The 288,358-nt window shown below is 45.1% G+C and overlaps 2 protein-coding genes across 5 annotated transcripts; one reads left to right on the top strand and one right to left on the bottom strand.

Moving 5' to 3' along the window:
* Positions 1-856: 856 nt before the first annotated feature.
* LOC141148386 (caspase recruitment domain-containing protein 8-like) lies at positions 857-48,508 on the top strand. Of its 4 annotated transcripts, none has more exons than XM_073635829.1 (9): positions 857-957; positions 1,242-1,299; positions 10,047-10,115; positions 19,989-20,032; positions 20,149-20,369; positions 28,021-28,310; positions 34,290-34,427; positions 41,425-41,566; positions 47,059-48,508. In XM_073635829.1, exons 5-9 carry the CDS (start codon positions 20,258-20,260, stop codon positions 47,127-47,129), a joined length of 753 nt encoding a protein of 250 aa, XP_073491930.1. In that variant the 5' UTR covers positions 857-957; positions 1,242-1,299; positions 10,047-10,115; positions 19,989-20,032; positions 20,149-20,257; the 3' UTR covers positions 47,130-48,508. The 4 variants fall into 4 exon arrangements, with proteins under 4 accessions (XP_073491930.1, XP_073491929.1, XP_073491931.1 ...); XM_073635828.1 differs by having other exon boundaries at positions 10,016-10,115; XM_073635830.1 differs by having other exon boundaries at positions 880-930; positions 10,016-10,115.
* A 59,246-nt stretch (positions 48,509-107,754) lies between these two features.
* On the bottom strand, positions 107,755-237,510 carry LOC141148385 (up-regulator of cell proliferation-like). Its single transcript, XM_073635827.1, has 2 exons — positions 237,394-237,510; positions 107,755-115,372 (listed from the first exon to the last, which is right to left on the bottom strand). Exon 2 carries the CDS (start codon positions 115,260-115,262, stop codon positions 110,661-110,663), a length of 4,602 nt encoding a protein of 1,533 aa, XP_073491928.1. The 5' UTR covers positions 115,263-115,372; positions 237,394-237,510; the 3' UTR covers positions 107,755-110,660.
* Positions 237,511-288,358: the final 50,848 nt, after the last annotated feature.

The raw sequence follows: 288,358 nt of genomic DNA, 5'->3' as shown, positions 1-288,358 counted from the left end.
ATAGGATTCTGTATATAGAGGTTTTCAATTTATTTATTCTGTTCTTTATTTATTTATTTATTTTATTGGTTTAACTAGATTGACTAGTGTTTATTTCAACCTAACTACTGTATGTACAGGGGGTCCCCTACTTACAAACATCCGACTTACAAACGACTCCTACTTACAAACGGAGGGAGACAACAGGAAGTGAGATGAAATCTACCCCTAGGAAGGGAAATTCTCTCCTGTAAGAGTTAATATGGGAAAAAGGTGTCTCCACTGATGCTTTATCACCTATCCTTATTTCCCTAATAACCCCAAATTTTCAAAATCCAATTGTCATTGGGACAGAAAGTGAGGTGAAATCTTCTGAACAGGGGCACAGACAGCAAAACAATTGTTACAGGGGTGATAACCCTTCCCTATGCTATCTACAAAACTTAAAAATTGATTTTTTGGCTGGAGCTACACTTAAAAAATGTACCTGTTTCGACTTACAAACAGATTCAACTTAAGAACAAACCTAAAGTCCCTATCTTGTTTGTAACCGGGGACCCCCTGTAATTATGTGTGGTAGTTTTGTTGAATATTAATGTACAAATACTAATTCTATACTTTTTTCAGCCTAACAAGGTAACTGTGTAGCCAGGCTTTCTTTACAATTTAAAATCCATCTAGACAGAAGGTTTAGGGAGGTGTCTTGTAGGACTTCTATTTTCTTTATGGAGACTGGATAATGCAGCAGACAAGTAGTGCACACTGCACAGACACGTGAGGAAGACATGCATTGTGTTATGAAACCTGTTTAGCTGAAACAGGGGCGGAGTCATGCTACTCCTCCTACCTTCATCAGCCTATGAAAATCCAGCTATGGCCTGAGTGACAATAGAATGTGATGTCATATTGAAGGATGTGGCTTTAGCTGAAACCTCACCTCCAACCACCCAGGTAACATATCTGGTCTTCCTTCTATCTGTAAGTATTTTTTATAAGATATTTTGTACTCTTCACAGTTGTGAGCCCCCTTCTCTTCTTATTTCCTCTATACTACATACTCTAGGGGTATCTTTATTCTATAATTACTCTGTATTGTGAGTATTTCTGTGACTGCTTCATTACATACTCAACACTCAGCATAGACTTTCAACTTTCACTTCCTCCTTCTATGCTTGGGTTTAAAGTCTGACAATGAACTATTATATTTTACCTATTATATCATTGTGTATGAATCATTAGCTTTGTTTCTTTATTTTTGGCAGCAAAGGGGTTTCAGTGATTGTGTCACCATATAAAGACATTCCCAGTTCTTGAGGAAAGGTGAGCTGGTCCCAAAGGGAATATTGCCCTGCTTTTGAATAATGTATTTTGTTTTTACCTGCAATAGCCTTCTAAGTTATTATATGTAAACTGAAGTTGTTTTACGTTTCATGTTGATCTTTTTTGTATGATTAAGCAGAGGTTAAAAATCACTTTTAAAGAATACAAGTTTATAGAATTAACCTCCTGCTGCTCAAGTAACGCATATGTGAATCAGCAAAGGTGGCGGGCTTTAATGTCCACCTGCTGCACATAGGCACACATGGGCTGCAGATCTTTCTGTGTAAAGAGCAAGCTCACTGCACACTCCCTACACAGTGACTGAGCTGTCATAAACAGCTCCCATTCTCTAGTTATGACCACTGTGAGAGCCAATCACATGATCAGCCGGTACTTTCAGCTCCTGGGTGTAAAGACTCTATTAACCGCTTCTGGACCAGCCGCCGCAGTTATACTGTGGCAGGCTGGCCCCCCTGTGCGAGCCGTCGTAGCTGTATGTCGGCTCTTTAAGACTCCCTGGAAAAGATGCGAATGACTGCCAGGCACCCGCGATTGCTTGTTACAGAATGAGAATGGGGATGTGTGTGTGTAAACACACAAATCCCAGTTCTCTCAGGGGTGATGAGACTGATCGTGTGTTCATACTATGAATGAGCACCGATCAATCTGTTCCCCTAGTCCGTCCCATCCCCCCTACAGCTAGAACACACACTAGGGAACACAGTTAACCCCTTGATCACCCCCTAGTGCTAACCCCTTCCCTGCCAGTTTAATTTATACAGTAATCAGTGCATTTTTATAGCACTAATCGCTGTATAAATCTCACTGGTCCCAAAAATGTGTCAAAAGTGTCTGATTTTGTCCACTGCAATATCAGTCCCGATAAAAATCACAGATCGCCGCCATTACTAGTGAAAAAAAATGAATAATAAAAATGCCATAAATCTATTCCCTATTTTGTAGACGCTATAACTTTTGCGCAAACAAATCAATATATGCTTATTGCAATTTTTTTTACCAAAAATATGTAGAAGAATATTTATCGGCCTAAACTGAGGAAAAAAAACATTTTTTTTCTTTTTAAAATGTGATATTTATTATAGCAAAAAGTAAAAGATATTGGGGGTTATTTACGAAAGGAAACTCCACTTTGCACTACAAGTGCAAAGTGCACTTGAAATTACACTTGGAAGTGCAGTCGCTGTACATCTGAGGGGTAGATCTGAAATGAGGGGAAGCTCTTCTGATTTTATCATCCAATCATGTGCAAGCTAAAATGCTGTATTTTATTTTCCTTGCATGTCCCCCTCAGATCTACAACGACTACACTTCCAAGTGCACTTTCAGTGCAATTTCAGGTGCACTTTGCACTTGTAGTTTGCACTTGTAGTGCAAAGTGGATTTGCCTTTCGTAAATAACCCCCGGTGTGTTTCTTTTCAAAATTGTTGCTCTTCTTTTGTTTATAGCGCAAAAAATAAAAACTGCAAAGGTGATCAAATACCACCAAAAGAAAGCTCTACTTGTGGGAAAAAAAGGACATCAATTTTGTTTGAGTACAGCGTTGCACGACCATGCAATTGTCAGTTAAAGTGAGGCAGTGCTGTATCGCACAAAATGGCCTGGTCATTGAGCAGCCAAATCTTCGGGGCTGAAGTGGTTAAAGGAACAACAGGGCTGATTGGAGGGGTTAATATAAAAAAAAAAACAAAATTGTATAAAATGTACATACCGTATTTATCGGCGTATAACACGCACTTTTTCCCCTTAAAACCAGGGGAAAATCGCAGGTGCGTGTTATACGCCGATCCCCTGCGATCCCGACCTGTCACATTTGCAAAATCACCGACCGCGATTTGAAAATGGCGCCGCCGGCGCCGAAATACACAGAGCCGGTCCTCGGCTCTTTCCGGCGGCTCTCGTTCATTTTCGGCTCCACTCGTAGTCCCGAGCGGAGCTATCCGAACCTACTCGGCTAGGTTCAGATAGCTCCGCTCGGGACTACGAGTGGAGCCGAAAGTGAACGAGAGCTGCCGGAAAGAGCCGAGGACCGGCATTGTGTATTTCGGCGCCGGCGGCGCAATTTTCAAATCGCGGTCGGCGATTTTGAAGCCCAGAATGGCTGGGATCACTGGGGAAGGCTGCACTAGGGAAGGCTGCACTGGGGAAGGCTGCACTGTGGAAGGCTGCACTGACAAGGCTGCACTGGGGAAGGCTGCACTGACAAGCTGCACTGGGGAAGGCTGCACTGACAAGGCTGCACTGACATGGCTGCACTGACAAGGCTGCACTGACATGGCTGCACTGAGAAGGCTGCAATGATGGGCATTTAAATGTAAGTTTTTTTTCCCTTCAACTTCCCTCCTAAAAGTTTTTTTTTCCTTAAAATTCCCTCCTAAATTGGGGTGCGTGTTATACGCCGGTGCGTGTTATACGCCGATAAATACGGTATATAAAATTAGCAAAAAATGTATAAAACACGAAAACTGCCAAGCTGTAGTGTTTTCAGACTTTTTGCTAGTACCACTTATGATGAGTCAGAAAAATCCCTCCATATCTTACATTTTAAATTCATGGCATAGACTTTGATATATGCCAATATACAACCATTCAGAGACAATTAGGAGATAATGATGCTTGATGGTAAACGTCTTCATTCTAAAGGTTGTAGTGAGCATTCTTTCTTGGTAAACGGATGTTCACTTTCTCATACCAATGTCAATTTGCATAGACAATTGTCAGCTTCCTGCATTATATGCAGCAGTGAAATAATTACCACTTCCAATAAATAAAACATACCGTATTTATCGGCATATAACACGCACTTTTTTCCCCTTAAAATCAGGGGAAAATCGTGGGTGTGTGTTATAGGCCGATCCCCGCCACTTTTGTTTGGATCGGAGCAATCGCAGCGCTTGCCGCAATCGCCGCCGACATACACAGCTGTGTGTAAATTCAAATATGGCGCCGAGACTGCAGGGACTCGTCGGAGCCGAGATACACATACCCGAGTGTCCTCGGCTTTTTTCGGCACCGCTCACAGTCCCGCCCAGTCCCACCATTGGACCTGTGTTATGTCCCTGCAGTCTCAGGGCCATATTTGAATTTACACACGGCTGTGTATGTCGGCAGCGATCACACAAGGCTGCACTGGGGCAAAGCTGGACTGACAAGGCTGCACTGACAAGGCTGCACTGACAAGGCTACACTGACAAGGCTGCAATGGACACTGGGGCAAGGCTGCACTGACACTGACAAGGCTGCAGATGGACACTGATAACACTGCATTGATGGGCATTTTAATGTAAGTTTTTCTTCCTTAACCACCTCAATACAGGGCATTTACACCCCCTTCCTGCCCAAGCCATTTTTCAGTTTTCAGCGCTGTCGCACTTTGAATGACAATTGCGCGGTCATGTTACACTGCACCTTAATTAAATTTTTATCATTTTTTTCCCCACAAATAGAGCTTTCTTTTGGTGGTATTTGATCACCTCTGCGGTTTTTATTTATTGCGCTATAAACAAAAGAATAGGGACAATTTTGAAAAAACACAATATTTTTTACATTTTGCTATAATAAATATCCAATTTTTTTTTTTTTTTAACAAATTTTTTCCTCAGTTTAGGCCGATACGTATTCTTCTACATATTTTTGGTAAAAAAAAATTGCGATAAGCGTATATTGATTGGTTTGCGCAAAAGTTATAGTGTCTACAAAATAGGGGATAGATTTATAGCATTTTTATTATTTATTTATTTTTTACTAGTAATGGCGGCGATCTGCAATTTTTATTGTGACTATGATATTGCGGCAGACACATCGGACACTTTTGACACATTTTTGGGACCATTCACATTTATACAGCGATCAATGCTATAAAATTGCATTGATTATTGTGTAAATGTGACTGGCAGGGAAGGGGTTAACACTAGGGGGCGCTCGAGGGGTTAATGTATGACCTAAGGAGGTGATTCTAACTGTGGGGGGAGGGGACTGACTGGGGGAGGTGACCGATCGCTGTCCCTATGTACAAAGGACACGCCATCGGTCTCCTCTCCTCTCTGACAGGACTTGGATCTGTGTTTACATGCACAGATCCACGTTCCTGCTCTGTTACCCGGCAATCGCGGGTGCCCGGCGGACATCGCGGCCGCCGGGCACGTGCACCGGGTCCCGAGTGATGCAGCGGGCACGCGGGCTCCGCCGCCGGCGGCGCGCGTGCGCCCCCTAGTGGCTCGGGAGGGCGAGGACGTCATATGACATCCTCCCAGAACAACAGAAGCCTCGTCCAGCCGTCATATGACGGTGGGCGGTGGCTTAGTGGTTAAAGTTTACTCCTAAAAGTTTTTTTCCTTAAATTTCTTAAAATTCCTTAAAATTCCTTCCTAAACTTGGGGTGCGTGTTATATGCCGATAAATACGTTATATCCTTTAAACAGTTGCTAAAAAGTTCCTTATAAGTGTAAATGGCAGTGTACAAAAAGTGCAACACAACAATAAATATTCTTTTTTTTTTATAATTGTTTATGTATTTATTTGCTAAAAAAAATCCTGGGATGTAATTCACATCGATTGTTTGAATTTACATAGAAATCAATGATGAGTCAACACATAGCCAGCGCCTCAATACATGGAGTATACATTTTATTTTTAATAATTGTTTATTATTTGCTGTTTTTTATTTTCCTTGCATGTCCCCCTCGGATCTACAGTGACTGCACTTCCAAGTGCACTTTCAGTGCAACTTCAAGTGCACTTTGCACTTGTAGTGCAATGTGGATTTGTCTTTAGTAAATAACCCCCATAGTCCACTTTTTTTGCAAAAGTTAAAAAAATATCAAATCAAATTTTAAAAAATTGTATTTACTGAAATCTACAATGAAGCCTGCAGATCATCGCAACTGTAATCAAATTGTTGTGGGTGCAATGCACAGGATCCTGCATTTTTATGCCCCAGGCCCAGACCTGTGTAGACCTTCTGCGATGGGGCTAGAGGAAGTAGGCAATGAAATATAAGGGCAGTGATGTCACTGTATTTGTGACGGCACAGTCTGGGTGTCCTTCCACCTTGGTGGTAGGCGGGATTGTAGTTTTCCTATTCACAGATCCTGTTAAAAGGTCTGTGAGTGGATGATAGAGCTCTTCGGTGGGAACAATAAACAGCCAATCTAAACAACAGGACGATACAGGGAGAAGAACCCTCTGACTCAGGTAAGTGGGCAGAGATTGAAGGCTGGGTCCTTGGGAAATACCACTGTATTTTATATAACAGCCAAAATAAAGGTGTATCATGAAATATGGTCCAATGGGTGGACTTAGCCTTTAACCACTTCTTGCCTGCTGTGTAGTAAAATGATGCCGGAGCGGTGCGGCTCTTGTTCTGGGACGACGTCATATGACGGTGCCCAGTTTACCCGCAATCCTGGGACAAGGCACGACCCCAATCTCGGCAAAGAGCCGCGGCCGTGGGTCTTTACCTATGTGATCAATCACCCATGGACACATGGGTAATCACACATGATTACCCATGTGTCCAATCACAGCCGATCACATGTAAACAAGGAAGTGCCGCTTATCGGCTCTCTTCGCCTCACACTGACAGAGTGTGAGGAGAGGAGAGCCGATCAGTGGCATCTCCACACAGGGAAGACCTGTAAAGGTAATCGGGGCACTGATCATCAGTGCCCTGATTACAATGCAGCCCCAACAGTGCCCATTAGTGACACCAGTCTATGGCCATCAGTGAGGCCAATCTGTGCCCATCAGTTATGCCAACCAGTGCTGCCTTTCAATGCCCTTCAGTGCTGCCCATCAGTTACCATCAGTGCCACTTATCATTGCCCATAAGTGGCACCTATCAGTGCCCATCAGTGCCACCTATCAATGCCCATCAGTGTGGCATATTAGTGACCATCAGTGCGGCATATTAGTGCCTCCTCATCAGTGCCCATCAGTGCAGCCCTAATTAGTGCACATCAGTGAAGGAGAAAAAAATACTTATTTACACAATTTTCTGACAGAAACTGAGAAACTTTTTTTTTGCAAAATGTGCAGTCTTTTTTCGTTTTTTTAGCAAAATAAAAAAATGAAAAAAGAAAGCTCTATTTGCTTGAAGAAAATGATAACAATTTCTGTACTGTGCTGCATGACCGCGCAATTGTCATTCAAAGTGTGACAGCGCTGAAAGCTGAAAATTGCCCTGGGCAGGAAGGGGGTGAAAGTGCCCGGTATTGAAGTGGTTAAAAGATCTATCTATTATAATTCTAAACAAGTATGAAGAAAAAATGCAGTTAATAATGAAGGTGTGAGAATGAATATATAAATGGTACCACAGTCAAAGTTGGGCATAGGTATGTGTGATAGTCATACTTGCAATGACAGCAACAAGGAGTCCTGGGGCCCTCAGTAGAAGACTTCAAGGCATATTTATTAAGCAAATTAGGAAAAAACATTATTGATGCGAATTAGATTGCCTTTGTCTGTTTTTTAGTATTGGGAAACTCCGCATCTGTAATCCTGGGAAGCCAACTGCTCCAGTTTTGCACATCACTGCTTTTCATTGATATGTGACAGAATTTAACTTGAAACAGATTAACCAACAATAAGAGGTGTTTAGGGCTTATTCTTTCTCAGAGCTACTTTAGAGTAGCTGACGGAGAAAATGTATGAATGAAGATGCAATAATATAATCAAACTGTTTCTGTCTGACTGCTCCTGTTTAACAAAGACTTGCAGAAATAGTTTATTTAAAAAAAAAAACTAGCATATCTTTAGAAAAGAAGGAAGCGGGTAGGCCAAAATATAAGATTAGGATTTGGAAGGTAGATGTTAAAGTGATTGTAAAGGTTTTTTTTTTTTTTTTTAACATAACAAACATGTCACACTTACCTGCTCTGTGCAAGGGTTTTGCACAGAACGGCCCCGATCCTCCTCTTCTGGGGTCCCCCGGCAGCACCCTGGCTCCTCCCCTTCATCGGGTGCCTCCCGGAGAGCCGCTTTCCATGGGGGCACCTGTGCAGGCACGCTCCCGAGTCCTGCTGCTGCGTCCATTGACACAGACAGCAAGACTCAGCCCCACCCCCAGCTCCCTTGTCATTGGATTTTATGGACAATCAAATCTATCCAATGAGGACCCGAGACAGTGTCTGGAGCTGCTGTGCTCTTCCTTATTGATCAGGTTCAGGTAAGAAAAAAGGGGGGGGGCCTGAGGGGGGCAGCTGCAGCACAGAACGTTTTTCACCTTAAGGCATAGAATGCCTTAAGGTGAAAAACCACAAGGGTTTACAACTCCTTTAAAGCAGAATTCATGGACAGAGTAGAAAGGGATTAAAATCCCTGTCATTTTCTCTTTTTGCTGTCTGTGCCCCCGTTAGGGAAATTCATCCTCTCTATTTGTCCTGTTTACCATTATCATTGCAAGTGAAAGTAAAAGAAAATCCCAAAATTTGGGTTGTCTAGAAAAGCAATAGGGAGGAATTCTTCCAATAGGGACACTAGTTCTGGTGGCCTGGGGATCCCCAAGGGGTTCCTTTCATTTGTAGGGGTTTTAGCCCTCCCTAAAACACATTATACATTTTTTTGTACACGTTTCCTTTACCAAGACCACATAATATGAGGTCAAACCTAAACACTTTCAATTTGTATGCAATCAGGCAGACCTTGCACTACATTGTTGAAAGTAAATCTTGAAGGAAATTGAACAAGAACATTGTAAAATGTGTAGCCAGCTTTACTCCATCCAAAATGAAAAAAGTTTTGCGTATAGTTCTACTTTAAAGATCAACTTCAGTACCTGACCTTTCCTCTTTGTGGCAATCAAGCAGTATTTGTCCTTTTTTTTATACATACCTTTTTCCAGATGTCTTTGGGCTATTCATATGACATGCAAGGTCCTCTTCAGCAGTGGGTGGGCCTTCAGGATGCAGAGAAAAAGCTGCATCAATAAGCTGTGAGCAAAGGGAACCATGGTGATGTCCAATCAAAGAGAGGGTCCAAGACTGCCTGCACACACTGTATGTCCTCAGTCTTCAGGGTTTAGTGGCACTGGTGCAGGAGAGGTACTACATTAAGCTTTACTTTGAGTATGGTTCTTCAGTTTGAGCTTTGGGGTATCATAGGTCACCAGAAACCTGCTAGCCAGACTTTAAATGTCGCCTCCAACTTCTGAGATTGCATAAAGCCTCATATAGCCTGGCCTGCTGTAAAGAGAAATGTAAGAAACAAGAGCACTCCATTACCTAATATTGTGGTGCACACTTGGAAGTTGTGTGAGGTCAGAGGGTGGACAGGGCAGAAACTGTCAGATAAAAACCTCTCACCCCTACTCAGATCTCTTACTCAAATCTGATGCTTTTGGGTTCTTGGTTCCCCACTGGGCTTTGTGGTTCCTCCCACCAGCCCCTGTCTCACTACAGGACATGATACAAAACAGGGGTAGTAGATCAAGCCACTGAGGACACTGGGAGTACCAGGTGCCTGACACACCCAGAAGTGTAAGTTTCTGAGGACTCCTTAAGCACTAATACAGTGCAGATCGGTGGCACAGGAAAGGTAAGTATGATCTCTCTTCTTTGTTTGGGGCATTTTACATTTAATTATTATTCTAGCAATTGGTGGCTTTCAACATTCTTTGCTTCATATACTCTGACATCAAATGTTAAATTAAAATATGTTGTCTATTGTCTGATTTTTCTCATTCATTTATTTTTCACCTAGATATTAAAAGTTTGTTTCTTGAACCAAGCAGATATACTTTCAGACAAGATGGCACGTGTATTTGCATGAGACTACACCGGAGTTCAGCACCCCCACAGAGGTAACACACATCTTATTAACACTAACCAGCAGATGTTGGGTTTAAGTAAAATTGTGTCATGCAAAATAACTAAATAAAAACTTAAGGCCCATACACACGATCGGACTTTTTGACAACAAACATGCAAATGAGCTGTTTTGGAGCAACATCCAACCGTGCGTACGCTCCATCGGACAAACTTTTTCCATCAGACTTTTGTTGGCTGTGCAAACGCACAAACTTTCCAGCAACAAAAGTCCGATGGAGCAAAGTCCGATCGTGTGTACACAAAAGCATCGGACTTTGGTACAAACTATAGTACGGAGCCGCGAGAATGTTTCCAGCGCGATACGATCGCGCTGGTTCTCAGCGACAAGGTACTGTACATCTCTCGTTGGCTGCAATAGGAAAAACACATTTTCCTACTGCGGCAGGCGTGAGGGGGAATTCCCCTCTGGGGAAATACCAGGCCCTTCGGTCTGGTATGGATTTTAAGGGGAACCCCCTACACCGAAAAATGGCGTGGGGGCCCCCCCCAAAATCCATGCCAGACCCTTATCCGAGCACGCAGCCTGTCTGGTCAGGAAAGGGGGTGGGGACGAGCGAGCGCCCCCCCTCCTGAGCCGTACCAGGCAGCATGCCCTCAACATGGGGGGTGGGTGCTTTGGGGGAGGGGGGCGCCCCGTGGCCCCTCCACCCCAAAGCACCTTGTCCCCATGTTGATGAGGACAAGGGCCTCTTCCCGACAACATCCGATGACCACGCCCCCTTATGAGATCACATGCTCATATAAGGGTCTGGTATGGATTTTGGGGGAACCCCCACACAGTTTTTTCGATGTAGGGGGTTCCCCTTAAGATCCATACCAGATCTAAGGGTATGCCCCTGGAGGGGAACCCATGCCTTTTTTTTATTTAAAATTTGGCGGGGAGTTCCCCCTCAAGATTCATACCAAACACAGTGCCTGGCATTGGCGTGGATCCAAGTCGGATCCCCGCACCAGTGTGAACCTGGCTCGCAAGGTGTCAATCTCGCCGATAAAAGTGGCGAGTTTGAAACAATATCAGGCAACAATACAGAAGTTGACCAAAGGGTGGTGGTAAAGAGTTGAAAAACCACGTGATTTGGTGAAAGTTGGCTGGAAAAGTCCTGCAGTCTGTATGCAATACACAACTTATGGCCAACGCCCTTTGTACAAAAATCCAAGGGAAAGTTTGTACAAAGTCCTATCATGTGTATGGGGCTTAAGACCGTTTACCCTGGTGCATGTGGCCCAGTGGGCACCTGTTTAGATTCTGAGGCCCCTTCAAAAACAAAAACTTGACTTTGATCATATAGAACAATTACTTGTGTGTGCAAAAATGCACTGAGCTCTTAATTTCCTACTGTGGGTTGAAGACATATGGCATTTTTGTAGACTGAATGGTGTCAGGCTGAGTTGTGGACTGAATGGTGTCACCCCTACCATTTGTTTTTTCGTAAATACAGAATATCTCCACCTCTTCTCATCTCATCTCTCATGACATGGGGGAGGTGTTCTGTAGTTCAAGGAGGCAACTGATTATACTTCTTGCAGTAACACAGGACAGCTCTTAATTTCTTATAGGATCAATTGGTATTGCATATAGCTAATAGATAGAATGATTCCAATTGTATATTTTACAGATTGAAAGAGAACAAATAAGAGAAACTCAATGTTAGGGTTTGCATACATATCACTTTAGGATGGTACATTATAGGATCTATGGGGCTATGTATAAATGATTTGCTTTGCAAATATATCATCATTCACATGTAGCGCTACCCCCATGGGGGCTGCTTACTGAATCTGTACCTCACTGGTTGCATGCAGTGGCGTAGCGTGGGGGGTGCGGGGGGGTGCCGTGGCCCCAGACGCGATATTCAGGGGGGCAAAATTTTGTGCCAGTAGTGTCACTACTGGCTGCCTCCTCCTAATTTTAATTTCCTATGTCCCCCCCTGCTCCGGCCGCCATGTTCAGTGTCCGGCGCCCTGTGATTGGGCGTATGGGGGTCATGTGTGGCATGGGGCTGGCACATGACCCCCATACGCCCAATCACAGTGTGCCGGGAAACACTGAGCATGGCAGGCGGAGCACGGGGGGAGACAAGCACTGGAAAGTATGAGCCGCCGGGGCCGCTGTCTTCTCCTCCTCCTCCTATCTTCCGGAGTCCAGACCGATGCAGGACAAGAAGGTGAGGAATGGATGGACACGGACTGGGGGGAGAGAGAGAGAGAGGCGCCGTATATGTAGTGTCAGTATAGGAAGACTGTTGGCAGGACAGTATAGTGGTCAGTGTAGAGTAGTGTAGTGGTCAGTACAGTGTAGTAGACAGCATAGTGGTCAGTGTAGTGTAATGGACAGTATAGTGGTCAGTGTAGTGTAGTGGACAGTATAGTGAACAGTGTAGTGGTCAGTATAGTGTGGTATAGTGGTCAGTGTAGTTCTCAGAGTAGTATAGTGGACAGTGTGGTGGTCATTATAATGTAGTGGTCAGTGTAGTGGACAGTATAGTGTAGTGGTCAGTGTAGTGTAGTGGACAGTATAGTGGTCAGTGTAGTGTAGTAGACAGTATAGTGGACAGTGTAGTGGTCAGTGTAGTGTAGTGGTCAGTGTAGTAGACAGTACAGTGGTCAGTGTGGTGGACAGTACAGTGGTCAGTGTAGTGTAGTGGACAGTATAGTATAGTGGACAGTATAGTATGGTGGTCAGTGTAGTGTAGTGGACAGTATAGTGTGGTGGTTAGTGTAGTGTAGTGGACAGTATAGTATGGTGGTCAGTATAGTATAGTGGACAGTATAGTATGGTGGTCAGTATAGTATAGTGGTCAGTGTAGGGTAGTGGACAGTATAGTATGGTGGTCAGTGTAGTGTAGTGGACAGTATAGTATGGTGGTCAGTGTAGTGTAGTGGACAGTATAGTGGTCAGTGTAGTGTAGTGGACAGTATAGTATAGTGGTCAGTGTAGTGTAGTGGACAGTATAGTGGTCAGTGTAGTGTAGTGGACAGTATAGTATAGTGGTCAGTGTAGTGTAGTGGACAGTATAGTATAGTGGTCAGTGTCGTGTACTGGACAGTATAGTATGGTGGTCAATGTAGTGTAGTGCATAGTATAGTATAGTGGTCAGTGTAGTGTAGTGGACAGTATAGTATGGTGGTCATTGTAGTGTAGTAGACAATATAGTATAGTGGTCAGTGTAGTGTAGTGGACAGTATAGTATAGTGGTCAGTGTAGTGTAGTGGACAGTATAGTATGGTGGTCAGTGTAGTGTAGTGGACAGTATAGTATAGTGGTCAGTGTAGTGTAGTGGACAGTATAGTATAGTGGTCAGTAGGGATGAGCTTCGGGTTCGAGTCGAACTCATGTTCGACTCGAACATTGGCTGTTCGCAAGTTCGCCGAAGAGCGAACAATTTGGGGTGTTCGCGGCAAATTTGAATGTCGCAGAACACCCTTTAAAAGTCTATGGGAGAAATCAAAAGTGCTAATTTTAAAGGCTTATATGCAAGTTATTGTCATAAAAAGTGTTTGGGGACCTGGGTCCTGCCCCAGGGGACATGGATCAATGCAAAAAAAAGTTTTAAAAATGGCCGTTTTTTCAGGAGCAGTGATTTTAATAATGCTTAAAGTCAAACAATAAAAGTGTAATATCCCTTTAAATTTCGTACCTGGGGGGTGTCTATAGTATGCCTGTAAAGGGGCGCATGTTTCCCATGTTTAGAACAGTCTGACAGCAAAATGACATTTCGAAGGAAAAAACCCATTTAAAACTACTCGCGGCTATTGCATTGCCGGTCTGACAATACACATAGAAGTTCATTGATAAAAACGGCATGGGAATTCCCCACAGGGAAACCCCGAACCAAAATTAAAAAAAACAAATGACGTGGGAGTCCCCCTAAATTCCATACCAGGCCCTTCAGGTTTGGTATGGATATTAAGGGGAACCCCGGCCAAAATTAAAAAAAAAAAATGACGTGGGGTTCCCCCTAAATTACATACCAGACCCTTCAGGTCTGGTATGGATTTTAAGGGGAACCCCGCGCCAAAAAAAAAAAAAACGGCGTGGGGTCCCCCCAAAAATCCATACCAGACCCTTATCCGAGCACGCAACCTGGCAAGCCGCAGGAAAAGAGGGGGGACGAGAGTGCAGGCCACATGCCATCAACATTGGGAGGGTGCTTTGGGGTAGCCCCCAAAACACCTTGTCCCCATATTGATGAGGACAAGGGCCTCATCCCCACAACCCTGGCTGGTGGTTGTGGGGGTCTGCGGGTGGGGGGCTTATCGGAATCTGGAAGCCCCCTTTAACAAGGGGACCCCCAGATCCCGGCCCCCCCCTGTGTGAAATGGTAAGGGGGTACTTACCCCTACCATTTCACTAAAAAACTGTCAAAAATGTTAAAAATGACAAGAGACAGTTTTTGACAATTCCTTTATTTAAATGCTTCTTCTTTCTTCTATCTTCCTTCATCTTCTTCTGGTTCTTCTGGCTCTTCTGGTTCTTCCTCCGGCGTTCTCGTCAAGCATCTCCTCCGTGGCATCTTCTATCTTCTTCTCCTCAGGCCGCTCCGCACCCATGGCATGGGGGGAGGCTCCCGCTCTTCTCTTCATTTTCTTCTTCATCCTCTTCTCTTCTTCCTTCTTCTCTTCTTCATTTTCTTCTCCGGGCCGCTCCGCACCCATGCTGGCATGGAGGGAGGCTCCCGCTGTGTGACGGCGTCTCCTCGTCTGACGGTTCTTAAATAACGGGGGGCGGGGCCACCCGGTGACCCCGCCCCCTCTGGCGCACGGGACATGACGGGACTTCCCTGTGGCATTCCCCGTGACGTCACAGGGAAGTCCCGTCAAGTCACCGTGCGTCATTTTTTTTTTGGCCGGGGTTCCCCTTAATATCCATACCAGACCTGAAGGGCCTGGTATGGAATTTAGGGGGACTCCCACTTCATTTTTTTTTTTTAATTCCCTGTGGGGAATTCCCATGCCGTTTTTATCAATGAACTTCTATGTGTATGTCGGCAATGCAATAGCCGCGGGTAGTTTTAAATGGGTTTTTTCCTTCGAAATGTAATTTTGCTGTCAGACTGTTCTAAACACGGGAAACATGCGCCCCTTTACAGGCATACTATAGAAACCCCCCAGGTACGAAATTTAAAGGGATATTACACTTTTATTGTTTGACTTTAAGCATTATTAAAATCACTGCTCCTGAAAAAACGGCCGTTTTTAAAACTTTTTTTTGCATCGATCCATGTCCCCTGGGGCAGGACCCGGGTCCCCAAACACTTTTTATGACTTGCATATAAGCCTTTAAAATTAGCACTTTTGATTATTCATGTTCGTGTCCCATAGACTTTAACGGTGTTCGCATGTTCGAGCAAACTTATTTCATGTTCGCATGTTCTGGTGCGAACCAAACAGGGGGGTGTTCGGCTCATCCCTAGTGGTCAGTGTAGTGTAGTGGACAGTATAGTATAGTGGTCAGTGTAGTGGTCAGTATAGTATAGTGGTCAGTGTTGTGTAGTGGACAGTATAGTATAGTGGTCAGTGTAGTTCTCAGTGTAGTGAACAGTATAGTATAGTGGTAAATGTAGTGTGTAATGGTCAGTATAGGAATTAGGTAGGTCAGTACTATTGTATTTGGAGGGACTCGGGGAGTGCTAAAAGTCTGCAGATTAGGGGGCGCAAATTACTTGCCTTGCCCCGGGTACTGACAACCCACATTACCTCACTGGTTGCATGTCCTTCAACACCTCAAAATGGGCCCAGGCATTTTAGACTGAGCAGCCAACTTTTCCAGGGACCGGGGGGAGAGATGGCGGTAGACATTTGCAGGGTGGCTGGTGTCAGTCCTCCACACTGTAATGTGCAGAGACACTGTGATATAAAGGGGACTGCACTGTAATGATTACAGTGCCTCTTTACAGTGCAGTCCCCTTTATATTACAGTGTCCCAGTCCTATTGTGGCCATTCAATGCTAGTACTGTCTGTCTCCTATTGTGCCCACACTTCCCAGTGACACTGACCTGCTCTCTCTGATGGTCCTGGACAGCATGGCGCTCTCTTTCTGGTGGTATGGTTCAGCGTGGCTCTCTCTCTAGTGGTGCAGGTACAGTGTGACTCTCTCTGGTAGTGCGGGTACAGCGTGGCGCTCTGGTGGTGCGGGAACAGCATGGCGCTCTGGTGGTGCGGGAACAGCATGGCTCTCATGGCTCTCTCTGGTGGTGCGGTTACAACATGGCTCTCTGGTGGTGCGGGTACAGAGTGGCTCTCATGGCTCTCTGGTGGTGCAGGTACAACGTGGCTCTCTGGTGGTGCTGGTACAGCCTGGCACTCTGGTGGTGTGGGTACAGTGTAGTGCTCTGGTGGTGCAGGTACTGCGTGGCGCTCTGGTGGTGCGGGTACAGCGTGGCTCTCATGGCTCTCTGGTGGTGTGGGTACAGCATGGCACTCTGATGGTGCGGGGACAGCGTGGCTCTCATGGCTCTCTGCTGGTGCGGGTATAGCGTGGCGCTCTGGTGGTGTGGGTACAACGTTGCTCTCTGGTGGTGCAGGTACAGCATGGTTCTCTGGTGGTGCGGGTACAGCGTGGTGCGGGTACAGCATGGCGCTCTGGTGGTGCGGGTACAGCGTGGTGCTCTGGTGGTGCGGGTACAGCGTGGCGCTCTCTCTCTGGTGGTGTGGGTACAGCATGGCTCTATCTGGTGGTGCTGGGGCTATTAGTTTTCCCAGCACAGTCCTCTGTGATATGATATGATATGATATGATATGATATGATATGATATGATATGATATGGGCGGCAAAAGGGTTGTTATGTGAGACGTATTGTAGTTCCCAGTAGCCCATAGTCAGGTTGGCGTAGCTTGGGGCAAAATTGGCACCCATGGCAGTGCCTTGCGTTTGTAGATAGAAAGTGTGGTCAAACATAAAGTAGTTATGTTCTAGACAGAATTGTGTAGCCTCCAGGATGTACTGTGCCTGTCTGGGATTGATGAGGAGGTCCTCAGAGAGAAAATATTCTACTGCTCTGAGGCCTACTGTGTCGGGGATGGAAGTGTATAGAGATGTAACGTCCAAGGATACCCACTGGTAGGTGGGTTCCCAGGTGTAGAAGGAAAGCATCTCCAATAGGTGGGTACTATCTCTAATATAAGATGGGAGGTGTTGCGCAAGGGGTTGAAGGAAATGGTCTATGTACATAGAAAACCCGCTGGTGATGCTCTCCATAGCAGCTACTATGGGACGGCCTGGTGGGTTGGACTGGTCTTTATGGATTTTTGGTAAATGGTAAAAATAGGGAGTTTTACGAAAACCTTTGATGAGAAATGACAGTTCAGCTTTGGAAATAATACCATCTTCTAGGGCTCTGTGGGCTAATTTTGTGGCTTTCTGGGTGAATTCTGGTAAGGGATCGTGAGTGAGTTTGGAATAAGTGTTGGTGTCGTATAATAGTCTGAGTGATAGTCTGAACTGTTCTGTATTACAATGCCGCCTCCCTTGTCTGCTGCCTTTATGATGATATTATGGTTGTTGGTTAACTCATCCAGGGCCTTCTGTTCTGCTTTAGAGAGGTTAGCTCTTTTCTTGGGAGCCGATTTACACATTTGGACAAGGTCGGTATACATGACTTGATAGAATGTCTGTAGATAGGGGCCTTTTTTATGTACTGGGTTGAAGATGGACTTGGGTTTGAATTTTGTATGTTGAATCGGAGGGGATGTTTGGTAGTGTTGAGTGTACAATTCCATATCTGCAAAGGGATATTCTGTATGGAGTTCATCTGGGTCCAAGATGAGGGAGGAATCTGTGTCTGTATCTATTGGGAGGACATCATGGTTAATTGTTTCAATGGGTTCTTGTGAAGGTGGGGATTTCAGAGAGGATTGGATATTGTAGAATCTTTTCACTGTCAAGTCTCGTATAAATTTATTAAGGTCTTTGAATAACATGAATGGGTATGGGCGGATGGTAGGTGCAAAGGTGAGACCTTTGCTCAAGAGTGAGGTCCCTTCCATAGATAATATATGGGTGGATAAGTTGAAAATCTTTATACTTTCCGTATTTTTCCTTTTAAGTTTTCCTCTGCCCCCCTTCCTCCTCTCTTGCGTACTTTCTTTTGAAGGTGCCGAGTGGGGGGGCTGACCCTAAAAAATCATCATCCTTGGTTGTTTCTGTGTTGTTGGTCACTGTGGGGCTATAGGATGAAGTAGGAAAAAGGGGGGTGACTAGGTTGGACTGTGTATTTGTTATAACCCTGGTGTTGAAAGAAGGAGTACTTGGGCAAAGTGTAGTGGAGTTTGGTTCAACCGCTGGGTTTGAAGGTGTATCTGGTGATGGATCTGGATCCGCATGAGTATTGTTGACTGGTGTGAGCATTGTTTTTGACTGGGGGTTATGAGTTTTTTTGTTTTTGTTGGTTTTTGCCACTCGCTGTGGTTTGGGAATGAGTTGGAGAAGAGGTTGGGGAACAGGGATAGGTGAAGGGTTATGGTGGGAGTGCTGGGTGGTTGTTGTCGGTGAGGGACCTGTTAAGAGTGACCTAGGTACAGGTCTCCAGGGTGGTGGAGCAACCAGTTTTTACTTCCAGCAGAAAACCCTGTTGTTAGTATAGTCACCAATGTCCCTCCTGAATTTTCCTAATTTGTTTTGGATAAGGTCATTTTCTTGTCTGATGGTGTTCCTTTTTAGTGTCCTGAGCCAGGTGTATGGAAGTTGCGCAATGTGTTGTGTGATGCCGCTGCAGGTTTCCCTGATTTCAGCTACCAAGGTTTCATATTTCCTTTTTCTTTGTGCAATAATAATTTTTATCCATTTTTCTGTACAGAATTCAGATACAAAAGCCTATTCTTTGGATAGGTCTGGGTCTAAGAAGTTAACACTGTTTTAACACTCTCAAGCCTCTGGGTGTGATTTTATATGATAAATATTGTTCTAGGAAAAAACCATCCCACCAATGTTGATTGGCGGAGGAGATTTGGTCTTCTAATTTTAAGAATTTTTTGCATAGGGATTTACCATGGTGACCTGGATAGGGGGAGGTGGGGCTGAAGAAATTGGTTGGGAACAAAGAGTAAAATTCATGTAAAATGTTAAATTTGGCTTTCTCAATTTCTATGATGAGCTCCATAAGTGTGTATTGGTACAAAAAAAAAAAAATTCCACAAATTTTTAGATTAATTAAAAATATATAAAAATGTATATATGTGCTTAGTATTATGGCTTATAAAATAGGAAGACCCAAAATTCATACCTGGCCTTTCAGGTCTGGTGTACATTTTAATGGGGACTCAAAAAAAATCCCCAAAATTCATACCAGACCCTTATCTGAGCATGCAGCCTAGCTAAGCCAGGAAAGAAGGGAAAAGGGCGAGCATGCACCCCTGGCAAAGCACCTTGTCCTCATATTGATGAGGATAAGGGTCTCTTCCCCACAACTCTGGCTTGGTAGTTGTGAGGGTCTGCAGGCTGGGCGCTCATCAGAATCTGAAAGTCCCCATTAAAAATAAGATACCACCCCCTACTCAAAAAATGTCAAGAGTAAAAAAACGCACACACAGTTTTAATAAATAAAGTCCTTTATTTAAAAAAGCCAAAAAAAAAACAACAATAAATGCTCCACAATGTAAATCCACTGACAATCATATCATCCAGTGATGCAGATCCACATCAATCACAATGCTCCATGGCTGACCCAATCAAAAGAAAACACTCACTGCTCACTTACATGTTTAAACCCCTCACTTGTCTGTCACCGAATAATATCTCCCAGTCTGCACGGACACAATGTAAACAAAGGTCGGGGTTTATTGAGTTTTAACTTGGTAAAGCTGCTTGAAAATGCAATATTTAATATCCATTTTTATTTTGATGTAGGAAGGCAACATCATTTCTCCAAGTGTTCATGGGAAGTCCTACAGGTAAGATGAGAAGCAGATATCTTAGTAGCACTATGTGTATGTAATAGTGTCTATAGATATACTTTACACACCCAGTTTCCTACCTAAGAGTGATATATGTTTTTGGTATTATTTAGGCTTGAACTCAAATCTGGCCAGCTTTTCTGCTTTTCGGAGACGGGGATAAAATTCCAGGTGAAATCTCCAGTCACAATTGAATATGAGCTGGAATATGGCAAAGACTACATGAAACAAATCAAAGACAGCGGCTATGAACTTGTTGGTTTTCTGTTTAACATCACTGTTGAGCCCAGTGTGGTGTCCAGTGTGCACTTGCCACATTATTTGCATTTAGAAGGTAGGTCGTATATTATGAATGCACTAGGTGTGCCTCAGTAAATAGCGTATTGTGTATTTCATTCATTTAAATTAATCAGGCTCCTTGTTAGCAAGGTTGAAAACAAGACACATAAAATGCAAGTTTAACCATGCTCAATTTCTGGCAATGTTTATGCAGAAGGAAAAGCATACCCCCCTTGTGTGGCTGTTGTCAATTTTGCAATTTGTCATCAGGAAAGACAATTTCTTTTGACTGTATAAATGTGCACCCTTTCCTTTCTTATATATATATTATATGGCCAATGTTTCATGGACACCTAACAACAAGACATGTATGAGCATAGACAGAAAGTCATATTGTTTCCCAGTTTCATTGGCCACTGACTTGCAACTCTTTACCTGGTACAGGCAGGTCCGCAATTAGAAAACATGGGACCATGCACAGCATACAGTATCTGACAGGTCCCTTTTACAGGGGTGCAAAAATTTAGAGCCTCACTGAAGTCTAGTTGTGGCAAAATTGTTCTAACAAAGGGAGTGGCTTAAAACTTGAGCCTATATACAGAGTGCAGGGGTCATCCGTATGTACTGTACAGAATGCAAGTCATCGATACACAAAAACCACCAACACACACAATTCGCCAGAAAAAGGGAGCAGGGCCTGAGCCGGGGGATCCCAAGAGATAAACCAGGTCCAGAAACTGGGCATCTATAGATCAAAGAGGAGGAGCAAATCCAGACCCCCCCCCCCCACCAGATGCTGCCAGCTGGGGCTCTGGCTTTTCAGTGGCTCCAGAGGTAGAAGAAGCTCCGACAGTGATCAGGCAAGGTTACAGACCACCAGTAGCCAGGAATAGTAGTGGTAAAAAATAGGATTTTTCCTACAGCTTACCTGTAAAATCCCTTTCTTGGAGTACATCACCGGACCCAGAGCAGCTATAGTAATTACTATCTAGGTTATACTCCACCTATAGATGAATGGACACCCCCTCTATATAACCCCTCCCATACAGGAAGTACCTCAGTTTTGTAGCAAGCAATTCCCAAAAAGAGGGGAGGGACCTCTGTGTCCTGTGATGTACTCCAAGAAAAGTATTTTACAGGTAAACTGTAGGAAAAATCCTATTATCTTTATCATAGATCATGGAACACAGAGTAGCTATAGTAATTACTCTCTGGGATGTCCCAAAGCAATGCCCCTGAGGGAAGGGACCATTATAGAAACTGCCCCCAAAGAAGGACCTACTCTGCTGTTTGTAATATGCTGAGGCCCAAGGCAGTATCTTCTACGTAATTGACATCGACCTGGTAAGAATCCTGTAGATGTATAAACCAAAGACCAAATAGTGGTCTTGTACACCTGGGCCACTGACACCCGATGATGGATGGCCCAAGATACTCCCCCACAACTGGTAGAGAATCTCTCCCAAGAAAAAAATGGGTCTTTGCTATTTAAACCATAGGCATCATTGATAAACTGGCAGATCTACTGCTAAATATTTGACCTGCACTTCTGGCAGCACAAATTAGGATTCCTGACCTGTGCCGACAACTCAAGTAGATCCTGAATGCCTGAACAACCTCTAGAGCAGGGATATGCAATTAGCGGACCTCCAGCTGTTGTAAAACTACGAGTCCCATCATGCCTCTGACTTTGGATGTCAGGCTTGTGGCTGTCAGAATCTTGCTATGCCTCATGGCACTTGTAGTTCTGCAACAGCTGGAGGTCCGCTAATTGCATTTCCATGCTCTAGAGTATGTAGCGATCTTTCTCCTGCCGACTGTGGATTAGGAGAAAAATAAAAGACAAGACACTGTCCTGATTCAAGTGAAAACGAGAAACAACTTTAGGCAATAAAAATGGATGAGGACGCAACATCACCTTATGATGCAAGACCAAGAATGGCTACTTGCATGAAAGAGCCGCCAACTCTGAAACTCCACTTTGTGAAGTCATAACAACCAAAGAACCCACCTTCTGAGATAAAAGGACCAACAGAATCACCCAATTGGTCCAAAAAGTGGCCTCTGCAAGGACAGTCAAGATCAATTCAAGTCCCAAGAACACAAGAATGGCCTGACAGGTAGGACTGTCCAAGTTACATGCTGTACGAGGTATCATACAAGGAGTGAGAAACAACGGCCCCTGGAAAAAATTGGATAGGGACGAACTCTGACCCTTAACGGTACTTAAGGCCAAACTCCTTTCCTCTACCGATTGAAGAAAGAAAAAAGAAAATCTCCCACTCACATATTTCTGCGGGGGCCACTTCCTGGCTTCACTCCCAAGCAAAAAAAATAAAAATATTTTCAAGTCCTGTAATTGAAGTTCTCGAAGCTGGCTTCCAGGGGCTAAACAGCGCTGAGATACAGGACTCAAGACCATCAGGTCCCGCTGGACTGGGAGTGTCCAAGGAGTGTCCTATGACAGTGTACCAAGCCCCCCTAGGCTAATTTGGCCAACACTAATATCAGTGTTACAGCCTCACGGATTCTTCCTAAAAGATGTGGCAGAATCCGAACCAGGGAAAAAATGTCAACTAAGGGAGAACCGGACCTTTAGGTGTTACCAGTACATCTACCCCTTTTGGCAGTGGGACTCTTGTCCCGGACACACCTATCCCAAACCATTGTAGAACTTTGAATCTAGTAGATTCCCCTGCAGAGTTCCCTCTGCCACGATTTTATCCCTGGAATATGTATTGGCGATAGAGACAGCACTTGTACTGTCCCAGACAGAATGTGGTTCAGCTCCCTGAGTTGTATGACCTCTGGTGCCGCCCTGGTAGTTGATATATATACCTGCAGAGACATTTGTGGATTGAACCTACAACTGGTTTGCCCCATAAACCAGAGCAAGGCATACTGGCCAAAAATTCCAAGCTATTGGACAGTATTCTCTCCTGCGGAGACCAAGCCCACTGAACTGTAGCCAGCCTCAAATCAACTTAGAGAAAATGGCATCAGTGGTTATTATTTTCCAAATTCCTGAAAAGGAAGAATATTGAGGTAATGAGTATTGAGGTGTCTTCAACAAGCCCAGCACTGGGGCTAGACGCTTTGTGAACCCTCCGGAGCTGTGGTCAACCCAAAGGGAAGATTAAAAAAAAAACGGCTTTCCACTGCAATTAAAGAAATCTTTGATGAACCTGGAAACAAACCACCACATGAAGATGTGCGCTTACAGATGATTATGGACCCAGAAATCTACCTTTTGCAGAGAGGTCATCACTGAACAGTCTAGCCTATCTGAAACAGAAGGATGTTCAGTGGCTTGAGATCTTAAGATAGACCTCATTATCCTATTTGGCTTTGGAACTGCTACCATTTAATTGTCTCACAATAATGAGCTCATAACTTCTGCTCCAAGAGCAAATGCAAGGCAAAAGACTGACAACTCTGTGACAGACCCAGACAGTCCTAAGAGGTGCACTTAACCTACCAGGTTTCTGCTGGCTAAAAATGGAACAAACCACCTCAGAGACTGCCCTAATATCTTCTGGCCTGAGATCTCTCAAAACACAGCAGCCTCAGATGCCTCCCTCACCCAGGTGGGGAAAGCTTACAGCATTCGGTATTCCCAGGCAGTATCCCATCTATATACCAACCAGGCTTGATCCTGCTTAGGCTTCAATCAACCAAGATCAGGCATGATCAAGGTGATGTGGCTGCAGTCTGATGAAAAATGAATGTGACAGGAAACACTGCAATGCCAAACACCACAGTGACTCAGATGCACCCGACAACACTGTCCATTGGGAGATGTGGACACCGTCAGATCCTTGAATCTGAGAGCGGTGCCCCTGCCTCCCCCAACTGCCTCTCTTTTCTGGAACCATTTAACTGGTATAACAGGTAAATAACGCAGCAACTATATTAGCCAACCTAATATACAGTCCTCCAAGGATGCAGGCCTAAAATAATGTTGGTTTACCTCTATACAACCCCTTAGGTATTCAAGTACCTAGATATCCAAACATGCAGGTATACAAGTATTCTTGGCAGTCATGCATTTATGTATGCAGTACAAGGCCAATAAGCACACGCGCATGTACCCCCAGGCAAACAAGCACATATGCATGTAGTCCCAGGCAAATAAGCCCATATGCATGAAGTCCTATGCAAATAAGCACATATGTATGTAGTCCCAGGAAAACAAGTACATATGTATACAGCTTAATGTAAATAAACATACGTATGCAGTACAAATGAAAACATGCCAGCATGTGTTTAAGCAATATTCTATATATCTATGGAAGCATGCAATTATGGAAGCATTTAGGCGAAATATAAAAGCGTGCATCTCTGTAAACACGCATTCATGCAATATGTGCCCATGGAAACAAGTGTTTACGCAATAAGCAAGCATGCGCTTGTAAAGCGTGTTTATGCAACATTACGCAACATGTATCTATGCAGACATGTATAAACATGCATCTTTATGCAACAATGTATCTTTATGCAACCCTGTATCCTTATGCACCCATGTATCTTTATGTGATCATGTATCCTTATGAGATCATGTATAACCATGTATATTTAAGCAAACATGTATAAACATACATCTTTATGCAACCATGTATCTTTATGCGATCATGTATCTTTATGCAACCATGTATTTTTATGTGATCAAGTATCTTCATGCAACCATGTATCTTTATGCAACCATGTATTCTTATGGGATCATGTTAAACCATATATATTTAACTACTTAAGCCCTGGACCATTTGACTTTTGGTGGTATTTGATCACCTCTGCAGTTTTTATTTTTTGCGCTATAAACAAAAAAATAGAAAATAGCGACAACTTTGAAAAAAAACGCATTATTTTTTACTTTTTGCTATAATAAATATCCCCAAAAAATTATATAAAAAATTATATATATATATATATATATATATATATATATATATATATATATATATATATATATTATATTTTATATAAAAATTTTTCCCAAGTTTAGGCCGATACGCATTCTTCTACATATTTTTGGTAAAAAAAAAATCGCAATAAGCATTTATTGATTGGTTTGCGCAAAAGTTATGGCGTCTACAAAATAGGGGATAGTTTTATGCCATTTTTATTAATAATTTTTTTTTACTAGTAATGGCGGCGATCAGCAATTTTTATCATGACTGCGACATTATGGCGGAGAGATTGGACACTTTTTGTGCAATTTAGGGACCATTCATATATATTTTATATAAAAAAATTTTCCCCAGTTTAGGCCGATACGCATTCTTTTACATATTTTTGGTAAAAAAAATCGCAATAAGCATTTATTGATTGGTTTGCGCAAAAGTTATAGCGTCTACAAAATAGGGGATAGTTTTATGCCATTTTTATTAATAATTTTTTTTACTAGTAATGGCGGCGATCAGCAATTTTTATCATGACTGCGACATTATGGCGGAGAGATTGGACACTTTTTGTGCAATTTAGGGACCATTCACATTTATACAGCGATCAGTGCAATTAAAAATGCATTGATTACTGTGTAAATGTGACTGGCAGTGAAGTGGTTAACTACTAGGTGGCGCTGTAGGGGTTAAGTGTGTCATAGGGAGTGATTCTAACTGTGGGGGGAGGGGCTATGTGTGACACGACACTAATCACCGCTCCCGATTACAGGGAGCTGTGATCAGTGTCCTGTCACTAGGCAGAACAGGGAAATGCCTGTTTACATTAGCATTTCCCCATTCTTCCTCTCCATGAGACGATCGCGGGTATGCCCGTGGACATCAAGTCCGTGGGACCCACGATCACACTCACGGAGGCCGCGGCGGGCAACGTACAGGTACGTTAATCTTCCTGTACGTGCCCTTCTGCCAACGTATATCGGCGTGAGCCGGTCGGCAAACGGTTAAGCAAACATGCATCCTTATGCGATCATGTATCTTTATGCAACTATGTATCTTTATGCAACCATGTATCCTAGGCAACCATGTATAATCATGTATATTTAAGCAAACATGTCTAAACATGCATTTTTAAGCAACCATGTATCTTTATGCAATCATGTATCTTCATGCAAACATGTTTAACCATGTATATTTAGGCGAACATGTATCAACATGCATCTTTATGCAATCATGTATCTTTATGTGACCATGTATCTTTATGCGACCATGTATAACCATGTATATTTATGCAAATATGAATAAACATGCATCATTGTGCAACCATGATCATGTATCTTTAAGCAAACATGTATATTTATGCGAATATGTAAAAACATGTATCTTTAGCAACCGTGCGTTTCAGCAAACATGCGTTCCAGCAACCATGCGTTCCAACAACCGTGCATTTCAGCTAGTTTGCAAGCATGCACCTGCTTAACTGCAGTTGGCCCCATACTAGTCCTGCAGGTTTTAGCCAAGCATATATGCACTATACTGGAGATACAACTTCTTAAAATGCACCCATGCTCATGTTTTTGCAAACGTGTATAGTTAAACATGTATTTAAGCAACAAGTTTGCCAGCATGTATATTATGCTGCACCTGGCTACCGAGCAGTCAACAATTTAAAGGGAACTGCTAAACATCCAGGGGTGTATCGACTTACAGTTGTACAGTCCCCCCCAGATAAGCAGTAAATATGCAGCATATAATCATGACTTGTCTGTCACACATTTCTCCCATAGTAAATACTCACACTTTGTTAGTATCCATGGGCTGCTGCTATGTCTCCAGAAGCCTGCTGAACCTGTTGCCACATGGCATGGCCACCCTTCCACTTCCTGCCTATATACAAATAGACCGTACTGAGTGAGCCTGCGCCCTCTAGTGGCTGGAGGAGAAACAGCAGCCCACATGACTAAGAAGTACATAGCATGATTAAACAGCACACTGCTCCCAGTGGCCACCAGGAGAACAGACAGTCAGAGCTCTCTCTTTTTTTTTTTCCAAAAAAGAGAAACTGCAAAAATGCAGACTTACCATTCCTGCTGCAGGACTCTGAACATAACAGGAGTCCAATCTTCACCCATCACGGCGAGCTTTGTCCTAAAAGACCTTCAGAGACTGGGTCCCCCCTTAATCTGGGGTCCACTCCCTTGGACCTGTATAGCACCCTGCAGGAAAGCACCTTGGTCAGAACAAACACTGCACAGGGTTCATTACGCGGGGCTAGCACTGTAAGGCTGCATTACAGGCAAACCTCGAGGAATCTTCTCTCCTTCCAATGAGGCTTGGGTACCATCCATTTTGGCTGACAGCTTTTTCGAATGGATCCGATTGAAGTCCATGATTCTTAATAGAACCAGCCAGACCTCCAAGTATGCTCCAAGAGAACATGTATCACATCAGTGACCATCCACCTTACATACACTGGCGAAAAAACTGAGGTACTTCCTGTATGGGAGGGGTTATATAGAGGGGGACTTCCTGTCTTTGTGGTGTGCCAATGTCCATTCACCCATAGGTGGTGTATAACCCAGATAGTAATTTCTATAGCTGCTCTGTGTCCCGTGATGTACGATAAAGAAAAAGCACTTGTGGGTTTAAAATTTTTTTTGTATAATTCTCCTTTAAGGGGGCATGGCCGGGTTTGTGTCCTATGCCTACATACTTTTGCTAATAGGTGTCCCTCATTCCCATTTTAAAAAGTTGGGAGGTATGATATGTACTACAGATACTTATGTACTGCTCTTGTTAAATCCACAGGTCTTGGTAAGGACAAATCCAGCATTAAATATGGCCACTTTAAAGATGGAAAATTACATTTTAAATCCCCAACAAGCATCAATTCATCTTACATTGTGTTGGACAATCCCACATTCTCCCGTGCCGGTGCAATGTTTCGGTTAACTTCCTTTTGGACACAGAGGAAGAAATCCATTTCAATTTCCGGGATGGTTCTTCTATATTTCTGTGTAGTGAGTCCGCACTTGGAAAAAGTCAAAGAATATCGGACTCATTTGTATCTGGTGCCTTGCAAGAAAGCTGACCTAAAGGTAATAAGTCCATCTGCTACAATAATAAAGATATCACAATACATGACATTGTCACTATTATTATTACCATGGTGGGAAAATGTCTCCTCTGACCAGTAGAGACAACTTTCCCTCTGAAGCTTCTCCTCTTCTCTGGTCATGTCACTGCCCCTCCTGCTGACATTATCACTTACAATGCATAACTAACAGTGAGATAATATCAAGGGTGAAAGAAGACTAGAGCACTGCATCCTGTGCGACCATGGTATAAGGTAAGTATTCCTCTATATGTTCACACCAAGAAAAAAAACAAGCCTTATATCCTTTATATGCAATTATGAGAAGGAGGAGATTGGGGTCAGCAACCTTTTATTTTTTGGGCCAGCTTGGAGTCCAGCTTTCCAAAAATTGTTAAAGGTTGTTTTTTGAAGGAAAACTTTAAAATGGATCTTGAGACAAACATCTATACAATACATGTTTGAAAAACATATGCTAAAGAATATGTAAACCCAACATTTCATATTCCTGATATGAGCCTGTTGTACCATGTACTTGTATGAGAAAGTATCCTGTTCTCTTTGTATCGCTTCCTTTGTGTGAAGTCCCTGGTGTTCATACCTTCCTCTGCTTTTCTATTAAAAAATGACCACACTAAGCAGGAGAACACAGCGTGTTCAGAACTCTAGCTGTGCTGGGAACTCAGCCTGCTCTCCTCCAATGATCAGACTTGTGCTGACATTCCCCCCTGCACAGCCATTCACTAGGAAGATCAGTGTATTGTTGTTTCTCCACCCACAGCTCTCCATGCAGCTGAGAACAGAGGGATTGTAAGCACTTAAACGGGAAAAGGTATTTATAAAGGGATTTATTTTATATCTATACACAAATGTTTTACCTTTCATTTCTATTATTAGGGATGAGCCGAACACCCCCCTGTTCGGTTCGCACCAGAACATGCGAACAGGAAAAAAGTTTGTTCGAACACGCGAACACCGTTAAAGTCTATGGGACACGAACATGAATAATCAAAAGTGCTAATTTTAAAGGCTTATATGCAAGTTATTGTCATAAAAAGTGTTTGGGGACCTGGGTCCTGCCCCAGGGGACATGGATCAATGCAAAAAAAAGTTTTAAAAACGGCCATTTTTTCAGGAGCAGTGATTTTAATAATGCTTAAAGTCAAACAATAAAAGTGTAATATCCCTTTAAATTTCGTACCTGGGGGGTGTCTATAGTATGCCTGTAAAGGGGCGCATGTTTCCTGTGTTTAGAACAGTCTGACAGCAAAATGACATTTTGAAGGAAAAAACCCATTTAAAACTACCCGCGGCTATTGCATTGCCGACAATACACATAGAAGTTCATTGATAAAAATGGCATGGGAATTCCCCAAAGGGGAACCCCGAACCAAAATTTTAAAAAAATGACGTGGGAGTCCCCCTAAATTCCATACCAGGCCCTTCAGGTCTGGTATGGATATTAAGGGGAACCCCGGCTAAAATAAAAAAAAAAAAAATTACGTGGGGTTCCCCCTAAATTCCATACCAGACCCTTCAGGTCTGTTATGGATTTTAAGGGGAACCCCGCGCCAAAAAAAAAAAAAACGGCATGGGGTCCCCCCAAAGATCCATACCAGACCCTTATCCGAGCACGCAACCTGGCAGGCCGCAGGAAAAGAGGGGGGATGAGAGTGCGCCCCCCCTCCTGAACCGTACCAGGCCACATGCCCTCAACATTGGGAGGGTGCTTTGGGGTAGCCCCCCAAAACACCTTGTCCCCATGTTGATGAGGACAAGGGCCTCATTCCCACAACACTGGCCGGTGGTTGTGGGGGTCTGCGGGCGGGGGGCTTATCGGAATCTGGAAGCCCCCTTTAACAAGGGGACCCCCAGATCCCAGCCGGCCCCCCCGTGTGAAATGGTAAGGGGGTACTTACCCCTACCATTTCTCTAAAAAACTGTCAAAAATGTTAAAAATGACAAGAGACAGTTTTTGACAATTCCTTTATTTAAATGCTTCTTCTTTCTTCTATCTTCCTTCATCTTCTGGTTCTTCTGGTTCTTCTGGCTCTTCTGGTTCTTCCTCCGGCGTTCTCGTCCAGCATCTCCTCCGCGGCGTCTTCTATCTTCTTCTCCTCGGGCCGCTCCGCACCCATGGCATGGGGGGGAGGCTCCCACTCTTCTCTTCTTCATTTTCTTCTCCGGGCCGCTCCGCACCCATGCTGGCATGGAGGGAGGCTCCCGCTGTGTGACGGCGCTCCTCGTCTGACAGTTCTTAAATAACGGGGGCGGGGCCACCCGGTGACCCCGCCCCCCTCTGACGCACGGTGACTTGACGGGACTTCCCTGTGACGTCACGGGGAATGCCACAGGGAAGTTCAGTCATGTCCCGTGCGTCAGAAGGGGGGCGGGGTCACCGGGTGGCCCCGTCCCCCGTTATTTAAGAACTGTCAGACGAGGAGCGCCGTCACACAGCAGGAGCCTCCCTCCATGCCAGCATGGGTGCGGAGCGGCCTGGAGAAGAAAATGAAGAAGAGAAGAAGAGAAGAAAAGAAGAAGAGAAGAGCGGGAGCCTCCCCCCCATGCCATGGGTGCGGAGCGGCCCGAGGAGAAGAAGATAGAAGATGCCGCAGAGGAGATGCTGGACGAGAACGCCGGAGGAAGAACCAGAAGAGCCAGAAGAACCAGAAGATGAAGGAAGATAGAAGAAAGAAGAAGCATTTAAATAAAGGAATTGTCAAAAACTCTCTTGTCATTTTTAACATTTTTGACAGTTTTTTAGTGAAATGGTAGGGGTAAGTACCCCCTTACCATTTCACACAGGGGGGGCCGGGATCTGGGGGTCCCCTTGTTAAAGGGGGCTTCCAGATTCCGATAAGCCCCCCGCCCGCAGACCCCCACAACCACCGGCCAGGGTTGTGGGGATGAGGCCCTTGTCCTCATCAACATGGGGACAAGGTGTTTTGGGGGGCTACCCCAAAGCACCCTCCCAATGTTGAGGGCATGTGGCCTGGTACGGTTCAGGAGGGGGGGCGCACTCTCGTCCCCCCCTCTTTTCCTGCGGCCTGCCAGGTTGCGTGCTCGGATAAGGGTCTGGTATGGATATTTGGGGGGACCCCACGCCGTTTTTTTTTTTTAATTTTGGCCGGGTTTCCCCTTAATATCCATACCAGACCTGAAGGGCCTTGTATGGAATTTAAGGGGACTCCCACGTCATTTTTTTTTTTAATTTTGGTTCGGGGTTCCCCTTTGGGGAATTCCCATGCCGTTTTTATCAATGAACTTCTATGTGTATTGTCGGCAATGCAATAGCCGCGGGTAGTTTTAAATGGGTTTTTCCTTCAAAATGTCATTTTGCTGTCAGACTGTTCTAAACACAGGAAACATGCGCCCCTTTACAGGCATACTATAGACACCCCCAGGTACGAAATTTAAAGGGATATTACACTTTTATTGTTTGACTTTAAGCATTATTAAAATCACTGCTCCTGAAAAAACGGCCGTTTTTAAAACTTTTTTTGTATTTATCCATGTCCCCTGGGGCAGGACCCAGGTCCCCAAACACTTTTTATGACAATAACTTGCATATTAGCCTTTAAAATTAGCACTTTTGATTTCTCCCATAGACTTTTAAAGGGTGTTCCGCGGCATTCGAATTTGCCGCGAACACCCCAAATTGTTCGCTGTTCTGCGAACTTGCGAACAGCCAATGTTCGAGTCGAACATGAGTTCGACTCGAACTCGAAGCTCATCCCTATCTATTATAAATTGTATGAGGTGTTTTACAAGGTGAGGGTTTACATATACTTTAACTATTTATGTGCCAAAAACATTTATAACTTTTTTCATCCAGTGCTGCCATATACACCTCCCTGCTTCTCTGTGCAATTTTTAGCAGCATTTAAATTACATCTGAACCCAGTAGCCAAAATGCAGTTTACCAGTCCTTAGATGCTATGGTTGCCATAAGGCTCGGTTCACATTGTGCAACTTTGATAGAAGTAAAGAATTAGAGTTATATAGAGGTAGTACATGAACCTTTTCTAAAGTTGGAGCAACTTCAGTAGTGCTAATTAAGATGGCTTCCATGAACTAACATGGGATTTCACATGTCAGGCAACTTGGATTCTCACAAGTCGGATCCCAAGTCACGGCAGTGTGAACCGAGCCTAAAAACTGTTTTTTTTTAAAAACAATGTTGTAATTATTTTTGGCTCTCATTGCCTCTCCATGCTGAAAATAACTGTCTTTGTGGCAAGTAATGATTGTTAAAGCTTAGTGAGTTTAAAGTTATCACGTACCTGGTAGCAGAGCCTGAAATGATGAGGAAAGCCTCTCTTACACCTCTGACTCGGGGGCCCTGGTACTGTGAACAGGAGTACAGAGTGGCACAAGTGCCTGTAATGCCCCGTACACACGGTCGGACTTTCCGACGGCAAATGTGCGATCGGAGCTTGTTGACAGAAATTCCGCCCGTGTGTAGGCTCCATCGGACAGTTTGCATCGTAATTTCCGTCGCACAAAATTTGTGATCTAGTTCTCAAATTTTCCGACAACAAAATCTGTTTGCGTAAATTCCGATTGTGTGTACACAAAGTTCCACGCATGCTCGGAATCAAGCAGAAGAGAAGCACTGGCTATTGAACTTAATTTTTCTCGGCTCGTCGTACGTGTTGTACGTCACCGCGTTCTTGACGTTTGGAATTTCCGACCAACTTTGTGTGACCGTGTGTATGCAAGACAAGCTTGAGCCAACATCCGTCAGAAAAAATCCCATGGATTTTGTTGTCGGAATGTGCGATCGTGTGTACGCGGCATAAGTCTTGCCAGTAGCAGAGCGGGTATCAATGCCAAGCAGGAGAGGTCGTCAGTAGACTTCATTAAAGCAGGCGGGCTGGTAGACAGCTGGAGGATGGCAGACTGAAGCAGGCTGGTACTGGTGACCGCGTGCAGGTTAGGCATGCGCTGGTAGCAGACTGTAGAACACCAGGCACAGATCATGTACAGAGGAGCAGGCAATAGCGTGGTCTGGGTACAAGCCAGGTCAGGAGCCAATTGGTGCAATAGAAGCAAATGGAGCAGACAGAAGCAGAGGCCAAGGGCAAGCTGGGGTCGGAGCAGACGGAGTTCAGAGAGTGGTCAGACAAGCCAGGTCAGCAACTGGAATCATGATACAGGATAACAGGAACACAGGATGCAGGACGGGCTGAAGGACAAAGCAGCACTGATCCTGAGCACCGGCTGAGTTTAAATAGCCTGATTGGCGCCAACATCTGTCACAGGTGTACGTGTGTGCCATCGCATATGTGAATGCACAATGGCTCACGTGCGCTTGTAAGTTCGTGCATGCACATATATGCATTAGCCAGTGCACACTTCTTGCAAGCAAGAAAAGGAACATGTGTTAGCCTGTGCACAGAAGGCTTTTCCTTACAAAAGTGTTTGTTACCCCAGCAATTCATATTCCTGATATGTGGTTGCTGTACCATGTACTTGTATAAGAAAGTCTCCTGTTCTCTTTGTATTGCTTCCTTTGTGTGAAATCCCCAGTGTTCCTGCCAGTCCCTCTGCTTTCCTATTAAAAACTGACCACACTAAGCAGGAGAGCACATAAGTTCTCTAGCTATGCTGGGAATTCAGTCTTCTCTCCTCCAATGATCAGACTTGTCTTGGCACAACACCCCGCACAGCCTTTCACTGGGAAGCTCAGTGTGCTACTGCTTCTTCCACCCCCAACTCTTATGCACCTGAGAACAGAGGGAATGTGATCACTTACTAAAAAGGGTATTTATAATGGGGTTTTTATATCTATACACAAATGTTTTGCCTTTCATTTCTATTTTGCACTGAATGGGTTGTTTTACAAGGTGATCGTTTACAATCACTTTAAGTTTTATCTAATTAACTGAGAGGTGTAACTGCTCTTTTACAATGTTGATTCCTAGAGTAATGTTTTCAGTAATGTAAAAAAAAAAAAAAATCTTGTTTCCATTTAATACAGGAACTTGATAAACGGAAGACAAAAAATGGATTTCAAATGATTGATAAACCTCCCGGCGCCAAATTGATTGCCGGAAAAACTTACACTGTGACTCATACTGTGACTCATGAAAAGACTGATGACAAAGTCAAGCCTTTGGTATGCAGCATTTTTAGTGTTATTATTATAATTGTTTATATAATTCTTATATTAAAGCAGAGTTCCACCAGTATTTTAGTTTATTTATGCCCCGTACACACGGTTGGATTTTCCGATGGAAAATGTCCGATCGGAGCGTGTTGTCGGAAATTCCGACTGTGTGTGGGCTCCATCGGACATTTTCCATCGGATTTTCCGACACACAAAGTTGGAGAGCAGGAGATAAAATTTTCCGACAACAAAATCCGTTGTCGGAAATTCCTATTGTGTGTACACAAATCCGACGGACAAAGTGCCACGCATGCTCAGAATAAATAAAGAGATGAAAGCTATTGGCCACTGCCCCGTTTATAGTCCCGACGTACGTGTTTTACGTCACCGCGTATAGAACGATCGGATTTTCCGACAACTTTGTGTGACCGTGTGTATGCAAGACAAGTTTGAGCCAACATCCGTCGTAAAAAATCCTAGGATTTTGTTGTCGGAATGTCCGAACAAAGTCCGACCATGTGTACGGGGCATATGAGTCAGCAGCTACAAAAAGTTTAGCTGCTGACTTTTAATAAACAGACACTTACCTGTCCCACGGTCCAGTGATGCGGCTGCCAAAAGCCTCGCTCCTCTCCCCCCTCTCTCTGAGGCGCCGTCATAGCAACTGTGGGCACACGGCTGTGACAGCTTACGGCTTCATGGCTGGGCTCACACTGCACATGTATGGGTCATGCTATGCTCTGCTATTGGCCAGGCAATCTTCTGGGACCTGTGACGTGTCCCAGGAGATTGCTGGCAGGGAGGGGCCACCTAGGGGGAGAGGAGGAGTTGCCTAGGCGCCTGAGAAGAGGAAGGAGGAAGTGGGACAGGAAGTCCCACTAAAAAGAAGGTACCCACTCCCCCCCAAAAAAAATGACATGGCAAATGTGGCATGTAAGGGGGCGAGGAGTGCTTAAAGCGGACGTTCCTCTTTTGGGTGGAACTCCGCTTTAATATTATTATATTGAGAGTCATGTAGGAATAAGCAGCAAAGTGTCAAAGCAATGTACATTACATGGCTAAAAATATGGTGATACCCCCTTCAAATTATTGAGTTCAGGCATTTTAACTGAAGGGTTCTGTTAATGCTACAGCATAGAAGACATTGTAGACAATTTTGTCCCTCCAACCTCGTGGTAACAGTTTAGAGAAAGTCCTTCTTTGTTCCAGCATGACTGTAACCCTGTGTTTGAAACCAGCTCCATAAAGACATAGTTTAAGGGGTTTGATGTGGAGGAACTCAAGTGTCCTCTATAGAGCCCTGACCTCAACCCTACTGGACACCTTTTTCAGGTGAATTGGAATGCCAATTGTGGGAAAGGTCTTCTCCTCCAAAATCAGCATTGGACTTTAGAAATGCTACCCCAGTCATACTCCGGAATCTTGTGGAAAGCCTTACCAGGGGACTGGAGGCTGTTATAGCTACAAACGGGAGTCATCTCCATAATATTACCCATGGTTTGGAATGAGAAGTCCAACAAACTCATATGGGTGTGATGGTTGGGTATCCACAAACTTTTTGCCGTATAGTCTATTTATTCATGGTGCAACTGTGCTGACTAGTGAGAACCTATTCTTTCTTATGGGATGCTTTTTCATCAGAGAGAAGGTTCAGAAGAGATCCTCAGTGGTCAGTGTAGTCACATGACCACTCTGATCAATGCCCACCCACCATTAAGAACATTATGCTGCTACTCAGCCTCTAATGTCCCCCCTAATACCCTAATAACTACTAATTATCTGACTTCCTGTTAGAGGGTAACTACATTTGTTCTCCATAGTCCCAATGTACGTATGTAGGAACATAGCCACCCTCTCTTGCTCGTTCATGAGAAGGACTATGGGATTTATAGTGTGCATAGAGAAGTGTACATGACTGCAACTGATGTGTACTGCTCCTTTCATACAAACAGAAGTGAGGGAGGAAAGTAGAAATTAGGGAGCTCATGCAGGATGTTACAAGCGCACAGAAAAACTCAGAAATAAGCAATTTCATAATAAATAGATTACAGGGCCATTAAGTAGTGGATGTGTATGGATTATTTTTGGAAAATAAGGATTTCATTCAGTGTCACTTTAATCATTCTGTGCCCGCCAACAGTAGTTTTACTGTGGGCAGGCTGCAGCTGCAGGCCAGGTGACATTAAAAGGAAGTGAAGTGCAATCTAAGTGCAGTATTAAAATACAATCTATTTGCAAATGGTCATAAAAACTTACAGGATAAAACAGAGGTACTCACTCATCAGATAAGAGGAACACCACCGCTGAGCCTTCTCCTGCAGGGCCTGCCAGTGGACTCATGTTGCTGTGGATGGTCAGATGAAAGCCAGGACACCAGGTAGGAATCAGGTCTCTAGGGCCAGCATTGGGATGTAGAGGATTGTAGAAGGAGCTAAAGCTCCAAGCTTGCAGCCTGTTGTCCTACACCGACATTTCCTTCCTGTGACATCACATCCGCCCATGTGTACACTCAACGTTGGCCCTAGAGACTTCCTGGTTCCGACCTGGTGCCCACAGAGACAGGAGTCCACTTACGGGCCCTGCAGGAGAAGGCTGACCGGTGCTGTTCCCCTTATCTGATTAGCGAGTAACTCTGTTTTACCCTGTGAGTTTTCTGACCGTTTGTGAATAAATTGTATTTTATTACTGCACTTACAGTCAGGTCCATAAATATTGGGACATCGACACAATTCTAATCTTTTTGGCTCTATACACCACCAGAATGGATTTGAAGTAAAACAAACAGATGTGCTTTAACCGCAGACTTTCAGCTTTAATTTGAGGGTATTTACATCCAAATCAGGTGAACGGTGTAGGAATTACAACAGTTTGTATATGTGCCTCCCACTTTTAAGGGACCAAAAGTAATGGGACAGATTAACAATCATCCATCAAACTTTCACTTTTTAATACTTGGTTGCAAATCCTTTGCAGTCAATTACAGCCTGAAGTCTGGAACGCATAGACATCACCAGACGCTGGGTTTCATCCCTGGTGATGCTCTGCCAGGCCTCTACTGCAACTGTCTTCAGTTCCTGCTTGTTCTTGGGGCATTTTCCCTTCAGAGTCTTCAGCAAGTGAAATGCATGCTCAATTGGATTCAAGGCAGGTGATTGACATGGCCATTGCATAACAATCCACTTCTTTCCCTTAAAAAACTCTTTGGTTGCTTTCGCAGTATGCTTTGGGTCATTGTCCATCTGCACTGTGAAGCGTCCAATGAGTATTGAAGCATTTTGCTGAATATGAGCAGATAATATTGCCCGAAACACTTCAGAATTTATCCTGCTGCTTTTGTCAGCAGTCACATCATCAGTAAATAGAAGAGAACCAGTTCCATTGGCAGCCATACATGCCCACGCTATGACACTACCACCACCATGCTTCACTGATGAGGTGGTATGCTTTGGATCATGAGCAGTTCCTTTCCTTCTCCATACTCTTCTCTTCCCATCACTCTGGTACAAGTTGATCTTGGTCTCATCTGTCCATAGGATGTTGTTCCAGAACTGTGACGGCTTTTTTAGATGTTGTTTGGCAAACTCTAATCTGGCCTTCCTGTTTTTGAGGCTCACCAATGGTTTACATCTTGTGGTGAATAGGGATGAGCTTCGAGTTCGAGTCGAACACATGTTCGACTCGAACATTGGCTGTTTGCAAGTTCACTGAACAGCGAACAATTTGGGGTGTTCGTGGCAAATTCGAATGCCCTTTAAAAGTCTATGGGAGAAATAAAAAGTGCTAATTTTAAAGGCTTATATGCAAGTTATTGTCATAAAAAGTGTTTGGGGACCTGGGTCCTGCCCCAGGGGACATGGATCAATGCAAAAAAAGTTTTAAAAACGGCAGTTTTTTCAGGTGCAGTGGTTTTAATAATGCTTAAAGTCAAACAATAAAAGTGTAATATCCCTTTAAATTTCATAGCTGGGGGGTGTCTATAGTATGCCTGTAAAGGGGCGCATGTTTCCCGCATTTAGAACAGTCTGACAGCAAAATGACATTTGAAAGGAAAAAAGCCATTTAAAACTACTCGTGGCTTTTGCATTGCCGGTCCGACAATACACATAGAAGTTCACTGATAAAAACGGCATGGGAATTCCCCACAGGGGAACCTCGAACCATAATTTTTAAAAAAATGACGTGGGGGTCCCTCTAAATTCCATACCAGGCCCTTCAGGTCTGGTATGGATATTAAGGGGAACCCCGGCCAAAAAGTTTTTAAAAAAATGACGTGGGGGTCCACCTAAATTCCATACCAGACCCTTCAGGTCTAGTATGGATTTTAAGGGGAACCCCGCGCCAAAAAAAAAAAAAAAAATGGCGTGGGGTCCCCCCAAAAATCCATACCAGACCCTTATCCAAGCATGCAACCTGGCAGGCCGCAGGAAAAGAGGGGGGGACGAGAGAGCGCCCCCCCTCCTGAACCGTACCAGGCCACATGCCCAAGTACCCCTACCATTTCACTAAAAAACTGTCAAAAATGTTAAAAATGACAAGAGACAGTTTTTGACAATTCCTTTATTTAAATGCTTCTTCTTTCTTCTATCTTCCTTCATCCTCTTCTTCTGGTTCTTCTGGCTCTTCTGGTTCTTCCTCCGGCGTTCTCGTCCAGCATCTCCTCCGCGGCATCTTCTATCTTCTTCTCCTCGGGCCGCTCCACACCCATGGCATGGGGGGAGGCTCCCGCTCTTCTCTTCATCCTCTTCTCTTCTTCATCTTCTTCTTTTCTTCTCTTCTTCTCTTCTTCATTTTCTTCTCCGGGCCGTTCCGCATCCATGCTGGCATGGAGGGAGGCTCCCGCTGTGTGACAGCATCTCCTCTTCTGATGGTTCTTAAATAACGGGGGGTGGGGCCACCCGGTGACCCCGCCCCCGTCTGACGCACGGGACATGATGGGACTTCCCTGTGGCATTCCCCGTGACGTCACAGGGAAGTCCTGTCAAGTCACCGTGCGTCAGAGGGGGCGGGGTCACCGGGTGGCCCCGCCCCGGTTATTTAAGAACCGTCAGAAGAGGAGACCTGAAGGGCCTGGTATGGAATTTAGGGGGCCCCCACGTCATTTTTTTTTTAAATTTTGGCTGGGGTTCCCCTTAATATCCATACCAGACCTGTAGGGCCTGGTATGGAATTTAGGGGGACCCCCACTTCATTTTTTTTTTTTTTAATTTTGGTTCAGGGTTCCCCTGTGGGGAATTCCCATGCTGTTTTTATCAATGAACTTCTATGTGTATTGTCGGACCGGCAATGCAATAGCCGCGAGTAGTTTTAAATGGCTTTTTTCCTTTCAAATGTCATTTTGCTGTCAGACTGTTTTAAACACGGGAAACATGCGCCCCTTTACAGGCATACTATAGACACCCCCCAGCTATGAAATTTAAAGGGATATTACACTTTTATTGTTTGACTTTAAGCATTATTAAAATCACTGCTCCTGAAAAAACGGCCGTTTTTAAAACTTTTTTTTGCATTGATCCATGTCCCCTGGGGCAGGACCCGGGTCCCCAAACACTTTTTATGACAAAAACATGCATATAAGCCTTTAAAATTAGCACTTTTGATTATTTATGTTCGTGTCCCATAGACAACGGTGTTCGCGTGTTCGAACAAACTTTTTTCCTGTTCGCATGTTCTGGTGCGAACCGAACAGGGGGGTGTTTGGCTCATCCCTAGTGGTGAACCCTCTGTATTCACTCTGGTGAAGTCTTCTCTTGATTGTTGACTGACACACATACACCTACCTCCTGGAGAGTGTTCTTATTTTGGCCAACTGTAGTGAAGGGTGTTTTCTTCACCAGGGAAAGAATTCTTTGGTGATTCACTACAGTTGTTTTACGTGGTCTTCCGGGTCTTTTGGTGTTGCTGAGCTCCCCGGTGCATTTTTTCTTTTTAAGGATGTACCAAACAGTTGATTTGGCCACACCTAATGTTTTTGCTATCTCTCTGATGGGTTTGTTTTGTTTTTTCAGCCTAATGATGGCTTGCTTCACTGATAGTGACAGCTCTTTGGATCTCATATTGAGAGTTGACAGCAACAGATTCCAAATGCAAATAGCACACTTGAAATGAACTCTGGACCTTTCATCTGCTCCTTGTAATGGGATAATGAGGGAATAACAAACAACTGGCCATGGAACAGCTGAGCAGCCAATTGTCCCATTACTTTTGGTCCCTTAAAAAGTGGGAGGCACATATACAAACTGTTGTAAATCCTACACCGTTCACATGATTTGGATGTAAATACCCTCAAATTAAAGCTGAAAGTCTGCAGTTAAAGCACATCTTGTTTGTTTAATTTCAAATCCATTGTGGTGGTGTATAGAGCCAAAAAGATTAGAATTGTGTTGATGTCCCAATATTTATGGACCTGACTGTGGATTGCGCTTCCCCTCTTTTTTTCTTGTTATCTTCACATATATAGTATTGACTCAGGGGGGCTGAATACAAATGTACCCCACATTCTTCACATATTTATTTGTAAAAAATGTTGAAAATCATTTATCATTTTCCTTCCACTTCACAATTATGGACCACTGTGTTGGTCTATCTCATAAAATCCCCATAAAATAACTTTTTGGTTGTAATATGACAAAATGTTGAAAATTTCAAGAGGTATGAAACATTTTTCATGGCACTGTAATGGGGTTGATTTACTAAGAATGCAAAAGTCTGATACAGTTCTGCATAGAAACCAATCAGCTTCCTGTTTTTTTGTCAAGACCTAACTAAACAAGCTGAAGTTAGAAGCGGATTGGCTACCACGCACAGCTGTACCAGATTTTGCACTCTCCAGTTTAGTAAATCTCCCCTATAGTGTTTTAAGATTTGGTTTGCACAGAAATTTTTGTCACCCCTAAACAATGCTACCATAGGCAGGTGCCAATATCACCTTTGGGAGATATGCAGTCTTGTATGTTTTTGTTGTTCATGGTAATGAGAATCTAAGATTAAAACCATGAATATTTTCTAGTTTCTGGAGTTTGAAATAAAGGAGGAAATCCAAAATCTCAACTTTTTGGAAATCAATGTCAAAGGAAATGCAAAATCAATTTTTTTGTTGGCTGCAGCTGAGGATCAGGATACCACTGTGTGGAGTGGAGAGCTGACAGAAGGTATTATTATAGTGTAGTTACAGACTAGAGTCTTTTCATCCCATCTTCTTATACTCATAGTTACATAGTAGGTGAGGTTGAAAAAAGACACAAGTCCATCAAGTCCAACCTATGTGTGTGATTATGTGTCAGTATTTCATTACATATCCCTGTATGTTGCGGTCATTCAGATGATTATCTAATAGTTTCTTGAAGCTATCAATGCTCCCCGCTGAGACCACCGCCTGTGGAAGGGAATTCCACATCCTTGCCGCTCTTACAGTAAAGAACCCTCTACGTAGTTTAAGGTTAAACCTCTTTTCTTCTAATTGTAATGAGTGGCCACGAGTCTTATTAAACTCTCTTCTGCGAAAAAGTTTTATCCCTATTGTGGAGTCACCAGTACAGTATTTGTAAATTGAAATCATATCCCCTCTCAAGCGTCTCTTCTCCAGAGACTCAGTAATCTTAATTTCTTTTTAAGGGTAAGGGCAATTTTTTTTTTTTGGATAGATTAGGGAAGAGTTTGACTCTTTGTCACTTTTTTAAATAAACATAAATATGGGCATTGTAACCTCCAGTTATACAATGTGATCCCCAAACCAATCAGATTCAGATTTTCAAATTTCGGAATTTTAGAAGTTTTGAAATCTTGAATTCCGTTTTTCCAAATTTCCGAACTTATAGATTTTCGGATTTTCCAATTTCCAAATTTTAGAATTTTCAAATGTACGGATTTTCTGATTTACAAATTTTAGAATTTCCAAATTTTTGAATTTTCGAATTCCGAATTTGCAAATTTAGAAATTTCGAATTTCCGAACTTCCAAATTTTCAAATTTTACAATTCCGAATTTCCGAATGTTCGAATTTCCGAATTTATTATTGTTATTTATTATTACTAGATTGTTACATTCCATTTGTTTAGATACGGCATTCGTTATTAGGGATAATTCGTAACTTTGGATAAATTTGTATTCGTTACATTCACTAACAGCCAAATTTGAAAGGAAAAATTCCAATACCTATAATTTAATAGTTAGTATTAGTTAAGTTATTACTAGTAAGTTATTATTTCAGATTTTCGGTTTTCGGGTTTTCGTTTTTTTGAATTTTCTGATTTTCACTCTAATCTTACTTTTAATTCTAAAATTCGGAAATTTCGGAATGAACTACCGTATTTATCTGCGTATAACACGCACTTTTTTCCCCTTAAAATCAGGGGAAAATAGCGGGTGCGTGTTATACGCCGATCCCCTTCGATCCTGAGCTTCTAAATCGCCGACCGCGATTTGAAAATGGCACCGCCAGCGCCGAAATACACAGAGCCGGTCCTCGGCTCTTCTCGGCCACTTTCGGCTTCACTCGAGCGCCGCCCGAACCTAGCTGAGTGTACTCGGCTAGGTTCGGATAGCTCCAATCACAGTCACGCCCATCCCGGGCGGGACTATGAGTGGAGCCGAAAGTGAACGAGAGCCGCCGAGAAGAGCCGAGGACCGGCTCTGTGTATTTCGGCGCCGGCGGCGCCATTTTCAAATCGGGGTCGGTGATTTTGAAGCTCAGGATCGCAGGGGATCGCAGGGGAGCCATTTTTAAACTGCAGTGACAATGAAAAGTCACTGCAGTTTAACTGCAGCCTGAGCAAGGCTGCAAATGGACACAGAAAGCTGCAGATCAGCACTGACAAAGCTGCAAGGCTGCAAATGACACTAAGGCTGCTGACTGCAAGGCTGCAAATGACACCAAGGCTGCTGACTGCAAGGCTGCAAATGACTGCAAGGCTGCAAATGACACTGGACAAGCATGCAGATGGACGCTGTGCAAGGCTGCATTGATGGGCATTTAAATGTAAGTTTTTTCCTTAAAACATTTTTTCCTTATAATTCCCTCCTAAACTTGGGGTGCGTGTTATACGCCGGCGCGTGTTATACGCCGATAAATACGGTAATTTGTCAAAATTTGTTAAAAAAACAAATTCGTAACTAAACGAATTGCACATGTCTACAGTTTATGCAATGCTTTACAACATGAGGGCTGGGCAGATTGGTGTAGGGAATTCCAAAGGATGGAAGAGGCCGGGAAGTAGTCCCAGGGGCGAGCATGGGAGGAGGTGACAAGTGAACCAGAGAGCAGGGGGTTTTGGGAGGAACGAAGAGAATGGTGTGGTTGGTATTTTGAGACTAGGTTAGTGATGTAGCTGGGGACCGAGTTTTGGATGGCTTTGTAAGATGTTGTTAGTATTTTAAATTGAATCCGTTTGGTGAGCGGAAGCCAGTTGAGGGTTGGTAAAGAGGGGTAGTAGACGCTGAATGGTTTATAAGGTGGATGAGTCTGGCAGCAGCATTTATGATGGACTGAAGAGGGGATAGCCTATTTAAAAGGTAAGCCAAGGAGGAGGTAGTTGCAGTAGTCGAGGCGAGAGGTGACCAACGAGTGGATTAGAAGCTTTGTGATGTCATTGGTTAGGAAGGGGCGTATTTTGGAGATGTTGTGGAGGTTGAGGTGGCAAACTTTGGAAAGTGATTGAATGTGGGGCAGAAAGGAGAGTTAACACCTAGCACCTTGGCATGCGGGGATGGGTGAATGGTTGTGCTATTGATCTTGACAGAGAGGTCAGGGGAAGAGGCACGTGGGGGAGGAAATATTATGAGCTTGGTTTTGAACAAGTTGAGTTTGAGGAACTGGTGTGACATTAAGACTGATATATCTGTTAGTAAAGTAGTGACGCGTGAGTAGACTGATGGAGTGAGCTGAGGGGTGGAGAGATAGATTTGGGTGTCATCAGTGTAGAAATGTTATTGAAAGCCATGGGAGGCTATCAGCTGACCCAGGGAGGAGGTGTAGATTGAGAATAGGAGAGGTCCAAGAATAAAACCTTGGGGGATCCCAACGGAGAAAGGAAAAGGAGAGGAGGAAGTAGAATTGTAAGTGACACTGAAAGTCCGGTGGGATAGGTAGGATGAGAACCAACACAGAGCACAGTCACAGAGACCAAAGGAGTACAGTTATTTTGAGGAGGAGGGAGTGGTCAACCACATCAAAAGCAGCTGAAAGGTCCAGAAGTAGAATTACAGAGTAGTGTCCATTGGTTTTAGCTCTTAGTAAATCATTTTTGAGTTTTAGGAGAACAGCTTCTGTGGAGTGTTGAGTGTGAAATCCAGACTGAAGTCTAGCTCACAATGATGCGGTGTGGGAACTGCATGCGATTTGGAAAGAAATGGCACTGCATTCCTGTTCAAATCACATGCGATTCTGCAGCAGTGCGATTTGAGCCATACATTCTGTATGGCTCAAATTGTGACGCATCCACACCAAAATCACGCAGGACCCTTTTTTGGCCGCACCAGAATTGAATTGCATGAGTGTTCACACCCATGCCATCTGATTCTTAAAATCGCACAGCATTTTGGCGAACAGGGTGTCGTTAATTTAACATACACACCCACATCAGTTTGCATGAACGGGGTGCGAATTTGATGCGGTGACGAAACCACAAAGAATTTGCTGCAAATTTGTACCACATCAGTGCGAACCGGGCATGAAGGGGATCAAGGTTATTCTTAATGAGGTAGTCACTCAGTTGTTTATAGACCAGGTGTTCAAGGAGTATGGAGGAAAAGGGGAGCAAGGAGATGGGGTGTAGGTTGTTAAGATTGGTGAGGTCCAAGGAAGGCTTTTTATGCATTGGGGTGACTAGTGCATGTTTTAGAGAGTTGGGGAAGATGCCAGAAGAGAGGGAGAGATTGATGTGGGTTAGAGAGTGTAGGATAGAGTCAGAGGGTGAACACAGTATTTGAGTGGAAACAGACCAGGGGACAGGTGGTTAGGTAGGCGGTAGAAATAAGTATATCCATGTATCCATTTATGTAATCTTATACTGTGGACAGAGATATATACATAAAAACAAACCTAAATATCTGTGCTAAGTCACATTCTCCACCAGCGCGACGTTCCTCCACCATCCACACTAAGTGCTTACCATTGTATTTGACCCACTAAACGGTAAGGTCTTGTCCTTTAAATAGGGCTATTGCTCTTTTTTACACCAGACAATCTTCTATATACCATATGCTTATAATTTCTCCTCCAGTAGTATCAGCTCCAAAAAAAAAAAAAAAAAAAGGAAAAACAGCTCTCATAGTGCAGTATATAATGAAACCATTCTCATTTGTTAAAACCAAGATAAAATAGCACTCACAAAATAAGTGCACTAAATCCAGTGCAGAGAGAACAATTGCCTCCTTATTCCATAAATTGAACCCTTAAGAAAACGCATCAGCGTTAGTAACATGTACAAGATGGCTCAAAATGGTTTCGAGGATATAGTGGTGACGTCAGCATGCCCGCCTGACGTATTCATTTGTTACTTGGGTGTTGCCCACTAATGTGTGGCTAGACCTCATTTGGGGTCTCCTCATCTGGTAAGTGTCCATTCATTATTATATATGGTGGAGCACGGACAAGGGATCACTTGGAGCAGTTTTGGACTGTAATTAAGCATATGTGGGGCATCCGTGTCACCACCAATATTTGGAATTTGGGATTCCTCTGTCTATATCATTTACCAATTTTATGCCACATTTGAAGATTTGTCATTTTGAATGAACATTATTTGTTTTTTTTAAGCTTTGCACAGAATAATTGGCACTTTAATTGAAAATATTCAATCTGTATACCATGCTTGGCACTTTATTTAATAATATCATTTATGAATGCACATTTACAGCTTTACATGTATATATGGATGGATTTTCTTTTTTGCACTTATAGCTCTTTATTCTCATCATTGTATGAGCACTACATGATTTTGATTATTTGAATACATGTTTGAGTATATTCACAGCGCAACACATTTTTTATTTGTTATGTTTTACTATTGGGATGTGCAATACAGTGAGTGCAGCTGTTTATTAATCATTAATCACTGATTTTAGCTCACGACACTTAACAAAGAAAATAATCTGCACTAAGTTTCCCGCAGAGCCTAACCTATTTGTCTAGGTCTTACACAGAGGGAGACAATAATAGGTTCTGGTTATTGAATGTGTTCCTTATAGGAATGTGAAGGCCAAGCATCTGAAATGTTTTCTGAAGGGTTTCAACTGCCCCTTTAAGGCATTTTGTTAGTATGGCACACGTCATGGATATATATGACAAAAAACTTACATAAGTGTTCCCTGTACACTCAGAGTGTTACCTTTGGTGTCTAACCGCCAATAGTGCTGTAACGCAAATGGTCTCCAGGTACGTGTCCCTCACTCTGAGAAGTGAGGACAGCTCTAAGTTGCATGAAGTTTAAAACACAATCACTGGGCACTCTAAACTTTAACATTAAGATGTTCCCGGGTTACAGCAACTCCAGCATTTCAAAATCCAGGGTCCACCTACCTTTGATTTATCCTATTTTTTTTTATTCAAAATTATCCCTGTTATTCCTGTACACGTAAACTATAAATAGTTTATAGGAAGCTGTGAAAACTGCCTCATAATAACGTACCTTTATTTTTTTGGCAGATCTGGAACACCAGTCAGCGAAGATGTTAAGGCGGTTCAAGGAGACCGATATGTTGCAACTTCTATTGTAACAGCAGCTGGTATGAAAATAATGAATAGAAACATAGACGAGTCATGGCAGAAAAAGAACCCATCACATCTGTCCTTTTAAAAAAAAATTCGGGGGGGGGGGGGTTCATTTTTGTTTGTTTTTACTACTGCTGCTAACTGTGACAGCTTCCTTCTCAGGTTAGTTGTTAGGGAGCCACTGGGTTCTGGCTTTCTGGCAACCAGTGACATATCCCCATCTGGGCCATTCCACTGTATGTAAAACCTTTAGGTCTGATATGGATTTAAAGAGTAAACGCCATGAAAAAAAAGTGTGGGATTCCCCAAAAATCCATACCAGACCCTTATCTAAACGTGCAGCCTGGCTGGCCAGCAAAGGGGGGTGAGCAGTGCCCCCTCAGCCCCTAAACTATACCATACTACATGTGCTCAACATTGCGGAGGATGCTGTGCCAGGGATGACTGCCCTGGCAAAGCATAGTTTTTCCCATGTGATGATGAAAAAGGCCTCTTCCACACAACCCTTGCCCAGTGGTTGTGGAGGTTTGTGAGTGGGGAGCTCATCAGAATCTTGTAGCTCTGTTTAAAAATAAGGTGGCCCACAGATTCCATAACACCTCTACTCATTTACAAGAAAAATATTAATAAGTAATAAACTCACCAAAAAATTTGGCTGCATGCTTATTCCTTCTTTTCCTGTCCTGATAGGCTGTATGTTTGGATAAGGTTCAATTATGGATTTTGGCTCCCATTGATTTCAGTGGGGTTTGCATTTGGCATCCGAATTTCGGTAAGGTTTGCAAAACGTACCCCTTACACATTTACATAAGAGGGGTGTTGGATATTTGGTGGACTCAACTTTTTTAAAGGGGGCTTCTAGATTCTGATAAGTCCCTCCTGAGACCTCCATATCCACGTGGCCAGTGGATTGGGTTGTGGGGGAGAGGCCTTTATCCTCATCAACATTCGGACAGGGTGCCTTGCCAGTGGCCTCTGAAACCATCTCTATGCTGATGACCCTCAAATGTATCTCTCTACTCCTGAGCTTACCCCCTTAGTCTCCTTGTGCATTAGTATCTCCCCTCATGTTAGGGTGCTAAGCGTAGTCCTGATATCAAACCTCTCCTTTGGGCTCTAGATTCAACCACTGTCTAAATTCTGACACCTTCAACTTCATAACATTTCCAAGATATGTCCTTCTTAGCCAATTACACCAACAAGATACTTGATACAAGATTACTCACTTGCTATCTCTCCCCTTGACTATTCCAACTCCAGGCTTGTTGGCCTACCTCTACAAATCACAAACGCTGCTGCCAGACTCATTCACCTTGCCAACCACTCCTGTCTGCCAGTCACTTTGATTCCACTTGCCCAACAAATAAAGAATTTGAAATACTAAGCCTGGACCAATGTATTTGTGTGCCATACCTTTGGAATCCCCGTGGAAGTAGCAGGCACTGTTACTCCAGTTATCTCCATAAGCTTACAAACTCTGTTCCGAGCAACCGCCCTATACACACAGAAGGTCCCTAGCACAGGCACCATACAGGGAACAATTGGCAATTTTAGATTTATTAGCTGAGGTGGAGATCATGACATCCCAACCCACCTCACCACCTCAATCAGAGAACATTTTGCATTCACTGAGAAACTGAAAAGTGTTCTCTGTATGGCACCTGTGCAAAAGGGAATGACCTCCTGTGCTCAGTAAGCAGCACAGTTGGGCGAACAGTTCGGTCGAACATCACAGAACGCCTTGCAATGCACTGCCCGCTGCCCAGTGCATTCTAAGCCCTGATTGGGCAAAGCTTGAAGTGAGGTGAAGTGAATAGCTGTGTCATGGACATACTACTTCCAGACCTGCAACAGGGCTCAGGCGCATCCCCGCCAACAGGTCCCCAGTAGCGAACAGGCGTGTGCCAATGGACATGCACGCACGGCGATCGTGGAGATCGTGCGCGTGCACAGTGACACGGCTTTGGTGCCCAGTGGCCTTTTAGAGGGGCTTCCACCGTTCAGCTCTTGCTGTCTGATCTGCAGCTTCACCTGTGACCTGTTCCTGTAATCTGCATCTGTTCACCTTCCGACCTGGCTCTCTGACTATGCTGCTGTCTCCAATCCTGAACCTTGGCTTTCCTTGACCCTGATCCTGTTTACCTGCCTGCCTGATCTCCTGCTACCAGAACCAGCCTGAACTTGACCATCCCTTGCCTGTCGATTCTGTTGAACTGATCCACTGTGTATGACCCGGCTTGCCTGACCTTGCTTCTGCCTGCTGTGCACACCCACGTGCGTTTGCTGCTTCTTGGCGCACCTGCAGCCTGCTGACCTGCATCCAGCTTACCTTCACCCTGCTGACCTGCATCCAGCTTACCTGCAGCCTGCTGACCTGCATCCAGCTTCCTGCACCCTGCTGACCTGCATCCAGCTTACCTGCAGCCTGCTGACCTGCATCCAGCCTACCTGCAGCCTGCTGACCTGCATCCAGCTTACCTGCATCCAGCTTACCTGCACCCAGCACACCAGCCGGCTCCAGTGCCTCCCAGTGGACATCATCTCCAGTTCCAGAGAATCCACCAGGCACTCATACCCCACTGTGCTCTTACGTTCACTGTCCTCAACTCCAGTGACCTGGGAACCAGGGCTGTACAAGAGGTCTCCCTCTGCACGTCAGGCTCACATACAAGGTACGTGTCAAGTTGGTTGTTAAGGAGCGGGGCCAGGAAGCCAGCCGTGGTGTCCTTAACAGCCAATGTGTTATCAGTTGTCAGTGGGATACCCTGGTGACAGCTGAATAAAAAAACAAAACATTGCAGGCAATAATAAAGTAAAAAAAAAGCATGGGGGTCCCCCCCAATCCATACCAGGCCCTTCGTGTCTGGTATGGGTTTTAAGGGGAACCCCACTCCAATTTTTTTTTTCTAAATGGCGTGTGGTCCCCCAAAATCCATACCAGACCCTTATCCAAGCATTCAGCCTGGCAGGCCAAGAAAGGGGGGAGAAGAGCGAGCAGCCTTTCCCTCCTGAACCATACCAGGCTACGTGCCCTCAACATGGCGGGGGTTCTTTGATGGGGAAAGGGGCTGTCACGGAACATCTCACACTCCGCTTGAGTGCTTCCGTCAGTATACCACTTCCTTGTAGTCTCAACAAGGCGACACTTGCTTAGATGCTAACATGGCCTATATCTTTATTAGAACCAGAATACAGTCTTATATACAGGTGAAGATGAGGTTCCCCCCTCCTGCTCATATTACTCTAACAATACAAATGTAACCTAATTAACCTAATTAACATGAGCTAGTTTACTAAATTATTTACCCATACCAGATGACTCAGAGACATGACCTGTAGGACACAGACTTGTGGGCACCGAGCTTCATACAGTAACAGAGTTAATTTTCATAAGTACAACCATAGGACATTTTCTCACAATAGCAGAAGCTCCAATACGTGTCGGCCAGTCTCCTACATTGTATAGAGGACAATGTGATCAGCTCACTCAATTAACATGTTGAGTTCAGAATCAATCAAACCAAGAATAGTCTCTACATACATCCTGGGAGATATTGTAGAAAAATATTACTGTCCCATTTTAAGTAGTCCAAGATATATTTTCTCACTCACCCTGTGCCAGTATAGCACAGGGTGACTTAGACATAAGAGGTGTATGGGGAGCTGAAACAAGGGCACCCCCTACTTAACAAGAGATTCTGAGTTCCACGGGCCCTCCCGTCACATTTCTCCCCTTTCGGCAGAAGACTAACACAGGAGGAGACCCCAGACAGGTTGGCTCCGAAGTTAGTCAGTAGTTCCAGTCCTCTAATGCCTGTACCCACACAGTACCCCAAACAAATTGTTCCAAACAAAGCATTACTCACCCAGCCAACCTCTGCCTCTCTCAGAGAACATATCTGCCGCTGGGGAGAAGACAGGGTGACTGAGCTCACTCTGTCATGCTGTTGGGGATCTGGGCCAACTGCCCAGCATCCCTGGGGTATACAGGTGGAGACTGAAGCCCCATCCACCTTCACAGGAAATCCATCCTCTGTTAGTTGAGGGCAGCGTCCAGCAGTACTCGGCCCTGTTGCCAGCCCTTCTGCTGGAAACCCCACACCATCTGCTCCGGCTAACTGTTGGGAAGGGAGGCTGACTGCCCCGCCTCCCTGGAACTCTGTAGTTGTTGCCGGTGCTTCAACTGGGGAAGTTCCTTGTAACTCCACAGATCCTCCTGTTGGTGCTGGGCACAGCACAGTGAAGCTTGGCCCCAATACCAGCTCTTCTGCCGGAGGCTCATCAGGTTGTTCTTCCTCAGCAGAAAAGTCTATTAAATCCTCTACCTCTATAACTGGTGTCTGGGGATAGAGGTTCACCATCTCCTGTCCATGGAACCCAGAAGATGCTATCAGTGCTGGGCAGAGGTTAGCAGAGCTCTGCCCTGTTGTCAGCACTTCAGCTTTGGGGATGGCAATCTTCAGATTTTCCACTGTCGATTCTCTGGCATGCTGCTGGACAGGCATCCATCCAAGATCATCCCATGCAGAAACAGTATCATCAAGGTCAGTCAGCACTTGCTGCATCCGCCATAAGACCTCCGCCTCCATAGCTGCTGGGGCAGGTTGGCAAAGCACACTATTACTCTGCCACATTGCCGACTCTTCAGCCAGAATTTCAGAGTTGTCAACTGGTAATTCCTGATAGTCCCAGGCAAAGGGAGCCCAGCCCTGGCATTGAGCAACGTCTAGCAGCCGTTTGTAGGCGATCTCCAGCTCCCATTCCTGAACGGCCAGAAACTCCAAATCTTCCTGTGCCCAGTGCACTTCCGAAATGTTCAGTAGCCCTTCTCTGAAATCCATGATTTCGTCCACCCGCCACTCCAAATCACTCCCAAAGTTAGGGTCCCCTGTCAGCTTCACATACAACAGTCCCAAGCCGCCGTAGCTTAAGCCTTCTGTTGGGCTGTCATCCGTTATCCAGGGACATGCTTGGGATACATGCCACCGGAGGGCTCTGTAGCTCTCATCCAGCTTCATCTCTGCCCAGACCAGCCTGCTTAATTCAGCTGTCTGCTCCTTGTGCGTTTTTTCTCCCCAAAACCGCACCCGCAATGCGTACTGCCACCAGTACCTTTCCTGGATGGAGGGGAGAACTTTTCCCTGGTGTCGCTGCTCACGGGCTAGTGCTTTTTTCCAGAGTTTGCAGTGAATAGAATCACACCATCCCAGCAGGACCTGCTCTGATACTGGTCCTCTGTGCTGTATCTGCATCTCTCGCAACCTCCTTCTGAATTTCTCCTCCATGGCGGCTGGTATCTGTACCTCTCCTCTCCTGCTATCTGGACCTTGGATCCAGGTGGAAGCTTGGATGTCCCAGACTGTGGGAAGCGTCCCGCTGCTTGCCACCAATGTCACGGAACGTCCCACACTCCGCTTGAGTGCTTCCGTCAGTATACCACTTCCTTGTAGTCTGGAGACAGATATCGGATATTCCAACCGCTCTGAGCACAAAACAAGGCGACACTTGCTTAGATGTTAACATGGACTATATCTTTATTAGAACCAGAATACAGTCTTATATACAGGAGAAGATGAGGTTCCCCCCTCCTGCTCATATTACTCTAACAATACAAATGTAACCTAATTAACCTAATTAACATGAGCTAGTTTACTAAATCATTTACCCAGACCAGATGACTCAGAGACATGACCTGTAGGACACAGACTTGTGGGCACGGAGCTTCACACAGTAACAGAGTTAATAAGTACAACCACGGGACATTTTCTCACAATAGCAGAAGCTCCAATAGGTGTCGGCCAGTCTCCTACATTGTATAGAGGACAATGTGATCAGCTCACTCAATTAACATGTTGAGTTCAGAATCAATCAAACCAAGAATAGTCTCTACATACATCCTGGGAGATATTGTGGACAAATATTACTGTCCCATTTTAAATAGTCCAAGATATATTTTCTCACTCACCCTGTGCCAGTATAGCACAGGGTGACTTAGACATAAGAGGTGTATGGGGAGCTGAAACAAGGGCATCCCCTACTTAACAAGAGATTCTGAGTTCCACGGGCCCTCCCGTCACAGGGGCCTCTTCCCCACAAACCCTGAGCGGTGGTTCTGGGGATCTGTGGGTGGGGGGCTTATTGGAATCTGGAAGCCCCTTTTAACAAGGGAGCCCTAGATTCCAGCTCCCCCCATGTGAATGAGAATGGGGTACGTAGTACCCCTACCCATTCACTAAAAATGGTCAAAAAGTAAAAAAAAAACAGAGACAGTTTTTGACAATTGACAATTGCTTTATTATAAAACAAAAAAGAAAAAAAAATGCTCCGCCGTCAACTAAGGCAAACCGCCGAATGCCTGGCTTGCCATTTGTCAGCTCTTATATAGGTAAGAGGCGAGGCCACCTGATGACACCACCCCCCTTGTGATGTCACCGACTGGTGCACACTGGGTCAGTGACATAACAAGGGGGCGGTGTCACCAGGTGACGTCACTAGGTGGTCCCGCCCTTACCTATATAAGCGCTGACAAACAGCAAGCCAGACATTCGGCGGTTTGCCTTAGTTGACGGTGAAGCTTTTTTTTTTTCGGGTCCTTGCAACCACCACCTAGGGTTGTCGGGAAGAGGCCCTTGTCCCCACCCCATGGGGATAAGGTCCTTTGGGGTGAGAGGCATGTTGAGGACATGTGGCCTGGTATAGCCCTTTTTTTATTTTTGTGTCCCTGCAACCACCACCCAGGGTTGTCAGGAAGAGGCCCTTGTCCCCACCGAATAGGGACAAGGTGCTTTGGGGTGGGGGGGCATGTTGAGGACATGTGGCCTGGTATAGCCCTTTCCTGACCTGCCAGGCTGCATGCTCGGGTCTGGTATGGATTTGGGGGTGGGGGCATGCCATTTTGTTAAACATTTTTCTATTGCCAGCAATTTATATGTCATTTCATTCCTTTTTTTTTTCTTATAGGTCAGTTTTTCTGCAGTAGGTTCTATCCAAGGTACCAATGAGCCACTTTACAGGCAGACTAAGGGGACCCCCCAGGCACTATATTTAAAGGAAGGGGTCACCGATCCCTGGTGCCCCATCCATGCAGCACTGGTGACCAGCTCTCTCTCCACCTCCTCCCACTGGCTGTAGCTGCTGCCCGGGAGATCAGTGACAGTCAGGGTGGAGAGGGAGGCTGGTAATGTGCTTTCCAGTCCCCTTTCTATAAAAAACTACCCCCCCTGTGACCCCCCCTCCCTGCACCATCCCCCCTCTCTCCTCACCGATCCCCAATGCCTGGTATATGCAGTGCTGCATACTGGCTCTCCATGCACCCCCTCCTGCCAGTTGCAGCTGCTGCCCAGGAGATCGGTGACTGTCAGGATGGAGAGAGGGGGGTTGGTAAGCATGTCTTTACCACCCCCCTTTCTTTTTTTTGAATGAACAGAGCGATCAGGTACCGATCAATTCTGTTCACGCATTACTGAGGTATAGTAATCACTGTTTACTATATTTCAGTTTGCGAATGAACAGTAGGAATGAGCCAAACACCACCCCCGGTTCGGTTTCGCATCAGAACATTCGAACCGACTGAAAGTTTGTGCAAACTTTCGAACCCCTTTAAAGTCAGCTTCCAGGTTTTATTGTTAAAGCTTAATTGAACAAGCTGAAGTTAGAAGCTGATTGGCTACCTAGCACAGCTGCACCAGATTCTGTGTGCTTATTAAATCACCTACCATATGCCTAAGACCGGGTTCACACTGGTACGACACGATAGCCATCATACTTTGGATCTGACTTTGCCCTGCGACTTGAAGCTGACATACGTCCTACTTTCAATGAACAGGGATCCGACTTGGATCCCCGCCAATACCAGGCACTGTGTTTGGTATGAATCTTGAGGGGGAACTCCACACCAAATTTTAAATTAAAAAAACGGCATGGGTTCCCCCTCCAAGAGCATACCAGGCCCTTGGGTCTGGTGTGGATTTTAAGGGGAACCCCCTTACGCCGAGAAAATGGTGTGGGGATCCCCCCAAAATCCATACCAGACCCTTATCCGAGCAAGCAGCCTGCCGGTCAGGAAAAGGGGTGGTGACGAGTGAGCGCCCCCCCCTCCTGAACCGTACCAGGCCGCAGGCCCTCAACATGGGGGGGTGGGTGCTTTGGGGCAGGGGGGCGCCCTGTGCCCCCTCACCCAAAAGCACCTTGTCCCCATGTTGATGAGGACAGGGGCCTCTTCCCGACAACCCTGGCCGTTAGTTGTCAGTAGGCATGTGCATTCCGTTTCATTCCGAATCAAATTCGGACAAATTTTTCATTATTCGGAAATTCGGATGCATCCGAATTTCCGAATTACAAAAGTAATGAATTTAAACGAATCCGAAAAAAAACGAACAAATTCGAAAACATATTTGAATCGAATTCAAAAACATATTCGAATCGAATTCGAAAACATATTCGAATAGAATTCAAAGACAAATTCAAATCGAATTTGAAAAAAATAGAAAACGTTTTTCTAAAAAAAACAATACATTTCGGAACATGGCTTCTGAAGTTTAAATTTCATATAGAATGAATTTGAATAGAAAAGATTAGAACAGAAAATAATATAAAAGAATAGACTAGAAAAACAATAGAACAGAATAGAAGAAAATATAATATATATATTTTCTTCTATCCTGTTCTATTGTTTTTCTAGTCTATTCTTTTCTATTATTTTCTATTCTATTCTAATCTTTTATATTCAAATTTGATTTCGGTCTATATGAAATTCGAATTTTGGAAGATGTGAAGATGTTTCTATATATATATATATATATATATATATATATATATATATATATATATATATATATATATATATATTATATATATATATATATATATATATATATATATATATATATATATATATATATATATATATATAATTTTTTTCTATTCTGTTTCATTGTTTTTCTATGCTATTCTTTTCTATTCTATTCTGAACTATTCGAATTTGAATTCATTCTATACGAAATTCGATTTTCGGAAGATGGCTTCTGAAAGTGGAATTTCGTATAGAATGAATTCGAATTTGAATAGAAAAGATTAGAATAGACAAACAATAGAACAGAACAGAATAAAATATAATATAAATATTTTATTCTATTCTGTTCTATTGTTTTTCTAGTCTTTTCTCTTCTACTCTATTCTAATCTTTTCTATTCAAAATCAAATTCATTTTATAAGAAATTCAAATTTTGGAAGATGGTTATAATATATATATATTTTTTTTCTATGCTGGTCTATTGTTTTTCTATTCTTTTCTATTTTCTATTTTATTCTAATCTTTTCTATTTGAATGCGAAATCATTCTATACGAAATTTGAATTTCTGAAAATTATATATTATATTATACAGAAACAGAATGAAATAGAATGAAATCGAATTCTAATAGAAAAGAGTAGAACAGAAAAACAATAGAACAGAATAGAAAAAAAAATATATTATATTATATATATATATATATATATATATATATATATATATATATATATATATATATATATATATATATATATAATTTTTTTCTACTCTGTTCTACTCTTTTCTATTAGAATTCGATTTCATTCTGTTTCACAGAATCTGGTGCAGCTGTGCTAGGTAGCCAATCAGCTTCTAACGTCAGCTTGTTCAATTAAGCTTTAACAATAAAACCTGGAAGCTGACTTTAAAGGGGTTCGAAAGTATATATATAAGGGGTTCGAAAGTATATATATATATATATATATATATATATATATATATATATATATATATATATATATATATATATATTGTATATACATATATATATATAACCATCTTCCGAAATTGGAATTTGGTGCAAAATGAATTCAAATAGAAAAGATTAGAATAGAACAGAAAATAATATAAAAGAATAGCATAGAAAAACAATAGAACAGAATAAAAAAAAAAAATATATAAAATATTCTATTCTAATCTTTTCTATTCAAATTCATTCTGTACCAAATTCGAATTTCGGAAGATGGTTTTATTTAAATATCGTATATACTCGTGTATAAGTCAAATTTTTCAGCCCCTTTTTGGGGCTGAAAGGGCCCCCTTCGACTTATGCACAAGTCACCGCCGTCTGCCTACATGATCAGCGTGTCATGCAGGCAGACGGCGGCCAGCGTGTGCTGCAGAGACTCGGCAGTGGCTCTCACTGTTCAAAAGCCGCGTCTCCTCGTCTGTAATAGGCAGTCAGTGTACAGCCTATCACAGATATTCTCTCATCCTCGTCCGTGGTATGAGGATGAGAGAATGTCCGTGATAGGCTGACCGATGACTGCTGGGAAATGGAGTTTTTTGGACGAGGAGGAGGCGCGGCTTTTGAACAGTGAATGGCCGCCGAATACTACACGGTGTTCGGTGCAGAGCGGCGCACGGAGGATGCACAGGACACAGGTAGGATGCACACACATGCACACAGACACATGCACACAGGTACATATACACAGGACACAGGTACATATACACATGACACAGGTACATATACATATACACATGACACAGGTACATATACACATGCACATATATACACAGGACACATGACACATGTGCAGAGGACACATGACACATATGCACAAGATACAGGGAGGTATACAGCTGCAGATGGGCATTGTTGACCATCTTTTTCCACTTCCAGTAGCTGTGCATTTCTCACCCTCGTCTTATACTCGGGTCAATGCGTTTTTCCCATTTTTTTGTGGTAAATTAGGGCCTCGACTTATACTCGGAACGACTTATACTCGAGTATATACGGTACATATATACATATGTGTGTGTGTATATATATATATATATATAAAATATATTTCTTTCTATTCTGTTCTACTGTTCTATTGTTTTTCTATTCTATTCTTTTCTATTAGAATTTGATTTCATTATATTTCTATATAACCATTTTCCGAAATTCGAATTTTGTATAGAATGAATTTGAATTCAAATAGAAAAGATCAGAATATAATAGAAAATAATAGAAAAACAATAGAACAGAATAGAAAAATATTATATATATATATATATATATAATATATATATATATATATATATATATATATATATATATATATATATATATATATATATATATATATATATATATATATATATATAACCATCTTCCAAAATTCGAATTTCGTATAAAATGAATTTGAATAGAAAAGATTAAAATAGAGTAGAAAGAATAGACTAGAAAAAACAATAGAACAGAATAGAATAAAATATAATATATATATATTATATTTTATTCTGTTCTGTTCTATTGTTTTTCTAGTCTATTCTTTTCTATTATTTTCTATTCAAATTCGAATTCATTCTATACGAAATTCGAATTTCAGAAGCCATCTTCCGAAATTCGAATTTCGTATAGAATGAATTCAAATTCGAATAGAAAAGTTTAGAATAGAATAAAAAAGAATGGCATAGAAAAACAATGAAACAGAAGAGAAAAAAATATAATATATATTATATTTTATTCTCTTCTGTTCTATTGTTTTTCTAGTCTATTCTATTTCTATTATTTTCTATTCTAATCTTATCTATTTAAATTCAAATTCATTCTATACAAAATTCAAATTTTAGAAACCATCTTCCGAAATTCGAATTTCGCATAGAATTAACTCAAATTCGAATAGAAAAGTTTAGAATAGAATAGAAAAGAATAGCATAGAAAAACAATATTATATATATATATATATATATATATATATATATATATATATATATATCTATATCTATATTTATATATCTATCTATCTATCTATCTATCTAGATAGAGATATATATATATATATATATATATATATATATATATATATATATATATATATATATATATAAAACCATCTTCCAAAATTGGAATTTGGTACAGAATGAATTTGAATAGAAAAGATTAGAATACAATATATTATATTTTTTTCTATTCTGTTCTATTTTTTTCTATGCTATTCTTTTATACTTTCTATTCTATCCTAATCTTTTCTATTGGAATTCGATTTCATTCTATACGAATTTCCAATTTCGCAAAATGGTTATATATAGTTTACTTTTTCAAATTCAGTTAATGTTTTTTTCGAATGCGGTAGAATTTTTTTGAATTTTATAGTTTTTTTCGAATGTGGTAGAATTTTCGAATTTGACAGTGTTTTTCGAATGCGGTAGAATTTTTTCGAATATGAAACTAAACGAATTCCGAAAACGAATGTAATGAATGCAACAAATTTAACGAATTTAGTTAAATAACGAATCGAAACGAAACTAAACAAATTTTTTCATCCTGCACATGTCTAGTTGTCAGGGTCTGCAGGCGGGGGGCTTATTGGAATAACGAATCAAAACGAAACTAAACAAATTTTTTCATCCTGCACATGTCTAGTTGTCAGGGTCTGCGGGCGGGGGGCTTATTGGAATTCGGGAGCCCCCTTTAATAAGGGGGCCCCCAGATCCCAGCTCCCCACCCTATGTGAATGTGTATGGGGTAATTCTCCGCTCTCTCTGGCCTCTTCTCCTGCTCTCCGGCCTCTTCTCCTGCTGTCCTGCCTCTTCTCCCGCTCTCCGGTGTCTTCTGCCGGGCTCCTCCGCTATCTTCTGCTCTTTTGCCCACTTTTTTGCTAGCGTTGGCCCGGTCTTCTCCGTTGTCTTCTTCCCTCCGGTCTTCTTCCGATGTTGACATGACCCGGTGTGCAACGACATATATATGACGATGACATCACCCAGTGACCACGCCCCATGCCTATATAAGTAGTTGCGCACCGTGCACACGGCATTACATTTGCTTGTCCCCACCCCCTTTCCTGACCGGCCGGACTGCGTGCTCGGATAAGAGTCTGGTATGGATTTTGGGGAGACCCCCATTAGACATGTGCACACTGAAATATTTCTTTTCGGAATTTCGTTTTCGGCCAAAAAATAAATGTATTTAGTTACTCCCGAAATTCGTTTTTATTTATCTCGTTTTTCGTTAAAAATTGCATTCGTCCGAAAATCCAAATTAAGGTCGAATCTGTCATTGAAGGCTTATGGTGTCTGTCGAATGTGCAAAGAAGATTTGATGGAGCAGCTAAACTGTACGACACCGTATAGTTTACCTGCTCCGTCGAATCTTCTTAGAACTTTCAACAGACACCATAAGCCAAAGTACGTGTGTACTTAGTTCTAGCTATTTTACTGCTCCTCCTCTTTGGTTACAATCAGCCAATAACATTCATCATCATCATTATTTTTATTTATCTTTTCTCCCCTACGTCGAATCTTTTCTCCCCTACGTCAAATCTTTTCTCCCCTACGTCGAATCTTTTCTCCCCTACGTCGAATCTTCCCTCCCCTACGACAAATCTTTTCTCTCTACGTCGAATCTTTTCTCTCTATGTAGAATAATCTTGGACTAATAGAGCTAAGCTTAGGCACATTCGACCACAGGTTTGATGGACACAGACTGTTATTGTCATCATCATGTCGAATCTCCTATCTATATCGAACTGTTTTAGCAACGAAAATGAAAATAAAGCATTTGTTTATGTCGGATCTTTCGTTTTTCGGACTCTGCACTTTCGTTATCGTTTGTTAAAACGATAACGAAAATACCTGAAGTTCGGACGAAAATGCATTCGGACGAAAACGAATGCACATGTCTAACCCCCATGTTGTTTTTTCGGCGTAGGGGGTTCCCCTTAAAATCCATACCAGACCCAAGGGCCTGGTATGCTCTTGGGACGTTTTTTTATTTAAAATTTGGCGTGGAGTTCCCCCTCAAGATTCATACCAAACACAGTGCCTGGTATTGGTGGGGATCCAAGTCGGATCCCTGTTCACTGAAAGTCGGACGTATGTCGGCTTCAAGTCATAGGGCAAAGTCGGATCCAAAGTAGGACGGCTGTCGTGTCACACCAGTGTGTACCCGGCCTCAAACAAATGGCAAAATATGAAGATAACCAAAACTGGCTATCATGAGGTCATGTCTCACCTGGAGAACAATCTCCACCCAAAACATGTTTGGTTATAAAGGTTCAGTATACCAGGCAGTTTTGGGCCCCCTGGTTTATTGTCCTGTTTGACTTCTCCATCTTAGAAGACTGCATGGCTATATAACTAAATAGTTGTTTCATACAATTCTTTTTATACACAGAAATTAGTCTCACAAACATTTTGTGATGAAGCACAGAAAGGAACTGATAGAAAAAATAGACCCTATTTATCCGACAATAGATGACCTGTATGAGGACCTTCTGACAGAGGAACAATACGACAATGTGCAAAGCAAAGTAACCAGTAGGAATGAGCTTTCATGAGTTCGACTCGAACATTGGCTGTTCTCCCGTTCGCCAAATAGCGAACAATTTGGGGTGTTCGTGGCAAATTCGAAAGCCGCGGAACCCCCTTTAAAAGTCTATGGGAGAAATCAAAAGTGCTAATTTTAAAGGTTAATATGCAAGTTATTGTCATAAAAAGTGTTTGGGGACCTGGGTCCTGCCCCAGGGGACATGTATCAATGCAAAAAAAAGTTTTAAAAACGGCTGTTTTTTCGGGAGGAGTGATTTTAATAATGCTTAAAGTGAAACAATAAAAGTGAAATATTCTTTTAAATTTCGTACCTGGGGGGGTGTCTATAGTATGCCTGTAAAGTCATGCATGTTTCCCATGTTTAGAACAGTCCGAGAGCAAAATGAAATTTCTAAAGGAAAAAAAGTCATTTAAAAGTACTCGTGGCTATAATGAATTGTCGGGTCTTGGCAATACAGATAAAAGTCATTGAAAAAAACGGCATGGGCTTCCCCCACAGTCCATTACCAGGCCCTTTGGGTCTGGTATGAATATTAAGGGGAACCCCGAACCAAAAAAAAAAATGCGTGGGGGTCTCCCCAAAATCCATACCAGGCCCTTTAGGTCTGGTATGGATATTAAGGGGAACCCCGCTCCAAAATTAAAAATAAATGGCATGGGGGTCCCCCTCAAAATCCATACCAGACCCTTCAGGTCTGGTATGGATTTTAAGGGGAACCCCGCACCAAAATTTAAAAAAAAAATGGCGTGGGGGTCCCCCCAAAAATCCATACCAGACCCTTATCCGAGCACGCAACCTGGCAGGCCACAGGAAAAGAGGGAGGGATGAGAGAGCGCCCCCCCTCCTGAACCATACAAGGCCACATGCCCTCAACATGGGGAGGATGTCCCCATGTTGATGGGGACAAAGGCCTCATCCCCACAACCCTTGCCCGGTGGTTGTGGGGGTATGCGGGTGGGGGGCTTATCGGAATCTGGAAGCCCTCTTTACCAAGGGGACCCCCAGATCCCGCCCCCCCTGTGTGAATTGGTAATGGGGTACAAATGTACCCCTACCATTTCACAAAAAAAAGTGTAAAAAATGTTAAAAAAGACAAATGCTCCCTCCAACCCTGCTGGGGTATCAGAGCTTGGTGGTGGAGGTCTGACAGCACATGCAAGGAAACACTACGTAGTGGGGAGCCCAGGCATGGGAGCCAAAATCTCCTTGGTGGCAGATGCAAGTGTGATACGGATTCTGGAGAGCTTTACTGAGCGTCCCTTGATTTATGACGTCCCCCATAGAGGATTTAGTAAATGCTCTTCTTTTGCTTCTCTCTATTTTTAACAGTTATAGGCAATAAACTTGCTCCTCAGCTTATACTGGCTCCCACATCCACCACCAGGGACGTTTAATTGAGTAATGTTATGCTTCCTTCTGGATATTATATGCTCCTCACATCTCCTAAAGAAGTTGCAAATGCTGCGAAACATGTTGAGTGCCTGCCATGCTTTGTGTTTCCTTGCATTTGCAGTCTGAAGTTCGGACCTCCACCACCACCTGGAAACCCCAGCAAGGTTGGGGGGGGTTTACAATGTTCCTATTTTATATTTAGGAGCTTTATGAAAACTGTGGTTGGCACAAGTTAAAGTGACTTATGACTAAGTAACCCACATAAAATCCTCCAAATCACAATAAATGTATGTGGGCGGGCCTAAGGCACTCTAATGGGTAACTGCATTTGCTAATGCCTATAACTTAGGCAGGAGCTGTGGTCATGTGGTAAAGGTGGTAAAGGCAGGACTCCAGACTTTAAAAGCGAGCAGCAACTTGCACAGTCAACTCCTTGTAATCCGTCGCCATACTTCTCATACGGTTAACACTACTTCGGACACAACTTCTGTATGGGAACACCAACTTCCCCAGGTGTGTAGCATTTCTGAGCCAGCACTGCTGAGCATGTACCAGTCTCTACCAGCTCAGCAATCCCGTCACCTCACTTCCAGTGACATTTCCCAAATGTTGCTATTGGTCACAGAAAATGCACTTTTACATAACTGCATGGTTGTTCTCCTCCTGAGTAGAGTTGGGTGAACAGTTCGAGTTGAGCAAAAGTTTGTCAAGAAACATCGCCTGTTCGCCCTTTGGGGCGAACAACCAAATTTGGGCACTGGACAGTGCATTCTAGTCCCTGAGTGGGCAAAGGTTTGCCCACTCAGGGCACATTGAATAGTTGGTTGTTAAGGAGTGGCCCAGGACACTGGCCGCGGCATCCTTAACCAGTTCCATATTGGGCCTATTCTGGCACTCCTCTCCTACATGTAAAAATCTTAATTGCTAGAAAATTACTCAGAACCCCCAATATTATATTTGTTTTTTTAGCAGAGACCCTAGGGAATAAAATGGCGGTCGTTGCAACTTTTTATGTAACACAGTATTTGCACAGCAATTTTTCAAACGCTTTTTTTTTGGAAAAGAAACTGTTTGCCGAATTAAAAAAAAACAAAAAAACAATGAAGTTAGCCCAATGTTTTTGTATAATGTGATAAGATGATGTTACACCGAGTAAATAGATACCTCACATGTCATGCTTTAAAATTGCGCACACTCGTGAAATGGCGCCAAACTTCGGTACCTAAAGATCTCCATAGGCGTCGCTTTAAAAATTTTTTTACAGACTACCAGTTTAGAGTTACAGAGGGGGTCTTGGACTAGACTTGTTGCTCTCACTCTTACGTTTGCGGCAGTACCTCAAATGTGTGGTTCAAAAGCCATTTACATACGTAGGCACGATGTAGGTATGCATTCACTTCTGCGTGCGAGCATGTGGGGCACTTTAAATTATTATTATTATTTTTTTTTTTTTTACACTTTCCCTTTAAAAAAAAATTTTGATCACTTTTATTCCTATTACAAGGAATGAAAACATCCCATGTAGTAGGAATAGGGCAAGATAGGTCCTTTTATGGAGAGATGTGGGGTCTATAACCCCATATCTCTCCTCAAAGCAGAAAAGACAGAGATAAAAAAAAAGATCTTGGTCTTTCCAGCCGAGTACACGGCAGTGTCTACATCTGCCAGGCCAGACGTGATGTCATAACATCACACACGGGCCTCTGAAGGTCATAGATGGTCCCCGGCATTCTTTATGGTAAACTTTTATATCAAGCTGAACAGCCGCTAAGATTGTTTTTATGGTGCAGAGAATCACCAGCAGAAAAGAATGTTATCTGAATGATGCCTGCAGCTGCACCCATCATTCCGATATCTCCACTCAAAGCCCAAGACGTCATATGACGGCCTTGGGCGGGAAGTGGTTAATAACGGATGAATCATCAGCTGTCAACAGGCTTCCCCGCTGACAGCTGAATAAAAGAAAAAACATTGCTAGGCATAGTAAAAAGTAAAAAAAAACATTGTGGGGATCTCCCCCAATCCCTACCAGGCCCTTTGCCCCCCCATTCTGAACCATACAAGGGGTACCTGTTTTTCACAGGTCCCCTTCCCCACTTCCGGGAGACTGCACTGTGGTACCGTCCCTCTGAAGTTCGGCACCACTCCTCATTCCGCCGGGCCAGTTAGAAAGTGCAGCACACTTTGTGCATGTACAGTAGGGAAGCGGTTGTGAACCCAAAAGGCTTTACTGCCTGTTTCCCTTACCATGAATGATGGCGGCAGTAACCGAGAGCCGTTCCGAAAATCGGCTGGGGGACCGACATCACGGGAACCCTGGACAGGTAAGTGTCCTAATATTAAAAGTCAGCAGCTACAGTATTTTCGATCGCTGGTGCAGCTGACACACCGCATCTCCGATCGTGGTAAGGAGCCTCAGGCAGAGGCTTCTTACCACGTGATCAGCTGTGACCAATCACAGGTGATCATCGCGTGAACTAGGAAGTGCCGGTAAACGGCTCTCCTCGGTACGCGCTGACAGGGGGAGCCGATCGGCGGCTCTCCCTTTCAGAGGTAGGACTGTTCCAGTCATCAGCACATTGATTATCAGCACAGGCCCCATCAGATGTGGCCATCAGCTGCCAATCAGCGCCCAACAGCTGCCAGTTAGTGCCCCCTCAATAAAGTCTCTTTGCCAATCAAAATGCCAATCAGTGCCCACCACAGTGCAAATCAGTGCCCATTACAGTGCCCAGCAGTAACAACTGTCAGTACCTGTCACCTGTCATCAGTGCTGCCCATAAGTGCCATCTATTAGTGTCCATCAGTGCCATCTGTCAGTGCCAATCAATGCCGCCGGTCAGTGCCCATCAGTGCCACCTATCAGTGCCCATCAGTGCCGCCTGTCAGCGCCCATCAGTGCCGCCTGTCAGCGCCCATCAGTGCCACCTATCAGCACCCATCAGTGCCGCCTATCAGTGCCCATCAGTGCTGCATATCAGTGCCGCCTATCATTGCCCATCAATTCTACATATCAGTGCCTCCTCATCAGTACCACCTTATCAGGGCCACCTTATCAGTGCCAACTCATCAGTGCCCATCAGTGCTGTCTCATCAGTGTCCATCAGTTAAGGAGAAAACAAATTTTTATGACAGAGACTAAGAAGAAAAAAAATTTGGTCTTTTTTAGTTTGTTTAGCAAAAAATAAAAAGGTGATAAAGAGGCAATCAAATACCACCAAAAGAAAGCTCTATTTGTGGGAAGAAAATTGTAAAAATTTAGTTTAGGTACAGTGTTGCATGAACGCGCAATTGTCATTCAAAGTGCAACAGCGCTGAAAGCTAAAAATTGTCCTGGGCAGGAAGGGGGGAAAGTGCCGGTATTGAAGTGGTTAACAAGGGGCCACCAGATCCTAGCCCCATGTGAGTGATTATGGGGTACACTGTACCCCTACTCATTCACAAAAAAGTATCAAAAATCTATTTAAAAGAGACAGTTTTTGACAAATCCTTTATAAAAAAAGAAACAAAAAAACAATGTCCCCCAAAGTAAATTCAACATTAATCACAATGAACGCTGCCGACCCGAAAAAAATTCCACTGATAGCAATTGAGCCATGGTTGTTAAGGGCTCCTTAACAACCAGCTATTCTTCACAATGAATTAGAATGGATTCAATATTTTCGATTCGAATACTTCAAATCCACTGGAAAAATGTTGAATCCAGTGAAACACGAATAAACAAAAATAGGATTTTTTAAAACAGCTTACCTGTAAAATCCTTTTCTTTCGAAGGACATCACGGGACACAGCCACAGTAATTACTGATGGGTTATATAGGTATCACTGGTGATTGGACACTGGCACACCCTATCAGAAAGTTCAACCCCCTATATAATCCCTCCCCTTGCAGGGATACCTCAGTTTTGTAGCCAAGCAATATAGTGTATTAGAAGAGGGTCGGGACCTCTGTGTCCTGTGATGTCCTTCGAAAGAAAAGGATTTTACAGGTAAGCTGTTTTAAAAAATCCTATTTTCTTTCTCGAACATCATGGGACACAGAGCCACAGTTATTACTGATGGGATGTCCCAGAGCAATGCTACCTGGGGGGGGGGGGGAACCACAACCAAGTAGGGTGCAATCAGACCTGAGGACCCTGTACTGCTGCCTGCAGCACACTACGCCCAAAGGCGATATCCTCATGCCTTCTCACATCCATCTGATAGAATCTGGTGACGGTATGAACTGAATACCAGGTTGCAGTCTTGCAGATCTGAGCCATTGAGGCCCGGTGATGCACTGCCCAAGAAGCACCAATTGCCCTTGTGGAATGTGCCTTGATCTGAAACGGAGGAATCTTCTGTTTTAAACCGTAAGCTTGAATGATCAATTGTCGAATCCATTTATAAATGGTAGCTTTTGACGCTGCCTGTCCTCTATTGAGATCCTCTGGCAGCACGAACAAAACATCCGTTTTGCGAATCTGAGCAGTTGCCTCGAGATAGGCCTTGACTGCTCTTACTACATCCAACGAATGTAGTGATCTCTCTTCCAGAGAACAGGGTTCTGGAAAAAAGGAAGGCAGAACAATGTCTTGGTTTAAATGAAAATCAGAAACCACCTTCGGCAAAAAACTAGGATGAGGGCGCAGTACCACTCTATCCTTGTGTATAATCAAATAAGGCTCCTTACAGGAAAGGGCTGCTAATTCTGAAACTCTTCTAGCAGAAGAGATGGCCACCAGAAAAATTAACTTCCTTGTCAACAAGACCAAAGGAATCTGACTTATTGGTTCAAAAGGCTGTTTCTGTAACACAGCCAAGACCAAGTTCAAGTCCCAGGGGTTTAGGGGCGCCTTAACCGGAGGATTAAGACGCATCACCCCCTGCATAAAGTTTCAGGCCAAAGAATGCGAAGCAAGTGGCCGTTGAAATAATACTGATAAAGCCAAGAGCTGGTCCTTGATGGTACTCAAGGCCAGCTTCATCTCTAATCCTATTTGTAGAAAATCAAGAATTCTACCTATGACATATTTCCTGGGATGCCAACCTCTGGATTCACACCAGGATACATAAGCTTTCCAGACTCTATGATAAATCATCCTGGAAGCTGGCTTCCTTGCATTAATCAAGGTAGATATGACAGGACCTGAAAGCCCACGACTCTTCAGAACGTGGGTCTCAATAGCCAAACCGTCAAATTTAGCGTTTGTAAGGCAGGATGGAACACTGGACCTTGAGATAACAGGTCTGGGCGTACCGGTAGGGTCCACGGGGAACCCACCGTCATCCTTACTATTTCTGCATACCAAGTCCTTCTGGGCCAAGCCGGGGCCACCAGAAGTACCGACTTCCTTTCCTGCCTGATCCTGCGAAGGAGTCGTGGCAGTAGCAGAATAGGCAGGAATGCGTAAATCAGTGAGAACTGATGCCACAGAATCACCAACGCATCCGTCCCGCATGCAAGAGGATCCCTCGTCCTTGCCACAAATCGGTGTAACTTTTTGTTGAATCGGGATGCAAACAGATCTACATCTGGGACCCCCCATCTTTGGCATATGGCCCAAAAGACGTTGGGGTGTAGAGACCATTCCCCTGGGAGTAACTACTGGTGACTTAGATAGTCCGCCTGCCAGTTCTCTATCCCTGGAATAAAGACTGCCGATATGCATGGCACATGCATCTCTGCCCAGACTAAGATCTGGTTCACCTCCTTTTGAGCAGCTCAGCTCCGGGTGCCTCCCTGATGATTGACATAAGCCACTGCTGTGGCATTGTCGGACTGGATCCTGACCGGGCAGCCCTGTATCCTGAGAGTCCAGGCTTTTAAGGCTAGATATACCGCCCGGATCTCCAGAATGTTGATGGGTAAGGTCCTCTCTGTCTTGGACCATATCCCCTGAACCGCAGACTGTTCCAGAACTGCTCCCCAAAATGACAGACTGGCATCTGTTGTTACCACCGTCCAGGTAACCGGTAGAAAGGATTTCCCCTTCTGCAGGTTTTCGGGTATGAGCCACCAATTGAGGCTCTGACGCACCGCATGCGACAGGTGCATCGGAAAGTCTAATGCCTGAACCTTCTTGTTCCAGGTCAACAGAATACTATGTTGCAGCATTCTTGAATGAAACTGAGCATAGGGAACTGCTTCGAATGAAGACACCATCTTCCCTAGCAGCCTCTTACAAAGGCGGACAGAAAGACCCTTCTTGGTCCTGACTGCCAGAATCAGCTCTCTTAAAGCAGCGATCTTTGCCTGGGGTAGAAATATTTTCTCCTGGCTTGTATCTATGATCAGACCTAAATACTCCAGTCTTCTTACTGGTTTTAGGAAAGATTTTTCTAAGTTAAGGATCCAACCCAGGTGTTCCAGATACCTGACTGTGGTCCTCAAGTTTCCATTCAAAGAGGCTACCGACCGGTCTATCAAGAGCAGGTAGTCTTGGTATGCTATGACAGCTATACCCTGAGCCCTTAATCTGGCCAGAGGAGGAGCCAAGATCTTTGTGAACACTCGAGGTGCAGTGGCTATCCCAAAGGGCAGGGCCACAAACTGGAAATGGCGCCCTCCTATCTCGAAGCGCAGAAACTTCTGATGAGCAGGAAAAATGGGCACATGCAGATATGCATCTCTGATGTCTATTGATGCCAGAAATTCTCCTCCCTGCAGGGTGGAGACTACTGTCCGAATTGATTCCATGCGGAAGGATTGAATCCTTAAGAATCTATTCAGATCCCTTAAATCCGGAATGGGTCTGACAACCCCATTTGGTTTTTGGACCGTAAAAAGGTTGTAATAGAAGCACAATCCCTGGTCCTTTGCGGGAACCATCATAATGACCTCCTGCGACAAAAGTCGCTCTAACGCTAGAAGGAGCGACTGCTTATTTTCTGGGTCTCTGGGAACACCTGATCTAAGGAACTGAGGAGAGAGAAATTCCTGAAACTCCAGCTTGTACCCAAAGGTTACCGTGGAGATTACCCATCTGTCCTGGAAATCCTCCTGCCAGAGCCCTGAGAACTGCCGCAGTCTTCCCCCCACTCGAGCGAGCGGGGGCGCCCCCTCATGCAGAGGCATAGTGTTTTGCCTAGTAGGCTTCTTCCCCCAGGACTTCTTCTGGGGTTGACTCTTGTCCCTGGGCCCAGACGGAGGAGGGCGTCGAGCTGAAGCCCCAGGCGCTGGGTTGAGAGTCCATTTGAAAGAGGGACGCTTACTCTTCTTCTTAACAGGTAAGAGAGTGCTTTTCCCACAAGAGATTCTCTTGATATTGCTATCCAAGTCCTCTCCAAACAACCTTTCACCACGAAATGGAAACCCCGCCAGGAGCTTCTTACATGGTGCTTCGGCTGACCAATTTTTCAGCTATAGGATTCTACGTATATGCACCAACCCCAGAGAAAGACGAGAGCTTTGCACGATATAATCTCTGATGGCGTCAACAACATAACATAAGGCCGCTGGAAGGTTAGCAGACCCCTGGGCCTGCTGTTCAGGTAATACTTTGATGACCTGTTTAACATGGTCTCTTAAGTAATGACAGACTCCAATCGCTGCTACTGCAGGTTGAGCCACTGAACCTGCTAAGGAGAAAACATCCTTCAATAGGGATTCCCTCTTTTTATCTACAGGATCCCTGAGCATCTGAGCATTGTCTACAGGACAAGTCAGACTATTATTTACGGAGGAAATGGCGGCATCAATGGCCGGTATTCCCCACATTTTAGTAAACTTTTCTTCTATCGAATAAAGTGTTGAAAACTTTCTCGGCGGAAAAAAACGTTTGTCTGGGTGATCCCACTCAGAATAAATGAGCTCTTCAAGTAAATTATGAACAGGAAAAGCCTGTGCTGCTTGAGAAGGTTTCAGTGACAACAAAGCAGAAGAGGATTCTTTAACAGTTTCAGGTACGGGCAACCTAAATGTGGAGCGGACCAATCCAGTAAGGATCTGCACTTTCTCCTCTTGGGAAGTCGCAGAGGGTCCCTCTCCACCTGATTCCTCCGAAGAGGAATCATCCGTCCCATCCTGATCCTCTGAAAGGGATTCGCCTCCTTTATCCCTGAACTCCTCTTCCTGAGGGTCTTGGGAAACAGAGGAAGGCCTAGTGCATCCCTGGCCCCACAGGGGGGGAGGATGCTGCTGACAGGGGGTCCTCAGAACCTGATTGAGATCCCCTAGTCTCTGGTTCTGGGGGTGTTTGAACCTCTTCTACCCATAGTGCAAAGCAACAAGGTGGAGGTATCACAAAATGAACACTGACTGCTCAGCGATGTAGTCCGGCTAAAAGCCCTGCTACCCAATGCTCAGTCTGGTGTTATTTAGTAAATTCTGCCTAGGAGAATGCCTGTGTCCCACCTTACATGCGACCGTCAGCTCTGTGTCCCTCTAAAGGCTGTGTGCACCTGTACAGAGTGCTTTAATAGCCTGCAGCTGGCCTGAGTGGGAGTCTAAGCACCCGTGCTGACGTCCCGCCCCCCCTCCACTCGAATTTCGAAAAAACGATTGATTCCCGCGCCGGCCGACCCTCCGGAAACACTATGGAGGAAGGCTGGGGGAGGGGGAGGAGGGAGAGAGGCTGGTAGTGAAGGGCCTGCCTGAAATGGCAATGGCGGCGGTGCCCGAGCGGTATAACCGCTGTCTAGACCCCTGTGGCCTCCCCTAGCATGGGGGGAACATTCAATCATGAGAAATCCCCCCATCTATCCTACCTTGAGCCGGAGACGCTGTAAAGCATGACCACCGAGACAGACATCAGCATGTGAAGGTATGTGCTCTTGGCAGCCCCCCGGTGGTCACAATAGGCATAGCATGAATTTATCTTAAAGGAGAAAACCTACTAGAATTAAAAAATTCTGTGGAATCTCCTCTTACCTTATCCAGCTGCAGGGTTCAGTTTACACAGACCCAATCTTCACCTCTCATGGTGGGCTCCGTTTGAAAAAAACGTCAGAGACTGGGGCCCCCTACGAATAGGGGGATCCTGCAGTTCTGGACCTGTAAAGCAGCCGGCTAGAAATTAGGCTAGAAAACCATTTTCTAATATGCGGGGTCCAGCTCTCTAAAAAGAGAAGCGTTACAGGTAAAACCTTGTTTCTTCGGACACGAGGCCCGGGTACCATCCAATTCGGCCATGAAAGGACACTTTGAATGGATCCGTTCTGCCTGGCTTGCCCCAGTATAGGATATAGGATATAGGATATTCCCCTTTGGAGCTCAGCACAGGACATCTTTACACGTCCATCACCTAAAACACTGGCGTAAAAACTGAGGTATCCCTGCAAGGGGAGGGATTATATAGGGGGTTGAACTTTCTGATAGGGTGTGACCAGTGTCCAATCACCAGTGATACCCTATATAACCCATCAGTAATTACTGAGGCTCTGTGTCCCGTGATGTTCGAGAAAGAAACTAATTTAGTTACGAATGCAACAAAACAAAAATAGTAACTTGACGAAACTAAACTAATTTTTTTTGTTCTGCACATGTTTACCCGGGATATAGTGGATAAAGCAGACCCAGCATTTAACTCATTAGAAACTTACCTTTGATTTATCTTATTCTTTATATTAGGAATGATCCCTGTTGTTCCTGTATATGTGAACATGTAATAGTTGATAGGAAGCTGTAAAAAGTGCCCGATAATAATGTACCTTTATATTTTCAGGTGATCTACAAGACCACTCAGTGATGGTGAGACATTATAAGCAGACCAATGTAAAAGGGAACTCTGATGTAAGGAGTGCTCTGGGAACCCAGATTTAAGAGGGGCTCTGATGTAAGGGAGAATGATGTGGACTCTGGTGTAAAGGGGAATTCTGAGGGGGGGGGTCTCTGCTCGCCAAAACCACTTACATCAGAGTCCACAGAGCCAGCTTTACATCTGAGTTCCCCATTACATTACAGTCCACAGAGCTCCCCCTTACATTAGTAATGTACTCAGAGGCAGGAGAGAGAAGGGGGGACGACACTTCAGTCACCATGGATGGTGAGCTCACTCACCTCAGGAAGGAGGCTTGGGCATTCTGCACATTTTCTCCATGATCTAGTTGCCAGCTGCTGTGCTTTCCCTCCCACTCATCTCCTTTATGAGGCACAGCGCGGCCGGGGATTGGAATGTGGGCGGGACCTCAGACACACACAGGAGGGAAGGGCGGGAGGAGATCCTGCTCTCTCTCTTCTTCCGTTCATGCGATGGATGGATGGGGGGGGGGTTGCAGGCTGTCATGCTGGGTCTGCGCAGTGTGAGAGAGTGTAATAGACACTTTCTGCTTATGTTGCACATATGATGAAATTATGGTCAATGATTCCAATGTGTGAAGGGAGCGGGCCGGGTGAAACCACAAGTGTTTTTATTGAAAAAGTTTCTGCAATGACACAAACACATGACCTTCAGACTGATAGACTGGGCAGCAACTGCTATTGTGTTCATACAAAATACTACAGATCTATAATAATAACATTCACATATAGAGGAATAATGTCCCAATAATAACCAATTGTACATATGTTGATATGTTCATTAATCACACAGCAGCCTTTACTGATCACATGGGTGTAAATTAAATCATTTCCACCCTGTTTATAGCCTTAAATATGTTCCCTCTTACCTGCAATGACACAAACACATGACCTTCAGACTGATAGACTGGGTAGCAACTGCTATTGTGTTCCCGCCAGAAACAAAGGTCAGTCTTTTGGTTCCCCTTTTTATTAGTAAAGGTCCCATTAGAATGTGCTTTATGTCATGCAGGCTTTTGACTCTATGCTGCCATCTACTGGTGATTTAATAGAAATGCCATGAGTTTTACTTTCTCCATGACAAAACTGTAATCCTTTTTTAAGGGGGGCCTGGTTTTGACATCCCTTACACTTACAGCTGCAGCCAGCAACCTTGCCATGGAGCCACAGTCTGGGCTTTTGGGGCCTCCCACAGTAGCGTAATGCCAGGGCCTGATCTCAAGTGTGACCTTTGTGATCCTGGTAGTTCCACCACTGTCCACAACAGATGCTAACTTTACATTTGTTTATGTTTTTATGCTCTTGCCAGCCCTATAGAAGGGGGAGGCATTTTTCCCCAAAATGTGTTAAATCTGTATATGTGTGACTCTCAATAAATGACAGTTAAATTGGTTCTAAAGGCACAAGGTTTTTTACCTTCCTGCATTCTATGCAGGAAGGTAAAAGTCCGTCTGTGTGTAGCAGACCCCCCTAATACCTACCTGAGCCCCATCTTAATCTAGCGATGTCCACGAAAGCCTTGGCTCTCTGGGGCCTCTCAATCATTGACTGAGGCAGCAGCGGGGGCCATTGGCTTCCACTGCTGTCAATCACAGTCAGTGAGCCAATCATTAGTGGGAAGGAGCGGGGCCGAGCTGTGGCTTTGTGTGTGAATGGACACGCAGAGCCGCAGCCCCGGAGTGAGCCTGCTTGGGTGCCCCCAGAGCAAGCTGCTTGCTCTGGGGGTACTTGGCAAGAGGGAGGGGCCAGGAGGACCAGTGGGGGGGACACGAGAATAGGAGGATCTGGGCTGCTCTGTGCAAAACCACTACACAGAGCAGGTAAGTATGACATATTTGTTTATTTAAAAAAAAAAAAAAAGACAAGACTTTAATATCACTTTAACTTCCCATCAAGTGTGTTATCACTTTGGACACTGGGTGCTCCTTCCTCTACATCTTAATAGTGTTGCCACTGAATTGATAACACATTCACACCAGTTGGTTAGCAGCCCACACCTCCAAAGGGAGTTTAACATCACCATTCATCCGCTGAACCACAAAATACTTATTAAGAACAACTGAACCAGCCCATCATGGTCCTTGTGTCCAACCAACTATATTCTTGATGTCAGCTTTATATTAAAAATACCGCCCTCCTGAATCTTATTCACACCTTTCCTCAAGACTGTACATATATGTTTTGTGAGAGCGCAGTCTCTTCTGATATGCTTTATCCCCCTTTAGGCTGGGTTCACACTGCTGCGGTGCGGGAACGCAGCGAATTTACTGCGGGTTCCCGCATCACACCAACTCGCATGGCAGTTCACACTGCCATATGCGAACTGCTGGGGAGTGTCATACAATGTTAATGACACCCCCAGTTCAGCCCGCATATCGCACTGCGAACTGACAATTCGGACATTTTCGGATCGCATAGGTGTGAACACCCATGCGATCCGATTTTGGTCCGAACAAAAAAAAGGGTCCTGTGCGAGTTTGGACCGAATGTGGTGCGATATCAGCCATACTATCTGTATGGCTGATATCGCACAGCACAGACATCGCATGTGATGTGAACAGCAGAGCGCTGCGAATCACATGCGATGTCTGCCACCGCAGCAGTGTGAACCCAGCCTCAAAGTGGTTGTAAAGGCTCAAGGTTTTTTACCTTCATGCATTCTATTCATGAAGGTAAAAAACCTTCTGTGTGCAGCTCCTCCCACAGCCCCTCCCCCCAATACTTACCTGAGTCACATCTCGATCCAGCAATGTGCATGAGAGCAGCAGCTCTCCTGGGTCTCTCTCTACTCATTGGCTGAGGCAACGGGAGCCATTGGTTCTCATTTCTTTCAATCACAGCCAGTAAGCCCATGAGGAGAGAGCAGGGGGCGGGGCTGAGCCATATCTGTGTGCCGCCTTAGCAAGTGGTTAGCTATGGGGGGGAATTGGCAGGAGGGGGGCCAGGAGCGCTCCCGGGGGACCTGAGAAGAAGAGGCTCAGGGCTGCTCTGTACAAAACTACTTCACAGAGCAGGTAAGTATAATATGTTTGTTACTTAAAAATAAATCTACCTTTATAATCACTATAAAGTGGATCATCCATTAAAATTCACAGTTTGGGTGAACAAACAGGGCATGTGTTCATATTACCAAATCACATTATGTTAAAGTGGACCTTCAGTCAAATCTACACCATTTGTTTTTTAAGAATAAAATATAATTTGCAAAATGCCACCTTTTCTTGTTTTCAAATATACACAATTATCAAAGAAGTAAGTTAATGACAAAAGTAAAACAATCTTTAACAACTGAATCCAGTTTTGCAACTTTGCCATGTGTTAGTAAAATTGTACATATCATTACAACTGCTTAGTGTATCCAGGTGAATTATACCTTTGTAGCACCCTCCTAGTTAGGCAGCTAGGTAAATTAAGTTTTTGGCTCCTTCTGTAATTATTGGTTTGGTTTGGTCGGGTCTGTTGATGGCTTCACAGGATGGGAGATTGATTTCTTCCCCCTGCCTGTAGAAGAAGTTTCCATAGCTTAGGGAGGTAGAATTCAAATGATCAGCCTAAATATTGATCAGAGCCTAGCCAATGCCTGGGAGGGGTGCCCAGATGGTGGCAGGGATATTGTTAAACAGCCTGGAGCCCTAAGGAGATTGTCTTTTGCCCACCTGATGGAATAGATTGGTACGCTGAGAGGAGGGGGCTGCTTGCCCCTGAAGCAACATTTGGAGTGGTTGCTGGACTACTCTACAAGAGGCTGCAGCTATGGACAAATTTATTCCAGAATCCTGTGAGTAGAGCCACCTTTACCTGTGTTAAAGAAAGTTCAAAGTCCCCTGCTGTGAATCTGTAGAATATTCCAGTCTGCCTTCACCCATGCTGAAGTTCATTTATGGTCCCCAGCTGTGACTCTGTAGACTGTTCCAGTCTGCCCTTACTTGTGCTAAAGCTACGTAATGGACCCCAGCTGTGAGCCTGTAGAATATTCCAGTCTGCCTTTACCTATGCTGAAGCTAGTTCATGGTCCCAAGCTGTGACCCTGTAGACTTTTCCAGTCTGCCTTTACCTGTTCTAAAGCTACTTCATGAATCTAGTAAAGTGCAAATGCAGCAAGCTGTCAACTAAATAAAATCCACCAAATCACGGCTGCTGCAACCACTAAATGTGTTCACACAACAATAACATTAATAAATCGTATTTGATTGCGCTGCTCCAATAAATCTCTAAAAATAAAATAAATAAGTGCACCCCCTGTCCCTCAGTAAACTTCAAATAAATATATAAGTGTATGGCAATTCATGATATAAAGTGACAAATATCAAAGAATAAATAGAATATAAATCGATCTACAGTATATGACTTCAGTAACACAATAATGCATAATAATGCATCTATAATGCATCTTCAATTTTTCGCTCAGTACTTCACCACAAAACAAACCGTGCTCCGCCACCTAGTGAAGTGTATGCTCACCTGGCTAGTGGACCCATATTGTATACAGGTCAATAATGCATAACTATGAAGGTCCTCAGTCTGGTCTCACATCTCAGGAAGTGGTTCTCTACGTAAATCCACCTTAATGTTATCGCTTCCTTAAGAGGGATAATCCCATGCAGCTCACCGAAAAGAGGCAATAGCCACCAATAGTGTAGTATGTTTTTATAAAAGATAATTGCACCAATAAAGCTTTCAGTAATCTACTCACATTTAATTCATAAAAACGAGCATGAAAAAGCCTAATCGGCATAAACATACAGTCAGGCTGCTTCCAAGATCAAACTCTCACGGCACTTGGCTCCATGGCGGACCCACGACCCATTCATGGTCCTCAGCCATGAACCTGTAGAATGTTCCAGTCTGCCTTTACCTGTGCTAAAGCTACTCCATGGTCCTCAGCCATGGACCTGTAGACTGTTCCAATTTACCTCCATTGTGCTACTGTTACTGAATGTGAAGTGTTTTCTGCTAGCAATATCTCCTGTTTTGGAATATCCCACAGCATCCCAAACCACTTCCTGTTACCATTTCTACAAGCAAATAAACTTTAAAAAGACAACGAGAATGTTCAATGAGCGAACAATAGTTTTCTGTGTCTCATGTTCAGACCAGAATGCAGTGTTCCATTGCATTCCAGAATTCTGTGATATAATGGAACATGTGTGCATTATATTGCATCGCTCTGTATGGTCCCGCGTGTCACCACACAGCATGCTACTGTGCCATGACATGAATGAAGTGCCACATTGTACACTTCAAATAAAGTTCATTAAAAGTGCATCACACTGTCTTCTGCCGCATGGCTCTGCAGCCCAAATCGCTGGGCTGCAGTTCATTGTGAATGGGCCCTTAGGATGAGCTTCAAGTTTGGGTTGTGCATGGGTTCACAGCAAATTCAACACATTTGCAATTGGCAAACAATTGCGGCCATTTATCGCCAGAACAACCAAGTGCCAATAATGCATTTCCTGTCCTCTGAACTTAGGTCAGGAGGCTTATAAGTGGATCGGTTGGGATGGATTGCCTTAAGATGGCTGCCGACCAAACCCTGAAGATGGCGTCCAATGGGTGCAGATGGACTAGGCTTTAAGATAGTGTGTCTTTCAAAATAGTGTCTATCTAAGATGGAGAATGTGTGTTCCGTGATGTCTGAAGGTGGATGATGTCTTTAAGATGGAAGATGTGTGTATGATGATCTACATGAAGTGTGTATGATGTGATGATCATGTGTCTCCATGAGTTTGCTTATTTATCTACCAAAAACAATCTACAGTAATTTAGGGATCCCCCCAGAGGGTGTAGGTGGTACTAATTAGTCACTTCTCATTGGTGGATCATATTATCAAAAAGTAAAAAAATTACTGCACAGGTGATAATAACCTAAGTGAAATAAAGATGCTTCTAACAAAACCAATTGTGCAAAAACATACATAATAAAAATTGCAGCGCTAAATACAGTAAATGAAATTCAAAGTAAATCAGAAAAAAATAGTCCATATAGTGCTTGAACCCTAAAGTGCATAGTGACAGATGGAATGAAAGTTCATTGAAGCAATATCCAAAGAAATTTGATTGTTTAGATAAATATCCACCTGGTGCACCTCCACCGTGATAATAAACAGGATGTGAGCTTACCAGATCCATGTTGTAGGAGTCTAGACAAGCATTTAAATAATGATTCAGCATTCAAAGCGAATCCCTCAGTAGTTAAACCGGAAAGGAAGATAACATTGCTGGCCAAACAAAGCCCCTTGGAACGAGGTTTGGTAGAATGGCAGCCATATTGATAACACATGGAATTGGTTTAACGGAGACAACTGCGCTCTCCCTGCCCTGGACACTATATAATGGCGTGGAGGTGGACATAGACTCCATGTCCCAGGTGATGTCACATATGACGAAACATGTAGGATGTAGCCTATGTCTGAACTAACCACGGCAATTGAACTTGTATACAAGTCGTTTTTATCCTGGAAACTACAATTTTAACCGCTGACTATTCATTGGATTGCTTCTGAGGAACACTAAGGGGTGTTCGCAGGCTCCTCGTGATCATTCTCAGGAGAGGCAGAATGGCGGTCTGACTATCTAAACAAGGCAGACTGCTGTTCCGTGAGAGGGGAAAATGGAGATCTTGTGTTTCTGCTAAGCAAGAACACAGGTCTTCCCCCAGTCAAAGCAAACCCTCCCCACACACACACAGTTAGTAAGCACTTCCTAGGAGCATATTTAACCCTTTGATCGCTCCTAATGTTAACCCCTTCCCTGCCAGTGTCATTAGTACAGTGACAGTGCATTTTTTTAGCCCAAAAAGTGCCACTTAGTGTCAGATTTGTCTGCCACAATGTCACAGTCCCGCTAAAAATCACTGATCGCTGCCATTACTAGTAAAAACAATGAAAAAAAAATTCCATAAATACATCCCATAGTTTGTAGACACTATAACGTTTGTGCAAACCAATCAATATACGCTTATTGGGATTTTTTTTAACAAAAACATGTAGCAGAATACATATTGGCCTAAATTGATGAGTCAATTAGACTTTTTAAATTATTTTATTGGGAATTTTTTATAGCAAAAAATAAAAAATATATATATTTTTTTTTTAAATTGTCGGTCTTATTTTGTTTATAGCGCAAAAAGTAAAAACTGCAGAGGTGATCAAATACCACCAAAAGAAAGCTCTATTTGTGGGGAAAAAGGACATACATTTTATTTGGGTACAGCCTCACACTACCCTGCCATTTTCAGTTAAAATAATGCAGTGCCGTATCACAAAAAATGGCCTGATCATGAAGAAGGGGGGGGGGGGGGTAAAGCTTCTGGGGCTGAAGAGCTTAATTTACTCCCATTTCACTACATGTCTAAAATTTGAAGCACACATTTTTTGTATAATAATTATTATAAATAACCAAAAATATGGTAATATTATTACTAAATATCTTTTAGGTAAAATTATATCTTGTCATGATCAAGACCTTCGTATATTATTATGCCTTATCTATATATCTGGTATATACTTTGAAACATTGATGCACCCCTTGATGATCTTTTCCAAAAGTAAGCTCAACAATGTCAATGATTTTGTCTGATAAAATATTAAAACGTTAATAAACCACCAAGCAGAAAAATAACATTGGGTCCCCCTGCAGGTTCAGGCCCTAATGTTGACCTGCAAGTGGAGTCCTCCAGTGCAGTGCAATCATGGCTCCCCCGCCGACTCCATCTTTACCCGGTCTTCCTTCCTGGTTGGCTGGCTCCGGCAATTTGAATGTCTGGGGCCGTGATGACATCAATTCCACATGAATGCATGCCGGAGCTGTAGCCACAACACAGCGCTCTGCATTGTACAGCATACTGTATGTCCTGAATGGAAAGCATCACTGCGCATGCGTCTGTGGTGTCATTGGCTATTGTCGATGTGAATGTCTCCTAACTTGTGCACGTTTAAGAGATAACCATTGTACCTAAACGTCAAAAAGGGAATGTCCCCCGTATGGGGTTTTCTAGGCAGTGAATAGATGGAAAAGTACTACATAGAATATGGTTACTTAAATTTTATTGTGATATGATATCAAAAAATTTACAATAACAGTTAAATTATGAGCTGTGGTACAGGAGATGTAAAAACAACAACACCAATATAACTGAACAATGTAGTACACAATAGTCAAGTGCTAAAATATAGATGATAATCGAATACTGACGCGTTTCGAACCAACCTGATCTTCTTCAGAGGATTTGTACGCGGTAGGAATATTTGCATGTGTTGGAATTCATAATTATAACCATAAAATAAAAAGAAACAATAATGAACATTTTTCTGTATAGTTACCAATCACATTGTGTTGTGCGATATCTCCTGAACCTGAAGTCCTCTAAAGGAAAACCCCCTCACATGATCCCACTGAGAGTCCCTGGTCAGCCGGCACACCCACAGGAGGAGCCAACCGGACATGCGTGGCTTGCGAGGAGTCACAATTGTGGATAATCCCAGTGGCCTGGGAAGGGCGTGAAGGCGGAAGAGCAGCACCTGCAGTCGAAGCATCAAATAACAGTGCTGTAGATACTTTTTACATAACATAAATAAAAGTGTTTCATAATTCCAATACTTAAATATTGGAAATGATGAATGGACAGCTAGATCTTTTATTTTTATTTTTTAATTTTTTTTTTAAATCCTGCATCATGTGGGTATTGTTTAAAAATAGATATATCAATATGTGACTAATAAGCCATAAATAATAAATAAGAATTTTTTTATGATAAAGAACTGATGAATATGAAAGAATTGGTTGTATTAACAAGATGGAAGTCGCTAATGTGATAGAATCTAGAAGATGGAGAAAAAAAAAGGGGGCAATTGAGGGATAATTGGGGGGAGAAGGAAAGGTACATGACAAGTGAGGAATGAAAATGAGGAGGGGGGAGGGAGGGGGAGACAAGGAAGGAAAGAGAGGGAAGGGAAAGAAAGGGAAAGGAGAAAAGGGCGCAATTATTCCTTCCACACCCTCCCATCCCCCTTTTCTCCTTTCCCTTCCCCCTCTTTCCTTCCTTGTCTCCCCCTCCCCCCCTTCTTATTTTCATTCCTCATTTGTCATGTACCTTTCCTTCCCCCCCATTATCTCTCAATTTCCCCGCTTTTTTTTTCTCTGTCTTCTAGATTCTATCACATTAGTGACTTCCATCTTGTTAATACAACCAATTCTTTCATATTCATCAGTTCTTTATCATAAAAAAATCTTTATTTATATTTTATGGCTTATTAGTGTTTCATAATTCCAATACTTAAAAGATCTAGCTGTCCATTAACCATTTCCAATATTTATTTTTAATTTTTTTTTTAAATCCTGCAGGATGTGGGTATTGTTTAAAAATAGATATACAGTATATCTATTTTTAAACAATACCCACATGCTGCAGGATTTAAAAAAAAATAAAAAATAAATATAGGAAATGAATGGACAGCTAGATCTTTTAAGTATTGGAATTATGAAACACTTTTATTTGTGTTATATAAAAAGTATCTACAGCACTGTTATTTGATGCTTCGACTGCAGGTGCTGCTCTTCCGCCTCCGTGCCCTTCCTGGGCCACTGGGATTATCCACAATTGTGACTCCTCGTAAGACACGCATGAGCGGTTGGCTCCTCCTGTGGGTGTTCCGGCTGACCGGGGACTCTCGGTGGGATCATGTGAGGGGGCTTTCCTTTAGAGGGCTTCAGGTTCAGGAAATATCGCACAACACAATGTGATTGGTAACTACTAGGGATGAGCCGAACACCCCCCGGTTCGGTTCGCACCAGAACTTGCGAACGGACCGAAAATTCGCACGAACGTTAGAACCCCATTGACGTCTATGGGACTCGAAGGTTCGAAATCAAAAGTGCTCATTTTAAAGGCTAATTTGCATGGTATTGTCCTAAAAAGGGTTTGGGGACCCGGGTCCTGCCCCAGGAGACATGTATCAATGCAAAAAAACTTTTAAAAACGTCAGTTTTTTCGGGAGCAGTGATTTTAATGAGGCTTAAAGTAAAAAAAAAAAAGTGAAATATTCCTTTAAATATCGTACCTGGGGGGTGTCTATAGTATGCCTGTAAAGTGGCGCGTGTTTCCCGTGCTTAGAACAGTCCCTGCACAAAATGTCATTTTTAAAGGAAAAAAGTCATTTAAAACTGCTTGCGGCTTTAATGTAATGTCGGGTCCTGGCAATATGGATGAAAATCAGTGAGACAAATGGCATGGGTACCCCCCAGTCCATTACCAGGCCCTTTGGGTCTTGTATGGATATTAAGGGGAACCCCGCACCCAAATTAAAATATGGAAAGGTGTGGGGCCACCAGGCCCTATATACTCTGAACAGCAGTATACAGGCGGTGCAAACAAGACAGGGACTGTAGGTTTGTTGTTAAGTAGAATCTGTTTGTAATTTTGAACGGGTACATTTTTAACGTGTTTAGCTCCAGCCAAAAAATCTTTTTTAAGCTTTTTGGAAAACATAGGGAAGGGTTATCACCCCTGTGACATTTGTTTTGCTGTCTGTCCTCCTTTTCAGAGGATTTCACCTCACCTTTTGTCCCAATGAGAAATGTTTTTTGAAAATTTGGGGTTGTTTGTGTAACAAGGATTGGAAAGCATCAGTGGAAAGGAGAAATGTTTTTCCCATATTAACTCTTACAGGAGAGAATTTCCCTTCCTAGGGGTAGATTTCATCTCACATCCTGTTGTCTCCTTCCGTTTGCAAGTAGGAGTCGTTTGTAAGTTAAATGTTTGAAAGTAGGGGCCTGCCCTATATACTCAGCAGAAATTTGGGCCTTAGGTGTTGTTGTGGCCACAACACTGTAAACCCTCACAGGGCCCTGCTGTGAAATATTAGATCAAGAATTGTAATTACATGCCCCTGTTGAACAAAGGCAGAAAAATTGGGCCTTTGGTGGTGGTGCTGGTGCCACAACACTGTAAGTCCTCACTAGCTCTTGGTGGGTGCAGAAATGGGCCCTGCTGTGAAATATTAGATCAAGAATTGTAATTACATGCCCCTGTTGAACAGGGGCTGAAAAATTAGGCCTTAGGCACTGGTGCTGGTGCCATAACACTGCAACCCCTCACAGACACTCTAGTTGGAACGCAGGAACGAGCCCTGCTGCAAAGTATTGCATCAAAAATTGTAATTACACGCCCCTGTTAAACAGGGGCTGAAAAATTGGGCCTTAGGCACTGGTGCTGGTGCCATAACACTGCAACCCCTCACAGACACTCTAGCTGGAACGCAGGAACGAGCCCTGCTGCAAAGTATTGCATCAAAAATTGTAATTACACGCCCCTGTTAAACAGGGGCTGAAAAATTGGGCCTTAGGCACTGGTGCTGGTGCCACAACACTGCAACCCCTCACAGATACTCTAGTTGGAACGCAGAAACGAGCCCTGCTGCAAAGTATTGCATCAAAAATTGTAATTACACGCCCCTGTTAAACAGGGGCTGAAAAATTGGGCCTTAGGCACTGGTGCTGGTGCCATAACACTGCAACCCCTCACAGACACTCTAGCTGGAACGCAGGAACGAGCCCTGCTGCAAAGTATTGCATCAAAAATTGTAATTACACGCCCCTGTTAAACAGGGGCTGAAAAATTGGGCCTTAGGCACTGGTGCTGGTGCCACAACACTGCAACCCCTCACAGATACTCTAGTTGGAACGCAAAAACGAGCTCTGCTGCAAAGTATTGCATCAAAAATTGTAATTACACGCTCCTGTTAAACAGGGGCTGAAAAATTGGGCCTTAGGGTGATCATTGAGGAGGAAGAGGATAATTACTCAGGGATAGTCACTCAGCATCAGCATAGGCAGTCTTTGAAGGGATCTGACATTTCAAAAAAAATTATTCGGTTACATCAGTATCAGGTGCTTATCCAAGACTGATTCATTTTTATGAAGGTCAGTCGATCGACCGAGTCGGTGGACAGACGCACCCTGTGATTGGTTACAAAGCCTCCAGCAGCACTGAATGTGCGTTCCGAAAGAACGCTGGATGCAGGACAGGCCAATAGCTCAATTGCATACTGTGCAAGCTCTGGCCAGTGATCCATCCTCAAGACTCAGTAACCCAGAGGATTTTCGGTGGGAAAGGTGTCCAAGTCAGATCTTGCCCCTAGGTATTCCTGCACCATGTAAAACAGACGCTGGCGATGGTTGCTGGAACCAATCATACCTTGGGGCTGCGGACCACAAAATTGTCTGAATGCATTGGTCAGACGGCCACCTTCTCCACCGCTCCTTCTTTGACTGACCGAAGCCTCAGCAACACGTTGTCCAGAAACAGGAGTTTGTAACCTCCCAGTCTCTGGGAACGCGTTGCACAGACCTTTCTGCAAGGCCTCCCGAAGATGTTTCATCCTCTGCTCCCTCTGCGATGGCAAGAACCTTACCCCTTGTAACGTGGATCAAGGAAGGTTGCCAGCCAGTATTGGTCCTACTCCTTGATACCACTAATACGAGGATTCTTACGCAGGCTTTGCAGGATAAGGGAGGCCATGCAGCGTAGGTTTGTTGAGGCATTCGATCCGGAGTCCTCTGGGTCACTAAGGACGACATGGTCCGCAGCCACCTCCTCCCAGCTACGTACAAGTCCATGTGTGTCTTGGGACTGATGCCTTAAAGACTGCTGCTGATGCTGAGTGCCAGGCTCCACCTCCATACTGACACAATCTTCTTCCTCCTCCTCCTCCTCCTCCTCTTCCTGTGTGATCGGCGGGCACGCAGAAACACTGTCTGGATAAAGGGGGCCTTGAGAGCTAAGGAAGTCCTCCTCTTCCTGCCTCTGTTCTGCCTCAAGTGCCCTGTCCATTATTCCACGCAGCGTGTAGTCCAACAGGTGGACAAGGGGGACAGTGTCACTGATGCATGCACTGTCACTGCTCACCATACTCATGGCCTCCTCAAATGGTGACAGGACAGTGCATGCATCCCTGATCATGGCCCACTGGCGTGGGGAAAAAAAAACAAGCTCCCCTGACCCTGTCCTGGTGCCATAGTCGCACAGGTACCCATTGATGGCCCTCTGCTGCGTGTGCAGCCGCTGCAGCATGGCCAACGTTGAGTTCCACCTGGTGGGCATGTCACAGATTAGGCGGTTCTTGGGCAGGTTAGACTCCTTTTGGAGGTCCGCTAGCCGAGCACTGGCATTATATGACCGGCGGAAATGCACACAGACTTTCCTGGCCTGCCTCAGGACATCCTGCAAGCCCGGGTACCTGCCCAAGAACTGCTGCACCACCAAGTTAAGGACGTGAGCCAAACAGGGCACATGGGTCATTTGTTCCTGTCGGAGGGCAGAGAGAAGGTTGGTGCCATTGTCGCAAACCACCATTCCTGCCTTAAGTTGGCATGGCATTAACCACCTCTGAACCTGCCCCTGCAGAGCTGACAGAACCTCTGCCCCAGTGTGGCTCCTGTCCCCCAAGCACACCAGCTCAAGCACTGCATGGCATCTTTTGGCATGCGTACTTGCGTAGCCCCTTGAACGGCTACAGAGCACCGCTGGTTCCGAGGACAAAGCACAGGAAGAGGCCATGGAGGAAGAAGAGGAGGGGGTGGAGTAGAGAGGTGTGTCACAATCATTAGTAGTTTTGGAGGCGTGGTGGCGGAACAACCTCCAACACTACTGCACTTGTCCAGCAGAGTCACCCAATGCGCTGTGAAACTTAGGTAACGTCCCTGTCCATGCCTGCTGGACCATGAGTCAGCGGTAATATGCACCTTACCGCTGACCGCCCTGTCCAGCGAGGCATGGACATTGCCTTCCACATGCCGGTAGAGAGCCGGAATCGCCTTCCGTGAGAAAAAGTGGCGTTTGGGTACCTGCCACTGAGGAACCGCACATTCCACAAACTCACGGAAGGGGGCAGAGTCTACCAACTGAAAAGGCAGCAGTTGAAGTGCTAGCAATTTTGCCAAGCTAGCATTCAACCACTGGGCATGTGGATGGCTGGGAGCAAACTTCTTTCGGCAGTTCAGCAGCTGGGGCAGGGAAATTTTCCTGGTACAATCTGACGTCGGTGTACCGAAAGCAGATTGCCCACAAGTACTTGGCTGTGACACACCTAATTCTACACCTTCATTCCTCTCAGTGCAGATCTCAGAGAGGACTGAAGGTATAGTGGGGTTGGAGATCTCAGCTGATGAGGAGCAAGGAGAGGTCCTCTTTGTTCTTTGGTGTGGGTCTTTTAGATACGCTTGCCAACGAACTGCATGGCAGGTCAACCTATGTCTGGTCAAGCATGTGGTACCCAAGCGGGAGATGTTTTAGCCACGCGAGATACGCTTGAGACATATGTTGCAAATAGCAGCGGTGCGATCTGATGCACTCGTCTCAAAAAAAGGCCCACACTAAAGAACTTTTGGAATAACGCGCAGAGACTGCATCGCCCTGCACATGTGGAGCTTTGGGGTGTGATGCAATCAGTGTGCTGCCCTTAGGCTGGCCCCTGGAGGGCATCCTGCCTCGTTGCTGATGTGCCATCTCCTCCTCCTCCTCCTCCTCTCTCCTATCAGGCACCCACGTTGAGTCAGTGACCTCATCATCACCTCACTCCTCATCACAGGAGCAAACCTGGCAGTATGCTGCAGCAGGGGGAGCATGACTGCCAGATTGCTGTCCTTCTTGGGCACCCCCTCTGTCCGTGCTCATGTTACTGCCTTCATCGAGCTCAGTATCATCATCAGAGCCTTCCAAACGCTGGGCATCCTCCTGGAGCATGTACCCAACACTGTGATCAAACAGTTCGAGGGACTCCTCAGGAGGACATGGTGGGGCTAGGGAAGGAGTCACTGATGACATTGAGCCGAGGGAAGAGGCCGCTGCTTTGCCAGACAAAGTACCCTGAGCATGGGTGAGAGAGGATGAGGAGGATGAGGACGGCTTGGTCATCCACTCGACCAAGTCTTCCTGCATGTTGCGTCTCAACATGGCCAGCTGCCGAAAAAAAGGCCAAGCGTGTCCCATGGCCACGTGCTGATGAGGATGCACCGTCTCCATGACCAGCACTAGACACAGAGCCTGCTTGCCATCTTTTATTGGCTTGTGACTGTCTGCCTCTCCTTCTTGGCCTTCCAGACATACTAATGGCCTGTAGCTGCACTAAGCTGGGATATATATATATATATATATATATATATATATATATATATATATATATATATATATATTTGTACTGATACTGCAGCTATCAAAATCAACTGCCTGCCTGTAGTATGAGAACACCACCAACCTTCTAAAGGTAGCTTTAGCTGAACACTGTGCAGAGCACGCAAAAAACTAACTTGTAGCTTTTTTAGCTGCCTGCGTTAGTGATAGGATCAGGAAAACACCACCAACCTTCTACAGGTAGCTTTAGGTGAACACTGTGCAGAGCTCGCCAAAAAATAACTTGCAGCTTATTTAGCTGCCTGCGGTAGTGATAGGATCAGGAAAACACCACCAACCTTCTACAGGTAGCTTTAGCCGAACACTGTGCAGAGCTCGCAAAAAAATAACTTATAGGTTTAGCTGAACACTGTGAGGAGGACGCACCACACTAACTTGTAGTTTTAGCTGAACACTGTGAGCAGGACGCACTACACTAACTTGTAGCTTTAGATGAACACTGTGCAGAGCTTGCAAAAAAATAACTTTTAGGTTTAGCTGAACACTGTGAGGAGGACGCACCACACTAACTTGTAGTTTTAGCTGAACACTGTGAGCAGGACGCACTACACTAACTTTTAACTTTAGATGAACACTGTGCAGAGCTTGCAAAAAAAGAACTTGTAGGTTTAGCTGAACACTGTGAGGAGGACGCACCACACTAACTTGTAGTTTTAGCTGAACACTGTGAGCAGGACGCACTACACTAACTTGTAGTTTTAGATGAACACTGTGCAGAGGTCTCACTACACTAACTTGTAGTTTTAGCTGAACACTGTGAGCAGGACGCACTACACTAACTTGTAGTTTTAGATGAACACTGTGCAGAGGTCTCACTACACTAACTTGTAGTTTTAGCTGAACACTGTGAGCAGGACGCACTGCACTAACTGTAAATAGTCTAGCTGCCTGACTGTGGTACTAATAGGATCAAAAGCACACCAGCAATTTTCTTCAGGTAGCTGTAAATACTGTAACAAGACAGGCCTGCCTGTCAGTAGGAAGATAACAGGAACGGATCTAGCTAAACTGAATACAGTGTATATATATATATATATATATATATATGCAACACCTGGGATGCATATATATACACAATACACTGTAAGTGCAGATAACTCACTGATTGTCCTGCCTAATCTAGCTAACTCAAATGAAATGACACTGTCTCTCTGTGTATCTATGTATCTCAACGTCGGAACACACACTACACAGGGCCGCCGTGCAGGCGGCCTTATATAGTGTGAGGAGTGTTCTAAACCCCCTGAGCCATAATTGGCCAAAGCCACCCTGGCTTTGGCCAATTACAGCTCTCTCTACCGACGGCGCTGTGATTGGCCAAGCATGCGGGTCATAGTGCATGCTTGGCCAATCATCAGCCAGCAATGCACTGCGATGCCGCAGTGAATTACGGGCCGTGACGCGCCACACGAATTCGGCGCGAACGGCCCATAACGTTCGGAATTCGGCGAACGACCAAACAGCCAATGTTCGAGTCGAACATGGGTTTGACTCGAACACGAAGCTCATCCCTAGTATCTACACAGAAAAATGTTCATTATTGTTTCTTTTTATTTTATGGTTAGAATTATGAATTCCAACACATGCAAATATTCCTACAGCGTACAAATCCTCTGAAGAAGACCCGGTGGGGTCGAAACGTGTCAGTATTCGCATATCATCTATATATATTTTTTTTTTACCACTTCAGTGAACATTTTCCGAGGGACATATTTTCAACTTAATAGTTCAATTTCATCCCATCCCATTTAGACATCATTGTGGCTTTTTTTTTGTTTATATTAAAGCATACCTCGTATAACAATTAATATACATTGAATATATAAACCCCCAGTGTGCCCATCCCTCCCTCCTCCCCACTACTCTCCCTCCTCCCTTACCCCGCCTCCCCTCTCCTTTGCTCCTACCGGTACTAGTCTACTTTTTTCTCCGCTTCTTCAACCTCCATCTGCCTAACTACTTTGGGGCCATATCTCCTTTTTGTTGTAGATTCCCATCACCTCACCACACCTTATTAAACATTTGTACACTGCCCAATCCCTCCATTTCTCTTCGCACTCTTCCAATCCCATCTCCTCACTAAACCTCAAGTATTCGAGACTTTGAATTTCGTTTATTTCATTAAACCAATCCTGCAACGTGGGTCTCTTTTTTACTTGCCAGTATCTAGGAATGAGGCTTTTAGCTGTGTTCAATAGTTGTGGTAGTAATTTTCTCAAATATATCCTAGTTGGCTTTTTAATCCTGTGAAATAAACATCCCCAAGGATCGTCCGGAACTCCGATATTGGTTATTTCACTGATAATTTGCCTAATCTCCCCCCAATATTTTGTTGATTTCCGGCAATGCCACCAGATATGCGCTGTTGTACCGATCTCTTTACTTCCCCGCCAACAATAATGCAATGTTTAATAATTAATGGAAACAATGGAAGATGAGTACAGCGCTGGACCAATATTATTAAAGGATGGTTACACAGTAAGCAGCTGACATGCCTCTTAGACAAAGGTAAGATAAAAATAAAAGTGTATAAAGTGTAGCGCTATGTGTGTAAATATTATAGATGAAAAAACATAATGAACTAAGCCCGAACCATTCCTGAAGGGCCCACGAAAAAATGAAATAATATAATTCAAAATTGCATACAAATGACTAAACACAATCAAAAATGCAGTGAGTGCCACACAATGTCATATAAATTGATTCTAATAAACCAGTGAAAAAAACAATGTGAAAAACAAATAATATAAACGTGGAGAAATAACAAAATGTCCATAAATGTTGAAAAATATAGTCTTAATAAAATTCAACACCCGCCACCAAAAGTCTTTAAGGGTTGAAAAATGAAAACAACAATGGAAAGCTTGAAAACTATGAGTTCCCCTTTTTTTTTTAGTCCTTGATATGTGCAAATTTTACCCTGTTCCATTACATCCTTTAATTGTACGTCCTCTTGTAAGATCCATTTTCCAGACAATATTTCCATTCCTGGTGTAAAATATTCTGTGTCTTTCAATGGGATTAAAGGTGAATTATACTCCCATTTCTCCCTTTTGTGCAAGTTATCCCACACTTTTAGTGCGTGTCTGGTGATATCATGTGTGTCTGTGCTCAGTTTCTAAATTGTGGTGGGATCCATATTATTTTTCCCATTTTTACTTTACTAATCGTTCTATCCATTTTCACCCAGCGCTTTTCCTTATTATTTTTTGCCCATTCTATTAATCGTGATAAAATAATTGCCTCGTAATAACTTCTAATATTGGGGGGGGGGCCCACCCCCCCTTCTCCTTTTCTTTTTCTAGTTGTGCAAAACTAATACGTGGTTTTTTCCCTCTCCAAATAACCTTTAAAAATCGTGTGTGCAATGTTTTCAAGTAAGCCTGTGGAAGTGGGATTGGAAGCATTTGCATCTTATACAAGATTTTGGGTAGAATTGCCATCTTAAATATATTCATTCTTCCCCCCCATGATAACTGTCCTCTTGTAATTCTGTTCAACTCCTCTTTAATCTCATTGAGGAGTGGCACAAAATTAGACTGGTATAGTGACCCTCTTGATGTGGTTATCTTGACTCCTTGGTACTTAAGTTCTTTTTTCCCCCACATGAATGGGAAATCCTTTTGAAAAGAGACATCCCCTTTTTTGCCTTTATTAATTGCTAGTGTTTCTGATTTAGCAGGGTTTATCCTAAAGTTTGATACCTCTCCGTACTCTTTTAAAGTTGTAAGCAGATTTGGTAGGGTAATCCTCGGGCGGGTTATATAAAATAAAATATAATCCGCGAAGGCCGCCAGTTTATGGGCCTCTTCCCAAACTTCTATTCCCCTAATATCCGGGTTCTGCCTTATTTTTGTTAAGAGGGGTTCGAGCGCTAACACAAATAATAGGGGGGAAAGTGGGCACCCCTGTCTTGTGCCATTAAACATTTCAAACATCTAGTGCCTTTATCTATCTAGACATATTTGGCCCAAGTCCTATCTCCTCCAGCATGCTCTGCATGAAGCCCCAGTCCACCCTGTCAAAAGCTTTTTCAGCATCTATTGACAAGAGTAGTCCTGGGGCTCCACTATCTTTTATTCTCTGCACTACCAAGAGTGTTCTGATGGCATTATCCCTCCCTTCCCTACCCAGGATAAACCCGACCTGATCTGGGTGTAGGACCCGGTGGATTTGAAGCGCGTCAGTATTCGCAAATCATCTATATTTTAGCGCTTGACTATTGTGTACTACTGTGTTCAGTTATATTGGTGTTGTTGTTTTTACATCTCCTGTACCACAGCTCATATGTTAACTGTTATTGTCAATTGTTTGATATCATGTCACAATAAAATTTAAGTAACCATATTCGATATAGTAATTTTCCACCTATTCGCTGCCTAGAAAACCCCATACGGGGGACATTCCCTCTTTGAAATTACTCGGGGTGTGCAGCATCCTTCTTTTCTCCTATAAGTGTCTTCCCCTTTTACATCATTGTACCTAAACATAAGCTTACCTAAACGTAAGCTTGATTGTAAGCTTACCTGTAGGTACGAGTTTAATTACAGAGTTTACTACCACTTTAACTTGCTGACCACCCACAGTACATTTACTGCGGCCGGCCAGCACAGGCATGCTGAATCGCATACTGTACATGTATGTTCCGATACCCAGCTATACAATCCCACGTGTAGGCTATGTGATTACATGATTACAATGTCAGCAAAGCTGTTATGAATGCAATTGCTGTCAGGAAGGGCTTTACCATAGTATAGATGAAGTTCTGAGGCACACATGTATGCGCATGCCCCGGCAAGCAGGCGTGCGTCTGTCACCAATACTGGTACCAAGTGGTCTATTTAAACTGAGCTTCTGCACTGGCTAATTGCTGTTTGGTCTACAGCTTTTTTTGAGTAGTTCTTGATTACTGTGCCTGACCTCTGATTTTGACCCGGCTTGCTCCTGACCATCCTTGTCTGTTACCTGTCCTGACCTTGGCTTGTCCCTGGATTCTGCCTCTGTCTTCTACTTTTGCTCAATTCATACTGTTGCCGACATTGCTAGTGACTTAAAAACCCTGCCATGTGCCTGCTTGTTACCGACCTAGCTGGTCTGACCCTGCATCAAACTCTTCCAACCTGCAACAGCTCCTTCAGTCCCACTCATCATCTTCTGGCTCCTGCTTCCTGCTGTGCATCCACAGTCTGTCTCCAGCCCAGTGGTGTATTTAGGTTTTGTGCTGCCCTAGGCCTGACTAAGCTCGCGCACCCCCTAATTTAAATATGACCCACCCCTTCCTGTCAAGGCCACACCTCTTCCTTTTTAAGATCCATGGGAAGAGGACAGAGGGACACCACAGGAGGAGGACAGAGAGGGATGCCGCATTTTTTCATTTGGGGGTAAGGGGATATTTGCTGGATGCTTTGGGAGGGGAGGGGAGGATCAGACCCCCCCACTAGCACATATCCTCTCCCCTCTCAAAACACCCAGCACTTACCCCCCCTCCCCTCATCCATGTGTGCATCTGTTATCTGCCCCCCTTCCCAGTTACTGTGTCCCCCTCCACTGTAAACTATACACAGACCTCAGACCAGCAGCGTGGCTTTTGCACTGAAGTCATGTCCCTCCTCTGTGGCTCCTCCTCCTCCTGACTGTGTACACTAGAACATTAGAGCCGAGAAGGAGGAGGAGCCGAGGAGTGTGTGTGGCTGACAGTGGGGAGAGAGGTGGTGGCTGCTACGGAAAGCTGATTGGCGCTTGTGGGACCCCAGGTGGCAGATGTCCTGGGTGCCCACGCTACCGCACCCTGTATGGCCAGTTACCGAAGCTCAGTGCCAGAACTTACTAAATTAGAAGTCCGCGCTTAGGAATACATTATAAAAGGGCTGCAGCCTCCCCTTAATTAATTCCTAATAGGAGTTAATTGAAAGTATTAAAAGAATAGATCTGGGGAATTGGCGCTGTCCTATTACCATTAGATGTTAGTTAAAAATCACAGAAACATATAAATAAGTGTATAAAACGAAATGTGTATCTCTTAGGTGAATGTACCCCTACACTTGTGCCAGAATTAATAAAATTTAGTGAGAAGGTGTGATTCTTTAAAGTGAGCGTGCAATTCCTCTGTAATGCGTAAGTGAATTTTACAATATATGGGTTTGATTTAAATTTGCCCCACCTTCATTGCAAAACTACACACTATCAAATCATATCAAACTAACCAAAACTTTTGAAAAATTAATATTAAATAACCCCCTGTAATATTGTTGGGGTCCGTGACAAACCACACTATTTGGGGGGTAACAATATCCGTGTGAGGTTACCACATATCCTTAATATATATGGTGATTAAAGTGCACTGTGCATAAAGTGAAACCAAAGTGCATTAGACCTCTATGATACAATCCCAAAATTCATATATAATAAATTCATATATAAAAAAAAATAAATAAATAACAATCCAAACCATTAACACTCAAAATAAAAAGTAATGAATATGAATACACATCTGTGAAAAAAGTCCCTGTGATGGACCCAAACAGGGTTAGAATGTCTTATTTATAGAGACAAAGATATTAAAAACGTCAGGATCGGTTGACATGCATTTACAAAATGCCCAAGGAGTGGTAAAAGGTGACTTCCGTGCATGTAGAAGCTGGTGACTCCAGGTGCTCCCCCCCGTGCTCCCCCACTCACCAGAATCCGTCACCCCCTAGGAGGTATTAGGCAGAGGAGTGGGTGTCTCAAGGTGACTGCCTGTGATGAATGTCCCTCTTAGGCTTTACTGCTCCGTGAGTTCCTTCTATTACAATGGTGGTGAGGGTCCCCTTCTGCTGATCCAGGTCCAGGTATCTCCACTACTATCCACCTCCGTACTGCTATATCCTCCTCCAGCAACGTCTTCTCTCTACTTCCTCTCGACTCACCTCTCGCCCGGAACTTCCTTGTAATAGAAGGAACTCACGGAGCAGTAAAGCCTAAGAGGGACATTCATCACAGGCAGTCACCTTGAGACACCCACTCCTCTGCCTAATACCTCCTAGGGGGTGACGGATTCTGGTGAGTGGGGGAGCACGGGGGGGAGCACCTGGAGTCACCAGCTTCTACATGCACGGAAGTCACCTTTTACCACTCCTTGGGCATTTTGTAAATGCATGTCAACCGATCCTGACGTTTTTAATATCTTTGTCTCTATAAATAAGACATTCTAACCCTGTTTGGGTCCATCACAGGGACTTTTTTCACAGATGTGTATTCATATTCATTACTTTTTATTTTGAGTGTTAATGGTTTGGATTTTTATTTTTTTATTTTTTTTTTTTATATATGAATTTATTATATATGAATTTTGGGATTGTATCATAGAGGTCTAATGCACTTTGGTTTCACTTTATGCACAGTGCACTTTAATCACCATATATATTAGGGATATGTGGTAACCTCACACGGATATTGTTACCCCCCAAATAGTGTGGTTTGTCACGGACCCCAACAATATTACAGGGGGTTATTTAATATTAATTTTTCAAAAGTTTTGGTTAGTTTGATATGATTTGATAGTGTGTAGTTTTGCAATGAAGGTGGGGCAAATTTAAATCAAACCCATATATTGTAAAATTCACCTCCGCATTACAGAGGAATTGCACGCTCACTTTAAAGAATCACACCTTCTCACTAAATTTTATTAATTCTGGCACAAGTGTAGGGGTACATTCACCTAAGAGATACACATTTCGTTTTATACACTTATTTATATGTTTCTGTGATTTTTAACTAACATCTAATGGTAATAGGACAGCGCCAATTCCTCAGTGCCAGAACTTGTTGTGGGCTCCAGGACAGTGGCGTCGCTAGGTTTGGTGTCACCTGGTGCGGTAAAAATTGTGTCCCCCACCTTAATTTTTGGACTGTAGGCCCAGCGTTGGAGCTCATTATGGCGGTCAATAAGGCCTAGAGGATATCAGGTTAGGCACTTTCTAATGGCTCAGTCCCTGGGAACAGTAATGGATAATGGCCAACAAGCTCTCTTACCAGACCCGGTGAAACTGCAACAGTGATCCCTCCAGGTGGATGTTCACTCACTCTGGGTTGCCCAGGCTGACTCTAGTCAGTAGTGTAGCATGTCTGTACCCCAGCAGTGGCTTTATCTTTCTCCCCTCTGGTGGTGCAGGTACAGCGTGGCTCTCTCTTTGGTGGTGCGGGAACAGCGTGGCTCTCTTTGGTGGCGTGGCTCCCTGTCTGGTGGTGCAGGTACAGCGTGGCTCTCTGTTGGTGCAAGAACAGCGTGGCTCTCTCTTTGGTGGTGCGGGAACAGCATGGCTCTCTCTGGTGGCGTGGCTCCCTGTCTGGTGGTGCAGGTACAGCGTGGCTCTCTGTTGGTGCAAGAACAGCGTGGCTCTCTCTATGGTGGTGCGGGTACAGCGTGGCTCTCTCTCTGGTGGTGTGATTACAGCGTGGCTCCCTCTCTGGTGGTGCGGGTATAGCATGGCTCTCTGGTGGTGCGGGTACAGCGTGGCTCTCTCTGGTGGTGCGGGTACAGCGTGGCTCTCTCTGGTGGTGCGGGTACAGTGTGGCTCTGGTGGTGCGGGTACAGTGTGGTTCTCTCTGGTGGTGTGGGTACAGCATGGCTCTCTGGTGGTGCAGGTACAGCGTGGCTCTCTGGTGGTGCATGTACAGCGTGGCTCTGGTGGTGCGGGTACAGTGTGGTTCTCTCTGGTGGTGCGGGTACAGCGTGGCTCTGGTGGTGTGGGTACAGCGTGGCAATGGTGGTGCAGGTTCAGCGTGGCTCTGGTGGTGCGGGTACAGCGTGGCTCTCTGGTGGTGTGGGTACAGCGTGGCTCTGGTGGTGCGGGTACAGCATGGCTCTGGTGATGCGGGTACAGCGTGGCTCTGGTGGTGCGGGTACAGCGTGGCTGCCTCTCTGGCTTCCCCCAGCACAGTACTCTTTTTCTCCTCCTGTAACCCCCCCAGCAGAGTGCATGCATGCTGGGGGCTGTAGCATGATGTCTGTGGACACACAGGGGCGCCACTCTTCAGGGACTACTTTTCCCATGATGCCCCCAGAGTCTTCTGATTGGCCCTCTGCTGTGGCCAATTATGGGGAGGAAAACAGCGGTCAGGAAGCTGGGCGGCGGCGCAGTGAAACCAATTAGAGCAGCTCTCTCTTTCTTCTCCCTTCGGCTGACAGAAAGAGGAGGGGGGGCGAGCGGGGGAGATACACAGACAACCCGCATCTCTCCTCTCCCTGTCACAGCGCTGCTGCTCCATTTGCCAGAGAACTCGGCAGCAGCAGAGAACTCCCCCGCTCGCCCCTCCCTCCCATTTCTGTCAGCCGAAGAGAGAGAGAGAGCGGCTCTAATTGGTTTTGGCGCGCCGCCGCCCAGCTTCCTGCCCGCTGTTTCCCTCCCCATGATTGGCCACAGCAGAGGGCCATTCAGAGAGAGAATCAGGGCTTTACAAGGGCGGCTTGACGGCTCCTACTTAAATTGCTTTCTGGCTCCCTCCACACCTGCAACGCCACTCCTAAGCTGTACTCCCCTGATGGTGGCCCTGCTGTGCGGGAAGAGGGCGCAGGTGCCGTTCTCGTGGGGGGGTGGCCTTTTGCCAAGCCCTGTGCCAGCTTGTCTGCTTCCAGCCTGTCCTGCTGTCACATCCACTTGCTGCCAGCTACTCTGTCCCCTGGGACTCTTCCAGTGAAGTATCAGCTACTTACAACGTAGACTACTGGATCGATCATAGGGGCTCATATTTTGCCATGCTCTTGTGGTTACTGTTCCACTATCAGTGGCCCCCGAGCTGGAGTTGTATATCAGGCTCACTAACCAGGTATGTGAAAGTTGTGTTTCTTGCAGGGTGATGCTGTGATTGGCCCACAGCTATCACATGGTACCTGGGCCAATCACAACACCCTGTACCATGTGATTAGCTGTAGCCAATCACAGATCACTAATAATCACAGCTGTCATGGATGTAACCAGGACCGTTTTCAAGGCAGGGTAAAAAGGGGCATCATTGTTGTGGGGCCCAAAGTAGCCTCATACTTGCTAACTATCCCAGTTTGAATTCCCTTATCCCTTGAAGTTTTAGTCCTGTGCTGTGCCCCAATATCTTAGAGTAAGGGTCTGTTGCTACTGCCCAGCTCTGCCCTTTTGCCATGTACAGATGACTCACCTGCAGACCCTGTGCTTACGTGTAAATAGCCGGCATTGATATGTAAATAGAGGCGACATTAAATAGTCATGGGCCATGGCATTGATATGTAAATAGAGGCGGCATTCATATGTATATCATGTCCCCCTGAGGTCATATCTACCATCGCTTATGCTGAATGCTGCCCACTGGGGAGGTAAAGAAGCATGCTTAAAAGTCCGGCCTACAACTATAGTCATTAAGCCTAACATCAGCCTGTTCTGCAAAGGTAAGCAAAGTGGAGGTGGAACCCTTCAAAATAACATGGTGCCACAGCACCCTGAATTTTGGTGCATGTGAATACGTACATCTCAGCCAATACATGAGGGTGTCATTAACAATTAATGGCACTGCTGTGTATCTACTAAAGGGCAGCATGTTTCTGTGGTGTCAGGAAAGCAATTTTACATGTATTCCCGACACACACAAATGTGAAAGCAGGTTAAATGTCTCAGTTACATTGGTGGTCAGTGTAAATCTTCTCATTACATTGGGGCTTAGTGTACAATCTTTTCATTTACACTAGTGACCACTAGTGTGACGGTCCCCCTTACAATGTTGGTCCATGTAGAAGCCCCCTTTAAATTGGTGGTGAGTGTAAATCCCCCTTACGTTGGTGGCCAGTGTAGAAATCCCCCTTTATTGGCTGTTGATGTAAAATCCCCCATTACATTGGTTGTCAGTGTAAATTCTTCATTACATTGGTGATCAGTGTACATTTCTCTTTACATTGCTGATAAGTGCAGAATTGCCCTTACACTGGTGGTCGATGTAAATCCCCTTTACATTGGTGGTCCATGTAAATACCCCCTAACATTGGTGGCCGGTGTAGAAGTGTCAACTTTCATCGGTGATCAGTACAAATCTCCTTGACAATGATTGTCAGTGCAAATTCCCCCTTACATGGAGGTCATTGTATATTCCCCCTTACACTGGTGGTTGGTGTAAATGTTCTTATTACATTGGTGTCAGTGTAAATCCCTCTTTTCTATTGGTGGGTGGTGTAAAATCCCCCCATTACATGGTGGTCAATACAAATTCCCCTTCACATTGATGGTCAGTGTAAATCCCCCCTAACATTGGTGGTCATTGTAAATTCCCCATTACATTGGTAGAATTCCCCACTATAAACTTGCTAAAAATGTCCAGCTTTGCTCTACATGATTCAGAATTTGCCACAGTGTACTGCCTCCTAACTAATCCTATCCCCCCACCACTGTTACTGATCCTATAAACCCCCCTCCCACAGCATTGCCACTGATCCCCGGAGTCCTAGGATCCCTAGGAGTTTTCTGTCTATTGATGGGTCCCCTCACCTCCCCAGTCCATGGTGTGCAGGCAGTGAGGAGATGATGTGCTGTAACCTTTAGCATCCAATCAGTGAGCAGTAATCCTGTGCACTAACCTCTTGCAACCAATCATTGAGTGGTAAGGATATGCAGTAACCTCTACGAACCAGTCAGTGAGCAGTAATAATGCGCAGTAACCTCTAGCAACCAATTAGTGAGTGGTATAGGTGTCCAGTAACCTCTAGCAATCAATCAGTGAGCAGTAGTGATGTACAGTAATCTCTAGCAACCAGTCAACAAGGAGGAGTAATGTGCTGTAACCTCTAGAAAATAAACAGTGGGCCATAAGGTACAGTGTTATGTTGACACTGAACTACTCTGATGAGAGTATGTAAAAATAAAATAATAAAAAAAATGTAAAAATGTTAAAGATAAATAAAATGTAAAAAAATGTTTAAAAAAAATGAATAAGTCAAGTCATGTGATGGCACATACAGCCACTCATTATTAATTATTATGAATTCTATTATAAGGTCATTCCTTTAGTGTTGTTTTGCTTGTATCTTTTCAGTTAGTTTGTGTTTTTTGCATTAGTACATGTCCCTTGGGGCAGTGCCCAACAGTCCCATTCAATTTTTTGCCAATCTCTTGGGTATTATCCCTAACATTGGAAAAAATTGCTCTGACAGAACCCAGAACTAAACCCAGGTGTTTTTGGGCAGGCTTATTAGACCATTCAAATGTAGTACATACAATCCAAGGATTAGTTTAAAACATTTGGAACATTTTAATAGACAAGAATCTTAAAAAATATAAAATATTGGGCATAACTATCATTTTGACAAACCAAGGGATGAATTTTACTTGAATTTTGAAGTATTATTTGGATATTCTCTAGTAGAGGTAAGAAATTATTTTCTTATATAGCCGAGAAATCTTTGCAGTTGTCCTAATCTAATTGAGATACACAGTATAATGTTTTGCAATCGTGAATGGTGAAGACTGCCTGTTTTAATATCTATAACTAGACATGTGCACACTGAAATATTTTGTTTCGGAATTTCGGTTTCGTCCTAGAAATACATTTATTTAATTACTCCCGAAATTTGTTTTTGTTTTTTTTTCTTTAAAAAATGCATTTGTACGAAAATCCAAATTAATTAAAGTTGAATCTGTCAATTGAAGGCTTATGGTGTCTGTCGGATGTCCTAAGAAGTATCGATGAAGCAGCTAAACTCTGCAACGCCGGGATCGTCCGGTTGAATGCTCCTCCCACAAGCTATAGAAGAATTCTAATGTTGTTTGACTAGTAATAATTGTAACTATTAATTATTATTACTAGTCAAACAACATTAGAATTCTTCTATAGCCTATGGGCGGAGCATTTGACCGTAAATGGCGATCGTATGTTTTTAGCTGCTTCGTCGAATCTTCATGTCAAATGGTATTATACATATTTTTGACTATTTACTATTGTCTCTATAAGGTTGAATCTTTTCTCTCTATGTCGAATAATCTTGGGCTAATAGAGTTAGGTTAGGCACATTCAACCGCAGGTTCGATAGACACGCTATTGTCACCGTCATGTTGAATCTTCTATCTATCTATATTGAACTGTTGTCACAATGATACGAAAATATAATGGATACGAAAATAAAGCAGGGGGGGTCTGAGCTCCCAGGATGCACCTGTTTCATTTTCTCAGAATAAGGGATGATAGGAGCTCTTATTACATCTAAAGAGTCTTTAGATTCTGTAAAACAGTACATTTATTCTAGGCTCCTTCTAGTGGCCATATTTATTATCGTAGGCAGAATAAACATAACGAATTCCCCTGCTGAAGGCAGAACACTCAGATTCTTGGAAAAGCACTATCATGTAGGTTCCAGTCAACTCTGTCAAAGGTTTTTTCAGCATAAGTAGAAAGCAAGACTATTATTGCACTATGGTTGGCATATTAATAATAATAATTAATCATTTTGATTGTATTATCTCTAGTCTCTCTCTTGGGTACAAAACCTAATTGTTCAAAAGACTGCAAGGGGGGCCAAGCAGGCTGTCTGTCCTTCTCCTGTGTGTATCTCGACCATCTCCCCGCCTCCCGTGATGTCACATCTGCCCTGAAGTTCATGGTGGTTCTTCATGCTTCCTGGTGACTACAGGACACCATACAGACTCTCCACATCTTCTATATCCTCTGGGCACAGCGCGATGTCGGTAGGACAGATCAGAGCGGCTCCTTTTACACACCAGATGAGCATGTTATACACTGTTATACATCTTGTGAGTGTTTTTAATCCTAATATTAATATGCTTCCTACTAATACTGCACTCAGGTGGCGCTTCCTGCTTTCTTGTCCTTGCTTCTACCCCACAGAGTTGGCTAATCTCTGAGGACAGCTGCCCCCAAAAGCTTAGTACTGGACTTATGGACTTATCACATTGATCCATTTAAGGACTATACATTTTTTCTGGTTCCTATATGTGCCCACCTATGTATGTCCACATGTATCATCATTCCTGGATCATCCTCACTGGGTAAGACCTCGGATACCAGGGGCCATCATAGCAGGTAGCTGGAAAAGGGCAAAGGCCTGACTGGTTTCGCTGGGTCCCAGCTACTTCAGAGGCTGCTACACATTAAAACAAACACTTCCTATATTTATCTCTAACATTTCCAGCAAAATGTCTGAAAAAGGCGCAATTGCGCATGAGCAGTGCATCACAACGTCACGGCGTTCTGCACGCCGACACATGTTGCGCGATGACCTCATTAGGTATCCATTATTTTGGTTAGAATCCACAAAATAATATGCAATTCTCTAGAAATGCAGGGGACACCCAGAGAGCTGCAAATATATAGCTTTACACTAATGGCACCAAGACAGCAAATACGCTATGTCTCAGTTTTTTGACATTTGTTATCATTGTTGAACACTTGGTGAACAGGTAAGTGTAAATATCTGCATATTTGAATGGAGAGTCGCACACTCTAAACCAGTGTTTCTCAACTCTAGCACTCAAGGTGCCTCAACATGTCATATTTTCAGGATTTCCCTCAGATGAAATGGCTGTGGTAATTACTAAGTCAGTGAAACTGATCAAATCACCTGTGCAAAATAATGGTATGCCTGAAAACATGACCTGTTGGGGCGCCTTGAGGACTGGAGTTGAGAAACACTGCTCTAAACCAGGGATCTCCAAACTATGGCCTTCCAGCTGTTGCGGAACTACACGTCCCTTGAGGCATTGTAAAACTCTGACATTCACAGACATGACTAGGCATGATGGGAATTATAGTTCCTGAACAACTGGAGGGTCATAGTTTGGAGACCTCTGCTCTAAACCATAATCTCTATAGTGAATAGGGATGAAAACTTCTCATTTCTCTTTTATTATATTCAATTCATTTGTTTACTCCCTCTAATCTATATAGCTGACTTTGAGGTAGAGGCAAGGGAATTGCAGAAGAGGATTCGTAATAAGGGGTACAAAGACAGGTGGCTTAACGCAGCCTATAGATGGGCCAAAGAGACAGATAGGAATGAATTGTTGTTCAAGTCACAGAAAAAATGAAAATGGTGGCGATAAGGAAGTTCGGGTTTGCTTACAATTTGGGACAAACCAGCATGGAAATCTTAAGGAGTTGAGGATTTGTCTTTGGTTTTAAAAGGTATTCTTTAATTTGATGGTTTTTGCTTTGGATAAGTAAATATGAATGCATATGGGGAAAATTATGACACATTATACCTCTATATTTGTAGATCCCATGTACGGGACTGGCACTTTTATGCCAATTAACTTTTGGATATTGGATGATTTGATATCTCTATGTTCTGCTCCCACCATATTCCTGCCCATGATTAGCAATATACCTTGTCAGATAACTATAGGTTTCTTGCTCAACTAAAACCTGAGTTTGTGCTCCCTTTAAGTGTATGTTATTTTACTTCATCATGTCCTATATTATTTAACTAGGCTGCAAAAGGCTGTAAAATTTTGGAGTGGGAATCAAATGTGATAGACCAAAAACAGCAGAGAGTTGGAGTCTGGAGGGCGACCTATTCATTGCAAATTTTCCACACTAGTTTATCCATGTTGGATATTGGCTGTTGCCGCTAAACCAGACGCCCTCATTTTAACCTCCTGTATACTATACACAATTCTGGTCTATATGTGTCTCCTGTGGCCACACAGCACCCTCCTCCCTTAGCGATGTGGACAGTTCGAGGTGGAGGGCCAAACCGTGCTACTCCACCCCGAACTGTCCACCACTGCACAAACAGCCGCACCAATCCATGTGCAGGAGATGCTGGAACTTGTTATTTGGCAGCTCGTCCACTCTTCAACCTCCGAGGAGTGGAGGTTGAAGAGTGGACGAGCTGTGTACTTGTCCATATAGAGGGGAGCAGAGTCTGCACACATAACAGTCACCCGGGGGGGATTCAATGTGCAACAGGCGCCGGAGGAGGGAAAACAACGAGAGGGTTCTACATCGTCCTCCTCCCCTGGGGGAAGCCGGGAGCATACACCTCCCTGGGGGAAGAAGTGAGATCAAGTGATATTGACGGCATCATCAGTGAAGAAAGGTCTAGGGGAAGATCTCGAGCAGGGAAAAAGATCTGTTCACGGATTGTCTACTTTGGTGCTGAGGAACACGGTGCTTGCCAGTGAGATCCCAGGCTGGGGTTGCAGCCATCTACTTGGGATGGTCCCCTGTAATAAGGGACCATTAATTTCTGGTAAGTGGCAGTCCTTTTGTGGTGGAGGAATTGTTCACCTGTCACTTTAGTGTGGACTTCACGGCACTTTATTCATTTAAATTTTTCTGGATCACTACTAGTTTTTTTGGACATTCACTTTTATTTCTTTTTTTCATTTGAATATGGACTGGTTTCCTTTTCACTATGGAGTAATTTATATTTTTAGTTTGTCACTACACATTTTTTATCATTTGTTCATTTATGTTATGACATTTTTTGTATTCATGTATGCTTGATGTTTTATTCACACTGCTTTATTCTCAATTAACGTTATAATCACTCTGCTTTTCACTTAGTTGAGTTTACTTTATTTATATCATCCATGCACACTTATGCCCCGTACACACGGTCGGATTTTCCGATGGAAAATGTCCGATCGGAGCGTGTTGTCGGAAATTCTGACCGTGTGTGGGCTCCATCGGACATTTTCCATCGGAATTTCCGACACACAAAGTTGGAGAGCAGGAGATAAAATTTTCCTACAACAAAATCCGTGGTCGGAAATTTCGATCGTGTGTACACAAATCCGACGGACAAAGTGCCACGCATGCTCAGAATAAATAAAGAGATGAAAGCTATTGGCCACTGCCTTGTTTATAGTCCCGACGTACGTGTTTTACGTCACTGCGTTTAGACCGATCGGATTTTCCGACAACTTTGTGCGACCGTGTGTAGACAAAACAAGTTTGAGCCAACATCCGTCGGAAAAAATCCTAGGATTTTGTTGTCGGAATGTCCGAACAAAGTCCGACCGTGTGTACGCCCTATTAGTGTGTTATTTTGGTATATACTATTGGGGGCTTATATTACATTGCTCCAATAGCCTCAATATTTAGCGCGACTTTTTTGCTTTTTCATTGGGGGATATTTACTAAAACTGGTGCAGATGTGCATGGTAGCCAATCAGCTACTAACTTCACCTTGTTCTATTAAGCTTTGGCAATAAAAGCTGGAAGCGAATTGATTTCTATGTAGAGCTACACCAGATTTTGCATTCTCCAGTATTAATAAATAATCCCATTGTGTACTTACTGTACCTGCTCTGTGCGATGGTTTTGCACAGAGCAGCCTCATACCTCCTCTTCTGGGGTCCCCCGCTGGTGGTCTGGTCTCCTCCTCTTCTCTGAGTGCCCCAATAGCCATTTGCTATGGGGCAATCTTGTGGGCACGTTTCCGAGCTGGGCTGTGCGTCTTCATTGACACACACAGCGTGGCTTGGCCCTGGCCCCAGGCTCCTACGGGGGTACCGCTACATAATGAAAAAAAGTTTTAAAAAAGCAGTTTCCCTTACTTTCTGTTTAAAACATATCAAATAAAAATGTCTGGACAGTACAAACATCTTTTTTTGGAAGAGGTGGTCTCATTTTTTCCCCAATTTTTTGGAAGTGAAAAAACATGCCGGTCTTGAGGTTGGTAAAAAAACTTGATACTTGATAATGGTGCACTAGATACATAAATGTACAGGTCATACATAGAGGGAGGAGGAGGAGGTGAAGGGGTTAATGTAAAGATCACACATAGAGGGAGGAGGAGGTGAAGGGGTTAATGTAAAGATCACACATAGAGGGAGGAGGAGGTGAAGGGGTTAATGTAAAGATCACACATAGAGGGAGGAGGAGGTGAAGGGGTTAATGTACAGGTCATATACAGATGGAAGAGGAGGTGAAGGGGTTAATGTACAGATGTTCAGGATAAGGGAGGTGAGGGGTTAAAGTATAATTAAAAAACTATATACATTTTTTTTTTGTTTTGAATAGAATGGAGAGGGATTGGAACACCTATCAGGTTGTTATTGTTGTCTTTGTACCTATTGGGAAGATTCCTCTCTATTAATCCTGTTTACCATTTTCACTGAAAGTGAAATTAAAAGAAAATCTGAAATTTTGGGTTGTCTGCAGGACAGGAATAGCAGGGAAGTCTTCCAATGGGGACATTAGTTCTGATAATCCCTAGTTGTCACCGGGGCTAACTCATTTTAGAAGGCTTTGCTCTCACTTCCTGTTTGGTTGTGGGACAGGAAGTGAAGGAAAATCTCCTCAATGGGATTTTAACCCAATCTTACTCTATCCAAAATGAAAAAAAAAAAAGTTTTTCTAATAGTTCTACTTCAATATACAGATCAGATCAAAGACAGGATGGATCTGATGTATACTGTAGAGGGGTTAATGACAGTGAAGGTAGATTTCTTTTCGATCGGTGTACAAGAGCTTCCTGATAACCGGCCAATAAGTAACACATGACTGCTCACTGCGACTTTGTTTTTTTTTTTAACTTTCTGTGATGGAATGATTGATCACAGCAACCACATGGTTCAGAGCCACTCTCATTGGCTCTGTACCTTCTGCCTATGGTCTGCTGTGTCCAATCACAGGGAGATCACAGGACTGCCCATGCACAGGAGCTCCCAGAGGGCATTATGACATGATAGGGGAGGGGACTGGTCATACATGTACAATGGCCGGTCTGCAAGAGGTTCAAATATAACACAAGACCACAAGCTGTGTATAGAAAGTGTTTATTTTTGTTCTCATCACCTCTGTTTGTAAATTTCACTGGTGCCAAAAACACCAATCAATTGAAGATTTTGCTATCACACTAAAATTGAGACAGTAATCTAATGCCTAAACCCCAATCCTCAATCATTTCAGTAACTTTATAAGGCTGTATGACTGAATTACTGACATATCACTGTAAACATCATCATTATATTTAAAGTTCCACATTTTATCATTAAAAACCCATCTTCATCCTTGAAATCCATTTGAAACTTTGCCTAGGCTTAGATGATGTCATCAGTCTGCTGCAGGCAGGAGGCAGCATTTCCTCAGTCTCCCCTCCCCCCAGTGATAGGACCGCAACATGATAAAATTGCAGCAAGTCATAAGGTGAGAGGCTGCAGCAGAGGCTGATTTGTGTCAGGATTACTGAACACAGCCAAGAACTGCACAGGCACAATGATTTATTTGACTTTGTCATCCCTGAGCCGACATCTCAGCCCTGGCAGTAGATGATGACCCTGGGTGATGCCTGAACAAAGATGGCGCTGTCTGAAGTGAAAAGGAGATGAAGACATTGTCAGGGGAGTTCTGTGATCTCTGGGAGAGGTAATGAATACCTGGAAGGGTTAAATATTACCAATCATACACTTAACATAAAAAGTATATCTGATGATAGGCCAGCTTTATACAGACAATATAATCTAATAGAACCATTTACTTCCTTACCCCCCCCCCTAACCCTTTACCCCTCGATCATCATTCCCGACACCCAAATAATCATCCCGAAATATAACAAAATAAAAGATGATGAGAAAGGATTCATTTATCCAAATTATACATGAAGTAAGAATAGGAAGAATTCATCACTGAGATTATCAGGACTATACAATGTGGTTATACATGGAATATACACACCGAAAATCATTTTTATTACAAAAAAAAAAACTTAGGGTTACAAAATGCACACAGCAGTTTTCTCAGGAAAGTTCATGTACATTCATTCTGTGTGAATGGGGCAAAACAAACTATTATTATTAGGCTGTTTCATGTGCTGGATTAATATTTCCATTGATTTAAAATGGAAAACACTGTATTTGGCCACTAGATGGCACTAATTATAAGAGAAAATATTTAGCACCTTCTAGTGGCCAAATCCAGTATTTTGTATAAAATAAAATGTCCAGCACAGGAAATGTATGGAAAAAATTGCCCCAGGGATATTGCAGACAAAGAGGAAATGAAGAGTAGGGTGCACCAAATAAGAGTATAAGGTAGGTAAAAAAATCTATAAACTTTATTAGTACAAAAATGAGCAACAATATATGTATATACAAAAATCACCTAAAAACAATGAATAGAACACGTGTAACATGTTACTTTAATATTGATACACCCCCCTTTTTTTCTTCAATAGAAATAGAACAGCATGCTTTCATGTAATCCCTGAAGAAGGAAATATATACGTCAAGAAAATCCCCCCCCTTGTTTTCCAGAACATGTTGGGAATCCTGGCTCACACACCACATTAGCTTAGCTCAGTCTGGACCTGCGGTGAGTCCCAAGTATAGCAGCTGTTTTATTATTTGCCATGTGTTCTATTCATCTTTTTTAGGTGATTTTTGTATATACATATATTGTTGCTCATTTTTGTACTAATAAAGTTTATAGATTTTTTACCTACCTTATACTCTTATTTGGTGCACCCTACTCTTAATTTCCTCTTTGTCCGCAATATCCCTGGGGCAATTTTTTCCATATATCTTCCATTGGGATGTGACATAGAGTGTCGGGTCCTCCAAAATTCCTGGTTGGTTTCCATTTCTTTCTTCTCCTTGCACCACAGGAAATGGCCCAATGACAAGGGCTGCTGATAAGGCAGTACAGCCAGCCCTCCTGTACTGGACCCCGGCCCCATCAGTTCAAAAGGGGGCCCCAGGAACCTGCTGAGCAAGAGGGCCGGCTGTGCTGCCTTATTGCAGACAGCGATCCTTTTCTGCCTCCCCCTGCAGTGCTGTGATCTCCTCCTCCTCTCCCTCCCTCTGGCTGTACTGCAGGGGGATTGGTTCTAGCACATGCACTGCTTTCATCTGTTCAGGGCCCCCCTGTGTGTCCCTTTCCCCCACAGCGCTCTCCCCTCCTCTCCCACTGGCAGCTGCTGCAGGCACACAGATGGATGTTTCAGGATGGAGAGCGAGGGAAGGGGTTGGTAAATTTGTCATTTTCTGGCCCCCTTACTTTCCTGAATGAACACAGTGAGTGATCGGTACCAATCACTCCTGTGTTCATTCAGCAATGAAGCATAGTAAACTGTATTTGCTATGCTTCTGCTTGTAAATGCGCAGGAAGCCTTCCTATTCATCTGTGCAGCTGAGGTTGTAGAGAAAAGGAATGATAAATCGATGTCCTCCATCACCTTCGGCCCAGGGGGAGGCCCAGTCAGGTAGGCTGTATGGGGCCCCGTGATTTCTAACAGCAGCCCGGCCAATGACATTTGTTCATTTGCCCCATTCACATAGAATGAATGTACATGTACTTTCAATGGGCAAATTGCTGCGCATATTGATTATAAGTACATCCCTTAGTGATAGCAAAATTATTTCTGTAGTTTGTAATGGAAGGATTGTATATACCGGAACACAATGAGGTGATTTAGCAAAACTGGAGCAGACAAAATCTGGAGCGGCTGTGCATGGCAACCAATCAGCTTCTATCTTCAGCTTGTTCAATTAAGCTTTGAAAATAAAAGATAGAAGCTGATTGGTTGACATGAACAGCTGCTCCAGACTCTGTGTGCTCCAGTGTTGATGAATTCCCCTCTATATGTGAAAATCCAATGTTGTTGGGGAGAGCGATCCTCTCCAATACATCCCCATACATTACTAATATTGTAACAAACGTTCTTATAAATACCTTCCCTACCTCTGTTCTGTAGATACTGAGATGGTTATTTTTAGCACAAATAATGAAATCCATTAACATGAGAGCAAAATAGAAGTTCTGTCTTATTATATTATAATCGTAGTACAATAAAACATTCCTAGAGAGATATATCAAATAACTAAAGCGACTTTAACCACTTGCTGACCGCTGCACGCCGATTTACGATGGCAGAATGGCACGGGCAGGCAAATGGGCGTACCTGTACATCCCTTTGAATTTGCCGCCTAGCGGGAGTGTGCCCGCGGGTCCCGCGAACTCGATGTTCAGTGGCAGCCCGCGATTGCGGTGAGGAAAGGCAGAACGGGGAGATGTAAACAAGGCATTTCCCTGTTCTGCTCAGCAACATGACAGAGATCTACTGTTCCCTGTCATCGGGAGCTGTGATCTCTGTCATGTCGGTGGTAGCCCATACCCCCCTACAGTTAGAATCACTCCCTAGGACACACCTAACCCCTTGATCGCCCCCTAGTGTTTAACTCCTTCCCTGCCAGTGACATTTATACAGTAATCAGTGGCTATTTGTAGCTCTGATCGCTGTATAGATGTCAATGGTTTCAAAATAGTGTCAAAAGTGTCCGCCATAATGTCGCAGTCCCGAAAAAAATAAATAAAAATCGCAGATTGCCGCCATTACTAGTAAAAAAAAAAAAAGGCACTATAAAACTTTTGAGCAAACCAATCAATATACGCTTATTGCGATTTTTTTTTTTACCAAAAATATGTAGAAGAATACATATCAAAATTGTTGCTTTTTTTGTCTATAGCGAAAAAAATAAAAACTGCAGAGGTGATCAAATACCACCAAAAGAAAGCTCTATTTGTGGGGAAAAAGGACATCAATTTTGTTTGGATACAACGTCGCACGACCGCGCAATTGTCAGTTAAAATGACGCAGTGCTGAATCACAAAATATACTCTGGTCAGGAAGGGGGTAAAATCTTCCGGGGCTGAAGTGGTTAACATTCCCATTGCAGTGCTAGGAAAGTCATAGTTAATGGACACAACAATCATCTGTACTATGAATTAGAATGTTCTGGAATCTTCTGAGAGAAGTAATGAGCCCATTATATCATCGGGGGAATGAAGATAATCAGACATTCTGTTCACACCCTGATTACTGTGACCATAATTGTGAGGAAAATATTTTAAATGTTTCTCCAATTAGAGAAAGTCAATGAAAAGATTATTTTTTTTTAAATAATAAAATGATTTGCAGATAATAAGTTGGATGAGGAATTACATGTTGTTTGTTGATTTGTCTTCTCTGTTTAGCTATTGAACATTTTCTTTAAGCTTTGCAGAGCTTTTTCTCTTGTGATGGATTTCCAGCCATCTGGTATTTCTGCTGGTTTTGCATCGTATTCTTCAGCAAACTCCTCATTAAACATCATAAAAATATATTTCCAGTAATCTGATGACTCGATGCTGGGATCTGGTTGTATGGACCAGTCTGGAAAAATGGTACGATACTCTTTGAATGGGTGTGATTTCCATTCTGTGTCTGAACATTTAAATTTGCCATCAGATACAACAGATTTACTACATATATCAGTGGTTAAGATTTGAGTATCACTCCATCTGTATCTCCTCAGTCCTTCAGGTCTGTGGATGGTAGCAAAGTGCTCCTTGTGTTCATCACCTCCGGCCTCACAGGGGACAGCACAGAATGGACATTGCTTCCCACAGCCAACAACCTTCCTGAACAATACATCCTGAGGCTTCACCGTCACCCTGGAGAGTACAGACTTTATATCCATAGATTGCAGCTCTGATAAGACTTCTGTTTCTGTATCTCGGAGGAAGATCTGAATGTCAGATGAAAATTGTCCAACATCAGCCGTGTTCTGGAAAGTGACCGCTTGCATCTCATTCTGTGGGATCACTAATTCTTCCTTTAGTATCTCACATACACTTTTCAGAAAATATGAGACTGATGAACTTTTAACAGAGTTGTCTTCAGTAAGAGCTCCATTTATCTTTTTGTCCAGTGAAGAGAGCAGGTTTTCTTGTAATGGTTTAAGGATTTGGGGCTTTGCATATGTTGCAGTGTAATTTAGTATCCAGGCTTTTGTATATTCCTCATAGTTATTCATATAGTCCACATATTTCTGGAAGGACATTTCATTCAGCAGCTCCTTCATTAAAAACTCCTGAAAGAATGTTCTACTGCTGAATTTCTTGTTGTCTGGACTACCTTCTATGTTATCCACTATTTTCTGCCCAAGATGGTGGAAAACATGATCCATCATTGCTGGTTTTAGACATCGCTCACAGAATTCTTTGGCTTTAGTCTGACAAATATCTTTCTCTTGAAATATGCTGATAAATGTTTCTAAATATCTAGGCTTTAGTTTCTCCAAACACACTTTTGGATCGTTCTCTCTAATGAATTTCTCATGCATCTCTTGAAACTCTCTGGAAGCTTTTCTAAGAATGTGAAGCTTGATATCCACTTCAAACCATGAGGACAAATGAAGATTTTTGGACTGTTTAGAAATCTTTGTTGTAATCATATGAAGTAATTCCTGGAAATAGTTGTCACAATAGTCCTCTCCAGTTTCCACCTTCTCTCTGATATATTTGTTACAATTATCTATAAGAGAACAAGCAAAATCATTTATTTTGTCAAAATGCTCATTTTTGGACCTAAATTTATCTGTCAGTTTTGTAAACCAACCCTTCTCAATATATTTCTCATCCATCTTGAAATCAGTCTGTGTGATATCTGCCAAGTCCATCACACCCAGTAAGTGTTTATTTACAGCTGATCCTTTATTTCTCATGTCAATCATTAGCTGATAAAACATAGATCTACTGACAATGTGTGTTTTTAATTTCTCTATCTGTAGATCAGTCAGTGTCCTCTCCCACATCTCCTCAAATTCTCTCTTTAACTCTTTATCATTCAGCTTCATTTTCTTCTCTCTGCACCTCTTGAGGAGATCTGTGATTTTGTCCTCAATCAATTTCTGGGTATTATTTTTCATATTCTGAATCTTGAATTTCCCTTTCTGAATTGAGACAGCCTCATCCAACTTCACAAGAGAATTCCTTTTTAGTTGATCCTTCAGGGATGTTGTGCTCAGAATAAAATCTTGTTTGTATCGTTCTATTAGATGAACATTTTCATTTTTATTGTTAAAGTAGTTTTCCAGCAATTCCATAACTTTACTTTCTTTACTAATCAACAAATTGTTGAGCTCATTCCTAAATTCCAAACACAGTTCATGACTTAGACTCTCTGCAGTCTGATTCTTAATGTTTGTCTCTGTACGGATCTGAAAATCATGGACAACTTTTTGGAACTCCCATTCCCACTGTGAGTATTGTATAGACAGGTTATTATAAGTTTCTGCCACCAGACTGTTCCTGAAACTGAAGATGAATTTCTCATGTTTTACAGCTTTCCATAAACTTTCTATCCATTTTATAAATTCAGGAATAGTTAAAGGCTTGTTCAGGGATTCTTTGCTTGTCATTAATTCTAATAAATACTTTTTCAGTTCAGACACATGTTCACTGTACCCAGAATTTACTGGAGCCATTGGAGGGACCCCAAGCCAGAGTCCAGGAATGTACCAGTTGTCTTTCTCCAGGTTGTAATCCATCACATCACTGAAAGTTTTGATTTCACTTTTGTTTTCCATCTCTGCAGCTACTTTTGTCATTTCATTCAGCTGTTCCAGAAGTTTCTTCCTGTCTCTCATGTTCTTGTCATGAGCGGACACATCATTCACATTCTGATGTACAAACTGGCAGTTGGGTCTCTTTCCTACTTCTTTCATTCTAAGAAACGCATGGACCACAATCTGTAAAATATCCTTCATTTCTGTTGTATTTTCCATGGCCATATTGATGATGGTGATATCACTCAACCCAATCACTAGTGTGGCCAGTTCATTGTCATGTTCATAACTGCCCTCCAAGGAAGCCAACTCTGGAGCTTTCAGCCCCTCAGTGTCAATGATCAGGATGAAGTCACAGCCCAGCTCCTCCTGGAAGTTCTCTTTCACATTAAGAAGAGTCATGAAGGCTCCTCGTGTGCATCGTCCACTGGCCACCGGGAACTGCAGACCAAACATGGTGTTGAGAAGAGTGGATTTCCCCGTACTCTGCACTCCCAGCACAGTGATCACTCTCATTCTGCATTTCCCCCCTGTTCTGCTGTCCAGCTCACTAAGGACATCAGTTATCCACCGTAAGGGAATGTTGGAGGCATCTCCATCTATCAGCTCCAATGGGAAACCATCCAACAAGAGATCAGCAGCAATTTCCGGCAGTCTAATAAAATGCCTAAAAGAAAAAGACAGTTTATTTTCTTGAACCATGGAACATTCAGCTTCATAAAACTGTCCCATCTCACGTAGGAAATGTTCAATTCCCAAAGAACTGTCAGAGATTTTCTGGTCTATCTGTTTGAGCTCTTGATTATTAATTAGGGTATTGTTACATTTTTCTTTGTATTCAGCTTGTAGATTAGAAAGGTGACTTCTACCAATTGAATCAAGTTCAAATTTCATCCATTTCAGAAAATATTGTTTCTCAGTCTCTGATAAATCAGTGATTGCATTAATAAAGAGCATTAAACCATGGGGCAGGTGATGTTTATATTGTTCCTCATGTAGTGAAATACGTTTCTTTATCAGTTCATCCTGATATTGTTGTGTGTCTTTACCACCTTGTTTTGTCATTCTGCAAAGTTCCTTTTCCACTTCAGATAACTGTCTCCAGAGATCTCCCTGTAACTTCATAGTGTTCTTTTTGTAGTCAGACACATTTATTATTTCTTCTGTAATTTTCCTGGCATGTTCCCTGGCCTTCTGACATTCAGGAACTCTCTCATCCACTTGGATGCTCAATCCATGAGTTTCTTCCTCAAAGTCTCTCATTTTATTTTCTTTTGGCTTACTGTTAAATAAATCTATAATATTGCTTTGTAGTTTTTTTACAAATGCTGCCTCATTTGTCATGACTGCATGTATTATCACATTTTTTTTTTTGAACTTTAGCACTGGCATTAATTCTTGAAGGTGCTTCAGTGTTTCTTTAGAACTGTGAGTAACAATGAAGTAATACTGGGTGTCAGTGGTAGGGAAGGATGATAAGAGTCTGAATTCCATCTCAGAAATATCCTCAATAAATATAAACACAGCTGATGAAATTCTTGTCAGGAATGTGAACTGGTCCCAGTTGCTCTCCAGATCTCCTCGTAGGTTGGTGACTGCGATGGGTTCTGGGAAAACATCAGACTTACCAGAGGGAAAATACCAGGAAACTTCTACCAGTCCATCAGATATTTCCCTCTTAATGTTTCCTCCATCCATACTGTCATGTATGAAGAAGTTATTATGTTGCTGAGCTGGATTAAGAACTTGGTTAAGGATTTTAGATTTGGATAATTTGTTTTTTCCTAATCTGACACAAGACATGATTGGCATGGATGTATTCACCACATTTTCTTCTCTAAAGCCTTTACTGTGCACTAATGACTGAGGTCTCCATTTCTTTACTATGTCTCTCATTGCCCAAACCATGAGGGTGCAGTATGACCCATCACCAGCAGGGAGCAGCAGAGGGACAGCAAACTGGCACATTGACAATTTGGTTACAATCTCTTGTTGGAGAAAACTGTCTGAGCAATGCAGGAGGACACACAGGACATCCAGGGGGTGAACAGAACTAGATGAATTATCATCTGGAACTAAATCATCATTAAGTAGGTTGTCATCATCATCATTATCGTATACATCAACACCAGTAGACTGATCTTTCTCAAGAAGAATTACTCTTGCAGTCCTATTTAGGGCCATGAGTTTCCTCAAGTAATTCCAGGGAAGATCCTCTACAGTTTTAGGTGGTTTGTCATTCATGTCCTCTAAACCAACACTCAGGATATCCCTCAGAGTCAATTTTGAAATCTTTGAAATTTTTTCTGCAAGCTGATGAAAAGTAGTCTTTTTAGTCTTGTTGGTATAGAGTTCTGTAAGAAAAGAAATGTTCAATATTATATGCTTTTACATCAACATTCAGTTCACTTGCTAAATTGTAATAATTTGTGATGAACCGCGCACCCTATATACACATCAACTTTAAATGCAAAAATAACAATATCGTGAGCAACCACTAGATGTCCCCAGTGGATAGACATAAATTAACATGTGAAATCTTTTACAATATTCACTCTAAAGTGCATAAGTGCAAGCAAATACATATGGCTACCCCCAGATATCTCCAGTGGGTATGAAAAGAAAAAATAAAGTGTCAAAAAAATCAATCATATAAAAGTGTAGTGTCCATGAACTTCTATTAAAGGACTTCCAATGGTGCATAAGCTGCCTTATCCAACGACAAAGTGACAATGGGTCTTCCTCCACCAACACCTGTCACACAGCCTACTCACCGGAACTACATGACTTCCATTACAGGAGTCACATACAGCGGATGGTCTCTCAATGGAGGCTGCAACGATTCGGTAGACAGACTCCCAAAGCAAGTAGGTTCAAATCGCCAGATGTCCAGTCACCAGCAAGGCATTAAAAAAGACAGCCTCCCACAGTGAAATACGTAGGGTTTATCATAGTAGAATTACCCTGCAGTAGCACTTAGAACAAATACAGTTTTAAAATGATAAAAGTGGAAGCAGGGACGCTGGCTGCATTCCACCTGCATTGCACTGGACGGAAGTGAGGTATCACGCTCAAGCACAACCAACGCGTTTCATCAGCACGGCCGAGATGTGCACCCTGATGTCAGAATGTCAGATGTGCTGACGAAATGCATTGGTTGTGGTTGAGTGTGATTCCGCCCAGTGTCTCTTCCGCCCAGTGCAACACAGGTAGAGCGCAGCCAGCGTTCCTGCTTCCACTTTGATCATTTTAAAAAACTGTACTTGTTCTAAGTGCTATTGCAGCACAATTTTATTACAATAAACCCTAAGTATTTCACTATGGGAGGCTGTCTTTCCTTTTAATGCCTTGCTGATGACTGGACATCTAGCATTTTGAACCTACTTGCTTTGGGAGTCTGTCTACTGAATCGTTGCAGCGTCCATTAAGAGATTATCCGCTGTATGTGACTCCTGTAATGGGAGTCATGTAGTTCCGGTGAGTAGGCTGTGTGACCACATGTTGGTGGAGGAACTTTTTTGCTGGATAAGGCAACTTATGCACCATTGGAAGTCCTTTGATGCAAGTTCATGAACACTACACTTTTATGTGATTGATTTTTTGGACACTCTATTTTTTCATTATATACCCACAGGAGATATCTGGGGGTAGTCACATGTATTTGTTTGCACTTATGCATTTAGAGTGAATATTGTAAAAGATTTCACGTTAATTAATTTAGGTCTATCCACTGGAGACATCTAGTGGTTGCTCACGATATTGTTATTGTTTCATTTAAAATTGATGCGTATATAGGGCAGTTCATCAGAAATTTTCACACACATAAGGTATCCCCTTTACAACGTGCAGCCCCTATAAATAATATATAATAACCTTTGCGCAGGTAAGGAAATTATATACAATCCAATTTCCATTTCTTCCATTTAAATTGCAATCAACTGGGGGCAGAGCTTGCCATGGACCGTGATGAATGCTTGAAGGAGCTGCTCCAGCTGTGCAGAAGACAGAACGGCCCACAGCAACACCCCAGGACACCGGATCACACAGCAAACACCCGTGGACTTCACCCCAGACATGCGATTATGTCCAAGAAGAGAAAACAGGACAGGAAGCCGCAAAAGCTGACAGCTTTCTTCCCTCAGCAGCAGCGTAGGATTAAGCAAAATGGCACCGCCGGGCTTCACATCCCGACCCCGAGAGCGGCACCACGTTCCTCCCCACAGGGCTCTCAGGTTCCAGCCAACGGATCGCCACACAGCTTGAACTCAGGACCCCCCACTCCTTTATCTGGCAGTCCAGAGAAATCCAGGTTTAAGCTGGATAAGCAGGGCAGAAACCATGAGGTAAGCTACAATGCAGACTCTGGGGAAGACACCAGGGAACTGCCTGGCTCCATAGAGGAGTTCCCAACCACTAATCAACCTGTACTAGACAGAAAAAGTGTGTGGGGGGGGGAGTTATAGGGACTTTGGGGAAGCCACGACCTGGTGAGGTCACGTATTTTCATCCCTACGGGACTTTAATTGAAATCATGGCCTGGTAAGGTCATATATTTCCATCCCTGACAAGTCAAAAACAAAGGAATTGGGGAAAGTGGGACTTTAAATGAAGCACTTGGTAGCACATAGATAGTTGAGCTGAACAAAGGAACTTTATTTTGTGTACATTGTTGGTAACCATACATATAATGTTAATATCAAATAAATGGGTAGGCATTGGGGTACATATAGTTAACCATAAACTGGCAATACACATGTCTCAAATGCAATCATTGGTACAAGTTCAGACAAAGTAGGAATAAAATGGTACATATGATGATACAAAACCATGAATAAAACCATAACAAAATTCCCAAAGTTCAACCTGAATTGGATTTAATATGATTATAGTTATGAAGTAATGCCTGCAGGACCTGAGGCCTCACTTTAGCCTGTAGAGGTACAATTTACATAAAAAGTTTCAGATCTGGATGTAATTGGTTAAAAACGCATCAATTAGCTCTATGCGTTTCATGGCTAATCCACCACTCGTCAGGAGCATGCGTGTGATGATCTATAGTGGGATGATCTATAGTGGGAATGATAAGGAAAACAATCCGTCATTTTATTCCTACTTTGTCTGAACTTGTACCAATGATCGCATTTGAGACACGTGTATTGCCAGTTTATGGTTAACTATATGTACCCCAATGCCTACCCATTGCTTTGATATTAACATTATATGTATAGTTACCAACAATGTACACAAAATAAAGTTCCTTTGTTCAGCTCAACTATCTATGTGCTACCAAGTGCTTCATTTAAAGTCCCACTTTCCCCAATTCCTTTGTTTTTGACTGTACTAGACAGAGTTATGAAGGATATGCTGATGTCACTGAGAAGTTCGTTGCAGGCAGACATGATGTCCTGTATGCACAAGTTCAACAAAGAGCTGAAAGAGGTTGAAACCAGGGTTGATCACATAGAAAATAAAATAGGGGAATTTGCTACCACCATGAACAACCCTGTGGGTGACGCTGAAAAGAAAGATGAGGAAATGGAATGGGTTAAAGCAAAATTGGCTGATATTGAGGACAGATCCAGAAGGAATAACTCTAAAATAAAGGGGGATCCCTGAATCAATTGCATAAGAGGACCTGTCCTCCTATGTTACTAACATGTTCAAGGAAATGCTCCCTGAAACATCTGCTTCCTTTCCATCTTTCAGCCCAAATTCCTAGGGATGTAATTTTACATCTCAATTTTTTCCATATTAAAGAAAAGCTCATGACAACAATGCACAGAAAAGACCACATTCTCTTTAAATATTCGGGGCTCCAATTTTATGCAGATTAGTACACGTTACTGAAAATAAAAAATCTCAATACGATTACAAAAGCATTGCGAAAACCATGACATCAGATACAGATGTGGGTATCCTACAAAACTCACTGTCACAAAGGACAGCTCTGCATTTGTCATAGATTCCTTGGAGAAGGGTCTATCCCTGCTAAAACATGGCAGATTCTCCCAGACACTGCTGATGCCTCACCATCCTCAAGAAATTCTAAACAAGTGGATCTGGAGTGGAAAATGGTAACAACTAAAAACTGAAGGAAACACACCTAATCCTGACATGGAGTAAGTCCTATATCTATAGGTTCCTCTGCCCGGAGGAGAACAACCAAAGTTCATTACACCACCACTAAGCTTAAGCAGCAGTTGCTGCACACGGGGTTTAACTCTTTTTTGTGTTATTGACTTTCAGTTACCGATTGATGAACATATTAATCAAATGTTATGAATATTTAACATGTTTTTGTCCTATTTTTTACGAACGCGGTCATTCTTCATGGAATCCAACCCCTAGAGGTCATCCAACTACCACAGTGAGTAAACCTAACCTCCTTCCTAAAAGCACACCTCTCACATATAGACCATGGGGATTGATATTTTTGTCTATTAATTCTAATGGCTTCAATCACCCTGCTAAACACGAATCCCTCTGGCAAGAAGCCCTGCTTTACAAATGTGATGTTCTTTGTGTTCAGGAGACTCATTTCAGTAACACTGCACCACCTAAATGTAGACATGTGAAATTCCCCTATGTCTTCTCTGCTAATGTGGATTTAAAAAGAGAGTTCTTGATAGCCATAAGGGACACAGTAAACTTTACTTTACACAAAGAATTTAAAGATTTCCAAGGCAGATATCTGATATTGACTTGTGACATCAAATATATGACACTCACAATAGTAAATGTGTATGCACCCAACGTACACCAAATACGTTTTTTCAACAAACTATTAAAGTCCGTACACAAATTCCAACAATTAGGTCTGCTCCTATGTGGGGATTTTAATGTCACCCCGGACCTGACCATGGATTCTACAGCTTCTCGTGGATGGCAAACTATCTCTTAAACTTTACATTCAACTACATGACCTCTACGATGCCAGCGAGAGAGGCTTAACCTTTTTTTCAAACTCTCATCGGTCTTATTCGCAGAGGCTTATTTATTTCTGCTGGACAAATGGCTCTTGACAAAAGCTACTGCTACATCCATTAATACCATCACGTGTTCTGACCACTTTGATACTACTGACAATTTAAGACTCTTCATCATTCCAATCCACCCCTATATGGAGAGTCTACTACAACAAACAAAATCTAAGGCTGAACTAGAAAAATATCTCAGAGAGTTTTATGAAACTAACCAGTCCTCAGTGGACGATCCCTTTGTACTATGGAATGCCCATAAGGCATTCATAAGGGGCAAAGAGGCAGTGGCAGAAATATATAAACAACCTCATTGAGGAGATCGCCATCATAGATACTCAAAATAAACATAAACCGTTACCAGACCTCTCCCAAAAATGATTTCATTTACGCCATACTCTATGCTCTCTTCTGCTAGGTGACTTTGAAAAAGCAACTAGTGCCGGGTACACAGGGGCGGACTTTGACAGCAAATGTCTGACGGAGCGAATCCGCCGGACAATTCGATCGTGTGTGGGCTTCATCGGACTTTTGCTGTCGAAAAATCAGACGGACTTTAGAAATTGAACAGTTTTCAAATCTTTCCGCTGGAACTCCGCCGAAACCAGTTCCTATGGAGAAATCCGCTCGTCTGTATGCTGTTCCGACGGACCAAAAACGAGGCATGCTCTGAAGCAAGTACGAGACGGAAGTGCTCGGTCTGGTAAAACTAGAGTTCATATTGGAGCCAGCACATTCCTCATGCTGCAAATTCTGTGATCGTTTAAATGCAGCGCATTATTGTCTTCTTTATAATGCTAGAAGAACGAAGTTGTTTTACTGCTCATATTCACACAGAGTTCTCACAGATTTCTGCATTATTTCTCCTGATCTCATAAATGATATTGTATTTTTTAAAAGCCCGATCTCCATAATGTTTTCAAATATTTTTTTGGAGTCATCTTTTATTAGCTTGGATTTCATCAAGATCTTTTTTTATGATTATTTAAAAATTATTTTCTAGCGATCTCCATATATTTTTTTTTGTGTGTCAAGTTACCACAATAAAATTATATTTTATTTTTGTTTTCTGTGTGTCAAGTTACAATAACCTTTTTTTATGTTTTTTTTGGTGTCAAGTTGCCACAATAACATTATATTTTTGTTTTTTTTGGAACCTCAAGGAGGTTGGTGTCCCTTGTTAATTTGACATTGTCTTTTAGAAATGCATTTGAATAAAAACACATAGGCAAGTATTTTCATAAAACAAAATATCCATTTATTCTGGTTAACAAAATAAAGATGAAGGCAATGCTGGAGAAACTTTAGGAATTTGTGAAGCCTTTTGGCCCCAGGGCACACATCAAGTCTGTGAAAACGAAAATTGAGATCTTGAGGAGTCCATATAATAATAGGGAGCACATTCTGGTCCAGGAATCCCAGAGATCAAGACCAGCAGCAGATGACATATGTCCCCAGGCTGTGGTACTACACCAGCCCGCGTCTTCTGTCAGACCAGACTGAAGCCAGGTCATCGCTTTCTTCTCTTGGCTGAAGCCTTCCCTCCACGCTGCCCTGCACCCTTACCTGTAGCCTTCCCTGCAGCCTTCCTTGGAGGCTGTGGCTCTGGTGGTGAACTTGTGGTAGGAGGAGGAGGGGCTTGCTCATATATTTGGCTGTTGCCAGTTAACTCGCCCCTCAGCCCCTTGTGAAGGGCATCAGAAATAATTCTTTCACAGAGGAGGAGTTGGCCCTTCTCCAATTCGAGCAACCTGCTGGCTATATAGCAGCCATAGGCCTCTTCAGCTTTGGGGGGCTCCTTAGGACATCTGTAGCTTCTCTAATGAGGCACAGTGATGCCTCCTCTGTCACCGTCCCCTTCCTGGGCCTTTTTGTATGAAGGCGGTGGGGAGGCACCTGCGATTGGGTGACTCTCCTACTGGGCCCAGCCACCTCCTGGCTGACACTGGGCCCATCCTCCTCCTGTCTGCCACTTTCCAGAACTTCCTCCTGGCTGAGCTCATCCTGTATATAAAAAAGGGACAGTTTTAGGCTCATCAATCACACACAATTTTCAGCTGATGACTTGCAAATTCAATGTGAATACATATTAAAAAAAAAAAAAAAAAAGTGTATCATACTGACCCCATTTTTTCAAGCTGGTGACAAACATTTTTGGCCACTACTGTCAATTGATATGTATACATAATTTTTTTGATAAAATCATTAATAGTTAATAAATTATAACATCTAGTTAACATAATTAATATTAGGACACTAAATATATAGTTACATAGTAGGTGCGGTTGAAAAAAGACACAAGTCCAACCTATGTGTGTGATAATGTGTCAGTATTACATTACATATCCCTGTATATTGCGGTCATTCAGGTGATTATCTAATAGTTTCTTGAAGCTATCAATGCTCCCCGCTGAGACCACCGCCTGTGGAAGGGAATTCCACATCCTTACCGTTCTTACAGTAAAGAACCCTCTACGTAGTTTAAGGTTAAACCTCTTTTCTTCTAATTGTAATGAGTGGCCACGAGTCTTATTAAACTCTCTTCTGCGAAAAAGTTTTATCCCTATTGTGGGGTCACCAGTACAGTATTTGTAAATTGAAATCATATCCCCTCTCAAGCGTCTCTTCTCCAGAGAGAATAAGTTCAGTGCTCGCAACCTTTCCTCATAACTAAGATCCTCCAGACCCTTTATTAGCTTTGTTGCCCTTCTTTGTACTCGCTCCATTTCCAGTACGTCCCTCCTGAGGACTGGTGCCCAGAACTGGACAGCATACTCCAGGTGCGGCCGGACCAGAGTCTTGTAGAGCGGGAGAATTATCGTTTTATCTCTGCAGTTGATCCCCTTTTAATGCATGCCAATATTCTGTTTGCTTTATTAGCAGCAGCTTGGCATTGCATGCCATTGCTGAGCCTATCATCCACTAGGACCCCCAGGTCCTTTTCCATCCTAGATTCCCCCAGAGGTTCTCCCCCCAGTGTATAGATTGCATTCATATTTTTGCCACCCAAATGCATTATTTTACATTTTTCTACATTGAACCTCATTTGCCATGTAGTCGCCCACCCCATTAATTTGTTCAGGTCTTTTTGCAAGATTTCCACATCCTGCAGAGAAGTTATTGCCCTGCTTAGCTTAGTATCGTCTGCAAATACAGAGATTGAACTCTTTATCCCATCCTCCAGGTCGTTTATGAACAAATTAAATAGGATTGGTCCCAGCACAGAACCCTGGGGAACCCCACTACCCACCCCTGACCATTCTGAGTACTCCCCATTTATCACCACCCTCTGAACACGCCCTTGTAGCCAGTTTTCAATCCATGTACTCACCCTATGGTCCATGCCAACGCACCTTATTTTGTATAGTAAACGTTTATGGGGAACTGTGTCAAATGCTTTTGCAAAATCCAGATACACCACATCTACGGGCCTTCCTTTATCTAGATGGCAACTCACCTCCTCATAGAAGGTTAATAGATTGGTTTGGCAAGAACGATTCTTCATGAATCCATGCTGATTACTGCTAATGAAATCATTCTTATTACTAAAATCTTGTATATAGTCCCTTATCATCCCCTCCAAGAGTTTACATACTATTGATGTTAGGCTAACTGGTCTGTAATTCCCAGGGATGTTTTTTGGGCCCTTTTTAAATATTGGTGCTACATTGGCTTTTCTCCAATCAGCTGGTACCATTCCAGTCAATAGACTGTCTGTAAATATTAGGAACAACGGTCTGGCAATCACCTGACTGAGTTCCCTAAGTACCCTCGGATGCAAGCCATCTGGTCCCGGTGATTTATTAATGTTAAGTTTCTCAAGTCTAATTTTAATTCCGTCCTCTGTTAACCATGGAGGTGCTTCCTGTGATGTGTCATGAGGATAAACACTGCAGTTTTGGTTACTGAAGCCCCCCGATTCACTTGTGAAGACTGAGGAGAAGAATAAATTCAATACCTTTGCCATCTCCCCATCCTTTGTAACCAGATGTCCTTCCTCATTCTTTATGGGGCCAATATGGTCTGTCCTCCCTTTTTTACTGTTTACATACTTAAAGAATTTCTTGGGATTTCTTTTGCTCTCCTCCGCTATGTGTCTTTCATGTTCTATCTTAGCCATCCTAATTGCACACTTACATTTCTTATTGCATTCTTTATAAATTCTGAATGCTGAGGATGATCCCTCAACCTTGTATTTTTTGAAGGCCTTCTCCTTTGCTTTTATATGCATTTTTACATCGGAGTTAAGCCATCCAGGATGTTTGTTCGCTCTTTTAAATTTATTACCCAATGGGATACATTGGCTAATGCCCTTATTTAATATGCTCTTAAAGCAAACCCATCTCTCCTCCGTATTCTTTGTTCCTAATATTTTATCCCAATTTATGCCTTTTAGCAAGGTTTGTAGTTTAGGGAAGCTGGCTCTTTTGAAAATCAGTGTCTTTGTGTTCCCTTCATGTTTCCTATTTGTGTGATTTATACTGAAACTAATTGACCTGTGATCGCTGTTACCTAAATTGCCCCGTATTACCACATCTGTTATCAGGTCTGTATTATTGGTAATCAGTAGATCTAGTAATGTTTTATTTCTAGTTGGTGCGTCTACCATCTGACCCATAAAATTGTCCTGCAAAACACTAAGGAACTGGCGAGCCTTAAATGAATGCGCGGTTCCCTCCGCCCAGTCTATGTCTGGATAATTAAAATCCCCCATTATGATAACACTTCCCATCCTTGCTGCTAATCCAATTTGTGATAGGAGATCCGTCTCCACTTCCTCCCTCAGGTTTGGGGGCCTATAGCATACTCCCAGTATTATTTTCCCCTTAGCTTCATCCCTTTGGAGCTCTACCCATAAAGATTCCACCTCCTCCCTAGCCCCCTCAGTGATGTCATCTCTCACACTCACTTGTACATTATTCTTGATATATAGGCATACCCCTCCCCCTTTTTTACCTTCTCTATCCTTGCGGTATAGGGTATACCCTTGAATGTTTGCCAGCCAATCATGAGAGCTGTTGAACCAGGTCTCTGAAATTCCCACAAAATCCAAATCCTCCTTGTACAACCGTATCTCTAGTTCACCCATCTTGTCCGCCATGCTCCTGGCATTGGTGAACATGCCACATAGTTTAGACCGGTCGCATATTGTCCTCGTATTGGGTGTTTCAAGATTGCAACTAGGACTTGCTACTATACTCACCTTGTGTTTTTGTGCTTTGGTTAACCTACCACTAATGCCCCCAATACTACCCTCTGGAATATCTTCCGCGCTGGCTATCACTGTCTCTGGACCCTCCCCCCCATCGCCTAGTTTAAAAACCCCTCTAACTTTTTGGCCATCTATGTGTAAAAATAATATACCTGGCTCAAGCTGGGCGCATCCACTTCTTCCAGGATGGAAGGCCCAGGTTGTTCCTCATCAGCCTCTGCTGGGGTGGAGGGAAGGGTGGAGGGAAGGCTGCAGGGAGCGATTCCCTGGCTTCAGTCTGGTCGTCAAGAAAACGCAGTTTTTCGAAGTACCACAGCTTGGGTACATACACATCATCTGCTGATGCTCCTGATCTCAGGGAATTCTGCATCTTGTTATGCTTCCTCCTATACATATTCCTCAAGATCCCAATTTTACATTCCAAAATCTCCAAGGTTGCTTCTGAGATCAAAGTCTGCACAAATGCCAGAAGTCTCTCCAGCGTTGCCTTACTTACTGGTTTGTTATAATATGCACTGTGCTTGACCTCCCACAGATTCCTCATCTCCCTGTACTTGTTAATAAATTGTGACATGAATTCAGGGTCCTTAAACTTATTATTCCTTTTTTCTGTAAGACAATACACAGGACAAAAACACTAATGTTAGCCCAAACTCTCATATTCTTATCCCAATATAGGCCTCAATCTATAAGCAGTATACTGATGTTCGAAAATTTGTATAAAAATTACCTTTTTTCGGTCACTCGCAACTTCCGTTCCCATTTCCTCCGCGAAACTCCGCCTGCGTCGCCCGCCCCTGACATTCTTTTTCACAAATATTTCCCGCCTCTTCTCTTTACGGTGCGCAGTAGGAGCAACATGGCGGAGACACAGCAGATGTGTGTTAATTACTCCAGTAACGAGGAAAGCCCGGAGCCCGAAACATCCCAATCCGGGAGGAAGAGATTTAAGGCCTCCAATATGGCCTTTGAAGAGATGGTGGAGATGCTGGACATTTTGCAGAGGAAGGATTATGATGGAAAGCATGGACCGTAAACCCATCCGAATTTGCACAAGGCCAAAATCAAGTCCAAAGTTGTGAAGACCCTGCAGCAGAATTTTGGGGTACGACTCTCCAAAGACCAGTTGAGGAAACCTTAAACTGAGGGAGCCAGATCAGTACAGAAGAATAAAGAAAGTGCTTCAAAAAAGTAAGTACTTGTCATGTGTTCCTATTCTGATTATTAACTTGCATGCTGCTCCATGTGCTTTTCTTTACTGTTGTACAATTTTAAATGGCTACTTTCATGTTCGTGGACACAGTAATCGTTCGTAGGAAACATCGTTTGTAGGAAACATTGTTTGAAAATATATACAGTGTATTTAGTTGATACAGGGTTTAAACAACATTTTGGTCTTGGTAATTTGTCTTATTAAAAGAAGTTTAGGACATTGTTGTCTAGATGTCTTTGAAACTAGAATGAATAGCAAACTTCATTCAGTGGAACGTTAAGGAGAGGACACTTGGCAGCTGTTTACTCATCTGGATTAAGGAGCACTAGTGTGGGACACCAGAGAACATTTTTTAGGGTAACCCACACAGGGGCTCCAGGGGATACACTCTATCTGTGAAACCTGGCCAAAAAAGGTAAGTATTGCAGTTTGTTTAAAAGGGAATTTTAATCGTGTCTTCAAGTTGGATCTCTTCCCAAACAGACAATTGTACACCACTTCTAAGCAATGTTTCATATTCCTATTTCTGGACTCAAATATCTGTGTGCCAAGTATACCTTTTGTTTAATTCTCATAGAGGAGAAAAGACTCAGACAGCAAGATCCCAGGGACCCACCACCTCAGCGGCCTGAATGGAAAGTTATCCCCCCCCCCCCGAGGATGTGGAGGAAGAAGAGATGGAAGAAGTGGGCGAGATGTGCACCCCACCAGGTGAGTGTTTGACACCGCAACTTCAGGTAATCTATGTATGCCTGCATATTTCTAAATACATGTTTTTTCATCAATTTTAGGTGATATGCTGGTTGTGGAAGGGGAACCATTTACAAGTGACAGCGCCCAAAGACTGATTGGCCAGATCATGCGCTGGAATGGGGAGATTGATGCCATGTGCAATAGCCTGGACAATATGCAGCAAGAAATGAAGAACATGATCGATGTTTTGGGGAGAATCTAATCCCTTTTTTCCTTAAAACAAAATCGATCATGTTCTTCATTTCCTTTTTAGATGAGCACATTCTGTGCTTTTACTTTTAAAAAATTTTAAAAGCCAAATTTTGAAGATGCACACGGTGTGTCAACATGTGCTATCTGCCATCAGGGGATCTCAATGTATGCTTTTTGTGGGTGCAACCCCTTCCTCATAACGCTAGTAGGTGAGAGGAAGGGACTGCACCCACAAAACACGTCCATTGATCCCCCATGATGGGAGATAGCACATGTTGACATTACCCATTTGGAATCCCAATTTGTGTGCATCTTCAAAATTTGGCTTTTACAGGGGGTGACATCACCCCATCTGATGAAGGCAATATCGATACATTTTTAAAAAATGATATTTGAAGCGCTTCACAATGTGCATGAAAATGAATATATAAGAATAAATATAAATAGTCAAATAAATCCAGCGGTGAGTAAAAATTCCTATAAAATCCAGCAATCAAAATAGTGTAAAATTATAAAAAATTAGGGACACCAAATGTGTAAAAAATTCACATAAAAAAATCCACATAAAAATATATAGGGATGTATTCAGAAGGTTCAATTATACAGGTGTAGAATCCCAATTGGTATAGAGCTTTTGATCACTTGCAAAGCTGTTTAAAAACACTTGCTTAATTAAGGTGCTCATTGATAGTACCAATGTGTTTTTTGCTTCTATTCACAACCAATGTGGGAATCATAAACAGGCAGATAAGAGAAAAAAACCAATCATTGTGCAATAGTTAGGATACCAAGGTACACAGGCAAACTTCAATCCACTCACGTGTGCCTTATAATGATAAGGCATATGCAGGTTTTACTATAGCAGTCAGCCGCCTTAGACAGGAGCAGATTCAGTGCAGTACACTGTGTGATACTGCTGATCTGCACAGAGCTTCCTTGGCTCCTCCCACACGTTACATCACAGTCACGTGACTTTTTCAAGGTGACTTTTTCATCCTTGAAAAAGTCACGTGACTGCGATGTAACGTGTGGGAGGAGCCAAGGAAGCTCTGTGCAGATCAGCAGTATCACACAGTGTACTGCACTGAATCTGCTCCTGTCTAAGGCGGCTGACTGCTATAGTAAAACCTGCATATGCCTTATCATTATAAGGCACACGTGAGTGGATTGAAGTTTGCCTGTGTACCTTGGTATCCTAACTATTGCACAATGATTGGTTTTTTTCTCTTATCTGCCTGTTTATGATTCCCACATTGGTTGTGAATAGAAGCAAAAAACACATTGGTACTATCAATGAGCACCTTAATTAAGCAAGTGTTTTTAAACAGCTTTGCTAGTGATCAAAAGCTCTATACCAATCAGGATTCTACACCTGTATAATTGAACCTTCTGAATACATCCCTATATATTTATTTTTATGTGGATTTTTTTATGTGAATTTTTTACACATTTGGTGTCACTAATTTTTTATAATTTTACACTATTTTGATTGCTGGATTTTATAGGAATTTTTACTCACCGCTGGATTTATTTGACTTTTTATATTTATTCTTATATATTCATTTTCATGCACATTGTGAAGCGCTTCAAATATCATTATTTATTCTTTTTAAGTGACTCTGAAAACACTCTTTTGATAGCAGCCTCACTTGGTTTCATGTGTAATTATCAGCTATTTAGCATCACAGCGCTTTGTGTTTTATATATATTTTTTCCACTTAGATACATTTTTGACACTATAATGTCTGATATTGCCTTCAGTTTTTCAATGTTGAACTTTGTAAGTTCCAGAGTTGTGTATATGTTATGTTTGAAAAATGCCTGTTTGTAAAAAAAAGGTTTTTAAAACCAAACAACAAAAAAAAAAATAGTTAAAAAATAAATATATATTTTAAAATACATTTTTATAAACGTACATGTGAATGTGCACAGATTAAAAAGTTTGCTAATCAACAATGTGTGGCTTCTTCTTTTAATGCTCAATACCAGTTTTGTAAGTTATTTGGTGTTTACAGTGACGATGGGGCTTTTTTACTAAAGGAAAATACACTTGGCACTACAAGTGCACTAGGAGTACGTAGGAGACAGCCAAAAAAGAAAAGCAAGCAATAAATACATTTCTAGATTTTATCTGATCTTTTTTTTATTCATAAAAATTAGACATTGTCTGGCATTGCAATGGCCCCCCTACCCGTAAAAAAATTAACATATTTATCTCGAACTTCACGGGCGCTTTGGGGGGCCAAGCCAGTACGGCCAGTATCGAGGCCTGTCAGAGGATTCCCTGGAAGAATTCCAGCCTCAGGCCCAACTGATGCAAGATAATTTCTTGAATTTTTTCTTAAAAAATTGTGCAGGATGCAACATGTTAGGACGATATGATTAAGTTTGTATTCCGCCATATGGATTGCTATCAGAAACAGGCAGAACCGGCTGCCCATTATCCCGAAGGCATTCTCCACAACTCTTCTCGCTCTGGCCAGCCAGTAGTTAAAAACCGTCCTCTCCAGGGTGAGGGTCCTTTGGGGGAATGGCCGCATCAGGTGCTCGCCCAGACCGAAGGCTTCATCTGCAATTAAGACAAAGAGGAGTCCTTCCACGTTATACGCATCAGGTGGAAATCCCAGGCCACCACTCTGGAGACGCTGGTAGAACTCTGTCTGGGCGAAGACTCCTCCATCCGACATCCGGCCATTCTTCCCCACGTCCACATACAGAAATTCATATTGTGCAGACACCACTGCCATTAACACGATACTATGAAACCCCTTATAGTTAAAATATTATGGCCCCGAATGGGGTGGCGGCATGATGTGGACTTGCTTCCCATCTATAGCCCCTTCACAGTTGGAAAAGTCCCAACTGGTGGCAAAATGGGATGCCACAGTCCGCCATTCCTGTGGCGTTGAAGGAAACTGGGGAGTCAAACAAGAAAAAGAAAAATATAAGTACTTTTGCACATAACATTGCAAGCACATTACACAAAAAACATTCTTGCCCAACATCAGTATAACATTTATTTTAAGTATTATTTAAAAAGTCTAAAATATAAGGCCCACTTATCAGATTCCTCACCCCCTCTGATGGCCCATTGATAAAATTTAAGAGGAGGGGTTTCTAAAATAAATTTAGGACACACAGAGGGAGGGGGCTTATAAATTAATTTAAGGACATACAGACCATTTGGACACATTTTTAGGGGGTGTTTAGGCTAAAGCACTACAATGGAGCTGACAAAATACATTGTTAACTGACTAGACTAGGTGGATATGGGCCCAGCATAGCATGCTGGGGAGGTTCGTGAAGGCAAATATGCATGAAGGACAAAAAAGGAGCATTAAAAGATTACAGCATGCATGAGGACAAAGGAGGACATTCACAGCATATTGCAATCATTAGGGATTGAGGAAAGAAATACAATACATTAGCAAACATTAAATACAATAAAATGTGATGTTAAAGAATGAATCTTACCTTCATATAGTCCTTCTGCAGGACCTGAATGATAGCAGAACAGGTCTCTGGGATAATGATCCCCAGAGCCTGGGGGGAGATGCCTGTCGAAAACTTGAGGTCCTGCAAACTTCTCCCAGTCACCAAGCAACACAATGTGGCGACTAGCCTCTGCTCCAGAGTGATGGCTTGCCTCATGCAGGTATCCTGCCTGCTGATATAAGGGGTCAGAAAAGCCAACAAACGGTGAAAAATGGGGTCCATCATCCTGTGAAAGTTCCTGAAATCGTCAGGATTATTCTCACAAAACAAAGGCATGTGAGAGAATTGGTCACACTGGAGCAACCAATTCTTGGTCCATGAACTCCTCCCCACCCTGTTCATGGACTGGGCTTGGGTTGAAGAATGAACTACAACACCAAGCCCAAGCAAAGCACGAACTCTACGATGAGTACGTACATGCAGCATGGCTTTAAAATGGTCGGCTGGTCAGAATGAACTTAACAGAACGCACTGAAGAACAGCAAGGCCTGTGAGAAGCGAACTGAAAATCAGCAACGAGCGGACAAGAACACACTGAATAAACCAATGGGAACTGACTACATGCACTGAAAAGCAGATACAAACCTCACAAGCACAAACTGAACAACAGTTAAACGATCTGAAAAACACGAGTCTGAAAAGCGCGAATCGGCTCTCACCAAACTTCTACTAACACGAGGTAAACACGAAATTAGCAGAAGGAGCCCAAAGGGTGGCGCACGAGCTATTGAACTTCTGTTTTATAGTTTTGTCGGACATGGTGTACGTCACCGCGTACTATACCGTCAGTCCGTTTCGGCGGAACTCCGTCGAAAAGTCCTTCAGAGTTCAGTCCGACGAAAAGTCCAGCCATGTGTACACGGCATAACAGACTGAATAGGACATATTATGCCCAGGGTGACCGAGCAGGGAAATTGTTAGCATATAAGTTAAAGGGCCAGAGGCTAAAAACTAAGATCCCCTTTTTTTACCATTCATCTACCAAAACCAAAATATACCACCCACAAGCAAAAGCTGATATGTTTAGCCAGCATTACAGCTCATTGTACAACTTAACTAAAGACCCCAACACCATACAGCCGAAGGAGGATTTATTTAAAGCGTTCCTACACAAATTTTAACTCCCAGAAATTTCTCAAGAGCAACTCTTAACACTAAACTCCCCATTTACGTCACTTGAAATTCAGAGGGTTATAGATTCATTACCAAGCAATAAATCACCAGGTTGTGACGGATTTAAAGGGGAATACTTTAAGTCATTTAAAAATATTTTAATACCTGACATGGTAAAAATTTACAATGCAGCAGCTGTCTTTTCGCCCCTTCCCATCTGAAATTTTTAAAGCTATGATCATAACATTACCCAAGCCAGGAAAGGACCCCACATCACCCCAGAATTTTAGACCCATTTTCCTCTCAAACAATGATCTGATTGACATACTACCTCTCCTCATACACCAAGATCAGTCTGGGCTTTACCAAGGGATGCCAGACAACTGATGCTACCGACTGATCAATATAATTAACATGGCAAAAATTGCAAAGAACTCCTTCTCTGCTCCTTGCACTGGACGCAGAGCAGGCATTTGATAGAATCCATTGGGATTATCTGGCTCATGTTCTGTCAGCCTTTGGATTCTCAGGCCAAATATTCACAGCTATAATGGCGCTCTATTCAAATCCCTCAGCCCAGTTTTACTCATCAGGAATGCTTTCAACACCATTCTCAATTACTAATGGTACACATTAGGGATGCCCCCTCTCACCCTTAATTTTGAATCTATTGATGGAACCAGCAGCATCCTACATATCCTACATCCACAGATTTCAAATTCATAACTCTAATCATGTCATTAGCCTTTTCGCAGATGATATTCTGATGTTAACCAATGTCTAAACTTCCCTGGCTTTGGTACATTCGACCTTGAAATTGTTTAATAGCATATCCTACTATAAAGTGAATAAATCCAAATTGAATATATTGAGTCTAATGCCCTGTACACACGATAGGATTTTCCAATGGAAAATGTGTGCTAGGACCTTGTTGTCAGAAATTCCGACCGTGTGTGGGCTCCATCACACATTTTCCATAGGAATTTCCGACACACAAAGTTTGAGAGCTTGCTATAAAATTTTCCGACAACAAGATCAGTTGTCGGAAATTCCGATCATGTGTACACAAATCCGACGCACAGCTATTGGCTACTGCCCCGTTTATAGTCCCGACGTACATGTTTTACGTCACTGCGTTCAGATTTTCCAACAACTTTGTGTGGACTTGTGTATGCAAGACAATTTTGAGCCAACATCCGTCGGAAAAAATTCATGGATTTTGTTGTCGGAATGTCCGATCAATGTCCGACAGTGTGTACAGGGCATAAGAGTTCCCAACCCTATAAAAAACATAAACTAAAACAGTCCTCCCCTTATTCATGGCAAGATGATGTCATTAAATACTTAGGAATCGCACTAACTTCTGACGTTGATCTACTGGTTGCAGCAAACTACTTACCCTTCTTGAATACTCTCCACTCTAAACTGCAGGATCTAACAAGGACGGAGCTGTCTTGGTCTGGTAGGCTGGCAGCCTTTAAATGGTTTTATTACTTCAGCTACTTTATCTATTGTGGCAGAGCGTTGCCCTGCCAGGGTCTAGAAGGAGATTGTGACCCAGAATTCTCAACCGGGTTGAGGGGCTCCAGGGAGCTTGTAACATGAAGAGGAAACTGGCCTTTCAGTTTCCTCAGTGTTTTGCAAGTCCACTTTGGGACCTGGAGCTCGGGGGTTTCTGAGGAATCCCGGTGGGATGAAATCCCTAGTCCTGGGTCCTGATTTTGAGAACAGACAGCATACTGATTGGTCAGGTGTGTGCTCAGCTTTTGATAGTAACCTGACCATGGTTCTGGGCTCCACCCCGGCAGATAGGAAGTCTGAGTACCAGGAGTCAAGAGGGCTCCACGTGGGAGCCAGTGCAGCAAGAGGCCGCTAGCTATATGCACCAAGGTGGTTGGTGAAACAGTCTGTACGAGACAGACAAGGGCCTGGAGTGTAAGGCCAGAGCAGCAGTGATGCAAGTGAGAGCCATCTAGGCTGAATGTCATTTTGTTGATGGAAAAAAGCATGCTGAAAACCCCTGCGAGGGAAACCTATGTTTGTTTGCTGAACTTGCTTTTAATAAAAATGGGCAAACAAAGCCCTTAAAAAGAAGAACCAGCGAGTGGGGGTGTCCTTATAGCTCTACATTTGACGTTAATCCTTTACATGTGGTGGAGAAGTGCTTTGGGCACAATCTGAGATCCCAATCAAGTAAGTCCATCTGTTATATGAACGGTGTTTTGATGCATGAGACTGCATAATCTGGGTGTGCAGGTGAGGAGAATCTGCAAGAGAAAGGTAACTAGCCTTTGAGACAGTGCTCAAATTTGTTGCTGAACTGTGTTGAAAAGTTATTCTGGAGTGACTGAGTATGGGGCGGTCAAAGCTCCTAAAAGAAGCAAGGATGGCTGAGATGATAGATAGAGCTCTGTGAGGGGCGTGGCCAAGATCGGGCTGTGAGCGGACGCATGTCTGAGAGCTCTGCTGCAATCCGGGACTATCTCAGCCTTTAAAGCAGTATCAGCAGATCCCTGAGCCGGCGAAACTCATCCACATGCACTGCCGATCATTCCGGCCTACAAGCGTAAGGGGTAAGAAGCTTAAATTCCCCCCTGAGCCGGTGGAGACAGAGGAGGCCTGTGCAGGCCGCGTGGGGCCCGGGAGGCGCGCTCTCAGTAACATGGCGTCCCAGACAGAGCAGCATGAGCAGCCCTCCACTGCACAGTCAGGCCTGGCTGATGTACTGGCTGCTATAGGAAACTGCCAAGCCTCCTTTACCACCCTTACTTTCAAGGTAGATGCTGTACATTTAGATGTTGGTCTAATAAGGCTGGACATGGACAAAATACGTGGCAGACTGACTGCTGCTGAACAGCGTCTGGGGCACATGGAGGACACTGTAGAGTCTTATGGTGCTGATCTCCGGTCCCTGCAAACCAAAATTAGAGCACTTGAATACAAATCAGAAGATGCGGAAAACCGTAATAGGAGAAACAATCTCCGCATTGTAGGTTTGGCGGAGGGAGCTGAGGGGAAACGTCCTACAGAATTTGAGGGCCTACTACGTTCCCTCCTTTCTGGGGCTCAATTTTCACCATTTTATGCGGTGGAGCGGGCTCACCGGATCCCCCCTAAGTTGGGCCCCCCTGGAGCGCCACCGCGCACTTTTATCCTAAAGTTCCTGAACTTCTGTGACAGGGATGAAGTGCTTAGGGCTGCTAGAGTGTAGTGAGAGCTGCATCATCAAAATAACAAGCTACTTATCTTCCCTGACTACTTTGTTGAGACTCAAAAGCTCAGACGATCGTTTGACCAGGTGAAGGCAGCCATGCGTCTTAAGGGCATTCGATATAGTGTTCTATTCCCAGCACGGTTAAGGGTTCAGGTCAGGGAAACTGTCAGATTCTTTACATCCCCCAGGGATGCTAATGCATGGCTGGAATCACTGCCCCCCAACCGCTGAGCGCTGCAGAATGATCTAATACAGACCTGCTCTGAGTATTAACCGATGGTTTATTAATCTTGACAAGTGAATAACTTTGCACCTGTTGTGCCTTCTGTAAATCCCTGTGGGATTACAATATAAGTACTGTGCCCCTGGCTATGCCAGGTGAAGTCTACATCCAAGTCTGCCACTTCTTCAATCTATTGTGGGATAAACCTTTGCCTGCTACAAAAGGTTCCTGAGAGGATGGAATTTATGAGATGGAAGGATATTTCATGCCACAATGACTCACTGCAGCAATATTCTATAGGCTCTTATAGAAGCACATCTTTCAGTGACGTATCTAATTCCGGACTCTAGTGACCATTATACGTATTACAGGACCAATTTTTCATTTCTTCTTCCACCTGAAGACAAGCAACTGCCTCTTATACTTGATGAAGATAGCACTTTGCCAGAATGCCTGCCTGTATGCTGATGTATCCTGCTTATCCTGAGACAAAAGGATGAACTTCCTCATTTCTACTAGATAGAAAACATTTACTTTATTTTCTCCTTTCTTTTGTTGCTGGTTTTATTTAAGCCTCTGCTTACCCACGTTAGGCCCGGACATGACAGTCCAAAAGCAAATCTTTTTGATTGAAAATCTTTTTTCTTTCTCCTAACTCCTACTGGCGGCGGAGTCTCTCGTCACCTTAGGTGGACAACTACCTCCACTAAGTGTCTACACCCACTGGTTCACGCTCCCTGAACTTGGGGTTTTAAATTTTTTTTTTCCTTTTGATGTTTGGGGAACAATGCATTCCTAGGTTGGGGTGGGGGATGCGGGGTGGGTGGGGGGGTGCAATGTTGGGATTGTTTTTGTTAACCTTTTTCTGTTGTTTCAGGTGCTTTAGAGTTGACACATTTGTGAGCAGACGCCTCGGCATAGTGCTGTACAGAATACTGTGGTTGTGGCTGGACTGGGACGCTACCTGCTTGGCATGGTATTTAACTGCAATTCCCCTATACCTCACTTCTAATGGCTGAGTTAAAGGTAATTTCATGGAATGTTCGGGGGCTCAATACTGCTGTTAAGCGCTCCCTGGTATTTTGCTTCCTTCGCTCCCACAACCCGCAGATCTGTATCCTCCAAGAGACAGATCTGCAGCAAAACAAAACGATATGCCTTAGGAAGGCCTGGGTGGGCCTTAATTATCACTCCACCTTTTCCAATTATGACCGGGGGGTCAGCGTCCTGGTCCACAAGACACTACCGTTTAGGCTTATTGAGGTTAGAACCGACAAAGAAGGGAGATTTGTTGTTATACATGCTGATATATATGATAAAAAAGTGGTACAAGTTGGACTTTGTACCCCCGCCAGCACCTGGCATGGTCCTTCATGAGATTATGCAAATAGCGGTGCAATTTGATACCACTTTGGTATATCTCTTGGGGGACTTTAACATGGTTCCACTGGTGGAACGTGATCGCTTGCAATCCTCGGCTCGGGACACTCCGGACCTCAGGCAGTGGGCGGAAACCTTTGCCCTCACTGACGTCTGGAGGCACCTGTACCCGACATTGAAAGTTTTCACTTGCCATTCAGCCTTACACAAAACGCTGTCTAGAATAGATCTAGTCTATGCCTCAGGCCCTGCGTTACAATATGTACATGACCTATCTGTGCTTCCCAGGGGAATTTCAGACCACGCACCATTGTGCTTGACACTGACGCTGTCTGTTCCACCAGGGACTCGCCTGTGGCACCTATCCAGATTTTTGGCTAATGATGAGAGGTTGCTGGAACCCCTAATGGCTTCCATCTGCAATTTATGGACGGATAATGCAGAGTCGGCTGCCCCTACTGTTGTATGGGATACATTTAAAGCTTGGGTGCGAGGGGAATATGGGTATAGTATCGCTCGACTTAAGCGTGACTCAACCCGCTCCATAGAGGAGCTGGAGGCACAGGCGGGCAGACTAGAAGCTGAATATGTTTTCGCTCCTGGGGAGGACCGATATAGGGCGTGGAAGAGGGCTCTACGAGACCTATCCACCACTAGGATGACCCAGACGAACAAGGCCCTGCTGTATTCCGCTCAACGTGTGTTTGAACATGGTGGAAAGAATGGGAGGCTCCTTGCATGGCTGGCAAAAGGGAACATACCTTCAACCCCCATAAGCTCCATTAGAGACACTACTGGCCAGGTCCTTACTGCCCCTGGTAATATCAATGACCGTTTGAGAATACTTTCGAGAGGTTTACTCCTCTAGAGACGCCGCATCAGACTCCTCCATGCTTTCTTTTTTTGATTCCCTGTCTATTCCTGTTTTGTCTGAGGAAGGGAGGGCCTGGAGGCCGATATCACCCTTGAGGAGATCCAGGTCGCCATGGGACACCTTAGGGGAGGGAAGGCTCCAGGTGCAGACGGGTTACCATCCGAATTCTACTCCAATTTTTCTGAACTCCTAGCTCCTAAGTTGACTTCACTACTCTCTAAATTTGCAACACTGCAGGCCCTACCTGACTCAATGAACGAGGCAATTATTGTACTGGTTCCTAAGCCCCGTAAGGACCCCCTTGACGGTGCATCGTACAGGCCCATCTCTTTACTTAATGTGGACGCCAAGATCTTTGCGAAGGTCTTGGCCACCCGATTATCTCATGTAATAGAAGACCTGGTGGGCATAGATCAGACGGAATTTATGCCAGGCAAGGGCACAGATATAAATATTAGACGTCTATTCTTTAATTTAGCTGTATCACACGACAACACGGGGTCCAGAGTTATTGCCCCTTTAGATGCCAAGAAGGCTTTTGACTCCGTGGAATGGAAATTTTTATGGGAGGCTTTACGTAGATTCGGATTTGGTCCCAAATTTATTCACGGAGTACGATTGCTGTACCGTTCTCCCCAAGCTCGGGTTCGCACTAACAACTGGGTCTCAGACACCTTCGACCTGTTTCACGGTACGAGGCAGGGTTGCCCGCTTTCCCCCAGCCTGTTTGCCCTGGCGCTGGAGCCCCTGGCAATTGCCATTAGGAGTGCACCGGACGTCCCGGGCTTGCGGGTGGGTATGTTGGAAGAGCGCCTCTTTCTCTATGCCGACGATGCGCTACTGTATTTAAATGATGCTGGGCCCTCTCTTCAGGCTGCCCTACGAATTTTTGATTTTGGGGGACTTTCGGGGATCAAAATAAATTGGACCAAGTCTGTCTTATTCCCTATAGATGACGGAGCTAACTCTGGACCCCTCTCCTCCCCGTTACAATGGGTTAGGGAGTTTAAATATCTGGGAGTTGTAATCACAAGAAATCCGTCCGATTTCATTGACAAAAACCTGGCCCCTGTTCTAAACACCCTACGTACAAAATGTGCTGCCTGGGAGAACCTGCCTCTAAATCTTTTGGGTCGCATTAGCCTACTTAAAATGATAATACTGCCTAAAGTTAACTACTTGTTCAGGAACTGCCCGGTCTGGGTCCCCGTTTCGTTTTTTAAGGATATCAACCGTATAGTGGGATCCTTTATTTGGTCGGGGGGAACCCTAGATTGGCACGCTCTACGTTGTGGTTGCCTGCGGATTTGGGTGGACTCGCCCTCCCCAATTTTCAGACATATTTTTGGGCGGCTATGTTGGTGACAGTACACTGGTGGTTTCAGGGCTCTAGATCCAATGCTGCAATCTGTCTCGAGGCGAATGTCTTGGGCTCCCTGACTGACCTTCGCAACTTTCCCTATAGAGCACCCAAGGCATACTGTGAGGTGCCTGGGCCTACTGGGGCGACTTGGAAGGTATGGGAGGCGGCTAGGCGAAGATATTTAAAACCTGGCCAATAGTCTCCAGCTCAACCTTTATGGGGGAACCCACGGTTAAAACACTTCCGTATGATACCAGACCCGCAGGTGTGGGCCAGATATGGAGTAACCATGTTGGAACACGTAATGCCTGGGGGACAACTGCTCTCCTTACAGGAGCTTACGGCTAAATTTGGTCTACCCCGATGGATGTGTTTCCGGTATTTACAGCTGAGACATGCGGCCAGGGCTCAATTCCCGCAAACCCCCCTGCTACAAACAGACCCCATTGAAGACCTCCTGTCTCCTGGAGATTTGGCTAAACCCCTATCCTCTATTTACACTGCGTTACTGGGAAGAGATTCCCCCAAGATGAATGAACTATGGGAGAGGTGGCGGGCTGATATACCATCGCTAGTAGGGGTGCAAAGGATCGCCATCGATCCGTGATCCGATCTGCGGAGGTTGATCCGATCCGCGGAGGTTGATCCGTACGGGACACCTCTGTGGCCTCGGCCATAGGAAAGGCCGTGGCTTTGGCCTTGCTCCGGAGCGGCGGCCATCTTGGTGCACCCGGCGGCCATTTAGCACGTCGAATGACGGAGCGATCACTTGTAACAAACCGGCGTCATGTCATGACGCCGGTTCCTCTCTCTCCCCTCTGTGTACTAATCTGTACAGTGGAGGGGAGAGATGGGATGGCAGCAGTGCCAATACTCTGCAATGCCCTGCCGCAATGCCCTGCCAATACCCTGCCAATACTCTGCCAATAGGGAGATTGTGGATATTACTGTGGGGGAGGTTTATTTTTTTGTTGATCTGAAAATGATCCGAACCGTGACTCCTGATCCGAGGAACGTTCCGAACCGTGAGTTTTTTGATCCGTTGCACCCCTAATCGCTAGATAGGGAGGGATGGGAGGACTGTCTAGAATATGGCCCAAAACTAGTGATAGCATCTAAGGACAAACTGATTCAGGTTAAATTTATACATAGGACCTACTATACCCCACAGAGACTCCATCGCATATTCCCTGAAAGAGACCCTATGTGTCCTAAATGCAAAGTGCACATAGGTACATTTATACATATGTTCTGGGAGTGCCCAGTCGTTGCAATATTTTGGACTAAGATAGTTGGAGAAATCAACTCCAGGCTGCAAACCTCTATTCCGCTCCTACCGGCCATGGTGTTGCTGGGGATACATGATGATGAGCAGAGGCCCTATCACCTAAAAATACTAATTTCTTTCCTTCTTTTCTATGCCAAGAAAGAGATACTCATGAAATGGATAGATTCTTCCCCTCCATCTTTCTCAGCCTGGGAGGCACAGATTGAGGCAGTAATTCCCATGTATAAAATGACATATATAAACCGTGGTTGTCAATGGAAATTTGAAAAAGTGTGGGCTCCGTGGATGGCCTCGTAGAGGTACACAGCTTATTAAGATCATCTGATTTAAGAGAGGGGGGGGCGGGGATTTTGGAGGATGAGAGGGTAGACGGTATTTCCTGTGAATGGTACGATTATCCCTGTGTACTAATTGTGGATTTTGTACATTATATTCCCTATTCTAAAGTTTGTATTCTATGTAGGAAGTGTATTGTACTGTGTCGATTGGTATTCTGTAAATTCAATTTATTTTTTTACAACAATAAAGCACCACTGTTTGTTAAAAAAAAAAAAAAAAAAAAAAAAAAAAGAGAGATACATGCCTGAACAGAGTTTGCCAAGAAGAAGGAGGGCTGGTTTTGTCCCTAGCAACACTGGTCCAATAAGTGCACAAGTGACTGCGAGTATGGAGAGTCCACCAAAGTCTAATGCAACGTACAGATGATCGGACATTCCGACAACAAAACCATGGATTTTTTTTCTGACGGATGTTGGCTCAAACTTGTCTTGCAGAAAAAAGGGGCGAAATGACGCAAAAACCAACCAAACATGGAGAGCAATAGAAATTATATGTACATAATAACGACTATGACTATCGGTGGTAGTAAAAAAAACTTGTGGTGTCAAACCAGAATATATATATATATATATATATATATATATATATATATATATATATATATATATATATATATATATATATATATATATATATATATATATATATATATATATATATATGTGTGTGTGTGTGTGTGTATATACACATATATATACATATATACACACACACACACACACATATATAGAGTTAGGAAAGATGATATGTATATATATATAAAAAAAAAAAAAGAGAGTCCCAAAAGACAATGAAAAGTTCAATAAAAATGACGATAAGCACCAGCGGCAGCTCCCTTGAGAGTAGAAGCAATAACTCTGAAAGGCAACATGAAAAAGAGACAAGGTGCGCCAATCTAAGTGCAGTATCAAATGCAACTTTATTGGATAAATGTAAAAAAAGGTGGCCAAAGGGCTACTCACAAATACTCAATAAGAGTTAGGTATATATACACACACATGTAGATAGTCCGTAGGCAAAGACCGCAGCTGTTCACAGTAAGGGGGTCCCAGGGATGTGAAGGACGCTGACGCCGTTGCTTAGCGACCGGCATCAGCCTCTATATATAATGGACAATACCTATTAGCCTATTAGATCTGAGGAAAATGCAGATGCATTGGAACGCGTCATCTGACATGTCCAGATGCCATTTCCGCTGCCTGGCTTCCAGTGAGCCATGCGCCTCACACTGGTCCTCTTCCGGTTCCGGCTTCCGGCTTTAGAAACGCATAATGTACAGAGCCCTTGCTGACATCTGGGCTTCCCTGCACCCTCCACGGCAGCGTCCCCACCGGTCGAGGATTGTAGACCACGGACTGCCTCTGAACATCTTTTAGACAGCGTCCTTCATATCCCTGGGACCCCCTTACTGTGAACAGTTGCGGTCTTTGCCTACGGACTATCTACAGGTGTAAATATATTATGGTATTTTAAAATAATAAACCGCCCTTCAAACAAAAAATACCTCCACCGCGCCCCCTATGCTCCACAAACTAAATGTGAATATGATATAAATATAATAAACCGCGTGATGAAGTGATTCCCCACAAACAGTGTAGAGCCGCCCCTTTAAATTATATTGTATATACTAAATATTTAATCAAAGATGTCTGTAACTACCACAACCCTCCTACAGGCATCCAGGAAAAAATAAGAGGCGCTTTCAAACAGTGTCCTAGTGCCTTTAGCACAATAATGGTGTGACCCTCCGCAGGTGTACTACACACTAACACAAAATAGGATCTTGCTCTAAACAGATCTACAAATTAAAAAAAATAAATATATATATATATATATATATATATATATATATATATATATATATATATATATATATATACACACATATACACCATATAAGTGTTCAAGTGTCTTTAGCACAGTGATGGTGTGACCCTCTACATGTGTATGAAACACTCACACAAAGTGTACTCTTTACCAAAAACCTATATAACAATGTATCTCCAGTGATATACTTAGTACAATCACTTCATACCATGCTTCACATGCACAAAAACATATTACATAACAAATCTTCAAAATAAATCAATCCAAAGAAACGTGACAGCACACGTGAAAAAAAGTGTCCAAAAAGGGTGGTATTAAATCTTGATAATGACAAAGGTGATGCTGTGTCACTTCCACCTCTCCCCTCGTGAACAGTGATTCCACTCCCTTAAGAATTGCACTCACCGACTTAGTTTGCCAGCACTTTCATGCAAGGCAATACTCGCTTTTTTACCACACACCAGGGTAATTGGATCAATCGTTGTTCCACAGTGAATGTTTTAAATAAGGTCCACATGAAAGAAATAATATGTGCTCCAATAGTGTAAACCAGTAACACTCATTTATTAAAATCACTGCAATCTTCTATCAGTACACTCACATTTAAAACGATAAAATTCAGCCAAAGTAAAGTGCAGATCACATCAAAGCTCAATTCAGTGAAACCCAGGGCCGGACTGGGAATAAAAACCAGCCCTGGAAATAATTTCATACTAGCCCCATAGTATTTTTATACCAGCCCAACCGCATAACGTCTTTATTTTCTTGTTCACAAAAGGGAAAACCATGCATTTTAAAGCACATTTAAAGAGTGTATTATATATAGATAAGAGAGACATGGAATTTACAAACAGCAGCAATTTTTTTCAAGGCAAAAATCATGCCATTTACTGGCACATTTTTTATTGACACTGCAAAAAAAAGGTGCCGTAAATGGCAGTTTTCAGTGCAAATATCAATATTTAAGCTATAAACTGCTATTAGCAATGTGTTAAGTTAAACAAAAGTCAAAAACCATATTTCTCCATTTACATGAAAGTCAGATTAATATAACCCAACACAGAGTTCCCCCATATATCAGGAGGATTCCCCTTTACAGTGCAAGGGAACTCTGACATAAAGGGGAACATTGCAGATCATGATCTAAGCGGGAACGCTGATATAAAAGGGGGGCACTGGTGACCAGAGACCCCACTTATATCAGAGTCCACTGCATTCCTCTTTACATCAGAGTTCCCCCTTGCACTGTAAGGTGGAATCCTGCAGACTATGATGTAAAGGGGAACTCTGGGAATGTGGGGAGGACTCTGGTGACTAGAGAGTACCTTCCGCAGAAAGAAAACACTAAAGTAAGGGGGTTTACTGATATAAGGGGGAAACCTATATATCAGTGCCCCCTTACAATATTGTATTGACCCCCCCCCTCTCAGGTAGGCCTGGCGGCGCTGTCACTGACCTCCTCTCAGGTGCACCTTACAGGGCTCAGTCAGTCGGCTCCAGCTCGGTGGCTCTGGTTTTATCCCATAGTTTCCTCTCCACAGTCCATACATGTCTGACTTCTCCCATGACCGTCATCCCTGCGGCACTCCCACTGTTGACTCCACTCCAGACTGCAGACGTGATATAAGACAAGAGATGGTCAGAGGCTGCCGATGGTACAGGGGAGGTCAGAGGCTGCCGATGGTACAGGGGAGTTCAGAGGCTGCCGATGGTACAGGGGAGGTCAGAGGCTGCGGAGGGGGGATGACAGGAGGTCAGAGGCTGTGGGGGGGGTGACAGGAGGTCAGAGGCTGCGGGGGGGGGCAGGAGGTCAGAGGCTGCGGGGGGGGGCAGGAGGTCAGAGGCTGCAGGGGGGGGGACAGGAGGTCAGAGGCTGCAGGGGGGGCAGGAGGTCAGAGGCTGCAGGGGGAATAGGGGTAAGAGGCCACCAGACGAGTACTCACTGCGGTACTTTTAAAAATGGCGGTTTATTATTTTAAAATACCATAATATATTTACGATTTATTCCTCACCACCTGCAGCCATGGATGCGTTTAGTTTCTTAACCAATAGGCAACTTAACCCCGAGTCAGTTTTCTCTAATGATCAGTCAATGGTTGACTAGGAAGAAGACTTTTCTGGAGAACCTACTGGAAAAACAAGTAAAAACATGGTGGGATGTGTTCACATTTGAACACTACCGTAAATAGAACCTCATATTCAAGAGCCTGAGGTGGGAAGTTCCACCTCAGGATGGATTGAATGACCAGTCATTCATGAATGAATGGCTGGAATTTTTCAATATAGTAGGCAGGGAATTACAGGGATTAGTCCTGAAAAGGAAACAGATTAAATTAAGCATGTTAAATGAAAAGATTAAAGCATTACAAGATAAATTGGAACCTATTATGGATACCAATCAAATGAATGAGTTAAATGTCAATATAAAGAAGAAATTACATAAAATTGATAGAGAAACGCAGAAAAAGAAGGTAAAAAAGTTCAATAGAGATTCCAATGATTTTAAAACTAATAAAATGTATGCTTGGCAGACAACAGTGAACAACAATACTGGAGACCCAGCTGCCAATAGTAGTGCGGCAGGGGGGACCAGTAATCCCCTACAAAAACCAGAGACTACGAATAACAATAAAAAAGTAGCTAATAGGGGTAAAGATGGAGCTGTTGCATTGGAACCGAGATCGAATGAGAGGGGTCGGAATACAGTGGAGGATTACTATATAGGAGATCGTTATTCCCCCAGACCCCCATCACGGGGAAGAGGAGGAAGGGGGTACCACCAATCCCCGAGACCACCATCACGGGGAGGATGGGGATATCCACGTGGATATTATGATTATCCATCACCCCGGAATTATAGGGGTAGCACACCACAGGATTATAGACAATGGCAACAAATATCCCCCACCTCAGCAATACTCAGAAGGCTATGGGGATATGCCCCTCTATAATAGGTTTTCACCATTGGAAAGGCAAGAGCAGCCCGAGTATGTTCCTTTTTTTAGGACAACGGGGGAGGGGAGGAGGAACACCGGGGAGGAATCCCCGTGGGGCCTATCAGAAAGGAGGAGGAAGACAGATAAACCCCCCCCCAGGACACAACAGAGAGAATATGCCCCCCCGAGGAGAAGGAGGGGATGTAGGACAGGAAGATCCAAAAAATCCAAGAAAAAGACTGAGAGATGTATAAATACGGGTATTTATAACCTAAGCAGTGTTGAGCTCAATCATAAGGAGCTCAACATATTGAACTTGGGTCTTAAAATGTGCCCCAAAAAGGGTAATGAATAAGTTTGACGTCTATATAGACACACACAAATTCATTAGATCCATGAACATCAAAAAATATTTTCTAAGCCATCCGGTGGTGTCCACGATGAAAGCCGTGGTACCAACAAAATGGATACGGGGTTAAAGAATAAGTCTATTTTTAATCCCCAGAACCCAAGCAATCATTTTATAGAAGTTTTCAAGAGTTTGGTATTAAATGACATTGAGAAGCTGGTCCCACGGAAGGGAGTGAATCCCCAGTACATCAGGGAAGGGATTAAATCCTTGGAAGAAAAGAAGGACCTTATAATACGGCCCGCTGATAAGGGGGTAGGGGTAGTATTACTGGATAAGTCATTTTATCTCAACCAGCTTTTGGAGCTGGTGGGGGACAGTTCGACCTATAGGAAGCTATCCTCTGACTCCACTGAAACATATAGAGTACAGTTATCAGCCTTGGTGGAATGGGGCTATAGAATAGATGCATTAAACTTGAAAGAGAAGAGATATCTGGTCCCTAGCGCCTGTAGGATCCCAATTATTTATACCCTGCCAAAGGTGCATAAAAATGCACAATGCCCACCACCTTGCCCCATTGTCAATGGGATTGGCTCTGTAACTGCCAGATTAGGGGAATACTTGGATAAATTCCTCCAGCCAAGTGTTAAGGCTACTAGAGCTTATCTGAAGGACACTGGAGATCTATTATCTTTGCTCAACGAGGTTCGATTAGAAACTTCATCAATGGTGTATTTGGTAACGGCTGACGTGGCCTCCTTATACACCATTATACAACATGAGGGCGCTGCTTTGGCCCTTAATTGGGCATTGAGCAAAAAGGATGATATCCCGGTGGTCCAGAAACGCTTTTTGGGGCATGCATTGGATTTCTGCATGTCCCATAATTATTTTTGGTGCAATGATCGGTTCTATTCTCAGCAGGTTGGCGTGGCTATGGGTGCTAAATATGCTCCCAGCCTCGCCAACCTGTTTATGGCTGAGTGGGAGGACAGAAAAGTATTTAGTCAGAGGAGACCTCAATTATTGTTTTATCGGAGATTCATAGATGACCTATTTATTTTGGGAGGGCACAGAGGAATCTGCTATTGATTTTATACACAAACTCAATGCTAACAATAATAATATCAAATTAGAGCATCAAATTAGTAACCATTCAGTAAATTTCTTGGATGTTACGATAATAAGAGAGGGGATTGGACTAAAAACAAAGGTATTTTTTTAAACCAATGGATCGCAACAGCTATTTATCAATAAGAAGCGGCCACCATCCAGCATGGATAAGAAATATCCCGAAGGGACAAATGTTGCGTGTACGCCGAAACTGTACCCAGCTGGAAGATTTCTTTGAGCAGGCTGGGGTTCTAAAGAAAAAGTTTATACAAAAAGGTTATGGGGAAGAGGTATTGAATGGTGTCATTCAGGAATAGGGATGAGCCGAACACCCCCCTGTTCGGTTCGCACCAGAACATGCGAACAGGAAAAAAGTTCGTTCGAACATGCGAACACCGTTAAAGTCTATGGGACACGAACATGAATAATCAAAAGTGCTAATTTTAAAGGCTTATATGCAAGTTATTGTCATAAAAAGTGTTTGGGGACCTGGGTCCTGCCCCAGGGGACATGGATCAATGCAAAAAAAAGTTTTAAAAACGGCCATTTTTTCAGGAGCAGTGATTTTAATAATGCTTAAAGTCAAACAATAAAAGTGTAATATCCCTTTAAATTTCCTACCTGGGGGGTGTCTATAGTATGCCTGTAAAGGGGCGCATGTTTCCTGTGTTTAGAACAGTCTGACAGCAAAATGACATTTTGAAGGAAAAAACTCATTTAAAACTACCCGCGGCTATTGCATTGCCGACAATACACATAGAAGTTCATTGATAAAAACGGCATGGGAATTCCCCAAAGGGGAACCCCGAACCAAAATTAAAAAAAAAAAAGACATGGGAGTCCTCCTAAATTCCATACCAGGCCCTTCAGGTCTGGTATGGATTTTAAGGGGAACCCCGCGCCAAAAAAAAAAAAAAAAATGGCGTGGGGTCCCCCCAAAAATCCATACTAGACCCTTATCCGAGCACGCAACCTGGCAGGCCGCAGGAAAAGAGGGGGGGACGAGAGTGCGGCCCCCCCTCCCTCCTGAACCGTACCAGGCCACATGCCCTCAACATTGGGAGGGTGCTTTGGGGTAGCCCCCCAAAACACCTTGTCCCCATGTTGATGAGGACAAGGGCCTCATCCCCACAACCCTGGCCGGTGGTTGTGGGGGTCTGCGGGCGGGGGGCTTATCGGAATCTGGAAGCCCCCTTTAACAAGGTGACCCCCAGATCCCGGCCCCCCCCCTGTGTGAAATGGTAAGGGGGTACTTATACCCCTACCATTTCACGAAAAAAGTGTCAAAAATGTTAAAAATGACAAGAGACAGTTTTTGACAATTCCTTTATTTAAATGCTTCTTCTTTCTTCTATCTTCCTTCATCTTCTGGTTCTTCTGGTTCTTCCTCCGGCGTTCTCGTCCAGCATCTCCTCCGCGGCGTCTTCTGTCTTCTTCTCCTCGGGCCGCTCCGCACCCATGGCATGGGGGGGAGGCTCCCGCTCTTCTCTTCTTCTTTTCTTCTCTTCTTCTCTTCTTCATTTTCTTCTCCGGGCCGCTCCGCAATCCATGCTGGCATGGAGGGAGGCTCCCGCTGTGTGACGGCGCTCCTCGTCTGACAGTTCTTAAATAACGGGGGGGGCGGGGCCACCCGGTGACCCCGCCCCCCTCTGACGCACGGTGACTTGACGGGACTTCCCTGTGGCATTACATATATATATATATATATATATATATATATATATATATATATATATATATATATATATATATATATATATATATATATATGTATATATATATATACACACATACATACATACATACATACATACATACATACATACACACACACACCCTTCCTATCAATATCTATTTTTATTGTATTTTATTCTGAGTATTAATTCTAGTTCGAATTTTATATATATTTAACATGCTTATTAGTTGGGAGTTACTCATGTAAACATATTCAATTTTATATTACTGGTTTAAAACTATTTTTAATATTTATTTTAATATTCCAATTATCTGCTAGATATGCACACATGTATATGATTAATGCCCATGGTATATGTAGACATTTAGACATGTTGGGGGCTCATACCTAGAAGTTATGATTGGTAGTTTTCATTCAGTTTATTAAGACAGGGAAATTCTCACCATGTGGATATATATATCTGTGTGAATAGCACAAGATATCCAGCAAGTAGTGTGAGAGCGGCACCTACAGTGAATGACATTGCTTTATGCTGTGTGTTAACGCTGCTTACATTAAGTGATGTGGCATGCAGCGATTAGTTGAGTTTTAAACTATGTCTGCATGACACCTCACAGATTAAGATGAGCTTTGTAAACATCAGTCCATACTATTAGAATGCCCGATCCCTAGTGTGTTGTACACCGGAGCTCTCAGCGTAAGGCATACAACGGGGACCCGAGATGTGCGCATGCGCAATGAACCAGCTAATGGGCGGTAGTTAGAAATGCATATAAGGGATGAGTGGCAGGGGGCACAGCCTATCCCATGAGTAAGTCAACCTATGACGAAACATGTCGGGGGTGTGGCTGTAAGATGTGACGCACAGCGCTGTTAGCCACACTGAAGGAGAGGAGGATTGTTTACACGGAGGAACGGAGGACAACCAAGGGAGGGGTGAGATTGGAAGCTCGGCACCAACACACCTCGGGTCCGCCGTGACCACTTGTTATATTTGGTTTCACTGAATTGAGCTTTGATGTGATCTGCATTTTACTTTGGCTGAATTTTATCGTTTTAAATGTGAGTGTACTGATAGAAGATTGCAGTGATTTTAATAAATGTGTGTTACTGGTTTACACTATTGGAGCACATATTATTTCTTTCATGTGGACCTTATTTAAAACATTCACTGTGGAACAACGATTGATCCAATTACCCTGGTGTGTGGTAAACAAGCGAGTATTGCCTTGCATGAAAGTGCTGGCAAACTAAGTCGGTGAGTGCAATTCTTAAGGGAGTGGAATCACTGTTCACGAGGGGAGAGGTGGAAGTGACACAGCATCACCTTTGTCATTATCAAGATTTAATACCACCCTTTTTGGACACTTTTTTTCACGTGTGCTGTCACGTTTTTTTGGACTGATTTATTATGTAATATGTTTTTGTGCATGTGAAGCATGGTATGAAGTGATTGTACTAAGTATATCTCTGGAGATACATTGTTATATAGGTTTTTGGTAAAGAGTACACTTTGTGTGAGTGTTTCATACACATGTAGAGGGTCACACCATCACTTTTTTTTTTTTTAATTTGTAGATCTGTTTAGAGCAAGATCCTATTATGTGTTAGTGTGTAGTACACCTGCGGAGGGTCACACCATTATTGTGCTAAAGGCACTAGGACACTGTTTGAAAGCGCCTCTTATTTTTTCCTGGATGCCTGTAGGAGGATTGTGGTAGTTACAGACATCTTTGATTAAATATTTAGTAGATCTACAGGTGTATACATGCCTAACTCTTATTGAGTATTTGTGAGTAGCCCTTTGGCCACCTTTTTTTACATTTATCCATTAAAGTTGCATTTGATACTGCACTTAGATTGGCGCACCTTGTCTCTTTTTCATGTTGCCTTTCAGAGTTATTGCTTCTACTCTCAAGGGAGCTGCCGCTGGTGCTTATCGTCATTTTTATTGAACTTTTCATTGAACTTTTAATTGTCATTTGGGAGATATAGATATAGATAGATAGAGATTATATATTATATCGATATCGATATAGATATATATACACACACACACACACACACACACACACACATACATAATCTTTCTTTACTCTCTCATATATATTATATATATAGTAACATCGGGGGTTGCTTTAGCTTAAGGGTAGAGCTTACCAGTGAGCTGAGTCCACGCCAGATATGCAGTTTTAAAGGCTTGTAGGCTCACTTTTATTAAAGAAAGAAAATGTCTGATAACAGAAGAAGAGTTGCCCACACAGGGGTTTCAGCTTTCCACAGCAACAATATAAGTTGAATCAAAATTCCAAGCCACCTGGCTCTCTTTAGCAGCACTGCTACTCAGACTTATGCTTCAGCCCTCTCGGCTCTATAACAGAGTTCCTGTACACCCAGTACCTCAGCACTGTTTTCCAGCTTCCTTTTCCAGCCCAGAGGCTTGGGCCCTCTGTCTACTCTGACAGACAAACCTGTGCAGACATGCACAATTCTCCCTTGCTTGCCTGGACTCCTCGGGAGGGTGGAGCCCAGAACTATGGTCAGGTGTCTACAAATAGCCCAACACACACCTAACCAGTCAGTATGCTGGTGGATCTCAAAACCTGGACCCAGGACTAGGGATTTCATCCCACCCGGATCGCTACAAAATCCCCGGGCTCCAGGTCCCAAAGTGGACTTTAGTAAACAATGAGGAAACTGAAAAGCCAGTTTCCTCCCAAATAAGCAAATAAACTGGAGCCCCTCAACCTGCCTGGTTGAGAATCCTGCGTCCAAATACTGGTGGGGTATCACACCACCACATATCTCCCCCCCTTGTTTCGACCCAGAGGGCGGAACACACCAGTACACCAGTATGACCATGCACGCTACCAATCACATGGGCCAAATCTAGTCCCATCAGGTGACTTTCTCCATGTCCTCCTTCTACATCTACTCAGGCTCTACAAAGACAATGCATTTTTACGAGTGCGCTTCCAAAAGCGATGACTTCCCACTTCTCTTGTGCCGCGTACACATGAGCGGACTTTACGGCGGACTTTGCCCGGCGGACTTTTCGTCGGACTTTGTTGGCTCCTTGAGCCGGACTTAAAAACGGGACGGACTTGGCCACACACGCTCATTGCAAAAGTCCGCTGGTTTTGAACGCGGTGACGTATAGCACGTACGACGGGACTAGAAAAAGGAAGTCCAAGCCCCACTCCGGCACCCTTTGGGCTCCTTCTGCTAATCTCGTGTTTATCTCGTGTTAGTAGAAGTTTGGTTAGAGACGATTCGCGCTTTTTGCACTTCAGCTTATTTCGTTCGTTTTCTGCGGTTCAGTTTGTGCTTGTGAGGTTTGTATCTGCTTTTCAGTGCGTGTTGGTCAGTTCGTAACCTGCCTTGCAGGCCGTTCTGGTCCGCTCGTTCCTGATTTTCAGGTCGTACTTCATAGGCCTTGCTGTTCTTCAGTGCGTTTGTTATAAGTTTGTTTGTTTGAGCAGCCGACCATTTTGAAGCCATGTCGAGTGGACGTTCTCGTTCTCGAGTTCGTGCTGTGTGGGGACTTGGTGTTAGGGTTAATACTTTGACCTGAGTCCAGTCCATGAACAGGGTGAGGAGGAGTTCATGGACCAAGAATTGGTTGCGCCAGCGTGACCAGTTCTGTCATATGCCTTTGCTCCGTGAGCTCCCTGAGAATAATCCTGAGGATTTCAGGAATTTTCTCAGGATGACGGACCCCGTCTTTGAGCGTCTGCTGGCTATGCTGACCCCCTATATCAGCAGGCAGGATACCTGCATGAGGCAAGCCATCAGTGCGGAGCAGAGGCTAGTTGCCACGTTACGTTACTTGGCGACAGGGAGAAGTCTTCAGGACTTAAAGTTCTCGACAGGCATCTCCCCCCAGGCTCTGGGGATCATAATCCCAGAGACCTGTTCTGCTATTATTCAGGTCCTGCAGAAGGAATATATGAAGGTAAGTTTTATCCTTTAACATTACATGATATGTATTAACTGTTTTTAGATGTATTGTAGAACTGTCCTCTTTACCTAATTGCCATGCTTTCAATCTGCTGTGAATGTCCCCTTTATCTTCGTGCATGCCTATTTTAATCATTTATTGCCCTACATGCATAATTTCTTTCATTAACCTCCCCACCATGCAATGCTGGGTCCATTTTTTTCTCTAGCCTATAGTCCATTGAACAATGTATATTGTCTGCTCCATTGTCTTGTTTGCCCCTCCCCCACCCCACAAATGTTTGAGCCAGTCAGGTGTGTTTGTTAACCTAATTAGAACCCCTCCCCCACCCCACAAATGTTTGAGCCAGTCAGGTGTGTTTGTTAACCTAATTAGAACCCCTCCCCCACCCCACAAATGTTTGAGCCAGTCAGGTGTGTTTGTTAACCTAATTAGAACCCCTCCCCCACCCCACAAATGTTTGAGCCAGTCAGGTGTGTTTGTTAACCTAATTAGAACCCCTCCCCCCACATTCAAATGTATCAATGGGCCATCATAGGGGGTGAGTAATCTTATAAGTGTGCCTTATGTTTTTCCACATTTCAATTACAAACACACATATTCATAATATTTGACTGCTGTTGTTTACTAATGTTTTGGTGTAATCTGATATACAATTTTTTTATTAAAGTCCTTATCTTATTTTTTTTTGCACTCCACAGTTTCCTTCAAGTCCACAGGAATGGCAGACTGTGGCCTCCCAGTTCGCTGACCGTTGGGACTTTCCCAACTGTGTAGGGGCGATTGACGGGAAGCACGTCCGGATTGTGCCACCACCGCATTCGGGGTCTTATTTCTTTAACTACAAGGGGTTCCATAGTGTAGTTTTGATGGCGGTGGTCTCGGCACATTTGGAGTTTATGTTTGTGGATGTGGGTAAGAACGGCCGGATGTCTGACGGAGGAGTCTTTGCACAGACCGAGCTGTGCCATCGTCTCCAGACCGGTGGCCTGGAATTGCCACCTGATGACGATAATGTGGATGGACTCCCCTCAGTTTTTATTGCTGATGAAGCATTTGCTCTCTGTGAGAACTTGATGAGGCCGTTCCCCCAAAGGACACTCACCCCTGAGAGGAGGGTATTTAATTATCGGCTGGCCAGAGCAAGAAGGGTTGTGGAGAATGCCTTTGGTATTCTGGCCAGCCGGTTCCGTATCTTCCTTACGGCTATTAATTTGGCGGACTATAAAATCAACCACGTCATCCTTGCTTGCTGCATTTTACATAACTTTTTAAGGAGACATTCAGCTACATATCTATCCTCTGTTGGGCCTGAGGCCAGACTGGAAGAGGCTAGCACTTTCACAGGCCTAGAAATTGGCCGTATTGGCTTGGCCCCCCGAACCGCACGTCAAGTGCGTGACCGTTATGTGAATTATTTTAATGGTCGGGGGGCCATTGCTATTCAGCAACAGCTGTAAGTTTGTTTAAAAAAGAAAAAAGAAAATTTGTTTATCTAAATATCTTGTTTTTATTGTTGTTTACCTTTAAGTTATGTCTGTCTCCTAGTGCACTTGTAGTAGTGTCAAGTGCATTTAGCTTTAGTTAATCAGGCCCACAAAAACAAACCCCAAATTTTGACTTCAAGAAACAGCCACACACATTGTATAGGGTAAAAAATTTTACTTGGTGCACATTGAAAGGTGCATTTTTTACCATATTTTTTATTTTTTTTTGTTCTTTTTTTTTTTTCAAAAATATTTTACGTTGTGTAAAAAAATTATCTTTGACTAAATTATTCAAGCCATTTTTTCACAAATATATAGAACTTTATCTAACAAGATTTACATACAAAACAGTGTTTTTAGAAACAAAACTTACAATAAATGAACTTACAAAGTTCAATATTTCTAGAACGGTGCATGTAATGTCACCCTTGCAGAAATTTGTCATTTATAAGATGCTCTAAATTGAGCTTTACTAAAGGGTCAAGTCAACATGTGCTATCTCCTATCATGGGAGAGCAATGTACGTGTTTTGTGTGTGCAATCCCATTTTTGGTTCCTCTCACCACCAAAGATTTTTCAGGATGAAGGGTTTGCAAACACAAAACAAGTACATTGCTAACCCATGATGGAAGATAGCACATGATGACACACTGTGTGCATCACACATAGTAAATTTGGTTATACCCCCAAAATTGTAAACAAATTTTTAATAACAAAATAACTTCCCAAGGAAATGAAGAACATGATTGATGTTTTTAGGCCAAACGTGATTATATTCGGCCCAAAACATCAATCATGTTCTTCATTTCCTGTTGCATGGAGTCCAGGCAAAGTTTCATGCTGTGAATTTGTTCACGCATTTGATCTATGTGGCCATTCCACAGCATAATCTGGCCAATTAATCTTTGCGCACTGTCTGTGGTGAAGTGCTCTGCCGCTTGGCCTTCCACAACCAGAAACTCACCTAAAACGAGTGAATAAAAACAAGGTTTACAATATGCACGCCAAAATACAGTAACTCAAGCTGGGGTGTCAGTCACTCACTTGGTGGGCTTGAAACCTCGCACACTTCCTCCACCTCTCCTTCCTCAAGGTCGTCGGGTGGGCGTGGTCTTGGGCTGGGGCTTGGGGTAGGTTGGGCCTCAGGCTGGTGACTTGGGGGGGTCCTGAGATCCTTGGACTGTTGTCTGAGTCTTTTCTCCCCTATGAGATTTGAAAAAAAAGGTATAGTTAAAACACACTGATCTTTTAGGTTTTAATAAATAAAGTAAAACGTTGGTTAAGATTTTTTGCCAATTTTGCATCATAATAAATGTTGTTGACAGGATGAACATTACCTATGAACAACAATTATAAAGAATGCTTATTTTCGGGCAAGTTTCACAGATGCTGACACCTCAATGATCTCCTATGTGTATTACCCCTCAAAAATTTAGTGATGGTCACATAGTACACTAGAAAATGCATTTCCTGCGCAAAATGCATGGGAATGCTGAATAGCTAAATTGCTAAAATGACCGCCATCAAAACTGCCCCATCATATTCCTCGATTATAAATCAGTACATGGTGTGTCTGTCCCCTCCCCCCGGGCTCTGTAATCAGAGCTGAGATGCTCCAGCCACCTCCCCCCCTGTGTATAACAGAAGCTTTGGTAACCATGGCAACAAAACACACACAGTACACTCTGATTAATGTCTAAAATTTCACGAAATGACCTCTAAACAAAAAGCTTTTTCTCCAAAAATTACAAAAATATCACACTGAAAGGATATAGCCAGATAGCTGAATATTTATTGAACATTGTAAAGTTTGTTTGGTGTCTCTAGGTGAAAGTATGAAGGAGCTGAAACTTTTGGGAGCGGAAGAAGAATTTAAGGATTTCAAGCATGCTCCCATTGAATTCAATGTTTAAACAAGTGAAAAAAACCTTAATATTTAAAAACGTATAAATGGTAGTAAAAAAGTTGAAAAAGACCACACATCAGCTAAAAGAGACGAACATTTTAATAGTTGAATGGTTTTAATAGCTGAAAGTATGCAGAAGTTACGCAGAGCCAAAAAACGTACGGAATAAAATTAAAAGTAAATTTAAAAATAAATAAAATTGAAGAACAATAGTGGGACTGCTAAATCATTCCCACTAACTATAGTGCTCGTGAGTCCAGATGTGGAAACAGCTGCTGTGTCCTGTCCCTACATTACACTGAATCATTTTTGAGGAAGCATTATATTTTCAAACACATCTACACCACATCAACTCATTGTGGGAATTCGACAAATTATCAAGCCATAAATGTATATCCAACCCTGTCCCATCGTATTTGGCGAAAAAATAACGTCACTTTATAAAGTATCATATCTATTCCAAAGAACGGTATTTACGAACGATGCAGAAAAACCGCCAAAAATAAGGATCAGCATGCAAGTTCTGTATCTCAATAGTAAAACACAAGTACTTACTTTTTTTAAGCAGCTTCTTTATTCGCCAATATTGGTCTGGCTCCCGACTTTTTATGTCAGACCACCGCTTCCGCAATTGTTCTTTCGAACGTTTTGTCCCAAATTTCCCTTCAAGAGTGGTGACAATTGAGGACATTATTTTGTCCTTTCTCAGATTGGGTCGTGTGTACGGTCCTTTTTTGCCATCGTAGTCCTCCCTTCTCAATATGGACACCATCTCCACCATCTCTTCAAAAGACATGTTGGTGGCCTTATATCTCCTCCGGGATGTGGATGTTTGGGGCTCCGGGCTTTCCTCCGCGCTACTTTCACTTAATCGCTCCGCCATCTTTTGCTATCTACTCCCACTGCGCAACGAAGAGTGAAGGGGCGGGGCCAAATCGTACTTACGAACGTCAGGGGCGGGCGACGCAGGCGGAGCATGACACATGCGCAGTGTATATAAAGCTATTACGATGGCCTACGTATGTCCGTGCGGAAGTAGCGACCGTCACAAACGAAGGTAAGATTAAAGAGTGTGTGTGTGTGTGTGTGTGTGTGTGTGTGTGTGTCCCCTAGATTACAACACAAACTAATCCTGAGATTTGGGCCTGACATTTAAGTTTTGATCTTGTGTCTTGTCTTCCAGAAAAAATGAATCCCTTTAAAGAGGAAGAATTTTTGTGCCATTTTATTGAGCTCTATGAGGACAAGAAAAACCTGTGGGAGGTCAAACACCCCCTATATTATAATCGGGATGTTAGGAAGGCAACACTGGGCACACTTTTAGAGTTTGTGAAGACTCGACTCCCCCAGGCAGACCTCAAGTTTGTGGACAGTAAAATAGGTATCTTGCGTAACATGTATAAGCGGGAACACAGAAAAATCCAGGAGTCGCTCAGATCCGGGGCAGCAGCTGACCAAGTATATGTACCCAAGTTGTGGTACTACAACAAACTGCGATTCCTGGATGAGCAGACCGAAGCCAGGCAATCACTTTCCACCCTTCCCCCCACCCTTCCCTCCAGCCTTCCCTCCACTCTTCCCTCCAGCCTTCCATCCACTCTTCCCTCCAGCCTTCCATCCACTCTTCCCTCCAGCCTTCCATCCACCTCCACCCCAGCTGAGGAGTCCCAGGATGAACTGGGCCTTTTCACCATTGATGAAGTGGATGCGCCCAGCTTCAGCCAGGTATACTTTTTTTTTAGATTTGGGGATTGTGTAAATGTTATTAATGATGTTAAGGTGTTAATTTTGAAAGTGCTTCCTAAAAAAATCACTTCTGCACAAAGAGTAATATGTAGATATATCACTAGACAGTAGTGGCCAAATATATACGTAACTTCAGATCTTGTTGATCATCTGAAATAATGGTGTGGTCAAATAGATAGCCTTTACTATTTTGTGTAATTATATTTGAAAGTTAGGAGCTAAAAATTGTGTGTGATTGTATAACAGAAAATTACAACTATGTCCCTTTTTTTTACACAGGATGACCTCAGCCAGGAGGAGGCCTTGCCCAGTGGGAGAGAGGAGGAGGCCTTGCCCAGTGGGAGAGAGGAGGAGGCTGTGGCTGGGCCAAGTAGAAGCCGCACAGAGTGTCAGGTGCCTCCCCTCCGCATTCTCCACAAAAGGCCCAGTAGAATGACACCAACAGAGCAGGAATCCCTAGACCTCATACGGGAAGCAAGCCGGATCCTGAGCAAACCTCCCAATGCAGAGGAGGCGTATGGCACCTATATAGCCAGCAGATTACTGGAGTTGGAAAAGGGCCAACGCCACCTCTGTGAGGGTCTAATTTTCCAGGCTTACCAGAAGGGCTTGAGAGGGGAGCTTACTACTACAACCTATCTAGCAGATGAAGCCAATCCTCCTCCTCCTCCTCCTCCTCCTGCCCCAAGTACACCACCAGAGGCACAACCTCCGAGGAAGGCTGCAGAGAAGCGTGGAGGGAAGGCTGCAGAGAAACGTGGAGGGAAGGCTGCAGAGAAGCGTGGAGGGAAGGCTGCAGAGAAGCGTGGAGGGAAGGCTGCAGAGAAGCGTAGAGGGAAGGCTGCAGAGAAGCGTGGAGGGAAGGCTGCAGAGAAGCGTGGAGGGAAGGCTCCACGGAAGAGTCGAAAGTGATTGCCTGGTTTCTGTCTGGTCTGACTGTGCTCCCTGTGCTCCCTATAGTCGCAAGATACCTATTTTCTTGTCCTCAAACTTGATGTGTGTCCTGGGGGACGAAAGGCTTCCCAGATTCTAAAAGAGTGTCCAGTGTTGCCTTCCTAATTTTTGTGGGAATAAAATAAATACATTTTGGTTTACCTTACATTCTTGCCTATGTCTTTTGATTAAAAAACGCCATTTTGTTTGGGAGTAGGCAGGTACAGGTCGAAAAGACTATGGGGTTGATTTTAGAAAAGCAAATAGTCTGTGCACTTTGCAGAGGGCAGTTGCCCTCTGCAAGTGCAATTGCTCCAGAGCATCAGAAATTATTTAAAAGCTTGACTTTGCAAAGAGTACCCAATCCTGTGCAAGTAAAAGAAAAAAAAAAAAAATCTATTTTAAAATTTTAAAGTTATGGAGATCTGGCTGTTACAAAATATTATATTAGTCATGGCAGGAGGATAAATCATGAAGAAAGAAGTTTGTGAGAACTCTGTGTGAATATAAAGCAGAAAAACAACTTCATTCCTCTCGCATTATCGATTCTAAAAAAAGGCTGTATTAAAAGGACGACAGAAGAGGAATGTGCTAGCTTCAAGACGAAGGCTAGTTTTACCAGACTGAGCGCTTCCGTCTTGTAATTGCTTCAGAGCATGCGTCAGTTTGAGTTCGTCGGACTAGCACACAGACGATCGGTTTGTCCGCTAGAAAGAAGAGTCCGTCGGATAAATTTTAAACAAGTTTCAAATCTAATTCCGTCCAACTTTTGAGAAAACAAAGTCCGCTGGAGCCCACACACATCGAATTGTCCGACGAAATCCAGTCCGCCGGGCAAAGTCCGCCGTAAAGTCCGCTCGTGTGTACGCGGCATTGGGCCTACACTAGTCCTTTTACGAATCTTGGTACCTTTTTGCACATGAGGTTGATTTCTGAGTTTTAAGGGTACAACACCATTAAGGTTATAAAGTGCACCCTCAATTTCCACTAGACCACCCCTTTTCTCTTTATCCAATTTAGAAGGAACCACATTTTTTAACACTGGTTTTGTGATAAGTGGGGGCTCTTTTATTAGGGTGACCCTAGTCGCTCTCTGCGCTCTATGTACGGGCACCCTCTTATGGTCCAAACTTAGTGTCACTTGTTTCCCCATGTACACTACATGCTTAATTTTGTCAGTTTCATCATTAACCTTCTCAGACCTTAGAGATTTCTCAAACCTCAGGAAATCTTCCCCAGAACTACCCTCCTGAAACTGTAGGGGGCCCAATTCTGCTGTACCTTTTACCTCTTCTGTGTGTACACCCTTACTTTCCATCTCATGAGCAGCATCTGCAGTAGCAAGTGCACCGTTGCATATAAGTTGCTCTGCAGGGCCTTCATCTGGCACCGCAGAAATCATGACTGCTGAGGTGCAATGAGCCCAGGTCCCATTACTATAACATCTCTGTAGCCAACTTTTATTCCTTACCCCTTCCTCCCATCAAATAAAAAACACTTACAACCATTAATGTTGGAAAGGGCAAGGCCACAGCTTTTATTAACTCAAACACATAACATCTAAATATTTTCAACAGTGCTGGTCACAGTTGTACTGTGAGCACACAATTCCAAAGGGGGTGAGGGAGATGAAGGAGGGGCCTGTCCTTACCATAAGTGCTGGAAAGGCCGTCTACCTCCCAATTACCATCAAAAGCATAACCTATTACAGCCATTTTTTGCTGGCAAGGTCACAAAAACCGCCACCCGCCTGTCAGTAAGCAACTGACAGGCTCCCCACCGCAGCCAACGCTTGTTCCACGCCCCATTGATGGCCAAGATTAAAGATATCCAAACCAATATCATTGAGGTGGACTCCATCATTTCTCAGTAGATCATCATTGGCGCCTTCTAAATCTTTGTGTCGGATCACAAACCCCCGATCTGTCGAACAAACTTGGCGACTTGAGCATTGACTTTCCGACGAAAGTGTTCCAGGCGGGGGCCAGGGATTTCTTCCATAGTGAGCGAGGCACAATTTCAGACCAAATGAGAATCAAATTGGTGAAGACAGCATAGCACTGGGCAATGTCACGTTTGATAGCGAAAATGAGGTCCACGGAGCACGTGTAACCAACGTCGATTCCGCCAGCATGGAGAACCAAGTTGATGGAACCAGAAACGTGAGCGCGAAGATGCTGACATTCCGGAAGTACCTGGGGCCAATGCAACCCGCGTATCCCGAGCCAGCGGATTCTGGCAATATCATAGGCGAAGCCCAAGTTTCTCCCGTAGGTTCGAAATTCCGCACGACGAGCAGCCCAGTAGATGAAGGAAGGAATCACCGAGTATCCATATCAGAGCCAGGCGACAACCTGTAAATTTTAACACAGCAGATGTGGGCGGACATACAATGAAAAATGAGACGATTCCCATCTACCTAGTCGCTGAAGTTCCGTATCTGAAAAACCCATACCAGAAGCGGCGGTTGCAGCACCGATGCGGAACGAGTGGGTCGAAAAATCGCGAAGGGAGGCCAAACACCTCAAGGCAACGACGGAAAACCCGTAAAAATGTGGGGGATTGGGGGCGCCCGGGCACAAACGGGGCGGCGAATGACACAGGACAAAATGGGCCACCGCAAGGGTGCAGGACTACCCGACGGCCCCTGCCAAAACTATCGGTCTTGGATGTCCGCAACAAAACAGTCACGCAGCGCTCCGAGAAAGAAACTTCCTCCGTCAGGATGCTACCCGAAGACGACGTGGATCTGGAAACCAAATCGCCAATGCAAAAGGCACCGAAGAACGCCCACGAAAAGGCCACCCGAAAAAGAAGCGTCTTGAACGCCAAGGAACACACAGACAGCAACAGAGACAGGATGCCAGAGAGGATCTGGAGAGAAATCGGGCGCCTTGAATCGGGAGAATGGGTAACCCGTTTCCAAACCCGCAGTACCCGCCGGACTGGAAATGCTTTGGTGATATCCTCCCACCCAAGGAGTTGGAACCAAAAGGACAACGCCGACATGGTGGAGGAAACAGTGGAGCCCGAAACACCTTTCTGCAGCAAATGAACTAGGTAAGCAAACAAAGCCATACGTCTGTCATTTGAAGAAGAAATAGAAAACTCACCGCCCGACGCTTGGATCCAATCATGCCACACCCGACAGTACGACGCCCACATCCATGGGGAAAGCGCCGTCCGAAGGAGCTCTAGTAAGCACCGGAAACGAGGTTCCATAAGTGGGCCGGACAGGGGAGGCCCTCCAGTGAAGCTGACGGAGCCAGGGAGTGAAAACGAATGAACTGTTGACGGGAGAGAGCATCAGCGATATCATTAGAGGCTCCAGGAACAGGTCTAGCCCTAACACAAATGTTAAAATGTAAGCATTTTAAAACCAAAAATCGCATCAGCGAGACTGGAGGTGAACTGGCTGACTGCTTGTTCACTACCTGCACCACACTCATATTATCAGACCAGAAGACTACCTGATGATTGCGCAACCGTTCGCCCCAAAGCTTAATGGCAACAATGATCGGAAAGAGCTCCAGAAGGGTGAGGTTGCGCAACAAATCCATGCAGGCCCATGAGGCCGGTCAACACTCAGCAGACCACTCCCCTTGAAAGAAAGCGCCAAAGCCACAGGAGCCTGCCGCATTTGTGTATAACTCCAGCTGTGGGTTCGGTACTTCCTCTCACAACCAACAAGACTGTCCATTGTAGGACTGAAGGAAGGACAACCAAATCCCCAAGTTGTCACGCATGGGCTTGGTGACCCGGACATAGTGGTGAGGGGCCATTACGCCTTTAATGGCCCACGCCAGGCACCTGCAGAAGGCTCTTCCCATGTGTATGACTCTACAGGCGAAAACCAAGTGACCTAGCAAAGATTGGAGTTGTTTTAACTGTAATTTTTTTGCCCCCTTTGCCAAGCAAACCAGTGAGAAAAGCCTGGCTAGCTTGTCGTTAGGCAGCCAAAAAACCATCGCCACCGTGTCTATTTCTATGCCTAGAAATGCCAAAACCGTCACGGGACCTTCGGTCTTGTCAGCAGACAGTGGAACGGCGAACCGCTGGCAAGTGTCCTGAAAAACAGAGATGAGGTGCTGGCACCGACCACTGCCCGCTGGGCCTACGAAGAGGAAATCGTCTAGGTAGTGTAAAAGGGACTGAAGACCAGCCTCCTGGGCGACCACCCATTCAAGGAAGCTGCTAATTAGCACGAAATGGCGCAACCCATAGGAAGGCACATGTCGAAAAAATAGCTTCCCTGAAAGTAGCAGCCCAGGAGGTGGAAACAGTCCGGGTGGACCGGGAGGAGGCGGAAAGTGGACTCGATGTCCGCCTTTGCCAGCAGAGCCGACTGCCCGGCTGCCCCAACGAGATGGAGCGCCCTATCGAAAGATGCGTAAATGGACCCTGGATTCCTCCCTGTCGATGCCGTCATTGACCGAGGAGCCAGAAGGGTAGGATAAGTGGTGAATAAGGCGGAATTTACCCCCCGTCTTTTTAGGGACCACACCAAGGGGGGGGAGGAGACCCTCAGGTTGTGGAAAGGGGGGAGGTCGAATGGACCTGCCATACGCCCCAATTCCAGTTTCTTCTGAAGCTTCTCGGCCGCGGCGGATTCAAATTCAACTGCCGATTTTAAATTTGGAGACATGGTAGGGGCATCCAATGGGGAGAAGGTGATCCAGAAACCACGGTCCAGGCCGTCCCTCAGGATCAAGGCCTCCCTATGAGGGGGGTACCGGTCTAGCCAAGGAAGAATCTCTAAGATGTTCACCGGCGTCCTCCGGTTTAGGAAGGTCAGTCTTGGCTCCTGTTCTGGGAAGTGGTTGCTTACTCCTCCGGAAGCACCGGCTGGCGGGGTGTGCGCCCCCGCAACTAGAGCACTCGTGCTTGAAGTGGCAGGCAGTGTACCATTTACAGTGGCTTTCATTGAACAGCCAGCAGATACCCTTTTTTTGGAGCGGCCGGCGCTCCGGGGGAAGCGCCGACCGAGGACTGAAAGGACGAAGGCCTGTGGGGGCACATAGCAACAACCACAGGCTACAGTCCTGACAAGCAAAACGAAGTTCCTTACGTGCCGCCATTTTTTGGCGAAACTGGGTGTCATAGTGGAACCAACACTGTCCCCCGTAAACCTTGTATGCACCCCAAATAAGGTCTAAAACAAAACAGCGAAGTGGCCAACTCCAGGAACCACTCTCAGAGCACTCCCGCGTAGGCGCAGAACCCTTGCAGCCAGTTCCCAAAAGTCCTAGGAAGCTGTTTTGGCTTGTCGCCCTGCGCCGATACATCGGCCCAACGAGATTTGTCGATCATCTCCCTGTCCGGCGGCACGAGGGCGAGGAAGTCGACGAATTCGCATCGCCATATCTTTTCCTTTACTTCCTCCATTAAGTGCTTACCAGTAGGCACGACCGCCCACAAAGCACCACCAGAGGTGGAGGGGGAGGGGTGGGAACTGGGCCCGATACTCCCATACTGGAAAGAACTGTTTTGACGACCGACGCTATGCGTTCCTCTTGCGGGCCCGATACGGAAGTGTCAGCTGACCTACCCCAAATTAACTCGCAGTCATACTCACTTATGCGGAGGCAGAGCCGATAATGGGCGACCAGCAGCAGGACCCGGCGGAGAATCCGATTCAGGAACGGCTCTGGAAGGCAGGAGTCTGAGGCGGCCATTGCCTGGAAGAACAGCGGGGCCGTGTGCAGCAGGACTGTTGTGACTGATGGAGAGATCCAGGGGAGGGGGTCCAACCACCGACCCTGAGGAGTCCAACTGGCCAAGGACAGTGGCTGAGCAATGACAAGAGCACCTGCTGGCTCCAGATGGATGACTGGGGGCGGGTGCAGACACCAGCCCGGGCCTGGAGCAGGAGTCTCCCGCCCTGCCGGGCACAGGAAGACGAGGCTGGATTGCGGTGGCAGGCATCACGTATGGACCTCTGGCCTGGCCAGGCGCATAGAGGAGCGTGTGCACCGGTGAGGGGATGGAGGTCGGAGCAACATGACCATCACCAGCCCTGCTGGGCGCGGGATGGTGTTGGTTGGCACGTTGCGAATGAGGCGGCTGGATTGCAGCCGCGGACAAAAAGTCGCCCGCCCTACCGGGCGCAGGGAGACCATGTCCGGCAAAGGATGAAACGCCATAATGAACGGTCTGGGAAAGAAACCGATCCCCCACCCGTCCGGGCGCAGGGGGATTCTGTATTGCACAACCTGGCTGATGGGAGGTAATTGGGGTAAACTGATCTCCCGCCCAGCTGGGCGCAGGGAGAGTCTGTGTGGGCATAGTGTAAAGCGCTGAGCTGTAAGGTACACTAAAATCTCCCTCCCTGCAGGGCGCAGGGAGATGCTGCCTAAATGTGACAGGCTGATCCAAGTGTGAGGCTTGGTTCGAATCTCCCGCCCAGCCGGGTGCAGGGAGAGAAGGATCCACTGGGGGCAGCAGAGCTGGCTCCAAATCCCCAGCAGAACCGCTAGTGAGGAGGCTAGGACGGGCGGCAATGGAGGAGGCCGAAGACGTGTGCGAGCGGAGCTTTCTCCATCACCCCGACTTCGCAGAGGACGTATGGGCAGCGGATCGTGGGCACCCGCCGACCGACACCCCCCTGCGGGGGCAGGTTTAGGTATGGCGGTCAGGCTGGCGAGCGGCACAGTGCCGGGGAGCGCTTTGGCTCCGGCCCGGCCTGGAGCATCACTGCAGGCAGGGGAAGGGGCAGAGCGCGGGGTGGCCCGAGGGCTCTGCGAGCGGGGACAGCGAGCAGGGACCCGGGCCGCAGCCTGAGCGATCAGGGAGGAGGCCCGCTGAGCGGGGCCCCGACGATAGCGGGCGGAGGCGCCACGCTTCCCATTCGAGGAAGCGCTGACACCTGCTACCGCGGATCGTGCAGAGGAGCAGAGAGGGGGGAATTGCTATAGGAGGCCCTGAAGGGACTGGGGCTCAGACGGGAAGGCGGGCGGGCTTGTCTTCGGGCCCTGGGCAAATCATGAGGAACGTTAGGAGGAGGGATAGGGGAAGGTGTCCCAGGGGACAGGAGGGCATAGAGCCAGTCAGCCTGACCTTGAAGAGCCAGTTTGCGGCCCTTGGCCAAAAGGAGATCTGTGTCCATGGCTGGAGGGACAGGGTCGGGTCCAGCTCTTCCAACTCCGCTTCCAGAAAGACCCAGAATCCACTGGGGCACCACTCTACCGAGCTCAGGCCCAACCCGTCCCCCCTAACAACCAATCCCCAGTGACCCCTTAGTCACCTCGATCCGTCCTGGCCATGCCCCCATCAGTCAGGGCTCTCTTTCCCTAAAGGGCTCAAGAGGCCTTCATGTCTGCTCCCCTTTTACCAAAGAGGCCTTTTCCAACAAACCTAACTGTCCCAGTCTGTTATCTCTGTGCTCCCAGAGGTACCACGTAGTACCGTTTTCACTGCACAAGGAGACCCAGAGGGACAGAGTATTTCAGCAACAGACACATTGCAGATATCACTTAGTTCAAATAAGATTGTGGCACTACATTTTTAACCATAGCAGCAGAAATGCTTTCCACCTGGCTGTTAGGAGGTGAAACAACCGACATTTTGGGCACATTTTCCATTTCTCTAAAGTCTCTCTCATATATTATATCTTCCGGACATAATCCAGCAGCATACGCAGTGGCAACTTTTAACAAAAGTAAAAAATTCAGGAAAAAAACATTTCTGTGCTGTTCTTTGTTCTGTACAGTCTGCCATTCAGTGCTCCACCTAGTGGTACTCCGCAGTACCAGACCGTCAGACTGTGGAGGAGACACACTAGTATAGATTGGCTGTACATCCCAAAGTTCAAGTATCTCTTAATGCTTTGGCTACAGACAAGACCCTTAATACCAGACCCAAGTCCTTCCTGGGGACTGTTATTAAACTGGGAATGCAGACAGACTCATTCGCTGAGACTTGAGAAGTTGCGACTTTCAAACGAACATCCTCCCAGCTGGGGGTAACCACAGCCTGGTGCTCACCCAGAGCGCTGCCAGGTGCTGGATTTACACGCACATTTTCAGGCTCAGCATCAATGAACTGCTCCCGAACATTACCAGTGACATCACTTTGACACTCCATGTCAACCTCAGTTTTGTGGGTCATGGACAATGTCTCTGCTGTGCGCTCGCCCTTATTTGGTTCATCCTGCTCATGAGGGTTAGCCCCTGCAGCAGCCACCGTGCTCTCAGGTACAAGCTGTTCTGCAGTCCCTCCTACTGGCACAGCAAAAACAGTGTCCACCTTATTTTTGTGCATAAAAGCATATCTATCAGGGAGATTAGATTTTTACCCCAACTATCCCAATCTGTTGTACTCTGCAGCGGTACTCCTCAGCACTGATCCATCCGCCCAAGGAGACACATAAGAACAGACGGGCTTAGTTGCAGACTCATTACACAAGTCATTGTAAATTATGTCAGATTGTGGCAATATGTGTTTTAGCACAGTAGCCTGCAATACACCATATTCACCACCTTGCTCTGCTGGTGCTTCATAAACCTCACACGCCTTTGCATTTTTCACAGGTTGTGTTAACCCACCATTTACCTGCACATTTTTAGTACTAGCAGCTTGCACTAACATATTACCATTACACGGTACAGTTCCACTCCGTCCCACCAGAGTGACATCGCAGTTGTCCAGGGCAACCTCCGACTCCAATACATGAAGTTCCCTAGAGATTTCTGGGGACAACTGTGCTATCTTACCACCCGTTGCTACAGGCAACGGCCCATTTGTGATAACTTTTGCTCTGAAAGAACCTGGGGTTTTCCCAACAGCAGCAAACTTTTCATTAACAGTAACACTTACAGCACTTTTAGCTTTTGCAGGCTGTCCTAGCCCACTGCCAACTTGAAACTGACAGTCATTAGACACAACACTTTTAGTCATCAACACAGGTTCTGTTTGGACTTTAACCCCTGCATTCCCACTGGGTAGGGAAAAGTCATTCTCAAACGCACATTCAGTGGCCCCACTAACTAGGGTCACTCTCACATCATCATTAACAGTCTCGTAACCAGTCTTCTTATACATGAAATCAGCAGTTCCAGCCATCACTTCATTAAAGTCAGTCTTACCCACCGCAGTAGTTGGGGTCACCATCTTCATTTGAGTACGTTGTCTTATGAACCAATCCTCTGCTGCACTTTTACTGGCCAAATCCCCCTGGTGGCCACGGGATGAAACTACAGCAGGCATCTCCCATTGTTTACCACCCCCTGCAGGCATAACAGGAAACTCCTTGTGGCTAGGGGTGACTGCAAACATATTTGCACAGGAATTTGGGCCTGCAGACAAAACGTTTGCTCAGCAATATTATCTCCAGCGGTATCCCATAACCTAGGGCAAAAAAAAATGTTGTGCCCCAGATGTTCACATTACAGGCATGGTACTGGATGATTTTTTTTCAGGTAACCTTCCTCCTGGTAATTTTGAAATGCATACGCATCTTTAGGTGGATGCTTAGCTACATATGGCCTGTAGCTCCTCCTTTCTATTGGCAATCCTTCTCCTGTCGCCATGGGAAACCTCACTCTCCCAGCAGAGCTTTGCTGAATCTCCCAAACTCTTTGATGCATTTTGGCTTTCAACTTGCCACGACTCTCTGCAGGCAATACTTTTCTCATGTGGTCTGCAGACTTGACATCACCGCCGTTGCTATGGGCAACCACATACCTCTCCAACTTCCAGTCAGGCTGTTGGTCACTCCTGGCACTCAAATTAAGCTGCCCAAACACTGTTGCAGACCTTTGTCTGGCCATGTCACTTTGTACTGGAAGCTGTGACAAAAAGCACTTGGAGACAGCATGCCCCCTACTCGCTGCACCGCAAACAGCGTTCTGGCATACTTGCACGAGCGTTGGCAGGGACAACAACACCCCTCTCCCAGGTATGAACATCCAGCCGCTCTCTCCTTGCACTGAGGGATGGCTTGCTTTCATCTTTAGCTTGGTTCAGTGCTGCTAGGTGCCGCTTGCACCAATCCACTGCGGATCCAAACACTGGTGGACTCTCCATATTCGCAGTCACTCCACTGCACAGAGCAACAACAGGAGCACTGTCTCTTTAAGGGGCCTCTATCTTCCAGGTACACCACCTGCTGCACACACTGCAGAGCACAGGCAGTTTCTGGCAATAGTTCACTGGTATATGCGAGGATCTTCAGCTGTGCCCGCATTTGAGCACCACTTGTAACATTGGGGGTTATTTTAGCTTAAGGGTAGAGCTTACCAGTGAGCTGAATCCACACCAGATATGCAGTTTTAAAGGCTTGTAGGCCCACTTTTATTAAAGAAAGGAAATTTCCGATAACAGAAGAGTTGCCCACACAGGGGTTTCAGCTTTCCACAGCAACATCGTAAGTTGAATCAAAAATACCAAGCCACCTGGCTCTCTTTAGCAGCACTGCTACTCAGACTTATGCTTCAGCCCTCTTGGCTCTATAACAGAGTTCCTGTACACCCAGTACCTCAGCACTGTTTTCCAGCCCACAGGCTTGGACCCTCTGTCTGCTCTGACAGACAAACCTGTGCAGACATGCACAATTCCCCCTTGCTTGCCTGGACTTCTCGGGAGGGTGGAGCCCAGAACTATGGTCAGGTGTCTACAAATAGCCCAACACACACCTGACCAGTCAGTATGCTGGTGGATCTCAAAACCTGGACCCAGGACTGGGAATTTCATCCCACCCGGATCGCTACAAAATCCCCGGGCTCAAGGTCCCAAAAGTGGACTTTAGTAAACAATGAGGAAACTGAGAAGCCAGTTTCCTCCCAAATAAGCAAATAAACTGGAGCCCCTCAACCTGCCTGGTTGAGAATCCTGCGTCCAAATACTGGTGGGGTATCACACCACCACAATATATATATATGTATATATATATATTATGGTTTGACACCACAAGTTTTTTTACTACCACCGAAAGTCATAGTCAGTCATTATTATGTACATATAATTTCTATTGCTCTCCATGTTTGGTTGGTTTTTGCGCCATTTCTCCCCTTTTTTCTATTTTGACCTTTTGAAGCTTGTTAAGATTACACTCATAAGAGAGTCTTCAATTGGAAAAGAAAAGACACTCACCCCACCCCTTCCCCGTCCCATTTCTAGCCCTTTGTTTCATCAGTAGGGATGAGCTTCGAGCTTGGAGTTCGAGTTCGAGCCGAACAGCGAACAATTTGGGGTGTTCGCGGCAAATTCGTATGCTGCGGAACACCCTTTAAAAGTCTATGGGAGAAATCAAAAGTGCTAATTTTAAAGGCTTATATGCAAGTTATTGTCATAAAAAGTGTTTGGGGACCTGGGTCCTGCCCCAGGGGACATGGATCAATGCAAAAAAAGTTTTAAAAACGGCCGTTTTTTTAGGAGCAGTGATTTTAATAATGCTTAAAGTCAAACAATAAAAGCGTAATATTCCTTTAAATTTCGTAGCTGGGGGGTGTCTATAGTATGCCTGTAAAGGGGCGCATGTTTCCCGTGCTTAGAACAGTCTGACAGCAAAATGACATTTCAAAGGATAAAAAGTCATTTAAAACTACTCGTGGCTATTGCATTGCCGGTCCGACAATACACATAAAAGTTCATTGATAAAAACGGCATGGGAATTCCCCACAGGGGAACCCCAAACCAAAATTTAAAAAAAAAAATGATGTTGGGGGTCCCCCTAAATTCCATACCAGGCCCTTCAGGTCTGGTATGGATATTAAGGGGAACCCCGGCCAAAATTTTAAAAAAAATGACGTGGGGGTCCCCCTAAATTCCATACCAGACCTTCAGGTCTGGTATGGATTTTAAGGGGAACCCCGCACCAAATTTTTTTAAAAAAACGGCGTGGGGTCCCCCCAAAAATCCATATCAGATCCTTATCCGAGCACGCAACCTGGCAGGCCGCAGGAAAAGAAGGGGGGACGAGAGAGCGCCCCCCCTCCTGAACCATACCAGGCCACATGCCCTCAACATTGGGAGGGTGCTTTGGGGTAGCCCCCAAAACACCTTGTCCCCATGTTGATGAGGACAAGGGCCTCATTCCCACAACCCTGGCCAGTGGTTGTGGGGGTCTGCGGGCGGGGGGCTTATCGGAATCTGGAAGCCCCCTTTAGCAAGGGGACCCCCAGATCCCGCCCCCCTCCTGTGTGAAATGGTAAGGGGGTACAAAAGTACCCCTACCATTTCACTAAAAAACTGTCAAAAATGTTAAAAATGACAATTTTTTGACAATTCCTTTATTTAAATGCTTCTTCTATCTTCCTTCATCTTCTTTTCTTCTTCTTCTTCTTCTTCTGGCTCTTCTGGTTCTTCAAAATAATTGAAAAATATATAAAGTGATCAGAAAATGCTAAACTCATATAGCAATATAATGTGAAAAAATTAAAAAATGCGCTATGAACCACATAAAGATAATAAATTATTAAGGCAAAAAGTATAAAAATTAATTAATAAATATACAAATTAATTAATAAAAAATTGTATAAGGATAAGGAAAACAAAAAACACAGTCCGTGAAAATAAAGTGACTTCCGTTATCAACAGTCCTTATTAGATTTTCTTCCACCCAAAGTGACTGAAGACTTTAAAGACATCTTTGTGAAAAAAATCCACCACCTATAAAGGTATATGATTACCAGAGGTATGCTGTAATAAAGCCTTATGCCAGAGATCCACTCATTAAGGACATCACCATCTGTCTCTGCATGGAGGGGAGATCACCCGGGATTCATCAGTAGTGATTGGCTCGGTAATGGAGACCCAAGAAGATAAGAAATACATCTACCATAGTGTGAATCCGTTTGACCAGTTTATTAGAGAATAAAGTAGCACACTTACCAAAAGAAACAGTTAAAATAGCATATACAAAATCAGCCGGCCGGCCTGCAAACACCCGTTCGTTATGGAGTGGAAACGATGACGTCAGTGCGTCTGCCTTCCGACGTACGTTTCGTCCTATTGGACGTTGTCATAGAACCGGGGGACGCACTGACTCATCGCTCTTTAAATACACTTGTACCGCCATACCTCGTTATGACGCTCTAGTGGCCACATCCTGCCAGAGAGACAGGAAGTACCTAGAGCAAACCAAGCCTCCCTGTGAACCAGGAAATGACGCTCATCAACCAATCTGAAGCTAACAGGAAGCAGCTACACACCAAGCCTCCCTGTGATACCAGGAAGTAACGCTTGTCAGCCTATCCGATGTTGGCAAAAACTGCCAAACATAGGATAAACCTTTATATACAGAAGACACAAAACTAAAAAATTGGGCAAACTACCCAGGCTTCCCACAATAATCCCATTTGGGGAACGGACATCTGGCAAGAACAACTTATTAGGAGTCATCCTATCAGAATCTGTCCATAAAAGATTAAAAAAATTTTAAAAAAATTTATTAGAAAAACGCCATCTAGTGGAGGTCAATCAGTTAGCATTATCTAAATATTTCTTAACAATTTATTTAAAAAGGTGGGTGATTTTTGCTATAATGACCACAGTCATGTAGCAATCCCTGGAAATTATGGATCATCTCATTCCTACATTATTATAAAAACGGTGTTTCTTACGTGCAGAAACCTAAAAAACTTATAAAACAAATAACCTAAAATAGCCGTAAACCCATACATGCCCCAAAAAAGGGGGGGTCTAATAGGCCTACTCAGCCACCCTATAAGAAAGGTGGAATTATAAACCAATTAAGGAGGGCCTTTACTAGGGATGGAGCATATCAGATATTAAGTGAACCCAAGTGGGTATCCTACCTGGTAAATCCAATAAGACATTAGCACTCATTACAAAAACCAGGCTTCTATATGGCAACTCAGCCACCATTCCAGAGGAATTGGAATATTCAGAGAAAGACTTTATAAAGGATAGGGCATATCAAATAGTCGTTGGACCTATATGGATGTCCTAACCGGTATACTCTGTGAAAAGTATGAAAGTCATTACAAAAAACCTAGATAATATAAGATATGAAACTAATGTGTCCCCAAAATAGGGCCATACATCATCCCAACATAATGACCACAACTGTTAAGGTCCAAAAAACAATATGTGGCCAAAAAGGGGAACAAAACCAGTGAGAGCTAATGGACATTTACCTAGTTGGCAATAGAGTAAGGCCACCAAAGGGTCACAACGGGTTTACATTGAGCAGCAAGATCCAAAAAAATTTTTTTTTTTTTTTTTTTATAAAATATTAATAATCCTAGACTATCACAATCAATAGGTACATTTTTATATATATACTCTCATAGTCCTATAAGCATGTTGTAAACAAAAAAATTCATGAATTGTCAAGAAAAGCGTTGAGGTCTACCTCAACGTTGAGCCCAAACGGAGTATAACACCTAAGCCTGTATATCCAGGCCATCTCAAGCCTAGAGATCCCCCTTAATAGGGAACCACCTCTCCAGGGTGTGGTATATCTATCAATCCCCAGAAAGATGGTCTTCCTAGGGTCCCGATTATGAGTTTCGAGATAATGTCTGGAGACTGGATGTTTAGGAAAACCTGCCAGGATATTGGTTACATGTTCGTTGAGCCTTACGGAGAGAGGGCGCTTTGTCCTCCCTACGTATTGCAATCCACAAGGGCATTGCAATAAATAAACCACACGCTCAGTAGAACATGTGATAAAAGTTTTAATTTCAAATTCGGCCAACGTACTGGTGGAAATGAACTTGTGTGTCCTCCTGTGTGTACATCCACTCAGAGAGCATATTCTGCATTTTTTACATTGGTAGAAACCAGTCATATACTCAAAAAAACCCCTCTTAATTGGGGGAGGGTCAAGGATATTGGGGGCCACTCTCCCTCTGAGTGAGGGGGCACCTTTGTACACCATTTGTGGTTTTGCCGGGAGAATGGTACCCAATACAGGGTCATTACGAAGGACATGCCAGTATTTATTGATCAGCCTCGCTACATTTCTATGCTGCAAAGAATAGGTAGTTATAAACGGTACAGATGGTGTCCTGTCCACATTGGGAACCTTATCAATAAGTAGAGTACGCCTATCAATAGTAGCGACCTCATCCAATGTGGTTCTAAGGGACACCTCAGGGTAGCCTTTCTCGAGAAAACGTTCAATCAAGACATTAGCCTGAGTCAAAAATTCCTCATGATCTGAACAATTCCGTTTCAGGCGTATGAGCTGGCTTTTCGGTACTGACCTTAACCAGGCTTCATGGTGGCAACTATCTGTAGGTATGTAAGAATTACGATCAGTATTCTTAAAATAGGTTGCTGTAGAAAGTTGCCCATCTTTAATACTTATCTTAAGATCTAGGAAGTTGATCTCAGTCTGACTTGCCTCGTAAGCGAATCTTATGCCACGATTATTATCATTTAGCATATTCATAAAGATGTCTAGATCATGGCGATCGCCATCCCATAGGAGGAGGACGTCATCTATATATCTAGCCCACAAAGTCACCTGTGGCTTCTGATGGGCATAGATGACATCCTCCTCCCATAGGGCCATAAAGAGGTTAGCCAGGCTCGGGGCGTATTTAGCCCCCATGGCGACGCCTCTATCCTGTCTATAGAATTGACCTCCAAACCAAAAGTAGTTCCGGGTAGCAACAAAATGAAGTAACTGCATGATGAAACAAATCTGTTCATCAAATAATGCAGAGTCGCGTCTTAAATAATACTCTACAGCGAATAACCCTAGATTATGTGGTATCACTGTATATAATGAGGCGACATCAGCTGTCACTAGCCAACACCCTGATTTAGGGGTAACATTAGAAAGTAAGTTGATCACATGACGAGAATCTCTTAAATATGACGGCATTTTGGAAACCAAGGGTTGTAAAAAGAAATCAATATACCTGCCCACCCGGGATGAGATAGAATCAATGCCACTAACAATAGGGCGTCCCGGGGGGCAGGTGGGATGCTTGTGGATTTTTGGCAAATAATAAATAACTGGGGTGCGTGGGGCCTTAGGGACTAAATATGATCTCTCCTTGCCATTCAAGATACCCTGCTCGAAGTCATATTGGACAATTGCTTCGAGTTCCCTTTTATATTGTGCCTTGGGGTCTGATCTAAGGGGGGTGTATGTGTCACGATCACCCAAAATCTTCGACATCTCCGCAAGATAGTCCTTCTTGTCTAACACAATAATACCCCCCCCTTTGTCAGCGGGTCTAATTATTAAATTCTTATTTTCACATAGGGAGTTCAGACCTGATTTCAACTCCCTATTGAAATGTACTTTTTTTAGGGGTAATTGTTCCAAATCCCTGAGGAGAAGATCCCTAAATACCCTCAAGGAGGGGGCCATAGCACCCGGAGGGTTGAATAAAGATGCATTAGCTAATCCCGAATGACGGTATTCAGTGGAGTGGGACACAGTATTTATAATGGGGTTAGAGGTCATATACCTTTTAATATTAACCCTTCGTACAAATTTATGTATATCTATATAAGTCTGGAATTTATCCAGTCCACGGGGAGGTGCAAACTTGAGGCCCTTGTTGAGTAAGGTTTTTTCAGAATCGCTCAACGTAACAGAACTTAAATTAAATATCCCATCAGAGGTTACGATTTTTTCTTTTTTTGCTCGCAGTCGCCGCCCCCCTCTAGATCCTCTCTTTGGTCTACCGACCTTTTGATGCCCTGACCTGGTCTGTGAAAACCCCACCTTTGGTGACCCATATCGGAGGGGCCTGGAATGCCCCCCTCGTCATTGGATCCCCTCACCATGGACGTGGGCTGCAGAACACCTCCATCCAGGTCCTCTCTTGTGCTGGAATGTGGAACGGGTCCTTCCAGGTCACTTAGGGGATAGAAACAATTGGAGGTACTGATATTATAGTCGGGATAGCCTCTACCATTGTTTGAAGGTCTAGGTACTTGGGAACCCCGCCCTCGTCTTTCGTAATGATCATACCTAAAGCCTTGATTAGGCTCATAATTACGATCAGGATATGACCCAAAATCAAAGGCCCGGGGGGTGGATGGGTAATCCGCATAAGCATTATATTGGTCATATGGTCTGTCCCCAAAATGTGGGGCCAACCAAGAGCCACCATTGGCCTGATCACCCCCTCTGCCACGTCCCCCCTGGTAGGGAACATTCATCCCACGAGGCCGTCGTGGGGGGGCATGCGGATGATTAGATGTGGCCCTTTTCCCTCCACCTCCACCACCCCGTCTCGCGGGGGATTGTTGAAAACCCTGTCTGGATCTCCCCTGGGGGCCAATATGGCCTCCAGGGTATGGTCTAGCATTACCAGATTGTGGTGGAGGAGGGGCAGTATATGGCCCAGAGGGAAGTACTCCCCCTATATGGGCCGGAACTGTCTCCATATTGACAGGATCAGTGGGGGCCTGCTCTGCTAGCAACTTTTTCTGCCATTCGAACACCACTGCCCCTTGATAATCCAATAAATCTCTATTGAACTTCTTTCTCTTTTTGACTCTCTGGTCTCTCTCTTCCTTCTCTAAAAGAGTCAGGAGAGAGAGGGATCTTTCCTTGTACTCATTACTTTCCCTGAGGGGACTAATTTTATCCTTGATACCCTTAATCTCTTCATCCAATCTGATAAGTTTGGCTTTCTTACGGTCAATAAGAAATTTCAAAAAATCGATCCCTGCTTTATTAAAATAGCTGAACCAATCTTCAAGTTGGACATCGCCCTTCTGTGGGCTAACCTCCCACCTGAGACTTCTTGGAACCATACCTCCCTTCACATAAGTCTCTAGGTAGGCTATGTCCCATTGAGTGTGAATCTCAGAGACTGTAAGATTTTTGAGCCTCAAAAACAAACCACTGAGGTCACCCTCATCTTCTTTGTATATCTCAAACACACCCTCTGTGTCAACCACCCTAGTGGCTCTATATTCGAACACATCCATGGAAGTAGCTACTCTTCCACTGGAGTGCCCAATACAAAAATGTTGTTCGATATTGGGTGGCAGCAGTAATAAACCAAATGTGCAAAAATCAAGAAATATTATAAAATTACTGCGCTTCCCTCTAACTCCAAGCTGCAGTTCTAATTCTTAGGTGTAGAATAAAATAGATAAAGTGTATAAAAGAACCGCGCTAAACACAAACCATACTCAAAATAATTGAAAAATATATAAAGTGATCAGAAAATGCTAAACTCATATAGCAATATAATGTGAAAAAATTAAAAAATGCGCTATGAACCACATAAAGATAATAAATTATTAAGGCAAAAAGTATAAAAATTAATTAATAAATATACAAATTAATTAATAAAAAATTGTATAAGGATAAGGAAAACAAAAAACACAGTCCGTGAAAATAAAGTGACTTCCGTTATCAACAGTCCTTATTAGATTTTCTTCCACCCAAAGTGACTGAAGACTTTAAAGACATCTTTGTGAAAAAAATTAGTTTCATACCTTATATTATCTAGGTTTTTTGTAATGACTTTCATACTTTTCACAGAGTATACCGGTTAGGACATCCATATAGGTCCAACGACTATTTGATATGCCCTATCCTTTATAAAGTCTTTCTCTGAATATTCCAATTCCTCTGGAATGGTGGCTGAGTTGCCATATAGAAGCCTGGTTTTTGTAATGAGTGCTAATGTCTTATTGGATTTACCAGGTAGGATACCCACTTGGGTTCACTTAATATCTGATATGCTCCATCCCTAGAAAAGGCCCTCCTTAATTGGTTTATAATTCCACCTTTCTTATAGGGTGGCTGAGTAGGCCTATTAGACCCCCCCTTTTTTGGGGCATGTATGGGTTTACGGCTATTTTAGGTTATTTGTTTTATAAGTTTTTTAGGTTTCTGCACGTAAGAAACACCGTTTTTATAATAATGTAGGAATGAGATGATCCATAATTTCCAGGGATTGCTACATGACTGTGGTCATTATAGCAAAAATCACCCACCTTTTTAAATAAATTGTTAAGAAATATTTAGATAATGCTAACTGATTGACCTCCACTAGATGGCGTTTTTCTAATAAATTTTTTTAAAATTTTTTTAATCTTTTATGGACAGATTCTGATAGGATGACTCCTAATAAGTTGTTCTTGCCAGATGTCCGTTCCCCAAATGGGATTATTGTGGGAAGCCTGGGTAGTTTGCCCAATTTTTTAGTTTTGTGTCTTCTGTATATAAAGGTTTATCCTATGTTTGGCAGTTTTTGCCAACATCGGATAGGCTGACAAGCGTTACTTCCTGGTATCACAGGGAGGCTTGGTGTGTAGCTGCTTCCTGTTAGCTTCAGATTGGTTGATGAGCGTCATTTCCTGGTTCACAGGGAGGCTTGGTTTGCTCTAGGTACTTCCTGTCTCTCTGGCAGGATGTGGCCACTAGAGCGTCATAACGAGGTATGGCGGTACAAGTGTATTTAAAGAGCGATGAGTCAGTGCGTCGCCCGTTCCTATGACAACGTCCAATAGGACGAAACGTACGTCGGAAGGCAGACGCACTGACGTCATCGTTTCCACTCCATAACGAACGGGTGTTTGCAGGCCGGCCGGCTGATTTTGTATATGCTATTTTAACTGTTTCTTTTGGTAAGTGTGCTACTTTATTCTCTAATAAACTGGTCAAACGGATTCACACTATGGTATATGTATTTCTTATCTTCTTGGGTCTCCATTACCGAGCCAATCACTACTGATGAATCCCGGGTGATCTCCCCTCCATGCAGAGACAGATGGTGATGTCCTTAATGAGTGGATCTCTGGCATAAGGCTTTATTACAGCATACCTCTGGTAATCATATACCTTTATAGGTGGTGGATTTTTTTCACAAAGATGTCTTTAAAGTCTTCAGTCACTTTGGGTGGAAGAAAATTTAATAAGGACTGTTGATAACGGAAGTCACTTTATTTTCACGGACTGTGTTTTTTGTTTTCCTTATCCTTATACAATTTTTTATTAATTAATTTGTATATTTATTAATTAATTTTTATACTTTTTGCCTTAATAATTTATTATCTTTATGTGGTTCATAGCGCATTTTTTAATTTTTTCACATTATATTGCTATATGAGTTTAGCATTTTCTGATCACTTTATATATTTTTCAATTATTTTGAGTATGGTTTGTGTTTAGCGCGGTTCTTTTATACACTTTATCTATTTTATTCTACACCTAAGAATTAGAACTGCAGCTTGGAGTTAGAGGGAAGCGCAGTAATTTTATAATATTTCTTCTGGTTCTTCCTCCGGTTTTCTCGTCCAGCATCTCCTCCGCGGCGTCTTCTATCTTTTTCTCCTCGGGCCGCTCCGCACCCATGGCATGGGGGGAGGCTCCTGCTCTTCTCTTCATCTTCTTCTCTTCTTCTCTTCTTCATTTTCTTCTCCAGGCCGCTCCGCACCCATGCTGGCATGGTGGGAGGCTCCCGCTGTGTGATGCATCTCCTCTTCTGATGGTTCTTAAATAATGGGAGGCGGGGCCACCTGGTGACCCCGCCCCCTCTGACGCATGATGGGACTTCCCTGTGGCATTCCCCGTGACATCACAGTAAAGTCCCGTCAAGTCACCGTGCATCAGAGGGGGGTGGGGTGCCCCCCCGTTATTTAAGAACCGTCAGAAGAGGAGACGCTTCACACATGCCAGCATGGATGCGGAGCTGCCCAGAGAAGAAGATGAAGAGAAGAAGAGAAGAAGATGAAGAAGAGAAGAAGATGAAGAGAAGAGCGGGAGCCTCCCCCCATGCCATGGGTGCAGAGCGGCCCGAGGATAAGAAGATGATAGACGACGCCGCGGAGGAGATGCTGGACGAGAACACCGGAGGAAGAACCAGAAGAGCCGGAAGAACCAGAAGAAGAAGATGAAGGAAGATAGAAGAAAGAAGAAGCATTTAAATAAAGGAATTGTCAAAAACTGTCTCTTGTCATTTTTAACATCTTTGACAGTTTTTTAGTGAAATGGTACTTTTGTACCCCCTTACAATTTCACACAGGGGGGGCCGAGATCTGGGGGTCCCCTTGTTAAAGGGGGCTTCCAGATTCCGATAAGCCCCCGCCCGCAGACCCCCAAGGGCCAGGGTTGTGGGGATGAGGCCCTTGTCCTCATCAACATAGGGACAAGGTGTTTTGGGGGGCTACCCCAAAGCACCCTCCCAATGTTGAGGGCATGTGGCCTGGTACGGTTCAGGAGGGGGGGCCTCTCTCGTCCCCCACTCTTTTCCTACGGCCTGCCAGGGTGCGTGCTCGGATAAGGGCCTGGTATGGAATTTAGGGGGACCCCCACATCATTTTTTTTTATTAATTTTGGTTCGGGGTTCCCCTGTGGGGAATTCCCATGCCGTTTTTATCAATGAACTTTTATGTGTATTGTCGGACAGGCAATTCATTAATAGCCGTGAGTAGTTTTAAATGACTTTTTTTCCTTTGAAATGTAATTTTGCTGTCAGACTGTTCTAAACATGGGAAAAAAATGCACCCCTTTACAGGCATACTATAGACACCCCCCAGCTAGGAAATTTAAAGGGATATTACACTTTTATTGTTTGACTTTAAGCATTATTAAAATCACTGCTCCTGAAAAAACGGCCATTTTTAAAACTTTTTTTTGCATTGATCCATGTCCCCTGGGGCAGGACCCGGGTCCCCAAACACATTTTTATGACAATAACTTGCATATAAGCCTTTAAAATGAGCACTTTTCATTATTCATGTTCGTGTCCCATAGACTTTAACGGTGTTCGCGTGTTCGAACAAACTTTTTTCCTGTTCGCATGTTCTGGTGCGAACCGAACAGGGGGGTGTTCGGCTCATCCTTCGGCTCATCCCTATTCATCAGATACCGAGCCCCCCTCCACCTCCATTCCACCTCTGCTCACTTGCTCTACTCTGTCATGCGAGATGGCCTTGGCACCTAGATCCACATCCCATGTCCCTCAGCCATCTGTTCCATTAGTCACTGAGTCTCTTTCCATCTCCACTCCGCCTCTGATCGCTTGTTCCATTCAGTCATGTGATATAACCCCAGCACGTGAATCCACTTCCCTTTCGCATGTTTCCATCCAGTCTGAGCTCACGGCCCCTCTAGGATCTATTCCTTCCTCTTATATACCCACAGTTACTGATGTACCATCTGTATGCCCCACCATTCCATCAGTACCCCATTGTGCAGATTCCACCTATACCAGTAGTACCCCTGATAGACACATAGTGACCTTTGGTAGTTCTTCTTTGAATATTCCTACTTCTTTTTTAGTTCAGATCCCCTCACCCAGCCCAATTCCATCCAAATTAAAAAGAAAAAACGTAGAAGAGGCAGGCGAGGGGGAAACCACAAATCTAGAGACATCTTGTCCAGAAAAAGTGCGGAAACTGTAAAAATGTTCAACCTATCTTCATACCAACTCAATGATTATGAAAATTCATTGCTATCTAGAGGCCTCAATTTAGCTCCCACTATTTTTCCCAACTCATTTCCCAACACTAGGGATGAGCCGAACACTCCCCGGTTCGGTTCGCACTAGAACCTGCGAACGGACCGAAAGTTTGCACGAACGTTAGAACCCCATTGACGTCTATGGGACTCGAACGTTCGAAATCAAAAGTGCTCATTTTAAAGGCTAATTTGCATGGTATTGTCCTAAAAAGGGTTTGGGGACCCGGGTCCTACCCCAGGGGACATGTATCAATGCAAAAAAAACTTTTAAAAATGGCCGTTTTTTCGGGAGCAGTGATTTTAATGATGCTTAAAGTAAAAAAAAAAAATTTGAAATATTCCTTTAAATATCGTACCTGAGGAGTGTCTATAGTATGCCTGTAAAGTGACGCGTGTTTCCCATGTTTAGAACAGTCCCTGCACCAAATGTCATTTTTAAAGGAAAAAATCTCATTTAAAACTGCTTGCGGGTTTAATGTAATGTCGGGTCCTGACTCCTGGCAATATGGATGAAAATCAGTGAGACAAACGGCATGGGTACCCCCAGTCCATTACCAGGCCCTTTGGGTCTTGTATGGATATTAAGGGGAACCCCGCACCCAAATTAAAATAAGGAAAGGTGTGGGGCCACCAGGCCCTATATACTCTGAACAGCAGTATACAGGCTGTAGGTTTGTTGTTAAGTAGAATCTCTTTGTAATTTTGAACGGGTACATTTTTAACGTGTTTAGCTCCAACCAAAAAATCTTTTTTAAGCTTTTTGGAAAACATAGGGAAGGGTTATCACCCCTGTGACATTTGTTTTGCTGTCTTTCCTCCTCTTCAGAAGATTTCACCTCACTTTTTGTCCCAATGGATTGGAAAGCATCAGTGGAAAGGAGAAATGTTTTTCCCATATTAACTCTTACAGGAGAGAATTTCCCTTCCTAGGGGTAGATTTATTCTCACTTCCTGTTGTCTCCTTCCGTTTGCAAGTAGGAGTCGTTTGTAAGTTAGTTGTTTGAAAGTAGGGTCCTGCCCTATATACTCAGCAGAAATTTGGGCCTTAGGTGTTGCTGTGGCTACAACACTGTAAGCCCTCACAGGGCTCTGCTGTGAAATATTAGATCAAGAATTGTAATTACATGCCCCTGTTGAACAGGAGCTGAAAAATTAGGCCTTAGGCACTGGTGCTGGTGCCACAACACTGCAACCCCTCACAGACACTCTAGTTGGAATGCAGGAACGAGCCCTGCTGCAAAGTATTGCATCAAAAATTGTAATTACACGCCCCTGTTAAACAAGGGCTGAAAAATTGGGCCTTAGGCACTGGTGCTGGTGCCACAACACTGCGACCCCTCACAGACACTCTAGTTGGAATGCAGGAACGAGCCCTGCTGCAAAGTATTGCATCAAAAATTGTAATTACACGCCCCTGTTAAACAGGGGCAGAAAAAATGGGCCTTAGGCACTGGTGCTGGTGCCACAACACTGCAACCCCTCACAGACACTCTAGTTGGAACGCAGTAAAGAGCCCTGCTGCAAAGTATTGCATCAAAAATTGTAATTACACGCCCCTGTTAAACAGGGGCAGAAAAAATGGGCCTTAGGCACTGGTGCTGGTGCCACAACACTGCAACCCCTCACAGACACTCTAGTTGGAACGCAGGAACGAGCCCTGCTGCAAAGTATTGCATCAAAAATTGTAATTACACGCCCCTGTTAAACAGGGGCAGAAAAAATGGGCCTTAGGCACTGGTGCTGGTGCCACAACACTGCAACCCCTCACAGACACTCTAGTTGGAACGCAGGAACGAGCCCTGCTGCAAAGTATTGCATCAAAAATTGTAATTACACGCCCCTGTTAAACAGGGGCTGAAAAATTGTGCCTTAGGCACTGGTGGTGGCGCCCAGAACCAAAAATGTTCTTACAAGCTATCAGCGTGATAATTGAGGAGGAAGAGGATACTTACTCAGGGATAGTCACTCAGCATCAGCATAGGCAGTCTTTGAAAGGATCTGAGATTTCAAAAAAAATTATTCGGTTACATCAGCATCAGGTGCTTGGTAGCTGGTGGTGATCCAAGACTGATTCATTTTTATGAAGGTCAGTCGATCGACCGAGTCAGTGGACAGACGCACCCTGTGATCGGTTACCACGCCTCCAGCAGCACTGAATGTGCGTTCCGAAAGAACGCTGGATGCAGGACAGGCCAGTAGCTCAATTGCATACTGTGCAAGCTCTGGCCAGTGATCCATCCTCAAGACCCAGTAACCCAGAGGATTTTCGGTGGGCAAGGTGTCCAAGTCTGATCTTGCCCCTAGGTATTCCTGCACCATGTAAAACAGACGCTGGCGATGGTTGCTGGAACCGATCATACCTTGGGGCTGCGGACCAAAAAATTGTCTGAACGCATCGGTCAGACGGCCACCTTCTCCACCGCTCCTTCTTTGACTGACCGAAGCCTCAGCAACACGTTGTCCAGAAACAGGAGTTTGTAACCTCCTGGTCTCTGGGAACGCGTTGCACAGACCTTTCTGCAAGGCCTCCCGAAGATGTTTCATCCTCTGCTCCCTCTGCGATGGCAAGATAAGGTCCGCAACCTTACCCTCGTGGATCAAGGAGGGTTGCCAGCCAGTATTGGTCCTTCTCCTTGATACCACGAATACGAGGATCCTTACGCAGGCTTTGCAGGATCAGGGAGGCCATGCAGCGTAGGTTTGCTGAGGCATTCGGTCCGGAGTCCTCTGGGTCACTAAGGACGACATGGTCCGCAGCCACCTCCTCCCAGCCACGTACAAGTCCATGTGTTTCTTGGGACTGATCCCTTAAAGACTGCTGCTGATGCTGAGTGCCAGGCTCCACCTCCATACTGACACAATCTTCCTCCTCCTCCTCCTCCTCCTCCTCCTCCTCGTCCTCTTCCTGTGTGATCGGCGGGCACGCAGGAACACTGTCTGGATAAAGGGGGCCTTGAGAGCTAAGGAAGTCCTCCTCTTCCTGCCTCTGTTCTGCCTCAAGTGCCCTGTCCATTATTCCACGCAGCGTGTGCTCCAACAGGTGGACAAGGGGGACAGTGTCACTGATGCATGCACTGTCACTGCTCACCATCCTCGTGGCCTCCTCAAATGGTGACAGGACAGTGCATGCATCCCTGATCATGGCCCACTGGCGTGGGGAAAAAAAACCAAGCTCCCCTGACCCTGTCCTGGTGCCATAGTCGCACAGGTACTCATTGATGGCCCTCTGCTGCGTGTGCAGCCGCTGCAGCATGGCCAACGTTGAGTTCCACCTGGTGGGCATGTCACAGATTAGGCGGTTCTTGGGCAGGTTAAACTCCTTTTGGAGGTCCGTCAGCCGAGCACTGGCATTATATGACCGGCAGAAATGCACACAGACTTTCCTGGCCTGCCTCAGGACATCCTGTAAGCCCGGGTACCTGCCCAAGAACCGCTGCACCACCAAGTTAAGGACGTGAGCCAAACAGGGCACATGGGTCATTTGTCCCTGTCGGAGGGCAGAGAGGAGGTTGGTGCCATTGTCGCAAACCACCATTCCTGCCTTAAGTTGGCGTGGCGTCAACCACCTCTGAACCTGCCCCTGCAGAGCTGACAGAACCTCTGCCCCAGTGTGGCTCCTGTCCCCCAAGCACACCAGCTCAAGCACCGCATGTCATCTTTTGGCCTGCGTACTTGCGTAGCCCCTTGAACGACTACGGAGCACTGCTGGTTCCGAGGAAGAGGCCATGGAGGAAGAAGAAGAGGAGGGGGTGGAGGAGAGAGGTGTGTCACAATCATTAGCATTTTGGAGGCGTGGTGGCGGAACAACCTCCAACACTACTGCACCTTGTCCTGCATCCTTCCCAGCTGCCAGCAGAGTCACCCAATGCGCCGTGAAACTTAGGTAACGTCCCTGTCCATGCCTGCTGGACCATGAGTCAGCGGTAATATGCACCTTACCGCTGACCGCCCTGTCCAGCGAGGCATGGACATTGCCTTCCACATGCTGGTAGAGAGCCGGAATCGCCTTCCGTGAGAAAAAGTGGCGTTTGGGTACCTGCCACTGAGGAACCGCACATTCCACAAACTCACGGAAGGGGGCAGAGTCTACCAACTGAAAAGGCAGCAGTTGAAGTGCTAGCAATTTTGCCAAGCTAGCATTCAATCGCTGGGCATGTGGATGGCTGGGAGCAAACTTCTTTTGGCGGTGCAGCAGCTGGGGCAGGGAAATTTGCCTGGTACAATCTGACGTCGGTGTACCAAAATCAGATTGCCCACAAGTACGTGGCTGTGACACACCTAATTCTACACCTTCATTCCTCTCACTGCAGGTCTCAGAGAGGACTGAAGGTATAGTGGGGTTGGAAATCTCAGCTGATGAGGAGCAAGGAGAGGTCCTCTTTGTTCTTTGGTGTGGGTCTTTTAGATACGCTTGCCAACGAACTGCATGGCAGGTCAACATATGTCTGGTCAAGCATGTGGTACCCAAGCGGGAGATGTTTTGGCCACGCGAGATACGCTTGAGACATATGTTGCAAATAGCAGCGGTGCGATCTGATGCACTCGTCTCAAAAAAGGCCCACACCAAAGAACTTTTTGAATAACGCGCAGAGACTGCAGCGCCCTGCACATGTGGAGCTTTGGGGTGTGATGCAGTCAATGTGCTGCCCTTAGGCTGGCCCCTGGAGGGCATCCTGCCTCGTTGGTGATGTGCCGCCTCCTCCTCCTCTTCCTCCTCCTCTCTCCTATCAGGCACCCACGTTGAGTCAGTGAACTCATCATCCCCTCCCTCCTCATCACTGGAGCAAACCTGGCAGTATGCTGCAGCAGGGGGAGCATGACTGCCAAATTGCTGTCCTTCTTGGGCACCCCCTCTGTCCGTGTTCGTGTTACTGCCTTCATCGAGCTCAGTATCATCATCAGAGCCTTCTAAACGCTGGGCATCCTCTTGGAGCATGTACCCAACACTGTGGTCAAACAGTTCGAGGGACTCCTCAGGAGGACATGGTGGGGCTAGGGAAGGAGTCACTGATGACATTGAGCCAAGGGAAGAGGCCGCTGCTTTGCCAGACAAAGTACCCTGGGCATGGGTGAGAGAGGATGAGGAGGATGAGGACGGCTTGATCATCCACTCGACCAAGTCTTCCGCATGTTGCGGCTCAACATGGCCAGCTGCCGAAAAAAAGGCCAAGCGTGTCCCATGGCCACGTGCTGATGAGGATGCACCGTCTCCACGACTAGCACTAGACACAGAGCCTGCTTGCCCTCTCTTATTGGCTTGTGACTGTCTGCCTCTCCTTCTTGGCCTTCCAGACATACTAATGGCCTGTAGCTGCACTAAGCTGGGATATATATATATATATATATATATGTACTGATACTGCAGCTAGCAAAATCAACTGCCTGCCTGTAGTATGAGAACACCACCAACCTTCTACAGGTAGCTTTAGCTGAACACTGTTAGGTGGACGCACCCCACTAACTTGTAGGTTTAGCAGAACACTGTGAGCAGGACGCACTGCACTAACTGTAAATAGTCTAGCTGCCTGACTGTGGTACTAATAGGATCAAAAGAACACCAGCAATTTTCTTCAGGTAGCTGTATTTACTGTAACAAGACAAGCCTGCCTGTCAGTAAGAAGATAACAGAAACAGATCTAGCTGAACACTGTGAGCAGGACGCACCCCACTAGCTTGTAGGTTTAGCTGAACACTGTGAGGTGGACGCACCCCACTAACTTGTAGGTTTAGCTGAACACTGTGAGCAGGACGCACCCCACTAACTTGTAGGTTTAGCAGAACACTGTGAGCAGGACGCACTGCACTAACTGTAAATAGTCTAGCTGCCTGACTGTGGTACTAATAGGTTTAAAAGAACACCAGCAATTTTCTTCAGGTAGCTGTATTTACTGTAACAAGACAAGCCTGCCTGTCAGTAAGAAGATAACAGAAACGGATCTAGCTGAACACTGTGAGCAGGACGCACCCCACTAGCTTGTAGGTTTAGCTGAACACTGTGAGGTGGACGCACCCCACTAACTTGTAGGTTTAGCTGAACACTGTGAGCAGGACGCACCCCACTAACTTGTAGGTTTAGCAGAACACTGTGAGCAGGATGCACTGCACTAACTGTAAATAGTCTAGCTGCCTGACTGTGGTACTAATAGGATCAAAAGAACACCAGTAATTTTCTTTAAAATACTGTAACAAGACAAGCCTGCCTGTCAGTAAGAAGATAACAGGAACGGATCTAGCTGAACACTGTGAGCAGGACGCACTGCACTAAATGTAAATAGTCTAGCTGCCTGACTGTGGTACTAATAGGATCAAAAGAACACCAGTAATTTTCTTCAAAATACTGTAACAAGACAAGCCTGCCTGTCAGTAGGAATATAACAGGAACGGATCTAGCTGAACACTGTGAGCAGGACGCACTGCACTAAATGTAAATAGTCTAGAAGATAACAGGAACGGATCTAGCTAAACTGAATACAGTGTATATATATATATATGCAACACCTGGGATGCATATATATACACAATACACTTTAAGTGCAGCTAACTGACTGACTGTCCTGCCTAATCTAGCTAACTGAAATGAAATGACACTGTCTCTCTCTCTCTCTAAGCACACCGGAACACACTGCACAGGGCCGCTGTGCAGACGGCCTTATATAGTGTGGGGCGTGTACTAAATCCCCTGAGCCATAATTGGCCAAAGCCTCCTTGGCTTTGGCCAATTACGGCTCTCTGTTAAGGCGGCGCTGTGATTGGCCAAGCATGCGGGTCATAGTGCATGCTTGGCCAATCATCAGCAAGCAATGCACTGCGATGCCGCAGTGAATTATGGGCCGTGACGCGCCACACGAATTTGGCGCGAACGGCCCATATCGTTCCCAATTCGACGAACGATCGAACAGCCGATGTTCGAGTCGAACATGGGTTCGACTCGAACACGAAGCTCATCCCTACCCAACACCATATTTAAAGACCTAAACAAATTAATTTGTGACCTCACCTTAAAAAGACACTATAATATGAAAGATAAGAAAAACACCACTCAAGCTACCATTGCTCTGAGTGATTCATATCATTCTCCAGAGACATCAGCTGACCATCAAGCATTCCTAGACCTTTGTGAGTTATGGAATACTGATGAGGACAATGACTTGACAGCTTGGTCGCAATATCCTTACTCCTCCCTACCTATCAAGCATACTTCCTTCAGACCCAAATCTGTTTTTAATCCTACCCAATCAAAAGGCCCCTACTTAGCTACCTTTTATCAAGTAGTTTATAAGGATCTCTCAGACCTTTGCCTTTCAGAATCTTCCAGGCCCCATTACTCCACCAACAACCAAGAATTTAAAGCTCTCAAATCTCTTAGTTCCAACTCTGAGATTATACTCAAACCCGCAGATAAGGGAGAAGGGATAGTGTTACAAAATAAATCAGACTATCTTAAAGAGACCTATGGCCTCCTCTCTGACACAAGTACTTATGAAGAACTGAGATCTGATCCATTACCTAAATTCACTGAGGAGTCCAACGCTATAATATCTCAGGCATTGGCCCAAGGTGTATTAAATAAATCTGAGGCCGCTTTTTTCAAAAACCTTTCTTTCAAGTTCCTTATTTATACCATTTACCCAAAATTCATAAAAACAATACCAATCCACCAGGCCGTCCCATAGTGGCATCTATGAATAGTATTACCACCAGCTATTCATTGTACATAGACCAGTTTTTGCAACCACTTGCTCAGTCACTTCCATCCTATATTAGAGATGGGACCTATTTGATTGATCTACTGCAACCCTACAGATGGGAGCCAACCTATCTATGGGTATCTCTAGAGACGTGTGCTCCCTCTATACATCCATACCCCACAAAGTAGGACTTCAGGCAGTAGCACACTATCTTGACACCAACCCCACCCTGAATTCACTACAGGTAGACTTCATGATCTCAGCCACCAAGAGTTATGTTCTGCCTAGAACATAACTATTTCACCTTTGATGGCCAGTTTTTTCTACAAAAACAGGGTACGGCCATGGGAGCAAATTTTGCACCGAGTTATGCAAATTTGACCATGGGACTGTGGGAGACCAGGTGTGTCTGGGCCAACAACCCCTTTTCGGCACACCTGGTCTTCTACGGTCGCTACATCGATGACATCATCATTTGGGATGGCCCTCCTAGTTCAGTTCATGATTTCATCAATTTTTGTAATAACAATTCTTTTGGGTTATCTTTCACTTCAGTTACGATCCGGAATTCATTTGTTTTTTGGATTTGGAATTATTTCATATCAACAATCTGATTGCCACAAAAAACTACACCAAACCTACGGCCGGGAACTCTTTCTTACACTACGCCAGTTGCCATCAAACTAGGTGGGTTAACAATATACCCAAAAGTCAATTTCATCGCCTAAGGAAACACTGTACAAGACTAGATGATTATAGTTCCCAATGTACCATCCTCCAAAACAAGTTCATTGATAAGGGTTACCCGACCATCAGTGAAGCTGCCTCACTTTATCATACAGATAATTTACCTATTTCTAAGACACAGAACTCTGAACTCATAACTAGATTCGTCACGCAGTTTCATGCGAGTTACAAAAAAATGGAACATATTATCAAAAAACGCTGGTCAATTTTGACTCAGGATCCCCATCTATCATCTTCTTTACCCACGGTGCCCAAATTTGCTTACTGTAGGGCCCCTAACGTCAGGGCAAAAATTGCTCCTAGTAAAATCCAGAGTAAAAACAAATCCACCACATTAAGATAACTCACCCTTATCCCACTAGTGGGAATGCATCGTTGTAAAAAAGCTTTATGCCTCACCTGTGCCCATGTTACACATGGTAGAAAAACCTTTGTGGCTAATGGAAAAAACTTCACTCTAAAATCCTTTTTCAATTGTTCTACTAATGTGATATACTGCATATCTTGCCCATGTGGGCTGTTGTATGTTGGTAGAACTATCAGGACTTTACGTGCAAGGTTTGGAGAGCATAGACGAGCTGTCCAAGCTAATAATCCCTTATATAGCACTACCCACCATCAGCAAAACATTTTTGATCTCAACGTGTGGATTATTGAATCCATATCTCACTGAACCCCCTATCTCTCACCCACCCCCTATCTCTCACCGAACCCCCTCTCTCTCACCTCACCCACCCCCTCTCACCCACCCCCCCTCTCTCTCACTCAGCTCCTATTTATCACCCACCTCCCTCTCTCTCACCGAACCCCTTATCTCTCACCCACCCCCTCTCTCTCACCCACCCTCTCTCTCTCCGAACCCCCTATCTATCACCTACCCCCTATCTCTCACTGAACCCACTCTCTCTCACCCACCCCCTATCTCTCACCAAACCCCCTCTCTCACCCACCCCTCTCTCTCACTCACCCCTCTCTCTCACTCACCCCTCTCTCTCACCCACCCCCTCTCTCTCACCCAAATCCCTATCTCTCTCTCACCGAACCCCCTATCTCTCACCCACCCCCTCTCTCTCATCAAACCCCCTCTCTCTCACCGAACCCCCTTTCTCTCGCCCATCCCCTCTCTCTCACTCACCCCCCTCTCTCTCACTCACCCCCCTCTCTCTCACCCACCCCCCTCTGTCACCGAAACTCCTCTCTCTCACCCACCCCCCTCTCTCTCACTGAACCCCCTACTCTCTCTCCCACCCCCTCTCTCTCACTGAACCCCCTCTCTCTCACTGAACCCCCTATCTCTCACCGAACCCCCTCTCTCTCACCGAACCCCCTCTCTCTCACCCACCCCTCTCTCACCCACCCCTCTCTCTCTCACGCACTCCCCTCTCTCTCACCCACTCCCCTCTCTCTCACCCACTCCCCTCTCTCCCACCAAAATCCCTATCTCTCACCGAACCCCCACTCTCTGACCGAACCCCCTCTCTCACCGGACCCCCTTTCTCACCGAACCCCCTATCTCTCACCCACCCCTCTCTCTCTCACTCACCCCCCTCTCTCTCACCCACCCCCTCTCTCATACCCAAATCCCTATCTCTCTCACTGAACCCCCTCTTTCATTGAACCCCCTATCTCTCACCCACCCCCTATCTTTCACTCACCCCCTCTCTCTCACCAAACCCCCTATCTCTCACCAAACCCCCTCTCTCTCACCGAACCCCCTCTCTCTCACCGAACCCCCTCTCTCACTCACCCCCCTCTCTCTCACTCACCCCCTCTCTCTCACTCACCCCCCTCTCTCTAACCCACCCCCCCTCTCACCAAAATCCCTATCTCTTTCTCACCGAACCCCCTCTCTCTCACGAAACCCCCTCTCTCTCATTGAACCCCCTCTCTGTCACTGAACCCCCTCTCTGTCACTGAACCCCCTCTCACCGAACCCTCTCTCTCTCTCACCAAACCTCCTCTCTCTCACTCACCCCGATCTCTCTCACTCACCTCCTCTCTCTCACCCACCCCCCTCTCTCTCACCCACCCCCCTCTCTCTCACCAAAGAACCCCCTCTCTCTCACTGAACCCCCTACTCTCTCACCCACCCCCTCTCTCTCACCCAAATCCCTATCTCTCTCTCACCGAACCCCCTCTCTCTCACCGAACTCCTTCTCTCTCACCGAACCCCCTCTCTCTCACCGAACCCTCTCTCTCTCACCCACCCCCTATCTCTCACTGAACCCCCTATCTCTCACCGAACCCCCTCTCTCTCACCAAACCCCCTCTCTCTCACTGAACCCCCTATCTCTCACCGAACCCCCTCTCTCTCACCAAACCCCCTCTCTCTCACCAAAATCCCTATCTCTCTCTCACCGAACCCCCTCTCTCACCGGACCCCCTTTCTCACCGAACCCCCTATCTCTCACCCATCCCTCTCTCTCACTCACCCCCCTCTCTCTCACCCAAATCCCTATCTCTCTCTCACCCAAATCCCTATCTCTCTCTCACCGAACCCCCTCTCTCACTGAACCCCCTCTCTCTCACCCACCCCCTATCTCTCACCCACCCCCTCTCTCTCACCGAACCCCCTATCTCTCACCGAACCCCCTCTCTCTCACCGAACCCCCTCTCTCTCACCAAACCCCCCTCTCTCTCACCAAACCCCCCTCTCTCTCACTCACCCCCCTCTCTCTCACTCACCCCCCTCTCTCTCACCCACCCCCCTCTCTCTCACCAAAGAACCCCCTCTCTCACTGAACCCCCTCTCTTTCACTGAACCCCCTCTCACCGAACCCCCTCTCTCTCACCGAACCCCCTCTCTCTCACTCACCCCCCTCTCTCTCACTCACCCCCCTCTCTCACCCACCCCCCTCTCTCTCACCAACCCCCCTCTCTCTCACCAAAATCCCTATCCCTCTCTCATCGAACCCCCTCTCTCTCACGAAACCCCCTCTCTCTCACTGAACCCCCTCTCTCTCACCCACCCCTCTCTCACCCACCCCTCTCTCACCCACTCCCCTCTCTCTCACCCACCCCCTCTCTCTCACCAAAATCCCTATCTCTCTCTCACCGAACCCCCACTCTCTCACCAAACCCCCTCTCTCACCGAACACCCTTTCTCACCGAACCCCCTATCTCTCACCCATCCCTCTCTCTCTCACTCACCCCCCTCCCTCTCACCCAAATCCCTATCTCTCTCTCACCGAACCCCCTCTTTCACTGAACCCCCTATCTCTCACCCACCCCCTATCTCTCACCCACCCCCTCTCTCTCACCAAACCCCCTATCTCTCACCAAACCCCCTATCTCTCACCAAACCCCCTCTCTCTCACCGAACCCCCTCTCTCTCACTCACCCCCTCTCTCTCACTCACCCCCCTCTCTCTAACCCACCCCCCTCTCTCTAACCCACCCCCCTCTCTCACCAAAATCCCTATCTCTTTCTCACCGAACCCCCTCTCTCTCACGAAACCCCCTCTCTCTCATTGAACCCCCTCTCTTTCACTGAACCCCCTCTCACCGAACCCCCTCTCTCTCACTGAACCTCCTCTCTCTCACTCACCCCCCTCTCTCTCACTCACCCCCCTCTCTCTCACCAAAGAACCCCCTCTCTCACTGAACCCCCTCTCTTTCACTGAACCCCCTCTCACCGAACCCCCCTCTATCTCACCGAACATCCTCTCTCTCACTCACCCCCCTCTCTCTCACTCACCCCCCTCTCTCTCACCCACCCCCCTCTCTCTCACCCACCCCCCTCTCTCACCAAAGAACCCCCTCTCTCTCACTGAACCCCCTACTCTGTCACCCACCCCCTACTTTCTCACCCACCCCCCTCTATCTCACCCAAATCCCTATCTCTCTCTCACCGAACCCCCTCTCTCTCACCGAACCCCCTCTCTCTCACCGAACCCTCTCTCTCTCACCCACCCCCTATCTCTCACTGAACCCCCTCTCTCTCACCAAACCCCCTCTCTCTCACCAAAATCCCTATCTCTCTCTCACCGAACCCCCTCTCTCACCGGACCCCCTTTCTCACCGAACCCCCTATCTCTCACCCATCCCTCTCTCTCACTCACCCCCCTCTCTCTCACCCACCCCCTCTCTCTCACCCAAATCTCTATCTCTCTCTCACCGAACCCCCTCTCTCTCACCGAACCCCCTCTCTCACTGAACCCCCTATCTCTCACCCACCCCCTATCTCTCACCCACCCCCTCTCTCTCACTGAACCCCCTATCTCTCACCAAACCCCCTATCTCTCACCGAACCCCCTCTCTCTCACCAAACCCCCTATCTCTCACCAAACCCCCTATCTCTCACCGAACCCCCTCTCTTTCACCGAACCCCCCCTCTCTCACTCACCCCCCTCTCTCTGACTCACCCCCCTCTCTCTCACTCACCCCCTCTCTCACCCACCCCCCTCTCTCACCAAAATCCCTATCTCTTTCTCACCGAACCCCCTCTCTCTCACTGAACCCCCTCTCTCTCACCGAACCCCCTTTCACCGAACCCCCTCTCTCTCACCGAACCCCCTCTCTCTCACTCACCCCCCTCTCTCTCACTCACCCCCCTCTCTCTCACCAACCCCCCTCTCTCTCTCACAAAATCCCTATCTCTCTCACCGAACCCCCTCTCTCTCATGAAACCCCCTCTCTCTCACTGAACCCCCTCTCTCTCACTGAACCCCCTACTCTCTCACCCACCCCCTACTTTCTCACCCACCCCCCTCTCTCTCACCCAAATCCCTAGCTCTCTCTCACCAAACCCCCTCTCTCTCACCGAACCCCCTCTCTCTCTCTCACCCACCCCCTCTCTCTCACCAAAACCCCTCTCTCTCACCCACCCCTCTCTCTCTCACCCACCCCCTCTCTCTCACCAAACCCCCTCTCTCTCACTGAACCCCCTCTCTCTCACCCACCCCCCTCTCTCTCACCGAACCCCCTATCTCTCACCAAACCCCCTATCTCTCACCGAACTCCCTCTCTCTCCCCGAACCCCCTATCTCTCACCAAACCCCCTATCTCTCACCGAACCCCCTCTCTCTCACCGAACCCCCTCTCTCTCACTCACCCCCCTCTCTCTCACTCACCCCCCTCTCTCTCACTCACCCCCTCTCTCACCCACCCCCCTCTCTCACCAAAATCCCTATCTCTTTCTCACCGAACCCCCTCTCTCTCACTGAACCCCCTCTCTCTCACCGAACCCCCTCTCACCGAACCCCCTCTCTCTCACCGAACCCCCTCTCTCTCACTCACCCCCCTCTCTCTCACTCACCCCCCTCTCTCTCACCAACCCCCCTCTCTCTCACAAAATCCCTATCTCTCTCACCAAACCCCCTCTCTCTCATGAAACCCCCTCTCTCTCACTGAACGCCCTCTCTCTCACTGAACCCCCTACTCTCTCACCCACCCCCTACTTTCTCACCCACCCCCCTCTCTCTCACCCAAATCCCTAGCTCTCTCTCACCAAACCCCCTCTCTCTCACCAAACCCCCTCTCTCTCTCTCACCCACCCCCTCTCTCTCACCAAAACCCCTCTCTCTCACCCACCCCTCTCTCTCTCACCCACCCCCTCTCTCTCACCAAACCCCCTCTCTCTCACCCACCCCCCTCTCTCTCACCAAAATCCCTATCTCACTCTCACTGAACACCCTCTCTCTCACCGAAACCCCCTCTCTCTCACTGAACCCCCTCTCTCTCACTGAACCCCCCTCTCTCACCCACCCCCCTCTCTCACCCAGCCCCCTCTCTCTCACCCTCCCCCCTCTCTCTCACTCTCCCCCTCTCTCTCACCCACCCCCCTCTCTCACCGAACCCCCCATCTCTCACCCACCCTTTCTCTCTAACCAAACCCCCTATCTCTCACCGAACCCCCTATCTTTCACCCACCCCCTCTCTCACCGAACCCCCTCTCTCTCTCACCCCCTCTCTCTCTAACCCACCCCCATCTCTCTCACTCATCCACCCCCCATCTCTCACCCACCCCCCTCTCTTTCACTCCCTCTCCCGCCTCCCCTCTTTCTCTCCCCCCTCTCTTTCACACCTCCTCTTCCACCCCATTCTCACACCCCTCTCCCACTCCTCCCCTCTCTTGCATGCAGGCAGGGGGAACCAACCACTGACTAACAGGTGACAGAAAGTGAGAGTTAGGGATCCCCCAAGCCCTGCCTCTGAACCTATCCCCCCCACCGCTCATCCACCCTCACCCCCCTCTCTCTCACCAAAGAACCCCCTCTCTCTCACTGAACCCCCTACTCTCTCACCCACCCCCTACTTTCTCACCCACCCCCCTCTCTCTCACCCAAATCCCTATCTCTCTCTCACCGAACCCCCTCTCTCTCAGCGAACCCCCTCTCTCTCACTGAACCCTCTCTCTTTCACCCACCCCCTATCTCTCACTGAACCCCCTATCTCTCACTGAACCCCCTCTCTCTCACCCACCCCCCTCTCTCTCACCCACCCCCCTCTCTCTCACCCACCCCCCTCTCTCTCACCAAACCCCCTCTCTCACCGAACCCCCTCTCTCTCACTGAACCCCCTCTCTCTCACCCACCCCCTCTCTCTCACCAAAATCCCTATCTCTCTCTCACCGAACACCCTCTCTCTCACCGAAACCCCCTCTCTCTCACCGAACCCCCTCTCTCTCACCGAACCCCCTCTCTCTCACTGAACCCCTTCTCTCACCGAACCCCCTCTCACCGAACCCCCTCACTCTCACCGAACCCCCTCTCTCTCACTCACCCCCCTCTCTCTCACTCACCCCGTCTCTCTCACCCACCCCCTCTCTCTCACCCACCCGCCTCTCTCTCACCAAAATCCCTATCTCTCTCTCACCGAACCCCCTCTCTCTCACGAAACCCCCTCTCTCTCACTGAACCCCCTCTCTCTCACTAAACCCCCTACTCTCTCACCCACCCCCTACTTTCTCACCCACCCCCCTCTCTCTTACCCAAATCCCTAGCTCTCTCTCACCGAACCCCCTCTCTCTCACCGAACCCCCTCTCTCCCACCGAACCCTCTATCTCTCACTGAACCCCCTCTCTCTCACCAAACTCCCTCTCTCTCACCCACCCCCCTCTCTCTCACCGAACCCCCTCTCTCTCACCGAACACCCTCTCTCTCACCGAAACCCCCTCTCTCACCGAATCCCCCTCTCTCACCGAAACCCCCTCTCTCTCACTGAACCCCCCTCTCTCACCCACCCCCCTCTCTCTCACCCTCCCCCTCTCTCTCACCCACCCCCCTCTCTCACCGAACCCCCTATCTCTCACCCACCCTTTCTCTCTAACCAAACCCCCTATCTCTCCCTGAACCCCCTATCTCTCACCCACCCCCTCTCTCTCACCGAACCCCCTCTCTCTCTAACCCACCCCCATCTCTCTCACTCATCCACCCCCATCTCTCACCCACCCCCCTCTCTTTCACTCCCTCTCCCGCCCCCCCTCTTTCTCTCCCCCCTCTCTTTCACACCTCCTCTTCCACCCCATTCTCACACCCCTCTCCCACTCCTCCCCTCTCTTGCATGCAGGCAGGGGAACCAACCACTGACTAACAGGTGACAGAAAGTGAGAGTTAGGGATCCCCCAAGCTCTGCCTCTGAACCTATCCCCCCCCAGCACTGCCACTCATCCACCCTCACCACTGCAACTGATCCCATCCTCCTAATGGAGGACTACGGGTTCCAGCATGAACCTGTGAGATATAAGGGAGATACACCCCTAGATCTCACAGGTTCATACTGGGACTTGTAGTCCTTCAATTTTGGAGGGAGTTACATTCTTAGAGCTGAGGAGTTCATGTTGGAACTTGTAGCCCTTAATTTTTGGGGGATGTGACACCCCAAAAAGTGAAAGACTGCAAGTCCCAGCATGAGCCCCTCAGAGATGAGAATGTGACATACCCCCCAATGAAGGGGTAGGAATCAGGTAGGTAAGTGCAATGATCAGTGTAGAGATCAGGTTGGTCAGTATAGTGGACAGGTAGGGTAGTGTAATGGTCGGTATAGGAATCAGGTAGGTCAGTGTAGTGGTCATTGTAGGAATCAGGTAGGACAGTGTAGTGGTCATTGTAGGAATCAGGTAGGACAGTGTAGTGGTCATTGTAGGAATCGGGTAGGTTAGTGTAGTGGTCATTGTAGGAATCAGGTAGGTCAGTGTAAGGGTCAGTATAGGAATCAGGTAGGTCAGTGTAAGGGTCAGTATAGGAATCAGGTAGGTTAGCGTAGTGGTCATTGTAGGAATTCGGTAAGTCAGTGTAAGGGTCAGTGGAGTGCATTCTATTTTTGAAAAAATAAATAAATAAATTATATATATATATATATATATATATATATATATATATATATATATATATATAGAGAGAGAGAGAGAGAGAGAGAGAGAGAGAGAGAGAGAGAGAGAGAGCTGGGGGGGCATTAGTAAGAGAGGAGGAGGGAGTTGGTGAGAAAGCTGTGGGGGTATTACTAAGAGAGGAGGGGGGAATTGGTGAGAGAGCTGGGGGGTATTACTAAGAGAGGAGGGGGCATTGGTGAGAGAGCTGGGGGGAGCATTGGTGAGAGAACTGGGTGGGGTGCTGAGAAAGCTAGGGTGGGGGCATTGGTGGAGGCATTGGTGAGAGAGCTGGGGGGCATTTGTGAGAGGTGAGAGAGCTGAGTTTTGTTTAACTACCCCCTTAAGCCCCTCCCACCATTATGATGTTGGCCACACCCACATTTTGCCGTTACCTGCGCCGCAGCTCACTTAATCCCTCGTTTGTACCTCATTCTGAAGTTCAAAAGTTGGGAGGTATGGACACCTTCGATTTTACACAGCCATTCCTGAATAGTTGGAACACAGGTGGACTTCCAGAAAAGTGGAATGAGGGATTTGGCTGCGTTCAGTAAATGTTTAGACAGGGAATTTTTATATTTCTTGAATGAGAAATCTGTGACATGGAGCAGACAAAAAGCTGCATCAAGTTTCAGCTTTGTCTCCGTGATCTGGGAGATATTATCTCTAAGCTTAGACCAGAATGGAGAAAGTACTGGAAGTTGCCACCAAATGTGAAGGAGGGTGCCTTTATCAGATTGGCACCGCCAGCAGGTGTCAGAGGTTTGCAGGAACCAGGCATGTGATTTCACTGGTGTTGCGTACCAGTGGGTGAGCAACTTATATGCTGTTTCCTGCATTCTGGTACTAAGAGAACATTTGTGGGTAAGTATACAAGCCTGTTGCCATTGTTTATCTGAGATTTGTATTCCAAGTTCCTCCGACCAGCTCTCTCTGAATCAGTCTCCACTGGGTCCACCTTGATTTCGGATCCACGCATAAGAATCTGAGGTAGCTTTTGGTAGGGGTTCACCCGCCAGGCACACTGACTCCAACTCGGTCGTCTGCCTACAAAAGTTATTTTTCCTGGAGGCATGGGTAAGGTAACTGCAAGCTTGAAAATAGGTCCACAGTGGTAAGTCTGGTGTGTTTTTTTCCACCCTAATTTCCCTAAGGTCCTTGAATGCCATGTTGTCGAAACATTGCATAGCCAGAAGTGGTTTGCTTGAGTCAGGGGGACCTAGGAAACGGTTCCCTATACCCGGTATGAAATCCGGGTTGTTTTGTAAAGGTGTCAGCGGGCTCGGTGGGGTGGAGGTGTCAAATTGTTTGGTTAATCGATGGAATATGTCTAGTGTAGTGCCTATTAGTAGTGCCTAATGTCAAGAAACGACTCAGAAGTAGGGATGAGCCGAACACCCCCCGGTTCGGTTCGCACCAGAACCCGCGAACGGACCGCAAGTTCGCACGAACGTTAGAACCCCATTGACGTCTATGGGACTCGAACGTTCGAAATCAAAAGTGCTCATTTTAAAGGCTAATTTGCATGGTATTGTCCTAAAAAGGGTGTGGGGACCCGGGTCCTACCCCAGGGGACATGTATCAATGCAAAAAAAACTTTTAAAAACGGCCGTTTTTTCGGGAGCAGTGATTTTAATGATGCTTAAAGTAAAAAAAAAAGTGAAATATTCCTTTAAATATCGTACCTGGGGGGTGTCTATAGTATGCCTGTAAAGTGACGCGTGTTTCCCATGTTTAGAACAGTTCCTGCACCAAATGTCATTTTTAAAGGAAAAAATCTCATTTAAAACTGCTTGCGGGTTTAATGTCATGTCGGGTCATGGCAATATGGATGAAAATCAGTGAGACAAACGGCATGGGTACCCCCCAGTCCATTACCAGGCCCTTTGGGTCTTGTATGGATATTAAGGGGAACCCCGCACCCAAATTAAAATAAGGAAAGGTCCCTATATACTCTGAACAGCAGTATACAGGCGGTGCAAACAAGACAGGGACTGTAGGTTTGTTGTTAAGTAGAATCTGTTTGTAATTTTGAACATTTTTAACGTGTTTAGCTCCAGCCAAAAAATCTTTTCTAAGCTTTTTGGAAAACATAGGGAAGGGTTATCACCCCTGTGACATTTGTTTTGCGTCTTTCCTCCTCTTCAGAAGATTTCACCTCACTTTTTTGTCCCAATGAAAAATGTTTTTTGAAAATTTGGGTTTTTTTGTGGAACAAGGATTGGAAAGCATCAGTGGAAAGGAGAAATTGTTTTCCCATATTAACTCTTACAGGAGAGAATTTCCCTTCCTAGGGGTAGATTTCATCTCACTTCCTGTTGTCTCCTTCCGTTTGCAAGTAGGAGTCGTTTGTAAGTTAGATGTTTGAAAGTAGGGTCCTGCCCTATATACTCAGCAGAAATTTGGGCCTTAGGTGTTGCTGTGGCCAAAACACTGTAAGCCCTCACAGGGCTCTGCTGTGAAATATTAGATCAAGAATTGTAATTACATGCCCCTGTTGAACAGGAGCTGAAAAATTAGGCCTTAGGCACTGGTGCTGGTGCCACAACACTGCAACCCCTCACAGACACTCTAGTTGGAACGCAGGAACGAGCCCTGCTGCAAAGTATTGCATCAAAAATTGTAATTACACGCCCCTGTTAGACAGGGGCAGAAAAATTGGGCCTTAGGCACTGGTGCTGGTGCCACAACACTGCAACCCCTCACAGACACTCTAGTTGGAACGCAGGAACGAGCCCTGCTGCAAAGTATTGCATCAAAAATTGTAATTACACGCCCCTGTTAGACAGGGGCAGAAAAATTGGGCCTTAGGCACTGGTGCTGGTGCCACAACACTGCAACCCCTCACAGACACTCTAGTTGGAATGCAGGAACGAGCCCTGCTGCAAAGTATTACATCAAAAATTGTAATTACACGCCCCTGTTAAACAGGGGCTGAAAAATTGTGCCTTAGACACTGGTGGTGGCGCCCAGAACCAAAAATGTTCTTACAAGCTATCAGCGTGATGATTGAGGAGGAAGAGGATAATTACTCAGGGATAGTCACTCAGCATCAGCATAGGCAGTCTTTGAAGGGATCTGAAAAAAATTATTCAGTTACATCAGCATCAGGTGCTTGGTAGCTGGTGGTGATCCAAGACTGATTCATTTTTATGAAGGTCAGCCGATCGACCGAGTCAGTGGACAGACGCACCCTGTGATCGGTTACCACGCCTCCAGCAGCACTGAATGTGCGTTCCGAAAGAACGCTGGATGCAGGACAGGCCAGTAGCTCAATTGCATACTGTGCAAGCTCTGGCCAGTGATCCATCCTCAAGACCCAGTAACCCAGAGGATTTTCGGTGGGAAAGGTGTCCAAGTCTGATCTTGCCCCTAGGTATTCCTGCACCATGTAAAACAGACGCTGGCGATGGTTGCTGGAACCGATCATACCTTGGGGCTGCGGACCAAAAAATTGTCTGAACGCATCGGTCAGACGGCCACCTTCTCCACCGCTCCTTCTTTGACTGACCGAAGCCTCAGCAACACGTTGTCCAGAAACAGGAGTTTGTAACCTCCCAGTCTCTGGGAACGCGTTGCACAGACCTTTCTGCAAGGCCTCCCGAAGATGTTTCATCCTCTGCTCCCTCTGCGATGGCAAGATAAGGTCCGCAACCTTACCCTTGTAACGTGGATCAAGGAGGGTTGCCAGCCAGTATTGGTCCTTCTCCTTGATACCACGAATACGAGGATCCTTACGCAGGCTTTGCAGGATCAGGGAGGCCATGCAGCGTAGGTTTGCTGAGGCATTCGGTCCGGAGTCCTCTGGGTCACTAAGGACAACAACGTCCGCAGCCACCTCCTCCCAGCCACGTACAAGCCCATGTGTTCCTTAGGACTGATCCCTTAAAGACTGCTGATGCTGAGTGCCAGGCTCCACCTCCATACTGACACAATCTTCCTCCTCCTCCTCCTCCTCCTCCTCGTCCTCTTCCTGTGTGATCGGCGGGCACGCAGGAACACTGTCTGGATAAAGGGGGCCTTGAGAGCTAAGGAAGTCCTCCTCTTCCTGCCTCTGTTCTGCCTCAAGCGCCCTGTCCATTATTCCACGCAGCGTGTGCTCCAACAGGTGGACAAGGGGGACAGTGTCACTGATGCATGCACTGTCAGTGCTCACCATCCTCGTGGCCTCCTCGAATGGTGACAGGACAGTGCATGCATCCCTGATCATGGCCCACTGGCATGGGGAAAAAAAACCAAGGTCCCCTGACCCTGTCCTGGTGCCATAGTCGCACAGGTACTCATTGATGGCCCTCTGCTGCGTGTGCAGCCGCTGCAGCATGGCCAATGTCGAGTTCCACCTGGTGGGCATGTCACAGATTAGGCGGTTCTTGGGCAGGTTAAACTCCTTTTGGAGGTCCGTCAGCCGAGCACTGGCATTATATGACCGGCGGAAATGCACACAGACTTTCCTGGCCTGCCTCAGGACATCCTGTAAGCCCGGGTACCTGCCCAAGAACCGCTGCACCACCAAGTTAAGGACGTGAGCCAAACAGGGCACATGGGTCAGTTGTCCCTGTCGGAGGGCAGAGAGGAGGTTGGTGCCATTGTCGCAAACCACCATTCCTGCCTTAAGTTGGCGTGGCATCAACCACCTCTGAACCTGCCCCTGCAGAGCTGACAGAACCTCTGCCCCAGTGTGGCTCCTGTCCCCCAAGCACACCAGCTCAAGCACCGCATGGCATCTTTTGGCCTGCGTACTTGCGTAGCCCCTTGAACGCCTACGGAGCACCGCTGGTTCCGAGGAAGAGGCCATGGAGGAAGAAGAAGAGGAGGGGGTGGAGGAGAGAGGTGTGTCACAATCAGCATTTTGGAGGCGTGGTGGCGGAACAACCTCCAACACTACTGCACCTTGTCCTGCATCCTTCCCAGCTGCCAGCAGAGTCACCCAATGCGCCGTGAAACTTAAGTAACGTCCCTGTCCATGCCTGCTGGACCATGAGTCAGCGGTAATATGCACCTTACCGCTGACCGCCCTGTCCAGCGAGGCATGGACATTGCCTTCCACATGCCGGTAGAGAGCCGGAATCGCCTTCCGTGAGAAAAAGTGGCGTTTGGGTACCTGCCACTGAGGAACCGCACATTCCACAAACTCACGGAAGGGGGCAGAGTCTACCAACTGAAAAGGCAGCAGTTGAAGTGCTAGCAATTTTGCCAAGCTAGCATTCAACCGCTGGGCATGTGGATGGCTGGGAGCAAACTTCTTTCGGCGGTGCAGCAGCTGGGGCAGGGAAATTTGCCTGGTACAATCTGACGTCGGTGTACCAAAAGCAGATTGCCCACAAGTACTTGGCTGTGACACACCTAATTCTACACCTTCATTCCTCTCACTGCAGGTCTCAGAGAGGACTGAAGGTCTAGTGGGGTTGGAAATCTCAGCTGATGAGGAGCAAGGAGAGATCCTCTTTGTTCTTTGGTGTGGGTCTTTTAGATATGCTTGCCAACGAACTGCATGGCAGGTCAACATATGTCTGGTCAAGCATGTGGTACCCAAGCGGGAGATGTTTTGGCCACGCGAGATACGCTTGAGACATATGTTGCAAATAGCAGCGGTGCGATCTGATGCACTCGTCTCAAAAAAGGCCCACACCAAAGAACTTTTTGAATAACGCGCAGAGACTGCAGCGCCCTGCACATGTGGAGCTTTGGGGTGTGATGCAGTCAATGTGCTGCCCTTAGGCTGGCCCCTGGAGGGCATCCTGCCTCGTTGGTGATGTGCCGCCTCCTCCTCCTCCTCCTCCTCCTCTTTCCTATCAGGCACCCACGTTGAGTCAGTGACCTCATCATCCCCTCCCTCCTCATCACTGGAGCAAACCTGGCAGTATGCTGCAGCAGGGGGAGCATGACTGCCAGATTGCTGTCCTTCTTGGGCACCCCCTCTGTCCGTGCTCATGTTACTGCCTTCATCGAGCTCAGTATCATCATCAGAGCCTTCCAAACGCTGGGCATCCTCCTGGAGCATGTACCCAACACTGTGGTCAAACAGTTCGAGGGAATCCTCAGGAGGACATGGTGGAGCTAGGGAAGGAGTCACTGATGACATTGAGCTGAGGGAAGAGGCCGCTGCTTTGCCAGACAAAGCACCCTGGGCATGGGTGAGAGAGGATGAGGAGGATGAGGACGGCTTGGTCATCCACTCGACCAAGTTTTCTGCATGTTGCGGCTCAACACGGCCAGCTGCCGAAAAAAAGGCCAAGCGTGTCCCATGGCCACGGGCTGATGAGGATGCACCGTCTCCACGACCAGCACTAGACACAGAGCCTGCTTGCCCTCTCTTATTGGCTTGTGACTGTCTGCCTCTCCTTCTTGGCCTTCCAGACATACTAATGGCCTGTAGCTGCACTAAGCTGGGATAGAACACCTGTAATTTTCTTCAGGTAGCTTTATATACTGTAACCAGACAAGCCTGCCTGTCAGTAGGAAGATAACAGGAACGGATCTAGCTGAACACTGTGAGCAGGACGCACTGACTGCACTAAATGTAAATAGCAGGAACAGATCTAGCTGAACACTGTGAGCAGGACGCACTGACTGCACTAAATGTAAATAGCAGGAACGGATCTAGGTGAACACTGTGAGCAGGATGCACTGACTGCACTAAATGTAAATAGCAGGAACAGATCTAGCTGAACACTGTGAGCAGGACGCACTGACTGCACTAAATGTAAATAGCAGGAACGGATCTAGCTGAACACTGTGAGCAGGACGCACTGACTGCACTAAATGTAAATAGCAGGAACAGATCTAGCTGAACACTGTGAGCAGGACGCACTGCACTAAATGTAAATAGCAGGAACGGATCTAGCTGAACACTGTGAGCAGGACGCACTGCACTAAATGTAAATAGCAGGAACAGATCTAGCTGAACACTGTGAGCAGGACGCACTGCACTAAATGTAAATAGCAGGAACAGATCTAGCTGAACACTGTGAGCAGGACGCACTGACTGCACTAAATGTAAATAGCAGGAACAGATCTAGCTGAACACTGTGAGCAGGACGCACTGCACTAAATGTAAATAGCAGGAACAGATCTAGCTGAACACTGTGAGCAGGACGCACTGCACTAAATGTAAATAGCAGGAACAGATCTAGCTGAACACTGTGAGCAGGACGCACTGACTGCACTAAATGTAAATAGCAGGAACAGATCTAGCTGAACACTGTGAGCAGGACGCACTGCACTAAATGTAAATAGCAGGAACGGATCTAGCTGAACACTGTGAGCAGGACGCACTGACTGCACTAAATGTAAATAGCAGGAACAGATCTAGCTGAACACTGTGAGCAGGACGCACTGCACTCAATGTAAATAGCAGGAACGGATCTAGCTGAACACTGTGAGCAGGACGAACTGCACTAAATGTAAATAGCAGGAACAGATCTAGCTGAACACTGTGAGCAGCACGCACTGCACTAAATGTAAATAGCAGGAACGGATCTAGCTGAACACTGTGAGCAGGACGCACTGACTGCACTAAATGTAAATAGCAGGAACGGATCTAGCTGAACACTGTGAGCAGGACGCACTGCACTAAATGTAAATAGCAGGAACAGATCTAGCTGAACACTGTGAGCAGGACGCACTGCACTAAATGTAAATAGCAGGAACGGATCTAGCTGAACACTGTGAGCAGGACGCACTGCACTAAATGTAAATAGCAGGAACAGATCTAGCTGAACACTGTGAGCAGGACGCACTGCACTAAATGTAAATAGCAGGAACGGATCTAGCTGAACACTGTGAGCAGGACGCACTGACTGCACTAAATGTAAATAGCAGGAACAGATCTAGCTGAACACTGTGAGCAGGACGCACTGACTGCACTAAATGTAAATAGCAGGAACAGATCTAGCTGAACACTGTGAGCAGGACGCACTGCACTCAATGTAAATAGCAGGAACGGATCTAGCTGAACACTGTGAGCAGGACGCACTGCACTAAATGTAAATAGCAGGAACAGATCTAGCTGAACACTGTGAGCAGGACGCACTGCACTAAATGTAAATAGCAGGAACAGATCTAGCTGAACACTGTGAGCAGGACGCACTGACTGCACTAAATGTAAATAGCAGGAACAGATCTAGCTGAACACTGTGAGCAGGACGCACTGACTGCACTAAATGTAAATAGCAGGAACAGATCTAGCTGAACACTGTGAGCAGGACGCACTGCACTCAATGTAAATAGCAGGAACGGATCTAGCTGAACACTGTGAGCAGGACGAACTGCACTAAATGTAAATAGCAGGAACAGATCTAGCTGAACACTGTGAGCAGCACGCACTGCACTAAATGTAAATAGCAGGAACGGATCTAGCTGAACACTGTGAGCAGGACGCACTGACTGCACTAAATGTAAATAGCAGGAACGGATCTAGCTGAACACTGTGAGCAGGACGCACTGCACTAAATGTAAATAGCAGGAACAGATCTAGCTGAACACTGTGAGCAGGACGCACTGCACTAAATGTAAATAGCAGGAACGGATCTAGCTGAACACTGTGAGCAGGACGCACTGCACTAAATGTAAATAGCAGGAACAGATCTAGCTGAACACTGTGAGCAGGACTCACTGCACTAAATGTAAATAGCAGGAACGGATCTAGCTGAACACTGTGAGCAGGACGCACTGACTGCACTAAATGTAAATAGCAGGAACAGATCTAGCTGAACACTGTGAGCAGGACGCACTGACTGCACTAAATGTAAATAGCAGGAACAGATCTAGCTGAACACTGTGAGCAGGACGCACTGCACTCAATGTAAATAGCAGGAACGGATCTAGCTGAACACTGTGAGCAGGACGAACTGCACTAAATGTAAATAGCAGGAACAGATCTAGCTGAACACTGTGAGCAGCACGCACTGCACTAAATGTAAATAGCAGGAACGGATCTAGCTGAACACTGTGAGCAGGACGCACTGACTGCACTAAATGTAAATAGCAGGAACGGATCTAGCTGAACACTGTGAGCAGGACGCACTGCACTAAATGTAAATAGCAGGAACAGATCTAGCTGAACACTGTGAGCAGGACGCACTGCACTAAATGTAAATAGCAGGAACGGATCTAGCTGAACACTGTGAGCAGGACGCACTGCACTAAATGTAAATAGCAGGAACAGATCTAGCTGAACACTGTGAGCAGGACGCACTGCACTAAATGTAAATAGCAGGAACGGATCTAGCTGAACACTGTGAGCAGGACGCACTGACTGCACTAAATGTAAATAGCAGGAACAGATCTAGCTGAACACTGTGAGCAGGACGCACTGACTGCACTAAATGTAAATAGCAGGAACAGATCTAGCTGAACACTGTGAGCAGGACGCACTGCACTCAATGTAAATAGCAGGAACGGATCTAGCTGAACACTGTGAGCAGGACGAACTGCACTAAATGTAAATAGCAGGAACAGATCTAGCTGAACACTGTGAGCAGCACACACTGCACTAAATGTAAATAGCAGGAACGGATCTAGCTGAACACTGTGAGCAGGATGCACTGACTGCACTAAATGTAAATAGCAGGAACGGATCTAGCTGAACACTGTGAGCAGGACGCACTGCATTAAATGTAAATAGCAGGAACAGATCTAGCCTAATCTAGCTAACTCAAATCAAATGACACTGTCTGTCTCTCTCTCTATCAGCACACCGGAACACACTACACAGGGCCGCCGTGCAGGCGGCCTTATATAGTGTGGGGCGTGTACTAAATCCCCTGAGCCATAATTGGCCAAAGCCACCCTGGCTTTGGCCAATTACAGCTCTCTCTACTGACGGCGCTGTGATTGGCCAAGCATGCGGGTCATAGTGCATGCTTGGCCAATCATCAGCCAGCAATGCACTGCGATGCCGCAGTGAATTATGGGCCGTGACGCGCCACACGAATTTGGCGCGAACGGCCCATAACGTTCGCAATTCGACGGACGGTCGAACAGCCGATGTTCGAGTCGAACATGGGTTCGACTCGAACACGAAGCTCATCCCTACTCAGAAGGCATCCGCCAGCCAGGCTGAGCCAGCGTGCGACCACTGCAGGCCAGGACAGGCCAAACAAGGTGACACTGACGACCTGACCTGACTGCTGAGCCTGAGCCTGACAGACTGAGCTGAGGAGTGGAGGTGAGAGGCGAGGCGAGGGCCTACGTTGACCGAGTCGAGGCAGCCAGTGGCACTGGTGGTTATTAGTCTGCACTGCTCAGGCCTATATATGCCCACGCCACGCCACGCACTTGACTTCAAGGACCAGAACTGTGAGAACAGTGAACTGAATGTGAGTTACACTCACTGACTGCGCCTGCGGCCTTGTCGGGTGGAAAAGCCGCGCACTTGAGTATCAGTAGTAGTACAGTAGGCGGCCGCCGCAGCAGGCCCTGTTTGGACAAGTCATCAACAAATCAATCATACCCAGTGCTGCCAGTGGTGGACTGTGTGTGTGGTCACTGGTCATCAATCAACTCATCAGGCTTCATGAGATGGGGGGGCGCAGTAGCGCACTACAGGTAACTATATGCAAATGCATGCATGGAGAAAATGCTTATATATGTTATGTCTGATCACATTGATGATAAAATAAAATCCTATAGTCTAATTTAAATCACATTCACAGACTGTTTATTAAAATAATTTTTTAAAAAGTCTTTATAGTCTGAAATAAATTAGAACATTACCTACTGGCTACCTAGATTACCCTTACCCATTTAATATAATATAATATATACTTCAATGGAGAAATGGAGAAAATGCTGGCTTGATGTCTGATCACATTGATTTTAAAACAGAATCCTATAGTATAATTTAAATCACAGACTGTGTTTGTTATAATTTGTAAAATAGAATGTTGGTTTAAGACAGCCTGAAAGAAATTAGAACATTATCTACCTTAGATAGATTTCATTACAGTCATAATACGGTAACCTTGCCTTACCCATTTAATAGATATAAAATATACTTCAATATATAATTCCACAAAGGAAATGGGGACAACTTGGCAAGCGACATTTTGTATGTATTAATCACAATTTACTCTTGTAAAATGCTGACAACCAGAAAATAGATTTTTATACTGTATATTGCTTTTATCTTTTTCTAATAGTATTTTATGTGCAACATACCATCAACATTAAAGTTTTTTTTGGAATGGCACCGAAACGCATGTCAACAATGCATTTGAATATGCAACAACAAAACAGGTAAAAATCTCTCTCTCCTTGTCTTCTCTCTCCTTGTCTTCTCTCTCCTTGTCTTCTCTCCTCCTCTTTCTCTCTCCTCCTCTTTCTCTCTCCTCTTTCTCTCTCCTCTTTCTCTCTTCTCTTTCTCTCTTTCTTTGCCTTTTTCTCCTCTGTGACCTGTCGGATCATGTATGGTGCAGGTGGTACATAATAATTTGAGTCGAGCAAGCATGGTGGTGGGAGTGCCAGTGGGACCATATTTCAATTGTAAATGCCCAGTTGAGGTTTCATGTAGTTTAGAGCAACCGCTGTTAGCACTACTTACTGCTAGCCTAGCGCATTCACTTTTACATCTATACTATTAATATTTTGAGGCCCTGCTCTGCTGCCTGTTATGTTTTAACATGATTCATGTTACAGTCAGATAATAAATTGCTGATGCTATCAATACCTTGCCAATGCCACTGATTCATTTAGGCTATAATAAAATGTATTTGTCATCTAGGAGAAGTAAAAATCTCCCAACCCTGTATGTGGTTTGTATATTGCATAATGTTTTTGGCCAAACACAATGCAGCTGTTGACAGCTTTCTGCTTTCCCTTCATTAGAAGTTGGTCAGGCTGACTTGATGGGCACTGGTAAGGCTGAGCCTGAATGGAAGAGACACCAAAGAGGCAAAACCCCCCTACGACAACAGGTAAGTAGACAAAAAATTCTAAATAAAAAATATATTTTCCAAAAAATGACACTTCATTTGCAATTTTCAATAGTCTTGCCATAAAGATTTAAAGTTTTTCAATAAAAGTAATCTGGAGCATGGAGACTGTCTGTCAGAAGGGTTTATTAATGTAAAAATCTGTCATGTGAGGTCATGGTGTTGACCAGTAGAAAAGTTTCTAACAATTCATAAGTTTCAACTGACACCTCATTTATTTAAACTGGCTCACTGTAGGACAGTGATTTTTACCCTTGGCCCCCCAGATGTTTTGGAACGAGATTTCCCATGATGCTTGAATACACTGCAGAATATGCGCATCATGGGAAATGTAGTTCCAAAACATCTGGGGTGCCAAGGTTCTGCATCACTAGTGCTCTAGCATCATAATAACCCTATACTGGTTATGTTTAGAGTACACATTTAAATGATCACTGAATTACATAATCTACATAACCACTTTTTAGTGCTTTTTGCATATTTGCACTACAGAACGTGCTCCATAGGAAACCTACTGTAATGCAAATCTTCAAAAAGCACTATAAATGCATAGGTGTGAATAATCCAGCCTTATACTCACTGTCTTCATGAGCAGAGCAGTAGAATTATGCTTCTTGGAATTGGAGCATCAGCTGAACACTCAGGCCTTGTTCACACCTATGCATTTTTTGTTGTGTTTTCATCTTTGCAAAAGCACACTACAATCCATTTAAAGTGGTGTTCCAGAATAAGAAGAAAAAAAATCATGAATGTGCCAAAAAAAAAAAAAGAATTTTTTTTTTACTCACCTCTAAATGCCTGTTGCTAGGAGGTCCCTCGTAGTCTGCCTCCTTCAGTGCCTAGGCTCTTGACGTCACTTCACCTCGGCGCCAGAAGTCCTCAGCTCTGCCCCTCCCTCTTGTCAATCTGCGCGGCCAATTACGGCGTGTGCCGCCGCTCACGCATGCGCAGTGGGTGCCCAGCTGTAAAGCCACAGCCAGGCGCCCACAGTTACAATGCCGGCGCCGCCGAACGGAGGGGGAGATCCTGGGACAGGTAAATGTACGATTATTAAAAGTCAGCAGCTGCAGTATTTGTTACATGGGAACCCCTTTTTAACATGGTCTCCTATAGTAGTTGACATCTGTGCATTTTATGGAAAGGGCCAGGCCGCCATAGACTTTTTTTCTGGTTTTTGGTTACATAGAATTAAATGGATCAAAACAAGCATGTATTTAAAAGTGCAAAATGCACCTGCTATATGAAAACTGTAATCATAGCAGGTTTGAATTAGGCCTTAGAGAATGAATGCCTACATATCACAAAATGTATATCCGCCTTTGAGAGCTCAAAGACCTGAAATAGTGTGGGCCATGTTTTGGTAGATAATAAATGTGTCAAGCGATTTTCAATTTTCCAGTGTGATGTTGCCAGCGCACGCTTGCAACCACTGCTGCAGCCTGTAGTGAATAGTGGGTGTATACTTTTTATAAACAAGAAGAAACTAATCTACACATATTAAGTTTCAAAAAAGACGATTTAAACATGGAAAAAAAAAATTATATACCTACCAAGTTCAATAAAGCAAACTCTAAATTCGAAATAATTTCTTCATAGGATATGGATATCAGAAATTTTTTCAGCAAAAAAGGGTCAAAAGCATCAGGAGAAGCTGAGCCTGAGTCTCAGGAAGAAGCCGTGAGCATGGATCAAATTTCAGAATGTGATGACAGTATTTTACTTGCAGAGGAAGGCACTTCTAGTACCACAATAGATACAGAAGTGGGTGATGGATCCATTGCTATGACTGCAGTTTGTGATGTTACTGATCTAGGAGATGTGGATAGTGGTTCTATGCAGCCTAAACTAAAGCAATATCCATATGAAATGTTTGGTTCACAAAAGCAATCATTCCAATTTCACTGGTTTAAAAAATATAATTGGCTAGAATATTGATGTACAAAAAATACTGCATTTTGTTTTGCTTGTCGAAATTTTGCCCCAAAAGGCAAGAGGCACAATCTGGACGCATTATTAACCACACAAGGTTTTAAAAATTGGAAACGTGCTTTAGATTCCTTTAAGGAGCATGAAAGAAGTGCTCTTCACAAGTCTAGTATGTTGGCATGGGCAGCTTGTAAAGATGCTAAACTGCGTGGAAATGTTGTAGAACAAATAGAAAAAGCTACTGAACTCCAAATTCGAGAAAGGCGAGAATATCTAGAACGAATAGTTGCAACCACAGTGCTTCTTGCCAAGCAGGGTATATCATTTTGAGGTCATTTAGAAGGAGAAGGAAGCCTAAATAGAGGCAATTTTAAAGAGTGCTTAAATTATTTACGTAAATTTGATCCTTTCCTTCAAAAGTACAAGCCTCCAGGCAATGCTACGTACACTTCACCTTCATCACAAAATGATCTCATACAGTGCTGTTCAGAAGAAGTAACAAGTACAATTGTTAGCCAGTTAAAGAAATCTGGAATGTATGCCATAATGGCAGACGAAGCAAGGGATAAAAGAAAAGAGCAACTTGCTATCTGTGTACGCTTTGTTGAACCTGACACAAGTGCTGTAAAAGAACATTTCCTGGGATTTTGTGAACTGAAAGATTTAAGTGCAAATTCAATAACAGAATCTTTGGAAGATTGCCTCACAGTTAATGATTTAGCCAATGTCCTCTGTGTTGCTCAAACGTACGATGGAGCTGCAGTTATGAGTGGCGTAATTGGTGGTGTACAAGCAAAGTTTCAGAAAAAACATCCTGAAGCTATTTATGTTCACTGTTATGCCCATGAACTAAACCTTGTACTCTGCTATACCTGTAAAGCAATCCCAGAGGCTTCAGATTTCTTTCAAACACTAGAAAACCTTTATACTTTTTTTAGTGTTTCTTTTACACAGCACCAAAAGTTCATTTATGTTCAGGCGCAACTTGGACTAAAAGAAACAGAACTAGTACAGCTCTCAGAGACACGTTGGTCTTGCCAGATACGTTCCATTACTGCCCTAATACGCAACTTTACAGCTGTTTTGCAGTGTCTTAAAGAGGAGAAATCTGCCATAGCCACTGGCTTGTTGATTAAATTGCGCAGGTTATCAATGCGTTAATGCCTTTTTGCATTTGAATTGTTACTGGGTACTACAGAAGGTTTCCATAAGTTGCTTCAGAAGGAAAACCTAGATTTGTCTACTGCATTAGAGTATAAAAAAGATGTTTGTACTTCATTAAGATCTCTAAGAACCAATGCCAAATCAAGAGATATACTTCAAAAAGCTGTTTATTTGTTTGACACTGACACTGAGAATCCACAAACATCCAGGCAAATAAAAAAAACAAAAATGATGGAAGACTGTGTACGAAGCCAGACCAACACCACGTGATCATTTGTCAAGTGAAGATGATCTTAGAACAAAAATCTTTTACCCTTGCTTGGACCGAATGCTCTCTGAACTTGACCATCGTTTCTCAAGCATTAAAGAAAATTTGGTCAAGGGCATTGAGGCATGCAACCCACTTTCTTCATCTTTTCTGTCAGAAGACATAAAGGCACTTGCACAACATTACAAAATTGATCTGCACTATGAAGAAGTAGTTGTTGCTAAAAACTTCTTTGAACGCAAAAAACAGGAAGGTGTGGTACTAACAGTACAGCACATTTGCAAACTTTTGGATCCTTTAATGTTTCCAAAAATCATGCAAATTGTCCTAACAATTCCTGTGAGCGAAAGGTCATTTAGTGCTTTGAGACGTCTTCACACATGGCTCAGAGGTACAATGGGGCAAGCAAGGCTTCATCATCTTGCAGTTCTTTCCATTGAAAAGGGCGTTTTGGAATCGGTGTCTGATGAATGTGTATTTGATCATTTTGGTAACAAACGATCACGAAGGCATACCTTGGTTCTCTCAAGAGATTAACCATTACAAGCACATCAGCTGCCTCAGTAAATTGAATTCGCTCCTGATACTAATATTCTAAACTGTACCTATAGTAGGGGTAGGGTAGTTCAAGAATAACAGTTAATGGTGGTTGGCTGTTTGGGATGCTATGTACAGTATCTCACAAAATAAGTACCCATACACCTCACATTTTTGTAAATTTTTTTATAGCTTTTTATGTGACAACACTGAAGAAATTATACTTTGCTACAATTGAAAGTAAAAGTAGTGAGTGTACGGCTTGTATAACAGTGTGAATTTGCTGTCCCCTCAAAATAACTCAACACACAGCCATTAATGTCTAAACCGCTGGCAACAAAAATGAGTTTAGCCCTAAGTGCAAATGTCAACATTGGGTCCAAAGTCTTAATATTTTGTGTGGTCACCAATTTCTCGCACTGCTTTAACCCTCTTGTGCATGGGAGTTCACTGGAGCTTCAAGGTTGCTACTGGAGTCCTCTGGCTCTTCCACTCCTCCATGACGACATCACGAAGCTGTTGAATGTTTGATACCTTCCGCTCCTCCACTTGCAGTTTGAGGATGCCCCAACGATGCTCAATCTGGTTTAGGTCTGGAGATATGCTTGGCCAGTCCATCACCTTTAAACTCATAAGTCTATTTCCCAAAGACAACCCTTGTATATGACGCTGAGAATGTGCACTCTGACTCAACTTCTTTGGTCAACCATTGGCGAGGCCTGATCTGAGTTTAACCTGTCCTGCTAAACCGCTGTATGTTCTTGGCCACCATGCTTCGGCTCAGTTTCAGGTTATTGGCAATCTTGGAGCCAAGGCCATCTTTATAGAGATCCTCAGTTCTTTCCCATGAGGTGCCACTGTGGCATGTATTTAGATCTTCCAGTATCAGAGCGATAACACCAAGTTTCACACCTGAGACCTTGTTGTAACACTAGCGACTAACGAATCACATGAAACTGGGAGGGAAAATGGCTAATTGGGCCCAATTTACCCCCCAATTTGGGGGGTATACTCTTGCCAGCAGTTTAGACATTAATGGCTGTGTGTTGAGTTATTTTGAGGGGACGGCAAATTTACACTGTTATACAAGCTGTACACTCACAAATTGTAGCAAACTGACATTTCTTCAGTGTTGTCAGATGAAAAGATAGAATAAAAGATTTACAATAATGTGAGGGGTGTACTCTTGTGAGATGCTATATGTACCCCTTTATTGCAAAATTATTTCTTACAGTAAGACAATGTCTGAACAAGTACAATTGTTAGTAAATTTAATCGAGAATGTATGCCATAGTAGCAGACAAAGCAAGGAAGGGATAAAAGAAGGCAGCAACTTTGTATCTGTGCAAGCAATGTTCAACCACACACAAGTGCTGTCAAATCTTTCAGTTCACAAAATCCCAGGAAAAGTTCTAAGGGCAGATCCAATAATAGAAAATCTTCAAAAGATTCTCTGGTGTGTTACTTGTGTAGACAATCTCTTCTCTGTCTTACTCAGACATCAAAAATTAGTTACTGAAAATGGAATATTGTAATACTATACTACAGTTTAAAAATGATGGCACTTTACAGTACAGATTGTTTACTATATGGTTAACGAGTTGTAATATTTGTAGTTTTACCACAACAAATTGTTTGCACTTTTATTTAAAGTTTTAAACTGGTGTATTTTCAACTCATGAAGCACCTTGCACTTTTTTTTTTTTGTTTTGTTTTTCAAGAAACTCCAAATTGTAGTGAACCAAAATACAAATGGCAAAGATCAAGCTATGGATACTACTAGTACTACTACAGTCGATTTTGGAGAATTTCTCCATATTGGTTATTTTTACCTCCATTTAGCATTTTGATCTTTGCTATCGTTTGGAGTTTATTGAATAAACCACTGTTATGTGTTAAATGAGTGTTATAACAAGTGTCTTAAATATCGACTAAGAAACCCATGTCATGTTTAGGGTATTCTCTCCTTCCAGTATACCTCTATGAGTCTGACCCTAAAAGTGGGATAGTTCTATCTATACTATAGTCTATAGGCACCAAAATAACTTTAGCTTAACCACTTGAGTCCCGGACCATTATGCTGCCTAAGAACCAGAGGTCTTTTTCCAATTTGGCACTGTGTCGCTTTAACTGCTAATTGCGCGGTCATGCAATGCTGTACCCAAACAAAATTTGCGTCCTTTTCTTCCCACAAATAGAGCTTTCTTTTGATGGTATTTGATCACCTCTGCAGTTTTTATTTTTTGCGCTATAAACGGAAAAAGACCGAAAATTTTGAAAAAAAATGATATTTTCTACTTTTTGTTATAAAAAAAATCCAATAAACTAAATTTTAGTCATACATTTAGGCCAAAATGTATTCGGCCACAAGTCTTTGGTAAAAAAAATGTCAATAAGCGTATATTTATTGGTTTGCGCAAAAGTTATAGCGTCTACAAACTAGGGTACATTTTCTGTAATTTACACAGCTTTTAGTTTATGACTGCCTATGTCATTTCTTGAGGTGCTAAAATGGCAGGGCAGTACAAAACCCCCCCCAAATGACCCCATTTTGGAAAGTAGACACCCCAGGGAAATTGCTGAGAGGCATGTTGAACCCATTGAATATTTATTTTTTGTCCCAAGTGATTGAATTATGACAAACAAAAAAAAAATTTACAAAAAGTTGTCACTAAATGATATATTGCTCACACAGGCCATGGGCCTATGTGGAATTGAACCCCAAAATACATTCAGCTGCTTCTCCTGAGTACGGGGATACCACATGTGTGGGACTTTTTGGGAGCTTAGCTGCGTACGGGGCCCCGAAAACCAAGCACCGCCTTCAGGATTTCTAAGGGTGAAAATTTTTGATTTCACTCTTCACTGCCTATCACAGTTTCGGAGGCCATGGAATGCCCAGGTGGCACAAACCCCCCCCAAATGACTCCATTTTGGAAAGTAGACACCCCAAGCTATTTGCTGAGAGGCATGGTGAGTATTTTGCAGCTCTCATTTGTTTTTGAAAATGAAGAAAGACAAGAAAAAACATTTTTTTTTTCCTTTTTCAATTTTCAAAACTTTGTGACAAAAAGTGAGGTCTGCAAAATACTCACTATACCTCTCAGCAAATAGCTTGGGGTGTCTACTTTCCAAAATGGGGTCATTTGGGGGGGTTTTGTGCCACCTGGGCTTTCCATGGCCTCCGAAACTGTGATAGGCAGTGAAGAGTGAAATCAAAAATTCACGCCCTTAGAAAGCCTGAAGGCGGGGCTTGGTTTTCGGGGTCCCGTACGCGGCTAGGCTCCCAAAAAGTCTCACACATGTGGTATCCCCGTACTCAGGAGAAGCAGCAGAATGTATTTTGGGGTGTAATTTCACATATTCCCATGGCATGTTTGAGCAATATATCATTTAGTGACAACTTTGTGCAAAAAAAAAGAAAAAAAAATTTGTCTCTTTCCCGCAACTTGTGTCGCAATATAAAATATTCCATGGACTCGACATGCCTCTCAGCAAATAGCTTGGGGTGTCTACTTTCCAAAATGGGGTCATTTGGGGAGGTTTTGAACTGTCCTGGCATTTTAAGCACAACATTTAGAAGCTTATGTCACACATCACCCACTCTTCTAACCACTTGAAGACAAAGCCCTTTCTGACACTCATTGTTTACATGAAAAAGTTATTTTTTTTTGCAAAAAAATTACTTTGAACCCCCAAACATTATATATTTTTTTAAAGCAAATGCCCTACAGATTAAAATGGTGGGTGTTTCATTTTTTTTTTTCACACAGTATTTGCGCAGCGATTTTTCAAACGCATTTTTTGGGGAAAAAACACACTTTTTTAAATTTTATTGCACTAAAACACACTATATTGCCCAAATGTTTGATGGAATAAAAAAGATGATCTTAGGCCGAGTACATGGATACCAAACATGACATGCTTTAAAATTGCGCACAAACGTGCAGTGGCAACAAAATAAATACATTTTTAAAAGCCTTTAAAAGCCTTTACAGGTTACCACTTTAGATTTACAGAGGAGGTCTACTGCAAAAATTACTGCCCTCGATCTGACCTTCGCGGCGATACCTCACATGCATGGTGCAATTGCTGTTTACGTTTGACGACAGACCACCGCTTGCGTTCGCCTTAGCGCGAGAGCAGGGGGTGACAGGGGTGCTTTTTTTTTTTATCTTATTTTTAAACTGTTCCTTTCATTTTTATTTTTTTTTTAATCATTTTTATTGTTATCTCGGGGAATGTAAATATCCCCTATGATAGCAATAGGTAGTGACAGGTACTCTTTTTTGAAAAAATTGGGGTCTATTAGACCCTAGATCTCTCCTCTGCCCTCAAAGCATCTGATGACACCAAGATCGGTGTGATAAAATGCTTCCCCAATTTCCCAATGGCGCTATTTACATCTGGCGAAATCTAAGTCATAAAATGCTCGTAGCTTCCAGTTTCTTAGGCCATAGAGATGTTTGGAGCCACTCTGGTCTCTGATCAGCTCTATGGTCAGCTGGCTGAATCACCGGCTGCATTCTCAGGTTCCCTGTTGAGACAGGAGAGCCAGAGAAAAACACGGAAGACGGTGGGGGGGGATTCCCTCCCACGGCTTGTAAAAGCAGTCTACAGGCTAATTAGCCACTAGGATTGCTTTTACATGAAAGCCGACCGCTGGCTGAAAAGAATGATACCAAGATGATACCTAAACCTGCAGGCATCATTCTGGTATAACCATTCAAAGTCGTGAATGGCGTACCTGAAGACAAAAAAATGGTTAACAATAAAGCACAGTAAACGGTAAAGTATAAAAAATTGCATACCTGAAAAGCAAACATGATAAAACATAATAACAATAAAACATTGCAGAATAGAATACAGTAAAAAAGAGCAGAACAATAGAGAGAGAGAATAGAGAGAGAGAGAGAACAATAAAACGACAACTATTTTTTTTTTATTTTATATATTTATTTTTTTTTACATTTTTTTGTAACTAACTTTTATAACTGTAACCGGTTCCAGGTCTCTCAAAATGCGATGGCATCTTGGGAGACCCTGTGAAAGTGCGCCTAGTCTGTGTAATGCTGTACCCTACGCTAATACTCAACTAGTGAATGGTAGCGTTCAAAACATTCACCAATGCAAAGACCAGGATTGTCAGGACAGGAGGGACAATAATAGCGGGTGTCACGCCTATATTCGCGCTTGCTGCAGACACGACATCTTTTTTGGGGGTTCGTTGGGTAGGGGTACTCGGGAGGACATAAAGAAAATGCCTCTCATGCAGCCGACTGCATTTGGTTGGGGATGTGAATGGGGAAAGTACGGGCGCTGCAGAAGTGGTGGGTTCCCAATTAGGATTGGCGAATGCAGCAGGAAGGGCACTATGGGCACGACGGGCCTGTGTTTGTCTTCTTGGTGGCAGCGGGACACTACTTGTGCTTGCCACCTCACCAGCTTGAACTGCACTTATGGGACTCGCCACGTCACCAAGTGTTACTGCAGTGCTGGTTTGACTACGACTGGGGTGTACTAGGCCGCTGGTGCTTGCCAGTTCAATAAAAAGCTACCAAAATAACTGTTAGCGATCGCAGGGATCAGGCCTGACTCTGCGAACGCTGCAGTTATGCGTTAAGTGTTTTGTAAGTGACAGTGATCGATCGATACTGCACTTGGGTGGGCTGGGCTGGGCCGGGCGGAGGGGCAAAATGCAGGTGCTAGCAGGTATCTGGGCTGATCCCGCTAACACTGCGTTTTTGGGAACCCTAAACTGCTGGGGACGCTAGTATAGATCTGATCGGATCAGATATTGATCCGTTCAGATACTATACCACTAAGGGAGGTGTACGGTGCGTGCGTGGGTGTTAGCGGTACTGGCGCTAATCTGACGCTGCTTGGGGCTGGTGCTTGCCAGTTCACCAAAATACTACCAAAAAAACTGTTAGCGATCGCAGGGATCAGGCCTGACTCTGTGAACGCTGCAGTTATGCATTTAGTGTTTTGTAAGTGTCAGTGATCGATCGATACTGCACTTGGGTGGGCTGGGCTGGGCAGGGCAGAGGGGCAAAACGCGGGTGCTAGCAGGTATCTGGGCTGATCCCGCTAACACTGCGTTTTTGGGAACCCTAAACTGCTGGGGACGCTAGTATAGATCTGATCGGATCAGATATTGATCCGTTCAGATTCTATACCACTAAGGGAAGTGTACGGTGCGTGCGTGGGTGTTAGCGATATTGGCGCTAACCTGACGCTGCCTGGGGCTGGTGCTTGCCAGTTCACCAAAATGCTACCAAAAAAACTGTTAGCGATCGCAGGGATCAGGCCTGACTCTGCGAACGCTGCAGTTATGCGTTTAGTGTTTTGTAAGTGACAGTGATCGATCGATACTGCACTTGGGTGGGCCGGGCGGAGGGGAAAAACGCAGGTGCTAGCGGGTATCTGGGCTGATCCCGCTAACACTGCGTTTTTGGGAACCCTAAACTGCTGGGGACGCTAGTATAGATCTGATCGGATCAGATATTGATCCGATCAGATACTATACCACTAAGGGAGGCGTATGCTGCGTGCGTGGGTGTTAGCGGTACTGGCGCTAATCTCACGCTGCCTGGGGCGATGCATATCACCGCCGGGCGATCAGGGGGCTAAACCTTTATTTGGTAATAAACGGCGGGTGCCCTGACACTATAAAAAATAAACAAACTAACCAGCGTCACCCGTAACAGTTATACGGTGATCAGTGGTGAAAGGCTTAACTAGGGGGCCATCAAGGGGTTAAAACATTTATTCGGTAGTATATGGGGGTCCCTGACGCTATAAAACGCTGATGGCGAACCTAAATATTTACCTCACTAACTAGCGTCACCAGCGACACTAATACAGCGATCAGAAAAATGATCGCTTAGTGATACTGGTGACGAGGGGTGATCAAGGGGTTAAAACTTTATTAGGGGGGGTTAGGGGGGTATCCTAGACCTAAAGGGGGGTAATACTAACTGTCCCAACACTGTAACTGTCACAAACTGACACCATGCAGTAATCAGAAAAAAAAAAAAAAGAAAAAAAAAAACTGCTGGTGTCAGTTTGTGACAGGGGGGGGGTGATTGGGGGGGGGATCGGGGGGCGATCGGGGGGGGGGATCGGGGTGTTTCGTGTGCCTGGCATGTTCTACTGTGTGTGTAGTGTTGGTGCACTCACATACCTGTCTTCTCTCCTCGGGCCGGAACGGAAATTAGCGAGCCGAGGAGAGATGACATCACTTCCTTTGCTGCTGTTTAGCATACAGCAGCAAAGGAATTATGTGATTGGCCGGCGGCGATCGCGAGGGGGGGGCCACGAACGGATGGCCTTCCCCTCATCTCCGATCGCCGTGGGACAAAAGACGACCGCCTCGGACCCCCCACCCACGGAAGGCAAATCACATATATGTACGTGATTTTGCCTGTCCGTGCCACCTTGCCGACGTAAATCGGCGTGAGGCGGTCGTCAAGTGGTTAATGAACCATTTTTTGTGTATTAATCATGCCCCTGCAATCTGTCTCACTGCTCAATTCTCTGCCATTTAGCTGTTAAATCACTGAATTTTTTTTATGTTTTTGTTTTTCAGCCTAATCATAACCCTGCCTTGTGTGACTAACACAGCCTCCTTAAAATTTTGCTGTCAAGAGACATCCAATGTTTAGACTTCCTTTACTGTACATTGGGGTTGATTTTCTAAAACTAGAGAGTGCAAAATGTGGTACATCTGTGCATAGTAACCAATCAGCTTCCAGGTGGTATTGTGAAAGCTGAACTTAACAAGCTGAAGTTAGAAGCTGATTGGCTACCGTGCACAGCTGCACCAGATTTTTCACTCTACTGTTTGGTGTTTAAAAGTTATCTCCTGCACTGTAATTTGCCTTTAGGAGACACCTCCCGTATCGTATGTGCTTAAGGTTAAATTTACAGAGGAGATTAAAAACCTCTACAGTGAGCAAATTCTGATGGGAAAATTAAACCCTTTTTTTTTTCATGGCTTTGTCAGTCACATCCAGGGGAGGTGTAACTAGGCTGCCTGCATCCATTCAAAGGACAGAAACAAAAGTGTTTCAACGCCTAAATGGCAGAGAAACTAAGACCCCATTCACACAGGGGCAACATGACTTGCAGGTCGCCTCAGCGAGGCGACCTGCAAACGACTGCCCGGGCGACTTGCAAAACGACTTCTGCATAGAAGTCTATGCAAGTCGCCCCAAGTCGCCCCCGAAGTCGTACAGGAACCTTTTTCTAAGTCGGAGCGACTTGCATCGCTCCCCTTAGAACGGCTCCATAGTACAGAACAGGAGGCGACTTGTCAGGCGACTAGGTCGCCTAACAAGTCGTCCCTGTGTGAATGGGGTCTAAAGGTGTATGGGTGGGGTGGTCTATACACAAATGGATTAAGCTAATTTTGTTGCCTCTTACCTATAGTATCCCTTTTTAGTGGTGAATGGACGTGTGTAAACTGCCTTTTATGGATAGTTTTGGATTTCAAGATTTTAAACTGATGTTTATTTCACATCAGTCAGTACCTTGTACTTTTTTGGTTGTTTTTTTCACTAAATTCAAAATTCTAGTGAAGCAGAATCAAAAAGGCAAAGATCAAGCTAAAATTGCCAAGCTATAGCTACAAGGCGAGTTTGATAATTTCACCATATTAGCTATTTTTACCTGCATTTTGCTCTTTGCTATAGTTTGGCATTTATTGAATAAACCCGTTATGTGTTAAATGAGTGTTGTATAACACGTCATGTGTCTTAAATATTGCCTAAGACACCAATGCAGCATGGGTTCATTGAGGATGACTGGAATCGAAATGAGAGAATAACCTAAACATGGCCATGCCCATGCCATCTGACTCATGCACTGTAATTTGCCTGTAGGAGCCACCTCCTGTGTGTCATGTGCTTAAGGTTCAATTTACAGAGGACTCAGAGGAGATTAAAAACCTCTACAGTGAGCAAAATTAAACCCTTTTTTCATGGCTATGTTTAACTAGGGCTGCCTCACCTGCATCCATTCCATGGACAGAAACAAAAGTGATTAAACGCCTAAATGGCAGAGAAACTAAAGGTGTATGGTCTATACACAAACTGATTGAGCTAGTTTTGTTGTCGATTACTTGTAGTATCCCTTCTAGTAGCGAATAGATGTGTGTAAGCTGCATTTTATGGGTAGTTTTGGAATTTTATATTTAAACAGATGTGTATTTCACATCAGTGAGTACCTTGCACTTTTAAGTAGTGAATTGATGTGTGTAACCTGCATCTGTTTGTATTGGATGTTGATAACTTTGTTTTAAGTATAATAAAAATACAACTTATTAAGAAATTTTGTATGCTTTTTTTTTTTTTACTTGAGACAAGTTGATAGTTTGACTTTACTCTTCTGCCAATGTGTTTTGGTGTGTGCATTGCACAAAGGGGATGTGTGTGCGCAATGCCCAAGCATATATTCTATTTTGCTCCCTGCATAAGATTACTACTGACTTAAACATAGGTTTATATAATACTCGCCGAAGGTGAGGTCAGTTAGCCAGGTCAGTGTAGTGTATGTATGTCAGGTAGGTAAGGTGAGGTCAGTGTAAGTATGTCTCTACTGTCCGTCAGTGTATGTATGTCAGGTAGGTGAGGTCAGTGTGTCAGTTAGGTGAGTTTAGTGCCCATCATTTATGGGCAGCACTGGTAAGCCAGGCAGCAACCAGCAAGTTAGCTTACCCCCCACCACACAACCCCACCACCCAGCCAAAAACACCCGCGACACGACCACCCCGGATCCCCCCATGGTGCCACCATCGGCCTTCAGGCTGAAGCCCCTGGTCTGTTTGACACCTAGCAATGCCCCTGTATGAGAGTCATATATTTTATAAATCTTTTTTCATTTCATATGCACATATATAGTTTGAGAACTCTCATGAGGTATGCATAAGGTCCTCTGTCATTGAACTCAAAGGATATTTTATTATATCATATATACATATACACATATATGTGTTCACATTTCATCACAAGTTTTAAAACAACCTTTTGGTTTTAAAATGACTTTTCCAGGTGGGATGTTTTCCGCCAGCTTAGGTTTTTATTGTGTAATGTGCTCATTTCTGTTTAAACATCAGGCTCATGATACAATGATACATTTGTTTTCTTTATTGCATTATTTCTTTTTCTAAAGGAGTCATGGTTGATGTCTACACAGAGAAGAAACCCAGCTGATCCACTTCAATAAAAATTGTTGTGGGTGTATACGACTTCTAATTGAGCCATTTTTCAGTTGTGTCTGCTTAAGTGTCTATATAAATGTCAGTGTTAGCATATTAAAATTTAGCTATGAATAAGCACCTGTTTTGATGGTGTGAAACACGTTAGCAATTTTTATCCCTGCTGTATGGATTTATATTAATAAAGGAATTACTATTTTTTGGAGTGCGGCTGTAGGGACTTTTGTTTAATTTTCTCTGCATATGGTGCATATCGAGCCGCACCCACACCTGAAGAGGGAGGAGATTGCAAGAAACAGACACCTGGAGCAGGTTTTTCTTTCCTTTGTCTATAGTTACATAGTAGGCGAGGTTGAAAAAAGACACAAGTCCATCAAGTCCAACCTATGTGTGTGATTGTGTGTCAGTATTACATTGTATATCCCTGTATTTTGCAGTCATTCAGGTGATTATCTAATAGTTTCTTGAAGCTATCAATGCTCCCCGCTAAGACCACCACCTGTGGAGAGGAATTCCACATCCTTGCCGCTCTTACAGTAAAGAACCCTCTATGTAGTTTAAAGGTTAAACCTCTTTTCTTCTAATTCAAAGGAGTGGCCACGAGTCTTGTTAAACTCTCTTCTGCGAAAAAGTTTTATCCCTATTATGGGTCACCAGTATGGTATTTGTATATTGAAATCATATCCCCTCTCAAGCGTCTCTTCTCCAGAGAGAAGACACAAAACAACGGGGTTCCCCTGGGTGGACTTTCCTGGCACTTGCAACAAATAAAAAGTATAGAGGTGTGTGGGAAGTCAAAGGCAATATAAAAAAAAGTACAAATTTTATTCGTATTCACAAGTACATATAGATAAAAACAAGCAGTGAGTAATTTTGACTAACATAGTGCATAATACATGATAGCCATGATAAGCAGATAAACACGCGTCCCGAGGGAGGGGCGGGGAGAAGGAGAAAACTGTCACAATAGGTGGCACAAAGGAGAGTATCAACAGTACCAATAAATAATTAAAGAGGAAAGGCTGCTGTCCAATCACAAAACCTAATTATAGTGTATGCCTCCAAGTATGGGGAAAGCAAAGGAAGGGGGAGGGGATGAAAGAGGGGAAAAGAGGAAGGGGAGCATCAGAGAGGAATATGGGATTAGACTGGGGATAGTAAATTGCTGCACGAAACAGTAAACATACTGGATTAATGCACAATAAAACAACCATGAGCAATAACCAAAATATTTCAATACATGTGGGCAATGTACATGTGCAAACATGTGCACCAGATATAAGCATATAATGACAGAAAGTAAATAACCGACATAAATACATTTTGTACATTGCCAAAAAATACTCTAAGAAATAGATGGTAGACGTGAATATGACATATTGCTACTAAAGACCAAAAGAACAGAAAATGTTATATAAATATATATGGGAAAACAGAAATCATAAAAGGGGAAATACCCAAGCTGGCTGTGTGTCTAGACACGTGGTCCCCCCAGGGGGGGGGGGGAGGGGGGGGGAGGCACGTATCAGACACACATACAGCCCGGCATACAGAAATTCAGGAAAAGACCCAAGAGCTGTAGCAGAGCAGTGAAATATCCTATGGGATGGCCATGGCCCTATTTTTCCATGCCTCCAGAGTTGAAGCCTTGTAAGAAGGGCTTAAAACATACCGCTTCATTAAGGCCTGGGGGTATGGTGGCCTTGAGGAGATGGATCCATTTCAATTCTCTTTGGAGTAAAATTTTATTCCAATCGCCCCCTCTGGGGCTAGGGTGTATGCGGTCTAGAATTAGAAATTTAATGGAGGGAAATTTACCACCGTGCACCAAGGTTACATGTCGTCCAAGGGGTAAATCAGGGTCGGCTGATTTCATGGACAGGATATGCCTATAGGCTCGTTGCCAAAATTCAAGTTTGGTCTTTCCTATATAGAAACAGCCACAGTTGCATTGGAGTAGGTAGACTACTCCAATGGTTCTGCAGTTTGCGAAGTGTTTGGGAAAAAAGGGTTTCCCATTGGGGAGTATGGGTTTTTTTTGAGTGAGCATGTAGCCACAATAGTGGCAAGAGCCACAGGCAAAAGTGCCCCTATATTTGCAGTGGATTGTAGATGGTCTAAACTCACTATTGGTGATATGATCACCAATGGAGATAGCTCTTTTGAAAGTAAAGTTGGGTTTTGCTGGGACCAAATGGCCTAGGTTGGGATCCAAGGCCAGTAAGTGCCAGTATTTTTCAATTATTCCTTTGGTTTGGCGGTGTTGCTGGTGATATGTTGTAATGATACTGAGTGGGTAAGAGTCTTTATGTTGTTTAGTAGGGTGGAAAAGTGTTTGTCTGGGTTTTTTGTTGGCTTTTTGGAACGCTCTTTTAAGAGATTTGTGAGAGTAGCCACGTCGTAATAGTCTATCACGAAGAGCAGCAGCTTCTGTGAGAAAGTTCTTGTTGTCTGTACAATTGCGCTTAATCCTAATGTATTGGGAGTAAGGTATGGAATCAATTAAAGGTTTAGGGTGGAAACTGGCAGCATGCAGTATGGTATTACCGGCAGTACTTTTTCTGAATAATTTGGTGGAGAGTCTGCCCTGTCCATCCTTAAAGATCTCAATGTCCAGGAAAGTTACATGAGTGTTATCAAAGGACATGGTGAACATCAGATTGAAATCATTCTTATTCATCCGAAGTATGAACTGCTCGAGTACATCCGCAGGGCCCTCCCATAGGACGAAGATGTCGTCTATGTATCGATGCCACGCTTGGATATAGTTGGTGTAATGAGTGAGGTTGCCATCTGAGAAGAGGGCTTTCTCCCACTCCCCCAGGTACAGGTTAGCGTACGACGGGGCACAACATGTCCCCATCGCCACTCCCTGCACCTGGAGGTAGTGGGAGCCGAGAAAGGTGAAAACATTATGAGTAAGGATGTACTCGAGCAGTTCGATGATGAATTCGTTATAGCTGGGATCAGAGTGCATATCCCTCTGAAGTATATGCCTAATTGCTGCCAGGCCCAATACATGTGGAATAGAGCTATAGAGTGTCTCCACGTCAATGGTGACAAGGAGGGCTTTCTCCGAGACAGGAAGATGGTCCAGAATTTGTAGAAAATGGCTAGTGTCCTTTACATAGGATGCTAGAGATAGCACGAAAGGTCTAAGATGTTCATCAATGAGTTTGCTGGCGTTCTCGCTTATTGAGCCTACACCGGAGATAATCGGCCTGCCGGGCGGATCTACGAGATTTTTATGCACTTTGGGGAGTGCGTAGAACGTGGGGATCTTGGGAAAATTGTTTCTCACAAAAGTCCAGGTAGTCTTACTAATGGTGTGGTTGAGGAAATCAGAGTCGACCAATGCGTAAAATTCTTTATTATACTTCTCAACAATGGAGGCTGGCATACGGCGGTACCAGTCTGCATTGTTGAGAATTTTCCTACACATCGTGATGTATTGGTGATTGTCTAACACCACAACATTGCCCCCCTTGTCCGAGGGCTTAATGGTGATGGTGTCATTGGCCTTTAGGGAGTGCAATGCCTCTAGTTCTTTAGGGCTTAGGTTGGAGGGTTCCTGCTGTTTAATTCTGAGCTTGTCCAAATCGTTATTGACCAATTTAAGAAAAATAGATGCATTTGGACATGTGCTTGGTGGTGGACAAAGGTCCGATTTCTTCTTTAGTTTTGAGGCCCCCGGATGTGGGTAGACATCTGAGTCATCTATTTGTTGGAGGATACGTGGGAGGTCAATCTGATCAATAAGATCAGATGTATCGCTCTCCTCTAATAACGCAACAAGTTGGTCCAAAGCTCGGTTTTCCTGTGGGGTAAAGGTAGTTTTGGCGTCCTGTTTCTGGTATAATTTCCTGAGAATAAGTTTACGGATAAAAAGTTGGAGATCTTTATAAAGTTCAAATTTGTCCAGTTTATGATCTGGACAGAAATTCAATCCTTTCCTCAGGATAGCAATTTCGTGGGTGGTGAGAGAATGGGAGGATAAGTTAATAATGCTCAAATCAGTGTCCGAATGTGTGTCAGTGTTAGGAGAAGAATTTATAATGTCAATTGTGTGTAGGTGTTCAGATTCGGTGGGGGTGGCTTGAGACCAGCCAATACTAGGTCTAAAAAAGAAGAATCATTGCGATTGGGCTCATGTGTATTGTTGGTGTTTTGAGGGGGAAGGGGTGGGTGTGCCTGTGTAGAGTGATTGGGCGTGGGGTCATTCTTGATGTTTTCAAGATGTGCCAGGGGAAGGGAATTGGATTTCTTTTCTGCGCTAGATTTTTTTGACTTGTGATCTGAAGTAGGATTGCCAGAAAGCTGGCGTTTAGTGCCGAGGGAGGATTTGGCTTTGGGAATGATAAGTGGGGGAATGTGTAACGAGGGTTTGTTGGAAGGGGGATTTTGGGATGTGTGGGAATTCCTAATTGTCCTATTGTTTTGGTTCCATTTGTAGGCCTTGCCGGCCTCAAATGCATTTTTGTCCCTGTGGAAATTAGAATTTTTCTTAGTCAAAATATTTTTATTAAAAGATTCAAGGTGAATTTTGAGTTTGTTCTCTTTAATAGAGACTGAGGGATGTGCCTGGAATTTTTTAAGCTGTTCACAAATTTTAGTAATTTCAATGTCTAGTATTGAGGATCTTTTAGTGTATTCATCTATGAGTAACTGCATGAGAGTACGTGAGCATGTCTGTAGAGCATTCTCCCATGTGGATTTGAAGGCTGCGTCCAGATCTTCCAACGTGGGGAAGATCTGGATGCGGAGACCCAACGGGTTCAGGTTACTCTTTATATAGTCTTGGAAGGACCTGACGTGCCAGAAAAATGAGGATTTTTTCTCTAAGTTTTTGGCAAGTTTGAAGAACAGGGAGGAAATCTCCGCTTCGGTTCGGTCATTGTCACCAAATTTGTCTAGGTATTGTTGCATTAAAGTTTCCCAGTCTTGACCCAGAAATATATTTTCAAAATGAGGAGTTTCCGTTTCAGGGGTCATTTTGTATGAAAAGAGTTTATGTAAAAGTGATGAGGGAATAGGGGGTAAGGTAAAAAGGGGAAAGTAAAGGGGTTTGAACCTAGGAGGGGATACAGGGAGCAAAAAAGTAAAAAGTAAACAAGGGAGGGAGGGGAGAGAGATGCACTCCCCTAGAAATGGTATAAAGATGATATATACATCGTATAATAGTCCTAAAGTGAGTTGGTCGAGTGGGGAATGGTATCTACTACCAAAAACACATTCAACAGAAAAAAGGTTGACCAACCAGTTTAGGACCAAGAGGGCCGTGCCACGTCCAATAATCTGAAGACACAAAACAACGGGGTTCCCCTGGGTGGACTTTCCTGGCACTTGCAACAAATAAAAAGTATAGAGGTGTGTGGAAAGTCAAAGGCAATATAAAAAAAAGTACAAATTTTATTCGTATTCACAAGTACATATAGATAAAAACAAGCAGTGAGTAATTTTGACTAACATAGTGCATAATACATGATAGCCATGATAAGCAGATAAACAAAAACAATGATGATGAAAAACTCTTCTCAAGCCCGACGCGTTTCGGGGTACTTAATAACTGTACAATCCTTCTTCAGGGGCATGATCTGAGAAAGAGGGGTTCATCTGAATAGATAGGGTAAGAGATGAGAGAAAAAGAGGGTAAGGTAAAGGATAAAGCTATGGGCAATATTTAATAGGGGGTATAGGGTGGTGAATTCATCACCTACCTGACCATGTGTGATTATTCACTTATGAAGGTTAGTTTTTTCTCTAAAAACAAGGAGAACCATGGAGGAAGGGCAGGATATGGAAAGAAGTATACGTATTGTAGCTGGTATAAACGAGGATACTTAGGTGGTGAGAGGTGCAGGTTGGTGGGCTGCAAACACCATGGAAAGGTATGACAGAAGCTCCCGTCCCGCCCGTCCTGGGCGCGCACACACCAGCGCGGCGTTCTGAGGTCACAAAAGGCGTCCCTAAAAATAACAGAATATAGAAAGGACCTTAAAATAGGGTCCAGCGTAGGTGGATAGAAAGTACTAACCTAATGTGTAGATAAATAGTTTGGTTCAAAAAAGGTTATTAGTAAAGGGAAAATGTAAGGGATAATGAATAAATAATGGAGTACATGAAAGGTCGATCGCATCAAAAAGGGCGGTAACACAAAGGTGCGGCTCATAATATATCCTAGTGGCAGCATATACATGTATATAAATAAATTTGGGTTTGGAGTTTAAACAAAGTATAGAGAGTAAGTACATAGTTGTGCACATAGTGGATAGTTGTGCTGAACATGCGTACTGGGGGTACCCATAATACATAATATGTAGCTAATGTATGGAATTTGAAAAGGATAAATTGATGCCAAGCCTGTGTGGAAATGCTTCCAAAAAATTTTTTTTTTTTTGCAGGGGCCAAAGTGAGAGATGACTCAAAACTAATAGTGTATAATCAGTATGGAAAGTGTATGGAAGCAAACATACTGGAGTAGGAAAAAACGACAAGCAATAATGAAGAGACATACCTTAAAAATGCAAGTTAGCAGACTCACAGCCAAGCGTCCGGTATGTGCAGCGGCTTGGTGTAGAGTAAATGAGACTGGTATAAGTAGTGTGGCTGTCACAATCAGCTGGCGTCAGCAATGAGGCACAGCTGTGTCGTGAACAGCGTAGGCCGGGACGCACTGTGTTGACCCCCCGAGGCGAGCGTGAGCGGCGCCGCCCCAACCGCGCGCGAACGTCACGGCGTTTGGAGCAGCGTCACGCACACCCGCCCCACCGGCACGGAAGTGACATTCCGGCGAGAGCGCATGCTCGCCTGGAGTGCCAACATGGAGGCAGTGGGTGTGTGCTGGAAAGACGCCCAAATACCTCACTAGGCGCTGCCCAGGATTTCCTGTGGCGGCTTACCGTGCCGGGCAGCCGCTCCGGCCGGACGCGTCCCGAGGGAGGGGCGGGGAGAAGGAGAAAACTGTCACAATAGGTGGCACAAAGGAGAGTATCAACAGTACCAATAAATAATTAAAGAGGAAAGGCTGCTGTCCAATCACAAAACCTAATTATAGTGTATGCCTCCAAGTATGGGGAAAGCAAAGGAAGGGGGAGGGGATGAAAGAGGGGAAAAGAGGAAGGGGAGCATCAGAGAGGAATATGGGATTAGACTGGGGATAGTAAATTGCTGCACGAAACAGTAAACATACTGGATTAATGCACAATAAAACAACCATGAGCAATAACCAAAATATTTCAATACATGTGGGCAATGTACATGTGCAAACATGTGCACCAGATATAAGCATATAATGACAGAAAGTAAATAACCGACATAAATACATTTTGTACATTGCCAAAAAATACTCTAAGAAATAGATGGTAGACGTGAATATGACATATTGCTACTAAAGACCAAAAGAACAGAAAATGTTATATAAATATATATGGGAAAACAGAAATCATAAAAGGGGAAATACCCAAGCTGGCTGTGTGTCTAGACACGTGGTCCCCCCAGGGGGGGGGGGGAGGGGGGGGGAGGCACGTATCAGACACACATACAGCCCGGCATACAGAAATTCAGGAAAAGACCCAAGAGCTGTAGCAGAGCAGTGAAATATCCTATGGGATGGCCATGGCCCTATTTTTCCATGCCTCCAGAGTTGAAGCCTTGTAAGAAGGGCTTAAAACATACCGCTTCATTAAGGCCTGGGGGTATGGTGGCCTTGAGGAGATGGATCCATTTCAATTCTCTTTGGAGTAAAATTTTATTCCAATCGCCCCCTCTGGGGCTAGGGTGTATGCGGTCTAGAATTAGAAATTTAATGGAGGGAAATTTACCACCGTGCACCAAGGTTACATGTCGTCCAAGGGGTAAATCAGGGTCGGCTGATTTCATGGACAGGATATGCCTATAGGCTCGTCGCCAAAATTCAAGTTTGGTCTTTCCTATATAGAAACAGCCACAGTTGCATTGGAGTAGGTAGACTACTCCAATGGTTCTGCAGTTTGCGAAGTGTTTGGGAAAAAAGGGTTTCCCATTGGGGAGTATGGGGTTTTTTTGAGTGAGCATGTAGCCACAATAGTGGCAAGAGCCACAGGCAAAAGTGCCCCTATATTTGCAGTGGATTGTAGATGGTCTAAACTCACTATTGGTGATATGATCACCAATGGAGATAGCTCTTTTGAAAGTAAAGTTGGGTTTTGCTGGGACCAAATGGCCTAGGTTGGGATCCAAGGCCAGTAAGTGCCAGTATTTTTCAATTATTCCTTTGGATTGGCAGTGTTGCTGGTGATATGTTGTAATGATACTGAGTGGGTAAGAGTCTTTATGTTGTTTAGTAGGGTGGAAAAGTGTTTGTCTGGGTTTTTTGTTGGCTTTTTGGAACGCTCTTTTAAGAGATTTGTGAGAGTAGCCACGTCGTAATAGTCTATCACGAAGAGCAGCAGCTTCTGTGAGAAAGTTCTTGTTGTCTGTACAATTGCGCTTAATCCTAATGTATTGGGAGTAAGGTATGGAATCAATTAAAGGTTTAGGTTTAGGTTTAGAGAGAATAAGTTCAGTGCTGGCAACCTTTCCTCATAACTAATATCCTCCAGACCCTTTATTAGCTTTGTTGCCCTTCTTTGTACTCGCTCCATTTCCAGTACATCCTTCCTGAGGACTGGTGCTCAGAACTGGACAGCATACTCCAGGTGCGGCCGGACCAGAGTCTTGTAGAGCGGGAGAATTATAGTTTTATCTCTGGAGTTAATCCCCCTTTTTTTTCCAATAAATTTTTATTGAGTTTTACATATTACAGGTTATGAAGTCATAGTAAGGAACAGGAACATGATCATGTAAATGTAAGTTTACAGACTAAATATTGCAAGTATAGTCTGAATAGCGATTTTATGAATAACGTTCTATGAGAAAGAAAAAATCGTTAACAAAGCGATTATAAACATAGGGTAGAACAGTTGACCTGGAATGATAGAAGGAGGGGTGGGGTAAGGAGGGGAGGGGTGCAAGAGGAAGGAGGGGCAAGGTGGAATAAGGGAAGGGGGGGAGAGCTTCAAGTGAAAGGCGAGTAGAGAGACAGGGCATTCAATTGTTAAACCTTACTTCAATCGTTAATTCTTTTTTGAGTACCAAAGGACCCATCGGTTCCAGCGAGTTAGTGTCTTTGTATGGGATTGTTTGCTGTTTAATCCCCTTTTTAATGCATGCCAATATTCTGTTTACTTTGTTAGCAGAAGCTTGGCATTGCATGCCATTGCTGAGCCTATCATCTACTAGGACCTCCAGGTCCTTTTCCATCCTAGATTCCCCCAGACGTTCTCCCCCCATTCATATTTTTGCCACCCAAATGCATTATTTTACATTTTTCTACATTGAACCTCATCTGCCATGTAGTTGCCCACCCCATTAATTTGTTCATATCTTTTTGCAAGGTTTCCACATCCTGCGGAGAAGTTATTGCCCTGCTTAGCTTAGTATCGTCCACAAATACAGAGATTGAACTGTTTATCCCATCCTCCAGGTCGTTTATGAACAAATTAAATAGGATTGGTTCCAGCACAGAACCCTGGGGAACCCCACTACCCACCCCTGCCCATTCTGAGTACTCCCCATTTATCACCACCCTCTGAACTCACCCTTGTAGCCAGTTTTCAATCCATGTACTCACCCTATGGTCCATGCCAACGGACCTTATTTTGTACAGTAAACGTTTATGGGGAACTGTGTCATATGCTTTTGCAAAATCCAGATACACCACGTCTACGGGCCTTCCTTTATCTAGATGGCAACTCACCTCCTCATAGAAGGTTAATAGATTGGTTTGGCAAGAACGATTCTTCATGAATCCATGCTGATTACTGCTAATGATACTGTTCTCATTACTAAAATATTGTATATAGTCCCTTATCATCCCCTCCAAGAGCTTACATATTATTGATGTTAGGCTAACTGGTCTGTAATTCCCAGGGATGTATTTTGTGCTCTTTTTAAATATTGGTGCTACATTGGCTTTTCTCCAATCAGCTGGTACTATTCCAGTCAGTAGACTGTCAGTAAAAATTAGGAACAACGGTCTGGCAATTACTTGACTGAGTTCCCTAAGTACCCTCGGATGCAAGCCATCTGGTGCCTGTACCAGAGTAATTTATTACATTGGGTATCCCCATCAGAGTGCCCCCTTAACCACTTTAGGACCGGGCCTTTTTTTCAGACTCGGTGTTTACAAGTTAAAAACACGTTTTTTTGCTAGAAAATTACTTAGAACCCCCAAACACTATACATTTTGTTCTCTAACACCCCAGAGAATAAAATGGCAGTCATTGCAATACTTTTTGTCACACCGTATTTACGCAGCGGTATTACAAGCACACTTTTTTTGAAAAAATTAACTTTTTTGAATAAAAAAATAAGACAACAGTAAAGTTAGCCCATTTTTTTTATATCGTGAAAGATAATGTTACCCTGAGTAAATTGATACCCAACATGTTACAGGTCAAAACTGACGCCATTCCACGAGCGGGCGCAAACTTTTACCCTTAAAAATCTCCATAGGCAACGTTTAAAAACTTCTACAGGTTGCATGTTTTGAGTTACAGAGGAGGTCTAGGGCTATAATTATTGCTCTCACTCTAACGATCATGGTGATACCTCACATGTGTGGTTTGACCACCGTTTTCATATGCGGGCGCTACTCACAAATGTGTTCACTTCTGCGCGTGAGCTCAATGAGACGGGGTGCTTTAAAAATATATATTTTTTTTTTCTTATTTATTTTATTTTACTTTATTTATTTTTACACTGTTTTTAAAGAAAAAAATGGGTCACTTTTATTCCTATTACAAGGAATGTAAACATTCCTTGTAATAGAAAAAAGCATGAAAGGTCCTCTTTAATATTAGATCTGGGGTCAAAAAGTCCTCAGATCTCATATTTGGACTTAAATGCAATAAAAGGAAAAAAAAAATTGTCATTTGAAAAAAATTACAACAGAAAAATGTGCCTTTAAGACGTATGGGTAGAAGTGACGTTTTGACGTCGCTTCCGCTCTGCTATGGTATGGAGACGGGTGGGGGCCATCTTAGCCTCACTTGTCTCCTTACCCAGCCACGGACAGGTCCCGATCACCTCCGCCGCTGCCGACGGCTCCGGTAAGTGGCGGAGGGCGCGAGAGGAGGGGCCCTCTCCTGCCGTCGATAACAGTGATCTTGCAGCGAATCTGCCGCAGAGACCACCATTATCGTTAACCGAATCGCCACCTGAAGAGATGGATAGCTCGGTTGTGGCAGCGGCTGCTGCCATTACCGGGATATCCCTCTTCAAAGTCAGGACGTATATAGTCGTGCGGCGGTCGGTAAGTGGTTAAGTAATGTGTTCCCATCAGAGTGCCACCTTACATCATATATTCCCATCACAGTGCCCACTTACATCAGGTTTCTGCAACGGAAGGCCCCTTACATCTGGTGTCTCCCATCAGTGTGCCCCCTTACATTATTTGTGCCCTTCAGAATTCTCCATTATATAAGGTTCCCCCATCACAGTGCCTCCTTACATAGTGTCCTCATCAGAGTATCCCCTTATATTAGGTGTCGTCATCAGAGTGCCTCCTTACATCAGGTGTGCCCATCACATCAGTTGTTCCTTTCACATCAGGTGTCCCCATCAGTGTGCCCCTTTACATCAATTGTGCCCATCGGTGAGCCCCTTAACAGAAAGTGGGCCCATCAGCGTGCCCATGTAAATATCAATGAAGTACACACCTACCATACATTGAGGGCAGGCAGGGAGTGGGAGCTGGCAAAGGTAGCAAGCTACAGTGGGCGGGAGCTGCACTGGGAATCTTGCTGAAGGGGGCGGGTTGCCCATATGACATCACACCATAACTCACAGCCGGCAGGGAGTGAGGTCAGGAGCCACGAGATAGTTAGCAGGGAGCAGGACGCACACGCATTGTCATTGGTTGCTGGGATGCGCAACCAATGACTGCTGAGTGGCGGGCTGCCATTTAGTGACGGCTGCTCTATACATTTTACACTTAGATGAGCAGTATTCCTCTCTTTTTGAATGAATATCTTCTGCTCAGCTCTGTCATAATGATGGGAATTGTCAAAGCCCATCTTTCACTTTGTGTTGTTTAACAGATTTTTTCAATTGTCAGGACCAAATGATTTTGATAATGCCCACTTACTGTACATTACATCAGATGCAGTCGCACTCACTGAACTACAGCTCAGCACAGCTGAAAAGATATTTTTCATATTGATGCCAGAACATTTTTTCCTTCACCACTCTTTTGCACCACTTCAATTAATTGTGGTGTGCCACAATTGGCAATATTTCAATGCATGCTGCAACTGTTTAATAGGTGTTGGTGCTGCCAGTGTTAGCGCTGCCCCTTACTCTACCTTCTCTTCTATCCTCATTCTCGGGCCCATTGGTTTTGAAAAGTTCTCAAGTATAGCGGTGAGTGAACTGGCCTGGGTTCGGTTCACAGAAGGATCTGCAATTTCAACCTGAAACATGAGGATACTTGAACACACAGCTTCATTGATTGTTATGATGCAGGTAGAGGATTTAATCCTGCTGACAAGCCTTACAAAGCCATGACTGGAATCCATATTGCATTCCAAAATCTAGATACTTATGGCTTCTGTATCTATTCCTGCATTATAACAAACAATGACGCTGTGCGGCTGACACTGTAGATTAAGCTCCCATACACTTCAGCAGGAATAAATACTCTGTGTGGGAGATGACAACCAGCTACCACAACAAAATAGATTACTTCTGGTTAAAGCAGTCTTATGCCCCGTACACACAGTCGGACTTTGTTCGGACATTCCGACAACAAAATCCTAGGATTTTTTTCATCGGATGTTGGCTCAAACTTGTCTTGCATACACACAATCACACAAAGTTGTCGGAAAATCCGATCGTTCTAAACGCGGTGACGTAAAACACGTACGCCGGGACTATAAACGGGGCAGTGGCCAATAGCTTTCATCTCTTTATTTATTCTGAGCATGCGTGGCACTTTGTCTGTCGGATTTGTGTACACACGATCGGAATTTCCGACAACGGATTTTGTTGTTGGAAAATTTTATCTCCTGCTGTCCAACTTTGTGTGTCGGAAAATCCGATGGAAAATGTCCGATGGAGCCCACACAAGGTCGGAATTTCCGACAACACGCTCCGATCGGACATTTTCCATCGGAAAATCCAACCGTGTGTACGGGGCATAAGATTCAGAAGTCAGGCAAACCGGCCAAATATGGCCAGTTATTTTGCATATTCAGCAAATTGTGAACAGACTGGGTTCAGGTTGAATTCATAGTTGACCCAAGTCCAAATCTCATCCCTACCCATGTATGCTTATTAGATCAAAAGTAAAAATGTAACTGTCAACAATATAAGAGTGTGAAAGTTATATTCCCCCTTTCTAAGGCCCACCATTGACCCAAACAATGTTTTAAGTGGCTGGAGTACTATACCGTCTACTGGACGCATGACACAATCAGAGGTAATTGAAATGCTTGTTAATAATTAATGGAGTCATTTCTCCCAACATCTACTTTTTAACTGAAAATGCCTTTTAAGTTAGAGAAAATTAGAAACTATGATAATTTTAAGTAGAGTCGGAGCGGAAAGGTAACTCACCATCCAAGTCCTGAGATGTATCACAGGGTGAGGAATTGGTCTGATCACCAGGAATCTCCTTACAGTCTGGCTCTTCATTTTGTAAAAAGTGATCTGTTAGCTGATCTGTTCTCTCTCCAGTTTCCTTGACCTGATCTTTATGCACCGGAGGAGTGACAGAACTGTGGGATTCCAGTTCTGGACCTGCTACATTACAGGCCTGAGGAGTTGCAAGGCTGGAAGGCTCCAGGTCACGCAGGTTTTTGATATCGCCGGAATCTATGATGTCTAATTGTTTGGCTACATCACCTGAAAAGGAATACCATATAGTGTTTGCCATCAGTCACCAAGTCCTTTCAGCCTGTCTATTAAGTATGCACATGTATTTTACATTCCATATATGAAATACATACTGTACAATAGATAGAAAATCCATACATTACCATTGAATGGAATTGCAAGAGAAACAGAAATGGAAGGCACGCATACCTAGTGCATTACCAAAGATAATGTAATAATAAAAATGTTTTATATAAAAGTGGGTACTCACAAAATGCAACTGACAAAAGGGCATTGTTTTTATGGCCTTTTGTCAGTTTTTTTAGAAGTGATCACATTCCCTCCGTTTTCAACTGCATAAGTGCTAGGGGAGGAGAAACATTAATACACTGATCTTCCCAGTGAATGGCTGTGTGGGGAGGGTGTCAGCAGAAGTCTAATCATCGGAGGAGAACAGGCTGAGTTTTTAGTATAGCTAGAGAACTGACTGGGCTGCGTTGTCATGTCTAGTATGGCCAGTTTGTAATAGGAAAGCAGGGACTGGCAGGAACACCAGGGATCTCACACATAGGATCAATACAAAGTACATGGTATAGCAGGCACATATCAGGAATATGAAATGTTGGGTTTACATATTCTTTTAGCATACCCTAAAGTATACTTGTTAGTATTATGAGCTGGCATACTCCAAATGATTTTGATAATGCTGAATTATGCCGCGTACAGACGATCGGACACAACAAAATCCTGGATTTATTTCCAATGGTTGTTGGCTCAAACTTGTCTTGCATACTCACGATCACACAAATGTTGTCAGAAATGCTTCTGTTTGATTCCGAGCATGCATGGAATTTTGTGCGTCGGAATTGTGTACACACGATCGGAATTTACGACAACGGATTTTGTTGTCGGAAAATTTGAGATCCAGCTCTCAAATTTTGTTTGTCGGAAATTCCAATGAAAAATGTTCAATGGAGCCTACACATGGTCGGAATTTCTGACAACAAGCTCCCATCAAACATTTTCCATCGGAAATTCCGACCATGTGTACACGGCATTACATCCCATGCAGTCCTACTTATAAGTACAACAAAAACAAAAACTCTTGCGCATAAATGTGTAGGCCCAGCAGTTCAAAGTTCAGGATGGACGATAGCTTTCGGCTTTGCTGTCCTCAAGGATAGGGATATCCTAACAGTCAACGAAAAACAAAAGAGAGAGGGCGCACCAGCCTAGTGCATTATCCTTAAAAAAGTTTATTAAAATGTACATAAAAAACTACTCACAAAGGTAGATGAAAAACACGCTTAGAACGATCTTTTTGATTAGTGGTGATCAATCCACTGATGACAGTCTCCAGTCTCTTTTGTTTTTCATAGTCCTACTTATAAATTACAGCCCACCACAGATGTCAGTTCTGCAGGGACAAGCCTCAGTGTTTCTCAATCTTTTTTCATTCACCCTTTAAAATTATGGACAGTCTTAAGGCACCCCATTCTAAAATGTAAAAAAAGGAATCCAATAGTTTTACATAATGTGGCAGCATCGACACATGTAGGACACTCAACATTAGAGGTGATTTATTCTTACAAAGCAAATACACTCTTGTACACTGGTACCGACTAGTATTCCAATGTTTCTCCTCTCCCTTCGTTTCTCTCCATCACTCAGCTAATGTGACCCCAGTGTTTACAGAGAAGGGAAGTTCAAACAAGGATGCTGTGCAGGCGATCAACACCCTTTTTATCTACACTGATGACCTCACTAGTTATTATTAGGATGCCTGCGTCTGAAAGATTATGATGGCGCACAATGAAAACCTGTGGCTTTGTGTAACTAAAAGGCAGGCTTCATCCACCTGCCGGCTTTTATACAATTCTTGGGCAATGTTTAGGCATTTTGCCAAGGCACCGCGGAAGAAACCTCAAGGCACCCTGGTTGAAAAAAGGCTGCTCTAGACAGTATAGTTAAGTTGTGTACACACTATGCAAACACTGAATGATCGTTCCTCATTTGGAATTTTTTTTCTTCCAATTTTCTTATAGTGTGTACCCTGCTTTACTGTTGTAAACTGCAGTGTAGTTTTAGCGAGATGGGACATGCTGTCCTCACCGCGTTGTTTGATCCCGGAAGGATGGGTGTTCGTGAAAGCCGGCCGGCTTTTCTATTCAATGCTTTTTTTTATCTGCTCCTAATGTAAGTGCATTAGCACTTTTAAAATAAAGGGGGGTAAATCTGCGGCGCTAATTATAATATGTAAAACCTCCAAACCATACCAAGAGGTTACATAACCAGATCTCCAGGTATCGATAATGTCTATTGCTTGATCTTCCACTAATTTGTGCAATCAAAGGTCACCCTTTGAGAAAGTGACGTGACAGTCACGCAACGCGTCAGGGAAGAGAGAGGCGGATTTTTTTCGGCTGCAGCTTGTCTCTCCGATCACGGCCGGGATCGTTGAGCTGAGAGCAGCCTGAGAGTTTTCTGTGTTATCCAGTTTTTTATGTAAGTGGAATATTGATGAAATAAATATTGAAATTACTTGCTACACTATGGAGCCCTTTCCTTTCTTTTGAGCTGAACCTGAAAGCAGCATTCTGGAGACCCCTGGCAACAAGGAGACTGGGAAGCCGGTGTTTCATCTGTCATATGCTAAATAGGCTGTGATCGTCCAGCCGGGAGGTGAGAGGCTGGGGGAACCGTTACCATTACACACTACATCTATCACTGAATATCTTTGGAACAACTTTGTTTTTTCAATTATTTGTCACAATGGAGATCTTATCCTTTATGGGACCTTTTTGAGACTGTTGATTTATTTTTCCACTATCTTCTCTAATTATTATCTATTCATCTACAATCTACACTTTGTGTGATCACATTTGTTGCAGTATATTTTTACCTGCTACTTTTATTGTTTGATTTGTTTCCTTTTTGGATGGGACGCTTTGGAGACTGCTCTATTTAAATTTATTGCTTTCTGAAGGATTATTCGTTATACCCTGCTAGATCACATATGTTGTTATTTATGGTTTACTTTTTCATTAGACACCTTTAGTCACATCTATTTATTGCATCTGTCATATGCTAATTAGGCTGTGACCGTTCAGCCGGGAGGTGAGAGGCTGAGGGAACCGCTACCATTACACACTACATCTATCACTGAATATCTTTGAAACAACTTTGTTTTTTCAATTATTTGTCACAATGGAGATCTTATCTTTTATGGGACTTTTTTGAGACTGTTTATTTATTTTTCTACTATCTTCTCTAAATATTATCTATTCATCTACACTCTGTGTGATCACATTGTTGCAGTATATTTTTACTTGCTACTTTTATTGATTGATTTGTTTCCTTTTTGGATGGGACGCTTTGGAGACTGCTCTATTTAAATTTATTGCTTTTCTGCGGGATTATTTTGTGTACACCCTGCTAGATCACATATGTTGCTATTTATGGTTTACTTTTTCATTAGACACTTTTAGTTTTATTTATTTTAGGTTTGATATTATCAGATTGTGATTTTTTATCCTGTGAAAATTACACTTATTGTTTCACCAGTGAATTTGCACTTATCACTCATCTATTTTTTGATTGCTGCACTAATTATCACAATTTCAGATAGTTTATAAGGTTATGTTTTAATTTGGATTCATTTATTTGAGTAGTGTTTTGAAGATCTGTTTAAACTGTGGAGTCTGTGGTTCTAATGTTTCAATAATTTTTTCAAACAATTTTTACTATTTAGTGGATCTTCAATTTATTTATGTACATTTGTATGGGTTATTTATAAACAGCGACCAAGTATTCCCATTTTGTGATTTTTTAGTTTTTTATCATAGTCATTTCATTTTTTGATGCAATACTGGCTTTTCTGTGACCTTTGATTGCACAAATTAGTGGAAGATCAAGCAATAGACATTATCGATACCTGGAGATCTGGTTATGTAACCTCTTGGTATGGTTTGGAGGTTTTACATATTATAATTAGCGCCGCAGATTTACCCCCCTTTTTTAGCAATTGTTTTTAGGTGTGTGAACACTATTATTTGTGGCTGCTATTTCTTCTAATTTTGACGTTGTTGAGGTTATTTTTATATTTTATTGTTGGCTTTTTAATATTTAATATTTTGGTGTGCGCACAAGTACCTATTACCTTACTTTTAAAATAAAGTTATTGTTGGTTTTTACACTATGGCAAGCTTTTTTCTTTTTGGGTCACTCTGGTTGTTTGATATCCATGTCCATTGAATACACAGTCCATTTTTATCCATATAAGAATATTGTGACCAGTGCCCTGCCTCTATGGTTGGAAGGAGTCTATTCATGAGCTGTTTCCTAAATCACTCTCTGGATAAAGGCCTTGGCTGGGCTATAGCCACAAGCCTTCCTTAGCTTGCCGTCTGGTAAGCACACAATTTATGTGATGGTGCTGCACTTTATTGTCGTGGTGCACAGGATTTATGCTTTTACGTCACCAAAATGTACAGGGTTTACTTCCTACTGTATTTAAGTCTTTCTTTGAATAACAAATTCTTTTTTAATATCGGATCCTCATTATAGCTAGTGAATTTACCTTCCGTAAATTCTCTCAAAAAAATTCTTGTTGGCTTAAATTAGTAAGGTTAATTGAATTTAAAAGTGGTATTAAACCCAAATGTAAACATTTATTATATTGTAGCTTACCAGTTCTTAGATGTGATGGCTGCATTAGTCTTCTGCTTAGGCTTTAGTTCCTTTAGTTACACATATTGATCCTGTCAGTAAGTCTGTTGTTTTTCAAAAGAGCACGTTCTCTTGCATATGTAGCAGTTAGAGAACGTGTTCTTTTGAAAAACAACAGACTTACTGGCAGGATGAATAAATAAGAAAGGTGTGGCGCTATCTCATAAAAACCTTAATCTAATAATAGTGAGCAAAGTACAACCATAGACAAATAGAGAAAAATGTATAATACGTGGTGAATACCGTATTTATCGGCGTATAACACGCACCGGCGTATAACACGCACCCCAATTTAGGAGAGAATTTTAAGGAAAAAAAACTTTTAGGAGGAAAGTTGAAGGGAAAAAAACTTACATTTAAATGCCCATAATTGCAGCCTTCTCAGTGCAGCCTTGTCAGTGCAGCCATGTCAGTGCAGCCATGTCAGTGCAACCTTCCCCAGTGCAGCCTTGTCAGTGCAGCCATGTCAGTGCAGCCTCCCCCAGTCCAGCCTCCCCCAGTGCAGCCTTCGATCCCCTGTCTTCAAAATCGCCGACCGCGATCTGAAAATGGCGCCGCCGGCGCCGAAATACACAGAGCCGGTCCTCGGCTCTTTCCGTCGGCTCTCGTTCATTTTCGGCTCCACTCGTAGTCCCGAGCGGAGCTATCCGAACCTAGCCGAGTAGGTTCGGATAGCTCCGCTCGGGACTACGAGTGGAGCCAAAAATGAACGAGAGCCGACGGAAAGAGCCGACGACCGGCTCTGTGTATTTTGGTGCCGGCGGCGCCATTTTCAAATCGCGGTCGGCGATTTTTGAGTTGTGCAGCTCAGGGGATCGGCGTATAACACGCACCTGCGACTTTCCCCTGATTTTAAGGGGAAAAAAGTGCGTGTTATACGCCGATAAATACGGTAAATACTTCATAGTGAATCTTCATCAATTAATAAAGTGAACAATTCATGACAACAACAAACATAACTGAAAAAAAAAAATTATATAATAAATGTCTTTGAACAATCAAAGTGTGATTTTTCAATATGGCTTCACACAAAGAAAAATAAAAAAGAATAAAAAAAAGAAAATAAAAAAGTCCAATCACCGTGATTCAGGGCAACAAATACTTTGAAGTTTGCTCCACCATAGATTACATATATAAAATGCACACTTACTGGACCGTTATACCCAAAATCAGGTGAGTTTAGGATTTTTCTCATTCAACAATAACGGTAAAAAATGATTCCTTCACTCTAATGGAAATCAGCAATAGCTCAGAAGAAGAAAGATATGACAATCATCGCGCAGACATGTTTGACAACAGTGAAACTAGACAAACAACCAGGGTAATGCGCACTTACATTAGAGTGTGCTGTAAGTTAGCACCAACATGTATGGCTTAGAATCAATAAGCACACTGTAGAATCAACCGCAGCATGCGTTCCAAAACAGCGGGCTAGGGAACCAGCAATTCCGGATATGACGTCAGTGGAGAGCAGACATGCAGTCTCTATGCATTTCATGTTATACACGTCATCAGGAAGCTTACTGACAGGATCATTATGTGAAACTAAAGGAACTAAAGCCTAAACAGAAGACTAATGCAGCCATCACATCTAAGAACTGGTAAGCGGAAAACAGTGAAACCATTTTCCACAGACAGGGGTGCTTACCATGATCAGCTTGTATTTATGTAAAACCTTTTTTCCAAAAGGAAAAAAAAAACAGTTTGCTGCCCCTGCTTAGTTGTTAGCTGGAGTCTGGCTTCAATATGTTAGTGAAAAATTGGTAAAAAGATTTACCTACTCACGCATATGGAAAATTAAATTGATTGAGGAGCAGCACATTATAAATGAAGAAAAATAAAGTAAAATAATTAGCTGTTCTTACCATTATAGTTCCTCTGTACAGGTCCAAGAAAAAAAAAGAAAAAAAAGGGAAAGAGAAAGAAATTTTTTTTTTTTTTTTTCGTGTTTTTCTGGATCTAATGAATGCACTTTACCTGGAGTCGGACTGCTCAGCCTCTTGGATTTGGATTGCCTCTTTACATCGAGAGTCAAGCCACAACCCAAATCCTTCACTTTCATTTTGACCTATTTGAACCCCCCCCCCCCTTCTTTTTTTTTTGTAGTGCGATATACCCTCTTAGGGGTATATCTACAATCTATAGTTGTAGTATTTGTTTTTTGGGTAAAACTATTCCTAATTCTCCTCTCTTTTTTTTCTTTTTTGGAGAGGAGATGGGACTTAGTAGGATAAGCACTATGTGCTTGGGTATTTTTTGTTTTATTTTGTTTTTTGTTGTTGTCTTAGTTTGCATAAAGTTGCTTCAAAGATTTAACATTGCTGGTACACGTTGGTATAATTTAGAGATTTTGCTGCTTGTGAGTTACCCTAAATTGTGTTCCTCCTGTCAACTTTTTTGGTCATGGCTCTTTAAACCTACATGGCTACCCCCCTAGCTGAAAAATTTTCGGCCTTTTCGTGGAACGTCAGAGGCCTCAATTCCAAATTCAAACAGGCATTGCTGACAAGATATTTAAAAACCCACTCCCCACATCTTATTCTTTTACAGGAAACTCATCTCACAGGCAGCAAGGTTTTAACCCTTAAAAAACCGTGGATCCAGAGGGCCATCCATGCTACTTACTCCTCTTATGCTAGAGGGGTTTCAATTCTAATACATAAGAAATTTTCCTGTGTGGTTGAGGATGTGTGTACGGACCCCCAGGGCAAGTTTGCAATTGTGGTGCTTTCACACTGGTCTCAACGATACATAATTATAAATATTTATATCCCCCCACCCTTTACACATGATTTGTTATATAAGGTCTTGGAAAAAGCTGCTTCCTTTTGTCCAGGGAAATTACTAGTGATGGGTGACTTTAACTCTACTATCTCCCCAGACTTGGATAGACCTGTCCCATCTAAGAACTATAGTTCCGAACTATCTACTTGGGCCCAGGCAATGGGGCTGCAGGAGGTTTGGAGATGGAAAAACCCGGCCACTAGAGCATACTCATGCTTCTCGGCCTCCCACAAGACTGCCTCACGAATTGATTTGGCTTTCTCTAACCCGGCTCTGCTGACAGACGTAATAGAGGCCAAGTATTTACCTAGTGGGCTGTCTGATCATAGCCCATTGGTAATCGAGTTTCGCTCACCTGCATATCGTGATGCGGCCTTGTGGAGGCTGGGGGCACAGTGGATTTTTCACCCTGAGGTGGCTGACATTATTCCACCTAGATTAGCAGAGTTTTGGGATCTTAATGAAGGCTCTTCATCTCCACAGATGGTTTGGGATACATTCAAGGCCTATACTAGAGGGCAATATATTTCAATTATTGCAAGTGTCAAGAGGCAGCAAGGCCAGGAAACTCATAGGCTACAACAGATAGTAGAGGATCAAACAGTTACCTATAGCGCAGACCCCACAATAGCTCATTTTGATGCATTAAGTGCCGCCCAGAGTTCACTAAATTTTCATTTGACGGAGGTTACGCGATTGGATATGCATAAAGGAAGGCAGCGTTTTTTTGAGCAGGGAGACAAAAATGGTCGTTTCCTGGCTATGCTGGCGCAGCATGAACATCCATTTACAGTGGTTTCTAGTCTGTGGTCTCCAACTGGGGATACGGTGACCTCTCAGTTAGAAATTCTACAAATGTTTAATGTCTTCTATGAAACGCTCTATACCTCTGCCCTTCCCCCCGACTTCCAGCCAGAGTCGTTGCAAAATCTCTTAGATCCGTTGGCACTTGGCTGGTTGTCGGACGAGGAACGGGAGTCGTTGGTACGCCCTTTTACGGCTTCAGAGGTTTTAAATGTCATACGGTCCTTCCCCATAGGAAAGGCGCCAGGGCCTGATGGCCTACCAATAGATTTTTATAGAGCACACGCAGCACTATTAGCACCCATATTAGCTCAATTGTATACTGTCTGTCTGTCCAAGGGTGATTTGCCCCCTTCAATGCATCAGGTCTATCTTACTCTGATCCATAAGGACCCCAAGGATCCAGAGTTATGTGCCTCATATAGACCAATTGCCTTATTAAATAATGGCTTCAAAATTTTAACCAAATTGCTGGCTACCCGCTTATACCCACTGCTACCCACAGTTATAGACTCTGACCAAACAGGATTTATGCCCAAAAGGTCCACTGATGTTAACCTTAGGAGACTCTTCACCAACATCCATGCCCAACATAACAACTCTGGTACAAGGGCCATAGCCCTATTAGATATAGAAAAGGCGTTTGATACAGTAGAGTGGCCCTTTTTGTGGGAGACCCTACGTAGAATGGGTTTTCCACTACGGTTTATATCATGGTTGCAGGTGATCTATAGGTGTCCAACTTCATCGATACACCTGGGTTCCAGACTCTCAACTCCATTTCGACTTTTCCGGGGAACCAGACAGGGTTGCCCTCTCTCTCCGGCTTTATTTGCTCTAGCCATGGAGCCGGTTGCAGAGGCCCTTCGCACATCGCCTCATATTAAGGGGCTCCGTATTGGCATGCTAGAGGAGAGGGTAGCCCTGTACGCGGACGATATGGTTCTGTTTCTCGGGGATGCGGGTCCATCACTTCAGGGTGCATTGTCACTCCTCAATACATTCTCCACAGTAACAGGCCTTCGGGTTAATTGGTCAAAATCTACTCTATTTCCAATAGATCAGGCAGCAAAAGCCACATCCTCCCCAGACAGCCCATTGAAATGGGTTGACACCTTTAAATACCTTGGGGTCCATGTCTCCGCACAAGCCTCAGATTTCCTTAAATTAAATTTAGAGCCGGGAGTGGGGGACATGAAAGCCAAACTTAAGGCATGGAATAACTTGCCCCTGTCGGTTTGGGGAAGGGTTAACTTGCTCAAAATGAAGGTCATTCCCAAATTCATTTATCTATTCCGCCATTCTCCGCAGTGGATTCCTAAATCCCTTTTCACTAAATTAAACCAACGCTTCTTGGAGTTTCTCTGGGGCCCCTCACCACCCAGATACAAGCTATCGACATTGATGAGGCCACTGGCACAGGGTGGCATGGCTTTTCCGGATTGCTATAAGTATTTCTTGGCGACACAGCTTGTGACAGTGGCCTGGTGGTTAAACCCCGATAAAACCAACGCGGCCTCCGCTCTGGAGGCCACAGTGGCGGGCTCCTGGGAATCTCTTCGATACTTAATTTATAGAGGCCCAAGTGCCCCATACTTACTAACCCCTTCTATGCTTACTACCCTACGGGCCTGGAAAATGGGTTTAGTCATCGAAAAATACACTCAGACTGAAACTTCCCCTAATGCTCCCTTATGGTTAAACCCTAACTTGCCACATTTCCATAAACTTATAGACCCTCAGGCATGGACCAGATACGGTATAAAACTAATCTCACAAGTGGTGTCTCACACCTCATTGCTTCCTTTCCGCCAGCTTTCCTCTCAGTATAACCTACCGCAACATTACCAGTTCCGCTATTTTCAACTTTTGCACGCATTTGAAGCTCAATTCCCATGTTCCTCCTGTATTTTAAGTCTAAGCTGGAGAACACACTTAGATCCGGTTGCACTAAGAAACCTACATCGTGCATATATGCGCATCTGGTCTATGTGTCTTTGCCACCGCTGGAGGGCCTTTTGTCCCGCTGGCAGCGTGATATTCCCGCTTTAGACAGCGACGATTGGGATGATGTTTGGGACTCTCCCTTTAGGTCGCTAGTTTCTATACGCGACAGATTAGTGCAATTTAAAATAGTACATCGGGCGTATTTCACTCCACACAGACTTCATTTGATAAATCCCGCCCACTCTCCTGAGTGTTGGAGATGTGGCTCCACCCCAGGAGATTTTTCTCACATTTTCTGGCATTGCCTAAAGATACAACAATTCTGGGGGGAGGTTCTTGCTCTAACCAATAAAATTGCATCGACTAATCTACCACTGTCAATGGAGATCTGCATGTTGGGCCTAATAAAAAATCTAATTCCCACTACAGCCAAACGCACGATGATTGGGTTCCTTTTATTCTATGCTAGGAAAACCATAGCACTTCAATGGAAAAAATCCTATCCCCCCTCAAGTGCTCAGTGGAAACGTCTGGTTAACGACAGTCTTCCGTTATATAAAGATACCAATAGAGGCTGCCAGCTGAAATTTGATAAAGTTTGGAGTGGGTGGTTGGAGGAAATTAATATTGCCCAGTGATGATTGATTAGCCCTAGTCATTACACCATAGAATTGAGGAATAAATGTAGCCTTTGGTTAATAATTATCTGTTTCTATAGGCCTATTTTTTTTTTATCTATTACTTCAACCAAAGCCTACCTCTTGGCAGGAGGAAAGCGATATTTGTATTCCACGTATGTGTCATAGCGGTTACTCACTTTGACTAGCTGATGTACTTGCAGTTATACCTGTACAAACTAAGCAACCAATTTGTATATGTTTATATGTTTTCTCTCTTAAAACTTGAATAAAAATAAATAAAAAAAAAAAAAAAATTACAAACCACGCTCCTGTGCAAAATCACTCTATATAAACAACATAATGAAACAGTGAAAAATTGTGAAAAAATATATATATCTACCAACTGAATGTTAAATTATGTTATATTAATGTGAAAGATGCCAGGCAAAGGTTAAATTAATCAGATGTGCAAAATTCAAAGAGAAAATTCAAAATTCAAAAAGAAAGTATGCCATTATTAACCAATGTGTACAACAAATTAGTGTTGTACACATTGGTTAATAATGGTGGACTTTCTTTTTGAATTTTGAATAGCTCAGGTAATCAAAAAGAGTTGAGTCCCAGGTCTACTTCTTTCTATAGACGCAGAAAAAGTGTTTGATAGAGTAGACTGGGACTTCATGATGAGCATGCTTGAAGAAGTTGGCTTTGGGGAGAGGATCTGCAAATGGATAAGGGCTTTATACTCAAGGCCCTCGGCGAGAGAGAAAATAAATGGGACCCTTTCTGAGCCTTTCGATATGTATAACGGCACAAGACAGGGGTGCCCAATTTCCCCTTCGCTTTTCTTACTTTCATTGGAACCCCTTCTCTCGAAGATAAGGCAGAATATGGATATCAGTGGGGTAGTGATAGGTAACACTGAATATAAACTTGCTGCCTTCGCAGACGACATCTTGCTGTATATAACACACCCAAGGATCTCCCTCCCGAATGTCATGGCCACCCTAGCAGAATATGGAAACTTATCTAACTTTAAAGTAAATCCAACTAAATCTGAAGCATTAGACATAAACTTCAGTAAGGAAAGGGACCACTCATATCAAAAACACTTCCCCTTTGTGTGGGGAAAAAAAGAATTGAATTATTTAGGAGTAAAAATCACTACATCAATGGAAACGCTATATCAAGCGAATTTCATTCCGCTCTTAAATGAGGTAAAGTCAGAACTAAATAGAATACATCTGGGCCAATTATCTTGGGCGGGAAGAATTAATATCTATAAAATGGTTTTACTGCCAAAAATAACATATAAAATGCAAATGCTCCCAATAACGTTGCCACTTACATACCTTAGAAGACTACACTCAATGTGCATAAGATTTATCTGGAGAGGGAAAACACCACGATTAAAATTCACTCAATTGATAAAATTTAAAGGAAAAGGGGGATGGGGAGCACCAGACGTACGGAAATACTATGAAGCTATTGCACTAGCTAGAGTTATAGATTGGGTTACAAACAAAGAAAAACACTGGGTAGTAATAGAAAATAAAATTAGTGACACTAAATTGGATAAAATAATATGGATTTTACCTCAACTGAGAAAATATAATATAATATAATATAATAAGCACTGAAACTCATGATATCACCAGACATGCACTTAAGATGTGGGACACATTGCACAAAAGGGAGCACTGGGAGTTCAATTCACCTTTAATGCCACTTAAAGACTTAGACCAGTTTGCACCAGGGAAAGAGGAGTGGTTTGGCAAATGGTTACTGGAAGAAAATATACAACTAAAAGATGTAATGTGCCGCGGTAGAATATGCTCATTACAAGAGCTTCAGGATAAGAGAAATATGATAGTTATTAACCCTTGGCACCATAACCAACTAAAGCATTTTATAGATTCCCTTCCGCGACCAATTAGATCGATGGATAATCTAGTGCCACTAGAGAAAATATGCACGAACAAAGAGGGGAAGGGTGGTTTTTCTCGGATTTATAAAGTTTTAGTGGAATTGGGAAGGCCAGACACCCCGGCCTTCATAGGAAAATGGGAAAAGGAGCTAGAGAGAACACTTTCAGCTACAGAAGTCTCATTGATATTAAAAAGAGTTTCTGCCACATCGGTCAACAGTAAACTGTTAGAACTAAACTTTAAGTGCCTGACTAGAATGTATCTGACCCCGGATCGGGTACATAAAATCCAAAGGGAAAAGCCGCAGTTCTGTTGGAGGGGCTGTACAGAATTAGGGACAATGGCCCACATTTGGTGGCTGTGTCCGGAAATGAGAATGTTCTGGGGCGAAGTAAGAAAGTATATCAAAGAGATCACAAATCTTGATGTACCCAACGACCCTTGGATATTTTTATTTCACTTGAGTGATTTGCCCACTATAACATATCTCAGAACACTCTTGCCACACCTTATTGATGCGGCCAAGAGTTTAATCCCTAAGTATTGGCAAAAGAAGGAAAGACCAACGATGAGGGAATGGTTTAATAAAATCAACGAGATACAGTGCCTAGAGTATTTAAGGTTTAGTGAAGGGACAAAAATGGGGGCCTATGAAATAAAGTGGAAAGAATGGGAAAAATTCAAAGAATCCTCAAAAGTGGTCTAGATGTGGACCACTTAGCCTAGAATAGGGGTCTTTGCCCCAGTGTAGGATATAGAGGTAAATCTAAAGTGGGGGCAGATAGGAGGAGAAAACGGGAGGCCAGAGGAGAGGAACGTGGGGAGATGGATGGGTACAGTCTCAGGGGAGGGAGAGGAGGGGAGGGGGAGAGTATTTCAGGAGAGAAGTAATTGTAAATTGTTGAGTAAACACTTTTTTGTAACAAGATGATTTGGCCTATTAAATGGACTTATAGCCACTATGATGTGATGATAAGATGGAAAAAATTTTGAATTTTAAATAATTGAAAAATGTATTTCCCGGGGAAAACTTTCTCGCTGACGTGGCAAAAAAAAAAAAAAAAAAAAAGAAAGAACAAAATTTCAAATCCTTAACAAGTGCTTTAGATAAGAAAATCCGTTCTTGGAGGGATGTAGCCACATTAGAACAATATGTTAAAAACAAAATGACTACTAGACATTTACGTTGGGACATAGGCCCCAACGATGGTCTTGAAGACCCTGATTTGGATGCCCAATGGTTTAATTTCTTTCATGATTGTGAACTTAAACTATTGGACACTATCATTAGCAGGAGACGGGCTAAATTACGTTTATTAGAAACCAATATTGTTGCATTGAAGGAAGCTATTTTACCTTTTAAAGATACTGTTGAATACAAAGAAAAAAACTTACAGGTACAGAAACACTTAGAGAAATTAGATAGGGACACTAAAGCAAAGAAAGTTAAAAAATATCAACGTGATCTTAAAGACTATAGGGAAAACAAAGTGTATAAGTGGCAGGTAGAGTCGGTGGATTTGGCCCTTAACCAATCCATGGACTCCTCCCCGGAGAGAGTAGAGCCTACTCAACTTCCCACTGCCCCTCCCTGTTCCACACCGGGTTTAGGGAACCCGGGGCGTAAGCCCGGTCCCCCCACCCAAGGTGTACCGTTCAGAAGAGGAAGCTCTGTCCTTAGGGGCTCCAGCTACTCAAGTTATCCAACTTACCCCACCCCTAACTCCAACTCTGGTTATTATGATAATGGCTACTACGGAGGCCATAACATCCCCATGTACAATAGATTCCAGCCACTCTACCAGGAAGATGACACACAGAGAGGGGGTTCCCCCTATAGGGGTTTTCGCAGGAGAGGGCATGGAGGCCCTCCACCTTGGGGGGGCTGGATACAAAACAGAGGTTATTCTGGCCAGAGGGGGAATTGGAGAGGGCGAGGGAGGGGTGGCCCACCCAACCCATCCTGGCACAACCCACCACCAGAGATCCAGTATGGGGATCAGATGAATTCTCACTGGCAACAATGGGAACCACCTGTGTGGACCCCCAAAGAAGGAAACAACGTAGAGGAACAAGAGGAGGAAGGAAGAACAAAAAGAAAGAGAGAGTAGTGGAGCAAGGCATTTTCAACCTAAGTGATGAGTCCTTTACCCTTAATGAACTCAAAGCACTTGAGTTGGGTCTCAAATATGCCCCGGATAGAGGATTAAATAAATTTGAGGTGTTTATTGATACTGAGAAATTTGTACGTAAACTGAACATTAAAAAAAAATTTTGCAGAGAAACAAGCTCTTAATACTCAACCTCTAGAATCAGAATACCAGCATAGCGGACTGAGGAATCAGTCTGTTTTCAACCCCAAAAAGTAATCTAACCATTTTCTTGAAACGTTCAAAAGTATGGTTGAGAAGGATATTAAACTTATTAAAAACCAAAAGAGGGAAAAAGAAGGGTAACATACAAAAAGGTATGGAGGCATTAGAAAAAAAGAAAAATATTGCCATCCGGCAAGCGAATAAAGGGGGGGGGGGAATAGTGGTTCTTAATAGAGACGATTATTTGAAAGAACTTAATAGGTTGGTAAGTTACACTGTCACCTACAAGAAAATTAAAAGTGATCCAACAAAAAAACTTAAAACGTTAGTGAAAGATACTGTAGTATACGCAAAGCTAGAGAGATAGGAATTCTCAACAAGAAAGAAGCTAGATATTTAGTCCCTGATGCACCTAGACTCCCTATAATTTACCAATTGCCCAAAATACACAAAAATCCCCAGTGCCCACCTGGTAGACCTATTATCAGCGGCATAGACTCCATTTTTTCCAGGTTAGGGGAATATGTTGATTATTATCTACAGCCCATTGTTCAATCGTACCCTTTATACCTGCGAGACAGCAAGCATCTTATGAACCTGCTTAAGGATATACCGGTTCAAGATAACACAATCATTGGTACAATTGATGTTGAATCGCTATACACCAATCTGGTTCAGAAGTATGTTTTGAGAACTACAAGGAGGGCCCTTGATTCTAAGTCTAATCTGAAGGTTGAACAAAAAAATTTCTTGATCGAGATTTTGGAGTTGGCTATGTCCAACAACTATTTCTGGCATGAGGGGTTTTGTTACAGGCAGATCAAGGGTGTGGCTATGGGGGCCAAGTATGCTCCTAGTGTGGCCAACATACTCTTGAGCCTCTGGGAGGACCACAGCATATTTGGATCCCGTGCCTGTACAAAAGGTACATAGACGATATTGTGATTTTGTGGAATGGCACAGTGGAGGCTTTAGAGTCATTCCTCATTAATATTAATCACAATAGCTATGGCCTTAGATTTTCAGGTAATTGGAACAATAGTGAGATTAGTTTCCTTGATCTAATCCTATATAAAAATAATGGTAGAATTCAGACAAAAACTCATTTTAAAAGGGACTGACAGGAACAGCTATATACCCACGGCCAGCTGTCACCATCCCAACTGGCTAAGAGGGATCCCTAAGGGTCAATTATTAAGAATTAGACGTAACTGTGACACTACGTCAGATTACATGTCTCAATCCAACTTACTAGTGGATAGATTTAAAGAAAAAGGTTACCGTGAAAAAGATCTCAGGGCTACTCAATCACTAATTTTACAGATGGACAGGGATCAGCTTTTGAAAGATAACATTAAAGAGAAATGTGAACTGGATTATGTCTCTTTCCTAACTAGTTTCAATAGGGACTATAAAAGTGTTGAAAAAATCTTTTTAAAACATTGGCCGGTGTCTTGCCGAGAAAGTTCCCTCGGCGGATAAGTTCCTCCCCTGTACTGCGCAGGCGCAGCGCCTGCGCAGTACCAACTGCTGTCAGCCGGCGGAGATAGCCGAAGCTCAAAATCCACAATCGGCTGTACACGGCGCCTGCGCTCTGGGTCCAGATTCCTTCCCCACCATCCAAGTGGACCTGGAGGGGGAATCTAAAAGTGCCGAGCGCAGCGAGGCCGTGCCCGAAGCGTGGCGAGCGAAGCGTGGCGAGCGAAGCGAGCCCGCGAGGGGCCCTCTTACAGCCGCCGTGTACAGCTGATTTTCAGCTGTTCCGCTTCGGCTATTTCCGCCGGATCGTACTGCGCATGCGCAGTACACTGAGGAACTTATCCGCCGAGCGGAACTTATTCGGCAGAACACCGGTTCTGTTGGGTGACAAGACTTTGTCGAGCTTCCTACCAGAACGTCCTAGGTTCATCTATCGACGTGCACCGAATCTACATAACAAGCTATCCCCGAATGTTTTAAATCCTCCCAGGAGAGCTCCCACTTTCCTGGATGTTAAAGGGTTTTTCTATTGTAGGAAGTGCAAAGCCTGTAAACTAACTAGAAATAATGCAAGGAAAGTGGAACATTTCACATCCTTCAGTACAGGTAAAGAATATAAAATAGATAAGTTTATCACTTGTCAATCCACCTTTGTCATGTACCTTATTGTTTGCCCATGCGAGTTACAGTACGTTGGGCGTACCAAAAGAAATCTCTGCATACGTATCAATGAACACCTCGCAAATATTAAAAACGGTTTTCCCAAGCACAGCCTCTCTAACCATTTCAGAATCCACCACCAACAGGACCCTAGCTTGGCCAGATTTTTTGGCATTGATAAGCTGGATGCTGATTGGAGGGGAGGTAATATGGTTCAGAGAATATCAAAAAACGAAACGGAATGGATCTACAGATTGGATACACTTACCCCGGCAGGTATCAATGTTGATATTGATTTAAACTGCTATTTGTCCAATTACTGAACATCTGTTTTTTTCGTCCCTTCATTTGTAAAGGGGCTGTCCATTTCGGTTTCACCTCTTTGTATTCTTTATCACAATATATATATTTTAATTATTAAAATACATTTTAATTCTTACATTTTATATTTCAATTTCAATTTATTTACATATTTATTTAATTTAATTTAATTTGATTTGGTTGTGCAATTTGGCATCTCTCCACAAGATGGCAGTATGTATGTCGTTGCATTTTACTTTCTTGCCACAAGATGGCAGTTAATTATTTTCAGATTAATTCCCCATTAGAGGAGATGTCACCGGATTGGATGCCTCTAATGGAGATGTATATCGTCCGTACGATACCTGATGACATCAGAACGTTCTGACGAAACCGGTCGGACGTAAACGAACGTGATACGCCATTTCCGCTCGTATTTTATTTCCTGCTTTTCCTGTTTGTATTTTGCCCGCATGTACCCTCATGTGGGGAATGTGGTTTTTAAGCCGTTTTTTGGTTTAAATAAATATTTTGGCTTACTTCACTATGGAAGTTTCTTATTTATCTCTCCCCAACGTCAAACATTCACAGTCTTTGTGACCTACCCTGGGAAGTCCGGTCGCATGCATCCAAGTAGCCTTACCGCTGATCAAGACGCCTGAGTTCCAGCGCCTGAGCTCCAGCATCTGCACCTGGCCGTGATCGGGAGAAGCCTTGTTGGTTAACCCCAAAGCGCATCTGACTCCTATCATGGGAGTCACCTCCATCTGGTGAGTAGGCTGTGTGGCTGGTGATGGCAATTGAATGCTGCTGTTTGATGCTCTGCTGTACCCAAGGAAGATAAGCCTAGAAGCTCTACCCACCCAGAAGCTCTGTTTTTAAAATATTTTTTGAACATTTATTTTTTGAATGTTTTTTGAATATTAACACTAATTTGTTATACACATTGGTTAATAATGGTGGACTTTCTTTTTGAATTTTCTCTTTGAATTTTGCACATCTGATTAATTTAATCTTTGCCTGGCATCTTTCACTATGATAATTTAACATTCAGTTGGTAGATATATATATTTTTTCACAATTTTTCACGGTTTCATTATGTTGTTTATATAGAGTAATTTTGCACAGGAGCGCGGTTTGTAATTAGACAGCTAATTATTTTACTTCAATATGTTAGTGTATTTAAATCTGCTAGTACATCTAACACCCCCCTCCCACCAGACTGACAATGCTGCTGTACAAAGGTGTCTCTGTTGGACCTTCATCCAGAGTGGGGACACTCTAATACAGGAGGAGTGTTACTGGCCAGATCACCATGTGAAAACAGAGTGGGGAAAAAAGCCTAAAAAAAAAGAAACCTAATGCGGCCATCACATCTAATGTTTGGTAAGCTGCAATATATTACATTTTTCATTTTAGGTTTAATACTGCTTTAACAGTTTAAAGAAAAGGAGTTAATACTTACAAAAAGCACTGTACTTTTACTCCGTAGATCAATAATAATAGTAAAACTGTCAATGGTATACAAGTGTGACAGTTCTCTCCCCCTTTCTATGGACCAGCACTGACTCCAGCTATAATATATTTAGTGGTTCAGTACAGTTTGCTGGACACATCACAATGCCAGAGGTCACTCTGCTAAATAGGGGAGTAACTACATTCAATGTCTAATTTTTCTTTTCAATCTTAGTTTATTTTCAAAAGTACAGTAAGAACATAAAGAATATAACAGAAAAATACCGTTCTTTACAGTATATCATCACATATATTATACATAGATTAGTGAGGTGTACTTTACCCACGTATAAACAGGAGTGATCATTTTAACATACAGCTTTCGGTGAACTACTGGTATATCGTATTGTATATTGAAATCTTTATTATAAGAGAAGAATAATATGCGGGTGGGAGCCAACATATAATGAACCTTGTAGTTTCGCGGGTTGGTGTTATCTGAGGGTTCCCTCTCAACGAATTAGAATGCTGTAGAAATCTTTTATTCACCTATTATAGATAATCAAATCATTTAGCTATTCCAAAGATATGATCTTTAACTATATATGTGAGTGTTCGGTTCAGTACTTAACAAAGGGGAAACAGAAAAGGTCAGAAATAAGATCGTGAGTAGAAGTGAGGGATGGTACCTGAGGCACCAGGCACTCCAGCATGGCTAATCGGCGGGTAAGGGTGGGATATCTCTGACCCATAGGGAAAACTCATCAGAATATCGAAACATGGACCATGAGGCCCAGGTGGTGGTAGACTGCTCCTCCTTTCCCGCTTCCTCCGCCAACAGGCGCTCCAGATCTCTTATTTGGTCCACTTCAACCACCCATTCTCCCAAGGAAGGCACATCTGTCGTTTTCCAATGTTGGGGGATCACTGTCCTAACTGCTGCCAGAAAGTGGCGCAGTATATCTTTTTTAATCGACTTGAGGGGGCCTGGGAGTATAGATAATAGGGCTATCTCTGGTGTGGGTTTGATTGATGTCGCCATCAGCCTGCTGTAAAGATCAAAGACCTTTTGCCATAGTTTCCGGATTGGAGGGCAAGCCCACCAGATGTGAAGCATTGTCCCGCTAGAGGACAGGCATCTCCAACACACGTCTGTCAAAGAGGGGTTAAACCTTTTAATATCTATTGGGCATCTGTACCACCTCGTTAATAATTTAAACCCTTTTTCTTGGTTCTTGGTTGCCAGGGAAATCCTATGCGTTAGGATAAAGCTTTTTTGCCAATCTGTGGGGGAGATGGAGTGTTGCAACTCCGCTTCCCATTTCTGTGTATATGTTGGAAGGTCAGGGGCGTATTCGTTCAGTAGTAGGGAATACAACAGTGATACTACATGTATTGGTGGGTCTGGTTGTAAAAGCAGTTCGTCAAAGTCTGATGGGTCAGCCAGAATCTCTGAGATGGAGGAGAAAGTGCGTATGTATGACATTATTTGACCCCTTTGTAACCACATTGTTGAGGTCCCTAATTCTGTCCGAGAGGGTATGTCCGTTCTCAAAGATGGGTCAGCGCGTAAGACCTGTGCTAAACGTCTATGGCTATCCCTACTCCAGGGTCCAAATCTTAACTTATTCGCTGCTGGGGGGAAAGCCGGAGTCCCAAAGAGAGGGGTCATTGGGCCCTGGATTTTAGACAATTTACTCGCTGAGATCATGTGGTCCCAAATCTGGAGAGTTTGACGAGTAAGAGCAGTGGAGAATAAGCCGTCCCCACGCTCAGCCGTAGGGGTCCACGGCAGGGTGCAAAGATCAACCTCATTAAGATATTTCTCTAGTTGAACCCAAAGTTTAGAGGAAGAGTGGTGGAACCAATCCACTATATGCACGAGTACCGCTGCCTTATGGTATATTGAGGCATCTGGGACCCCCGCACCCCCCCTGACCTTCGGGAGAATCATTGTGTCATGTTTTATCCTGGGGCGACGTCCCTGCCATATAAATTTAGAGAAGATCTGACTGAGCCTTTTGAAGAACTAGGTGGGGATATAGATAGGAATGGTCTGGAAAAGGTATAAGAATCGAGGGAGAACATACATCTTCAAGACATTCACCCTACCCAGCCAGGAGAGCTGTTTAGAAGCATATGTGGTCAGATCCGCTTGAGTTCTAGTAAGTAAAGGGGTGAAGTTGCTGGAGAATAGTTGGGATGCGACTGTAGGAATATGGATTCCTAAATAGCGGATAGATGTGGAGCTTGTCTTAAAAGGGAAGGAAGTCGTGAGCTGTTGTAGAGCCGCCGTTGGGAGTGAAATGTTGAGGATTTCTGACTTATTTAGATTAACTTTAAAATTACTAACCTCTCCATACCTCTGAAACTCCTGCATAATGGAGGGTAGAGAAACTTGTGGTTGGGTTACAAATATGAGTAGATCATCCACAAATAGGGCAATTTTAGTGTGTAGTGGGCCTATTCTAACACCATGTATGGCTGGATTGTTTCTAAGGGCAATGGCTAGGTGTTCCATGACAATCACATAAAGAATGGGGGACAAGGGGCACCCCTGCCGCGTTCCATTGTGTATAGTAAATTTAGGGGATAGGGAGCCGTTTAGTCTAATCCTAGCGGAAGGAGATGTGTAGAGGGACATTATTCTGGAGATCATATTTTGGCCTAGACCTAGTTGTTGTAATGATAAGCGGAGAAATTGCCAGTCGACACGGTCGAAGGCTTTTTCTGCATCGACTGTGAGAAGGCACAATGGGATATTGTGGGCCCGAGCATAATCCGCAATGAGGAGTGTTTTTAGGGTGTTGTCACGCGCCTCCCTTCCACTCACAAAGCCAACCTGATCTAGGTGTATTAAGCGGGGTAACAATGGTTGCAACCTATTAGCTAAAATTTTTGCGTACACCTTTAGATCTACTCCTATTAGCGAAATAGGTCGGTAATTAGCGCAAACATTCAGGTCTTTGTCTGGTTTGGGGATGAGGGTAATATGTGCCTCTAAGGTTTGTGGTGGGAACACTGATCGTTCAGAGATGGAGTTAAATACTTTTGTCAAGAAGGGAGTAAGAAGGGTAGCAAATTGTTTGTAGAATTTTGGAGTAAAGCCATCAGGACCCGGGCTTTTACCAGATGGGGTAGAAGCAATGGCGCGGGCAACCTCGTCCTCCGAAATCGGGGCCTCAAGGTCCTCTATCGTCTCGCCATCTAGAGTGAGTAAATACCGTTTGCTCAATATATAAGGCTTGTGTTTAGCTGTAATGAAGGGAGGTTCAGTGGAGCTCGCTGCAGGTATATTATATAGGGATTGATAAAAGTCCCGGAACACCTGTCCCATCTCGGAAGGCGATGAGACAGTTTTCCCAGAGCTGTCCCGTATATGAGGTATAAAGGTGTTAGGTTGTTTGGTGTGAAGGGTGCGAGCCAGGGATCTACCATATTTATCTCTAAATTTGTATTGATGAAAGGCTAGTTTGTTCGCAAAAATGTGGGCTGATGCCTCATATAACTCTCTAAGCTGAGTGCGAGCAGAAGAGACCTCCGTAAGCAGTTCAACCGTCAGGGAACGTTTATGAGTAGTTTCTAGTGTCCTTAGCTTATGTACTGCCGTAACTATCGCAGCTGAACGTTCTTTTTTCATGCGAGCACCCATCTGAATAAACCTACCCCATAATACCGCCTTCAATGCTTCCCATTTAATGGGTGGTGAGGTGTCATCAGATGTGTGGTCTGTGAAAAAGTTTGATATCGTCTCTGCTATCTGTGTTTCAAACCCTGGTTCAGTCAAGAGAGAGTCATTTAACCTCCATGTCCATTCTTTTATTGGAGTAGAGGGAATTGTAAGCGTCAGGAATATGGGTGAGTGGTCGGACCAAACCATAGGGTCTATTTCACAATTGGGGGACCAATCTAAGCAGCCGTGCTCGACTAAAAAATAATCTATACGACTGTATGATTGGTGGACGTTGGAGAAGTGTGTGTAGTTTCGTGAGTCCGGATACAGTATTCGCCATACGTCAATGAGATGCATATTGTAGATGGCACGTTTTAAGGCCCGTATTTTTGGAAAGGATATAGATGAACGGGATGTCGATGAATCCAAAAGTGGATCCAGGGGAGTATTGAAGTCCCCTCCGAGTATGAGCTTGCCCTCCGTGAAACCCGCCAAGATCTTTAGGTATTGCAAGGCTGATGGGATTTGGTGTGTGTTAGGCAAGTATACGTTGGCTATTGTAAATTTAGTCCCCCATAATGAAATTTTTACAAAGACATACCTTCCTTGGGGGTCCGTCACCTGATCAAGCAGCTCAATAGGGAGTGCTTTATGAAACGCAATAGATACTCCTTTAGATTTTTGTGTTGGGTTGGTACTGTGTATCCATCTATTGAAATATCTATTGGAGCAGGAAGGAGTGGAGTCAGAATGGAAGTGGGTCTCCTGCAGCAAGAGTATGCTGACCTGTCTTTTGTGCATCTGATATAGAATTTGCCCACGTTTCGACGCTACGTTAAGTCCGTTTACATTATACGAACAAAGTTTCAGGTGTGGGCGCAAAGTCACCGTGTGAGCCATGCTGGAGTGCCAAAAGCTGTAAAGGGGAGAAGGTATTAAGATATGGAGGAAAGGTATAGGGAGCAGGAAAGAAAAAGAAAGAAGAGATGAAGAAAAAGATAAACAGACAAAGGGGGGGAAGAGAGGGAGGGGAGGAAGAAAAATGGAAGGAGCGTGAGGATAATGGAAGAAATAAGATATAAATGAAAAGACACCTAAAAAGATGTGTCTGGAAAACTAATGTGTCCGCGAACGCAGAACACTGCGTGAAAATTCACGTTTTAGGCACAAACCGTGCCTGTCCTATTGCGGGGGAAAAGTCAAGATGAATGAGTCTGAGCCATGTTCCCGCCAGCATATCAGGCATGCAAGTAGTATGTGTGGCACACTTGATATTTAAAACGAGTGTGGGGCATAAGGCAGCTTAACCACAACATGTGATAACAATCAACCAAGTGTGTGCATTGGATTTAAATAATTAACCCTGAGGTATATATAAATCTATTACATTGTCTCATGTATATAAAGAAAGTTACTGCGCCAAAACAATTGGGTGGGTATATGGAGGGCAGGGAGAGCGGGGGACCCCCCTATGGGGGCAATCCTCTGCTCCATGTGTAACGTCCTTTAAACCCTGTATTCTCTGTAGCAGAGACTGAGTAAAACCGGGTGCCAAACCCCCCCCTCCGAGGAAGGTATCCCCCCACTCCCGCCACACATCCCCCATTGCATATATCATCATGGGAAGGTGGGAGGACTCAATCTGAGACAATGCAAAACATCTGTAGAAAAACAACAGATAAAAAGGAAAAAAGAAAAACACAAAAACATAGCATTGGTATACATTCGCATTACCTGACGCTCTTCATAATGAGAGGCATAAGATTGACTCTAATCTATGTTCTCACCCGAACCCCAGCCAAATTGTAAATTGGCAAAGAGCAGGGAAAGAACCAGTGGAGACAAAACAAGCCATCAGTCTCTAATTAACTGTTGAGTTAATCTTCTGGGGAAGTAGGTCTTCTTATCCCTGGGCCAGAGGAAACTGATCTAGACCTAGGACGTCTGCGGCGCTGTGGAAGTGGACCAAGTCCCACCTGGCCTGATCTATCCTCTGGAGGGTCTAACCAGTTCAAAACTTCTACTGGATCTTGTTCGATAAAGAGGAAAAAGTTGGGCAGTTGGTCTGGATCAGAGAGCGTAAACCTGTTGCCGCCCCGTGTCACCTTGATGCTGAAGGGGTGACCCCATGTATAGGTAGCTCCAGCTTGCCGTATAAGGTCAAGTAGAGGGCGCACCACTCTACGCATATACAGCGTATTGCGAGATAAGTCAGGGTATAGGTGAATAGGGGCACCAAAGACGTCAACAGGACCCAAGTTCCATGCCTTTCGCATGATCTCTTCTTTTAAAGTGTAATAGTGGACCCGGCATAGAACATCGCGGGGACGACCATCTCGGGCCCCCCCTGTTCCTCCTACCCTGTGAACACGATCCAGTTCAATTGGTGATGTTGCCTCTCTTCCCAGTGCTTTATTGAGGATAGTTATGACAGTGGGTTTCAATTCTGCTCCAGATGTTGCCTCCGGTATGCCTTGTAGTCTAATGTTATTTCTGCGACTGCGATTTTCGCTGTCTTCTATGCGGAGTTGCTGGTGGCGTATGTGCCTAAGATGTGTCGCGGATGAGGATTCAAGGGCTGTTATACGTGTCTCGTGGTCATCCTGAGCCGTGGTTAAGACCGATACTGCTTCCTCATTAGCTGTAACTTGTTGCCTCAGGGCGTTCAGCTCCACGTGGAGGGAGTCTTCCATTTTGCTTGCCCAGGATTCGAAATCCATTCTGAAGGCAGAGAGGAGGGCAGCTGCTTCCGTTCTAATGGGTTCTCCTGGTAGGGGATGCGTAGCAGACTGGGATTCCCCGGTGCCTGTGTCGGGCGATGAGACTGACCTTGTGGAGGAGGCTGATGGCTCTCCCTTAGAATTCTGAGGTCTCTCATTATTGTCCTCTGCCGTGTGAGCTGCTGCTGAGGTGGAGGTGGGAGGCTTGGTCTTCCCCGGGTTGCGGCCGGGCACCATCTTGTCTTTGGGAGTTCGGGGATCAATTGGCGTCGTTCTAAGTAGATACCTCTGTATGGTGCCTTGTTGAGGGTCGGTAAGCTCCGTGGAGTGTGAGCTAGCTGCCGCCATGTATTATGTGGGTGTGCTATGCTATGTAGATAGCCTGTAGCTGTCGGGATAGCACGGGACTCAGGGGTGCGGGTCTTCAGCCATCCATAAAGTAAAGTCACCGTGTGAACAATGCTGGAGTGCCAAAAGCTGTAAAGGGGAGAAGGTATTAAGATATGGAGGAAAGGTATAGGGAGCAGGAAAGAAAAAGAAAGAAGAGATGAAGAAAAAGATAAACAGACAAAGGGGGGGAAGAGAGGGAGGGGAGGAAGAAAAATGGAAGGAGCGTGAGGATAATGGAAGAAATAAGATATAAATGAAAAGACACCTAAAAAGATGTGTCTGGAAAACTAATGTGTCCGCGAACGCAGAACACTGCGTGAAAATTCACGTTTTAGGCACAAACCGTGCCTGTCCTATTGCGGGGGAAAAGTCAAGATGAATGAGTCTGAGCCATGTTCCCGCCAGCATATCAGGCATGCAAGTAGTATGTGTGGCACACTTGATATTTAAAACGAGTGTGGGGCATAAGGCAGCTTAACCACAACATGTGATAACAATCAACCAAGTGTGTGCATTGGATTTAAATAATTAACCCTGAGGTATATATAAATCTATTACATTGTCTCATGTATATAAAGAAAGTTACTGCGCCAAAACAATTGGGTGGGTATATGGAGGGCAGGGAGAGCGGGGGACCCCCCTATGGGGGCAATCCTCTGCTCCATGTGTAACGTCCTTTAAACCCTGTATTCTCTGTAGCAGAGACTGAGTAAAACCGGGTGCCAAACCCCCCCTCCGAGGAAGGTATCCCCCCACTCCCACCACACATCCCCCATTGCATATATCATCATGGGAAGGTGGGAGGACTCAATCTGAGACAATGCAAAACATCTGTAGAAAAACAACAGATAAAAAGGAAAAAAGAAAAACACAAAAACATAGCATTGGTATACATTCGCATTACCTGACGCTCTTCATAATGAGAGGCATAAGATTGACTCTAATCTATGTTCTCACCCGAACCCCAGCCAAATTGTAAATTGGCAAAGAGCAGGGAAAGAACCAGTGGAGACAAAACAAGCCATCAGTCTCTAATTAACTGTTGAGTTAATCTTCTGGGGAAGTAGGTCTTCTTATCCCTGGGCCAGAGGAAACTGATCTAGACCTAGGACGTCTGCGGCGCTGTGGAAGTGGACCAAGTCCCACCTGGCCTGATCTATCCTCTGGAGGGTCTAACCAGTTCAAAACTTCTACTGGATCTTGTTCGATAAAGAGGAAAAAGTTGGGCAGTTGGTCTGGATCAGAGAGCGTAAACCTGTTGCCGCCCCGTGTCACCTTGATGCTGAAGGGGTGACCCCATGTATAGGTAGCTCCAGCTTGCCGTATAAGGTCAAGTAGAGGGCGCACCACTCTACGCATATACAGCGTATTGCGAGATAAGTCAGGGTATAGGTGAATAGGGGCACCAAAGACGTCAACAGGACCCAAGTTCCATGCCTTTCGCATGATCTCTTCTTTTAAAGTGTAATAGTGGACCCGGCATAGAACATCGCGGGGGCGACCATCTCGGGCCCCCCCTGGTCCTCCTACCCTGTGAACACGATCCAGTTCAATTGGTGATGTTGCCTCTCTTCCCAGTGCTTTATTGAGGATAGTTATGACAGTGGGTTTCAATTCTGCTCCAGATGTTGCCTCCGGTATGCCTTGTAGTCTAATGTTATTTCTGCGACTGCGATTTTCGCTGTCTTCTATGCAGAGTTGCTGGTGGCGTATGTGCCTAAGATGTGTCGCGGATGAGGATTCAAGGGCTGTTATACGTGTCTCGTGGTCATCCTGAGCCGTGGTTAAGACCGATACTGCTTCCTCGTTAGCTGTGACTTGTTGCCTCAGGGCGTTCAGCTCCACGTGGAGGGAGTCTTCCATTTTGCTTGCCCAGGATTCGAAATCCATTCTGAAGGCAGAGAGGAGGGCAGCTGCTTCCGTTCTAATGGGTTCTCCTGGTAGGGGATGCGTAGCAGACTGGGATTCCCCGATGCCTGTGTCGGGCAATGAGACTGACCTTGTGGAGGAGGCTGATGGCTCTCCCTTAGAATTCTGAGGTCTCTCATTATTGTCCTCTGCCGTGTGAGCTGCTGCTGAGGTGGAGGTGGGAGGCTTGGTCTTCCCCGGGTTGCGGCCGGGCACCATTTGTTGTAGCCGTATTAGTGCAATTGTGACAGAGAAAATTGAGTACTGTCCATGATACTTTTTTTATTCGGGACATACCCCGAAAGCTTGTCCTGAAAAATTGTATGTTAGTGCAAATAAAAAAAGTATCATGGACAGTACTCAATTTTCTCTGATCATCAGGAATCTTCCTACAGTCTGGCTCTTCATTTTGTATAAAGTCATCTGTTCGCTCATCTGTTCTCTCTCCAGGTTCCTTAACCTGATGCACATCTTTACCTAACTGAGGAGTGACAACGCTGGGAGATTCCAGTTCATGTGAATCTTCTGAATCCTCCCCAGAATGGTTACAATTCTGAGAGTTTGAAAGGCTGCAAGTTTCTGTTCCACACAAGCTTGCCACATTCTTTTTCTTATCATGAAAAGACACAAAGCTGGAAGATGCCAATTCAGACACATCAAGATTATCTTCAGTTTCTTTAGGCTTCTTGGGGGCCATAAATCTGGGAGGATCCAGGTCACATAAGCCGTCTGCTTGCTCTTTATTATCCTGAGTAGATATAAGTCTGGGAAATGTAGGTTCACATGCACCATCAAGACTATTGTTTACTTTATTCTCTTTGCAAGTCATGAGGCTAGAGGGCTCTGGTTCACCCAAGCTGTCTGTGTTTTCTTCATTTTTCTGAGGGAACATGGGGATAGGAGATGCTGGTTCACACACACCTTTAAGAATGTCAACATTCCCTTTAATTTCTTCATCTCCCTGAGACATTACAAGGCCGGGAGACTTCTGGTCATGAAGGTTATTCTGTTCAACCTTTTTATGCACCTTAAAAGTAACTTGTTCATCTTCAGCTTCATCCAAGTTTTGTGCACCAAGTTCTGGTTTCTTATTGCAAATATCTATGATGTCTGATTGCTCGGTTACACCATTTGAAAAGAGAAATACCATATAAAGGGTTTGCTTATTAGTCACCGTGTCATATGTGTGTGTGTATATATACTGTATACATACTATATATACACACTCTGTATATGAGAAACATACTATAGATTGAAAATCCCTAAATTAATATTTATTGGAACTGATTTCATAGTAATCGTATAGCAACTGTGATAATAGTCTAAATGGAGTCTGCTCTATTCACATGGTTTAAAATACATCTTCATAACATTTTCCACCCCACACCTCTAAAGCGCAGAAGTATGATTGGGAAGTACAGTGTGGAAAGAAAGGTTGTTAATGTATTGTCATAAGAGTCCCCCAGTGTCTGTTCTCTCGCAGCTCGCTCTGAAGAGCTGACTGGGGCAGACTGACGCTGGTTGAGACCTGTTAGGTAGTGGAAAACTTCCTGGTGTTTGGAGAGAGGTGTTTGTGGAGAGAAGACATGTCCGCCAGCAAAGGGCCCCTGTGCAATGCACAGAACGATCGTCTGGTGGGGGTGTGTTCGCTCTGCAAAGACATTATGGGTTTAGTGGATGTCCGCTCGTGTCACCCTGATGCCTGATCAACATGTTTGGGGTGCCATGACATACACCTGCAGATAATCTCCCATCCACGAGGAACTCTAGTCATCATCATTTGGTTATTGTATATTGTATCATGTCCTGTAGTCATTGTTCATTGGTTGTAATAAGAATATTCCTGTGCTACCCAATTGGAAAAAGAAAAGAAAACAAGAAATCAGAAAAATAGTAAAAACGCACGTATGCGACTGGACAGCTGCATGCACTGAAGCAAGGGTCAGACAGAAGCCCAAAAATCAAACTGAGGTATAGGGGGGGGGGAGGTGCTGCGCTAACCAGAAGAAAGCTGTAAATCTCTGTCTGTGGTCAATTAATAAAATGACATAAAATCGCATAATAAATCGCATAAATAAGTGTTGACACTAAAAAACATTCAAGTCTTAATAATCAACATCATGTGTATGTGAAAAAAGTGCATAAAAAATCCTTTTCAATTGGTATATACTAAATGACAAAAAAATTGCATGTTAAATCGCATAAATAAGTGTTGACACAAAAAACATATAAATCTAGATAATCATGTGTTGGTGCACAAAGGGACATAAACACTACTTCATGTGAATAATTCTAAATAAAAATACATAGAATAAATCAGAAATAACCATCAAAAACATATCCTTATAAATGGTGCAAAACATACAAAGTGCCAGTGCTTAAAGGTGATCTAGATATCGCAAATAAAACACATCAATCCAACGCAATATGGATAATAAATAATATAAATAAATGTCCCAATAATAGTGATATAAAATATATTGTGCTGGCCTGCGAAACAAATGACCAATGACATGCCAGTAAGTGCAGCAAACTTAAAGTGCCAGTGTAAAAGTCATTGAAGGTGTAAAAGCAAGTTCTGGTGTATTCAACAAAACAACAGTGGGGTGTCTGGGATGCAATTCACTCAGTGTCCTCTTTGTGCATAAAACACTAATGTAAGCAGTGGCCCCTTACCTAGCGGTGCTAGGTCAACCGCATGAATAGTAGCTAAAACGCCAGGTCCCCTGAAGAAGTCACGTGATCGGTGATGACACGCGTAGGGACGGAATAGGCTGTTTCACATTGCTAGACACAGAACGAGTTCGCTGCTCGTAGGAGAGAGGTTTGCTCTGCATTGTTTTTATGTGAGAACATCTACTTAAAGATTTTTAATAAAGCATTACCTGGTTAATACATACTTCACTATCAAGTACCTTTGTCCTGCATATTCCTGTACATACATACCTGAGATGTGGAGGCTGAGCTAGGATCTGCGCTGGTCCAGGACCCCTGATAGGACCATAGCCACTTGTAATCAGCTGCCATTAGGATAACCCAACATCGGCAAGCGTGGATATAGGGACGCGATGGAGGCTCAGGACCTGGCGTTTTAGCTACAATTCATGCGGTTGACCTAGCACCGCTAGGTAAGGGGCCATTGCTTACATTAGTGTTTTATGCACGAAGAGGACACTGAGTGAATTGCATCCCAGACACCCCACTGTTGTTTTGTTGAATACACCAGAACTTGCTTTTACACTGGCACTTTAAGTTTGCTGCACTTACTGGCATGTCATTGGTCATTTGTTTCGCAGGCCAGCACAATATATTTTATATCACTATTATTGGGACATTTATTTATATTATCTATTATCCATATCGCGTTGGATTGATGTGTTTTATTTGTGATATCTAGATCACCTTTAAGCACTGGCACTTTGTACGTTTTGCACCATTTATAATGATATGTTTTTGATGGTTATTTCTGATTTATTCTATGTATTTTTATTTAGAATTATTCACATGAAGTAGTGTTTATGTCCCTTTGTGCACCAACACATGATTATCTAGATTTATATGTTTTTAGTGTCAACACTTATTTATGCGATTTTACATGCAATTTTTTTGTCATTTAGTATATACCAATTGAAAAGGATTTTTTATGCACTTTTTTCACATACACATGATGCTGATTATTAAGACTTGAATGTTTTTTAGTGTCAACACTTATTTATGCGATTTATTATGCAAATTTATGTCATTTTATTAATTGACCACAGACAGAGATTTACAGCTTTCTTCTGGTTAGCGCAGCACCTCCCCCCCTATACCTCATTGTTCATTGGTTGTTGCATTTTGTTGTATTGTTAAATTCTTATATGGTCATTCACATCCTGTGTTCATTTCCTGTGAGGTCACAAACTTTGTAGGAGGGATTTTGGCTGTTGGAGGACTTCCTGTTGATATGGTAATAAAAGAGCATGCTAGCTAGAGAAAGCCAGTGATGCTGAGATGAGAATGTAAGAGTGTGATGATGTCTGTTTTACTGGGGAATGGGAAACCAGAGGGGAGACATACGATAAAAAGGTAAGATGCATTTATATCATTAGATGAAATTGTTATTATTAATAGAAACTAGAGATTTGACTGTGTGCTCTGCGTACAGCCAAATTTCACTGACAGAGGGCCTCCAAAGGATTTTCATAATGTCAGCTTTCATCCTATGCAGTCCTACTCACGAATTACAGAATGCCACATGTCAGTTTTACAGGAACAAGCCTCTACACAGCATACAGCTGCAGTGCAGCTTTAGAGAGTTTTGCCAGTTTGCTGTCAGTAGGTGAGACTAGAGCAGAATTATTTTACCAGTCTCCATTACAAATACTGCCCCAGTGATGTCATTGACCATGTATGCTGACCAGCCATCAGAAATTGTGGGGCCCCTTATAAAGCTCTAGGCCTGGGCACCCCCCCTGAGCCTGACCACCAACATTCCCCAGGGTCCCGCCCACTGTCCGTCTCACCAAATCTGCCCACTAGTCATCCCACCAAGTCCTTCAGTGCCTCAGCCCCCCTTACACCTGTACGCTCTCAGCCCCCCTGACACCTATACGCTCTCAGCCCCCCTGACACCTGTACGCTCTCAGCCCCCCTAACACCTGTACGCTCTCAGCCCCCCTGACACCTGTACGCTCTCAGCCCCCCTGACACCTGTACGCTCTCAGCCCCCCTGACACCTGTACGCTCTCAGCCCCCCTGACACCTGTACGCTCTCAGCCCCCCTGACACCTGTACGCTCTCAGCCCCCCTGACACCTGTACGCTCTCAGCCCCCCTGACACCTGTACGCTCTCAGCCCCCCTGACACCTGTACCCTCTCAGCCCCCCTGACACCTGTACGCTCTCAGCCCCCCTGACACCTGTACGCTCTCAGCCCCCCTGACACCTGTACGCTCTCAGCCCCCCTGACACCTGTACGCTCTCAGCCCCCCTGACACCTGTACGCTCTCAGCCCCCCTGATACCTGTACGCTCTCAGCCCCCCTGACACCTGTACGCTCTCAGCCCCCCTGACACCTGTACGCTCTCAGCCCCCCTGACACCTGTACGCTCTCAGCCCCCCTGACACCTGTACGCTCTCAGCCCCCCTGACACCTGTACCCTCTCAGCCCCCCTGACACCTGTACGCTCTCAGCCCCCCTGACACCTGTACGCTCTCAGCCCCCCTGACACCTGTACGCTCTCAGCCCCCCTGACACCTGTACGCTCTCAGCCCCCCTGACACCTGTATGCTCTCAGCCCCCCTGACACCTGTACGCTCTCAGCCTCCCTGACACCAAATTTCACTGACAGAGGGCCTCCAAAGGATTTTCATAATGTCAGCTTTCATCCTATGCAGTCCTACTCACGAATTACAGAATGCCACATGTCAGTTTTACAGGAACAAGCCTCTACACAGCATACAGCTGCAGTGCAGCTTTAGAGAGTTTTGCCAGTTTGCTGTCAGTAGGTGAGACTAGAGCAGAATTATTTTACCAGTCTCCATTACAAATACTGCCCCAGTGATGTCATTGACCATGTATGCTGACCAGCCATCAGAAATTGTGGGGCCCCTTATAAAGCTCTAGGCCTGGGCACCCCCCCTGAGCCTGACCACCAACATTCCCCAGGGTCCCGCCCACTGGCCGTCTCACCAAATCTGCCCACTAGCCATCCCACCAAGTCCTTCAGTGCCTCAGCCCCCCTTACACCTGTACGCTCTCAGCCCCCCTGACACCTATACGCTCTCAGCCCCCCTGACACCTGTACGCTCTCAGCCCCCCTAACACCTGTACGCTCTCAGCCCCCCTGACACCTGTACGCTCTCAGCCCCCCTAACACCTGTACGCTCTCAGCCCCCCTTACACCTGTACGCTCTCAGCCCCCCTGACACCTATACGCTCTCAGCCCCCCTGACACCTGTACGCTCTCAGCCCCCCTGACACCTGTACGCTCTCAGCCCCCCTGACACCTGTACGCTCTCAGCCCCCCTGACACCTGTACGCTCTCAGCCCCCCTGACACCTGTACGCTCTCAGCCCCCCTGACACCTGTACGCTCTCAGCCCCCCTGACACCTGTACGCTCTCAGCCCCCCTGACACCTGTACGCTCTCAGCCCCCCTGACACCTGTATGCTCTCAGCCCCCCTGACACCTGTACGCTCTCAGCCCCCCTGACACCTGTACGCTCTCAGCCCCCCTGACACCTGTACGCTCTCAGCCCCCCTGACACCTGTACCCTCTCAGCCCCCCTGACACCTGTACGCTCTCAGCCCCCCTGACACCTGTACGCTCTCAGCCCCCCTGACACCTGTACGCTCTCAGCCCCCCTGACACCTGTACGCTCTCAGCCCCCCTGACACCTGTACGCTCTCAGCCCCCCTGACACCTGTACGCTCTCAGCCTCCCTGATACCTGTACGCTCTCAGCCTCCCTGACACCTGTACGCTCTCAACCCCCACAATCCTGTACGCTCTCAGCCCCCCTCACACCTGTAAGCGTTTAGCCCTCCTCACACCTGTATGCTCTCAGCCCCCCTCACACTTGTAAGCTCTCAGTCCCTCACAACTGTAAGCTCTCAGCCCCCTCACACCTGTATGCTCTCAGCCCCCCTCACACCTGTACGCTCTCAGCCCCCCCCACACGTGTACGCTCTCAGCCCCCCTCACACCTGTACACTCTCAGCCCCAACTCACACCTGTACACTCTCAGCCCCCCTCACACCTGTATGCTCTCAGCCCCCCTCACACCTGTAAGCTTTTAGCCCCCCTCACACCTGTAAGCTTTTAGCCCCCCTCACACCTGTAAGCTTTTAGCCCCCCTCACACCTGTATGCTCTCAGCCCCCCTCACACCTGTATGCTCTCAGCCCCCCTCACACCTGTATGCTCTCAGCCCCCCTCACACCTGTACGCTCTCAGCCCCCCCCACATGTGTACGCTCTCAGCCCCCCTCACACCTGTACACTCTCAGCCCCAACTCACACCTGTACACTCTCAGCCCCCCTCACACCTGTACGCTCTCAGCCCCCCTCACACCTGTACGCTCTCAGCCCCCTCACACCTGTATGCTCTCAGCCCCCCTCACACCTGTATGCTCTCAGCCTGTATGCTCTCAGCCCCCCTCACACCTGTATGCTCTCAGCCCCCCTCACACCTGTATGCTCTCAGCCCCCCTCACACCTGTATGCTCTCAGCCCCCCTCACACCTGTATGCTCTCAGCCCCCCTCACACCTGTATGCTCTCAGCCCCCCTCTCACCTGTATGCTCTCAGCCCCCTCACACCTGTATGCTCTCAGCCCCCCTCACACCTGTATGCTCTCAGCCCCCTCACACCTGTACGCTCTCAGCCCCCTCACACCTGTACGCTCTCAGCCGCCCTCACACCTGTACGCTCTCTCATCCCCCTCACACCTGTATGCTCTCAGCCCCCCTCACACCTGTATGCTCTCAGCCCCCCTCACACCTGTACGCTCTCAGCCCCCCTCACACCTGTACACTCAGCCCCCTCAACATCTCATCTGTACTCTCTCAGCCCCCCTCACACCTGTATGCTCTCAGCCCCCTCACACCTGTACTCTCTCAGTCCCCTCATACCTGTACTCTCTCAGCCCCCCTAACACCTGTACGCTCTCAGCCCCCTCACACCTGTACGCTCTCAGCCCCCCTCACACCTGTATGCTCTAAGCCCCCCTCACACCTGTATGCTCTCAGCCCCCTCACACCTGTATGCTCTCAGCCCCCTCACACCTGTACACTCTCAGCCCCCCTTACACCTGTACACTCTCAGCCCCCCTTACACCTGTACTCTCTCAGCCCCCTCATACCTGTACTCTCTCAGCCCCCTCATACCTGTACTCTCTCAGCCCCCTCATACCTGTACTCTCTCAGCCCCCCTCACACCTGTACGCTCTCAGCCCCCCTCACACCTGTACGCTCTCAGCCCCCCTCACACCTGTACGCTCTCAGCCCCCTCACACCTGTACGCTCTCAGCCCCCCCTCACACCTGTATGCTTTCAGCCCCCCTCACACCTGTACGCTCTCAGCCCCTTCACACCTGTACGCTCTCAGCCCCCTCACACCTGTACGCTCTCAGCCCCCTCACACCTGTACGCTCTCAGCCCCCCTCACACCTGTTCACTCTCAGCGCCCCCACACCTGTATGCTCTCAGCTCCCTCTCACACCTGTATGCTCTAAGCCCTCCCTCACACCTGTATGCTCTAAGCCCTCCCTCACACCTGTACGCTCTAAGCCCCCCCTCACAACTGTGCGCTCTCAGCCCCCCTCACACCTGTACGCTCTCAGCCCCCCTCACACCTGTACGCTCTCAGCCGCTCTCACACCTGTATGCTCTCAGCCCCCTCACACCTGTATGCTCTCAGCCCCCCACACCTGTAAGCTCTCAGCCCCCCTTACACCTGTACGCTCTCAGCCCCCCTTACACCTGTACGCTCTCAGCCCCCTCACACCTGTACGCTCTCAGCCCCCTCACACCTGTACGCTCTCATCCCCCCTCACACCTGTACGCTCTCAGCCCCACCTCACACCTGTACGCTCTCAGCCCCCCTCACACCTGTACGCTCTCAGCCCCCCTCACACCTGTACGCTCTCAGCCCCCCTCACACCTGTACGCTCTCAGCCCCCCTCACACCTGTACGCTCTCAGCCCCCCTCACACCTGTACGCTCTCAGCCCCTCTCACACCTGTACGCTCTCAGCCCCTCTCACACCTGTATGCTCTCAGCCCCCTCACACCTGTATGCTCTCAGCCCCCCACACCTGTAAGCTCTCAGCCCCCCTTACACCTGTACACTCTCAGCCCCCCTTACACTTGTACGCTCTCAGCCCCCCTCACACTTGTACGCTCTCAGCCCCCTCACACTTGTACGCTCTCAGCCTCCCCAAACCTGTACACTCTCAGCCCCAACTCACACCTGTACGCTCTCAGCCCCCCTCACACCTGTACGCTCTCAGCCCCCCTCACACCTGTACGCTCTCAGCCCCCCTCACACCTGTACGCTCTCAGCCCCCCTCACACCTGTACGCTCTCAGCCCCTCTCACACTTGTACGCTCTCAGCCCCCCTTACACCTGTACGCTCTCAGCCCCCCTCACACCTGTACACTCAGCCCCCTCAACATCTCATCTGTACTCTCTCAGCCCCCTAACACCTGTATGCTCTAAACCCCCTCACACCTGTATGCTCTCAGCCCCCCCTCACACCTGTACGCTCTCAGCCACCTCACACCTGTATGCTCTCAGCCCCCCACACCTGTAAGCTCTCAGCCCCCCTTACACCTGTACACTCTCAGCCCCCCTCACACTTGTACGCTCTCAGCCCCCCCTCACACCTGTACGCTCTCAGCCCCCTCACACCTGTATGCTCTCAGCCCCCCACACCTGTAAGCTCTCAGCCCCCCTTACACCTGTACACTCTCAGCCCCCCTCACACTTGTACGCTCTCAGCCCCCCTCACACTTGTACGCTCTCAGCCCCCTCACACTTGTACGCTCTCAGCCCCCCCACACCTGTACACTCTCAGCCCCAACTCACACCTGTACGCTCTCAGCCCCCCTCACACCTGTACGCTCTCAGCCCCCCTCACACCTGTACGCTCTCAGCCCCCCTCACACCTGTACGCTCTCAGCCCCCCTCACACCTGTACGCTCCCAGCCCCTCTCACACTTGTACGCTCTCAGCCCCCCTTACACCTGTACGCTCTCAGCCCCCCTCACACCTGTACACTCAGCCCCCTCAACATCTCATGTGTACTCTCTCAGCCCCCTCACACCTGTATGCTCTAAACCCCCTCACACCTGTATGCTCTCAGCCCCCCCTCACACCTGTACGCTCTCAGCCACCTTCACACCTGTACACTCTCAACACCTGTTCAGGGCCACTATCAGGGGGGTACAGCCCATACACTTGTAAGGGGCCCCAGCGTCTGGACGGGCCTGGTCGACTGGCACGGTTGTGAGAAGGCGGGGCGGGTGCAGAGGAGCTCTGTGGATGCTCCTGTATGTGTGAGAGTCAGCAGGCTGCTGCTCTGTCATAAGCTGACATGGGGCTCTTTGCTGCCACCTCTGGCCATCTCCTGCATGTGCACCCCTCTGCATGTGGAAACAAGAGCTGGGACTAGGAGCACCTTACAAGTAAGGTCTGTTGTGCAGGGGGTGGGGGGGGATGCTGTGTACATGTCTCTGTGTGTGCATGTCATATATACACATGTTAGTGGTGCTGAGAGCATACAGTTGAGGGGGTCACTCTCCTGCTCTGGGTACTCTGAGGGGGTCACTCTCCTGCTCTGGGTACACTTAGGGGGTCACTCTCCTGCTCTGGGCACTCTGAGGGGGTCACTCTCCTGCTCTGGGCACTCTGAGGGGGTCACTCTCCTGCTCTGGGTACACTCAGGTGGTCACTCTTCTGCTCTGGGTACTCTGAGGGGGTCACTCTCCTGCTCTGGGTGCACTCAGGGGGTCACTCTCCTGCTCTGGGTACTCTGAGGGAGTCACTCTCCTGCTCTGGGTACACTTAGGGGGTCACTCTCCTGCTCTGGGTACACTTAGGGGGTCACTCTCCTGCTCTGGGTACAATTAGGGGGTCACTCTCCAGCTTTGGGCACTCTGAGGGGGTCACTCTCCTGCCCTGGGCACTCTGAGGGGGTCACTCTCCTGCTCTCGGTGCTCTAGGTGCACTTAGGGGGTCACTCTCCTGCTCTGGGTTCACTTAGGGGGTCACTCTCCTGCTCTGGGTACACTTAGGGGGTCACTCTCCTGCTCTGGGTACACTTAGGGGGGCGATTTTCCTGCTCTGGGTACACTTAGGGGGTCACTCTCCTGCTCTGGGTACTCTGGGGGGTCACTCTCCTGCTCTGGGTACTCTGAGGGAGTCACTCTTCTGCTCTGGGTACACTTAGGGGGTCACTCTCCTGCTCTGGGTACACTCAGGGGGTCACTCTCCTGCTCTGGGTACTCTGAGGGAGTCACTCTCCTGCTCTGGGTACACTTAGGGGGTCACTCTCCTGCTCTGGGTACTCTGGGGGGGTCTCTATCCTGCTCTGGACACTCTGAGGGGGTCATTCTCCTGCTCTGGGCACTCTGAGGGGGTCACTCTCCTGCTCTGGGTACAATTAGGGGGTCACTCTCCTGCTCTGGGCACTCTGAGGGGGTCACTCTCCTGCTCTGGGCACTTTGAGGGGGTCACTCTCCTGCTCTGGGCACTTTGAGGGGGTCACTCTCCTGCTCTGGGCACTCTGAGGGGGTCACTCTCCTGCTCTGGGCACTTTGAGGGGGTCACTCTCCTGCTCTGGGCACTTTGAGGGGGTCACTCTTCTGCCCTGGGCACTCTGAGGTGGCCACTCTCCTGCTCTGGGTAAACTTAGGGGGTCACTCTCCTGCTCTGGGTACACTTAGGGGGACGACTTTCCTGCTCTGGGCACTCTGAGGGGGTCACTCTCCTGCCCTGGGCACTCTGAGGTGGCCACACTCCTGCTCTGTGTAAACTTAGGGGGTCACTCAACTGCTCTGGGCACTCTGAGGGGGTCACTCTCCTGCTCTGGGCACTCTGAGGGGGTCACTCTCCTGCTCTGGGTGCACTTAGGGGGTCACTCTCCTGCTCTGGGTACACTTAGGTGGTCACTCTCCTTCTGTGGGCACTCTGAGGGGGTCACTCTCCTGCTCTGGGTACACTTAGGGGGCAACTCTCCTGCTTTGGGCACTCTGAGGGGATCACTCTCCTGCTTTGGGTACACTTAGGGGGTCAGTCTCCTGCTCGGGGCACTCTGAGGGGGTCACTCTCGTGCTCTGGGTACACTTAGGGGGTCACTCTCCTGCTCTGGGTACACTTAGGGGGTCACTCTCCTGCTCTGGGCACTCATAGGGGGTCACTCTCCTGCTCAGGGCACTCTGAGGGGGTCACTCTCCTGCTCTAGGCACTCTGAGGGGGTCACTCTCCTGCTCTGGGCACTCATAGGGGGTCACTCTCCTGCTCTGGGCACTCTGAGGGGGTCACTCTCCTGCTCTTGGTACACTTAAGGGGTCACTCTCCTGCTCTGGGTACAATTAAGGGGTCACTCTCCTGCTCCGGGCACTCTGAGGGGGTCACTCTCCTGCTCTGGGTGCACTTAGAGGGTCTCTCTCCTCCTCTGGGTACTCTGAGGGGGTCACTCTCCTGCTCGGGGCACTCTGAGGGGGTCACTCTCCTGCTCGGGGCACTCTGAGGGGGTCACTCTCCTGCTCTGGGTACACTTAGGAGGTCACTCTCCTGCTCTGGGCACTCTGAGGGGGTCACTCTCCTGCTCTGGGTACAATTAGGGGGTCACTCTCCTGCTCTCGGTATTCTGAGGGGGTCACTCTCTTGCTCTGGGTATACTTAGGAGGTCACTCTCCTGCTCTGGGTACTCTGGGGGGGGGTCACTCTCCTGCTCTGGGTGCACTCTGGGTGTCACTCTCCTGCTCTGGGTACACTTAGGGGTCACTCTCCTGCTCTGGGCACTGTGAGGGGGTCACTCTCCTGCTCTGGGTACAATTAGGGGGTCACTCTCCTGCTCTGGGCACTCTGAGGGGGTCACTCTCCTGCTCTGGGTACAATTAGGGGGTCACTCTCCTGCTCTGGGCACTCTGAGGGGGTCACTCTCCTGCTCGGGGCACTCTGAGGGTGTCACTCCCCTGCTCTGGGTGCATTTAGGGGGTCACTCTCCTGCTCTGGGTGCTCTGGGAGCACTTAGGGGGTCACTCTCCTGCTCTGGATTCACTTAGGGGGTCACTCTCCTGCTCTGGGTACACTTAGGGGGTGATTTTCCTGCTCTGGGTACACTTAGGGGGTCACTCTCCTGCTCTGGGTACTCTGGGGGGTCACTCTCCTGCTCTGGGTACTCTGAGGGGGTCACTCTCCTGCTCTAAGTACTCTGGGGGGTCACTCTCCTGCTCTGGGTACACTTAGGGGGTCACTCTCCTGCTCTGGGTACACTTAGGGGGTCACTCTCCTGCTCTGGGTATTCTGAGGGGGTCACTTTCCTGCTCTGGGTACACTTAGGGGGTCACTCTCCTGCTCTGGGCACTCTGAGGGGGTCACTCTCCTGCTCGGGGCACTCTGAGGGTGTCACTCCCCTGCTCTGGGTGCACTTAGGGGGTCACTCTCCTGCTCTGGGTACACTTAGGGGGGTGATTTTCCTGCTCTGGGTACTCTGGGGGGTCACTCTCCTGCTCTGGGTACTCTGAGGGGGTCACTCTCCTGCTCTGGGTACTCTGAGGGGGTCACTCTCCTGCTCTGGGTATTTTGAGGGGGTCACTCTCCTGCTCTGGGTACACTTAGGGGGTCACTCTCCTGCTCTGGGTACACTTAGGGGGTCACTCTCCTGCTCTGGGTATTTTGAGGGGGTCACTCTCCTGCTCTGGGCACTTTGAGGGGGTCACTTTCCTGCTCTGGGCACTCTGAGGGGGTCACTCTCCTGCTCTGGGCACTCTGAGGGGGTCACTCTCCTGCTCGGGGCACTCTGAGGGGGTCACTCTCCTGCTCTGGGTACTCTTAGAGGGTCTCTCTCCTGCTCTGGGTACTCTTGGGGGTCACTCTCCTGCTCTGGGCACTCTGAGGGGGTCACTCTCCTGCTCTTAAAACACTTAGGGGGTCACTCTCCTGCTCTGGGTACTCTGGGGGGGTCACTCTCCTGCTCTGGGCACTCTGAGGGGGTCACTCTCCTGCTCTTAAAACACTTAGGGGGTCACTCTCCTGCTCTGGGTACTCTGGGGGGGTCACTCTCCTGCTCTGGGTGCATTTAGGGGGTCACTCTCCTGCTCTGGGTGCTCTGAGGGGGTCACTCTCCTGCTCTGGGTGCATTTAGGGGGTCACTCTCCTGCTCTGGGTGCTCTGGGAGCACTTAGGGGGTCACTCTCCTGCTCTGGGCACTCTGAGGGGGTCACTCTCCTGCTCTGGGTGCATTTAGGGGGTCACTCTCCTGCTCTGGGTGCTCTGGGAGCACTTAGGGGGTCACTCTCCTGCTCTGGATTCACTTAGGGGGTGATTTTCCTGCTCTGGGTACACTTAGGGGGTCACTCTCCTGCTCTGGGTACACTTAGGGGGTCACTCTCCTGCTCTGGGTACTCTGGGGGGTCACTCTCCTGCTCTGGGTATTCTGAGGGGGTCACTTTCCTGCTCTGGGTACACTTAGGGGGTCACTCTCCTGCTCTGGGCACTCTGAGGGGGTCACTCTCCTGCTCGGGGCACTCTGAGGGTGTCACTCCCCTGCTCTGGGTGCACTTAGGGGGTCACTCTCCTGCTCTGGGTACACTTAGGGGGTGATTTTCCTGCTCTGGGTACACTTAGGGGGTCACTCTCCTGCTCTGGTTACTCTGGGGGGTCACTCTCCTGCTCTGGGTACTCTGAGGGGGTCACTCTCCTGCTCTGGGTACTCTGGGGGGTCACTCTCCTGCTCTGGGTATTTTGAGGGGGTCACTCTCCTGCTCTGGGTACACTTAGGGGGTCACTCTCCTGCTCTGGGTACACTTAGGGGGTCACTCTCCTGCTCTGGGTACTCTGGGGGGTCACTCTCCTGCTCTGGGTATTTTGAGGGGGTCACTCTCCTGCTCTGGGTACACTTAGGGGGTCACTCTCCTGCTCTGGGTACTCTGGGGGGTCACTCTCCTGCTCTGGGTATTTTGAGGGGGTCACTCTCCTGATCTGGGTACATTTAGGGGGTCACTCTCCTTCTTTGGGTACATTTAACGGGTCACTCTCCTGCTCTGGGCACTCTGGGGGGGGTCACTCTCCTGCTCTGGGTGCACTTAGGGGGTCTCTCTCCTGCTTTGGGTGCACTTAGGGGGTCACTCTCCTGCTCTGGGTACACTTAGGGGGTCACTCTCCTGCTCTGGGTACACTTAGGGGGTCACTCTCCTGCTCTGGGTACACTTAGGGGCCGACTCTCCTGTTCTGTGTACTCTGAGGGGGTCACTCTCCTTCTGTAGGCACTCTGGGGGGGTCACTCTCCTGCTCTGGGCACTCTGAGGGGGTCACTCTCCTGCTCGGGGCACTCTGAGGGGGTCACTCTCCTGCTCGGGGCACTCTGAGGGGGTCACTCTCCTGCTCTGGGCACTCTGAGGGGGTCACTCTCCTGCTCTGGGCACTCTGAGGGGGTCACTCTCCTGCTCTGGGCACTCTCTGGGGGTCACTCTCCTGCTCTGGGTACACTTAGGTAGTCACTCTCCTGCTCGGGGCACTCTGAGGGTGTCACTCTCCTGCTCTGGGTACTCTGAGGGGGTCACTCTCCTGCTCTGGGTACACTTAGTGGGTCACTCTCCTGCTCTGGGCACTTTGAGGGGGTCACTCTCCTGCTCTGGGTACACTTAGGGGGTCACTCTCCTGCTCTGGGTACTCTGAGGGGGTCACTCTCCTGCTCTGGGTATTCTGAGGGGGTCACTCTCCTGCTCTGGGTATTCTGAGGGGGTCACTCTCCTGCTCTGGGTACACTTAGGGGGTCACTCTCCTGCTCTGGGCACACTGAGGGGGTCACTCTCCTGCTCTGTTTGCACTCAGGGGGTCACTCTCCTGCTCTGGGTGCACTCAGGGGGTCACTCTCCTGCTCTGGGTACACTTAAGGGGTCACTCTCCTGCTCCGGGCACTTTGAGGGGGTCACTCTCCTGCTCTGGGTACACTTAGGGGATCAGTCTCCTGCTCGGGGATCACTCTCCTGCTCTGGGTGCACTTAGAGGGTCTCTCTCCTGCTCTGGGTACACTTAGGGGGTCACTCTCCTGCTCTGGGTACACTTAGGGGGTCACTCTCCTGCTCTGGGTACTCTGGGGGGGGTCACTCTCCTGCTCTGGGTACACTTAGGGGGTCACTCTCCTGCTCTGGATACTCTGGGGGGGTCACTCTCCTGCTCTGGGTACTCTGGGGGGGGTCACTCTCCTGCTCTAGGTACACTTAGGGGGTCACTCTCCTGCTCTGGGCACTCTGAGGGGGTCACTCTCCTGCTGTGGGTGCACTCAGGGGGTCACTCTCCTTCTCTGGGTGCACTCAGGGGGTCACTCTCCTGCTCTGGGTACACTTAGGGAGTCACTCTCGTGCTCTGGGTACAATTAGGGGGTCACTCTCCTGCTCTGGGCACTCTGAGGGGGTCACTCTCCTGCTCTTAATACACTTAGGGGGTCACTCTCCTGCTCTGGGTGCACTTAGGGGGTCACTCTTCTGCTCTGGGTGCACTTAGGGGGTCACTCTCCTGCTCTGGGTACTGTGAGGGGGTCACTCTCCTGCTCTAGGTACTCTGAGGGGGTCACTCTCCTTCTGTAGGCACTCTGAGGGGGTCACTCTCCTGCTCTGGGTACTCTGAGGGGGTCACTCTCCTGCTCTGGGTACACTTAGGGGGTCACTCTCCTGCTCTGGGCACTCTGGGGGGTCACTCTCCTGCTCTGGGCACTCTGAGGGGGTCACTCTCCTGCTCTGGGTACACTTAGGGGGTCACTCTCCTGCTCTGGGCACTCTGAGGGGGTCACTCTCCTGCTATGGTCACTCTGAGGGGGTCACTCTCCTGCTCTGGGCACTCTGAGGGGGTCACTCTCCTGCTCTGGGTACAATTAGGGGGTCACTCTCCTGCTCTGGGCACTCTGAGGGGGTCACTCTCCTGCTCTGGGCGCTCTGAGGGGGTCACTCTCCTGCTCTGGGCGCTCTGAGGGGGTCACTCTCCTGCTCTGGGCACTCTGAGGGGGTCACTCTCCTGCTCTGGGCGCTCTGAGGGGGTCACTCTCCTGCTCTGGGCGCTCTGAGGGGGTCACTCTCCTGCTCTGGGCACTCTGAGGGGGTCACTCTCCTGCTCTGGGCACTCTGAGGGGGTCACTCTCCTGCTCTGGGCGCTCTGAGGGGGTCACTCTCCTGCTCTGGGCACTCTGAGGGGGTCACTCTCCTGCTTTGGGCACTCTGAGGGGGTCACTCTCCTGCCCTGGGCACTCTGAGGGGGTCACTCTCCTGCTTTGGGCACTCTGAGGGGGTCACTCTCCTGCTCTGGGCACTCTGAGGGGGTCACTCTCCTGCTCTGGGTACAATTAGGGGGTCACTCTCCTGCTCTGGGCACTCTGAGGGTGTCACTCCTCTGCTCTGGGTGCACTTAGGGGGTCACTCTCCTGCTCTGGGTGCTCTGGGTGCACTTAGGGGGTCACTCTCCTGCTCTGGATTCACTTAGGGGGTCACTCTCCTACTCTGGGTACACTTAGGGGGGTGATTTTCCTGCTCTGTGTACACTTAGGGGGTCACTCTCCTGCTCTGGGTATTTTGAGGGGGTTACTCTCCTGCTCTGGGTACACTTAGGGGGTCACTCTCCTGCTCTGGGCACTCTGAGGGGGTCACTCTCCTGCTCTGGGCACTCTGAGGGGGTCACTCTCCTGCTCTGGGTGCACTTAGGGGGTCACTCTCCTGCTCTGGGCACTCTGAGGGGGTCACTCTCCTGCTCTGGGCACACTGAGGGGGTCACTCTCCTGCTCTGGGCACTCTGAGGGTGTCACTCCTCTGCTCTGGGTGCACTTAGGGGGTCACTCTCCTGCTCTGGTTGCTCTGGGTGCACTTAGGGGGTCACTCTCCTGCTCTGGATTCACTTAGGGGGTCACTCTCCTACTCTGGGTACACTTAGGGGGGTGATTTTCCTGCTCTGTGTACACTTAGGGGGTCACTCTCCTGCTCTGGGTATTTTGAGGGGGTCACTCTCCTGCTCTGGGCACTCTGAGGGGGTCACTCTCCTGCTCTGGGTACACTTGGGGGGTCACTCTCCTGCTCTGGGTACACTTAGGGGGTCACTCTCCTGCTCTGGGCACTCTGAGGGGGTCACTCTCCTGCTCGGGGCACTCTGAGGGTGTCACTCTCCTGCTCTGGGTGCACTTAGGGGGTCACTCTCCTGCTCTGGGCACTCTGAGGGGGTCACTCTCCTACTCTGGGTACACTTGGGGGGTCACTCTCCTGCTCTGGGTACACTTAGGGGGTCACTCTCCTGCTCTGGGCACTCTGAGGGGGTCACTCTCCTGCTCGGGGCACTCTGAGGGTGTCACTCTCCTGCTCTGGGTGCACTTAGGGGGTCACTCTCCTGCTCTGGGCACTCTGAGGGGGTCACTCTCCTACTCTGGGTACACTTGGGGGGTCACTCTCCTGCTCTGGGTACACTTAGGGGGTCACTCTCCTGCTCTGGGCACTCTGAGGGGGGTCACTCTCCTGCTCTGGGCACTCTGAGGGGGTCACTCTCCTGCTCGGGGCTCTCTGAGGGGATCACTCTCCTGCTCTGGGTGCACTTAGAGGGTCTCTCTCCTGCTCTGGGTACACTTAGGGGGTCACTCTCCTGCTCTGGGTACTCTTGGGGGTCACTCGCCTGCTCTGGGTATTCTGAGGGGGTCACTCTCCTGCTCTGGGTACACTTAGGGGGTCACTCTCCTGCTCTGGGCACTCTGGGGGGTCACTCTCCTGCTTTGGGTACTCTGGGGGGGTCACTCTCCTGCTCTGGGCGCTCTGAGGGGGTCACTCTCCTGCTCTGGGCACTCTGAGGGGGTCACTCTCCTGCTCTGGGCACTCTGAGGGGGTCACTCTCCTGCCCTGGGCACTCTGAGGGGGTCACTCTCCTGCTTTGGGCACTCTGAGGGGGTCACTCTCCTGCTCTGGGCACTCTGAGGGGGTCACTCTCCTGCTCTGGGTACAATTAGGAGGTCACTCTCCTGCACTGGGTACTCTGGGGGGGTCACTCTCCTGCTCTGGGTGCACTCAGGGGGTCACTCTCCTGCTCTGGGTGCACTCAGGGGGTCACTCTCCTGCTCTGGGTACACTTAGGGGGTCACTCTCCTGCTCTGGGTACAATTAGGGGTCACTCTCCTGCTCTGGGTACAATTAGGGGGTCACTCTCCTGCTCTGGGCACTCTGAGGGGGTCACTCTCCTGCTCTGGGCACTCTGAGGGGGTCACTCTCCTGCTCGGGGCACTCTGAGGGGGTCACTCCCCTGCTCTGGGTGCACTTAGGGGGTCACTCTCCTGCTCTGGGTGCTCTGGGAGCACTTAGGGGGTCACTCTCCTGCTCTGGATTCACTTAGGGGGTCACTCTCCTGCTCTGGGTACACTTAGGTGTGTGATTTTCCTGCTCTGGGTACACTTAGGGGGTCACTCTCCTGCTCTGGGTACTCTGGGGGGTCACTCTCCTGCTCTGGGTACACTTAGGGGGTCACTCTCCTGCTCTGGGTACACTTAGGGGGTCACTTTCCTGCTCTGGGTACTCTGGGGGGTCACTCTCCTGCTCTAGGTACAATTAAGGGGTCACTCTCCTGCTCCGGGCACTCTGAGGGGGTCACTCTCCTGCTCCGGGCACTCTGAGGGGGTCACTCTCCTGCTCTGGGCACTGTGAGGGGGTTACTCTCCTGCTCTGGGCACTCTGAGGGGGTCACTCTCCTGCTCTGGATACTCTGGGGGGGTCACTCTCCTGCTCTGGGTACACTTAGGGGGTCACTCTCCTGCTCTGGGTACACTTAGGGTGTCACTCTCCTGCTCTGGGTACACTTAGGGAGCGACTCTCCTGCTCTGGGTACTCTGAGGGGATCACTCTCCTGCTCTGGGTACACTTCGGGGGTCACTCTCCTGCTCTGGGCACTCTGGGTGGGTCACTCTCCTGCTCTGGGTACACTTAGGGGGCAACTCTCCTGATCTGGGCACTCTGAGGGGGTCACTCTCCTGCTCTCGGTACACTTAGGGGGTCACTCTCCTGCTCTGGGTACACTTAGGGTGTCACTCTCCTGCTCTGGGTACAATTAGGGGGTCACTCTCCTGCTCTGGGCACTCTGAGGGGGTCACTCTCCTGTTCTTAATACACTTAGGGGGTCACTCTCCTGCTCTGGGTACACTTAGGGAGCGACTCTCCTGCTCCGGGTACTCTGAGGGGATCACTCTCCTGCTCTGGGTACACTTAGGGGGTCACTCTCCTGCTCTGGGCACTCTGGGTGGGTCACTCTCCTGCTCTGTGCACTCTGAGGGGGTCACTCTCCTGCTCTGGGTACAATTAGGGGGTCACTCTCCTGCTCTGGGCACTCTGAGGGGGTCACTCTCCTGCTCTGGGCACTCTGAGGGGGTCACTCTCCTGCTCGGGGCACTCTGAGGGGGTCACTCTCCTGCTCTGGGTACAATTAGGGGGTCACTCTCCTGCTCTGGGTACAATTAGGGGGTCACTCTCCTGCTCTGGGCACTCTGGGGGGGTCACTCTCCTGCTCGGGGCACTCTGAGGTGGTCACTCTCCTGCTCTGGGCACTCTGAGGGGGTCACTCTCCTGCTCTGGGTACACTTAGGGGGTCACTCTCCTGCTCTGGGTATTCTGAGGGGGTCACTCTCCTGCTCGGGGTACACTTAGGGGGTCACTCTCCTGCTCTGGGTACTCTTGGGGGTCACTCTCCTGCTCTGGGTATTCTGAGGGGGTCACTCTCCTGCTCTGGGTACACTTAGGGGGTCACTCTCCTGCTCCGGGTACAATTAGGGGGTCACTCTCCTGCTCTGGGCACTCTGAGGGGGTCACTCTCCTGCTCTGGGCACACTGAGGGGGTCACTCTCCTGCTCTGGGCACTCTGAGGGGGTCACTCTCCTGCTCTGGGTGCACTTAGGGGGTCACTCTCCTGCTCTGGGTACACCTAGGAGGCGACTCTCCTGCTCTGGGTACTCTGAGGGGGTCACTCTCCTTCTGTAGGCACTCTGAGGGGATCACTCTCCTGCTCTGGGCACTCTGAGTGGGTCACTCTCCTGCTCTGGGTATTCTGAGGGGGTCACTCTCCTGCTCTGGGTACACTTAGGGGGTCACTCTCCTGCTCTGGATACTCTGTGGGGGTCACTCTCCTTCTCTGGGTGCACTCAGGGGGTCACTCTCCTTCTCTGGGCACTCTGAGGAGGTCACTCTCCTGCTCTGGGTGCACTCAGGGGGTCACTCTTCTTCTCTGGGTGCACTCAGGGGGTCACTCTCCTGCTCTGGGCACTCTGAGGGGGTCACTCTCCTGCTCTGGTCACTCTGAGGGGGTCACTCTCCTGCTCTGGGCACTCTGAGGGGGTCACTCTCCTGCTCTGGTCACTCTGAGGGGGTCACTCTCCTGCTCTGGGCACTCTGAGGGGGTCACTCTCCTGCTCTGGGTGCACTTAGGGGGTCTCTCTCCTGCTCTGGGTACACTTAGGGGGGCGACTTTCCTTCTCTGGGTATGCTTAGGGGGTCAATCTCCTGCTCTGGGCACTCTGACGGAGTCACTCTCCTGCTCTCGGTACACTTAGGGGGCAACTCTCCTGCTTTGGGCACTCTGAGGGGGTCACTCTCCTGCTCTGGGCATTCTTAGGGGGTCACTCTCCTGCTCTGTGCATTCTGAGGGGGTCACTCTCCTGCTCTGGGCATTCTGAGGGGGTCACTGTCCTGCTCTTGTTACACTTAGGGGGTCACTCTCCTGCCCTGGGCACTCTGAGAGGGTCACTCTCTTGCTCTGGGTGCACTTAGGGGGTCACTCTTCTGCTCTGGGTGCACTTAGGGGGTCACTCTCCTGCTCTGGGTACTGTGAGGGGGTCACTCTCCTGCTCTAGGTACTCTGAGGGGGTCACTCTCCTGCTCTGGGTACTCTGAGGGGGTCACTCTCCTGCTATGGGTACTCTGAGGGGGTCACTCTCCTGCTATGGGTACTCTGAGGGGGTCACTCTCCTGCTCTGGGTGCACTTAGGGGGTCACTCTTCTGCTCTGGGTGCACTTAGGGGGTCACTCTCCTGCTCTGGGTACTCTTAAAGGGTCACTCTCCTGCTCTGGGCATTCTGAGGGGGTCACTGTCCTGCTCTTGTTACACTTAGGGGGTCACTCTCCTGCCCTGGGCACTCTGAGGGGGTCACTCTCCTGCTCTGGGTGCACTTAGGGGGTCACTCTCCTGCTCTGGGTGCACTTAGGGGGTCACTCTTCTGCTCTGGGTGCACTTAGGGGGTCACTCTCCTGCTCTGGGTACTGTGAGGGGGTCACTCTCCTGCTCTAGGTACTCTGAGGGGGTCACTCTCCTGCTCTGGGTGCACTTAGGGGGTCACTCTCCTGCTCTTGGTGCATTTAGGGGGTCACTCTTCTGCTCTGGGTGCACTTAGGGGGTCACTCTCCTGCTCTGGGTACTCTTAGAGGGTCACTCTCCTGCTCTGGGCACTCTGAGGGTGTCACTCTCCTGCTCTGGGTAAACTTAGGGTGTCACTCTCCTGCTCTGCGTACACTTAGATGGTCACTCTCCTGCTCTGGGTGCTCTGGGTACACTTAGGGGGTCAGTCTCCTACTCGGGGCACTCTGAGGGGGTCACTCTCCTGCTCTGGGCAATCTGAGGGGGTCACTCTCCTGCTCTGGGTGCACTTAGGGGGTCACTCTCCTGCTCTGGGTACACTTAGGTGGTCACTCTCCTGCTCTGAGTTCACTTAGGGGGTCACTCTCCTGCTCTGGGCACTCTGAGGGGGTCACTCTCCTGCTATAGGCACTCTGAGGGGGTCACTCTCCTGCTCTGGGCACTCTGAGGGGGTCACTCTCGTGCTCTGGGCACTCTGAGGGGGTCACTCTCGTGCTCTGGGCACTCTGAGGGGGTCACTCTCGTGCTCTGGGCACTCTGAGGGGGTCACTCTCCTGCTCTGGGTAAACTTAGGGGGTCACTCTCCTGATCTGGGTACACTTAGGGGGTCACTCTCCTGCTCTGGGCACTCTGAGGGGGTCACTCTCCTTCTTTGGGTACAATTAGGGGGTCACTCTCCTGCTCTGGGCACTCTGAGGGGGTCACTCTCCTGCTCTGCGTACACTTAGATGGTCACTCTCCTGCTCTGGGTGCTCTGGGTACAATTAGGGGGTCAGTCTCCTACTCGGGCCACTCTGAGGGGGTCACTCTCCTGCTCTCGGTGCACTTAGGGGGTCTCTCTCCTGCTCTGAGTTCACATAGGGGGTCACTCTCCTGCTCTGGGCACTTTGAGGGGGTCACTCTGCTGCTCTGGGTACACTTAGGAGGTCACTCTC

Source organism: Aquarana catesbeiana, linkage group LG06, assembly GCF_042186555.1.
Source record: "Aquarana catesbeiana isolate 2022-GZ linkage group LG06, ASM4218655v1, whole genome shotgun sequence".
In the NCBI taxonomy this organism is placed as follows: Eukaryota; Metazoa; Chordata; class Amphibia; order Anura; family Ranidae; genus Aquarana; species Aquarana catesbeiana.
This window is presented reverse-complemented; position numbering and strand designations above follow the sequence as displayed.

Excerpts from the sequence above, each read along its gene's own strand:
- LOC141148386 (XM_073635829.1), top strand. The coding sequence starts at position 20,258 with ATGAAACAAATCAAAGACAGCGGCTATGAACTTGTTGGTTTTCTGTTT. Across the intron at positions 20,370-28,020 it reads ACATTATTTGCATTTAGAAG|GTCTTGGTAAGGACAAATCC; the intron begins GTAGGTCGTATA and ends TTAAATCCACAG. Across the intron at positions 41,567-47,058 it reads GAGTGGAGAGCTGACAGAAG|ATCTGGAACACCAGTCAGCG; the intron begins GTATTATTATAG and ends TTTTTTTGGCAG.
- LOC141148385 (XM_073635827.1), bottom strand. The coding sequence starts at position 115,262 with ATGAATGACAAACCACCTAAAACTGTAGAGGATCTTCCCTGGAATTAC.